This window comes from Pipistrellus kuhlii, unplaced genomic scaffold (genome assembly GCF_014108245.1).
Source record: "Pipistrellus kuhlii isolate mPipKuh1 unplaced genomic scaffold, mPipKuh1.p scaffold_m20_p_5, whole genome shotgun sequence".
Lineage (NCBI taxonomy): Eukaryota > Metazoa > Chordata > Mammalia > Chiroptera > Vespertilionidae > Pipistrellus > Pipistrellus kuhlii.
In genome coordinates, this window is record NW_023425551.1 from 78,648,323 (window position 1) to 78,916,675 (window position 268,353).

The 268,353-nt window shown below is 46.9% G+C and overlaps 5 protein-coding genes, 1 non-coding gene and 1 pseudogene across 17 annotated transcripts; 4 read left to right on the forward strand and 3 right to left on the reverse strand.

Moving 5' to 3' along the window:
* Positions 1–25,330: 25,330 nt before the first annotated feature.
* Positions 25,331–63,464, reverse strand: RNF8 (ring finger protein 8). 7 transcript variants are annotated; one of them, XM_045572677.1, is made up of 9 exons: positions 63,266–63,463; positions 56,784–56,912; positions 44,498–45,235; positions 42,273–42,335; positions 39,248–39,337; positions 37,185–37,292; positions 34,717–34,921; positions 28,961–29,112; positions 25,663–25,784 (listed from the first exon to the last, which is right to left on the reverse strand). In XM_045572677.1, the coding sequence occupies exons 1-8, from the start codon at positions 63,374–63,376 to the stop codon at positions 28,985–28,987; spliced, it is 1,572 nt and encodes a 523-aa protein (XP_045428633.1). In that variant the 5' UTR covers positions 63,377–63,463; the 3' UTR covers positions 25,663–25,784; positions 28,961–28,984. The 7 variants fall into 7 exon arrangements, with proteins under 7 accessions (XP_036269463.1, XP_036269467.1, XP_045428633.1 ...); XM_036413569.2 differs by having other exon boundaries at positions 25,676–25,787; XM_036413574.2 differs by lacking the exon at positions 28,961–29,112 and having other exon boundaries at positions 25,631–25,787.
* An 8,504-nt stretch (positions 63,465–71,968) lies between these two features.
* On the reverse strand, positions 71,969–139,377 carry TBC1D22B (TBC1 domain family member 22B). Of its 6 annotated transcripts, none has more exons than XR_006739973.1 (13): positions 139,155–139,377; positions 128,085–128,141; positions 118,032–118,336; positions 115,521–115,700; positions 114,939–115,009; positions 113,455–113,583; positions 112,060–112,125; positions 107,961–108,075; positions 90,347–90,453; positions 89,848–89,923; positions 87,266–87,388; positions 86,896–86,991; positions 71,969–72,662 (listed from the first exon to the last, which is right to left on the reverse strand). XR_006739973.1 is itself a non-coding variant. In XM_045572726.1 (13 exons), the coding sequence occupies exons 1-13, from the start codon at positions 139,208–139,210 to the stop codon at positions 72,648–72,650; spliced, it is 1,401 nt and encodes a 466-aa protein (XP_045428682.1). In that variant the 5' UTR covers positions 139,211–139,377; the 3' UTR covers positions 71,969–72,647. The 6 variants fall into 6 exon arrangements, 4 of the variants coding, with proteins under 4 accessions (XP_045428682.1, XP_036269470.1, XP_036269469.1 ...); XM_045572726.1 differs by having other exon boundaries at positions 87,266–87,393; XM_036413577.2 differs by lacking the exon at positions 71,969–72,662 and adding an exon at positions 75,317–76,317 and having other exon boundaries at positions 87,266–87,393; positions 90,347–90,491; positions 108,026–108,075.
* Positions 139,378–149,845: 10,468 nt separating this feature from the next.
* LOC118705178 lies at positions 149,846–151,518 on the forward strand (annotated as a pseudogene).
* Positions 151,519–161,339: 9,821 nt separating this feature from the next.
* TMEM217 (transmembrane protein 217) lies at positions 161,340–162,384 on the forward strand. The gene has a single exon (XM_036413587.2). The coding sequence runs from the start codon at positions 161,348–161,350 to the stop codon at positions 161,915–161,917; it is 570 nt and encodes a 189-aa protein (XP_036269480.1). The 5' UTR covers positions 161,340–161,347; the 3' UTR covers positions 161,918–162,384.
* Positions 162,385–175,514: 13,130 nt separating this feature from the next.
* LOC118705186 (transmembrane protein 217) lies at positions 175,515–176,232 on the forward strand. The gene has a single exon (XM_036413588.2). The coding sequence runs from the start codon at positions 175,555–175,557 to the stop codon at positions 176,104–176,106; it is 552 nt and encodes a 183-aa protein (XP_036269481.1). The 5' UTR covers positions 175,515–175,554; the 3' UTR covers positions 176,107–176,232.
* A 24,026-nt stretch (positions 176,233–200,258) lies between these two features.
* On the reverse strand, positions 200,259–205,431 carry PIM1 (Pim-1 proto-oncogene, serine/threonine kinase). The gene is made up of 6 exons (XM_036413586.2): positions 204,966–205,431; positions 204,746–204,852; positions 204,599–204,649; positions 204,131–204,497; positions 202,379–202,555; positions 200,259–201,688 (listed from the first exon to the last, which is right to left on the reverse strand). The coding sequence occupies exons 1-6, from the start codon at positions 205,045–205,047 to the stop codon at positions 201,531–201,533; spliced, it is 942 nt and encodes a 313-aa protein (XP_036269479.1). The 5' UTR covers positions 205,048–205,431; the 3' UTR covers positions 200,259–201,530.
* An 8,506-nt stretch (positions 205,432–213,937) lies between these two features.
* LOC118706283 lies at positions 213,938–214,044 on the forward strand. The gene has a single exon (XR_004983988.1). It is a non-coding gene; the product is annotated as a U6 spliceosomal RNA (small nuclear RNA).
* Positions 214,045–268,353: the final 54,309 nt, after the last annotated feature.

Sequence of the window (268,353 nt, forward strand, 5' to 3'; positions counted from 1 at the left end):
GAATCAAACTGTGACCTCTTGGATCATCATAGGTCGACACTCAACTACTGAGCAACACCAACCTGGCATTTGGTCCAATTTTTACTTGGGTTGTTTATTATTTTATTATTACATTCTAAGGGCTCTCTATATATATTTGGATAACTCATTTATCAGATGTGTCTCTTGAAAATATTTTTCTCCCAGTCTTTGATTTGTTTTCTTATGCTCTTGACATTGTCTTTCGCAGAGCAGAAGTTTTTAATTTTAGTGATGTCTAGCATATAAATTATTTTTTTCACGAATCAACCTTTCCTGTCCTATCTAAGAAGTCATCACACCCAATGTCATCTAGGTCAGCGTTTTTCAACCGCTGTTCCGCGGCACACTAGAGATGTTGCCTGGTGTGCCGTAGGTGCAGACAAGACAAGAATTTTATAATTTTTCACTATTTTGTTTACTTAATATTTCATAATAAAGTAATTATAAAATACTTTCTTTGTGTTTATTTGATTCCTATTCAAGAGAATTACTTTATATATAGTCAATATAGGCACAGAGTTAAATTTTTTAACATTTTCTAATGGTGGTGTGCCTCGTGATTTTTTTCATGAAACAAGTGTGCCTTTGCCCAAAAAAGGTTGAAAAACACTGATCTAGGTTTTTTCCTATGTTCTCTTCTAGGAGTTTTATAATTTTGTGTTTTACCCTGAGGTCTGTTATCCCTTTTTTATGAAGGGTGAGTTAAATTTAGTGTAAGGTTGTGTTTAGACTAGTGTTTTTGAATGTGGATATCCAATTATTCTAGTACCATTTGTTGAGAAGACTATCTTGGTTCCATTGTAGTGACTTTGCTCCTTTGTCAAAGATCAGTTGACTGTATTTATGAGAGTCTATTTCTGGAATCTCTGTTCTGTTCTATTGATCTGCTTGTCTATTCTTTTGCCAATACCACACTATCTGAATTATTATAGCTTTATAGTAAGTCTTAAAGTTGAGTGGTATCAGTCCTCCAACTTTGATAGTCTTCAATAATATGCTAGTTATTCTGGGTCTTTTGTCTCTCCATATCAACCTTAGAACCACTTTGTCTATATCCACAAAATAACTTGCTGGGATGTTGATTGGGATTGCCTTAAATCAATAGATGCATTTGGGAAGAACTGACATCTTGGTATCTTCCTATCCATAAATATAGAATGTCTCTCCATTTATTTATTTCATCTTTTATTTCATTCATCAAAGTTGTGTAGTTTTCCTCATATAGGTCTTATTCACATACATATTTTGTTAGCTATATAACTAAGTATTGCATTTTTGTGAGTGCTAATGTAAGTAGTATTGTTTTTCATTTCAAACTCCACTTGTTCACTGCTGACATGTAGGAAAGTGATTGACTTTTATATATTGACCTTGTATCTTGTAAGAGATAAATGTTTTGATTATAGCTATTATACAACACAAGCAAGAACAAAATCAAATATCCCATTTTTAAATGGGCAAAATACTTGAAAAGACATTTTTCCAAAGAAGATATACAAATTACCAAAAAACATAAGGGCATATGTTCAACATCCCAAATCATTAGAGAAAGGCAAATCCAAATGTCAATGGGATATCACTTTATACCATTAGGATGGCCAGTATTTAAAAAAATAATAACAAGTGTTGGTGATGGTGTAGAGAAATTGGAATCCTGGTGCACTGATGGTGGGAATATAAAAATGGTGCAGCTACTATGAAAAACAGTATAAAGGTTTCTCAAAAAGTCAAACACAGAATTACCTTATGATCCAGCAATTCCACATCTGGGTATCTTCAAAAGAATTGAAAGCAGGATTTCAAAGAGATATTTATACACCCATATTCAATGCAGCCTTATTCACAATAGCCAAGAGGTAGAGGCAACCCAAGAGTCTAGGCCCACACCAGAGGTGAGAGGCTCCTGCCACAGCCACTAGGATCGCCAGCCCTCAGCCCGGCTTCTGGCTGAGCGGTCCTCCCCCAGTGGGAGCACACTAACCTCCTGTGTTAAGCATCTGTCCCCTGGTGGTCAGTGTGTGTCATAGTGGCTGGTCGGTCCACCATTTGGTCAATTTGCATATTAGCCTTTTATTATATAGGATGTAATTCTGATAGAATTTTCAAAGAATATAGATGTACTATATATGACAACTACAACAAATGGAGTAGGACAAAAGAACCTATAAGGTATTAAGATTTCTGTATTATACTTAAAGTTGCAAAATACTAATTCTGAATAGACTGAAAAGTTAAATATATATAATTTTATTGCACTTTGCTTTGTTGTGCTTCACATATGTGTTTGTTTATTTTTTACAAAGAAAGGGCAAGACCCTCCACAAGCAAAAAGATTATGCCTTGCTTAATTGTAGTGCTCTGGAACCAAACCTGCAAAATCTCTGAGGTATGCCTCTATTGCAATCCCTAGAGCAACTTCTTAGAAAAAAGATTTAGGGCCTGGATGCGGTGGCTCAGTTGGTTGAGCACCTACCCAAGCACCAAGAGGTCACTGATTTGATTCCAGGTCAGGGCACAAGCCCGGGTTGTGGGCTCAATCCCTGGTAGGGGGTTTGCACCCCTCTCCTTAATGCTTCTATTTCTGTCTCCCTCTCCCTCCCTCTCTCAAATAAACTTAAAAAAATATTTAGGAACTCCAACTTCTAGAATGTGAGAGTAAAGACCTCTGAAATACAGTTCTCCATAAGAGCAATGAAAATTGTCAAAACCAACTTTTTTAGAACTCTGGAAATAAACCAAAGACTTCCAACAATTCAAGGAATGTTTCTTCTAGAAAAATGGTCTCAGTAAGAACTTCGTGGTATTTAATGTGCCTAAATCCTATCTCCTTATCACCAGGTCCATGGTAGACCGGAAAACCAATAACCTTGCAACTATGTGAACTAAAAAAAAAAAAGCCAGTAGCCATTAAAGAGCACAAAACAAGCTTGAAGCTTCCCCAACCCCCTCCCAAGACATGTCACTGTTTGACCTCTCTGGAAGCTCCATTCTCGGAGTTTGTCTTTATTTTACATGACTCAGAAGTCACTCTGTGCAAAAAGTACTATTTGAAAGGCATTGCCAAAACTAGTCAGTGGCAGCTGTTTAACACTGCAGCTGCTTGCAGCAGCAGTACCAACTGAAGCTAACAAAAACCTTAAAAGAAATATCTGGGAATGAATTGCCCATTGAAGTTTCTGAAGAGCCCTAAAATGTTGCCAGGTATTTAGAAGGCCACATGCATGTGCAGGGCTATGTACATGCCCAGGAAAAACCTCAGAAGGCCCCAATCTCTCACCTCTGACTGACTTTGAGGCTCTATACAAGACAAAGGCAGTGTTGTAAACAGCCTGTCAGAGCAGTGAAGCCATATCCCAGCATACAGACTCTTGACAAAGGCTTGGAGATGTATTGGTTCAAGGCATCTAAGGAAATCCATCTAGTCATTATCTGATCATTAAGCTAACCAACCAGTAACTTCAGTGGCCATGCATGACAAAGAATATAGACTTTACAGAATTAGTTCAGGAAAATCACTAAAAAATAGCAACAAAGGCAAACTGTACTTGAATGTGTATTCTGATGTTGTTGGACGAAATGTTCTACAATTGTCAATTAGATCAAGTTGATAGATGACATTGTTCAGTTTTTCTGTATGCTTGCTGATTTCTGTCCACTTTTCCATTGATTACAAGGGGATGTCTTATATCCATCATTTCCACATTATTTAAAATATTCAGTGTTCAACACACACAGAGATGATAAAGTATGCTCCATACATGGAAAGCAGTGGGGGGAATAGTCAATAGAAACTATGCCTACAGAAGCCTGGAAGCTGAACTTAGTAGACAATGGTTTTAAATAAGCTATTGTAGCCCTAGCCGGTTTGGCTCAGTGGATGGAGTTTCGGCCTGCAGACTGAAGGGTCCCACGTTCGATTCCGGTCAAGGGCAGGTACCTTGGTTGTGGGCACATCCCCAGTAGGGGCCATGCAGGAAGCAGCTGATCAATGCTTCTCTCTCATCAATGTTTCTAACTCTCTACCTCTCTCCCTTCCTCTCCGTAAAAAAATCAATAAAATATATTAAAAAATAAATCAGCTATTATAATATGTTCAATTGATTAAAATAAATGATATATGAAGAATTAAAAGAAAGTATGAGGACAATGTCTCATCTAATAGAGAATATCAACAGAGAAACAGAAACTATTTTTAAAAGAATCCAAAAGAATTATTAAACTTGAAAAGTATAACTGATCTGAAAATTTCACTCATTGGGGCTTGTTATGGCCTGAATTGTGTGTTCCACAAAATTCACATGTTGAAGCCAAAATTCCCAATGTGACTGTAGCGCATTTAGGAGTTAATTAAGGTTAAATGGAATCATAATGGATTCTCAATAAGATTAACAGCAGACTTCTCATCAGAAATCATGATGGTCTGCCGAAACTGGTTTGGCTTAGTGGTAGAGCATCTGTCTGCGGACTGAAAGGTCCCAGGTTTGATTCCGGTCAAGGGCATGTACTTTGGTTGCGGGCACATCCCCAGTGGGGGGTGTGCAAGAGGCAGCTGATCGACGATTCTCTCTCATTGATGTTTCTAACTCTCTATCCCTCTCTCTTCCTCTCTGTAAAAAAATCAATAAAATATATTTTAAAAAAAGAAATCATGGTGGTCTGATGGCAGTGGAATGCCATTCAAAAAGCTGAATAAAAAATAAAATAAAATAAACAAAAAAAACCCTGTCAATCAAAAGTTCTATATCCAGAACAACTAAGCTGCATGGGGGGAGAGGGGAGGGGGAGGGAGGAGAGCAATGAAAACAAATAAACTGGGGGATGGGTGCATGACGGAAAAATTAAGACATTCCTAGATAAGCAAAATCAGAGAATTTGTCATTATCATGCCTGCCTTACAAGAAATACTTCAAGGACAAGTGTTGGCAGGGATCTTGGGAAAAGGAGGTCTCATATACTGTAGGGAATGCAGATTGGTGTAGCCACTATTGAAAACAGTATGAAAGTTCTTCAAAAATTAAAAATGGAAATGCCTTATGACCCAGTGATTTCACTTCTGGAGATAGATATATATATATATATATATATATATATATATATATATATATATATATATATTTAAAGAAACTCAAAACACTAACTCGAAATAATATATGCACCCCTATGTTTATTGCAATGTTATTTACAATGGCCAAGATAAAGAAGCAACCCAAGTGTCCATCAATAGATGAGTGAATAGATAAGCTGTGGTACATTTACACAATGGAATACCACTTGGCCATAAAAAAGAAGAAAATCTTACCAATCGAGACAGCATAAATAGACCAAAAAGTATGCTAAGTGAAATAAGCCGGACAGAGAAAGACAAATACCATGTGATTTTACTGACATATGAAATCTAAAAAGCAAAGTGAACAAACAAAATAGAAAGAGACTCACAGATACAGAGATCAGACTGATGGTTGCCAGAAGAAAGGGGGGTTGGCAGGTTGGGTGAAATAAGTGAAAGGATTAAGAAATGGAGATTGGTAACCTCAAAATAGTCCTGGGCATGTAAATTACAGCATAGGGAATCTACACTAATAAAAGAGAAATATGCAAATTAACCATCACTCCACTACACCCACAGCCAGTCAGGAAGAAGTATGCAAATTAACCCAACAGAGATGGAGTGAGCAGGAGACTTGGGTTGCCCCTGGCGATGGAGAAAGCCAAGCTTCCCACCCGCCCTGGCCAACCCTGGCCCCTGCTCAAGGCTACAAAGTTTCAATTATAGAAGATAAATAAATCCCAGATACCTGCTTCCAGCTGGCCCTGGCCTCCACTCAAGGAGGCGCTGAAAAAAAAAAAAAGAGAAAAGAAATGAAGTCCCTTACCCAGGCTGGCCACACCCCCATGGGGTGAGGGTCCCTGCTGGGGAGTTTGGCCAGCCTGCAAACAGCCCTCAGCCCCTCACCCAGGCTGGCCACGCCTCCTCAGGAGAGACCATCCCCCATAGGGATGTGGCCAGCCTGCAAACCACCACAGGCCCCTCGCTCAGGCTGCCCCATGCCCCAAGGGAACTCCCACCCTGACCCAGGACACCCTTCAGGGAAAACCAACCAGCCCCCACCCATGCACCAGGCCTCTATCTGTAGTAATAAAAGGGTAATATACTAATTAGACTAAGTAGAGGTGGTTAGAGGCCAAAAGGGGAGGGCAGTTGGGGGCAAGCAGGCCATTAGTGGGGGTCAGTTGGGGGTGAATAGGACAGTGTGGGGAGGGCAGTTTGGAATGAGCAAGCCAGCAGGGGCCAGTTGGGGGCAAACAGGCCAATGGAGAGGGGAGATGGGGGTGAGCAGGCCAGCAAGGGAGGCAGTTGGGGGTTTTCAGCCTGGTGGGGGTGGTATTTGGAGGCAAGCAGGCCATTGGCAGGGGGCAGTTGGGGGTGAGCAGGCCGGCAGGCAGAGTGGTTAGGGGCAATCAGGCAGTCAGGCAGGCAGGTGAGCAATTAAGAGCCAGCAGTCCTGGATTTTGGGAAGGATTTCAAACTGCTATTTTAGGCCCAATCCCTGTAAACTGGCAATAGGACATCCTTTGAGGGGTCCCAGATTGGAGAGGGTGCAGGCCCAGCTGAGGGACACCCCCACCCTTATGCACGAATTTCGTGCACTAGGCCTCTAGTGTATATATAAACATTTTAAAAAATGGTATACCAAGCTCATCAAAAGGAAGCTGAAAGGTCTACAACAATATCAATTAAGCCGAGACCGGTTTGGCTCAATGGATAGAGCGTCGGCTTGGGGACTGAAAGGTCCCAGGTTCGATTCCGGTCAAGGGCATGTACTTGGTTGCAGGCATATCCCCAGTAGGGGGTGTGCAAGAGGCAGCTGGTCGATGACTCTCTCTCTCATCGATGTTTCTAGCTCTCTATCTCTCTCCCTTTCTCTCTGTACAAAATCAATAAAATATATTTTAAAAAAAAAAAGAAAAGAAAACCAATATCAATCAAATCGATGTTAGGGTGAGGAAACTTTTCAGGGATAAAAAGAGACATTGTACAATAATGAAAGGATACATTCATCAAGACGACATAACAGCTACTCTTACTTATATGTGGAATCTAATGAACAAAATAAACTAATGGACAAAATAGGTCCAGCAGTGGAAAAATAAACTAATAGACAAAATAGGTCCAGCAGCATGGTACCGACTGACAGATCTCAGAAGGTGGAGGGATGGGGGCAGGAAGAGATGAATCAAAGAACTTCTATGCATGTATGCATAACCCACGGACACAGACATTAGGGTGGCAAAGGCCTGGGGTAGGGCAGGGTCTGGGTTGAGGGGGGAAAAAGGGGAGTATGGGGGGCATCTGTAATACTACCAACATTTTTTTAAAAAGAAAAAGAAAGAGAAGACATAACTATTGTGTACCCAACGCAGAACTTCAAAATAAAAGAGAAAACTGATAGAAATGAAAGGGGAAATGGACAACTTCACAATTATAATTGGAGAGTTCAAAACTCACCTCTCAGGGACCAGCATAACAGTAGACAGAAAATCAGCCCGGATATAGACAAATTGAACAATATCGTCAATCAACTGTATCTAATCACACTGCGGACTCTTCACCCAACAACACAAAATACACATACTTTTCAAATGCACGGGTGCACCAAGATAGACCACATCCTGGGCCATAAAACAAGCGTAACAAATTTAAAATAATTGAAGTAATACAAAATAAGTTCTCTGAGTATATGGCATTAAAGTAGAAATCAATAACAGAATCTAATGGGGGGGGGAATCTCCAAATACTTGGAAATTATTGTAATTAGTCTAAATAATCCACGTGTCAGAAAGAAGTCTCAATGGAAATTAGAGAATTTTTTTTAACAAAATCAAAATGAAAATACATGTCAAGACTTGTAGGATGCAACTACTTCATACTTAAAGGTAAAGTTTATTGCATTAAATGCTTCTGTCAGAAAAGAAGAAAAGTCACCACTCAACAATCGAAGTTCTACCTTAAGAAACTATCAAAGGAAGAGCAAATAAGTAAGCATAGAGAGGAAATAATAAAAAATAAAGCTCCAGCCCTAACTGGTTTGACTCAGTAAATAGAGTGTTGGCCTGCAGACTGAAGGGTCCCAGGTTCGATTCTGGCCAAGAGCATGTACCTTGGTTGCAGGCACATACCCAGTAAGGGGTGTGCAGGAGGCAACTGATTGATGTTTCTAACTCTCTATCCCTCTCCTTTCCCCTCTGTTAAAAAAAAAAAAATCAATAAATATATATTTAAAAAATAAATAAAGGTCCAATGATTACACACTATAATACTATAATTCTATCTCCATGACCTTCAGGAAAAGACAAAAGGGACAAAGAATAAAATTTTTTTAAAATATATTTTATTGATTTTTGTACAGAGAGGAAGGGAGAGAGATAGAGAGTTAGAAACATCAATGAGAGAGAGTCATCGACCAGCTGCCTCTTGCACACCCCCTACTGGGGATATGCCCGCAACCAAGGCACATGCCCTTGACCGGAATCGAACCCGGGACCTTTCATTCCCCAAGCCGACGCTCTATCCATTGAGCCAAACTGGTCCCGGCTAAAAATATTTTTTTTTAAAAGGGAGTCGGGGGGAGACAAAGAATGGATAACTAACTGTTTGGAGTTAGGAATGGGGAGATGGTTTGACCATAAAACAAAGCGGCATCCATGAGGGATGGTGTAGGGTGATGGAACTGTGTTGTACCCTGATTGTGGTGGTGATTAAGTCACATCTGTGTTAAAACTTACAGAACCGTAACCAAAGAGCCAATTGAACTATATGTTGTTAGCTATCAGGAACGTGCCAATTAAACTGCAATGAAGTACCATTTCACATCCACTAAAATGATATATTCGAACAAACCAAATGTTAATGAGGGTACAGAGCAGCCAGAACTCCCGTATGTTGCTTAGAAGTCAGTGTGGTAGATGCTCATGAAATTAAACCACGCACCTTGTGGAGGAAAGACATGGCCACTGCCTGACGGCCGCAGGTCCTAAAGCCAATCCGGGCAGAACACAGATTGCTTCCCTAAATCCCTCCCAAAACTGGCTGATCTACCCTCCCCTCAACCCACAGCGGCTGCTTTGTGCTGGTTTCCAGACCAGACCTCCCTCCACCCTGGGTGAGCATAATGGGTGTTTTCCCCTGATGTAGGCCAGGCCGTGCCTTATCCATCCCGCCCTGTCCTCTGTACCCTTTATCGCCTGCTGAGCATTCAGAGAATATCCCTGGCATCTTGCCACCGCCTGGGACGCGCCTCATATGTAAGTTCCTTTAATGAACTCTTAATGTAACTATCAAGCTGTCAGCCTCCTCCTCTAGTCTCACAGCTCCCCCCAGGTTTTCCCCACACAGCTCTATGACCCAGCAATTTCACCTTTACGTATTTACCAGAGAAGTAAAAGCACACGCACACAAAAGCAGATGCTCATAGCAGCTTTATTTATAATCACCCCAAACGTGTAATATGTGCAAAGAAGGAAGCCACACATAGAAGAGTACATATCTGTGACTCCATTTTCAGGAAGTTCGAGATCAGTAAACACTAACCTAAAGGGACTTCAGAAAAGTGACTACAAAATGTGCAGGAATCGCTGGGAGCAGGAAATGGTTTGTATCTTGATTGACTTGATAGCTACCAAGTACATACATTGTCAGAACTCCTGGAACTGCTCACTTCACATCTGTGATGCTGTAACGACAGAACCAGCTCAGGACGGTCCTTCCTGTTTAACCACGTGCTGAGTTGTTTTCCAGAGACGAGAGACCAAAGCCCAGCATTCCTGGGGAGAGAAGTTTGACCTTCGACTGCACCAGGAACCAAAGTCTCACCCTGACACACACACACACACACACACACAAGCACAGACGGATCGGGACATAACTAGAACTTTAACATCAGAACCCTCTCAGAAGTAGCGGGTCTGTTGTCCAGGAAGATCTGGCGCCCTTACCATAATGACCAGGCTCCAAGGTCCGCCCCCCCCCCCCCCCCTTAAAACCTGCCCTGCAGCAGGTCTGCATACCTGTTCCCCCGAACCCTCAAACACGAATTCTGGCTGGTGTTGTTGCAGAACTTACTAGGCATCCGGAAAACACACAATGGGTACTCAGAAGATTCAGGAAAAACCCTTTATTCAAAGCAGCGCTGCTGGCTCAGGGCATTCAAAGATCCAAAGCCTGAACACCTGATACAATGAGATTACTCCTTATAGACCCTAAATTCTTTGTTTCCTAACTTCCGGCTCTGTGGCGCGCTTTCACAGCCGTACCTAAGTCAGATAGAACGGGGAAGTAAGATTGCATCTAAAGGCCAGGCCTTGGTGTTGTCAGTGACTCCCCTCTGGCTAAACTGTTACATTCTTAGTTTATGGCCCTTGTAAACCAGGAGTGTTTAGGAGAACAGATTATTGCCTAAGGAAGGGGCAGTGACTTAATTATAGGCTAATAAGAATGTGCATTAGAATAAAATACTGGTTATTGGCACAGATTCAGATTGCTAGGCTCCCTCCCCCCCAAATTATCTTATATTCCCCTTCAGTGTGACTCAGTGGCAGAGTGTCAACCTATGAGGTCACGGTTCGATTCCCAACGAGCCCACAACAGGGCACATGCCCAGGTTGTGGGCTCGTTCCCCAGTGTGAGGCATTTAGGAGGCAGCCAATCAATGCTTTTCTCTCATCATTGATGTTCTATCTCTCCCTCTTCTTTCCCCTCTCCCTGAAATCAACAAAAATATATATATTTTTTTTTTTAAAAACTCGCCCGGAACCCTGGATCAGGGAGTTTGGGCTTTTGAGAACTAGCTTCCTGTTCTCTTGGGTGGCACTGTTCATAATAAAATAGCCAATATTTCCCCCTGCAATTCTCAGTGTTTAGTGTTTGGCTCTGCTAGTGCCAGGTGGAACTCTGTTCCATAACAATTTCACTTGAAGTAAAATTTACCTAAAAAATTATCATATATATGAATAAAAATAGTGAAAAAGCTGTTATTTAGATTATATAAGAACACCAAATTATGAGTTGGTCTTTTGACATGCATGTATTGTTGGTTAACCAGTTTTTATTTTTATTTTTTTGATGGTGAGAAGCATTGGTCAGAAAATCCCAATTCATGTATTTATAAAGTTCTACTCTTGCAAATGGGATAAAGCTTCTAGAATTCTTTTTTTTTCTTCCTTTCTTTCTTTCTTTCTTTCTTTCTTTCTTTCTTTTTTTTTTAATTTCGGAGAGGAAGTGAGAGAGATAGAAACATCAATGATGAGAGAGGATTATTGATTGGCTGCCTCCTGCATGCCCCCTACTGGGGATCAAGGTGTGCCATTGATGGGAATCAAACCCTGGACCCTTCAGTCCACAGACCAATGCTCTACCCACCGATCCAAACCAGCTAGGTCTAGAATTCTTTTTAATCAAGGCAAGAATAATCCTTCCTCAAGGAATATCAGAATTTTCCTAGCATGTTGAGTTACAACCCCAATTGTATTTATTCATTCTAAGATTAATGAATTAATCTTCAGTTAGGTCTACACCTTAACATCTTTGACTCAGTTTAAATCAGAAAAAATGAATTGCACATCTGTGATTCAACTTAGAAATCATCGAGACAGAAATAGTTTTTGAAAGACTTCTGAAGTGTTCCAGAAATTTGCAGATTTTTTTTCAAAGAAATAGACAGAATTTTGCATTACAACTGCATCTTAGAAAAGCATATTCTCCAGTTTTGCCCTTTTCCATCACTTAACCAAAATGTTTTTAATTTTCAAAGAAGTATCTATAATGTTGACTTCATAACATTGAACTGAAAGGTTTAACTCATTCTCACTGTTAAAAGTATATGCTAGGTAAGCAAATACAGGAATGAAGTTCCTTTTCTCATAATGTCTCGAGTGGATTTTCCTTCCTTTCTTTCTTTCTTTTTAAAGTTTCAGTTAAAGTAAAACTTCTGCCTTAGTTTGAAAGGCATTTGAAGGCAAATCTACGTGAAGGCAAGGAACTTCTGTGTGATGGAGCAGGAATTCACATGTGATCTTGTTATCTTTACAAAAATTTTAAAAATGCATTTGAGTCAAGATCTGCTCTGATAAAGCTGCTGACATTCACCGCTGTTGACCAGCTTCTCTTCCTTCCGGGACCCAGGGTGGAAGAGTCTGCTGTCAGTGTGAGGAGGGTCCATGGGAAGTGTCCTTTCTCATGAAACAGCAAGACTAGATGGGTTACCATGCACCTCAGGGGCTCCAAAGTTCAAAATACCACGGCTTTGTTTGGCCTAAAATGTTGTTACCATTCCCAAAATGTTCACAGCCTTTGTAGTTTCCAGAAGTGACTCACGACATAAGAATTCTTCCTTGATGGCATCAGTAGAGGAAACAGGAGGAAGGAGCCTGCGACATTGAGAGGGGCGGAGAGACATATTCTATGCAGGTGCCCTTTGAGGCTGGGCAGATGTGAGATGCTCAGAATCATGCTTCAGTTCACATTAAAGTACACACACACACACACACACACACACACACCCCACTCTGGCTTTTGTGTTTCATCACATTCAACAATGCAAGCAAAACAATATAATACATGGTTTTCACCATGTGTCCTTTTCTTTGACATTTCATTTTATTTTATTTTATTTATTTATTTATTTTAATATATTTTATTGATTTTGTACAGAGAAGAAGGGAGAGAGATAGAGAGTTAGAAACATCGATGAGAGAGTCATCGATCAGCTGCCTCTTGCACACCCCCTACTGGGGATATGCCCTTGACCAGAATCGAACCCGGGACCCTTCAGTCCCCAAGCTTACGCTCTATCCATTGAACCAAACCGGTCTCGGCTGACATTTCATTTTAAATTGGGTTTATAAAAAGATATAAGATAAAGCTAAAATAAAACATTTGATTTAATTTACTTGTTTTAAATAACTTCAGACTTATAGAAAAGTTGCAAAAATAATACAAAGAATTCCCATATACCCTTGACTAGGTTCCCCAATTGTTAATATTTTACCCCATTCACTTTATCATTTTCTCTCAATGCATATACATAATTCTATTATCATTTCATACATGCACAATCATATTCCTCTCTTATAAAAATACATATTGCTTTTAGAACCACTTGAAAGTACAGTGTAGGCATGATACCACTTTATTACTAAATACTAAAGTGTTTTATAAAAACAAAGGATAGTCTCTTACTTAATCAGAGTGTAATTATCAAAATCAAGAAGTTAACACTGAGCCCTAACTGGTTTGGCTCAGTGAATAGAGCTCTGGCTTGAGGACAGAAAGGTCAAAGGTTCCATTCCAGTCAAGGCCATGTACCTTGGTTGTGGGCACATCCCCAGTAGGAGGTGTGCAGGAGGCAGCTGATTGATGTTTCTCTCTCATCAATGTTTCTAACTCTCTCTCCCTCTCCCTTCTTCTCTGTAAAAAATCAATAAAAAAAAGTATCCTATGTAAAGAAAGGCTAATATGCAAATTGTCCCCATGGGTGGAACTTCGACCCACCGGGAGTTAGATGTACATTGACCACCAGGGGGCGGTGGCAGGCAGCCAGTCAGGGGAAGAGAGGCCCCAGTTGGCGGCTGGTAAACGCTAGGGACCCTACCTGTGCACGAATTCCGTGCACTGGGCACCTAGTGTATACTATATAACAAGAAAAGTCTTATATTTTATCTGGCTTTATCACATTTACTGACTTTTAGTCCTCAGACAGACATATGAATTATAGCAGCAGTAGCTCAAGAATTGTAACCTTCCACCGAAACCAGTTTGGCTCAGTGGTAGAGCGTCGGTCTGCGAACTGAAAGGTCCCAGGTTCGATTCTGGTCAGGGGCATGTGCCTTGGTTTCGGGCACATTCCCAGTGGAGGATGTGCAAGAGGCAGCTGGTCGATGTTTCTCTCTCATTGACGTTTCTGGCTCTCTATCTCTCTCCCTTCCTCTCTGTAAAATATCAATAATATATATATATATATATATATATATATATATATATATATATACACACACACACACACACACACACACACATATATATATATATAAATTGTAACCTTCAAGTATCTGGCTATTGTTGCACATGACACTGAATGGCTTTCTATATTTTTTAAAGAGAATATGGAAGGGAGAGGGAGAGACAGAGAGAAACATCACAGTGAGAAAGACACATTGACTGGTTGCCTCCCACAGGCACCCTGACTGGGCCTTGAGACTGAGGCTGCAACCTAGGTATACGCCCTTGACTGGAATCGAACCCATGACCCTTCAGTACACAGGCCAATGTTCTAACTACTGAGCCAAACCAGTTAGGGCTCTTTTGCCCATTTTTGACTTGGGTTGATTGGTTTTTTTGTTGTTGGATTGTAGGGGTTCTTTATATATTCTGGGTGTTAATCCTTTGTCAGATATATGACTTAAAAATGGTTTTTCCCATTCCATAGATTGCCTTTTCACTCTGTTGATAGTGTGCTTTGATGCACTAAACATTTTAATTTTAATAAAGTTGAATAAGTATGTATATATTTATCTTTTTTTGCTTGTGTTTTTGGTGTTATATCCAAAAAAAATCATTGCTAAATTCAATGTCAAGAAGATTCTCTCCTACATTTTCTTCTAAGAGTTTTATAGTTTTATAGCTCTTACATTTAGGTATTGAATCCATTTTGAGTCAATTTTTGCAGCTGGTGTAAGGTAAGGATCCAACTTAATTCTTTTGAATATGGATATCCAGTTTTCCCAACACCATTTCTTGAAAAGACTGTTCTTTCCCCATTGAATGGTATTTTGCGTTTTTGTCAAAATTCATTTGGCCATTGGTTTGCAACTTGGCCTCTCCCAGCCCCCTCCAGTCCCAGCACACGTAGCAGGTTGCTACTTGTAGTCCATGCTGGGTGGCCCTGAGCAGGGCACAGGCAGTGGCTGATCTTGGTCTGCACCTTCCTAGAGGCCACGGAGCCAGCATGCCTGGTGAACGGTTTCAGATCACGCCAGAGCATCATCCAACCACATTCAAGAGCAAGACATTTAAGGACCGAACTCATCAAGTACCAGAGCCCCAATGAAGTGAGTCCTGTTCCTGGGGTTGGCTCCTGCACAATAGCTCTTCTGCTGTGGTCACAGCCATTTTGTGCAGCTGGTTCCTGCAGCCAATCAACCTGTGAATAAATCCTTCCTATTGATAGGCCAACAACACAGACGCTCAACTACAACAGAAGAGTACACACAGCCCACACTGGGAGGAGGGGACAGTTTGCGATTGAAAATATAGTTCAAGGGTCAACTGTCCTGCATTGTTTTATATATTTATTTATTTATTTATTATTAATTATTTTACTTAAATTTAATGGGGATATTCTGGAACTTAGAATATCTTTCGGTTCTTCTTATTTTTTACTATTTCTTTCTCCTTATTGAGAATCTCTATTGTTGATCCACTGTAAACCTAATTTCTTTCAGTTCTTTGAACATAATTAAAATAGACCTTTTAAAGTCTTTCTCTGCTAAATTCAATATTTGTGGTCACTCAGAGTCTATTTATATTGACTGATTTTTTTTTCCCTCTTGAGTATTTGTGTATCTTGTAATTTTGTTGTTGAGAAATTAAACACTTTGGATGATCTCTTGCTTCAACTCTGGATTCTAATTGCCTCTCTCCAAAGTTACTTATTGTTACTGCAGTTTTTTGTTTATTTATTATTTCTCTGCTTAATAACTCATTTGGGCTAAGTCCATGAAATCTGCCTCTCCTGTACTATGCAACTGCTGATGTTTCTGATCTGTTTTGTTATTTTTATTTCTTGTCCCTTGTCTGTGTAGCTTAGTGGTCACTCACTAGTCAGAGGTTGTGATCAGCCACCCGAAGCCAAAAGTCTTCTGTCCTCTAAGGTAGATCTATGTCTGGGTAGGAGAGTATGTTCAAAATTTAGGCCATTTTCAAGTTTTATCCAGCTCCCACTTTCTGTTGGGCCCCTGTGGATCTCCTCTGCACGTACACGTATTGCAGAGTTGTCGGGGGTGTGCCACTGACCTGAGCCCTCTCTGGTCTCCTCTGAGCACGTATACAGCCTCCACCCGGAACGTGCATGCCCCAACCCAGACTACACCCTCATACCAGTACAGCCATTGGTCCTCCTCATTTGTCTGCCTCTGAGGTTGTCACTGTCCCTGCTCAAAACTGGGTGAGCTCCCATCGATCCCAGCACAGGAGTTGCTGATTCTGATGCCCCCAAATTTAGAACCTCCGTGTCAAACAAGCAGAGGAGTGCGATGGAGCAGCTACGGGCCACGCCGCCACAGATTCCCATCATCCTCACCTGGAGCTCAGCAGTTTTTCAAGCAAAAATGCTTCTCAAATTGTATGAATTTGTTTGGTTCCTGGGGAACTGAAATTGTTTTGGTTTTTTTTTTGCCAATTTTTTGTATGTCAACTATTACTTTTGTCACTAGTTTCTTTTTTGGGGAAAGGCTATGCTGTTCTCTTTACTGGTCATACCTCGGAGTCCTGCCTTCAGGTTTCTTATTTTAAATCTCATTATTTTTCAAGGAAAAATAACATACAAATACTACCTGGACAACATATTGCTTGTTCATACTTTTATTTCAAAACATGGACAATGTACAAAAAGGGAGTTCAAGGGGAAAAGTCAGAGACAGAACCTCTGCTACTCACACAACTTGTAACTCTATAATGTCCTTATTATGTATTATGAATCATAAGCTATCCTATATAATAAAAGGCTAATACGCAAGTCAGCAGCTGTGCGTTGCTGCAGGTTGCCCAGGACCAAACCAGAGAGGGTTGGACCTGCATTACCACCATTTGTCCACCATCCAGAACTGAAATATCATTGCTGACATGTACACATAAGGAACTGTTTGACATTGAAATTGGATCTCAAATGAACTGTTGGCCCAGAAAGAAACTCACTACAGATTGATTCATTTGTTTCCCAGCATAACCATCATTGCTTGTCTCATTTTCAGTTCTTATAAATGTATTTCTTGTTTCACATGATCTCACTCATCTAGGGGAAATAATGAATAACATAAACTGATTAACAAAAACAGACCAGAGACAGGAAAACATCAATAAGACTGTCAAACCTCAGAGGGAAGATAGGAGAAGGTGTGGGGAAGGGGAGAGATCAACCAAAGGACTTGTATAGATGCATATAAGCCTAACCAGTGGTCATGAACAACAGGGGGGTGGGGGCATACATGAGGAGGGGTTTGGGATGGGAATGGGGAGATGAGGAAAAATATGTGATACCTTAATAAAGAAATTTAAAAATAAGGCTAATAAGCAAATTATCTCCCCACCTGGAGTTTGACCAGGGGTCAGGGCCAACCAACCACCTGAGGCCCGTCCCCCTGGCTGGCCCCACCCCCAGTCAGTGCCCCCCCCCCAACCAGGGGTAGAGTCCGCTGGCCAGTCACCCAAGGCTCTTCCCCCTGGCCAGCTCGGCCCAGATCAGGGTGGGCTGGCCAGATTCCACCAGTGCACGAATTCGTGCACCGGGCCTCTAGTCTTAAATAATATCCTGTAATAGTTAGCACAACCATTAGACATGTTTGAAGCTGCCTAGTTGACCCTTCTGGACTGCACACTTGTTCATGTTACAAAAGGTCAAGCTGCCTAATGGAGAGAAGAATTCTCTTTTGAACTGTTGGTTTGCAAAACCTGAACCAACAATGGAAACAACTCACCCTCTTTTGTTTGATCAATACAATTTTTTTTTAATAGAAATTCCTGGAAAGCCACAAAGATAACTGAGGTATCAAGGTAAGAAACATATCAATTACTACTTGCAGAGTTGCCCAGTGGTTAGCCAGCTGCATCACACAAATGTAAGTAGATGGCAGACTGTAGTTATGTATTTTTATTAGTAGTAGATCTAGTAATACTGTAATTTTGAAGTAATTATGAGTAGGAATAATATTTTGAAATATCTACAGCAACTTTAATGTGATATGAAAATAGCGATGGTTTCTATTGGTTGCCCACACTATTAGCTGTTGCTGCATAACAAATTGCCCCAAAATTTAGTAGCTTAAAACAATGCTTATTATCTCACAGTTTCTGAGTGTCAGGAATCTGGAAGCAGAATCTGGAATCTGACTCAGGGTCTCTCATGAGGTTGAAGTCAAGCTGCTGGTCAGAACTACAGCCATCTAAAGGCTTCACTGGGCGGAAGATCCACTTCCAATCTCGCTCATGTGGCTTTGGCAGAAGCCTCACTTACTTAATGAACCCTGTTTCATTCTGGATGGCAATCTGCCAAGTGGAAACCTATCATCCCAGCCTCCCTTGCGAGGTGTTACCACATATTGTACTATGTGCTGGCTCCTGAGGTGTAAATAGAAGTTGTTAGAGCTTCTGGGAAGTTTTAGAATTTCCCAGGTAGTTGCTGTCTTGGATTATTAGGCAACCACTACGATGGTAAAGGAGAAAGAAAAAAACCTAAGTCTTTAATAACAACAGAGCTCCATTCAGCTTCTTGAAAGGGGGAGGGGCTTTTTTCAGGGCCCTGGATTAGCCTAATTCTGATGTGCATACATACGTTATTTCATTTCATCTAACAAAAACCCAAGGAGGAAAGATTTTATTATCTTTTTTTTTTTTTTTTTCTGGAAAGGAAATTAGAAGATAGATTAGTTGACTTGCCCAAGCTCATGTGGATGGTATCATAGAGCAGGAATTCAAACTCAGGTACTATGTCTGACACCTCCTCAGCCCCCCCATGCTCATGACCTCTAGACTACAGAGTTATTTTGCAGAGTGGGCAATCTAAGTTCTCTGCACTATCAATAATGTTAATAACAGCAAACATTTGGCAAGCTCTTTCCATGTGCCAGGCACTATGCTACAGTTTCATTTAACCTTCTCAACTTCCGTGAGGTAGGTGTTATCCCCATTTTACAGATGAGAAAACTGAGGTTTAGAATTAATTTTTTAAAATATATTTTTATTGATTTCAGAAAGGAAAGGAGAGGGAGAGAGAGTTAGAAACATCAATAATGAGAATCATTGACTGGCTGCCTCTTGCACGCCCCCACTGTGGATGGAGCCCACAACCCGGGCATACGCCCCGACCAGGAATTGAACAGTGACCTCCTGGTTCACAGGTTGACACTTAACCACTGAGCCACGCTGGCGGGGCAAGGTTTAGAAATTTAAAAAATATATATTTTATTGATTTTTTACAGAAAGGAAGAGAGAGAGATAGAGAATGAGAAACATCGATGAGAATTATCAATCAGCCATCTCTTGCACACCCCCCATTGGGTATGTGCCCGCAACCACGGCACATGCCCTTGACCGGAATCGAACCCGGAATCCCTCAGTGCACAGGCCGACGCTCCATCCACTGAGCCAAACTGGCTTCAGCAAGGTTTAGAAATTTTAAATCATTTGGCTTAAGCAGAGACATAGGTGGCTGAAACATAATCTACATATATTTCAGAAAATCACGTTATCAGGTGTGGAAGATGGAGCAGAGAGGGAAAGAGCAATGAGCAAGGGATTTTGAGAGAGCTACCGACAGATTTTGGGAAGAGGGAAGGCCTGAACACCTGTGCACTCTGTCCAAGACCTGGATTTCACGATGTGCGCTGTGTGTGTTCTGAGGGAGCTCCTGTGAGCCAGGTCGCCTGCAAGAGGGTGAGGTTCAGAAAGTACTTCTCTCTCCTCCCTAATATTTCAGGGAGATCCCTCCATTCCCTCTTGTCTCGCACCTCCTTTAGCTTCTGGAACATTCACTGTCCCAGGCTTACCCCGAGTTTGCGAAAAAAAAGAGAATGAGCTGAAGAGGTGACAAACCCATTTGCTTTAGAATGTCCTGAAAACCTGACCAGTCCCGTCCGTCACCAGGTTAGGTGTGGTGTCAACAGTCACTGAGGAAGCATGTGACTGTCTCCCCGGCTGGCGTGTCACCTGAGGCTCCCTGTGGTCTGGGGCTCCTGGTGCCGGCATACCAGGACTCACCGTGTTCTGTGTGGTGAGGAGGGGAGCTTGGGGCCTATCCTCCATGCTGAAGGCCCAAAAGGCCTCAGGGAAGCCTTGAAGGCCCTGGTGCGGGCTGAGTGGAGGCCCAGGAGAGCTCATCTCCACTTCCAAGGGGAGTTGAGAGGGGCGGCAGACTGAGAAGGCTCTGGCACCCCAGGCCCGGAGGGGCGAGATGCCGGCTTTACTTCTTGGTGTGGCCTGGAGCCTGTGAATGTGAGGACACACTGATGAACCGCTCCCACAGTCTAATAAACCTTTGTGGGAAGCTTCTGACCTTTTGTCCTCTGCTAGAAAGGAGGTTCACAATACCTTTTTTGTTTTGTTAGGTGCCATACCCTAAACACCTAGAACAGTGCCTAGTCAAGAATGGGCATCCAAAAACCATTGCTGAAGTGAGTTTATTTGAAACATCCAGAATTCAGAATTCAGCCGCTATATGACAAAAAATTCACACCAGATGAAAGTATTGGCAGAACTGAAGGGAAGTGCTCAGCAGGGATAGTGGGTCTGGAAATTGGATCTGAATTGGGAATCTGGGTTATACTGCTTGGAGAGTAATGAACTCCGATAACCCACCGTGGGCATTGTTTGGGGATTCTAGCATCCGAATATTTGCTGAGCGCCTACTACAGGCCCAGCCCTCAGGGTCCATGTGTGCTTCTAAACTGCAGAACTGCCCAGCTGTGACGCTCAATGGCTGGGCGCTGACCTATGAACCAGATCACGGTTTGATTCCCAGTCAGGGCACATGCCTGGTTTATGGACCTGATCCCCAGTGTGGAGAAGGGGAGGTGTGCAGGAGGCCCGATGATTCTCTCTCATCCTTGATGTTTCTATTTCTCTCTCTCCTTTCCTCTCTGAAATCAATAAAACTAGTAAATAAATAAAAAATACACTGCGGAATCAGCAGCACAAAGCAGCTCATTATTTTCCATCCACACCAGATCCCACCTTCTCCCCAGGAGCCTCTCTGTCTATTGCTTCAGTCCCCATTTATGGAAAAATCAGGAGGGGTTGACCACATGGGAAGTTTCCTTTCTTTGCAAGAAGCTAATTGGTGTTCAGAAGAGCAAGCCCTTGGGCTACTGCAACCAATAGCAGCAAGCTGCTCAAGACAGGGTAACGAGCCTGCATTTCTGGGCACGGCACAGTCATTCCCGGATTCTCCTCATCTCCTTCGGTTAGGACCACAATGCAAGTTCCTTCTCTTAAAGCGAGAGTTCCTAGGTTATCCTTAGAGAGGCGGTGGGAAGGTGCTCTCTTGTCAGGCTGTCAAAAGCAAACAGGCAGTTGGAGAGAGCTGCCATCCCAGGCACTTGCAGCTCTGGTGACTGCCTGAATCATTGTTCAGAGGAGGAAAAGGTAGTGAAAGCGAAGGATGGAGATAATGAGCAGATTTGAGTCTTTCTATTAAAAAAAAAAAAAAACCCCCCAAAACCAGCAGCTTCCAATCAGAAGAACAGAGGATGGGCATCCAGCTACCCAACCTACAAAGGGCAAAGCCCCTGCCCGGGAAGGCTGACTGCTGGGATGAAGCTCGCCTCGAGGCAGAGCAGCCCTTTCTAGGTTAAGGTAATCAGATGGATGTGGGACACCTGCCACTCACTGCAAAGTGCCTCACAGAGCGTGCCGGCTGCATTCGTCTGCTTAATAAAGCCAGAATCTGAAACAAACCCTCTTTACCCCGTGTCTCAGAGCCCTGTGGTAGAGAACAGGCCTCTAATTAGAGCCCTCTGCACAGTGGTGGGGCTTAGCTAGCCTGTGGTTTGGTGCTGCAAGGCAGGAGTTACCGTGTATTTTTCTAGGCAAGCAAAATGTAGATGATGTTTAATATCAGAAATCTCTCCAGGGAAAGAACATACTGTAGCTCAGAGAAATAATGAAAAAGTGGGAGTTAATTTTTGGTTTGAAGTCTTTTAAAAATAGAACACTCAGGTTTGGCTTTGAGCAGTGCAGTAACTGGAAAAATCATCTGGGCCTTCCCAACAGCACATCAGAGTAGTTCAGAGGTAAAGAAACAGATGCAGGGAGGTTGAGCAACTTGCCCAACGTCACACAGTTACAAATGGCAGGGCTGGAACTCAAGATTGGGCCCCAAACCCAGGCATGTGCCCTGACTGGGAATCGAACTGCAAGCCTTTGGCGCCCAGGACAATGCCCAACCAACCGAGCCACACCGGCCAGGGCAGGAGCTCCCTCCTCACCATGGGCCCGCTGGAGAGGAATGAGGTGTCCTGAAGGTGTCCAGGCGCCCGGGGAGAGGATGGTCCGTCCTGCAGAAGGCTTTCAGGCCGGGTCCTGGTGTTTCTTCTGAGATCTTGCCTCCGGTGACGTGTGTATAAGGGTGCTGACCGCAGCCTTGTCCTGTGAGGAGTGGCCGCACTGGTCCTCAGATGGGCTTCCTGTGGCTCGTGTCAGTCACCAAGGACCTTGGAGGGTGGTCGCCATCACCACGGAGGGCAAGGAGACCAGGGTGAGGACCTCGAAGTGGGGTATGTAAATACGTAAAGACCAAACAACGTTATGCAAGAGCCAGCCAGCCTTATTAATACAGAGCTCCTGTGCTCACAGCCGTTTTTAGCACCCAACAAAATTTCAGGGCAATAAAACCTATTTTGAAGTTAATTTGCTCAAGCCCATCTCTTGTCACAAAGTAAATGGCTGTTCATACAAAGTGGCGGCTGCACTCTTTTTCTTGGGTGGTGGGGAGCAGATCAATTTTACCCGGACACCATGGGTTTTGTGGAATTGTGGAAGCCTAACCAATTTTTTTTTTTAATATATTTTATTGATTTTCCACTGAGAGAGAGAGAGGGATAGAGTTAGAAATGTCGATGAGAGAGAAACATCAACCAGCTGCTTCCTACACAGCCCCCACCGGGGATGTGCCCGCAACCAAGGTACATGCCCTTGACCGGAATCGAACCTGGGACCCTTCAGTCCGCAGACCAACGCTCTATCCACTGAGCCAAACTGGTTTCGGCCCAATTTCATTCTTAGTTCAGTGCAGATTGTTGGGCCTTCAGGTGGAAGTAGTTACATTACAGACTCTCATGGAACCAGACTTACAACACTATTACTAACAAACATTTAGAAAAAGTTGTATCTGTAAACCTTTTTTCGAAGAAACAGATCAGAGGCGCATTGGTTTTAAGAGAGAGCTCCCAGCATGTGGGTTTCCAGATTTTCCTTCTTTACTTTATGGGTTCTGCACATACTTTTGTTGTTTTACTTAAGAGGGTGAATTCCGAGATTTACTTAATAGAACTTCCTTGGGAGCTACATGAAAAAGAGAGTCAAGGGTTTGAAGCAACCCAGATCACAGACTGGAAAAACAATTATGGCGAAAATACACAAGGGGATGACTGGCAGCTGTAACAAAGACAGGAAGTTCCTCAGGAACTGACATGAATCATCGCCAAAAGCAAGGTAAGGATCATGTGCAGTCTATGCTCAGTGCAGAGGAAAGGGAGAGACCACACATGCGTCTGCCTGTGGAGAGGCGAGCTCTGGAAGGACACATGGGGAAGTGGTCACAGGGGCAGACGGACAGGCTTTTCACTCTGGTTCTCTTGTACTTCCCATTTCAAACCACGTGACCATATCACCCACCCAAAAGTGCGTATCTGGGGAGCATTTGCGATCTTGCTCTCTAGCATTTGTCAGTTTGGCTTAAATATACTTATAATTTTTTTTAAGTGTATCTCTACCCTTTAAAATTGATTATGATATGTGAACTTAAAAAAAAATGAATTAAGTAGCCTGGTTGATGTGGTTCAGTTGGTTTGAGCATTGACCCACACACTGAAAGGTGGCAGGTTCGATTCCAGGTCAGGGCACATACCCAGGTTTCGGGTTCAATCCCCAACAGGAGGCAACTGATTAATGTTTCTCTCTCACAGTGATGTTTATCTTTCTCTCTCTCCCTGCCTCTTCTCTCTAAAATCAATTAAAAAAAAAGAGTAAGTCAACATTTATACTCGTATATGTCCATGTAATCACATAAACAAAATAAGTAGGTCCTCTGGTTCCGTCAGAGATCCGTTCCTAAAGCTATGTAATGAGATTTTCGCCATAAGTAGAACCCCCCTACATAAGCACCTACGTCACTCACATGAAGCACACACACAGCAGTAAAGAAGTAAAACAGTAAAAAAAATTAAAAGAGAGATAACAATTTCTGACCTTTACTTGTGGTAAATAAATAAAAAACATAAAGCACACATGTACATACATCGAAATGACAGATTTTTTTTTTTATAAATAAATGGGAGATGGCAACGTAACCATGAAACGTACTTAGAGTGTGATGTAACCCAAGGACTGTCTGTACATTTATAGGATAAATAGGAGATTATCACAACAAGATGGTAATAATCTTCCTTTTTTTTTTTTTTTTTTTCCTGTTTCTCCTGAATTTTTACTATGTGGTTATGATGGATATTTTTGTAGTATTGTTTTCCATGTTTCTTTACTTCTTCCTTGACTAAACCAGTAATCAATCAGGACACTTGGTGAGACAGGCGGCATTGACGACGAGGGACTCCGGCATCCCAATTTGCAGTATACACAACAAAGGAGAAAACCTACCAGCCTAGAAAGTTGTCCAGTCAATAGCTTCCAATCCTTTATGAAAACTACAAAGAACGATTCTCCAGGTAGGCATAAAAAGGTAAAGGAGAAATCCTTTCCACCCAGAAGCAAATCACTGCCTGGCACAAAGCAGTTCACAACACCGTCGATAGCTCCTTGCTTCCAACGACTACCCCTGCACCTTCCAGTACGGTCCCTCATTCTCATCGCTGGTAACCAAGGGCGGCAGGTGCCACAAGTTTCTCCAAGCTTCTATCTCCCAAATGTCAAACTAGTTTCCCTTCTGCTTAGGGGGTAGCAAGAGAGATGACTTCTACTTTTTTTTTTAAACACACACACAGAAAAGCATTACTCGTTTTCTGACACTGGGTAAAACAGACTTGGAAATTACTTGCAAAGCCCAGCTGATGAAGGGAAGCCACCCTCTCCCGAAGCCAGGGAAGCAGTGCCCAGCTCCGGAATGAAAATGAAGCGCAACATCGGGGGCTTCGCGCAGCCCAGTGTGACGGCCGTGACCTGGGCCCGGCGTCTGGGCTGACGTTCACCGAGTCCATCACCTGGGACAGGCGCTTCCTTGGCTGCCATTGATGAGCTGCCAGTGTTTACCTGCGAGACTGTCTGGGAGCTGGAAGGGAAGGAAGACAAATACACCAAAGCCCGGCCGAGCAGGTGTTCAGTTTCACATTTTATTTCCAGGAAACGACATCTTGTTTTCACAAGGAGTGTGCCCTCCTCTCAGACAGAGGCTGCCTTGGCGCCAGGGGCAGCCACCGGGGTACATTCAAGCTGTCCGGAACGAGGGTCAGCAGAGGCACCAAAACAGTAACAAAACAACAACAGATTTAGAAGAGCAAACGGAACTACATAACCATTCGACGCGCACTGAGGCAGAGTCTGCCCGGCGCCGGGAGCCGCGGGCGGTGGGCACAGGGCGCTCCAGTGACGGCGCGGCGGGCTGGCCAGCATGGGAGGCTCGTGACGGACAACTTCCTATTGGACTCCGTCCCACGTGGCTCCCCCACGCTCTGGCCCGGCGCAGCCTGGAGTCCACAGAGGAGCCTCGAGACCACCCCGTGCTCCACAGTCTTTCACAGGCTCCTGCAGCACGGTCTTCACAGCAATCTCTCTGCTTTGGAGAGAAAGAGAAGAGAAATAAAGGATGAGCTGCATGGGCCTCCTCTGGCCTCCTTACTGCCACCCTCCATCCCTTCCCCACAGGCCAGCCCTGCAGAGAGAAAACAGGTCAGATCATGTCACTCTGCTCAAAGCCCGCTCCTCACTTCCCCCAGAGTACGAGCAAAGTCAAGGGCCTTCCGGTGGCTTATCAGGCCCACAGGGCCTGCCTCCTGCCCCCCCTCCTGCCCTCACCTCCTCTCCCGGTCACTCACTCCATTGTAGCCGCCTGGCCTCCTTACTGTTTGTCCAACACTCCAAGCAGCCCCAAGCACTGTCCTTCTAGTCCCCTCCCTGTGGGCCACTTCCCGTAGAGCTTTACTGCAATGCTACCTCCGTGGTGCCGCCCTCCTTGACGACGCTCCGCCCGACGCTCCGCCCACCGCTCCCCAGCCTTGCTGTTTTCCTCCAGGGCACTAACTCAATAGATGTTCACTCCTCTTTCTGTTCCTTACACCTGCAACAGTGCCTGGCACAAAGCTGACCCTCGGTAAGTTTCTGTTGAAGGAAAGAGGGACCTGAATCCATGGTGCCTGGAGGGGGAGGCGGGAGTTCTTCCGACCCCAGGAAGATGAGAGGGAGGGGCTGTTTGCTGGCCTCCAGGAGAAGCGGGAATCCTGGCGCATCCTGAGGGCACAAGGCAGCCACCAAGGAAACCCCCTTCCCTGAGGCTGAGGTGCGGAACACTTTGGTAGGAGGATTGCAAGGGTTGTCAAAGTTACTTCTCTCCCACTTCAGGGCAGCCTTGGCGAGCTGGGAGAACCGTGCAGGTCCCTTCCTCTCAGCTAAGGGCCTCCCCTGGCAGCTCAGAGAAGTGCAGGAGCCACAGGAAGGAAATGCTCTGGACTCCCTTACGCACATTTCCTTGCCTGCCTTCCCGCATTGTCCCCTTCTCTCTAGGGAACAGGACGTACCTCCTGCTTTTAGAGACTAACCCCTCCCTCTGTGCTCTGCACTTCCTCCCTGCCCGCCTTCCTAGGCACTGTCCCTGTCCCTATCCCGGCTCCCCAGCACCTCCTCTCCAGCTCCTTCCAACCAGCGAGTGAGCTGCTAAAATCTCTCAAGTCTCCAAAAATTCCTGTACCCTGACGTCCCTCCCAGCCACGGCCTTCTCTAAGTAGCTCCTCACACTTGTAGCCCATTTTTTGAAGAATTTGTTAATCTTGCTCTTGTCTACTTTAGCCCATACTCTTTCTACAAGTCAATGCAAACTGGCTGCGGACCGGCCAGTCCCCACGATGCCTGCTCTGTCCAAAGGACATTTTTCCATCCTCATTTCCTCAGCCGCAGCCACACTGCCCACCCCGCAGCCCTGACCACTCATAAATGTGCACTCACTGGAGATCGGCCAAACACTCCCAGGCCCGAGACCACCCACAGACAGACACAGCCCCTGTCCTGTTTACAAATCGAGGGCAAGAACACACTAACAGATACAATTTCAGTATTGTAAGTATTTGAAATAAACACATAGGAAGATGTCTAGAAGGCAATAAGGGCTAAGGGTGGGGTCAGGAAGGCCCAATGCACGCCACTCCACTCCCATGTCTTCTGTTGCTTGTCCCACACACCCCTTCCCCACCTCTGGCTACTCCCCACCATCTGCCCTGCCTGCTCCTCTTTCACCACCGCACCTTCCATGCTGGCGTTGCTCCGGACTCTGACCACCCAGGCAGGATCCCCAAATCTAGACTCTCCTGGGCTCCAGGTCCTGATAAGTGCCCTCAGGCACTCTCAACTCACTTTGGTCTAAACAACTAGTCTACAACTAAACTCACCTCCCTGACAACCTGCGCCTGATTTCAGCAAATGCACCATCGTCGCCCCATGCCCCACAGAAACCGGAGTGATCCGCATCTCTGAGCTCCTTCGTCCTCACAGCAAACCAGCTCCACACACCTACAGATTCCACCCTCTGTCCCACTGCGCAAGTCCAGCCACTTGCTGCATCCCCACTGCTACCTCTCTGGCCCCGCCAGCATCCTTGCCAGAGCCGCTGCCTCTGTTCTGGTCCCCATCACCATGAATCATCTTCGCGGCGGCCCCACTGACCTATCCAGAAAAGTGTAGCGTGGACAGCCACAGCTCCACCCCAAATCTTCTATAGCTTTCCCACGGCCCCAGTCTACATCTGTGGACAGGCCAGGGGACCCTTCACAGTCCACCGGCCTCATGCTCAACCCGCTCTCCGGCACTCTGCAGTCCCGCCACTCAGCACTGCTTGCCCTTGGCACTCCCTGCTTTCTTGTTCTTAGCCCCTTTCCCGGTGATAGCACCCACACCCCTTTCCCTTCCCTTCCCTTCTCTGTCCCTGGGCCTCTGCCTAGCACCGTTCATCTCTCTTCTCTCATCTCTCTTCTCGTGGCATTACTGCAACAGCCAGGCCCTGCACCTGGACCGAAAGCTCCGCTCACTTCCACTCCAGCACCTGCCAGTAGGCACTAAGGAAGAGGCAGGTCCAGAGGAAGGAAGCGAAGAGCAGTTCCTGTAGGGTTGGTTCTGGTTCAGGTTTCATGGGTCAAAAGTAAAAAAAAAAAAAAAAGGTCCAAACTCTCCAGGGCAGAAAAGCAGGAGGCTGTTCAAGCAGGAGCCCTGCCAGATACAGGAGCACGCCTGGTCTTACCAGACGTCTCAGGAACCGCAGCCACAGGCACCTGGACAGGATACAGTGCAGCTGATGCACGGACGCCTCTGTGGAGACGGACCTAATCCTACGGGGCTCCATGGGGGAAAGGACAGGAGGAAACGGTTTCCAGGACGGGCATGGACATGGGGATACCCACTTATCTGAGCTTGCTCTAAAACACTGCACAGCGCGCCGTGAGTGCCGGGACCACGGAACCCTCCCAGAGCAGCAGCTCTGGGTAGTGACGCTGCGCTCCATTCACACAAGGGGTCTCCCTCAATAAGAGGCTCCTGCAAGTCTATCTGAAGAGCCAATTTAAAGGTGCACGTTAGCGGGAAGAGGGGGTCCATTTTTTAGGGAGCCAAAGTAACTGTTTTATCGTTACAGAAAACAAAACCAAAAAAGCCAGGAAGAACTTCCGCTGTGGAAAACAGCAACAAGCGAGGGGAAGTCCCTCCTGCTGGACCCTCCCCCGCTTCCCCCGAGCAGAGCTGCTCACTTACCTCTCCTGAAGCTCCAGCGTGTGCTCAGGTTCCTCCCCTGGGCCCTTCTCTGCGGCTGGTGGGCAAGCCTTGGCCAGCAAGCACGGGTCTCGCCCTCAGTACAACGTGGCGGTGGTAGCGCTGGTGGGCGGTGCTCACCAGAGCTTCTGACTCTGCAGGCAGGTAAGCAAAGGTCAGCTGGTCTTTTCTCTAGCGGGAGGCATGGTTCCCTCAAACCCAGCCATGTACGCATTTGGGGTGCACTGAAAGATCATCATTGTAGGAAGGGCCATCCCTAAGCTGTGAAAGCTTGTCCAGGGCCTGCGGTGAGGTGGCAGTTTCCGGTGAAGGAGAGAGACACTCCACCACAGAGCACTAGTCAGAACAGGCTTCACCTCTAGATGGAAGGAGACCATCCAGAAACCTCAAGGACTACAGAGTCAACGAGAAATGCGAGGCTGAGACTCTGATGGCTACTCCATTATTCCAATTCACATCTTAGAAGCTGACTTCTAAGATCACAGTACCTTCGCCACTGGGTGAACAGTTTCCATGCTGCCCTTGTCCCTTCCACCTGTGCAATTTTTTTAAAAATAATATTTTTATTGATTTCAGAGAGGAAGGAAGGGAGAGAGAGAGAGACAGAAACATCAAGGATGAGAATCATTATCAGCTGTCTCCTGCACAACCCACACTGAGGATCAAGCCTGCAACCCGGGCTTGTGCTCCGACTGGGAATCGAACCGTGATCTCCTGGTTCACAGGACTATGCTCAACCACTGAGCCAAGCCGGCAGGGCCCCAACTGTGCAATCTGAGATGCCAATAAGGGCGACGAGGCAGACACCACTTAAGGGACAAGGAAAGGAAGAACATTAGGAGACAAAAGAGGAGAAGGGAAGGAAAAAAGGAGGGCAGCAAAAGAAACCATCAACAAAATGAAAAAGGAACCCATTGTAGTCACCAATGATACATTTGATAAGAGGTTAATCTACAAAATATATAAAGAACATGCCGAAACCGGTTTGGCTCAGTGGATAGAGCGTCGGCTTGGGGACTGAAGGGTCCCGGGTTCGATTCCGGTCAAGGGCATGTACCTTGGTTGCGGGCATATCCCCAGTAGGGGGTGTGCAAGAGGCAGCTGATCGATGACTCTCTCCCTTCGATGTTTCTAACTATCTCTCTCCCTTCCTCTCTGTACAAAATCAATAAAATATATATTTAAAATATGTATATATATATATATAAAGAACATATACAACTCAACACCAGAAAGACAAATAATCTAGTTAAAAAATGGGCAAATGGACTGAAGACACTTTTCCAGAAGAGGATGTAAAAATGGCCAAGAGACATGAAAAAAAAATGCTCAAAGTCACTGATCATCAGAGAAATGCAAATTAAAACAACGAGGTATCACCTCACACCTGTCAGAATGGCTACCATCAATGTACCAACAAACAACAAGTGCTGGCGAGGATGTGGAGAAAAGGGAATGCAGACTGCTGCAGCCACTGTGGAAAACACTATTGGCATTTCCTTAAAAAAATTAAAAATGGAATTGCTTTTTGACCTAGTGATCCACTTTGGGAATATATCCTAAGAATCCAAAACACCAATCAGAAAGAGTATATGCTTCATAGCAGCATTATTTACAATGGCCATGATCTAGAAACAGTCCCAGTACCCATCAGCAGATGAGCACATCAAAAAGCTATAGTACTTTTATGCAATGGCTTACTACACAGCCGTAAAAAAAGAAGGGTCTGTTATCCTTTGAGACAGCATAGAGGGACCTGGAGAGTATTATGCTAAGTGAAATAAGCCAGTCAGAGAAAGGCAAATACCATAAGATCTCACTTATATGTGGAACCTTATGAACAAAATAAACTGACACACAAGCATGGATACATGGAACAATTTGACAGCTGTCAGAGGGGAGTGGGGAGCTGGATGAAAGAAGATGAAAGGATTAGCCAAACATTTATATGTATAACCCATAGACCCAGACAACAGTGTGGTTATGGCCCGAGGGAAGGGGGTGCGAGGGCTGGGTAGAGGGGAGGAGTAAATGGGGACATTCGTAATAGTGTCAACAATAAAAAGAAGAAGAAAAAAGCCCTGGCTGGATGGCTCAGTGTGATAGAGCATCGTCCCAAATACCAAAAGGTTTCTGGTTTGATTCTGGTCAGGGCACATACCTAGCTGTGGGTTCAATATCCATCAAGGCACATACAGAAGCAACCGATCAATGTGTCCCCCCCCCCCCTTTGTCTCTCTCCCCTTTCTCTCTCTCCACCCCCCTCACTGTTCCTTTCTCTCTAAAAATCAATAAAAATGTATCCTCAGGAGAGGAATAAAAAATCTCAATTTAGAAAAATATATATAAAAGGAGGGGCAAAAAATGGAGGGTGGTTCTGGACTAAATCAAATATTTTAGAGTCCAGTGTTATACGCTATTTGGATGCATGCAGGTGGACACCCCACCGCATGCTAGCCTTGCTGCGAGCTATGTCCCTTAGACAAACACCATCCTATGTCAGACCGGCATGCTGACTTCATGCATAGGCCCTCCTGACTCTCTAGCAGCAGAACTGGGAGGATTAAAGTACTTGCCAACAAGTATTCTCTCTGGATGAAGTCAACTCTGCCATTCCCACACACGCCTTTTACTGGGCTCTTTCAGCCAGGGACAATGGCAATATCAGGGACGGCCTGCCAGGTGGCAGGCAGGCACTCTCTTCAGAGACTGCCAGTTTCCTGCATCCCATGCCTGGACCACCCTCCAGCTAGCTACCGGAAGCGGCCCAGGTCTGACCTGGCCGAGATGTGACCTGGGCAGATCTTCCTGGAGACCCTCAATCTCTGGACTCTGCAAAGCTGTGGCTCATGAACATCTCTCCGCCTCAGCTCACCTGAAGGCCATGGCACTCTCACTAGCCTCGGCTCAATAGGACAGTATCAGTGGAGCTGGGGAATGTGGTGGGAAAAAGCCCCTGGACTGGAAATCACTGTCCTAAAGGACTAATAGGATTTCATTTCTAGAAAATCTGCTTTCTTCTTTTCTGAGCCCAACCCAGAGAAACTGCTGGGGAAACATAAAAGCGGGAATGTTAACACTCTTGTCAACCAACAAACACTGAAGGAGAAGAGAGTAACAGGAGAGGGAGCCTCTGCAGGGGGTAGATGTCTTCCTGGCAGGCAAACCTCCTTCAGCTTCCTTCCGGGCCGGGCCAGTTACAATTACTGGCGCTAGCACTTACTGATGCTCCAGACCTGCCCCAGCTCCAGAGCACCCTTTCTTCAACACTTTCCTTCTCTCCTCTGTCGTCTGGCCACCCGGAGTTTACAAGGGACCAATGGCTCATCAGCCAGGAGGCTCTGTGCCTCCCATGGGACACGGAACACAAGGCTAAGCTAACGACCAGATGCTCTCTATGGGATGAGCCCCACGTGGCCAGAGGCGGGTCTCCCTCTCGGAACTCGTGCTGAGAGCAACCCCTGCAGGAGAAGAGTCCTCTGACAATGACAGGCTTGCCAACCAAAGCTCCCAGAGCCTGTTTGGTCCTTCTTAAAATTCCCATGCACTGGGGTAAATTAAACCAGCTTTCTGTTGGCAAGGAAGGCTGGTATCTGAAATGAGAGTTCCGCTAAATCCCACACCGCAGGCCGGCGGAGCTGCGGATGCTCGGGCACGTTTCCCTAGCCAGGCCGAGAACCTTTGCCGTCTCCAGAGGAAACCTCACAGCTGCACTCGCGGTGATAACTGCAGGAGCCCAGGCGGCTGCCAGAACGGCCTGGGCAGGTGCGCCAGGGGAGGCCGATAGGCTTACGGCGCAGCTCTGCGGTTACCAGAAGGCAGAGATATCCTCTTTAGCCTTTGGAGAGAAAAGGGAGTTGGCTATTCTATCCCTTTCAAAGCTGCATGAAGCCATCTACTGAGCTCGAACTTTCGAGGAGAAACCTCCTCAATGGGCCGGACGAAGAAAGTACCTGGGTGTCCCCCCTGCGGACAGTCCCAGCACACTTCAGCTCAAAGGCTGAGCCTGGTCAGCTCCGGGTGCCCGGGTCCCCGTTCCCTCGGAAAGGAAAGAGGAAAGCGAACAGAAGGCACTCGCAATGCCCCAGTAGACCCGCTGCTCAGCGCCATGGAGACATTCCACAGGTGATGTGGACACGAGGAGGCACTGCTAGGAACAAAACACTGCTTCTCACACCTCTGTGCTTTGCTTGGAAAGCTGCCCCTTGGGGAAACCTGAACTCATTCAAAAGGCACGTCTTCCATGAAGCTTCTCCCGCACTCCGCCTGCCCAGGCCGACGGGAGTGCCTCTTCTCGGCAGTTTCCTAGCGCCCTGCTGTGGAACTTGTCATACTACCTGCGTCCCTCTCTTCCTCCCCCCAGACAATTGTTTCCTGGCCCATCGTACAGTGTTCCTGTACATGCTAACGGAGGAGGGAGGTGGAGAGGAGGAACGATGGGATTCTGCCAGAACCAATGGCTCGTGGGAGGTAAAAAAAAACCCCACAATTTCTGGGGGCTTAAAATGGGCACAGGTCAGCATATCTTCCTTGAGGGTAACAGGCTCAAGAACACTTCTGTTTAGCATGGCAACAACCCCCCTCCCCACCAGCAAGCTTTCTGCCTCTGCTGTAGAGGACCACCTGAGCGCGTCTCATGCAACAGCTGCTCCCAAATCAGCATCAGACTGCTGGCCCTACTGGAAGTGGCTGCTATCCGCTGGAGGGCGAGGAGAAAGGAAGCAGGGAACAGAAGATCCTATTGCTTCAGCCCCTCTGAACTTGGGGAAAGGTACATCCAAAGGCACACGTCAACATGGATTCCCTTGGCCAGGTGGCGGGAAGCACCTGGAATGGCAGCAGGCTCCTGGCTCTTCTCTGATAGGCCTTATGTGCAGCCAACTGGTATCACAGCACGCTGGCTCTGCAGCTTTCTCAGGAGGCAGTGCTACACCAGGTTATTAAAGGGACTTAGTGATGATCAAGTCCACCCTGCTTCTATGCACTCATCACTGCACGTCAACCAGCCTTCTTATCCATTAAGCTCCTGGTGCTTTGCCCCAGGACATGTCCTTTTGCCAAAGGCCATTCATGTCTTCAGCAGAGCAGCTCTGCAACCCTCAGCAGAGCAGGCAGCAGGGGTGATGAGGTCACTCGTTAAATAAGCAGGAGTTCACGATGGAAGTCTGATTCGTTAGGGAAATTCACCCACCCCTTCCCCAATCTCTTTACCAAATTCCCTCCAACTCGGAGACTTGCTGGTAAACATATTAGCACCCACAATGATAACATGGCAAGCTTAAACTTATCTGCCTCTGGTTTAACATTATGCCCAATTTGTGTAATGAAGCTGTGACTATCACAGAGAGAACCTGTATATGTGCTTCCTTCAGGCATTCAAGTGGTGAATCTCTGACTTGTATACGTCTGATTTATAATTGACTGTATATACCCAATCCAAGGGTTTTTAAACCTGGGCAAAACTAAACTGTCTTGAACAACAGCACCATCTAGTGATCAATACAGCAAACTGACTGACCATCAGTTTCTAATCACATCTTTTACCCCCATAACCAAGGCACATACACTAAGCCCCCTTTCCCGGTGCTCAAGGGAGTGAATGCTACTTCAACTCCTTCTCACACATTATCCTTAACTCCTTTAATTGTCCCCTTCTGCCACATCTTCTTCATCTGACTCTTCCCCAACCAGTTGTAAGTCCTTCATTGAGGGCGCTCACCTTGTACAAAACCACTCACCTTTTCGTCTCTTAATTAAGTCAGTTCGTCGTTCTTTTACTTCCGAGCTCAGATTATCTACCATTTTACTAATGCAATTGTCCAGAACCAGGGAGGGGGTTTTGGACTTGATGTCCTTCCGACAAATGGGACATTCTACCTTCCTCTTCATCCATTCATTGATACAATAGGAGCAGAAACTGTGGGCACAGTTCAGGGTGACAGCCTGCAATGGGAATGTGAACACACACATCAGAACTGTCAGGTTAACTTTCCCAGGGTCGGTGTGAGCTCAAAGCTAAGCAAGACCAACTGGGTTTTCAACCATAATCTTCTCTAAAGACCTTACAAAAGGTACCAGAAACATTTTGGGGGCTGGAAAAAATTTAAAATGTTTTTATTGATTTTATAGAGAAAGGAAGGGAGAGAGAAAAACATCAACATTGATAGGCTGCCTCCTATTGGGAATTGAATCAGTGACCTTTTGGTGCATGGGTCGACCTCAACCACTGAGCAACCCTGGCTGGGAAAGGGATGGGAAATTTTAAGCTACGAGTTAGATGGTATATTTTCTTCCTCAAAGGTTAAATTCATAGACTCAGGCCCCAGGAGGCTGTCTGTATTGTTCCACCAACTTAGGCCACTGCCAACATGGGTTAGCTACCAAATGTCATTGGACACTGGAAGGACTAATAAGCGAGTGAATGTTTGGAAGAAGTACATCATTAATTCTCTTACAGAAAACAAATGTGTGTCTTACTAATGGGGAATTAGAACCTCAATTTTAATATAGAAAGGGGAGTGAATACCCACAGAAAATTCAGTATGTAGGATGATAGGAGTCCTCTCTATTCAAAAGAAACTAAAAAAATAAAATACAAGTAAAAGGCAACTGCCGAAACCGGTTTGGCTCAGTGGATAGAGCGTTGGCCTGCGGACTGAAAGGTCCCAGGTTCGATTCCGGTCAAGGGCATGTACCTTGGTTGCAGGCACATCCCCAGTGGGGGGTGTGCAAGAGGCAGCTGATCGATATTTCTCTTGCATCGATGTTTCTAACTCTCTATCCCTCTCTCTTCCTCTCTGTAAAAAAAATCAATAAAATATATTAAAACAAACAAACAAACAAGTAAAAGGCATTTAAAAAGGCTGAAGAAAAAGGGAGAAATGGAAAAACTGTAATGGGTTCCCTGCCAGGGCCTGACCGTGAGTGAATGAACCTGTGGAAAGGGGGGAAGCTGAGGAGCTTTGTCATTTGAGGGGTTTCGCTGAGTAGACCAGTGGTCCCATTTTCGCCGTGCTTTTCATTTCCAATAATATAAACCATTATCTTCATGGCTCCGATTTATGTATGCCTCCTAAGACACAACTTTTCGGAGGCTCAAAAGTCTTCATCCTGCTTTTAGGATGTGACAAATGACACAGAAATAATGTGTATTTCAAATGCTAAGTTGGCCCAAAGGCCAACCAGTAAACCATCTGTTTATTATAGGAGGTAAATTCTTATAAAAAGCACTAAAAACTGTCTGATTAAAAGGAAACCTCTTTCCAACACAACTTTAAGTAGAAAAGGTCTGGCGATGTGCAGTACACAAAACCCAGGCCACATTGTCAGTCTGGTTTGTCTGTGCAGAAGCCCAGGTGGGCTAACCCAACCCCTGTCCTAAGCCCCCCTTCCTGTCTTCCCCTGGTAGAGTCTGTAAACCCAATCAAATGCCTACAAATTATGGGGAAATTTATGACCTGAAATCAAAGTGGATCCAGAGCAAAAGAAACAGGTGTGCTCAGAAGAGAGTTTTTAGGAGGCTAGTGGACTCAACCTCATAAAGACTGCCATAAAAAAGGAAGCAGTGCCATATGTGACTTCCTTTGTAAAGGAAGCTGAAAAGCACTGTCACTTAAAAACCTGATTTAAACTTGTGTATATGATAAACTGGTCACAAATGGTACAATATGCACAAATAAGAGTCTGTGCAAAAATATGACGGGTGACTATTGATAACGTAGGAGAGAGCTGCTTCACTTTCACAAGGCCTCGGAGTCCCTGAAACTGAATTCCCAGTGTCCGCACATCAATCACATGACCGACCGATTAAAAGGCTGTGCCGCACGCCCACTCTCAGCACCATGCCCATTCTTGGTGAGGAGTAGCTTTATTGAGCAGCTTTATTCTGATTTTTCAAAAACTAAAGCCATGTGGCTCTGTTTTCTCCCCAACAACAGAGAGAAAGGCTGTATTGCAGCTAAAAATATTGATTATATCAAGTAAATACTCGAGAACAAAGGTAATAGGAAAGGAAATAGGAAAGTTAAAGAAGACTACAAAAACAAATGAGAAGTGGCCACCTGTAGACATCACTTTGAAGTCAGCTACAAGAAGTTCCCACAAGCAAAAGCCCTTCCGAATGCTTCTCTGTGGCAGCGGCCGCCTGTGCAGCGGAGCTCCAGGGTCAGGAGAGTGACAGGCAGCGGGAGCCACTGTGCATAATTACCTCAATAAAGTATTCTGAACAGATGATACACTGGAGCTCGTTCTCTAGCACGTCGTTCATGTGGCTAAGGACTTCCTCCTTCTGTGCTTGCACCTTCTCCTTCTCTTCCTGCAAAGACACAACCCAACCTACCCGTCATTCGGGAGGACCAACGAGAATGCAAAACAAACAGGGAGCAGGGCTAATCACCCGGAAGGGATCCAGGATTCTAAATTAAAAATCCATCCTGGCAGAGCAACACAGAGAACAAAGCATTTCCCAGGGAGTACTATTTCTCAGAACTGGTTTCTAATAGGGGGCACTGTCTTCCTTTCTTTCTTCTCTCTGATTTTTCAGTATTTGTATTATAGTTTCTGTCTCCTTCCCTAAATTAACCCAATGAGAAAAACTGAAGGCAGTATACTAACCCCACCAACACCCAAGGCCAGAATGAGACATTCAGCATCCCAAAGTGAATTGGGGTTCAGAGGGGATATAATATAAAATAACTCCCCAAACTGAGAACTCACTGGACAAAACAGAAGACATAAAGAACAGTCCATAGAGGCAGAAGTTTGAATTAGTGTATAAGGTGCCTTGTGCTCTTTATAGCTGCCTCTTCTGTAAAATATAATCTCTATATTTCCTGGAGGCTGGAAGGGTGTCAGGCCCCAAGCTCTATGCTTGCCACTTCCCACTCCTGCAAGGCCTGCAGTGCAATTTCCCTCTGCTTTCCGCAAGAGGTCAAACCGCTGTGGACAATCTTTTTAGGGAGCATCCTAGGTGTGTGCCTTTGAAGCATCATTTAAGTTAGCACCTCAACCCCAAAAATAAAGTATTAGGAGTCCCCGAGGGACAGAGGAAATGACTTTCAGGGAATATAATTGGTTCATTTATCATCTTTTGGTTTTTAATATACAAATTAATTTTTACTGATTTCAGAGAGAGGGAGAGGGAGATAGAAATATCCAGAGAGAAACATTATCAATTGACTGCCTCCTGCACACCCCCTACTGGGAATGGAGCCCCTAACCTGGTCATGTGCCCCAATAGGAAATCGAACCGTGACCTTCTGGTTCACAGGTTGCCACTCAACCACTGAGTTACACTGGCCAGGCTCATTTTTAATCTTTTGTTTTCTCTTCTAATCAAAGCGAAGACTTACGACAGGGAAGATGATCTGGGCCCATTTCTAACTCGAGTCAAGTTCCCTGAACAATAATGAATTGCTGTGTTTAAAAAGATGGTTGGGAAAGAAGGTAACCTGTGATTTTAACAGAGGATAAGGCAATCAGTCCCAGTGAAGAGAGTCTCCTCCTTTCTGTGCTCTGCTCCGGGGCTGTCTGTGAGGAGGGGCAGGCTGCGAGATGCAGGCGGGCTCAGGCAGTGATTTGGGGTCAGAGGATGCAAACTGATGGCCTGTGGACTGGATACAGCTTACAGATTGGTTTAGTTTGGCCATTAAAAAACAAAACAAAAAACTGAACTTATTGTGAATATTTGAAAATTAGGATATTTTACGTGAACATTTGGATTTCCCTCTTCTGTGGCAAACTCAGATCTGACAACACTGTGCTCACATGTTTCTGGATGGCACAACTGGCTGCAGCAGAGTTGCTCTCTGGGGCGGCGGTGGGGGCAAAGGCTCCTTTCCCGTGCACCTCGTCCTCACAGGACACTGCTCACTTCCACTCCCCGTCTGGGCACTGAGTTAATAACCCCTAACGTAAGAGTCCTACTGATTTGATGTGGGAAATAATTACATAAATGCATGAGGCTGTGATTACAGCCTGTGTCAGTGAGACGCACCGAGGGAGCAGCTACCCTAGACAATGGATTAGACCGCAGCAAGTGTGTCTGATCTGTGGCATTTCGCTTCCGAATGAGGGAGGGAAGGAAGCAGATGTTGTCTTACAGGCAGAACCTTCTATAGGCCTGAGTAATTTTACAGATTATTTCCCCTGAGGCTGGGAAAAGCCACATACTCTCTTCTCTCACCATTCACCATAGCAACCCTTGCACTGTTGAAAATGCTGAGTTGCACATACTAACCAAATTCTAAACCTTCATCTTCTTTCTAGTACCTTGGTCTGCTCCAATTCTTTGTTCTTGGCTTGAATGATGGCTTCAAAGTCCTTCTTGCTGCGGTTTAGCTCCTCCATTAGAGCCTGATGCTGCAGACACAGCAGACACACACTCAAGACGAGCTCCACTGCACCCTCCTTTTAGCCACACACAGCTACCCCTTCCCCCCATAAGCGGCGTTAGTTCAAGGGATCAATGGGCTGGCAATTTAAAATTAATGCCTTTGTTCCTTCAGGACACTTATCTGCTGCCTTTTTTTTGGGGGGGGGGGGGCAGGGGGAGTAAACAGGCAGGGAGGCCATGAAACCTACTACCGTAATCCCTCTGGAAATAGCCCAGCCCCCCTGGCTGTCCAGATCAACTGAGGAACTGCCTTCCAGGGAATCTGATTCTGCAGATGTTGGTGGGGGCCCAGAATGTGCGTTTTTATAAAAGCTATCCAAGCGATTCTAAAAACCAATGTGCAAGAACTAATAAGGAACTCTGAGGCTACCCAGCACTGGGAGTGGGCTTTTAAGAAGTAATCAGGGAGAAATGGGATTCAGGGATTTCATTTTCATTGAAATTAAAAAGGCCTTTAACCTATTTATTCCACATATCACACGCTACTGCCGTGCAAGACAGTCCTGCCTAAACCCTGCCTGCATTTTCTGGAACCTGGCGTGCCCAAGAGTTAACAGCTTACTCCTGGGGAATAACTGCCTAGATGAGTGCCAAGTGGTTCCACTTCTATGAAACCTAATTTCTGAACTCCCTGTGCATAAGTGTAGCTTATACTTTAAACCACATCCTTTTTGTATTTCTAAAAAGATATTACTCAAGAAAGAAACTTTAAAATGTGAGATTGCCTGAGAAAAGCAGTTATAACAGAAGGCCTGGGTATTCGTTCATTTTGACCACTAATGAGGTGTGTTGTAACTCTCTCACCTATAAAATAGGAAAACAGGTACCTCACCCATATTGGTGTTAATAATAAAATCTATACTAATAAAAGGGTAATATGCCAATTAGACCAGAAGATGTTCCGAACATCCCTCTGGACAAAGCTGGTGGCTTGGCCAGCCTGCAAACCACCTCCAAATGGCTCTCGGCCCCTAGCCCATGCTGGCCATGTCCCCCAGGGGGACCCTCATCCCAACGGGGGCACGGCCATCCTGCAAATGTCCTTCAGTCCCTTGCCCAGGCTGGTCATGCCCCCCAGTGGGGACCCCCACCCCGATGAGGGCATGGCTGGCTTGCAAACTGCCCCAGCCCCTCAGTCAAGCTGGCACTGCCCCCAGTGGGTTCTCCCACCCCAATGGGGGTGTGGCTGGCCTGTACAAACCACACCAGACCCCTCACCCAGGCCGGCCCCACCTCCTAAGGGGACCCCCAACCTGATCTGGGACACCATTCAGGGCAGACCAGGCAGCCTCCACCCATGCACCAGGCCTCTCTCTATACTAATAAAAGAGAATATGCTAATTAGACCGGGCGACCTTCTGGGAGACCTTCTGGACAAAGCCATGGTGGCAGGGGCGGAGGCAGAGGCGGTTAGGGGCAATGAGGCCAGGAGGGGAGGACAGTTGGGGGTGATCAGGACAGCAGGCAGAGTGGGTAGGGGAGATCAGGCAGACAGGCAGGTGAGCCAGGAGCCAGCAGTCCCAGATTATGAGAGGGATGTCTAACTGCTGGTTTAGGCCTGATGCCAGCAGTGGGGCACCCCCTGAGGGGTCCCAGATTGGAGAGGGTACAGGCTGGGCTGAGGAACACCCTCCAACCCCCATGCATGAATTTCATGCACCAGGCCACTAGTAACAGCTAAGAAAGCATTCAGAAAAGTTGTAAACCTTTATGTAAATCCAGTTGATATAATGATCTGGTAAATGAAAAAGAGCAGTTCCAGAAGAACCAACACGTTTCAGTTGAGAGAGAGCTATGTCCCCCAGGCATGCTGGCACAGAACCATGACCTAGAAGTACCCCATTTGAGGCTAATGAGCGGAGACTGGCCCGGCACCTCATGCTGAGTGACAGTGTTTTCCTGTCTGTTTCAGGAGAGGGTGAGGAGTTGTGGATGCGGAGTACGCAGTGATCCCTCAGGGATTTCCAAGCAGCAGAACCTTTCTCTTTTCCAGTCAAGTTCAAAACAGTATCTGAATATTAATTTAATAACCCTCTAGATGGGAAGTATGCCTACCCTCTCACTCTAGAAAGTAAACAAACTTAGAAAATAAAATTCCAAGCAAATGGAATTTTCACCTAGTTCTTCCCAAAGCTGTCTGTGCACCTCCCAAGCTTTAAATCGCATGTGACTGTTAGCACTGCAAGAAGGTTGAAGGCAGGCGTGCAATAAAAGAGCCGTAAGGCTCAATTATCCTAAACAAACTCTAATGCGATCACTCACTTTTCTCAAGGAGACAACCATCCACTAGCCCAACTAAACTTGCATCAAATTACTACTTCTAACACATAAAGGACAGAAGACAAAACAGGTTTTAAAGATGCAAAAAAATTTATAAAAATAATCAGATGAGAAAAGTAGTCAAATTAAATAAAAAATTACAAACTACCTTTTAGGAGAATTTTATTCCTCTGAGCCCTGTCTTTTCAGTAAATCAGGATGTTTTGCTGACTGTTAAACTGCACATTCTCGAATGGGTTCTGGACAGCTTCAGCTCAGGATCGGTGACAGAATGGAAGCCTTGCAGGCCTTGGTGGTGGCCAAGGCCTGGCTCACGATTCCCCTCTGCTGCCCTCGCCTTCCCGGAGGTGCAGCACTTCCCCAGAGCCTCCTAATTGCTACCGGCTCCATTCCATCTTCACCAGAGCAGCTTCTGCTCGGATGAAGATGTGAGTTTCCATGCTGAGGTCTGGCATGTCTGTGAGGCTCCAGTCTCCGACCTGATGGTGTGAGCAGCTGTCACCTGCTCTCTTTAGACTGGAGGTGCCGCGGAGGTGTGCGCTAAGCAGCAGAAGCAGCCAATGGCCATGAGAAGCCTGGCTGCCCCCACTCCACAGCCCACCGTGGCAAGAGCTAACTTACCTCCTGCAGAGCCTGGGCCAGCTGTTGCTTCAGGTTCTCTTCTCCTTGCTCTTTCTCCAAACCCTGCAAAACCAAAAACAAAATGGAAGGTTTCCCGGCAGAGAGGGAAAAAGCAACAAAATCCAGCAGCAAGCAGAGCAGACCAGCCAGCATGAGCATCTGGAAGCAATAGGGGGCAGGAAGCAGGTGGAAAATTTCCCATTTTACTCAAGCTGTGGGCAGCAAGGGATCTAAGAAGAGTTAACTGCTTAAATACTGCTCGCCTCAGGGCTGCCACTTGTAAGCCACCACTCAGGCTGTTCTGGAGAAACTACTCTGGATTAATTTCCCGCAAATGTGGTAACTCCTCAAAGGACGTTAATTGAAAGGTTCTGAGTTGCCAACCATCTTAAGCACCATGCCCAGGCCGGCACTCATAGGTTCCTCCCCTTTATTCTGGGCACCTCCCTCTCTCACACCGGTCTCTACCACTTCCAGCCTTGAACGGCTCCTCCTCCTTTGCCGAACTTAAGCTGTATTTCCCCCGTCACCCCACAACAGGGTGCCCTCCACATCATTACCCTATGACCAGCACCTTCCACACAACCTCTGGGCCCTTCCCTCCTGAAAGAATTATCTATCCATCTAATATGCCAACTTAAAATTATTCTCTAATTGAAATATACTGACTTAAACGGTTATGCTTATTTTATAGGTATGACACATTTACTAAGCATCTTTATAACCACTTTAACCCAAGCAGAGAACCAAGCAACATGGGTGCTTAAAAAAAAAAAAAAAAAAAAAAAAAAAAAAAGCATCTGTATGAAGCAGGAAGGGTTAAATGAGCTTCTGAACAAGTAGTCGGGGGAGAATAAATCCCTAGGGCCTGTGGCAGAGGGAAATCCAACCAATAAATAAAGGACTAGATACTATGAGTCTTTATATGTGAGCTTCTCCTATCTTGAGAAATTTTCTTAACCAGTGCTTTGGCCTTTCTTTACCATTTTGGCAGAAAAAAGACTTCACAGCTATTCCTTCAAACATGCCAGAGCAGCCACAAATACTAACAGTCCCTCTCATTCCTGAACACATTAGCCCTTACAGATAGTTCTGTTGCAGGAATGGCGGCATATAGCACATATGCAGAGATAAACCTCCCTCTGTCAATTTCAAGAACTCAGTCCAGGCTGCAAAAAGGCACTCATAGCAGTCTGTCCCCTTGGAAAGACCTAGTTAATCCATGGCCTGGGCTAATCTACCGGTTCCAGGCGACAAGCGATTAGAATGAATCTGATAAATTGTTCAGAAATGAGAGAACACTACTGGTTGTTCCTTGCCCTGAACAAAGTAAACAAGAGATAGAAGCTTATTCACCGCAATCTTCACTGGTCTATCTTAGATCTAGTCAACAGTGCGGAAGTCTTGACATTCAATATTACCTGAGCAAGTGGGTAGGAGTAAACCTGTGGGACTGATGTTTTGAGCAAGGATCAGCTCCAGCCTAGAAGCTTTTTGCAACAGCTTGTCATCTAAGAAAATGACGGGGATGACACATTTGACCTTATCTTGACACCGCTAAGAGTCTTTATTTAGCCTTCTCGCTAAAGGCCCTGTGGAAGGTGGCTTATCATTCAGCCCAACAACTGCATCATGGTGGACCTGTTTCCTCCACGCTGGCTGCTCAGGACGGACAGAAAGCATTTTGTGCCTCCCACTTCCTAGGTTCGGTACAGAGCTAACAAGCCAACAGGTACATCTAGGGCAGAGTAACCAGCTGGCCTATGCCTGCCTTGGGGCTGATTTGGCTTTGATTACAGAGCAAAAAACAACAATAACAAAAACACACACACAAAAAAAGCACACACACAAAACTCATGAGGACAGCTATTGGTTTAAGTGGAGAGTAAGTGCTGTGGTTTTTGTGGCATCTTGAACCTTCATCCAACCCCCTGAATTTACCTCAGTTCTGAAATGCCTCATCTTTACATCCTGAGATCAGGTACAAGCTGGGGCTGGCTCTGCCAGTCACCTTTCCCCATCTTGGCACCCGGCTCTGGTTCTTGGCCTGACCATACTGAAGCCTTAACCTCTGACTCAGCCCCTTCTCTTACCTCGAAGTTTTCTGTTCCCATTCCATCTGCTGACGCTCGGCGTTAGGTCCCTGATCCAGAGGCTCACCAAGGCCTCCCCCCCCCCCCCCCCCCCCCGGAGCGCACTCTTGCCCTTCCCTCCCGTGCGGGTACCTGGAGATCCTGCTGCTCTTCCTCGAAAGTCTTCTCTAGCTGCTCCACTCTGGCCTGCTGCTGGGCCTGCTCTGCACAAAGCTGAGACTGTAAATCCTGCAGTTCCTGCTCCATTTGCACAATATTCTTTGAGTCCCCTTTTTGGGTCTTTTTCTCATTCAGAACAGCTATTTGCTTTTCCTGCATCTGGGTTTTGAGCTTCAGAATCCTAGACATGGTCACCTTGAACAGCTGCAAGCGGCTCTGAGATACTGACGGGTTTGGGGCTTTCTGCTTGCTAGGATGTAGCACCAGGACTTTGGTGGGGCCAGAGAGAACGTGATCCCCTGTGGTGTTCTCACGTGGCTCGAGAGAAGTCACCTGAGGTTCCAAATGTTCAGAGGGTCCACTGGCCATTTCACCTTTCCCATGTGACTTCAGTGGTTGGCCAGGTTCACAAGACACTTTGTTCATTTTGAATTTCAATTGTGAGGGGCCTTGAGCTTCAGGACCCTCTAATTCATCCAAACTACATTTCCTTTTAGTTCTCAAGCCCTTATTTTTCCCCAAAATCTGATCATTCGTTGGGGCAAGATATGGATACAGCTTCTCCCAGTCTTCTTCAGTAACTTCATATTCATACTCGGCACTCTCCTTGTTTTCCAGAGGCACCCCAAGCTGAACGTGGTCTCCCATGTGGAGGGAATACACCTCTAAAGGCGCTAGGCGTACTCTGTTCAGCCAAACGCCATTCAGACTCTGGGAAAAGGGAAAGAAAGACAAAATAAGCTTCATGATTTCCCTCCTCTTAATGGAATGTCTCCCCTGCTGCTACAAAACCTTCAGGCTTTTCAGAAGGAAAACCCTTGAGAACAAATAGAAAAGAAAGGCTCATAAACTACCATCCTTAGAAACAGCATTCTTCAAACAGCACGTTGGCTTTTTACCTGTATTTCACATTCATGCCTCCACAGAGAACTGCCTGTGTAACAGGTGGGAATCCCTTATTACTAGAGGATGAATTACTCAAATAAATGCAGTAGCATTGAGAGAAAATGAAATTTAATAGCTCCTATTGACTCAAGACTGAAAAAAAGGCTATGTGTAAAGACAGTGGCATCTAATGTAAAGCTCAAAAGGATAGTCTTGACCAGGAAAGCCAAGCAAGCACCCTCTCTGCATGTGCCCTCGGAACACACTGGTGAGTGAGCAGAGTGCTTTCCAATACACATAAATAAAGAAAGAGTGCCAACACTTGTCCTGGGTCAAACCGCAGGTGAGATCTGACCCGCTTAACAGCACGAGAGGTCCATGAGCATGGAGGGGAAGAGCCGGAGCTCTGGACTCAGAGAGATTTGGGCTCTTAACCTACTGGGCTTACGGTTTTGTCTGTAACATAGGGCTGGCATAGTACCTACCTTATATGATTCCTGTGAGGAATAAATGAGAAAATACATGTAAAACATTTAGCACAGTGACTCATATATAAATGCTTTCTGGTTATAACTAAATCATAGTTCAGAGTTAAGAGCATGGACCCTGGAGTCAGACTGCCTACGTTTGTGAGTTGGCTCCATCACTTAACAACTGTGGAACTTGGGCACATTTCTTAACCTCTCCATGCCTGTTACCACATCTATAAAACAGAAAATAATAATAGTCTCTCCCTCATGGTGTTTGTGTGGATTTAATGAGATAACATATGTAATATACTTAGAAAAGTGTCTGGCACATGGTATGCATTATATAAGTGCTCTCTACTATTACTACCGTGTTTCCCCGAAAATAAGACATCCTCCAAAAATAAGACCTAGCACATGGAAAGATAAGACATCCCCTGAAAATAAGACCTAGCGCAACTTTGGGAGAAAAAATTAATATAAGACACTATTTTATTTTTGGGGAAACAGTATGATCTGGCTTGATTTATCAACAATCATTTCAATTCTATTCTCAGCGTCTTGCAGCAAGATAAATATAGGGAGAGCAAAATCGACATGAAAATGTTTAGCACCTGATAGCAGAGAGCAAAACACAAGGGCAAATAAAAGCACAGCCTATAAACACAATGGGATATTATGTGAAGCTGGGTTAGCTAAGAGATGCCAAATGGGAATGCAGAATTTAGAGTTTAAAGAAACAAGTGGGCATTTTAATTCCATATCAAGGATTAACTTTGGGGGACAGGCCAGAGATGAAGCTCACAGCTGAACTGGTACTAAGATTTGTTTATGTTGGTAACTACAGTTACCTACTTTTAGCTACAACAATTACCTGTTTAACCCAAATATGATGGGGGCTTGACCACAAGGTACAGAAGATGAAGGGCAATAGAGATCAGATCTCAGCTCTATTCTAGCATTAGACCCTTGTTTCTGGCTTTATATCATTTGGCTCAAGCAGAAAGAGGGAGAGAAAGCAGAGTATGGCTATCCTGTATAATAAAAGGCTAATATACAAATTGACCGAATGGCAGAGTGACCAGCTGCTGTGATGCACACTGACCGCCAGGGGCAGATGCTCAACGCAGGAGCTGCCCCCTGGTGGTAAGTGCATTTCCACAGGGGGACCAACACTCAGCCAGAAGCTGGCTCATGGCTGGCGAGCGCAGCAGTGATGGCGGGAGCTCCCACCTCCATGGCAATGCTAAGAATGTCTGAATGATGGCTTAGGCCCGCCCCAGGGGAAGCGGGCCTAAGCCAACAATCAGACATCCCCCGAAGGCTCCTGGACTGAGAGAGGGCATAGGCCAGACTGAGGGACCCCCGCAAGTATATGAATTTTATGCACTGGGCCTCTAGTATATACATATATACAGAAAGACCAGCTTTAACTCACTGCCTTAGGTCTAACCTGGCTTATCTGGCTAACCTCTCCCAATTTTTCTATTCATATTCAGCCTCAGAAACTATGAGGACTGATAAGTTCTGCTGACAACACGTAAGAAAATAACACAGGAGGGGGATGGAGGTCAGAAGAATTTATTTTAAAAGTTTTATATGGGGAGGGAGAGGAACGGGAGCAGCTGGGGAAAAGTCAATAGGGGAAAAAGGAGACATATGTAATACTTTCAGCAATAAACAATTTAAATTAAAAAGGTTTTATATCAGAATAGATTATACTTTGGAAAAAGGTTTCAGGAAAAGTATTATAATATGACACAGAAGGCTACCTAATGCCAAAATATACACATTTTAGAAAAACCTCAAAGGCAAAGATAAGGTTAAATAAAGAAAGGTGACAGAAGCAGCCCAAAACCAGAGAGAACAGGGAATCCCTAAAAAGCTGGGGAAAACTTTCAACACATACTGCAGCCCTCCTCTAGATCCTCTACATTAAGATGCCTCCTTCAGAGCCCTGTAGGCCTGGAAAATAAGCACTCACATTTCCCCATCACATTTTATCTTCAGGTCCTTCTGTTTACCCATTCATCACTTCCTGGTGACACCTAGTGGTATAATTGGGACCACAGCCCTGAGTCAGGTCTATTCACAAGGTGACCATAGAAAAGGATGAAAATGCCATGGCTATATAAGAACAATAAAGTACTGCCCAGAATATCATCTCAAATATAATGGTTTAAATAAATCAAACTCTGTTCAAGCCTTTCTTAATGTTGTTTTCATAATCAGCAGTTTGAACAATGTCAGCAGCAGCAAAGTGATAAAAACAATAACAGCCTGCCTAATGTCTCTTTGCCATCAGTGGGAAAAGTGGGATAGCACACACCCCTATACAATAATTACTTCACCTGATGCTCAACCTCTGTCCAGTGTTTTTAGTCAGCTGTTGAAGACAGTGAAACCTAAAGTCAAAAGGCAATGTTCTCTTGGAGTTTTCCAGAAGATTTATGTAGCTCAGCAACTCTCAACCCTGACTACTCAGTGAAATCACCTGGAAAAGTTTGAAACAAATAGCAATACCTGAGTCTCGCCCTCAGACTGAGTTAACATTCTGAAGCTGGAACTAGGCATCAGGTTTATGTACAAACTAGAGGCCCAGTACATGAATTCGTGCATGGGTGGGGTCCAGCCGGCCTGCCTCGATTGGGGCCGATTGGGGGCGGGCCAGCTGAGGGAGGGGGATCAATGGTGATTGGTGGGCTGATCCTATCCCCTGGTTGAACTCCTAGTTGAGGGAACAATTTGCATATTAGCCTTTTATTATTATATATAGGATGCATATAGTCTATAATTGGATCAAGTCAAAGTACCCCTTTCCAGCCAATCCCTCCCCAACTCCTAGGCAACTAATCATCTGTTCTCTGCCCTAACTATGTAGATTTACCTTTTCCACTAGTATAAATGGAATAAAAAAGGAATATACCCTTTTTGAGCCTGGCTTCTTTCACTTAGCACAATGACTTTTAGACTTGCCTATGTTGTTGCATTAACAATAGTTTGATATTTTTTATTGCTGACTAGTATTCTGGACATGGGTGTATAAGTTTATCCATTCCCTAGTTGTTTTCCCCAAGTTTTTAATAATTAAATAAAGCTACTAAAACATTCACACACAAGTTTCTTGGAGGACATTAGGTTTTCATTAATTTACTAGGGTAAATACCAAGAAACAGAATCACTGGGTAAGTGTATGTTTAGCTGCAAGAAATTGCCAGACTATTTTTCAAAGTGACAGTACTATTTTGTATTCACACATGCAATGCTTACGATTCCATGCTCACCAGCACTTGGTATTGTTTTATTTCAGCAATTCTCATTGGTGTGTATCAGTCAATATTTTTAATGCTTCATTGAAACATAACATACAACCATAAAAGTGCACAAATAAGAAATGTACAATTAGATGACTAACCACAATGTGAACACCTCAGTGTAACTACAACAAAATTAAAACAAACAAAAATACCCTAACCCACATTTATCAGCACCCCAGAATCCTCCTTTTGCCTTCTCTAGTCATAAAGTCTCCTCCTACCCCCATCAGGTGACTACTGGACTGGAGTAACATCACACATTACTTTTTCTGGTTTCGACATTAAATGAATGCCATTACATATATATTCTTTGGTGTCTATCTTCTTTTTTATTGTCCAAAGTTGCACATATGTCTTCTTTTCCCCCAATTGACCCTCCCCCCAGCCATTCCCACCCTGGGCAAGCCCCCACCAGCCCAGTACCTGTGGTGTCCGTCTTCTTTCACTCCATTCTATGCCTGTGAGATTTATCTGTGTTGTTGGATATAGTAGCAGTTCACTCACATTCATTACAGTATAGTGTTTCATTGTAAGAATATTCCATAGTTTATTTCTCCATTATGCTGCCGATGGACATCTGAGCTATTTCCCTGTGACTAAATATACTGTCACGGGGTATATATAAGTGCAACTTTAATAAATAATGCCAAATAACTTTCCAAAATAGTTGTACCAACTTACACTTCTACTCAGATAAATTATGCTCCACATCCTTGCTAATACCTGGCATATTCAGTATTAATTTTACCCACTCTGGTGGGTGTGTAGTGCTATTCCATTCTGGTTTTAATTTACATTTCCCTGATCACAAATGAGGCTGAACAACTTTTGATGGATGTTGAACATTTGGATACAATATTTTGTCAAGTGTCTGGCTCCTGTCCATTTATAAAACTGGGTTATCTTCCTTTTTCTTAATGATTTGGAGTCCTGTAAATATTCAATTATAAGTCCTTCGTCAGTTATGTATAGCAAATATCTTCCACTCTGAACTTGTCTTTACTCTCCTAATGGTGTCTTTTGATGAATAGAAGTTTGGAATTTTAATATATCAGTATTTTTGTAAGTACCCAGGTAAGGACACAACTGAAAACAGGATTGAGAACCACTGTTCTAGCTGCTGGAAGACCAAGCAGCAAGGCGTGTTCACACAGTATAACTCACCAGAGACTTTAAATGCCAGAACCTACAGAAGGACCAAAGTAGGAATCACCAAGTAGCAGGTAAACAGCAATGTGATAGGAGGGGAAGAATGGAAAATGCTCACACGATATGCCTGAGCCTCTAGGACTAGAGATAAGCAAACCCACCAAAGCATTTCAGATTGTGACTTTGAAATTACAAATTTTCTGAAATAGCTGAATACCAATACATAGGATGAACTACCTGAAGAGCTACTAAATTAACTAAAATTTATATAACTACAACCATCCACGTTTCACGTGCAAAATAAGCGTCCTCCAAGGTTGTTTTTGTTTTTCTCCCTAACTTAATTTTAAACTAGAATTGATACTGTTGTAATTTCTGTACCTGTACTTAAGCTTTCCCTGTCTGGCCATTACAGCATATAAGAGAGATAATTTTTTGAAGATAGAATGTGGTCCTGAGTTTTGAATTACTAGTAATATCTACCTCTTAAAGAGACTTGGCAAAAGATTTGAGATATAACAATAATATCCTGCACCTAAAATTCAAATCCTTCATCAGGAGAAGGCGGCTGATAAGGCTTCGTGCCAAAAAGAAACGGAGCATCTGTTAAGAGGGAGAGAGAGAAAAAAAAAAGGGGGAGTTGGGGGTGGGGAGGAGAGGGACTTACTGGTAATAGTTGCTCCATCAAAAACAACCAGTCATTGCTTTTTTTCAAAACTCAGTTACCTCACCAACTGCATCAAAGCTCAGAGGCTGAAACCAGAAAACACTTGGAAGAATCAGGCGCCCACCTTCCCTCTATCTTCTCTGAGACCTGAGAGAGGAGACAGGAAAACAGCCCTAGAAGGAAGGGTACAGAGCAAACTGGAGAGCAACCGGAGGAGCACTGTCCCATCTGTTGCTGTCACAGGCTGCCTCTCTGTCCTGAGGTTCGTGTTCAAAGAATACTCAAATCAAGTCAGCTGGTGGCTTCCCAACCCCTCGAAATCTGCTATTCCAATAATGGAACACGTCTGTGTTGTACATCATCAAGGAAAGCAGCAGCAGACAACCATCTCTACAATACTGTAACTCCGTTGTTCAAATACCCAACTCTGATGAGGAAAACATCTTTCCCTAAGGATTAAGTTTTGGTATAAGCTACTGCAGGGACTTTAAAACTTTGCAGCTATGTCACAGATATGCATAATTATTATTTTAAATCATGCAGCCAGGATAGCAAACTGCTGTGTCCTTCACACTAGTTTGACAATGGGGCATAGTGAGAGACTTATTTGAGTTTGAGCCCTGGCTTATTCACTCAACCAGTTATGCAGAAGGCCTTGAACAAATCAATTTCTCTCTGGGCCTCAGATCCCTATCATCTCTAAGGTCCCCTTTTCCGTGCCAATTTCTTTTCTCACAGTGTCTTGCCAAGAGTGCTGAACCAATTTACTTAGCATTTATGCAGCCTCTCCTTCAACACAGTGCCAACTCAACTTAACCCAGTGCAGGAAGATACTTTCTCCAACAGCTTAAATCTAACAGTTTTATGCATGAAAAAGGAGGCTGCTGGGCAGGTCTGTAGGACACCTGCGATATTGTGAATAATAAGCAGCAGTATATATTTGGACTTCACCCCCATTTCTAGCACAATGCTTCTGAAACCCTTGGAATTTTCTAAGCAGTGATAAGAGATCAAGGTGTCTTTTGTTATGTTAATGAGGTGACTTTGGGACTGCCTCTAGGTCACCTAAGGAGGGTTAATTCCCACTCCTGGATCTCTTGGGAGGGGAGGGCTGGAGGTTGAAGTCATCAACTAGTGGCCAATGATTTAATCAATCACACCTCTGTAATGACGCTTCCATTAACACCCCCCACCACCACCATCACCCAAAAAAAAGGACGGTTCTGAGGGTTGGTGAACACATGGAGGTGCTGGGAGAATGGTGTACCCAGACAGGCATGAAAGTTCCACGCCCCTTCCCACACACCTTGCCCTACACAACTCTTCCAAATGGATGTTCATCTACAATATATCCCTTAGCTTAACCTTTTTTTCTTTTTTGAATTTATTAAGGTATCACATATCCTCATTCCCCCATTCCCATCCCACATCCTTCCCCACGCATGCCCCCTCCCCCTGTTGTCCTTGACCACTGGTTAGGCTCATATACTTGCACACAAGTCCTTTGGTTGATTTCTCCCCTTTATCCCACCTCCCTCACTCTCCCTCCGAGGTCCAACAGTCTGATCCATGCCTCCTTGTCTCTGGTTCTGTTCTTGTTCATCAGACTATATTGTTCACCATTTCCCCTAGATGAGTGAGATCATATCCTACTAGAAATACACTTATAAGAACCGAAAATGAGGCAAGCAATAATGGTTATACTGAAAGGCAAATGAATCAGTCTGTAGTGAGTTTCTTTCTGGGCCAACTGTTCTTTTGAAATCCAATTTCAATGTCAAACAGTTCCAATATCATGTCAGCAATGATATTTCAGTTGTGGATGGTGGACAAATGGTAGTAATGAAGGTCCGACCCTCTCTGCTTTGGTCCTGGGCAACCTGCAGTGACTGCCAGTATGGCAAGGTGACGTCAGTGTCTTCCATCTCTGGACTGCTTCTCTTCTGTCTTCATGGCTGGAGTAATCAACCTTTTTTAAAAAAATCTTTTTATTTTTCAATTACAGTTGACAAACAATATTTATATTAGTTTCAGATGATCATTCCAATAAATCTTGTACCTATCTGACACCATACAGTTATTAGAACATTACTTACTATATTCCCTTATGATGAACTTTATATATCCCTGTGACTGTTCTGTAAAAATCTATTTGTACTTCTTAATCCCACTTCTTTCATCCATCCCCCCAACCCTGCTATCTGGCAACCATCAAAATATTTTCTGTATCTATGAGTCTATTTCTGTTCTGCTTGTTCATTATTTTTTAGATTCAATTGTTGATAGGTGTGTGTGTGTGTATATATATATATATATATATATATATATTACCACTTTAACTGTTCATATTTTTAATCTTTTTTTCTTTTTCTTCTTAAAGAAAGACCCTTTAACATTTCTAGTTTGGTGGTGGTGAACTCCTTTAGCCTTTTCTTATCTGGGAAGCTCTTTATATGTCCAATTCTAAATGCTAGTTTTGCTGGGTAATCTTGGTTGTAGGTCCTTGCTTTTCATCAGTTTAATATTTCTTGCTATTTCCTTCTGGCCTGCAAAGTTTCTGTTAAGAAATCAGCTGACAATCTATGGAAGCTCTCTTGTAGGTAACCAACTTTTTCTTTTGCTGCTTTTAAAATTCTGTTTTTAACCTCTGATATTTTAATTATGATGTGTGGGCCTCTTTGGGTTTATCCAGTTTGTGATTCTGCACTTCCTAGACTTGTATGTCTATTTCCTTCAATAGGTTGGGATATTTCCTGCCATTATTTTTTCAAACAGCTTTTCAACTTGTTCTCTCTCTTCTCCTTCTGACACCCCCATGGTGAGAATGTTGATATGTTTGAAGAAGCTCCTTACACTATCCTCATTTATTTTGGATTCTTTTTTCTTTTTGCTGCCCTGATTGGATGTTTTCTGAATCACAAATCACTGCACCCTGGTTGGTTTGGCTCAGTGGATAGAGCACTGGTCTGTGGACTGAAGAGTCCTAGGCTGATTCTGGTCAAGGACACATGCCTGGGTTGTGGACTCAATCCCCAGTAGGAGGCATGCAGGAGGCAGCTGATCAATGATTCTCTTTCATCATTGATGTTTCTACTTCTCTCTCCCCCTCCCTTCCTTTCTGAAATCAATAAAAATACATTAAAAATAAAACTAAAACAAATCACTGTTTTGATTCTTGGTTTCATTTACTCTACTGTTGATTCCCTGTAAATTATTCTTCATTTCAGTTAGTGCATCCTTCACTTATGACTGGATCTTTTTATGGTTTCCATGTCCTTTCTTACGTTTTTGAAGCTCTCTTTAAGTTCCTCTACTCTTCCCCTAAGTTCACTGAGCCTCCCCTATAACCAGTGTTTTGAACTCTGCGTCTAACTGATTGCCTGTCTCCATTTTGCTTAGTACTTTTTCTGGAGTTCTGTTCTGTTTTTTCACTTGGAACATATTTCTTTGTTTCCTTATTTTGGCAATCACCCTGTGTTTGTTTCTATGTATTAGGTAGAGGTACTATGACTCCCAGGCTTGGGAGAGTGGCCTAATATACAATAGTAAGTGTCCTATAGGAACTAGTGGCACAGCTTCCATATTCACACAAGCTGGGCACTCCAGGTGCACCCGTGTGAGCTGTGTACATCCTCCTGTTGTAGTTAAGCCTTCATTACTGTTGGCACATCAATGAGAGGGATTTTTCCCCAGGCTGATTGACTTCAAGGACTGGCTGTGACCACCACTGAAGATCAGCTGTACAGAGGCCTACTCTTCAGAGCAGGACTTATTTCAGCAGGGTTCTGGTGCTCAATGAGTCTACCCTTGAGTATGCTGTTATAAAGGTACTTTGAGGTGATCTGAAGTTGTCCACTGGGTACACCGGCTCTGGGGCTTCCTGGGAGGTACAGGTCAAGGTCAGGGGCCACCCAGCAAGAGCTACAAAGAGATCTGCAGATGGCTGCTACTTGTGCTAGGCTTGGAGGTGCCCAGGAGAGGCCACGCTGTGAACATAAGCATGAGCCAAGAAAGGAATGAGTTTGGGTGGTGGGGCAGGGTCTCAGGGAACCACAGGACGGGAAGGGAGATGGAAAGCAGTGATAGCGAGTTGATGGAGACTCAGATATGGCTCGGTTGGGATAGAGGTCAGAAGAGGAACAAAGGCCTCTGCCAGCACTCTGTCTGGGGAAAGCTGCCCTTCCAGCTCTTGCCCTGATGACAATTCAGTTCCTCCCTTATGTTCCTGGTGCCGTTCAGGCTGCTGCCCCAGCGCTGGAGCTCAGAGCGGGTGAGTCTGAGTAAATCCATGCATAGTCCCTTTAAGAGGAGCTACCTGGGACTCCAGCAACCTCCGTGTCACTTACTTACAATGCCTGCTGGTTTTTACAGCCAGAAGTTGTGGGGACTTTTCTTCCTGGTACTGGAATCCTGGACTGGGGGCATGTTATGGGGCTGGGACCTTTTGCTCCTCAGGGGAGACTTCTGTGGCTGAAATATCCCTCCCGATTTTTATCTGCCACACACAGGTATGGGACCAGCCAGCCCCACAGTTGGATGTGGCTTCTTCTGTCTATCTTAGGACTTCCATCCAGCTAGATTTCAGGCAGTTCTGAATGATGGTTGTTTTGTAGTTTAGTTGTAATTTTGATGTGGTTGTGGAAGGATATAGATACTGTGCCATATTAACAGGAAACCCTCCTATCTGTATATATAAAAGGCTAAATGCAAAGGTTCCCTCGGGAGTTAGACCAGGTGCTCAGTCACTCACTATGATGTGCACTGACCACCAGGGGGTGGTGTGGAACATGGTGGTGACCAGCAGTGGTGGCAGGATGCTGAAGGATCGAGGGAAAGAGGAGGCAAGGAGGCAGGGAACCACACAGTGGTGGCACACAGGTGGCAAGGGAAGGAGGCGGTGGACAGGCAGGGAGCAGGGAACCTGATTGGCCCTGATTGCTGGCCAGGCCTAGGGATCCTACCCACGCACAAATTTCATGCACCAAGCCTCTAGTCCTTTTATAATAAACCGGTAAATGTAAGTAAATGTTTCTGTGAGTCACTCTAGCTAATTAATTGAATCCATAGGGAAGGAGGTCTTGGGAACCTCTGACTTATAGCCAACTGGTCAGAAGTACAAGGAACAACCTGGACTTGCAACTGGTATATGAAGTCCAAGAAAGGGGTCTTTGTGGAACCTAATCTAGAGCTAGTTGATCAGAAGAACAGGTGTTAACCTGAGCTCTTGATTGGAATCCAAAGTGGAGGATGGGCTTGTACAGCTGAGCCCTTTACCTGTGGGATTTGATGCCATGGTCAGGGAGGTAGGTAGGTAGATAGTGTCAGAATTGTAGGACACCCAGCTGGTGTCCCAGCATTGCTTGATGGTGTGGGGATAATCCTCTCCACATGTAGGAATTCATTTCAGAACCATTTAATTTCAGCTAATTTTTGTTAATCCTCAAACAAAAATCTTCACTAGATTCCCTTCAAGTGACAAAGGGCCTATTTCCCCAATAACTTAGTCTAGTTTCTGGAGCAAACCTATTGCCGCAATTCAGGTGTTCCTTTCAGAGTAACTAACTTCAAGACCTTAGAAATTACTCTGACATAATCTAATCTCTGGCAGCATACAGAAGTGGTTGTCTGTGGGGAAGATAACCGAGTGGTTAGGGGAGATGATATATTTCTGAATCTTTAAATTTTATACCATGTATTATCTGTACCAAAAAAAAGCAATTTAAAAATGAACAAAAGCTAGTGAAAGTCATTAGGCATCTATGGATTCCTGTTACCTTGTTGTCCATAATTGTCCACTGGCCCTCCGTGTTCTGCTTCAAAACACAGTGGTTTCGGGAAATCATCAGAGGGCAGAGTTTTGATACCAGTTGGTATGTAACACCGAATCCTCTCCCTAAAGTCACCTAGGAAGACAACAACAATATGAGACACCATCAACCATTGTGCTGAAAAGGAAGGTCCTTTTGACAATCTTGTCAACCAGGGTGTACATATGTCCTGACATGAAACCCACACAGCTCAGGAGCTATCCTCCTTCAGCTGCCATGGGAGCCACCGGGAAGAAAAAGGCAAGAAGCTGTGACAAGAAGAGACAGCTGAATGCATTTACTCATGGAATGTCAGGGCTGGTAGGACTCTGAAAAGTCATGAGATGGAGAAATTCTTTCTATACACCCTCATCACCTAGTCTTAATCACTGCCCAAAACTACAGCCTCTATATAAGACAATCTGTCCAATTTTTTAATGACTCAGACTTGGCATCGTTCTCATTATAAATTCCATCCATTGGCCCTGGCTCTGCCATGGGCACTATCAGAAAATCTCCAATTCCCCTCCCACAGGACAGCTATAGTGCCTATCAAATCTCTTCTTTTGTTGGCCCTATGTTCCCAGTTACTTCAACCTAACTCTCATGGTATAGATTTGAGTCTCTTTGCTATCTTAATGATATGTTTTTATTCCCAGATGCCATTATAAGAAAAATAAACTTAATTTCTATTACACAGTCGAATCCAAGTATCAGTTTCCAAGTTCTAAATATCATCTCTGGAGCATATAAATTGCATTAGCGTTCATCGCAGATCTATCACACAATGTACCCTCAGGCTTGGGAATGATTATATTTATTGGTCTGACCATCCCCCAAGAATTGCATGCGAAGTCACATCTCTTGACTAGTTGGTAAATCTGGATTCACGTGAAGGACCTTACACCGATTCCTATTAAACTGCATCTTGTTAGTTCAACCTATCACATGAGCTTGTCAAGACTTTTATGAATTTTTAATCTGCCATCAGATAAACTCAATATTCCTCTCACCAAATGAATATGAGGCCTGTGTGCTTTCATTCAAGACACAGATAGAAGACTGAATGAGGACGTAGCCAAAGACAAAGCTCTCAGGAACGCCTAGTAAACATTCTACCACACATTCTGGATATACCCTTCAACCAGTTGTAATTCAACCAAAGTCTTTGCATCAAGTCTATACTTTCCATCTTATCCACAGGACAGCATGCGAGCCCCTGGAAAAGCTTGCAAAGAGGCCCCAATTGACATCTACCATACTTTCCTGATGGACTAGTCTAGTTCACAATAACCCTTTGAGGAAGAAAATGCAATTTTTCTGAGACCAAGATCTTGGAATTTCCTGCTTATCCTTCTTGGAGCACAAGCCACCTCTTTAATGGTCCATACCACAACCTTACCTGGGAACATTACACCAAGTGATCTGTGGTTTTCTAAAAGCTGTCCTCTTTGCTCCTTTTGAAAATCTTTCAGGATCAATGTCTGTCCTCCTCAGTCCCTCAAAGACCAAATGACTTTCCTTGTTCCATCTTTTTCCCCCACAGACTTTCACCTCAGTAACTGACACTATTTGTTACCCAATCATCGCTTAGCCCAAAGCTCAGGAGCTATCTTTGATTCTTCTCTGCTCCTTCATTCCCACATTCAAATCATCAGCAAATTCTACTAATTGTAATTTAGTATATCCTATATCTCTTCATTCTATCTCTATGGCCACTATCTTAGTCAAAACAACCTGGCTTCCTCCAGTTATGCTGTTTTTACTTTACACTAGTCATCTTTGTCAGGGATTAGCCTGTCGGTTGAACTGGGCTGAAGTAGGGAGGTGGGAATTGAGAAAAGAAAGACAGGAGAGCGGGATGGGGAGGAGTCTGCAGGTAGTCATCAACCGACTGCAGCTACAATACTTTTTTTTTTTATAAATATATTTTATTGATTTTTTACAGAGAGGAAGGGAGAGAGATAGAGAGCTAGAAACGTCGATGAGAGAGAAACATCGACCAGCTGCCTCTTGCACACCCCCCACTGGGGATTCGCCCGCAACCAACGTACATGCCCTTGACCGGAATAGAACTGGGGACCTTTCAGTCCGCAGACAGACGCTCTACCACTGAGCCAAACCGGTTTCGGCAACTGCAGCTACTTTTATTAACTGCGTAATGCCTTTTATACACAAATACTGAATGGGAGGTCAACAAAGAGGAATGTACTGTTTCTCTTAATCTCTAAGATAAAGCAGAAAGCCAAATATTTACAGACTTCTGATTAAGCTATGAAAAGTCGCTCTCATTCTCATTCTGCTGACAATAGGAAAGTGCCATCAAAACAAGTCACATGAAAACAAGTCAGGGGACACTACGTGGGAAGGGACTGATTCTTGTCGGTCCCTTCGAGTGCAAGGATCTGTCAGCTTATACCCGGTCTCCAACACCTCTTAAACTTTATTCTTCAAACAGCAGCTGGTGTAATGTAAAAACTTTCTATCAGATAATTTCCTCTTTCCTTAAGTCTCCAAACTTCTTTCCATAGCCCATGTGGCTCTGAATGTCCTAATCCCCTCCACCTCTTTGGTCTTATCTCATACCATGATCAGAAACACTCACCGCTACCTGCTACCTTTCCACTTGTCCGGCTCTGCTTAGAAACTCTTCTCTCAGACATTTATATGGGCTCCTTCTTATCTTTCAATTTTCAGCTCCCCAGAGGCCAACCCTAATAGGGTACTATCTAAAGTTGCTGCTTGTTCCCTACCCGCCGCCATTGCATTCCTTTATGTTATTAGCATGCATTTATCACAATCCAAAACTAGCCTTGTTCGTTTTAGTCATTTCTATCTCCCTCTTACTACAATATAAATTTCATGAGCTGGGACTTATCTTGGGTACCACCGCATTTTTGTACCTACCATGGTGCTCAGTAAACGTCTGTGAATGAATGTAATAAAGAGATCTTGCTTATGCGTCCTCCCAGATTCTAAAATGGGTGCTTTTTAGGTCAGAAGTTGGAAAATATTTAAGGGCAACAAGTCAGATTTTAAGCCACTGGAAACTATGGAGCAAAAGCAGTCAGGAACTCTTAAAATCTGACTTGTTGCCCTTAAATATTTTGTGGTGACCACTTCTACCAAAATCTTAAGTCCAAAGTTTTGCAGTTCTCTGGTGGTTTGTCAAAAATTCCATTAATTGGCTTGGCTGTGGTGGCTCAGTGGCTGAGCATCGACCTGTGAACCAGGAGGTTACGGTTTGATTCCTGGTCGGGGGACATTCTTGGGTTGCGGGCTCAATTTCCAGTGTGGGACAAACAGGAGGCGGCTGATCAATAACTCTCTCATCATTGATGTTTCCATCTCTCTCCCTCTCATTCCTCTCTGAAATCAATAAAAAATATATATTTAAAAATCCATTAATTATAGAAGTTCCTCTGAATTAATATATGTATAGATCCTTTAAAAACTGAATATTTAAGGATTTATCATCCATCATATTCAATAAGAATTCCCATTTAGGAAGCTTTATTTCTAAAAGGGAGTAGTCCATATTCCATTTTAATACTTGAGGGGAGAACCACATTGCCATTGTAAGTAGCCTGGAAAAAGTTATACAGAAAAGGGAAATGAATGCCCTTTTTCTGAAATTGCCTCCTACAGACTCTGGATCTAGAAAAGGAAGGAAACACTTTTTGTTTCTTTTTAATCTTCACCTGAAGATATTTTTCCATTGATTTTTAGAAAGTGGCAGAGAGAGGGAAAGGCAGAGAGAAACATGGACTGGTTGCCTTCTGTGGGCACCCTGACCAGGGCCCAGGAAGGGGAGGAGCCTGCAACTGAGGTACAAGGTACTGGCCCTGACCAGAATCAAACCTGGGACTCGTTGGTCTGTAGGCAACACTCTATCCACTGAGTTAAACCAGTTAGGGTAGAAACACTCTTTTGGGTCCTTCTCTTCACTGGCCCTCAAATTGACATTAGTAAACCATGGCTCAGCAGCCTGAAGTGAGCTTATCTGGATATCTCAGCATCATTTGTTAACACAAAACTAAACTTCCAGTGGGAATTGGGCGCCAACAAACTACCAACTCCTTTGTTGGGGCTGTTTCTATTTGCTGTACAACAGTTTTGCAAAGCTTTGAGCTTACTGAGATCACTGGTCTACAGGATTATCCTGTCCTTACCCACCTTCACCAACCCTATCACTTTCCTCCTGGGAATGGCTCCTGTTTCCCAGATGACCAGCATGTATTCGAGAACCATCCTTTAACTTTTCCAATCTTCTCAGTGCAAAAAGTTTTGTGAAAATCAAACACAAGAGAAGAAAGAACAAGGGGGAAAATGAAGATACTATGATTTCTCCCAAAGGCCTACAAACTTATATGACCAGGAAACTAGATAATTTGCAATAAATCTCTCTAATTTGTTTTTTCAAAAAATGCTCTGGTTTAAGAAATGTAAAGACATAGATCCAGGCAGACACTATACTACAGTATTCCCTAAGTGAAATGAGAGGAACCTTGTTTTATCATTTAGTCTTTGAAATCTGAGACTGTGAAGTGAACTAGGAAGACAGGAAATTGACCTTACACTGCTGTTGTAATTAAATGATATCAGCATACCTCTTAAAGCCATGTGCACATCAGCGTGTACCACGGTTTGGGACTATTACTACAAGTAAGACTTCACCTCTTGGCTTTCACTCAGGCCTCTCTTCACACATGCTGCAGGCTATGCTCCAACTACTTCCTAAGACACCCAACCTTGAATACATCCAGGCCTGGCAGGCCTCTCCACCACACAGGACTGAGAGACAAACTGATCCTCCTACCTGCTTTCGCCATTCACTCTCCCCAGAGAAGCGACCCCACACAAAATTATCCAGCAGGTTAAAATATGTATAAGAATGCTTTTTAGGTCTTTTGCCTTGGCTGAAGGTGTTTTAATTCTTTCTGTTCTCCCCTCCCATCATCCAGACTCCTAGTATTACCAAGCTATTCAGAAGTAATAAATTAACCCACAGCTATTTAATCTGAAAAATGAGTTAACACTTGACCTCTAAGTACCTTACAGAATTGTATGAGGGAGCATAGTGCACTTTAGGGCTCAGATGAAGTAATTATTCGAAAGCCCAAACCTTTGCAAATATAGTTATTATTCTATATTAGTTATTATTCTATATTTGTAATGATGAAAGACTTCTTTGTCTTTCATACAAATCATTTTCACAAATCTCCATTTGTGAAACTTCCCAAAGGCATATGGTTTTGGAAAGGGCAGTGCAGGGAAAGGTAAATGTGCATTCTCTAAAAGAATGTGGACTCTTGGGGACTGACAACCGGAGAGAAGAGGGATTTGGGGGCAGGAGGGTCTTCCGATGTTCTCCAAAGCACAGCATACAAGTAACCCTTTCAGACCCCTACCCTAGCAGCATTTAAGGCTGGACCCCAATCCCTCCTCTGCACGGAGGAGCCACCGCTCTAAGACAGCACTACACAATCCACATGTTGGCACTCGATCGTTCATGCCTGCCTCGGTGTCCCAGCCGGCTTCACTGCGTGTAAAACCCTCGGTCCGCATTCGGCCAGACTCCCTGAGAGCAGGGGTCCTCGTTATCTGGCTCTGATAACACACTAAGCAATGCAAGTTCTCAGTGAGTACCTGGGAGGCTGAACTGGGACTACACAGTGGATAGGAACATCTAATTCAACATGCAAACGGAATGACGAAAGACTTCTTTGTCTCTCATACTAATCACTTCCAAGACCCAAAGGTTCCAGTCCCGGCCCCGGCTCCCTCCTCCCTCCTCCCTCTTCCTCCTTAGAACCCCACATTCCAAACGGCCTCCGGGAGAAACTGCCTCCCCTCCCCGGGGTTTTAGTTTGCATTTGTGGCCGCCCTGGGGAAAGGCACCGGCAGCTTCTGCCGTCTCCCGATCCCCGTCACTGCCCAGCCCGGGGTCCCGCTAGGGGTCCCGCTCCGCGGCACCGAGTCTCACGCGGGAAGCGAGGCCCTTCCCGTCTCCTCAGGAGTTAAAAGCGCGCCCCTCCCCCTCAGGAGGTAGAAAAGGCTTTTCTACCTTCAAGTTTGAGCAATTTGACTCAAAACTCGAGGCTGTTTTCAAAACAAACTAGAGAAAGTTCACGCCCTCCGCCAACTTGGGCTCATGGTCCCGTCGCCCGCGCAGGGCTCCGCGCGACCCAAATGGGGCAGCCGGTCCCCCCTAAGTCCGCTCCTTCCCCCAGACCCAGCGGGTCCTCCCGTCCTCTGCACCCGCCTCCCGGCTCCTCCGCCCGGGCTCCGGGCTCCCGGCTCCTCGCGGCTCCTCCGCCCGGGCTCCCGGCTCGCCTCAGGCCCCTTCCCCCCTCATGTCCGCACCTTCCCTCCGCAGCACGCACCGCGCCCGCCTCCCCTCAGCCTGCGCCCTCCCGCCGCCCCGGCGCCTCCCGCGGCCCGCGCACCTCGCTGCCGTCCTCCAGCAGCAGCCACTCGGCGTCCATGCCCACGCGCCGCAGGCACCAGCTGCGGCCCCCGGGGCGCTCCCGCCGAGCCCGGGAGCCGGGGTCGCCCATGGCCCTCGGCCCAGCCCGCCGTCCGCACGCCGCCAGCCCCGGCGGGTTCCGGCCGCCGCGCCGCTCCTCTGTCAACACGGCCGCCCCGCAGGCAGAAGCAATCGCTCTGCGCTCGCGATGGGCGCGAGCTCCCGCCAGGCCCGCCCCGCCGCCGCCGGCGGAGCCACTGCGCCTGCGCGCGGGGAAGGCGGCTCCCGCCGGTGTGCCCGGAGTGCAGCGGGGAAGCTGGGTCATCTATTATAACTCTGGAGGCGCACCCTCCTCGCCCTTCCTAGAACTCCCCCACCTCCCACCCCACCCCCGTTCTAGCCGCACTGAATTGGAACCTCTTCTCACCTTTCCTTAATCTTAAGAAAAAATAAAAAATAAAACAAAACATATATATATGATTTCAGAGAGGGCGGGAGAGAGAAACATCAACCATGAGAGTGCACTGGTGGTCAGTGCACATCATAGCAACTGGTCATTCTGGTCATTCCACCAAACTGTCGCTTAGGCTTTTATTATATAGATGGTATTAGAAACCAAGATCTGGGCACTAGGTATACTTGCTGGCAATGGAACGTTGTTGTATATAGGCTCTCTCAGCTGACAGTGCAAGGAAAGCATGTGTCAATGAATAGTAACCCCTCTACATCCACATACCTATCAATATTTATGTATGTATTTATATGTATGTAATAGCATACATATAAGTACATACTAGTACATGCATATATACTGTATACATCTATTTCAATGTGTAAGCTAAATATGCATACTGATGTATTACAACTCTAATGCAATGCCAGCTGCCACTTGGATCATTCCAGTCATCCCACTGCTTATCTGTAACCTTGCACTCCAAGAGTGAGAAACCTGGCTCTCATTATCAGCCATTAATTTACTTAACTATCATTTCCAGTATATATGTATAGTGGCTTCATAATTTACCGCATACACCTGCAGAAAACATCTTTAACAACTGAATAGACCACTTATGGCGGAGGCCTGATGTAGACTGCTTTTGTGTGGAGGCCTGATGAGGTGGGGGCCAGACATGGCAGGGATCTCCCTTTTCCGATTCCCGCACGGAAAGAGATGAACGAACCAATTCTAAGTGGAGGCAGACAGGGATTGAGAAATATTAGAAATAAAGAGAGAAGACACAGAGATAGATTTTAAGCTGGGAGCTGGGTGGGCCGCCATCCTGTCTGCTGGAGAGGCAGGAAGAAGACAACGACAATGACAACCCCTCCCAGGGCATTTATTTTATACCCCAATACCAGGAAGTAACACCAACTTATTTGCATGTTAAGTAGGCCCCATGCCTGGATTTACATATCTGGTCCCTCCCCTGCCGACACCAGGGCTAATATGAAGTCCAGGCTGACAACATGTCTGCCATCTTGGGGAAACACGTTTCCAAGGTGTGGCTCTGCCTACGCCTTGAGCTCAGCTGACGATAATTAAGGAAAATTGCCCATGTGCCTTCCCAGGCGGCCCTCTACAGTAGGGGTGTCAAACTCAATCAGAGAAGGGGCCAAAATCTAAAATCCAGCCTAAATCGCGGGCCGAATGGTTTACTGAATAGTCATAAACTGTCATTGTGATGGAAACGCAGCGGAGTGCAGTGATGACAGCGCGGTGCGGGCCACATTGCAAGGCCTGGCGGGACGGATTTGGCCCGCGGGCCTTGTGTTTGACACATGTGCTCTACAGTGTCTACACTTTTGTCTACACTAGAGTCTACACTTTTGACTTCAGTCTTACAGAGTTCACTCAATTCCAGTTACTTAAATAGGATTGGCACCTTTTCCCCACCCCTTTCAGATAGATTATTTCATATGGTTAGATTCTTTTGTCAAAGTCTGCATTCTATCTGGGATCCCTTGACTTCATAAATGATTTTTAAAAATTTAAGTACTATTAAACTTCTAATGTAAAGTTCTATAAGTTTTGGCAAAATGCATAATTTCTAAACCCTACAAAAATCCCTGTGCTTCATTATTCAACCCACTCCCACCCCACTCCCACATCTTGCTTGTTTTATTTAACAACGTATCTTGGAGCACTCCATAGCACTGTATACATATATTCCTGCTTCCTCTTTACAGTTGTACGTTACTCAATGGTGCGGATGTACCATTGTTTCTTCAACCAGTCCCTTATTGATAAACAGTTTGGTTCTTTCCAGGCTTTTGCTATGGCAAAGAGTTCTACAATGAATTAGTAGGTACCATTTTGAGTACCTATTACATGCTTTTTATACATTAAGTGGCCAGATTATTATGCTCTCTGAATGCCCGGTGCATGAGTTGGTGCATGGGTAGGGTGTGGCCAGCCTGGCCAGGGGGAGGGGCCATGGGTGGCTGGCCAGCCTGCCTGCTGGTCAAACTCCTGGTCGAGGGGACAATTTGCATATTAGCTTTTTATTATATAGGACATACACTGAGTGGCTAGATTATTAGGTGTTTAGAGAGGATTTTACTTTAATCCTCACTACCATTCTGCAAGATATCCCCATTTACCTAGGAGGAACCTGAGACTTCTTGGTTGCCTACGATATCCTTACCATGAGCGCAGTAAGGTTATGTCTTGTTTTCTGTTGTATTCTTGACATTTTTATTGAATGAATGAATGAATGAATGAATGCAACTCAACTAGTAAATGGCAGTACAGGAGACTCAAGCCAGGGCTGTGAGCCTGGATCTATCTAGCCCCAGAGGCAGCACTCATTACAATCTAGCAGCAGTCTCTAAGCTGGGATGGCCATACCTGGGAAAGAGAGCAGGAAGCAGAAAAGGAAGTAGGTGTTACCTGTACCTGTGGATCTGACATGTCTCATTGCACATATTATACTTAATCAATGTTAACAGAACAGAACTAAGGAATGGGGAAGGAAAATGACAAGAAGAGGAGGAAGCACAGGGCAAGAAGAAAAGGAAAGCGGGAGAGAAATATGGAAAGAAAATGTGGCAGATTAATTTCCAAGATGATTACAGGAATATCACCCATCCCAGTGCTCTTACAATGTGACTTGACACTCCTCAAGTTGCAAGAATCTAAGTGAGTATGTGACTCAGGAGAAGGGATGCTACGCCATCAAAGGTGATAGTTTCCACTGGGCCTTTGGGGGATGCTCTTGGAACCCAGTCACCATGAGGAAGCAGAAGGAACCACATGGAAGAGGCCACATGTAGATGTTCTGGCCAACAGCTCCAACTGAGGTCCCAACTTCATCCAGCACCAACTACCAGTACTCCATGAAGTATGAAGGGGCCCCTGGATGACAACCTGATCACAAATCACCCCAGCCTTTGAATCTTTCCAGCTGAGGCCCCAGGCATTATAGAGTAGATCCAATTATCCCTCTGGTGCCCTGAGTTCCTGACCCTCAGAGCTGTGTTCAGCCATTGTCTGGGGACAGTTTATGTAGCAAAAAAGATCTGGAACAGGAAAAGTGGGGTGGGGGCTTTTGAACAGTCGCTGGTTGTCTGCCTTACTGTTATGGTAATACTAGCTGCTGCAAAATACAAACCCCACATTTCAGTGCCTTAACACAATAGGAGTTTATTTTTCACTCATGCAGTTATTCAGAGCAGTGTTCCTGGCTGGTGGACAGCCTCCCATTAAGTCATTCAGGAACTCAACTACTGTCATCCTGTGGCTTCTCTGTTGTCCAGGGCTCAGAGTCCTTTGCATCCAGAAAGCAAAACCGGGAAAAGGCACACCTACTTTTTAACTGTCATGGCCCAGAAGTGGCATACATTCCTGCTGCTTACATTTTATTGGAGAGACCTGGTCACACAACCCCACTTCGATCCAAGGAAGGTCAGGAAATGTGGTCCCTGGCTGCTCAGCCAGTTTCCAGAAACAGCTCTATACCATGGAAAAGGACACATGGACTTTGGTGATGGGTTAGCTGTCTCTGGAAGACTGTAGAAGTTGAGTTAAAGAATGAAAATGATACCAAAACCACTTTGGCTCAGTGGTAGAGCTTCGGTCTGCAGACTGAAGGATCCCGGGTTCGATTCCAGTCAAGGGCATATACATTGGTTGCGGGCACATCCCCGGTAGGGGGTGTGCAGGAGGCAGCTGGCCGATGTTTCTCTCTCATCGACGTTTCTAGCTCTCTATCTCTCTCCCTTCTTCTCTGTAAAAAATCAATAAAATATATATTTAAAAAAAAAGAATTAAAATGATGATCATAACAAAGCGTTCCCTTTCTTCCTCTGTCCCATTTCCTTTCTTTTTACCTCCTTGGAAAAAGATGGAGTACAAATGTCACATTTTGCTCACTGTGTGGTTCTGTTCTGTATGAGGCCAGCCCTTACCCAACTCAGCAGTAAACCGGAGGCCACTGGAGCGTGGTAGTGAGATGCATGGAGTCTGGAGCCTGGGCTCAAGTCCTAGCTCTGCTACTTACTAGATATGAAACCTTGAGCCAGCTACTTGACCTCTCCAAGCCTCAGTTTCCCCACTTATAAGATGAAGGTGATAAGGATAGCACTTACCTTATAGGATTGTTTTGAGGATTCATTTGGTTAATTCCTGTAAGATAGTTATGAGAGGTAATGGTAAGTACCCAGTAATTATTGTTAGCTACTGCTGACGAATGGAGTGCCCTCTTCTGCAGAAGCCTCCTCCTGGGGGTACAAGCTCTAGCTTCCTACGCTCTTCTATGTTTTCTTCTCTACGAGACATGAACACAGGATGTCTTTCCCCTTTAAATTGGTGAAGTTATAAAGTAGAAATATCTTCAATAAACTTTAAATTCTTGTATCACCTATCTCCAAGCAAGATGAGTTTTTCAAAATGTGTAAACCAAACACATTTGGTGAACAAGGATGAATCCACTTTGGGGCACCACTCTGCCAACTGATTTGAAGTGTGATTTCCTACGTGATGTTCAATAAAGATGAGCTGTTTTTCAAATTCAGGAACTTTTTCATTATCTTTCCAAAGATTGAGCAGAGAAGAAAGGGGTCTTAATGTGGCACCTCAAGCAAAGCCCCTGTTGCTTCTCCTTAAGGACTCTCTTGAGATCACAGGCTAAGTTTCAATATATCACTGCACTTAGTCTCATCTTGGGGGTAGGGTAGGCAGTGAGAGCAAGGTGGATTCCCTAGACTCAGAGTGATTGTGGGGAGGAGGTAAGACCCCCAGATGGGGTGACCCAGCCTTACTCTGTGTGTGTGTATCTATGTGTGTGGTGGGGTGAAGGTGATGCTGATGGCTCCACAGTCTCATTCACTCTACCTTTCCTCTTACTCATTTATTCCACCACCATCTCTTCTCCACCCTCCCCCAAATATAAGACTTCTGCTGAAGGATCAGGAAAAGATGTCTTTTATTTAACGGGAAATATTTTAGAAAAACAGAAGCAGGTGAGGAGGGGAACAGGCACCGTCTGCTTTGGACAGATTGCATGCTGAGTGATATTTTATGTAAACATAGGATTTCAAGTATAAAGTCAGAAGATATTTCTGGCACCTTTAATCAAGTTTATGATATTTTGGAAGTACTTATAATGAGTCATCAAGTTTATTATATTCTGGAGATATCTGTAATCAGTAATTAGGTGAACATTTTAGAGGTCCTTGAAATCAGTCCTGTAGAAAACTAGCTCGTTTCTTTGAGATCAGGGCCCTGTTTCTTTAAGCACTCATATCCTTTAACTTGCTAAATATCAGTGTCCAGTTTATATATATATATATAAACTGGACACTGATATATATATATATATATATATATATATATATATATATATATATATATATATATATAAATAAACTGGACACACACACACACACACACACACATATATATATATATATATATATATATATATATATATATATATAATTTCAGAGGAAAGGGGAGGGAGGGAGAGATAGAAACATCAATGATTAGAGAGAATCATTAATTGGCTGCCTCCTGCACACCCCACACTGAGGATCAAGCCTACAACCCGAACATGTGCCCTGACCGGGAACTGAACCATGATCTCTTGGTTCACAGGGTTGACACTCAACCATGGAGCTACCTCTGCTGGGCTACCCATCTGATTTTATGGAGGAGGAGGAGGAAGAAGGTGGGAAGGAGGAAGGCAAGAGGGAGAGGAAGAAGGAAGCGGGAATTAGGTATCAGTGTTTTCCTCTCACTGCAGAATTGGCCCAGGCTGTTTATTTTTGCAATACAGGTATCAGTCCCTAATATAAAATTAGGCCTGGGGTGACTTACAATTGAGCCACACCACTCTGAGTCGGCTATTTTTGGAGTATAAAGATCACAAAGGTCCCTCACTCCGTTCCCTTAGCCCAGAACTGGGGAAGGAGTGGAGGTGGGGCGTGGGAAGGTGGGTAGGAGTGTTTCTTACATGGAGAACCTGAGTTCCATAATCTAAGGTTATAATGTAATTCTCGTCACTTTTTAGACTCAGAAATTCACTGCACTATCCGCTCTATATTTGCGATTCAGCACTTGTTGAAATGTGCTTAAGTTCATTTCCACTGGTAGCAGGCTTCTCTCTCCCATTTCAAAATAATGTTTATAGCCGCGTTTTTCAAGCTCAGGTTAACACACAGCATTTTTGAAACAAGGAATACAACAGGACAGTCAGAGGCCACCGCACACAGTGAAGGAAGCATTGTGAAATGTTGCTCACGTTGTGTCTGTACCGGGCTCGGTGTAAAATGTCTTTCCTGCTGTAGGTTGAAGCCACAGCGTTTGCAGGATTTCTGGTGCTGGGCAGGATGGAGCCGGCTCCCTGCAGCCTCTCTCTGCCACTCAACACAACGGGCAAGTCAGGTCACAATATAACTATCAATAGCTGAGAACTCTGAAAAGTGAACAAGCAGGCAAAGGTGACAGGGAAGTTACAACTTGAAGAAGCTATCTGTATGGCTGAATTTCTCAAATTCCTCTTTTTCTCTCTCACAGCTTTGAGCTGAGAGGAGGCCCCAGTTGGAGAGCTTCCCAGTAGCAGAAGCAGCAAAACTCAGAGAAAAACCTGAAAGAAAAACAACTCTTGTTTTTTCTGTTCACACTTTTGACACAGTGTGTGTGTGTGTGTGTGTATGCGTCCACACTAACCAATTCTCTAACTCTCCAAGCACCAACTGTCCTACAATTCTCATCAGGAAGAAGACAGTGGGCCATCTTTAAAGTGCCAAAAGAGAATAACTACACCCAGAGAAATATATACAGGGGTGAAGGCAAAGTAAAGGTAATTCTCAGATGACGGAAAATGAGGAGAATTGTTAGCACACCTGCTTTATGAGAAATGCTCAAGAAAGCTTTTTAGGTTGAAGGGAAACTTAAGGAATAAAAGAAAAACACAAATAGTAACTGTATTCTCTTAGTTCTTTTAAATACGCAACAATTGAGAGCAAAAATGATAACGGTATCTGGTCAGGTAACTATAATATAAAAGGGGACAGTAAAAGGATCTATGTGGTTTTAAGTCTTCTATATTTTACTTGAACTGATAAAATATTAACTACTAGAGGCACGGGACATGAAATTCATGCATGGGTAGGGGTCCCTAGGCCTGGCCAGCAATCAGGGCCGATTTTTGGGTGATTGGTGGACCCCGCTGGCACCCACCTTGGCCGGCCAGGTGCTGTCTGCTCACTGGCCAGCCCTGCCCCCCTCTTCCTCCTGCTGGTCGCCTCCCTCTGCAGGGCAACTGGCGGGGTAGTCGGGAGGGCTCCTGTTGGCACCCACCTTGTCTGGCCTGGGGCCTGAGGGCAGCTCCTGTATTGAGCATCTGTCCCCTGGTGGTCAGTGTGCATCATAGCGAGCAGTCATTCTGCTGTTTGGTCCATTTGCATATTAGGTTTTTATTATATAGGATTAGAGGCCTGGTGCATGAAATTCGTGCACAGGGGCTTCCCTCAGCTGAGCCTGCACCCTCTCCAATCTGGGACCCCTCGAAGGATGTTTAACTGCTGGTTTAAGCCCGATCCTCTGCGTGCCGGCCTGATCATCCCTGCCGGCCTAGTTGCTCCTAGCTGACCCTGCTGCTGGCCAGGTTGCCCCCAACTGTCCCCTTGCCAGCCTGGTCACCCCTAACTGCCCCCTCTTGTTGGCCTAGTCACTCCTCACTGCCCCCTTTGCCAGCCTAATTGCCCCCAACTGCACCCTTCTACCCCCAGCCTGGCTGCCCCTAACTGCACCCCCAATCCCCCATTGGCCTGGTCATTCCCAACTGCCCTCCCCCCCTCTGCTGACCTGGTCACACCCAACTGCCCCCTCTACTGGCCTGGTTGCCCCCAACTGCTGCTCTCTGCCAGCCTGGGCATCCCTAATGGCTCCCCTGCTGGCCTGGTTGCCCCATGAAGCCTGCTGTTCAGTTGTTTGGTCATCCCTCACTAACCCCCCTGCTGGCCTGGTCATAGGCAGCCATCTTGTGAGGACATGAGGATTCATTTGCATATTACCTCTTTATTATATAGGAGGATAGCCTGGTTGGTATGGCTCAGTGACTGAATGTTGACCTATGAGATTCAATTCCTGGTCAGGCTGTCCTGGGTTGCATGCTCAGTCCCCAGTAGGGGGTATGCAGGAGGCAGCCAGTCAATGATTATCATCAGTTATTTTTTTCTCTCTCTCTCCCCCTTTCCCTTCCTCTCTGAAATCAATAAAAATATGTTTTTTTAAAATGATTAACTACACATATACTATAAACTCTCCTGATTCTGTGTTAATTTCATCATTCTCATCATAAGTCTAAAAGCCTCTATTTGGTACCTATGGCAGCTTCCAAAACTGTCTCTATATAGATGTATGTGTAACTCCATCTTTGTGTGCCCCCTTTTTTCGAATTTCCATGTTCTGAACCTGACCTCGATAGTCTCAGCCAGGACCAAAGCCTTATGGTTAATGATTAGTTGTGTCCTATAAGCTTATACACTATAACCATAGAGATTCCTGTCAGTAAAAGGCCAGAATGGCAGAGCAACTGAGATAAATATCAAAGTAGGTGCTGGTGTCAATTGTAAGCCGTTTTCCATCGTAGGACCATCAGGAGGTATGCTCCCTTTGTCTTGTGGTTCATTAGTAGTTTGGCTATACCATACACATTTACTGTAACCACTGCCTAGCAGCGGTGATCATCTGCACAGGCTGTGGGCACCCTCCACTCTGACCCACTCTTCCTGAAACTTACTCTACAAGTCCTGTTATAATCAGTGGACTTGTTCGCCTCGTTTTCTGGTCTCAAGATACCTTCTCGGTCTGGTGGTCACTGTACCTCCATCCGTTCGGACAGTCTCCAGCTGGGAACTCAGTGCTGGAAGTCCTAAGAAGAGATATCAAGGGCTCATTTACTGGGGTTTAGCTTAGTTTCTGGCTCCAATCCTTAAAGCTTTACAAAGATGCTGGACAAGAGAAGTCCAACTGAATGCTGTCAGCAAGAGGCTCTTGCCTCAGAGCAAATGAGTCACTAGTTGAGCAATCTGTCATCATCCCTTCCCAGATGAACACAAGCCGGGGTGCAGCCTATTTGAGTAGAGATTTAGGTTACAGAAGCATTAGGTCCACTGCAGGTCAGAGTTTGCAAGAGTTACTTTTCAAATTTCATCAACTTTCTAATCATGACCAAACCTATTTCAAAAAAATGCTCAACTTTCTACATAAATGAAAATCAGAATTTTGAATGAAGACTAATTCAGAATAGTTATGTTTTTTTTTTCCTGAAACATTTATGGCCCCAAGTCCAAATAATATCAAGTAGAAATACTGTCCATGCTTTATGATAATGGTTAAATTCCAAGGTTAACTGTAAACAGTCACTTGAATTTCAAAGTCAGATACCCTCTATATGCTTATGGGAGAAAGTCTGGTCTCTATTTTCAGCTCTCAAGTTCTTATTGTAAATTACTACCTGAATCCTGGTATCTGCTCTTCCCTTCCTCTATAGTAACAGAATCCTGATTTTGAGGCAGGTATATGGCTGCCTGAATTGATTAATCCCCCAATCTCCCTTGCAACTAGGGGTGACCTATCATGGGATGGAGTTTTGACGTGTAAGTCTTAAGAGGTGTTATTATGGGGTACCTTTCTAGAACCTTCCTTAAAACACAACGGGCACATTTCTTATGTTTTTTTCTTTGTCCCTTCTTTAATCCATCCTGTCTCTTGGAAAGTGAATGCAGTAGCTAGAGTGTTAGTTTGTCATCTTGACCATGAAGACCGAGAGAAGCCCAGGGTCCTAAAGGCTTTGTGAAACAGATTCATCACATGACCCTGGGTTGCCTGCTTTTGGACTTTTACGTGAGAGAGAATTCCCATGTTGTGCAAGCCAGTCATTTATTTTTTTAAATATATTTTTATTAATTTCAGAGAGGAAGGGAGAGGGAGAGATAGAAACATCAAAGATGAGAGAGAATCACCGATTGGCTGCTTCCTGCACAGCACCTACTGGGGATCAAGCCTGCAACCTGAGCATGTTCCCCAACAGGGAATTGAACCGTGACCTCCTGGTTCGCACTGGCTGGGCTAAACCAGTTGTTTTTGGCTTTTGTTACAGATAGCTGAATTTAGTCCTGATGACTGAAACCAAGAAACACTCTCAAATAAGCCTTAGGAAGAAGTTCCAGGTAAGAAACCATTCCAATCTATACTGTATGTAATGACGCAGTCAGCTGACTGTCTGGAGTCAGGTTACTAAGAGAAAAAGCAACAACCACCAAAAGAGAAGAAACCTTAATGAAGACCCTCAGCGGAGGGCCAGTCTTTGAACACGTTTTATAAAGTTCTGAATGGTTTGGTGGGAAAACGCTGTTTGATGGGCAAGTTAGTCCAGGTAAAGTGCTGGTCCTCAGGTTGGCACAAGGCAGGGTGCTCCATCAGCCATGAAGAGCCACGTTACCACTCAGTCTGTTTCCAGCGTCCTTCCCCGGGGCGGGCGCATGGGCCTGCTGATGTCCCCGCTGCCTTCTAGAAGCTCATCCCCACACTTACTGGTATCACCAGGAAAACACCTAGAAAAGGGGGCTCCTTAGTTCCAGGTTACACAAACCCACGGAAGAAAAACCAGCAGTGGAGGAGGAAATCCACTCTTTATTTACAATCCTTTCTTTACCCACAATTTCCCATACAAACATAAAAACTAAAAAAATAAAGCCACCACTTGGGAACATGAGTGTCTTTCTTCAGTCCGGCTGAGGCTGGGCCCCGGGCCCGCTCTGCGGAGGAGACTGAGGCACAGGCGGGGAGGGCGCAGGGTTAGGAAGAATGCCTGAGAATCAGCTCCCGATGAGAAACAAGACGCCTGTGGGTGGCTCTGCTGGCAGATGCCGGGTGTCACCCACTGGGACGCTGCTTGGCTTCCCAAGATGACAGCTGTGTGCACCACCCCCTCTTCTCCACTACCAAACACCAGACACGGAACAGGGGTCACACATCTCGTGAGCTGGGTGGGATGTGATTGCAATGGTGGGGACACCAAATGCCTCTGAGAAGAGCCCAAACCCCAGGGACACACAGGAAACCCCTTTCCTTGGCACTGACAGTCACAGCTTCTGTCCTGAACACAGTGCTGACTTACAAATGTAAAAACGAAAGCCCGCCCCCATTCTGGGCGGAAGGCAGGGGCTAAAACATGCAGAAGGGCTTCTGCCTCTGTGGTCCTCTCTGGGAGGCTAGGGGCGCGGTGTGGGGCGGGGATGGGGGGGATGGGAGGGTGAGAGGGTGGGGGGAAACGACGCATCTGACCGAAGGCAGGAAGGAGCCAAGGCAGAAGCTCCCCCAGGGCCCCGGAGGCGGGGCGGAGGGGAGGAGAAACAACTGAAACACCATGGCTGCCTCTGCTCGGCACAGCCCACCCCAGCGACCCCACTGCCCCTCCCGCACAGGAGGGCACCCAGAAACCACCTGCTGGCAACCTCACCTGCGCTAGGGAGCCAGATTGCTTTCACAAGTTGATGCGCATTATAAATATAAAATCATATCTGCTACAAAGAGGACATATATTTGTACATCTTTACCCATATACATAATAACACAATTTACACATAATATCTTGGAGTGGGTCATCAAGGAAAAGGATTTGGAGAGGTAAAAAGACCTTCTTCCTCCCCTGCCCTGTCCTTCTCAAGGGACGCTTGTACACGTGGCCGCTGGGCCTTTCCCAGCCGGCGTGATGGGCTAGTCTGGACAAAGAAGTGCAGACAGGTAACGAAATGCCGAGTGGGCATACCCACCATGAACACAAACGACGCTCACGTAGTAGTGAGAAAAGGAAAAATAAAATCCCTAGCCCTGGGTACAGGCTCTGCCCAGAGTTATAAGCATCAGTGTCTCCTCCATCTGGGAACAATGGTCTTAAAAAGCCGCCCCTCACTGGCTCAGCCCAGGGCAGCAGGCGAAGGGCTAGGAACTGTGGACAGGGCAGAGGGGCTAGGAGTATTTGGAAAACATAAGGCGTTTCTGACCTGTGATCAAATCAAACGATGTCACAAAAAGCAACAATATCAGTTGGGGCTGGGAGGCAAGAGACAGCAAGTCCAATGTGAGTTAAGACCCTGAGCCTTCCCCTTGGTTTCTCCAGTTTCTTTGAAAGGGGCAGACAACCCTGTACCTCTTTCCAGTCCTCTCCCAGAGCTGGCCCATGCCCGTGCATGGAATACTGACAGCGGTCCAGGAGACCCGTCCAGAGACGTGGAGTGGTGGGTAGGCACGCCAGAAAGTTAAGACCTGGGCGGCGGATGAGAGCTTTTTACAGCAGGAGTGGTTCCTGGTCCTCCACGGCTCGCACAGTGGCCACAGGGATCAGATTGCCATCGGAGATGGGGGCAGTCTGGGTCCCCACGGGGAGATAGCACCTATCGGCGGTAGTGATTGGGGGCGTCGGCGAACATGTACTTGAGCCGGTACGCCTCGGCGAGGAGCAGCCCGATCTCTTCGTTGCCCCAGTGTATCGTAGGTAGGTTTTGTAGCAGCATGAGGAGACCCTGAAACGCAAGAAAGGACTTTTCTCAGCCCGGGACCAGAGCAATGGACCAGCAGGCCCTGACGGTTTCCTTCTCGGTCCCACATCCTAACGGGCGGGGCCTCCCTCCTCCCAAGCAGCACACGGACCTCCTGCCCTAGGAGGCATTGAAAAGCCTCTGCTGATTTTCCAATCCACCAACACCTGCCTCTTTAAAGATGTTATAAATAGAGAATGACAATAGTAAATAAGGATATTTTAAAAAGAAAAATAATTACCCAAACATCTCCCTAATTTTTAAAGTATTCCTTATTAGTCTTTTCACATGCATAGTTCTTTAAATAGTTGTAATCATAACTAGGATTTTATATATACATATTTTATTTGTAATTATCATGTTTTTCCATGCAGCCTTCAGAAATGATTATATTCAATATTAGTATTGTCATGTAGCTATACTAATTTACTCAACCACTTTCCTTTTGTTAGGAACTTAATTTGCTTCCTTTAAAAGAAAACAAAAGCATTTACTAGCATAGGCGACTGCTACATATCCTTCTGCATGGCCACTTTTCTCACAATACAATGGTACTTGCAATCATCCTATTCCTCCGCCCTGTTCTCCAAGACCATCCCCACCCATCTTCTTTTAAAACTCCACCCATCTAAACTCTATTATTTTTCTTTTTTTAAAAAATATATATTTTATTAATTTTTTACAGAGAGGAAGGGAGATAGAGAACTAGAAACGTCGATGAAAGAGAAACATCGACCAGCTGCCTCTTGCACACCCCCTATTGGGGATGTGCCCACAACCAATGTACATGCCCTTGACCGGAATCAAACCTGGGACCTTTCAGTCCGCAGACTGACGCTCTACCACTGAGCCAAACCGGTTTCGGCTAAACTCTATTATTTTTCAAAGCATAGTTTCCTCAAACAGCTCAGGGAGACCACTGTTAAAGAAGTTGGAATAAAAATGAATGTGAGATTTTAGGTTCTCTTGGTAGTTACCCATGCTCTTGCTGCTGCTTCAAGTTCTTTCTGTCTCTCTTTCTGAACTGGATATTTTTGTTATTTTTCTGATAATGAAAGTAATTATAACAAGACACAACCCCAGAGCCATAAACATACTGAGATTTGATTACATATATTGTAATTATAAAAACCTTAATGTGTCAAGAGGCACCAAAAATCCTATATAATAAAGAAGTAATATGCAAATTGACCATCACTCCAACACACAAGATGGCCCCCACAAGATGGCCAGCAAGTGAGAGCAGTTGTGGGTGATCAGGCCAGCAGGGGAGGGCAGTTAGGAGGGACCAGGCCAGCAGGGGAGGGCAGTTAGGAGGGACCAGGCCTGCAAGGGAGGGAGGGTTGGAGGTGACCAGGCCTTCAGGGGAGGGAAGTTGGGGGGTTCCAGGCCTGCAGGGGAGAATAGTTAGGAGTAACCAAGCTGACGAGAAGGGCAATTAGGGGTGACCAGGCTGGCAGGGGAGGGCAGATGGGGGGTACCAGGCCTGCAGGGGAGGGCAGTTGGGGGAAACCAGGCCAGCAGGGGAGAATAGTTAGGAGTGACCAGGCTGGCAGGGGAGGGAAGTTAGGGGCAATCAGGCTGGCAGGCAGAAGTGGTTAGGGTCAATCAGGCAGCCAAGCAGGAAAGTAGTTGGGGGTCAGCAGTCCTGGATTGTGAGAGGGATGTCCCAGACTGAAGAGGGTGCAGGTTGGGCTGAGGGACACCCCCCGCCTGTACACGAATTTTGTGCACTGAGCTTCTAATAAAGTATAAGAAACTAACTATAAGGAAATATGCATAACATCTGTAAAAGACGGAAGGTTACTATCCATAATCAAAGAATGCCTACATATCAGCAGGAAAATAGACAAATGGCTGGGCGCTGCACCCAGCAATGCTCAGAGTGCTGATGGCCCACCCACAGGCATTGCTTAGCAATGTTTCATAGTGTACAGGTCTTGCCTGTCTTTGAGAGATTTCTTCTTTCAGCAACAGAAACTTAGCTGCCTTGATCATACTGTCCATGCATCACTGCAACGTATGGCCAATATGATGAAGTTCTGACTAATTCTGGGTTCTGCCCTAAACTCTCCTTCTTTCTCCCCTTCCTGGAAAATGAGTACAAACACAGGAGTAGAAGCAGTCACCTCAGACCCTGAGGTTTCAGAGCCACGTGTTGAAGATGGTAGAGCAACACGCCAGAGGAGGCCTGGAGCCCTCGTGTTAGCTTTGGGCTGCTTATACTTAGACGGTGAGTCAAAGAAGAGTAAACAACTATCTTGTTTTAAGCCACTGTTTTTCTAAGGTTTCGGTTACAGGACAGTTTATATCATCTTAACAAATACAGGCCGTGTATAACAAAGTCAGAAACACACATGGTGCTTGATCTGGGACTCCATGTCTGGGTCCCTCCCTTCAGGAAATATTCACACTCCTGTATAAAGGTCTTCACTGCATCACAGCTCCCAAAAGCTGGAATGGCACCAGTGAAGTCTCCTTCCGGATGGGAATAGTTAGATAAACTGTGGCTATCCATATAATGAAATACAAGACAGCACCTGTAACAAATGAAGTAGGATTTCATGCACCAAGGTGAAAAATAGGTAAGATTTATAGGAAGAAAAAAAGAGTAAGTTGTAGGAAAATACGTATAATGTAGCATTACTTAGGTATTGGGAAAACAGAATATATCTATAATTTATATATGTATATATGTGTATAAGAACTTCAGAAAACCTACATTGGTGTATACAAACTTTAGGGGCTAGGCAGTTACTTTTGGGGAAGTGAGACTTTCACTTTCTCATTATACTTCTCTGTCTTTCAAGCCTTTTGTTTTCAATTTTTACAATAAAGTCTTAATACACGTTCTGTGGAAGTTTTGTTTAAAAAGTAAAAAAGCAGAAAATAAAATACCCATAACTTCATAATCAAGAGGAAGCTATTTTGAAATGTTTTGGCATATTTCCTTCCAGTCCTTTTTCTGCACATTTTACACAGTTGAAATATGCAATGTTGAATTTTACACAGTTTCTCTATGCAATGTTGAATCTATTTAGCATTTATCATAAGCATTTCCTCTAATATTAAGACATTCTCAATGGCCAAATAATTTCCCATGATGCAGATGTACCATCATTTATTCTACACCTTCCTGTTTAGAGCACTTGATTATTTCTGTTTTTTTCACTATAATGAAATTATAATGAACAGCCTTATGCATAAAGCCATATTTTAGACTATTTTCTTGGGCTAAAGTCCTAGGAATGAAATTACTATGTCAGAGGGCATGAATATTTTAAAAGTACTTAACACTCATCCAGAAAACCCATTCCAGAAAAATGCTCATTTCCCAGATCTCCACCAGCACTGAATACTATCATCAAACAAACTTTGTTAATTGTAACTCTGTCCCTGAGATCTCCGAACCTGAGAAGAAAACCTGAAGCCTTAAGTCAAAATGGTAGTGAACCCACAGGAGGAACAAGAGAAAGCAATCAGTCTACCTGTTTCTCTAGCTGCCCATACTCTTCCCACCAATTTGTGTCTTTTTTAAAAATATATATTTTATTTTTATTTTTAATATATTTTATTGATTTTTTACAGAGAGGAAGGGAGAGGGATAGAGAGCTAGAAACATCGATGAGAGAGATTCATCGATCAACTGCCTCTTGCACACCTCCTACTGGGGATGTGCCCGCAGCCCAGGTACATGCCCTTGACCGGAATCAAAACTGGGACCCTTCAGTCCGTAGGCCGACGCTCTATCCACTGAGCCAAACTGGCTAGGGTGCAATCCTATTTCTTGAGGACATACTTCACTGACTCCGAACCAGCCCTGAGTGAAGGAATGGTATTTGCTTACCCTCACCCAGAACACAGGCACCAGGAGGCCTGGAGACTCAATGAGACCCTTAGGGAGTCCAGCGTTTGTCCCACTTGCCATCCAACCAGTGTAAGAGCTTAAGCAAATGCAGGAACTCTTAGAAACACATGGGTCCAAGCCTCACTTCTGGAGTTTTGGATTCTAAAGACATATGATGGGATCCGGCAACCCATACTTTTCACAAACGTCTCCAATGATTCCAACAGGCAACCAGGTTTGGGGTTCCACTAGAGCCGTGGTCGGCAACCTGCAGCTCGAGAGCCACATGCGGCTCTTTGGCCCCTTGAGTGTGGCTCTTCCACAAAATACCACGGCCTGGGCGAGTCTATTTTGAAGAAGTGGCATTAAAAGAAGTTTAAGTTTAAAAAATTTGGCTCTCAAAAGAAATTTCAAACGTTGTACTGTTGATATTTGGCTCTGTTGACTAATGAGTTTGCTGACCACTGCACTAGAGGTATTAAAAAGCTCTTGATAGAATAAAAGCACACTTGAGATTAAGGAAGGCAACCCCTAAATCACAAAGAGTGACCTTTCATTAAATAAATGAAGGTAAATCCATAAAACAAAATACCCGGAAGCCAAATTATTCATGTTTTCAAAATTTTTGCATAAGCATGTACTCATGTAATGTGTAAAAAAATACAAATTTGGGGAAATTATGTATATCTATACTTTTTGACATTATAGAACACTATATTGTATAAAGTGGTAAATAGAGGTTACAGAACAAAGTACACAAAATGATTTAATTAACAGTTACATACATACAATATGTATTTATTCATATAGATTTGAATAATGAAATGCCTAGGAGGAAATTTATATATCACCTTTGTGTGGTAAGATTTCAGGTACCTCTTTTTTTTCTTTTTACATACTGGTATTTTAAATTTTTCTATAGTGGTTACATACACATACAGCTGACAAACAGACTATTCTTCGCTGGGATAAGAGCTACCAATAATTTCCAGTTCTTCTAGCCTTGGTAGAAACCTCCAGAAACCTGGAAATAATTCCACCCCTTCCCAGTAGTCTTCCCTCCGGAGACTAGTTTCACACTCCTCACCTCCCCCAAGGCAGTGAGGCTTAGGTGTGAGGAACCACTCTGCCACCTGGTGGCCATGCCTAGGCATGCACTCCCATCGCAGCGCTGTAACGGTGGGAAGGCGTTAATCACAAATCAGGGCTTTTAGCTAGAGGTAGGGAAGAGACCTGCCTGGGCTGGGAACCACTGAAGATCTGTTACAAAGCCAGCTCACGGCAGCACTAAGTATGGCATGCTTAGATGAAACGCTGCACTTGTTTGCACAAGAAGGCAGCTTGTGGGGCAAGCAGCAGAGTCGGTTCCAAATTAATGGGAAGGGGCAACGGCTTTCAAGGAAGAAAAGCTGAACATGCTTGAAAGAATGGAAGAGGTTCTGGCTCCGGTGCCTGCTGAGAACCCACAGATCACAGGAAATAAATACAGCAGAGGAGGACTTTGAGCTGCACCAGGGCCGTGATGGGCAGAGGGGTTACAATTAGGTAAGGAAAGGGCCAAGGGAGAAGTGATAGTAGGTAACAAGCAAAGAGACGTTGGTAAGGAAAAGGCTCAGGGAAAACCCATTAGAGAATGTTCCATAGATGGAAGAATTGCAGATGAAGAGGGAGAAATCTAGGATAATAATTGTTATAATGGTAGCACGTACTACATGCCACGCACTTACTATATACCAGGCAGAGCCGTGGATGCTTCACATGTACTCTGTATTAACTTATTTCAGCGTCACATACACTCTGAGATACAAATTAGGTCCCTCTTACAGATGAGGAAATTGAGGCACAGAGGTTAAGGAACTTGCCCACGGTCAGAGTAACCCTGGGCTGGGATCTGAGCCCAGGTCATCTGTGAGTGAGAACTTGTGCTCATAACCACTATTCTACAAACTACTTGCTTTGCAGAGGGAACTGGGGCATAATGTGGAAGAACAAAAAGAAAAGAAGTCACAGCAGAGGCTGCTTGAAAGAAATTTGAATAGTTGATTAATTTTACTCAGAGTAAAAGCCATGCACCACCAAAGATAGGATGCATGATAATTGACAGCAAAAGACCTTAAGGCCACATAAAATATATACTATTAAATAAGATACTGCGTTAAGAATCACTTAGCAATACTGAAACATACTTAGCAGCTGTAAATGTATTCAGGCGTGTAAGTATACTTTCTTAGTCAAATAAGCACTTTAAAACAAATCCTTCCTGTTTTGAAAACCAGTGAGGTAGCAAAACAATTACCCTGGTTTCAATTTTCAAAAACGGGTCCTTTACGCAAACTTTGTGAGAGCCAATCTTATTCACTGGTTTCCCCAACATCGGAGAGCCTAGCAGTGCATTTGGCAGGTTTCCCCTCAGAGGAAGCTGCGGAGTCCCCGGCAAGGGCTTATTCTGTGACCTCCTTTCTCACACCAGCCAGGGCTCTCTCTGAACCTTCTTCTGGGCCGGACTCAAACAGGCAGTTTACTGGATATCTGTTTGGGCAGCATGCCACGATCCCAAACAGAAGTTCCGGCAGAAGATGGGTGGATGCCATCTGGCTCAAGGGATTTATTCACATTTAGTTGTCATTTAGGCCTGAAACATCCCATGGGCTTAGCGCTGTTCCATTTAACAGCTCTGACCTATGTCCTGCAAAAGACATTTTCAGAATGGGAATCTCTCCAAGGTTTTCCATAAGATGAAAGGACCGGATTCTGAGGCCAGCTGCTACTTTGGTTTAGAATCATCAGCTAGGCCAAGGTGACTTCCTTGCCAGTTCCCGTTTTACAGCGTTGGAGGGATTTTGATGATTGGCCCTTGGAGTCCCCTTGAAATCAGTGCTGAGACACCTGCCCTGACATCTCTGTGGGGCATCCCGCTCTTCAGGCTCTCACACACACTGTCCTGAGATGGCTTTTTAGACTGCAGGGTGATCCGTGGATACAGTGTTATAGCCAAGTCGTTTCTAGGCTACCTGGAGGTTACTCTATTCTGTACAAATCTTAAAAAATACAAAGGGGTAGTTTCTTATCATCACTGATCCAAGAAAACAAGGTGATGAGTCCTGGGTGGGGCTGGGGACTAAAAGCCAGCCCTGGAGCAGACCAATAGACACTAACTTACGACCTCCAACAAGTGGCCATTCTCGAGGGCAGCTCCACCCGCCCCCTATCCGTACACTCCTATTCACTGCATGCTCGGAGGCAGGGGTCCCTGGGTAATGTGCATCTTGAAACACCAGGGAAGAGATCCCGAATTTTGACCCTGATGGACCCTGATGGACGGGCCGATCACGGTGGCCGTGCTGCAGTGAGGATGTTGGGCGTGAAGGCTTCGGCCGCTGTGATCTCGCCTTGCTCGCTGGAACATGGACTTGCTCTACTACATTCAGTCCTCCCAGTGTCAGTGGCCCGTCATCGATGGAGCGAGTCAAATAGAGGATCTCGCACATGTGCCAATGCTGACGGGCACCTGCTCTTCCCCATGGTCATAGCCACTCCGCCTGCACCTCTGGCACCTCCTCTCCGGCCGCATTTGTTCACCAGGATTAGCAGAGCCTGTTTACTCAGGCAAGTTAAAAAGCACTCAGACCTGGGTGCTAAACTCGGTCCTGCCTCCCTGCTCCAGCCTCAGGAGAACACTGCAGGGACCAGTGAGAATGACAGTAAGCTCGCTGTGTGGAGGGCTATCTGTACAGCACACCATTCTGCCCACATCATGTGCATTACTTTGTATAATCCTCATAATGGCCCTAGGAGGCAGGTACTCCTATCCCCGCTTTACAGGTAAGAAAACTGAGGTATCGAACACCAATTTACTTCTTAAGGTTGCATACCTGGAAAAGCGGCCGAGCTAGGATGTGACCTAAGTAGACCAGCTCCACAGACCGTGGCTTAGTGCTGTCCTAGACGCCCTGTGCTGGCCCTCCTCCCACCGGCTCCCTCCCTGCTCTGAGGGTGACAAAGGGCTGGTCTGCTGAAACCGCCACAACTTGAACTTTTACCTCTGCAGTGACTTCGTCTGGTTTCCTTTCGAGTCACTGCAGCTGGGGCCCTAAAGCTTCCCTCCCAGGCTGGGCCCACTGGCTCTCCGGGATGCCTGTGTTCATCGGCGGGCATCCCCCGCAGTGACTCAACTACAGGCGCCCTATTCTCTGCAGAGGCCACGGGCCAGGTCTCACTGACACAGTGCTCTGTGCTCTGCGCCACGCTTGTCTCCTGAGGGACACCTCCTGTCTATCCTAACACAGCCAGGCCCACTTTTTTCTTTTATTGTTCACAGAATTATAGACTTGCGGGGCTGGGAGGAACTGTGCGGACTATCCAGTTCCATCGCCCGTTCTATTCGGTCTAAAAGAAAGAGGTGGGACTCCTCTCCGAGTAGAACAGCGTGTGAACACAGCAGTAGACAAAAGCTCCATTGTCATTCTGAGGGTTGGTGCAGAAAGACCTCAAATCCATCAGATAATCGAATAGGCTACCCAGGGAAGAACATCTCTGTGTCTAACACAGTTTCAAAGTCATAGACTATTACCCTGTGCTCTGTCGATACTGTGAATCTCTAACAGCCGTTCCAGGAATCCCCGCTGCCTCCCGGGCTAATCTAAGAAGTGCTTTTATCACATGTGACAAGGCCCTCTGAGCCTGGCTCGAGATAACTAAATTAGATCCTGAGCTCCCGATATCCGGCTCCACTTCAACCACATTATCAGAATGGAGAGCTCACCCAGTGCACGGCCCTGCAGCCCCTGTGCTCATTTGTCCCGGGCGCCACATACGCTGCCTGCTGGCGAGAGCCGTGACTCTTGATCGGCTGCCTGCAGCCTTGGCACCACAGCTGGCATCTGCTCACAAAAGCTGCTCTTTCCTCTTTCTTCCGAAGTCCTTTTGGGCAAGTCGGTCCTGTCTTTCCATCTGCCTGCTGGCAGGTCCCTGCACTTCGGCACCTGGTACCAATGAGAGCGCCTGCACAGGGCGCACGGCGGCGCTCTGCTCTTGAGAACTCAACACCTCGTTAGCAATTAGACCTTAGAAAAGCACTCAGCCCTCTCCAGCTTTCTTCCCCTGCTTTTGGAAGAACTAGATGCCCATTTGGAAAAAATAACCTTCTGTTCAGAGATGTACAGAGCAGAAAAACAAAAGCCCACTACTGTCCCAAGAGGTAGCGACCATGAAAACCTCCAGGCCTTCCTCTCTGCCGACCTCAGAGCCTGGCAATCTCTCGTCAGTCCCAAGCCTCTGGAGCAGCTGCCAGCATCCCAGCACCTCACATCTGCCCTCTCCCAAGGCTTCCAGGCCGCGGCCCTCCCTGGCCATCCGCTCTCCCGCCTTTGCTCCGCCCACCCACCCCCTGGCCTCCTGGTGAGGAGAGTGTGCGGAAGACCTGGTCCTCGTCCTCCTCTGTCCACCATCCTGGCTTTCAGGCCTTCTAGCCGAAGGCTGCTAAACATACATGTCTAGTACAGACTCATGGATTGATCTGTGTATCCTACAACTCCATCTGGAAGTTTAATAGTAGTTAAAATTCCACATGTCCAAAACTGGGCTCCAGCTCTTCCTCCAAAAACCTGCTCCCTGCCACGCTCTCATAAAGTGTGCAGTCAAACCGCTCGTCCTTTCTGCTACACTGTACGCCTGATTCATTCTCTCTATCCCTCCTCTTCCTCTCTGTAAAAAAACAATATATTTTAAAAAAGAAAAGAAATATGTCCAAGTTCTAGCCACTTGTCACACCTTCACTGCCACCATCCAGGTACACACCACCCCATGTCTCACCTGGAGGACCAGCAGGCCTCCTGGGTGTCTGCCCCATCCTTGCCCACGCCCACAGTCACAGAGAAGCCAGAGCACCCCTTGAGTGATCGTGTCCCTTGTCTGCTCAAGACCTTCTTACGGCTCCCCTTCCACGCAGAGAAAGGCCACAGTCCTACAGTCTGCAGAGTCCTCTGTGAGAGGGCCCTTGTAAGTTCCCTGGCCTCACCTCTGCCGACTCTTCCCTGGGTCACTGTGCTCCAGGCCCCCCCGCCCCTAGGCCGCCACTACCCCAATTCCTGCAATTGCAGGCATGCACTGCTGAAGGCCTTTGCACTGGCTGTTCTTCTGCCTGGAGACTCCTTCCCAGATGATCATATGGCTGGCTCCCTCCCCTTCCCAAGCCTTTGCTCAAATGTGACCCTATCCTGACAGCTTAACTTGAAATTGCAACCTATCCCTTCCCCACTACCTAATAACGCCTTTATCCTGCCCTACATTAGAAACATTTATCTTTTCACCCCCTAACATTCTTTTTAACTTACTCTGCTTGTGTTTATTGTAAGTCTCTCCCAGCTAGTATGCAAGCTCCACCAGAACAGAGATGTCTGTCTGTTTTACTTTCCAATGTATCCTATGCCTTCAGCAGTGCTTAGCACGTGGCAGGCAGTGAACAAAAGCCTGGCGGGGCTGAATGAGGTCTCCTAGGCCTGCCCAGCAGGTGTGCAGAAGCCTTTCTGGCACCAAGACCCTTTCATGCTGAAGGGTGCTGGGCCCCTATGACTGCTGCCAACTAGGAGAGGCAGCCTCTTCTGAGCACCTTCCCCAGGGCCCCTCCCAGCCAGGCACCTGCGGGGCACCTTCTGCCTGTCCAGCCCCACTGCCGGGAGCTCCCACCTGACGCCCAGGCCGAGCGCCTGTCCACTCACCTGGAAGTCCTCCTCATCCAAGATCTCTTTCCTCCACTTGATCAAGAAAGCTGCACACACGTAGAGATGGAAGTGGGAGAACCCCTCTGGTTCAGACTGGGAAGGCAAAGAACAGAGTTAGGTCTCCCAGCTCTGACAGGAGCTGGTGCTAGTCCTCTGGGGTCCAGTCCGCCTGCAGGTGGGGACGCAGCAAAAGCACCCCTTTCGTGGCTGGGCAAACGGGGGTCTGAAAAGACTGACAGAGGCCCTGCCTGTGAGGCTCAGGCAGACCCGGAAGCAGAGAAGAGGTGGGGACTCCTGAGCAGCTCCCCTCCACCCCGGGCCCTGGGCTGGGATAGCCTGGCTCAGAGGGGAGGGGATCTCTTCGTACCTGGTATGTGTCCCACAGGCGGATGGTGCAGCGAAGGGGAAGCTCCCGCATAAGCAGGTTGTTCATCCAACGGAAGGCAAACTGTAGGTATTCCACCTCGTACCGCCTGAAGTGATTGTGTACCTGCTCTGAAACAGGAAGTGTCATTGGCCCGGGGCACAACCTGGGGGTCAGATCCTGGAAAAGTCCAGGAGCCAAGAAGGCAATTTCCATTTCTTTTCACCCCTCCCTGGGAAGCCAGGCCGAGCGTCATGCTGGCATCCGACTGTCCTTTATGTTTGGTTCCACGTCTCACACACAGCAGCTCGGACAGGCAGCTGAGCACCACTGTCAAACCCCACAGTGACAGCCGAGGTGCCCTTCTTCCCCCCCAGGACACGCACGCTTCACTTGGCTGCTTGACCTTATCACTCAGCAGAGGAGGAGGCAGGATGGAAAGGAACGGGGCCCCCTCCTGCCAGCGAGGATTTCCTCCTCAGCCTCCCTGACAGGCGGCAGGCGGCAGGCGGCAGGCACTGGCCCTGCCAGTCAGAGAGGCAGCCCTCCCTGGAGTTAGTGATTCACTGGGAAGTGCTCCCACACACTCCACAGAAGCCAGCGCCCGAACTCCCACCTTGGGCGTCTGTGTGGTATTCTGGAACACCCCCAAAACAATCCCGATCCTGTTTTCTGTGACAGCCCTTCAAATAATACGTCATAGAATGTTTTTATACCACTGTCCTCCTCAGTTTCCTAACCTATAAAATGGGGATGATCACCCACACCTCAGAAAGTTTGCGAGACGATAAAATGAGAAAATAAAAGTGACAACAGTAGCATCTGGCATGTGATACTTAATTTCTGAAGGAATAGCTATTAAAAATGGTTATTTTTGGTGGGTAGAATTCAAGGAAGGCGGAAGGTTTTTACTTTTTATTTTGTGTTTTTCTGAATTTTAAATTTATGTAATATTATTTCTATAACTGAAAGAATAAAGATATATGCACTAAAACATCCATTACCCTAATGTACTGTAGCTTTATTTATCATGTATGTGTGAGGAGAAAAAAACAGGCTGGGCAGACAGTGGCAGAAACCATGGCCTCTGTCGTGTCAGCCGGCTCAGTGCCCTACCCCTGCGCATGCGCTCTGCACCAGAATCCAGGTGACGGATGCGAGAGACCCTCATGCAGGCCCCACCGAGGGGCTAACAGCTGGGTCTGGGCGGTAAGAGGAAAAGCATCCACACATGACGTAGAGGAAACCACTATAAATAAACACGAGTGGGGAAGATCAAAATGTTGTCGTAAAAGGAAGCTGAGGCCTAGCCAGTGTTGCTCAGTGGCTGAGCATCAACCCACCAAGAGAACACTGAGCACCAAAGCTCACTGGTTTAATTCCTGGTCAGGGCGCATGCCCAGGTTTCAGGCTTGATCCCCAGCAGGGGGAGTGCAGGAGGCAGCCAATCGATAATGTTTCTTTCTCATCAGTGTTTCTATCTCTCTCTTTTCCACTCTCTCTTTAAAAAACAATAAATAGCCCTAGCCAGTTTGGCTCAGTGGATAGAGCGTTGACCTGTGGACTAAAAGGTCCCAGGTTTGATTCTGGTCAAGGGCACATGACCAGGTTTTGGGCTCGAACCCCAATATGGAATATGCAGCAGGCAGCTGATCAGTGATTTTCTCTCATCATTGATGTTTCTATGTTTCTATCCCTTCCTCTCTGAGATCAGTAAAGATATATAAAAATAATAAACAGATAAATAAAAAATCAGTAACATTTTTTTTTTTTTTTAAAGAAGGTGGAGTGGAACAAATTGGGAACCTGGGAAGAAGAGTGACAGATACCCAGTTTCTATTTGGGGGAAGGGCAATGCTTAGCTGAAGCAGAAAACCAGTAAACGCACTCTGTTAGCTGGTGTGTAATTGGTGACATCATAAGAAGCTCTGCAGCTTGATTGGTGCCGAGGGTCTCACCTACAGGCCTCGCTGTGAGGCTTTATGTGTGCTTCTGAACCCCAACTCTGACCTCTCCCTGAATTGCCTTTTAGTCCTCACATTCCATGATTCCAAGCCAGAGTCAAGAACATTCTGCTTCAGGAAGAGCCACCCAAACAGGTCTCGGGAGCTATGGAAGGTCCTGCTGGGGGTAGCCAGGCCTGAGGGCCCAGTGTCAGGGCCAAAAGTCCCGCCGTCACCACTTGGAGGGCAGGTCAGCCTACAGAGCTGCTGCTGAGAGCAGGAGAGCCCCGGCGGTTCCAGAGCAGAAGAGGATGAGACCAGAACCCTTACGCAGAAGGCAGCTGTGCGACAGGCGTGTAAGAGGAGAGGTCTGGAGGAGGCCTGGCTGGCCCAGAGCTAGGGCAATGGAGCAGAGAGGGTGAAGGAGAACTGACAGAACTTAGTGACAGAGAACGAAGGAGAAAAAATAATTTGAGCAAACAGCAGGGTTCGCCTTGCTGCTGAGATGCGGAAGGTGCTGGGGGCCAGCAGCACAGAGCACGTGGGAAAGGGTCACACTGGGAAGGGGCTGAGGAGGGACTCATGCTGTGTGCTGTGTCAGCCGCGTGCTGTGCTATTGCGAGAGGACTCCTCTGAACCTACCATCAATCCGGCTCACCAGCTCTTCCAGCGCCTTGACCTTCTTCTGGATCCCTGGTTGTGCGAAGGTGTAGTTATCCTGCCAACGACACAGAGCCAGCATAAGCAGGCCTCACACAGCTGTGCTACCACCTCGAGTTCACTGAAACACACGCGAAGGCACAAGCGGTTTTCCAAGCCGGTGCGGGTTGGGAGAACAGAGGGATCTACAGAGCAGCGGTGTGGAAGCCTAACAGAGCCCCGCTCTGCGGAGGCGAACGTGGCCCAGGAGGCAAGGGCGTGCACTGACGACAAAGCCAGCGCAACAGAGAGACTTCCTGAGACTCCAGGGGACGCCAGTACTGCCTTTTGAAGGCTGTAAAGCTAATGCGAGAGGCAGAGATGGATGGACCGAAAGAGGAGGCGCTGTGCTGGGTGGGGGGCTGTCTGATGTAAAAGAGCAGAAGGAACCCAAAGGCCCGCGGGACCCTGGGATGGGGCGCCCAAGGGCCGACCCACCCACCTGGATGCCGTCCAGCAGCTTGCTCATGCACCAGAAGCTGTCAGCTTCAATGCTGCGCAGCACGTCCTGAGACAAATTGGTCACATCGAAGTTCTCCACATCCTCTTCTGTAAAACAAAAGGTGGAGAGAGTCCAGAGGTCTTCTCTAAAAAATGGAGAGAGAAAGATAGAGTCTAGTATCTTCCACAGGACCCGGGGCCAGGAGAGCCAGGAGAACCTGATGCCAAGGGGCGGGCCTGCCCGCCGGTCAGGTGGGCGAGGCCAGGAGAGTTCCCGAGGACCTCATTACCACAAGGACCTCATTACCACCAGCCCACTGGGCCCACAGAGCTTTCTCTTTCCTGCACTTGTTCATTCGGTTTTAGAAAAAGATACTCCAGGCCTCATGTTCAATAAGCTATGGACCCAGCCCCCTGGACATAATCTAGAAAAATTACTTGATTTCAGAATTCAGTGAGCTGTGTGGTTCACTCATATGTAGTGAGAGCAGCTGGGATCAGATAGCCCTATAGTTCAGTTTTATTTATTTATTTTTAAAATAAATTAAAAATATATTTTTTAATTGATTTCTGAGAGAAAGAAGAAGAGAAAGAGATAGAAACATCAATGATGAAAGATAATCATTGATCGGGTGCCTCCTGCATGCCCCCTACTGGGGACGGATCCCACAACCTGGGCATGTGCCCTGACCGGGAATCAAACCATGAGCTCCTGGTTCATAGGCTGATGCTCAACCACTGAGCCATGCCAGCTGGGCTTTAGTTTTATATTGTTTTTTGTTTTTGTTTTTAAATATCTTTTTATTGTTTTTAGAGAGGAAGGAAGGGAAAGAGGTCCTGAGTTCTATGCCAAAGATGGCTTCTCTCCTCAGGCCCACAAGCCCTGTCTGAAAGGAGGACATTCACTGCAACCCTGAATCTGCAGAGACACAGGCATCTGACAACACTACCCAGAACCCAGCCCTTCCACTTATGAGAATTATTACCCAGACCTACGACTGAACCTCCTCAAGATAGCATGTAACAACTCTCAGATTCTGCTCCTGTATAAACAGCATTAAAAAATATATAAGCTTTTATTGATTTCAAAGAGAAAGGGAGAGGGGGAGAGAGACAGAAACATCAATGATGAGAGATAATGATTGATCGGGTGCCTCCTGCACGCCTCCTACTGGGGATGGAGCTTGCAACCCAGGCATATGCTGTAGCAGGGAATCGAACTGTGACCTCCTGGCTCATGGGTCAACTCTCAACCACTGAGCGAACCAGCTGGGCCATAAACAGCATTTTTAAATGGACTTTAAAGACTGTAGAAACCCTTTGGGGAGGGGAAGTGTCTTATCAGAAAAGCTATGACTCTGGAAACAACCTAGAAGTCCAACTAGAAGTGCAGACACATGTAAATATAGGTTAATACATATAAAATGCTAACAGCAGGGCCTGGCACACCGTAGGCATGATATAGTTTTAGGTGTAGCTTAATATGAATTGGTAATAACTTGGGAAAGTGTGTCACTGTGTTAGGGGGAAAAGCAAGGTACAGCATTATGTAAGGAATACTCTCAACCATTTACTGCACATATAATATTTACATGTGCTGACAAAGCACAGTGGAAAGACAAAATACGTCACAAAGTTTACAGGACATGTTCCCCAGGTGGGAGGAATAAAGACTTTTTAGTTTCATTAAGCAGTATTAGACTTTTCAGATTTCTATAATAAGCATAATTTTTATAGTCAGGGGGAAAAAAAAAAAATATATATATATATATATATATATATATATATATATATATATATACACTAGAGGCCCAATGCACAAAATTTGTACAAGAGTAGGCTTTCCTTCCCTGGCTGCCGGCACCAGCTTCCCTCTGACACCCAGTACCCAGGCTTCCCTTTCAGTCCCGGCTTCATCCAGAAGGATGTCCGGTCTAATTAGCATATTACGCTTTTATTATTATGGATACTATTTTAGGAAAAAAAAAAAAAAAGACCTAACAATTGATTACACCTGCCTTTTATCATAAAAAAAATAAGGAATAAAGAAAGCTTGTAGAAAGGAAGACTTCAGATAATATATAAAGATCCATTTGAGAAATCATATTAAGAAAAAAAATCCTTCCAAGAAAGGATTTCCCCTAACTTAACACTTACTCTGTAGTATTTTGGGGAGTGGCCATATATACATTATTAATTTAGTGAAGTGGTCCTGGGCTCTGAGACCAGCTCAGAATCTCCTGCCTGCTTTGCTCTGTGTTTCATCCCTAAGGCCTGGCGTGTGGCTGCACGCACTCTGCTTCACTGCCCATGTGTGCCTCCCACTTTACATGTCCATTCCCCTGGACAGGTACCCAGGTGCCTCCAACCGCCACTGCCACAGACACTCCCCGGAAACTGTTCCTTCCAGCAGTGAGAGCTGCGCTGGACTCTCCAGGACAGGCTCTCAGCAGCTCACGCTCACGCTCACCGTCCCAGACCGCCCTCTGCAGGAGAGCGCTGTCAGACAAAGTGAAAGCCACAGGAGGGCTCAGGCAGACCACTGCCACTGCTCACACACGTGCCCACAGGAGGACCGGTGCTGCCCACGCAGGTGAAGGTCTTTCCCGCCACGGGTGGGCGTCCTACCCTCGCAGAGCACCGTGCCGGACATGTCACACGCAGCAGAGTGACAAGGAAGAAAGGCCTGGGCCCCTGACAACAACGGGGACACAACACCTATCAGTCCTGGCAACCCTTGGCTTTTGTCAGACAGAGTAGCATGCTGATTCTGAGCATGGACTCTGGAGCCAGACTGCACAGCTCGAACCCCGACTCTCGCACTCACTGTCTATGTGGCTCTGGGCAAACGACTTCACCTTCTGAGCCTTACTTCCTTATCTGTTAAGGTGGTCTTTCCTATCAGTGTCAGAGGATATTATAAGGATTAAGTAAGTTCATAAATAAAAATGCTAATAGTGCCTGGCACAAAATAAGCATTATGTAAATGTTAGCTTGTAATATTGTTATTAAATTAGAAATAAATAAATTCCTATCTGGTTTCAGCCTCAGTTTTTTTAAATTAAATTTATTGGGGTGATACTGGCTAATAAAATTATATAGGTTTCAAATGTACAATTCGGATACATTATCTGTATATTACACTGTGTGCCCACCAGCTGAAGTCAAATCTTCCGTCACCATAATTTAACCCCCTCCCTGGCCCCATCCCCTCCTCTGTTAGCCACCACACTGCTGTCTGTGTCTATGAGCTTCTGTTTGTTCTTTTGTTGCTTTCAGAGCCTCAGTTTCTTTGGATCCCTGTTAGTCTTATCCAAACTTAACCTAATTCCAAAATGTATCTTAAAAGTAAGTCAATTTTCAAAGTTTCCATTCCCACCATTTGGTCTTAAGGAGAAGCCCTAACAACATGGGGTCTTACATTGGCAAGATGCCACTCTTTGTAACTGTGCCAATTCCAAACGTTCAGCTGTCTGTCCAGGGAGCAAAGGGACCAACAGACAGATGCTGACCCTCTTAGGGGGCATTGGTTCGGGGCTGTTGTTTCCTCATGTTGTGCCATGTGCCAGGCCTTCCCTTTAGCCCTTTGCTTTTGCAGGCAGTGGGACGGTTCACCAGCACTTTGGGAGCAGGAAGAGTTTAGTTGCAATGTTCTGCCTGCTGGGAGGATAAAATTCTCACATTCAGTCAAAAACTGTGAGCTGAGAGCACCAGCAAAGAGCAGCAGAGGCAGGGAGGCCCAGCTCTCTGAAGGGCCTCATTCAGCATAAACAGTCTGTTCAGAAGGATCATTAGACGCCCCACTTGAGGAAATTCAGCATCTAATTGAGCTGGAATGGGAAACCATGCCAGCAACGCAGTCTCGAATGAGGACAGTGTCTTTGGTTGTTAGAGACATCCAGCAGTCAGGACTCAAACTGGTGGGAATGAGATTTTAAGGAATATTTTATGGCTATTTTAGGAGGCAAAGCATCCAAAAAGAGGAAACTCAAAGCTCCTTATAAAAATCAAATTGCCCACTGTGGGCTTGCCAAGAACATGCCCATTTATTAGCTGATAAAATGTACTTGCGTTCTGGCTCCTGTCAAATGTTTATTTTTCTGAGAACTCCAAGTCTTGGCCTAAAATCAGCCTCACACACACCTCAAGAGATCCTCAACAGCTTTGGGGAAAAGCTGGTTTTGCTTAACCTGACAGGAGGAACCTGTGCACTCACTGCTTAGGCATTTCCCAGGAGCCATTGGGACTGGGCAACCCCACACTGTGGCTGCCGGGTCAGAAGATGAGGCTGACGCAGGCCGGATTCCGGCAGCCGGCTGAGACGGGGTCTCTTCCCCAGCCTCTGGCCTGCCTGGTCCTGTCTTTATTTTTTCTAAAGTAAACTCATAAGGATATCTTATAACTTTTCTGATGACAAAAGTAAACTGAGAAAAGGAAAATGTAAATCTTTTCGGCCATACATCTAAAGATTCTCATAAAACAGACACTGACATTTTTCATCCAAAAAGTTTTAGGAAAAAGTGTCAAGGAATTCATGCAGTTCCTGTACGCAATCATTTTTAAGTGGTTCAACAGCAATTAGAATGTACGGCTGGGTATTGCCTGTTTAGTACTTCCAGGCAGGTATGTGATGGCAGCGACCGTGACAAGGATGCCATCACAAGCCCTGGTATGGAGCGGGCGAGGGCCCTCGGCTAATGACAGAACGTCAAGCCTCTGCAGAGGAAGGAGAGTGAGCAGAGCTGGTCTCTCCCAGGGAGGGGTCAGCGGAAAGACTTCTGAGGTTCCTACAGAGCAATCTAGAGGGAGGCAGCTCTGCTTCATGAAAATCATGTACCAAACTGTGTGAGAGAGGTGCTGTCTTAAAGACACAGAAGCAGCTGACCCTGGAGCCACTCCTGACTCTGTGCCTGTTAATCAGAGGAGTGACTAAACGCTGGACATTAACTCAATGGGCTCTGGCTATACACTACCCAGTGTCATGATACCCTGGGTAAAATGAATTAAAAAAAATACCACCAAAGAGGCTGCTGGCGAACTGGGCCTCTTGGTTCTGACTGTAGGATCCAGTCAGATATTTAGGTTGTTTACAGTTTTTGTCTATATGAAATTACATGAGCCCAAAGTCTGAGTATTCAGATTACAGGGGCAAGGCGAGAAGGTCCAGCACACACCTAACCTCCGAGGACCTGCCCAAAGATCACCCTAAAGAGGGGCGGCGTGTCACGGTGCATGTGAACGAGCTCTGGGAAGTCCTGGTCCCGAGGCCAACGTCAGCTGCTCAGAGGCTCCTCATTAGGCTCCAATATCTGGAACGTGTTGGCTACCTGGATTTCCCCTCTGTCAATTTCTCACTTATTCTTGGGTTTGGATGAGTGGACGAGCAAGTGAGCAAGCATGCACACGTTCCTCGTGCCAGGCACAGAGAGAGCAGCAAGGTCTCAGCCCAGCAACGGCAAGCCACAACTGACCTTGGAGTCTTCCCTCCTCCGTGATAGTAAACTCAGCACTGGGCATCCCACCAAAGCACACACTGCTCTCCAATGCCAGCGGGAAGCAGCTGGCGCCGCACTCTGACTGGCTGCCTCCAGATCCACGGAGAGGAAGAGCCTCTAACAGCCCTCAGCTGCCTGTCACAGGGGGCTGCCTCGCTGTGAAGAGGGGCCAGGAGGCATCTTGAGGAAAGGGTCAGAGCCCCAACAGGGTGAGCGCTAACAAATTCAGCATCAGCTCCACTGCCAGTTCCCTCCCGACCAATAGAATTAAATAGAGAATGAAATGTTCAATCGATCAGGTGTAGAGATAGGCAAAACTGATTAAAGAAGCTTTCCTTGCTGGGAAATGGGAGGGGGGGAGGGCGCTAGGTGGGAACCGGAGGTGACTTCTGCAGTGCTGGAAATGTTCCATGTCCTGATATGGGTGCTGGTTATTTATCGGAAATTCATTAAGCTGTGCATGTATGATACATGTACAATACTTTAAAATATGTATGTTATATCACAATGTAAAGTTAACATTTCAAAACTTTAATCCTCAACCCAGGACAGGCCTTTTAAAATTGATTTTAGAGAGAGCGGAAGGGAGAAGGAGACAGGGAGAGAGGAAGAGAGAGAAACATCGATGCAAGAGAGAAATGTTAATCAGATGCCTCACTTCTCCCCCCCATAATCCGGTATGCACCCATACCGGGAGTCAAACCCATGACCCCTCAGAGCACAGGATGACACTCCAAGCAACTGAGCCTCACTGGCCAGGGCTAAAGTTCACATGTAAAAAAGGAAAAGGGAATGTCCGCGTAAGGCAATAATGAAGCCCCACCATTAGTTCTTCCAGTTTTATCACTGGCACCCACACCCATCAGACAGGGAAGAACAGGACTGGCAGGGTGGGTACCACATGCAGAATGGGATGAAAGGGGGAGAATGAGGCCTCCCAGTGACGGAGAGCTGGGGCTGCAGTGTAACCCACAGCCCAGGAGCAAGACATGGCAATATGTAGGGTGTTTAATATTAACTTATTTTCTCTAAATGTTGAGGTAACTATAAAAAATTAACTGGCTTGCCCCCTGGCCTCCTTCAGGGCTTTGCTCAAACACCCTCTTCGCAATGTGACCTGGCTCACTCCTGTTTAAAGCCTGCCCCTGTTCCCTCTCTTGCCAATGGCACACCTCCGTCCTTTCCTGCTTCGCTTTCTCTGTAGCACCATCACAATCCAACTGACACCTACTTTTCTATTGGTTGTGTTTCTGTAGGAAAGAAATTTTCTTTTACGTGTAATTTACATACAGCTGACTACTTGTAAGTGCACAGTTCTGTTTTGACACATGTAGGCTTCTGTGCAAAAATGCCCCGTCCAAATAGAGCGCGTTGCCATTACCAAAGGTTTCCCAGGCCGCCTCCACCCTCAAGCACTGTTCTGGTGTCCATGGCCACGGGACATTTAAACTCTACGTAAATGAAATCACACGGTGTGTGCTTTCTTTGTGCAACACAATGGTTTTGACATGGTTTCTTCCATGTGGTTGCCTTTCATCAGTAGTTTGTCCTTTCTCAGTGCTGAGTACTTTTCCAATGTATGATCATCCATTTTCCTGTTAACAGGTATTTAGGTTGTTTATAATTTTTGTCTATAGGAATAAAGTTGCTGTGAGTATTGTTGTACAGCCTTTTAGGATGATAAGCTTTCCTTTTCCTGAATAAATAACTATAAGTAAGCGGCAGACTTTGCCCACTTTGTTTATGGGCACCCCCCGTGCCCAGCCCAGTTGGTGCTCAATGAGAACCTCCTGAGGAGTGAGGGTTCTCCAGCCCTCCCCAGGGAGAACCTCTGGCTAAGCCGGCACAGTGCCGGGGCATTGCATGCGATTCACTGCCCTCCAGTGGCCAAGCCCAGCAAAGCCATACTAATTCCTGGATATCTTGCAAAGTTCTCTCAATCTTTTCATTCTCTCATTGTTCTAGGTATGTGGAATGCATATTTGGGAGACAAAATGAAGGCACTTGGAATATAAAGATGTTTATAAATAGTCTCTGGCCTCAAAGGATCATAGTCTGGTGGCAGACAGCAGGAGGGAAGCACAAACAGTAACTTGCATTGTGGAAAGCGCTACAACTGCAATGTAAGGATTATTACCAAAAGCGTGCCACTGCAGGGTGGGGGCCGCGGGAAGTCTCAGCACAGGCTTCCAAGGGGAAGGGGAGTCTTAAAGGAGCACAAGGATTAGCCTAGGGCCTCGGTTGGCAAACTGCAGCTCGAGAGCCACATGCAGCTCTTTGGCCCCTTGAGTGTGGTTCTTCCACAAAATACCATGACCTGGGCGAGACTATTTTGAAGAAGTGGTGTTAGAAATTTAAGTTTAAAATGTTTGGCTCTCAAAAGAAATTTCAGCCAAAACCGGTTTGGCTCAGTGGATAGAGCGTTGGTCTGCGGAATGAAAGGTTCTGGTCAAGGGCAGGTACCTTGGTTGCAGGCACATCCCCAGTAGGGGGTGTGCAAGAGGCAGCTGATCAATGATTCTCTCTCATCGATGTTTCTAACTCTCTATCCCTCTCTCTTCCTCTCTGTAAAAAAAAAAAAAAGAAATTTCAAACATTGTACTGTTGATATTTGGCTCTGTTGACTAATGAGTTTGCCAACCACTGGCCTAGCAGTGTTTCCCAAAGTGCGGGTACGGGAAGAGTTTGGTGAGGGTACGAGTTGCACCAGAGTTTGGTGGGATATGCACTGCACCGTGCTTAGCTGCGCTTAATTCTATATTCTCATGAGTACGAGGGGTACTCAGCGTTATGAAAATTATAGAAGGGGTACACATATGTCAAAAGTTTGGGAAACACTGGCCTAGGGGATAAAAGGATGGTGCAGAACAAGGAATGATTTAAAATGTCAATGCAGGATTGCTAAACTTAAGGGGTGAGGCAGGGTGTAGCTCACCCTAGCATGACAACAGCTAGAGGACCTGGACATTTTCACCCGTAGGTGGTAGGATGCTACTGAAGGGCTTTAAGCCGAGGAGCCACATAGGCAAGTATGTGCTTAAATGGTGTGGAGGATGGTTTGAAGGGGATGTAATTGGAGATGAGGAAACACATTTGGCCATTTCAGCAGCCCAGGCCTGAACTCGACCAGTCATAGGATAAATAGAGAGGGAAACAGCTTCTAGAAATATTTAGCACATAAAATCATCAGAGCTTTATAACTTACTGGATATGAAGAATGAGAAAAAAGAATTATCAACACTTCTTAGCATTTCTGACTTAAGAGACAGAAATGCTGCCGAGGGGAGGAGAGGAGTCAGGCAAACACCACATCTCAGGAGCCAAGGGGAAGCAAGGACTGCCAGCTGTCCACAAACAACTGTCCCCCTTCCTCCTTGGTAACAGGACCCCTAAGGGTATTGACCACGTGGGATACAGACTGTTTTCCAGCCACACTTGCAGTTACAGACATAAGACTAAGTTCAGACGAAAGACTTGAGCCCAAGCATCACGTACTTCAGTAGCGTCTCTTAAAGCAAAGGGTGAGCCTTTCTCCCCTTCCTCCTCCACCCCGGCTAGAACTCACAGCTACGCTGGGTCACGAGAATGTAGAACAAGAGAAGGGAGCCTGGAACCCTGATGGCTGTGAGCAGCGTATAAGCCCAGTACTATTATATAACCTCTTGACTTTTAATGTGAGAGAAAGCAGCTTTTCTCTCGTGGGTAAGGTCCTTCAGGTGGTTGGAGTTCCCTGTCACAAACGCAGGGAACCAGGTGCATGTGAGAAGGAGGGGAAAGCCTGCCTCGGCAAGTCCCGGCGCCGCTGTGCTTCTCTGCGTGAAATGCAAACGCTGTGATGGTCACGCAGAGAAGAGGGAGCTGCTCCACGCTGGTCCATTTGCAGAGAAAGAAATCACCAGGCTTGTCTCTTCCTTTGAAAACAGGACACACCCTGAGCCAGTGTGATTTCCTCATGTGTCACTTAAGTAGTTGCTGTTGAGCAGCTTATTTTGGTGATGACCTCACTGTCAATTGCATGTTAATATGTTCAATAATATCGTCTAAGTCCAAAGGGTTAGAGATTACAGACTAGAGGTACTCTGCAGTTGCAGGGATTATAGTGCCCCTGGATCCAGACATGGGCCTCCATAGAGGCCCTGCTTCTGTCTGAGAAAGAAGCTGCCTGAGGGGGAGGCTAGTATGGACACCTTCTCTATCGACTCAGAGGGTGACTGGATCTGTTTTCAACTATTTTACAGAAAACATGACACAAAGCATGAAGCAAGCTCAGGTACTAATTTATGAAAGTGACAGAAAACAGGTGGGGAAGAACTTAGGAGAGAGGCCAAATAATGTCCAAGAGGCAAGTGGGTCCCACAGCCCTACCAGGGCAGATCCTCCATGCTCCAGCTCAGTGAGATGGGCAGTGGGCGGAGGCTGCCTGCTGACATGTGCACAGGAGGCCGAGGGCAGCAGCTGCCTGGCATCATATCAGAGGTCAGAGCACAAACCTTCCTAGCAACTGCCTTATTAGGATATGGCACCATTAGCGAAGGGGGATAAGAGGAGGATTATTACTCAGAGAAGGGAGCTATTTTTGAAAGCCACAATTTGTATCTATGTCCAAGAAAGGCTTTGAGGCTGCCGAGGATCCTCCTGTACTCCAGGATCCCCCGGGGGATGTCGGAGAGCCGGTTTCACCCCGATCCCCGCAGGCCAGGCTGAGGGACCCCACTCACTCCGCAGACATCAGACCCCAGGGAGGGCCACGGGAGGTTGGCTCCAGGGCGTGTCCGGCCACCTTCTAATTACTTTCCTTTCAATGTGCATGAATCCAAATTTGTTTCTTTGAAACATAATTTATATCCATCAACTGATGAGCAGATAACGTGTGGGATAGCCACACAATGAAATATTATTGAATTCCAAAAAGGAATGAAGTACTGACAAAGCTACAATATGGATGAAACAAAAATATGCTAAGTGAACTGTATTTAAATAAAGGCTCCCAAACCTTCTGGCCATCTGACTTATTTAACCTCCCTAATCCTTAGCTGGCTTATCTATAAAATGGGGATAATAGTACCTACCTTCACAGGATTATCGTGAGGATTAAATAAAACGATTAACAAGGCTTTAGCCCACACATGGTAAGCATTCACATGTAAATAAATGGCAGCTATTATAATTTTGTTGTTCCCCCTCCAAGTAAAGATGGGTAACCATGGAAAAGGCTCAGGGGTGCTCTCCATGTACTAACTGTACTCTGACACTCGGAGCTTAGACATCTGGAGATTGCTGCGCCAGCCTTGCTAAGACTTCTAAGTGTCTCTTCCTGATGTTTGATCTGCCCCGTGTGCTCTGGAAGACTCTGTGTGTTTAAGAGGTGGCCTGCACCCGGGACCGGTTTGGCTCAGTGGATAGAGCGTCGGCCTGCGGACTGAAAGGTCCCAGGTTCGATTCCAGGCAAGGGCATGTACCTTGGTTGCGGGCACATTCCCAGTGGGGGGGGTGCAAGAGGCAGCTGATCGATGATTCTCTCTCATTGATGTTTCTAACTCTCTATCCCTCTCTCTTCCTCTCTGTGAAAAATCAATAAAATATATTTAAAAAAAAAAAAAAAAAGAGGTGGCCTGCTGCTCAGCAGAGTGTCTCACTATATGCCAAGAATCAGAGCTCAAGGAGTAAATCTATATATATAAAAAGCTAATACGTTAAGTATCCAACCATCTGACTGATTGCTATGACATGCCCTGATCACCAGGGGGCAGATGCTCAATGCAGGAGCTACCAAGCTGCAGTGACTTGGCAGCAGCAGTTCTCAGGTAACACACCCCAAAACCAGAGAGGAGGGAGCTCGATTCCTCGTAGGGCTGAGCAATTCCACGTTCAGCGGGAGTTATGTTGATACTGGGGAATGTGGTCCCGAATCTGGTTTACTGCACACTTGTGTTTGTGTTCCATACCCTGTAAGGCGGCAACTTTGCAAAGTGCCCTCTTGTACTCCAGGATCCCCCGGGGGATGTCGGAGAGCCGTTTTCACCCCGATCCCCGCAGGCCAGGCTGAGGGACCCCACTCACTCCGCAGACATCAGACCCCGGGGAGGGCCACGGGAGGTTGGCTCCAGGGCGTGTCCGGCCACCTTCTAATTACTTTCCTTTCAATGTGCATGAATCCATGAACTCACAAACACAAGGAACTATGTACAGGATATTCATTGCAATGCCATTTTTAACAGCTAAAAAGTGTAGATAATTTAAATGTCCTTCTATAGAAGAACTGTTAAATAAACTACAGTAAAGCCTTATTATGAAAATAAATATTCATGAATACTATGAAAATGATGAGGTGGGGTAGATCTAGATGTAGAGTTGGAAAGAAGCTATGATGTTTGTGAATGAAAATAAGCAAGATATAGAAAAATATCGGCATTTTGATCCCAATTTTCCAACCGAAGAAAAATAGTACAAAGAAAAATAGTACAAGCAGGTCTATCCACACGCAGGAAAAGTTCTGGAAGAATATACACCAAAGATCAGTAATAGTAGTTATCTCTGGTGGGGGAGGGTAATAACACTTATAAATTGTTTTGATTTTTTAATGAGCATGTACTTCTACTGCAATTGTTTAAAAGGCAGAGAGCAGCTGAAACCGGTTTGGCTCAGTGTTTAGAGTGTCGGCCTGCAGACTGAAAGGTCCCGGGTTCGATTCCGGTCAAGGGCATGTACCTTGGTTGCGGGCACATCCCCAGTGGGTGGTGTGCAAGAGGCAGCTGATCGATGATTCTCTCTCATTGATGTTTCTAACTCTCTATCCCTCTCTCTTCCTCTCTGTAAAAATCAATAAAATATATTAAAAAAAAAAAAAAAAGGCAGAGAGCAATCAGAAATGTGCTTGCTGCCTGCTCTGGAGCAGAAAATGGAGTAGAGGGAGCCATGAGAGGTCCAAGAACAAGAATGTCTGAAGTGAGATACCACCTAGTCATGTAAAGAGCACAGGCATTAAGGTCAAAAGACCTGGGTGCTTTAAAAATCAGGATGACATTCCTGGTTGGTAATGGCAAAGCCCCTCTCGAGGTTTGGAAACTGGAAAAATAAGGGAAAGAGATGGATGGGAACAGGTGAGATGTATCAACAAACTAGCATGTGTGGACCTGATTTGGACTCTAATTCAAACTGTTAAATATATTTATGAGAATCTGGAAAATTTAAATACTGTTGTCTATGAGATTATATTAAGGAGTTCTTATTACTTTTTAGATGTAATAATTGCATTATGGCTGTGAGTTTCTTTCATTATTAATTTCTAGAGATACATATGAAAATATTTATGGATGAAATATGATGCTTGATATTGAGATCAGCTCCCAAAGCTGAGGGGATGGAGAATGAACAGAGATAGAGATGACTCAAGACTGGCTGTTGAAATTAGGTAATAATTATATGGGGATTTGTACTATTATTTTACCTACTTTTACATATGCTTAAAACATAAAATAGTTAAAACGTTTGTAAAAAATGAACGGGCCCTGCCTTCCTAGGTCTAGGAGAAGGGAATCTGAAGTGTACTGCAGAGGCAAAACAGCTACGGAAGGCTTGCCACAGAAGCCGACGCTGCACTGCATAAACACAATGGGTCAGCAGGAGGCGCTGATAAGCCAAATACTAAAATTAGAATGCAGTCCTATCTATCAAAGAATTGCTAGAAGCAACCAAAAATCCCATCAGTTGCATTGCTCTTAAAAAAATTAAATACCCTTGCCAAAAACGGTTTGGCTCAGTAGATAGAGCATTGGCCTGCGGACTGAAGGGTCCCAGGTTCAATTCCAGTCAAGGGCTTGTACCTTGGTTGCAGGCACATCCCCAGTAGGGGGTGTGCAAGAGGCAGCTGATCGATAATTCTCTCTCATCGATGTGTCTAACTCTCTATTCCTCTCTCTTCCTCTCTGTAAAAAAATCAATAAAATATATATTTAAAAAATTAAACATCCAGAATTAAGCTACTTCCAATAGTTAACCTATTAACGTGGGGGGGAAATGAGAAGTCCTCTAGCAAAAACTTTATTTATACACTTCAGGTGGCTAAATTTTACTAGTCACGCTTCTGCTTAGGATCACCTGACAGAGTGGGCAAGAGTGACCTTCCACTCTGATTCCAGTTCTGCCGTGGTTGATGCTAATTAAGGGAAATAGGATGATGTCATTCTGTTGTCTTACTTTTTTTTTTTAATTTATTTATTAAATTAATTGGGGTGACAATGGTCAACATGAACATATAGGTTTCATGTGTGGATTTCTGTTATAAGATCTGTATATTGCACCATGTGCCACCACCCAAAGTCAAATCTTCTCCTGACATCTCATATTAGAACTCCCTTTACCTTGTACCCCCTTCATTCTGGTGACCACCATTCTGCTGTTTGTGTTCATATGTTTCAGTTTTGTTTATTTTTCCCCTGAATTTTCAGTTTTATATTCCACATGAGTGAAATCATATGGTTCTTAGCTTTTTCTGTCTGACTTATTTCACTCATGTTGTCTTACTTTTTGAGACTGCCGCATGGAGATTAAAACACCATCCCTCTAAGTCCCTTAGAAAATCTGAATAGGACAAATCAAGTGAGACATTTCTTAGCCCCTCCAAGGTCAAGAATCTCCACTCTAGTCCACTTCCTCATTACTCTCCTGGCCCCTACAATGGTATCCTCTAAAAACCACAATTACCCACATCCTTTCCCCTTATTCCAAGTCTAAAAAAAAAAGTTCTAATCCTAGCTCTGCCACTAATAAGAAGGCAGAGAATCTTACAACCCATCTGTGAGGTAAGCAGATTGAATGGATGGTTTTCTAAGAATCTTTTCAATGTTCTGACTCCCTATGAGCTTCTCTTTAACTAAAAAAACAAAGCAAGGAGAATCCAAGATGGCAGCAAAGGTAAACACCTAATTGCAGCCTCACACAACAATTTCAATAAAATACAACTAAAATACAAAATGAACATTATCCAGAACTACAGGAAAGTCGACTGACTGGAAATTCTACAATGAGAAGGAAAGAGAAAACCAGAAGGAAAATCAGAGGAGCTGTAAAAGTCTAAGCTACGGAGACACACTGTGTGCGTGGAGAGGACGGAGCCGGAGAGGAGGGGGAGGCTGAGTGTCTGGCTGGCGTTCCCTAGCGGGAAGGAGATAAAAGCTCTGGACTGTGTTGAACCCCAGTTCCGACAGCACTGAACCTCAGTTCTGGGCGAGACCCTGGGGACCCAGACACATAAGGAAGGAGTCTGGGCTGTAAGGCGGAACCTCAAGGGAGCGGCGAAAGGCAGTCCCGGAGGCGCGCACATTGTGCACAGAGAACGGACAGTTGACTGTGCTGCTGGATTGCCCTAGCAGGAACAAGACAAAAACTCCAGACTGCTCTGAACCCCACTTCCAACCCCACTTCCAAGTGAACTAAACCCCAGTTCCTGGCTCATTGGGGGAGAGCCTAGACTGTTTGGTAGCAGGCAAAACTCAAGGGCACCTTTCTCTCAGAGGTGCTTGCAGCAAGTACTGAAGGACACTGAGGTACACTGAGACTCAGGAGCCTCATACAGGGGGCTGACGGAAGCCAATGCTGTAGGCTCCACCCTGAAACTCTGCCCCATCCAAGCTGAATACAGAGACTTTTAAGGCTACCAACTCAGGGAAGCTGCGAAAATGCCGAGACAAGAAAACAGATCACAAACAAAAGAAATGGAGGATAAAAAGTGATTGGATATAGAGTTCAAAACCACGCTTATAAGGTTTTTCAAGAATTTCCTAGAAAAGGCCAATAATATAAACGAGACCTATGAGGATATGAAAAGGGATCAAGTAGAAATAATAAGGGGTCAACAAGAAATAATAAGGGATCAACAAGAAATAAAGAATACATTGTCTGAAATAAAAAATATTATACAGAGTCCTAAAAATGGAAGATCACAAGAATCAAGTCAAAGATTTGGAACATAAAGAGCCAGAAGACACTCCTCCGCAGAAGCAAGAAGACAAGAGAATCCAGAAAGTTGAAGATAATGTAAGAAACCTCTTGGACATCTTCAAGCGAACCAACATCAGAATTATGGGGATCCCATTAGATGAGAGAGAGCAAGATACCGAAAACATACTGAAAGAAATAGTGACAGAAAACTTACCCCACCTGGTGAAAGAATTAGACTTACAAGTCCAGGAAGCGCACAGAACCCCAAACAAAAGGAATCCAAAGAGGACCACACCAAGACACATCATAATTAAAATTCCAAGAGCAAAAGACAAAGAGAGAATATTAAAAGCAGCAAGAGAGAAACAGGTAGTTACCTCTAAAGGAGCACCCATACGATTGTCAGCGATTTCTCAACAGAAACCATGCAGGCCAGATGGGAATGGCAAGAAATATTCAAGGTGGAATAGCAAGAACCTACAGCCAAAAATAATCTACCCAGCAAAGTTATCACTCAGAATCAAAGGCCAGATAAAGAGCTTCACTAAAAAAAAAAAAGCTAAAGGAGTTCATCACCGCCAAACCAGAATTATATGAATTGCTAAAGGGGGTTCTTTTGGAAAAGAAAGAAAATAAAGATAAATATTATGAACAAGAAATACATAACTATTAACAAGTGAATCTAAAAACCAAGAGAATTAAAAATATCTGATGAACAAATTAACTGGTGAATATAATAGAATCAGAGGTATGGAAGGGGAGTGTGGGAAGAGACTGAACATAAACTATGCACCTATGGATAAAGACAATGGGGGGTGGGGAAAGGGCAGAGGGTGGAGTGGGAACCTGGTGGAGGGGAGCAATGAGGGGGGGAAAAATGAGGAACATTTGTAATAATATGAACAATAAATATTTATTAAAAAATAAAAAAATAAAAATTTAAAAAATAAAAGGGGAAAAAAAATAAAAGAACAAAGCATCAAGCCATGACAGATGGGTTTTCCTTTGAACCTCTAAGCACAAGTGGTTAAGGAAACCAAAAAAAGGGGAGCATCCTCAAATCCTTTCAAGACTTGTGCCTGATTTAGGCCAGGGGAGGAGTCTTGGGTTGCACTGTCACCGTGACATCTAATCACTCTACCCAAGTGACAGGAATCCAGTGGGGTAAGAGGTGGAGGAGGAAGAGAAGAAATCAAGGTGTGGTGCTCGCCTCAGTCCATTCCATTACCTCCAATGTGAGCTGGGTTCTGGTGCCACAACCTTTCCCCTCTACATGTCCACATCCTGCCACTGAAAAATAGCATGTGGTCCTAGCTGGTTTGGCTCAGCCTGAGGATTGAAGGGTCCCGGGTTTGATTTCAGTCAAGGGCATGTGCCTCAGTTGCAGGCTGCTGGCCCTGGTCCGGGCATGCTGGAATCAACCAATTGATATGTTCCTCTCACATAGGTGTCTTTCTCTGTCTCTCCCTCTCTCTTCCACTCTCTCTCAAAAATCAATGGGAAAAATATCCTCGGGTGAGAATGGAGGCGGGGGGGGTGGGGGTGGGGGAATCATGTGAGCCAAAGTGGGAAGTCTATATACAATCTAAAATTCCAGCTTTCTTGGATGAGGGCATGTTTCAAACAACTTCAAAATAATCCTAAAATGTCTTCACATAAATCATCAAACCATCTGTTTATGACAGAACATATCAATTTGGTCATTCTTGTGACAAAGCAGGTCTTTTAGGTGAGATTTGCGACCATTTTAAGAGAGAAATTTCAGGCTGTTATTGCTATTAAAATAGGCTTACCTGTGACCCTAGCCAGTTTTCTCAGTGGCTTTAGCATCAGCCCTCAAACTGAAGGGACCCGGGTTTGATTCCTGTCAAAGGCTCATACCTCGGTTGCAGGTTTTATCTCTGGCCTCGGTTGGGGTATGTGTGGGAGGTAACCAATTGATGTGTCTCTTTCACATCGATGTGTCTCTCTCTCTCCCCCTCCCTTCCACTCTCTCTGAAAATCAATGAAAAAAATATACTTGGGTGAGGATTAACAACAACAAAAAATAGGCTTAGCTGTGTATTCTAAAGTCTGACCTTTCTCAGCAAGACAGGCCTACTGGCTGCACTCGGGGAGAACAAACAGACCAAAGATGAGAAAGAACAATAGCTTGTTCAACTTGGTACTCATGCTTCTTACCCACATGTTCTGAGAGGAAGACGACAAAGAACGGAGTGACCAGGTCATTAATTCCCTGGACATACCCACTGGCAGGGTGCCGGATGGCCCAAATAAATAGAATTCTTTCGAAGATCTAGGAAAGAAAGAGACATGACTGTAAACCATGGGAATATACTCCCTCCCTCCATTGACCTATCTCACAATTCATCTTAAAGTTGCTGCAAAATTTTTAGGAAAATATTTTATTTTTTTTAATTTAAAAAAATATATATATTTTATTGATTTTTTACAGAGAGGAAAGAGAGAGGGATAGAGAGTTAGAAACATCGATGAAGAGAAACATCAATCAGCTGCCTCCTGCACACCCCCCACTGGGTATGTGCCTGCAACCAAGGTACATGCCCTTGACCGGAATCGAACCTGGGACCTTTCAGTCTGCAGGCTGAAGCTCTATCCACCGAGCCAAACTGGTTAGGGCAGGAAAATATTTTAAATACTACAAAATGAAGTATAGGAATATAAAGTTTCTAAGACACTAACTGTTTTTAAGTGGAGGTGGATACTTCTCGCCCTTTGTCTTTTCAGTATCTAGTCAGTATGATATTAAATTGGGGAAGCGGGGAGGGTGGTGACCCAACAGCTTAGAAAAAGGTTTGCAATGATGTTATTGGTTCAGGATGTCGTTATTCAGAATGTCTAAGTTCCTTTTTGTCATTTCAGGATGTAGATAGGAAATACCTTCTCTACCGCCCTCTCCTTTCTCCCCTGCTGAGACAGAAAAAGATCTAGTGATAGACGATAAACGCAGGAAGTCACTTCATATATCAGGATGCATCCCAGACATTTGCTAGGGATAGAGAGTTAAATAAATAAAATTCTATGGATTCCTACAGCTGGGAATCTGAGAACAGAGAAATCAGCCACAGCCTCCATGGAAAAGCCTCTGGGGTGAAGCATGTTAGCCACAAGAGGCCAGAGGCTTAGGATGGGGAGAAAGAAGAGATCTTTATGGCCCCATCACAGAGTCTGGCCCTGTCCCACTCAGCTACACGCCCCTCTGCTTCCATCAGGCCCCCTGAGCTTTCCCCATCTTCTCTCAGCCTGCTAATGCTCCCTGGCTTCATCCCACTGACCACAACTCCTGGGCTTGACATGGACTGGCCGTGTCTCCATGAATCACACAGAAGTGTTGGTGACATACAGAGGGACAGGAGCCTACAGGGGACGCATGAGCTTGCAAAGCCCCAAACAGTCGGCTCTGGGGGCAAATTGAAGAGGCCCTCTCAGAGGCCAGGCAGAGGGACAAAAAGCTCCCAGGGAGAACGGTTAAAAGGAAATGGTTGTATGGTTTGTAGTGGGGTAGCTAGTGGAGAAATCTCTTCTACCAGGAATCTATAGACATGTGTTTAGCCTGCCTCCCAGCTGGCCGAGCTGAGACACTCTCTCTGTCAACACCCCTGCACTTCCAGGGGTAAGAACAGGCCCTGGGTGGAAGGCGCTGGCCTCTCTGCCTCTGCCCTACACTCTGGGACTGAGGGAAGGGCAAAGTGTCCTCATTTGTGTTAGACCCAACACTCTAATGGGGGCCAATCTACATTCTTTCCTCTCTGCTGCTAAATGACCCTAGAAACTGTAGATCAAGCTAGACTAGCCATGTTCCCTCTGTCTCCTCACAGCTCCTGTGGCCTGTCTGGATGTTTTTGTTAAAAGCTCCTCCAGGTCAGTCCTTTAGGGCTAACCAGGCCTGCACTCCACACTTACAGCCCCTTGTGAATACACAGATCCTGGGGACTGGCTTAAACACTGGCCAGTCCTCTACAGGAAGGATGGGACAATGCAGACACACTCACCCTGAATTAGTGAAGGTGTCAAAGAGGTGGAATTTGAACAGTATTCTGGTTACCACAGGAGACCATGGCATTTTCACTATGGAACAAATCTGGGATGACCTGGTTTTGCAGAGGTGAGAGGAGAGGGTAATCCCTGAAGGTTTTTCTACATCTCTTCTACCAGTGTGGTAATTCTGACTTATTTTAGTTAATGCCGACAAGCCTTTCAGGTTTGCAAAGCAAGTCTTTCAGTATTCAGCGTTTCTCAGTTCTCTGCTCCTGGTTAGCAGTTTATTCTATTTAAGAGGATTTGTTTTCTGGTGTGGCTCAGTGGTTAAGGGTCAACCCATAAACCAGGAGGTCACAATTTGATTCCTAGTCAGGGCACATGCCTGGGATGCAGGTTCCATCCTCAGTAGGAGGTGTATAGGAAGCAGTTGATAAATGATTCTCTCTCATCATTAATGTTTCTCTCTCTCCCTCTCCCTTCCTCTTTCTGAAATCAACAAAAACATATTAAAAAGAAAAGAAAAAACAGGACTAAAGCCTGCTAGACAGAAAGGTGATTTGAGAAAAGTTGAAAAGACTAGTTTGATTTTTCTTTCTTTGTATTCAGGTTCCACTATAAGGATAAGCCTTTTTTATAAGCTACTTTCCCTGTCTCCAAGTTTAGAGTAAACATGCACAGGTAGAAGTATCTGAACGTCCCCAAGTTAAAATGAAGAATGAGCAGAGCTGATTTGTAAGAAACTGTACAGGAGACACAGAGGGATCCTGAATGGGTTTTTAGCTTCCTCTTAGCTCTTATAGGTAAAATAATGGTGTCAACCTCAAATCTTCTTGATGCTATTGGCAAGTCATGGGGGTTCCCCCAGTAGAGACTTCTGGGTACAACATATCCAAAAGAGTATAAAACAGGTCCTGGCTGGTTTAGAGTGTTGACCCACAGACCAAAAAGGTTGTGGGTTCAATTCCTGGTCAAGGGCACAGACCTCAGTTGCAGGTTCAATCCTTGGCCCTGGTTGGGCCACATGTGAGAGACAAACAATTGCTGTGTCTCTCTCACATCAATATTTCTTTGTTTCTCCCTTTCCTCCACTCTCTAAAAAAAAATAATGGAAAAAATTTTCTGGAATGAGGATTAAAAAAAAAAAAATGGAAACAGGGACTCAGATATTTTGCCTGCCCATGTTCATAGCAGCATTATGAACTGTTCACTGTAGATGAATAGATCAAAAATATATGTTATATACATGTAATTAAATATTCATCCTTAAAAAGGAAGGAAGTTCTGGCACATGCTATAATATGGATGAACCTTGAAGTTATTATTTGAAGTGAAATAAGCTAGACACCAAAGAACAAATATTGTATGAACTCACTTATTACAGGTACTGAAAGTCAAATTCATGGAGAAAGAAAGTAGAATGGTGGCTGCTGGGGAATACAGTTAGTTATTGTTTAACAAGAGGCCTGGTGCATGGATTCGTGCACCAGCGGGGTCCCTCAGCCTGGCCTGCATCCTCTCGCAATCTGGGACCCCTTGGGGGATGTCAAACTGCCAGTTTCGGCCGACATCCGCAGGCCAGGCCCACAGGGAGCGGGCCTAAGCAGGCAGTTGGACGCTCTTAGCGCTGCCACAGAGGCAGGAGAGGCTCCCACCACTGTGGCTGTGCTCGCCAGCTGTGAGCCCGGCTCAGGGCTTCTGGCTGAGCAGCGCTCTTGTGAGAGTGCACTGACCACGAGGTGACAGCTCCTGCATTGAGTGTCTGCCCCCTGGTGGTCAGTGCACACATAGTGACCGGTCCTTCCACCATTTGGTCAATTTGCATATTAGCCTTTTATTATATAGGATAGGATAGATGGGGACAGTTTCAGTTTGGGAAAATAAAAAGTTCTAGAGATGGATGGTGATGATGGTTGTTTTGTTACGTATATTTACAACAATAAGAAAAATCAAAATCATTATCTCAGCTTGATAAAGCAGAACAAACACCGGACTAGGAATTCTAAGATGTGGGCTCCAGAGTTCATTCTGTCACCAGGTAGCCTCAAGACTGGGGGCAAGCCCCTTAAACTCAGCACTAGTTGGCCCAAGGGTCTGTTAGGAAGAGAGCATGAGAATGCATAAGGAAGTGCTGAGGGCCACAGCTCCACATCTGCACACAGTACACCGCGTTAGCTGTACACCTGCCGTGGTCAGGGGGAAGGCTCCAGCGCCATCCACACAGAACAGGGCCGCAGGAACCTGAGGGGGAAGGGCGGGGAGCATTCAGTACTTCCCTCACCTCCTGTACAAGTGGCTGCTGGAACAATGGGATGAGAGGATTCGTCCGTGGGATGTCAATGTGGATCTGAAAAAGAGAGCCATGCCAACACAAACGCCGCCTTATTTTTCTGGGACGTTATTTTCTTATAAGAACGGGTAGCAAGGGAGTAAGAGTGAGAGCACAATGTTTCTTTAGTAAGAACCAACTGACATCCAAAAAAAGTCTAGTTAAACCAGCCTGTCCATCTCAAATACGTTTCCATGATAGCAACAGCTTACTGAACAGTGAGGAAAACTCCTCCAAAACCACTTACACAAATAGCAACATGCTTCACACCGAGAGAACGCCCCGCTTTTCCCTATTGCTCTGAAGTCTGTCTCACTTCTTTAATAGTTATGATCAAAATGTGGACCCTTCTTTCCAAATCTTAGTCACCAATAGTTTCCAGGAACTACTGGTAAGAGCTCTGACAGCGGCAAAAATGTGCCAGGACAGGGAGCCAAGAAGGACCTGCTCCTGAAGCCACAATGCAGAAAAAGAGGGGGAAACTGGGGGAGCTGACCTTCAGGAACTGGCACCGAAAGTTCTGACTTCTGTTTCCAAAGAGGGCACTACAGTGGGTTTGGGCCTCGGACTCCCCGGTGCCCAGTATAACAATGTGAGGACTGTGTTGGCAGTGGCAGAGGGTACTTCAGTTCTTAGGGCTCGTTGCAGACAGCTGCCTCCCGCATCTTTTCCCTCTTCTACAACCACCAGACTGCTCTTCTCCCCCCTCCACCTTCCCACAGGCATGGGGCCCACTATGAGCAATAATGGAACGCTCCTGGCCAAGGCTGCTGAGGGCAACAACTCCTACAGACAGACAGAGAGGCATGGGTGCTAACCAGGCGCTAATGGACTGTCCAGGGGGACTAGACCACTCCTGAGTGAACGCATCTTTCATCTTGTGCCCCATAATCCTTACTACTGGCATGAGGTCTGTGAACAGCAGCGCTGGCCTTACCTGGGAGCTGATTAGAAGTGAAGGTCTCACCCCAGACTTACTGAACTAGAATGCACATTTTTATCATATTCCCTAAGTAGGATTTCACCAACATCCTAGGTTATTTGTATGCATATTAAAGTTTAAGAGGCACTGCCATTGGCCTGGGGTAGAGTGAGGGAGTGGGGGTGAGGGATCTATTTAAAATTATTAAAACCAGAGCTACTGAATTAGAAAAAGGGAAAGCAGTTCTGGGAATAATTTTTCCCAGAGCCCCCATACCTACACTGCATACTCCCAGGAATAAACGTCATTCCTAAGTAGCACACAATAGCCTGAAGGCTTGGGAAATCTGTTCCCCAATAGCACTCCCAGAAGACACACCTGAAGTTTATGACTAGCAAGTGAAGGGCAGAAGGTGATAACTATACCTGTCTGTAGGTGTCCTGGTGATGTTCCTCATTGCGAGAGTCGTAATACTGCTCAATGAAACCAAAATATTCCTCCCGCTTCCTCTGCAGGGTCAGCTTCCTCCTCTCGGTGTTGGCTGGGAGATAGCCCTGTGGACAGGACAGCTAGTCAGATGGGGACAGATGCTGGTTGGCGGAATCCTTAATTTTTATTTTAGTCTGAACAGTGACTTGGAAACTATCAGAGAAATGGAAAACTGCCACGAAAACAAGGGTGGATCCCATTTTGGTTTTGGCCACCGTGTCTGCCTTCCCTCGTCCAGTGAGACCCAGATGTGGGCAGATGAGCCAAGGCCAGCGTTCCCAGGATTATTTTCTCTTGTAGCCTGTGCAGGGCTTGGAGCTTGCACTGCTGGTGAGCAGAGCTAGCACAGAGAGCAGTGCTCCTAGGTCAGTCGGGGGAACTGGACCCAAGTCAGGACCTCTGAGGGCTATGTGTATACAAGACAACACTTCCGAGAATCATAGGAAGATGGTCGTGTCTAAAGCAAATCTCAGCGATGTGCCATGTAAGTATGTGCCCGTTACCCATGCTTTTCCATGTTAGCGTTCGGAATCACCAGCTGGGGAAGCTGAATGGAATCTGTGACATAGCAGCTGCAATGTCCAGACACAGAGCTTCTGGCAGCAGCTCCCTCCTAGCCCAAGCTCCAGGCCAACTTCCATTCTCATTTCTGGTCTAGATCCCACTCCCAATTATTACACCTCCTGCTCTCCTTCCGTTCTCACCAATCTATTCTTCACAGCTCTTGAACTTAGTTAGAAATGGCAGAGGCAATGATTCAGGGTTGCAGGACAGGGGTGGGGAGCAGCCAGGAGGGAGACCCTTCCTCTCCCGGACACTCATGCAATACATTCCACGGAGACTGCCTGGCAGGCAGGGACTGTGGCCGATTCATTTCTGTATGCCCTCCCAGCACCTGGCACGGTGCCTGGTGAACAGCAGGCCCTCAATAAATCCTTGCGAGAAGAATGAGGGAATTTTAGGGGCTCAGGAAAGCCAAGTGCTCCTGTTATAGTGCTGGCCAGTGTTCTGCCCCCAGTGAAAGTGGGACTAGGCAGGCCTGGCAGGGAGGCCCTTTCATCAGCTCTTCTCAGTCGCACAGTGGGTGTCAACCACTGTGGTTTTTCCTCCGGAAAAGGAGCGAAGCCCTGGGGCAAGCGCTGGGACAACCAGGCATCTCTCTTCTTTCTCCCGTGTGCTGAGAACGTGAGATTGCGCCTGTGGTAACCAACGTGTGCTCTTCTGTGTGTGTTAAAATAAACTCTCTGGAGTATGTGTCTGCATTCTGCATGCACAGACACTGGACTGCAGCCCCACAGTCCTGTCGTCTCCAGAGGGACTAGAGAAGTCTGAGGAGTAAGTCTAATGGGCCACACTAACCTCATGGGGTGAGAAGGGCCGTGTGAGGCTCACACTTCTCTATACAAGGGGTAGAACTCACCGACAAGAGTCTCCACGTTATAGGTCGAACCTCCCTGGGAACACCTGGCCAGCTACACTTCCTCAGTTCATCTGCAAACAGATAACAGCTCCTTGGATTGAACTCTTCCCACAAATGCCCTAAAGCAAACCTCAGCCTGATGCCTCCCACCATTCCAGTAAGATGATCATCACCATCACCACCACCACCAGCTACTGACAGCACCAGGGGAAAGCCCACAACAGCCCGAGCAGCAAAGCGCCAAGGACACGCTCTATGACAGGGATCCAGTCTGGGCTCAGCGGTTAGAGGGGAAGAGAAAGACCAGTGTGGATTTCAACAGAATCGCCGTGAGGTGGGAAAGCCCGACGCCAGAATAATTGCACTATGGTCTACAAGCCACAGAATCCAGTCCCACCTAATTTGGTCCCTAATTCCTAGTAACATACTCTGACTTAATACCTGCATGTCACTGCAATGGGCACCAGATCAGGAGATGCTGGAAAAGTAAAAGAAGGAAGAATAAAGAGCAATAGCTTCCAGGGCTCTGAGAATCCCAGTCACCAAGAGGCCCTATCTTGCCCAGGGCTCACGGGGACTCACCTAAGTCAGTGTTGTGGCTGGAGAGAAGCTGACGGAACTTTTCTAGGCGGGTTTTCTCCCGGACAGTCATTGGGGGTGCCCCAGAAGCATTCTGGTCTGAGATCCGGGCAACGAGGGGGATGATGGGTCGGATTGGGAGTGATTGCTGTTTGTGGAGTGCATTCCTTAGGCACGAATCACCTGAGATAATTCGAAAGAGAAAGAGACGGGCTGTGTGAAGAGCACGGACTCTGAGTGACCTAACTGCTCAGTACGGTCTCCTCCACGAGCCTCAGCAGCACAGTTTGTGCGCCCGAGGTGCCCAGCTGAGGGGCACGGGGGATGGAAACCCAGCTGTGCTCAACTCTTCTGCCAGAGGATGGGCTGCGTTTTTTATTGTGCATACGTACAAGGCATCTTATGTGCTAATGGAGACTCGGATGCTGCAGCAAGTTCGAGAACTTTTTTGGCAACCCCTGATGGCAAACTAATGTTTTCTTTCTTCCCCAACCTGGGACTCTTCTTGGTGCCTAATGATAAGTTTTGGGGCAATACAAGTTCACCTTCCCTTTCCACATCACAGAGCACACAGGAAACGAGCACACCGTACAGCACACTGCCATGCGAGGTGGCTCTCCTGAAGCCCAGCCCCACGCCGCTGCCCCGGGGTCCCTGGCCCAACTCTCGCCCTTTCCTGGCGCACCATGTGCCCGGCATGGGGGAGACACTCTGGCCGAAAGCAATCACACTTTCGGTAGCTGCAGTTCCTCCCTGCTGCACATGTCTCCCAGCGTTTAATTCTGCTGGGATCTGACTAAAATGGCAAGAGCAGACTCTAGCTGAACTCTAGACATTGACAATGGTCCTAGACATTTCTACCCCAGACGGTAAGGTGGGAGAAACAAGCAGTATAGGACAAACATTATTGAGTGTTTACTATTCATATCTCTCCTTTGATCCTTACAACATACAGTGGGAATTGATTAATTTATTACTAAGCCTCAGATGAGGAAACTGCAGCTAAGAGAGGGTAAGTAATTTACAAGGGAGAGCTGAGAGGCCTCCTCGATCTTTCCAAAACCCTTATTTATTTTACCATCCCAAACAAAACTCAGGTTTAAACTCTGGCTGAGCTTGCATGACGTTTCACATTCTTTCTATATCAGGGCCTTATAAACTTAAGTCACAATAAGAATTACCAGTGAAGAGTGACACCAGCACAACCATCAGGTTTATAGAAACAAGGGCTGCAGGTACTTGGCTCACGTCGCAGCGCTGAGGCCCATGTGCACATCTGGCAGCAGCAACTGACCGACAGATGCTAGATTCATAAAGGAAGGCCCTCGGGTGTCCTGGCTGCACAAAGGTAGCAGCTCATTAGGGATCATGGAGGGCTCTTCCTCACACTAGGGCACTTCAACCATGGTGCACAGACACTGTCTGCAGCTGTGGCCCCTGGGCACCAACACTAAATGCCCGCCTGCACCTGGCACCGAAGGTCCACGCTGGGGCCCAGAACAGCTACGGAGAGTGTGTGGGGAATGATTTTAAAGGCCTTCCAGGCCAATTCATGACCACATGCTTAATCTGAAACTGTGAAAGAAGTTCTCTTAGGACCTGAGCCAGGACATGCTCCAGGGCTCAGCATTTTTCTACTTCCTTTCCCCCTTTACCAGTCAGCTGTTTTAACTTTCTCTAAAATGACAGCACTTCCCTCTCTCTCAGAATAACCCCAGCCGTTTTGGCTCAGTGGGTATAGTGTCAGCCAGAGGACTGAAGGGTCTCGGGTTGGATTCCAGACAAGGGCATGAACCTCGGTTGCAGGCTCGATTCCCCGTTGGGGCGAGTGTGGGAGGCAACCAATTGATGTGTCTCTCTCACTTCAATGTTTCTCTCTCTCTCTCTCTCTGTCTCTTCCCTGCCCTCCCATTCTCTAAAAATCAATGGGAAAATACCTTAGGGTGATGATTAACAATAAGTAAGAGCACACTGAGAATCTCCCAATATCTGGTAAAGCCACATCACCTCAACCAGCTGCTGAAGCCTCCTGAAGAGACACAGAGGGGCATCTCCTCCTGCCCCCTCCCAGATGGGCAGGCAGCTGGGACACAGGGCCTTCAGGAACAAGAGAGACAACCTATGCTGGTGGCTGCTCCCCACCCTGAGGAGGCCCACCAATAGCACCAAACCTTAAATACATTAGTCAACATTCTTCAATCTAGCCAGGACTAAAGCAATGTGAAGCAATCAAAGTTTTGGACCCCAGCGCAGGAAAGAAAGAAGAGATTGGCAGGCAACACCTGTGTGTCAGGAAGTGAAGCCTCCGGACACAGGGCCAGGAAGCCACCCAGGTGGGAGGAGCAAGTACAACTTATGACCAGTTAGGCTCACTGATGTCATACCTTAGGCTTGAGCTTGCTTATTTACTATCCAATGGAAAATCTGAGTGATGCCCTAAAGAAAAAATGCTTTTATTTTAAATGCACTCTGCTAAAAACGTCGAGGCTATGGAGGTGAGCAGAATGGACTTACTGGAGTTTCTGGACAGTTGGGCATCACTGCTGGACTTTATGACGTAGTTGGCAGGAATGTCGGATGTTGTTGACTGGGACCGTTCTGGTTTCACCCTCAGCTTGCTGTGGTTTTCTAGGACTTGAGCGGCAGTTGCCAAAGCAACTTTTGAGTTCAGAGTTTGGAAAGAAGGGGGGGAAAAGTCCTCTTCCTCATCATCACCAATGTCCCACGCATCACTGGTGTTCCGGGCAAACTCATGGAAACTGGAGGCCTTCTTATTCTTCAGAGGAACTGCGTTGACCTTTGACCGTTCTTTAATGAAGCTTTAAGAAAGGAGACACTATTACGAAGGAATGGTCTGGCACATCTCACCACTTGCTTAAGGTACTACTAATAGCTTTACAAGAAATCCCATACACAATCAATACCTTCTTCAAACAAAAAACACCCATATCCATTCCTCATCTAGATGCATCTAGACCAGCCCAATGCTGCAGCAGAGGTAGTAAGACAGCAATGCTCACCAGCTATTCCATGTGCTCCTCTATACTTTCCAGTCCCCTGCCACTTAGGTGAGGCCACATGGGCTGAGGAGAGAAGTGAGCAGATCATTTCTAAGCCCAAGCATAAAAGAACAGGTGTGAGTTCTCCATAAACTTTCTTTTACCACAGTAACTGAGGAGGCTCCGGATGGCGGCGCCTCCCTTAGGCTGGACAACAGCGTGAGTACTGAAGCCCAGCCTGCCCTCCACTCCCACCTAATCCATTAAACTTTGTGTGTCAACCCACCGAAATTTTAGACTTAACCTGTTAATGGCAATATAACCTTACTACTCCTTAGAGTAGGACATAAACTATTGCTAGAATAAGAGAGGTAACTTTAGGTAGACCATAAATAGCATTAACCATTGAGTTCCAAAATGAACATGTGGTCCTTTTTTATTCTGTTAAAGTCCATCTGCTAGCAGTGAGGAGATGGTCTCAGTTTGGTCCTAGTCTGTCTATAACACTTTTTTTTTTTTTTAAACAGAGGGCAGTGTCAGAACTGACATATTTGTAAAGCAATAGAACCTGGCTTATAATTGAATTAAGATTATTTTAGTTTTTTTTTTTTAACAAATATATTTTTATTGATTTCAGAGAAGAAGGGAGAGGGAGAAAGAAACAGAAACATCGATGAGAGAGAATCATTGAATGTCTGCTTCCTGCATGCCCCCCACTGGAGAGAAAGCCTGAAACCCAGGCATGTGCCCCAAAAGGGAATCGAGCTGTGATCTTCTGGTTCATAGGCTGACACTCAAACACTAATATCACACATGGCTGGGCTAATTTTCACTACTTATTTTTAATTTTTTTTTTTTTTAAAACGGTATAGGTTTTCCACTTATAGTAATGATAAGATTTTGAAAAAATAAATCTAATTATGTAAATAAAACAAGTGTTTTAATGTAAATAGTAAGATAGAAAATGGTTTAAAAAAATCACAATTTGGGGAACACTAGATGAACTCATTGAGAAAAGAGCCTAGCCCTAAGAGGCACGTAGAATCTCCTTCCTTCCCTGAGCGTTTCCTCTGTCTCCTGCTTAAGGTCCGGGTGCCCTTATTCCAGTCCCAGGGCACTGTGGTTGGGACATTTCTAACTCAGTCTTACTTAGCGTCCCTCATACCCCAAATAGGGAAACAGAGTATGGCCTTCTGCAAGTTTCCACCAGGGGGCTGGAAAGCAATGGGTAAAACATTAAAAAGTCTCCCTGCTTTCCCCAGGAAGGCAGGGAAAGTGTGAAACCCTGGGCCAGAGGAGCAGAAGTCCCCCATTTCCAGGAGATGTTTCTTCCTTGGGTAGAGGTGGGTGGTCTAATAACCCATTCCATCTCCCTAGATGAGTCCAATATTTATTCTGAAAGATAATTGTTATTAACATTGATAAATAAGACTAGTAAACTCATATAATTTATAGGAATGTCCCTGTTACTAACACCAAGGAAGGAGTAAGATATCACTGAGGCATTATCTCACATGGAGTAAAAGAAAATACATCACATGAATGCAAGAGAGAACACAACATTATAAGATGTAACAGCTCAAATGTGATAAAAACAAGATACCATTTTCTACCCACTAACTTAGCAAACATCTAAAAATGTATTCTCTTCAGCTAACCAGAGTGTAGTGAGACCAGGTCTCTAACATTGCAGGTAGAGGTATATATTGTACAACTTTCTGGAAAACAATCTGGGAACATATACACCATGAACCTTAAAATGGTCCATCTCTAATCATAAAAATACAATCAGAAGTCAAACAAAAATGACCTAAAACAGTTTATAATGGTGTTATTGATTTAATCCTTACCTAAGGATATGTTTATTGATTTTAGAGAGAGAGGAGGGGGGAAAGGGAGAGGGAAGGGAGAGGGAGAGGGAGAGAGAGAAACATTGATGTGATAGAGTAACATCAATTGGTTGCCTCAAATAGGGGATCAAAACTGCAAACTTTTTGGTTATGGGACTACTATCCAACCAACTGAGCCACCTGGCCAGGGGGGTATTATTTATTATTTATTTTGGTTAAAAACTGCAAATAACAAATATCTAGAAATTGGAAATCCTATCTAATAATCTAATAAAAAAGTAAAATACAAATTTACCATCACTCCGAGACAAAAATGGTGGTCCCCATGGCCACAAGATGGTGGCGCCCAGGACCCTCAGCCCCGCTGCTGGAGTCTCTAGGCCTGTCCGCCTGAGGGGGAGATCCAGCCTTTCAACTCCACCAGTGCTGCAGCATCTAGGCCCCTCAGCCCCGCAGGGGTTCCTGTGGATCTGCCCCAGACACTGCAGACAGAGACTGGACAGCAGGGCTTGGGGGCATCCTTAGCACAGAGGCGGCGGGAACACCCCCAGGCCCAGCAGACAGAACCCGGACAGCAGGGCGTGGGGGCTTCCTTAGTGTGTCAGTATCAGTGAAGCCCCCAGGCCTGGCAGACAGAATACACTGCAGGGCACTGGGGCTTCCTTCGCATGGCGCATGTTGAGGCAGAGAGCGGACAGCAGGGCATGGAGCTTCATCTCTATGGCTGTAGCAAAACCTCCACGCCCCACAGAGAGCAGAGAACCACGGGAGTGGGCCTGAGCCATCAGCAGGACATCCCCTGAGAGCTCCTGGATTGTAGAGGGTGCAGGTTGAGATGAGGGACCCCCATGCCCGAATTTTGTGCACCGGGCCTCTTGTGATGAAATATGGTTGCAATCACCAGATGGAATGTATACTGCCAGTGAAAATCATATCTTGAAAACAATCTAAAGAAAGTAAAAATTGGAGCCAAAATTATATATTTTAATGGTCTCTTTATTAAAAAAAAAAAAAAAAAAAAAAAAAAAAAAAAGAAGAAGAAGAAGACCAGGAAGAAAACATATCAAAATGCTAACACTGAGTGCTTATACTCCTCTGAATTATTCATGTTTTTTAAACTGAGCATATAATTTTTATTATTCAGTGGGAAATAAATGTTTTGTTGGTTTTCATCAACCCCCAAAGTAATAATACTTATAAACCTACTGAATGAATAAGTGGAAATGTACTAGAGTCCAAATCAAAGAAGATAAAATTGAGGCATTGCAGTGCAAATACCTGCATGTCAAAAATCCACGGGAGCCCTGGCCAGTGGCTCAGTTGGTTGGAGCTTTGTTCCATACTCCAAAGGTTGCAGGTTCTATTCCCAGTCAGGGCACGTACCTAGGTTTCAGATTCGATCTCTGGCTGGGGTTGTAAGGGAGGCAACCGATCGATAATTCTCTCTTATATCCATGTTTTCCTCTCACATTGATGAGTCTCTCTCAAATCAATGAAAACAGATCCTCGAGGGAGGACTACAAAAAACAATTTTGTTTTTTAAATCCACTTGACCCAGAAGGCAAATGATTCCCCTGCAGACCTTCTGAGGCTGCCTGCTCCAGCCTCATCATCACGGCTGCTTCTCCTCTGTAAAAGGGTCCAGGAGCCACAACCTGCAGTACACACCACAGAGGCTCCACTGTCAGGAACAATGGGCAGATGTGTAAGAAAGTCCTGTCACCAATAAAACACTGTATAGGAGCACGAGGTTATTATTGCTACTTTCCTCCTTGGTGGTTAAGTGTACCTTATGATTGCACATAACAGATCCGACAGTGTGATATGGAGCACTCGGGATCGCAAGGTTAACTAACTACTGTTTTCCTTTCTGTTTGGTGTTTCCTAAAACCTCTTGATATTTTGAGAATTCTTAAAAAAAAACAAAAAAACATTGATTTAAGAAGCTGAATTTTAACTCAGTCAAACAACTGACTGGATGCTAAAGTCTAACCTTGGGTGAAGCAGATGCACACTTGGACTAGATTACAATCTACACCCAGAGATGGGCCGTGCTGAGGGTCAGGTTCTAACAGACACTGAGCTTCCTCTACAAACGAAGGAGGTAAATTAGCTGAGTGCTGGGAACATGCACATATTTTGCTATATTTTCCTTTATACCTTTTTATACATTTAAAATATTTCATTATATTTTTTGAAGCAGGTGAAGATTCAATACAAATGAACTAGCTTAAAATTTAGAATTTATACAAATACTAGTAAAGGCTTTGCAAATCGAAATAGAAAGGACTTATTCACACACAACAAAGAGAAGGGCTGCCATTACCTGTGAGAAAGACGAGAGATTCAAAGCAGACCATTTTGAGGCTGCTAGAAATTACTTTAGGTCTACCTACCCCACAAAACCCAAAACTCAAGTTAAAACAGTCAGCTCTGTCCTGAGGACAGAGGCCTCTGAGGAGGCAGCGGTTGGTATCAGCTAGAGCGGTGGGAGTCTGAGGACAGAGTGAAAGAGGAGCGAGAATGACGGCGTCAGGTGTACCACCGAGAGAAAGCAGAAAACTGCAGACCAGTAATAATGATGGAGACATTTAAGGTTTTGAAGATTTCCCAGGTTCATTAATTTTGTTCTCTCCAGAGGGGATAATATAAATTCATGCACACATAATGGTTAACATTTATGAGCTACAATATTTACTAGGTGGTAGGCTCTGGGCTAATATTTACACATGCCTATTTTCTTATTAAGGCTCATGGCTGGTGAGTGCAGCAGCAGTGGCAGGACCCTCAGGGATGTCCGCCTGCCGGCTTAGAGGACACAGGCCGGACTAAGGGACCCCCACCCTAAGTACACGATTGTCTGCACCGGGCCTCTAGTTTACAGATAAGGAAACTGAAGCTGACTAAGGTCCTGGGCGGGCAGCAAAGTTTGGGCTCAAATCCAGGCCCACCTCACTGCAGAGCCTGCATGCTCTTGACCTACTCCACCTAGAAAAATGGAGCGGGAGGAGAGAGTTGAGGCCGAGTGGGACCTGCAGCCTGGGAAGAGGAGTTGCCACACAAGCTGAGCACATAACAGCATAGCTATCATAGCTCCCAGTGTGCACGCTGATAGCCCTCGCTCTCGTCTGGTAGGAATGACTAAACAGACTGTGCATGTCAGTAGCCAGAATGGATAGCAGTCACTTCTAGGGGTATGGTCATTGGAGGAGAAATGTCTCTCTTCCCTTGAACTCCAGCAGTCCCAGTAAAAAACCAACAATTCTAGCTTGGGGGTCTCATTTTAACATGATCACAACTAAGTTATACCTAGTCAAGGTATAATAATGCCACAGTGTGTCTTAAAGTTTAACCAGGATTATTTAAACAGAAGTACATCCAAGTTACAACTGAACTGGTCTCAGATAGTCGTCTTCATCATACAGCCTCACAATCTGCCAAACTACAGTTTAAAAAGCATTTTCACAGATACTCATTTAATCCTCACAACTCTGTGAGCTGAGTCTTATATTTCTGTTTTATGGGTGAGGAAACTAAGGCTCCAAGTTATTTGCCCAAGATAATGGAGCTATAAGTGGTAAAGAAAAAGCAATTCAAGAAGTGCGGGTAAAACTAAAACACACAAAAAACATAATAAATGGCACATTTAAGAGAAATGCAGTCATCTGGTGAAGAGTAACTTCTTCAGTGTTAACACAGAGACACCTACAGATATTTTGAAAAGGAGTGGCTACAGGTTATACTGGTTAGGAAACAAAAGTTCAATTATTCTGTAATTTGTCTAATACTATACTGTTTTACTGATATGGCTATTCACGCAATAGAAATGATACAGATTTGTTTAGAAAAATAATGTTTGACATTGGTAAGGGATGTGAAGCAATTGGGGATTTACTAACAATCAAATGAATCCAGTTATCACAATAGCTAGTGTGGCTCCGTGTGAACCAGCCTTATACTAGGAACAACGGTATCAAGTCAGAGAACAATAAATTTAGAAGCCTGTCATGCCATCAATTGGCCAAAGGGGCCACTCTGCAATAAGAGTAATTTTATATGAGCTATAAAAATTATTGTAGGCAATATTATCACTATTGGTAATAGTTTGGCAAATTGAAGTCAATACACACAGACGGGAATGTTACTTGCTCATGCAGTTTGGTTGATTGAAGACCCAATGTAAAGATTTCTGCTGTGATGGCAATTAACCACCTAGCAATTAACGGCAGTCTGAAGTGGAACAATAGCCATATAGTGGGAAAAGTAATAAAAATGTCCCAACAAAGGTACTAAAATAAGGACAATTAATGTTTTATAATAATCTGGAATTGTAAAATGATCCAAACATAGGTGTTTTCCAGGTTGTAGGCTATTAATACCAAACCACCACGTGAGTGAAAAGGAGACACAATTTATTTAGTGACAATTATATTCCTTCCAAATTGCAGAGCTATGTGATTACCTCTATTGAAAGTATGAATGCAACTCTGCTGATCAGTTAAAACAGTGGTCTGCAAACTGTGGCTCGTGAGCCACATGTGGCTCCTTGGCCCTTTGACTGTGGCTCTTCCACAAAATGCCATGGTCTGGGCGAATCTATTTTGAAGAAGTGGTGTTAGAAGAAGTTTAAGTTTAAAAAATTTGGCTCTCAAAAGAAATTTCAATCGTTGTATTATTGATTTTTGGCTCTGTTGACTAATGAGTTTGCTAACCACTGAGTTAAAACATTCATGGTTTTATATCACTAACAGGTAGAAGACAAGAGTATATAAAACTGGTCCTAGCAGTTTGGGATATGGTGATACTACTCAAGACCTGTCTTAAGTATAGAATCAGAGAAAACACAGTTGATGACTGGTACAGACAAGGTATGGTGACTTTAATCCAAGCATAAAGTGGGATAGTACACTCCACTGCCTTATGTATGGATAGATAGACAGATTTATGACACAAGCATCCCGCCCCACCCCTGGCTGCTCAATGCCTGCATATGCAAATTAACCCACCATCTTTGTTGGGTTAATTTGCATAACCACTCCTGATTGGCTGGTGCGTGTCACAAAGGTATGGTTAATTAGCATGTTACTCTCTTATTAGGTAGATGCTGGGCTTGGCCAGTGTGGCTCAGTGGTTGAGTGTCAAACTATGAACCAGAAGATCACAGTTCAATTCCCAGTCAGGGCATACCCCCAGTGTAGGCTTGATCCCCAGTGTGAAGGATGCAGAAGGCAACCAATCTATGATTCTCTGTCGTCATTGATGTTTCTATCTCTCTCCCTCTTCCTTCTTCTCTGAAATCAATAAATATATTTTTTAAATAATAAAATAAAACATACTGGAATGGATCTATTACTAATCAACAAATCCTGGCTGTGAACAAAACTGGCTGCAAGGAACTGAATTCTCAACTATGATGCTTAAGTGATAAAGATCACAATGTCAGGGCTGGCTGGTGTCTCTGCAATTCTCTTGCTCTTTCCCTCTGGTTACAAATAGTGTCTGCATCTTAGTTTCACACTACCACATTCAAAAGCAGGAAATGTGAGCAGAGGCAAAAGAGGCTTTCTTCACAAAATAATCTCTTTCTTGATCAAAAGAAATCTTCCCAAGAACTCTCCCTCAGGAGACTTTCTTATGTCTCCTTGGCCAAAGTCCATGAGATGAGGCCACCATAGGCCAGTTATTGGGATTACCAGAAATTACTGTAAAAGATGTAAACTAATCCAGATACCTGCTCTAGGTATACTGTCATCTTATTAATAGCTGAATAAAATTATGGTTCTTAAAAAAGCAGGGCCAGGAGAGACTGTTGGGTAGGTAATCCAGCTCCTGCTTTACTAGCCAAAGACCAGGTAGTCTGTTGTTGGTAAAACCAGGAAATAGAATTCATTCTACTTAATGGAAATATCACAGAAAATATGCTCTCCTTAGAGCTAATACAAGGTACACACTAAGAAACATGAAAGAAAAGTCTACTATCTAAGTGAAGAATTACATTCTTTCATTCCATAAATGTCTACTCAGTGCCTACTATGTGCTACATACTGCTCCCGGTCCAAAGAGTAAAGTGGTGAACAAAACAAAGCCTCTGCCCTCAAAGAGCTTACAGTCTAGTGGTTTCTGATATAAAGTCTTATAGAAAATAACAGCAGTCATACTTCCAAAGTAAGACTGTACTTCTATATACGGTCAAATTGCAAAAACAAAACAAAACAAAACAAAACAAACAAACAAACATGACGCGGTTGGATTACAGAAAGTTCACCATACATTACACTAAGTTATTTTTAAAATATTAAAATATTAGAAACGTAGCCCTGGACATTGTGGTTCGGTTGGTTGGAGCATCATCCCATACACCAAAAGGTGACTGGTTCGATTCCCGATAAGAGCACACAGCCAGATTGCAGAATCTATGATGTTTTTCTCTCACATTGATGTTTCTTTCTCTCCCTCTCTCTCACTCTCCCTTTCTCTCTCTAGAAAATCAATAAAAAAAATAAAATATTAGTAATATATAGTTGATATAGCACTTTTTTAGGTATTCAAAATACTGTAATGTACATTATCTTTACTTCCCCATTGACTGTGAAGGAAGAAAGGGTGGATATTATTTCACAGGCCCTAGGAGGATGAGAACCTAGGTCTCCTGCAGCTCTCAGCTTTTAGTACAAATTAATATTTATACTTAATGAAAATAATATTTAAACTAATATTTAGTATAAAGGTACCACCTTTATACTCAAAGATAGAGGGCAAAGTTCTTAGAAAATCTGAGAAGATGACCCATCTCCTCATTGTGACTGAGTTGGCCCATTAGAGAAAGTTGTGATAAAGTGATATTTAGAGGCATGGATACACATCCATACATCTTGTATTTAGCTAGGGTCTCTATTGTGTTTGAAAATACTTTATTAGAATTTACTACAGAAATAGTTTCTAGGGAGCTTTTAGTTCTATTGTATGGCGGCTGGGTTTCCTTGAATGTGTCAAACAGAAAGAGGATGAGAAGAAAGCCAGCCCTAGAGTTACGTACATTCTTTGAGCCCTAATTCTCAGGGTACGAGTGCACAAAAGGCCGACCTATCTATGTTCAGAAGCCAGGAGCCCCACAAACCAGATCTCTCGCTTGAAGGAGGTCCTCAATCATCCAATTTCAGGACAATAGTTAATCAATAAAAACCTTTTCACCAAAATAGAGAATCCAACATCAAATCCTACGTAGGGCGTCTCAAAGAAATGTATACACACTTTAATAGCTGATAGCTCAATTTTGAAAATGAAATGTATTTTTTAATTTAAATTCTTTATTGTTTAATGTATTATGTAAGTCTCCTTTTCCCCCCATTGACCTCTCCCAGCTGCCCCCAACCCTCAGCACATGCTCTCACCCCACCCCACCCCACCCTCCATCTGTGTCCATAGTTATGGTCATAAATGTATTTTAATAAACACTGCCTTTATCATTATTCAAAGTGTATGTATACATTTTGGGACATCCTATATGTCTACTACCAATGTAGAAAATAAATCTTTTAAGTGAGTTAATTTCCCACTTAATAACAGATGTTTAGAGGTAAAATTATTCATCTTCCGATCCAAAAGAGAGCAGAGAAGTTAGAAAAGGCCAAAGTGAAAAGTGTCATTTCAACAAAGTAGGGGAATGCTAGCGGTGATGAAAGAATTACTCAAATGAAAGGAAAAACAACTCGACTTACTTTTTGGTGAGCCGAGGGTCCAGAGGAGGGTGCTGTGCTCCATACACAGGCTGGATGCTAAAAGCAAAATAAAGAAAGAGGCTGTCAGGATGCTAAAAATGTTGGGTGTCACCTGCATCACAAAATTGGAAGGGACTTAGAGAAACAGGTCACCTCCAATAACTATATCCAATCCAGCCCCAAAAGATAGTAACCAACTCTTCAAAAAAAAAAAAAAAAAAAAGTTCTTTCAATTTAACAACAGGAAGACAAACAATCCAATTAAAAACGGGCAAAGGACCTAAATAAAATACTTCTCCAAAGAGGACATACAGATGACCAAGAAATATAAAAAAAATGCTCAAAATCACTGATCATCAGAGAAATGCAAACTGAAACAACAATGGGGTATCACCTCACACTTGTCAAATGGCAACCATCAACAAATCAACAAATGACAAGTGCTGTCGAGGATGTGGAGAAAAGGGAACCCTAGTGCATTGCTGGTGGGAATGCAGATTGGTACAGCTACTGTGGGAAACAGTATGGAGTTTCCTCAATAAATTAAAAATGGAACTGCCTTAGGACCCAGTGATTCTACTTCTGGGTATATATCTGAAGAAACCCAAAACATTAATTCAAAAAGATATACCAGTGTGACTCAGTGATAGAGTGTTGGCCCATGCACCAAAGGGTCTTGGGTTCGATTCCCGGTCAAAGGCATGTACCTGGGATGCAGGTTCAATCCCTGGCCCTGGTTGAGGCATGTGCAGGAGGCAACCAATTGATGTATCTTCCTCTCTCTCTCTCTCTCTCTCTCTCTCTCTCTCTCTCTCTCTCTCTCTCTCCCCCCCCCTTCCACTCTCTCTAAAAATCAATAGAAAAAAATATACAAAAGATATATGCATTGCAGCATTATTTACAATAGACAAGAAATGAAAGTAACCTAAGTGCCCATCAATAGATGAGTGGATAAAAAAGTTATGGTACATATATACAATGGAATATTACTCTATTCCATAAAGTGGGACAGAAGTAAAAGTAGAAGAATAAGTATGTACACTGATTTCCTCATCTTTTACTGAAAAGTCTCAAAAGATATTGAAGACTAATAATTCAAGTAATAGAGACAAAAGTATGTTCTAAGATATAAAATAAACCTAAGAAAAATAACATAGCCAAATAAAAACAGGTGAGAAGGGGATAGGAAATACAACTACTAATTTTATCACTGCTCCTGGTAGAGAGGAGTCTATAGATATGTCTGAAGAAATATGGTATAAAGTTATAGATATAAATACTAAGATGAAAGGATAAGCTTTCCAAATTAACAGAATATACACATGTACACGTTTCAAAGCATGTACAGTCCTTAGAGTGAAAAATTTTAAAGAAAATATTAAAAATAGAAGTAAAGCCAAGTACATTAATCATTACAGTAAATGTAAATGGACTGAACTTACCTATTAAAAGAAAGAGAATTAATATTAACAGAGGACAGAGGACTGGTCGGTTGCCTCCTGTACTCACCCTGACCTGGAATTGAACTTGCAACCTTTTGGTGTACAGGACTACTGAACTACCTGGCCAGGACATGCCACCATTTTTGTTTGTTTTAATTTAAAAAAAATGATTTTTTGAGAGGAAGGGAGAGGGAGAGAATCATTAATCAGCTGTCTCTTGCATATGCCCTACTGGGGATTGAGCCCACAACTCTGGCATGTGCCCTGTCTGGGAATCAAACTATGACCTCCTGGTTCATAGGTCAACATTCAACCACTGAGCCACACCGCCATGCCATGCCACTGTTTCTGTAAAAACACTTTAACATAAAGCATATCCACATATTCACACAGAATTAGGTCTATGTACTTATAACCTATCTCAGAAAGAAGACATAAAATAGCAGTAGCAAGATGTTTGGAAAGTCACTAATCCACAGCATCCTCACAGGGGCAGCGTGCCAAGCCGACTTTCAGTTTCTAAGGAGCAGTGGTGGTGCAGGTCTGTGTACCCCCTCACCACTGGGCAGAGGGTGACACACCAGCAGGCACGTAACAGAACTTAATGAGAAAAGACTGGAACTCGACAAAACCCAGGCCTCTGTTTTAAGCTAGACCTAAAAGCTACTGGCAAACACATCTCAGAGAAACCACATCGGCTGGCAGAGCTTGGCTAGGCAGCAAAGAATGCCACAGGATATGCCGCAGTGGAGACAAAGAGCAAAATCCCTGTCAAAACCCCATCAATCCCTTTAATAAAACCAACACCACAGAATGTACTAGCCTACCAGGTTTAGGTAGTTGGAACAGAGCAAAAACCTTGGTGGAAAAACCAACAGGTGTTTGCTTAGCACTAACAAATGAGCTAAAGCAAATACGGGAATAGAACTATCCAATTTGAAACCAAGCGTTGGCACCTAATTCAGGTTCACACTCCCACTTGATCCAAGTCTTCCAGAAAGGGGATCTACACTGCTTCAGTGAAAATTTAGTATCTTCGCTTACTTTATTAGTAAAACATATCCAGGCTAAGGACAGGTTGTAATGTACCTGCCCAAACAGGCGTGAACCATTACAACCCCGTCTACTATCAGAATCATTAATATTATGAAAAAATGACCAAATGATAGAGAAGGCTCCTACAGAATTCAAGTGACTAGACACTTTTCTCAACTTCATTTAATGCAAGGAAGAGTTCTTTTATTTTAACACTTTTTTTTTTTTTTTTTTTTTTTTTTTTAGGGAGAGTGAGAGGGAGGGAGGGCGGTGTGGGGGGGCAAGGGAGAGGGAAAGAGATAGACATTGATGTGAGGTCTGGGACTGAACCTGTAATCCAGGTACGTGCCCTTGACCAGAAATTGAACCTGCAACCCTTTGGTGCTCTATTCACTGAGAAACACTGGCCGGGGCCAAACACATTTTTTAAAATCCTCACCTAAGGATAATTGTAGTTTTTTAATTGATTAAAAACCAACAGAGAGGAAGGGAGCGCTAGAGAGGGCACACCCCAACCAGGGATCAAACCCGAAACCTAGGTATGGGCCCTGACCAAGGATCGAACTTGCCATCTTTTGGTGTGTGGGACAATGCTGCACAACAAACACTTTTGCTTAAAAAGAGGGAAAAGCCCTTCCCAGAAAGGTTGGAAATAGGAATACGGGAAGGAGCCAGCTCTGGCTCACACTCGTCGCTCCTCTTCCAAGTCTCATCCCCATCTTTTCACGGGAAGGCCACCCCCGTGGATTGGTTGAGGTGCTTTGACAGAGGGTGTCTTAATCTTAGCAGAGACGGAGGGCGGGGGACGAGGAAACAGTAGCAGAGAGACCATGAACCAGGTGTCAGTAAGTCTGCAGTGTGATTTGTGACAAGCCCCCCTCCTTCCCCTGGCCTGTTTCCTCCCGGCTGTGGTCTTCGGAGTCAATTACAAATTTCATGACACTCAGATGTCCAGCAGCGCTAAAAGTGTTTAGTCACTATTTTCAAAGACAAAAGCCTCCCACTGGCAACCCCCCCCAAGACAGAAAAGCCCTCCACCAGCACCCCCCACCTCACCCACTGTTACTAGGAATCTTGCTGGGTGTGAGTGGAGTGACATGAGTTGGAATTGATAAGTTAAAACTTACCACTCAACTTCAGAACTGGTAATGGCCTTAGAGCTCACTTAATCCAAACCTCTCATTCATAAAGCAGAAAATCAAGCATGGAGTTTTAAATCTAAATTTGCCCTAAAATTTGGCTTTTTCTCTAAGCCAAGTCTTACGAGATACCTAAGCCAGAAACCTGGGAGTGACACCTCCTTAGTCCCTCCTTCTCCCTCACTCCCCAAAACCAGCGATTTACCAAGGCTGCATGTAGGTATTTTCAATCTTGACCTCTATTCACCATTGCCCTAGTCTGAGCCTCTCCCTTTACTGACGGCAGTAGCCTCCTAACTATAATATATTCCCTCTGATTCCCAGCAGAGGTTCAGTAGTGGGAGGAAGAATCAGGGGGGTGGAGGGACTCAAGTGTTTGGAAATGTGTAAGTGCATGTGAGAAAGGTAATTGTCCTAATAACTGGTGGGCCTTCTTGACACTTAGTGGACAAGGCCCAGAGATGCTAAACATCCTATATTTCAATACAACACAGAATTAACCCACCCAAAACAGCAACTGTGTGTCCCCACCCCTAAACGTTAAAAACACTGGTCCAAGCCATTTTTCTCAGGGTACCCAGAATGATCTTACCTAATAAGATAAGATATAAATTGACCGTACCTCTGCTACACCCACAGCCAATCAGAGTGAGTATGCAAATTAGAAGGCCAAAGATGGCGGCCGCCCAGCTGCTCCAGGTGTAGAGTGGCAAGGCAGGGTAGGACGCCTGCTATGAGAGGGAGGGCGGGGGGCGAAGGGATCTACAGGAGTGGAGTGCCGCAGCAAAGACGAAGATGGCAGACTCCGGCCAGAGTCTGCAGTGAAGCAGTGAAGATGAACTGGCCAGAGTCTGTAGCGCAGACGAAGACCGCAGACTCTGGTCGGAGTGAAGGCCTGGGTACCGGTTGCTGGAGGAAAACTGGTGCTGGAAGCCAAGGGGAGGAAGGCCTATTACATGAATCTCATGGTGCAACAGGCCTCTAATATTTTTATAAATGCAAATCTGATCATGTCTCAGCCCTCATCAACCTTCTCATGGGATAAAGATCAAAGTCCATAACTTGGCCTATTTTTCCAACCATGAAGTTCCTGGAAGACTCGCAGAATTTCGATTTTATTCTAACTATAAATGAGAGGTGTGTAAGAGAGCCAGAAGAGAATCAGGAAAACCAATTAGGAGGCTACAGTAGTAGTTCAGGCAAGAGAGGACTCAGATTGATTCATGATAGTAGGGGTAGAAGTGGTGAGAACTACTCAGATTTGGAATATATCTGAAGAACCAACAGGATTTGCTGGTTAGCTGGATGTGGCAGGAAGGGAAAGAGAGGAATAAAGACATTAGGATTTTTGGTCTGAGGAACTTGGTGAATGTTAGGACCATTAAGTGAGATGGAAAGAATAGCTTTGTGTGTGTGTGGGGGGAGATAGATTTGTGGGTGCATGTGGAAAATGAGTTCTGTTTGGACATGTTAATTGTGAGATACATTAATTGTTTAAGATCCATATGGCAAAAGCTTTCATTGCTAGAACTCAGGTTTCTTTCTCTCAATTCAGGACTCTTTTCTCAGGGGTTCTTAAAGTGCAGCTCCCCAGTTAGCAGCAGCAGTCTCACTTGGGAAGCTCAACTTTTCAGGTCCCTTTCAACCTCTGAATCTGAAACTCTGGAAGTGGGGCCTGACAATCTATGTTTTAACGAGCTCTCCTGGGGACTCACCAGGGTTTGAGAATCTCTGCTCAAAAGCATACTCTTCATGGCTAAAGAACACCTGACACCACGACTGTCCCACATTAGGCTTCTGGTGCCTCTATAAACTCTCTACTTAATTAACAATAGGTTGGGGGTTTTTCCCACCTGAGATTCATTGGGGGCTCCAGATACACTACTAATCAAAGTTTTTCAATTCCAGTTTCACAAACTAGAGCAAGGGGGAAAACAAATAAAAACAGGACATACTGTGATTACAATTAGTATTCTATCCTGTATAATAAAGAGGTAATATGCAAATAAACCCTCATGCCCTCACAAGATGGCTGCCTATGACAGGGCCGGCAGGGGGGTTAGTGAGGGATGACCAGATGACTGAACAAGCAGGCTGCATGGGGAAACCAGGCTGGCAGGGGTTAGTGAAGGACAACCAAATGACTGAATAGCAGGCTGCGTGGGGCGACCAGGCCAGTAGGGAAGGCAGTTGGGGGTGACCAGGCTGGCAGGGAGAGTAAGAGGTGACCAGGCAGGCAGGGGGAGCAGTTAGGGGTGACTAGACTGGCAGGGGTTGGTCAGGGGGGGAGTGCAGTTGGGGGCAATTAGGCTGGCAAGGGGGCAAGTGAGGGGCAACTAGGCCGGTGAGGAGGGCAGTTGGGGGTGACCAGGTTGACAGGGGGGCGACCTGGCTGGCAGCAGGGGGAAGTTAGGGGCAATCAGGCCAGCACACAGAGGCAGTAAGGGATGATCAGGTCGGCAGGGGGAGGACAGTTAGGGGCGATCAGACAGTCAGGCAGGTGAGCAATTAGGAGTCAGCAGTCCAGGATTGGGAGAGGGATGTTCCAGATTGGAAAGGGTGCAGGCTGGGCTGAAGGGACCCCAATCCCATGCACAAATTTCATGCACAGTGCCTCTAGTATATAATAATAAAAGTATAATATGTAAGTTGACCAAACGACCTACAGCAGAACAACATCTGGACGACCTTCTGGTACACACACACACTGGCGCCAGGCCAGCCAAGGCAGGTGCAATGCGATTGGTCAGGGGGCCCTGCCATCGCTCTATGATCGCCCCACAGAGGGAGACCCAGGCCAATGTTGTTAGGGCGATCGATCAGGGGGTGGGGGTGGGGGCTCCGTGATCACCCCACAGAGGGAGGCCCAGGCCACCCTCTGCACAGTGATCAGTCACAACCGAGTGGGTGGGGCCTCCCTCTGCTGAGTGATCAATTGTGGAGCCCCACAGAGGGAGGCCCAGTCCACTGGCCAGCAACGCGGTGGTGGTGTGCGGGCTGGTCAGCGATCGCTCCGCAGAGGGGCCCAGGCCAGCCAAGCAATCACCCCACACACTGTCACCCTCAGAGAGGCAACGCGTGGGGCAGTGCCGCACAGATGGCAAGTAGTGGCAGTGGCAGGGCTAGCTGCCAGCAGCCGGGAAAGGAAAGCTCCGATAGGCCCTGCTCACCGGCCAGGCCTAGGGACCCTACCGAAGGGGTCCCGAATGTGAGAGGGCGCAGGCCGGGCTGAGGGAAAGCCCTCACCCCATGCATGAATTTCGTGCACCGGTCCTCTAGTCATTTTCATAACAGCTAATATTATTGAGTACCTCTTTCTATGCATTACCTCATTTAACCCTCATAATAGCCTTATGGGTTAAATACTCTACCCCCATCTTACAGATGAGCAGTCTAGGCTCAGAGATTAAATAATTTACCCAAAGTCCCACGGGTAGAAAGTAGCAGAGCTTGGATTTGAACTTGGGCAGTAAGTTCTTTCTTTTTCTTTTTTAACATAAACATTGTGGGAGTTTAAGATGTACAATGTATTGTAATTGATTACCACTAAAATGTTAGCTAACACCTCTAACCATGTCACATAATTATCATTTCTTTTTTGTGCCGAGAACAATTAAGATCTAGTCTCCTAGCAACTTCAAAGTCTTGTTGGCTATAATCACTATGCTGTGCCTTAGATCTCCGGGATTTATTTAATTACTAGCTGAAAGCTTCCATGTAGTGCTGCTGCCTCCTATCTTCCCAGGAATACTTGATATACTTAGTACACTGGGCTCTAAGGACACGACAATAGGGTGGTAAAGACATGGGAGAGGGATAAAGGAGGGGGAAATGGGAGACATCTGTAAAACTATCAAGAATTAAAAAAAAAAAAATACACTGGGCTCTTAGGAATAACTCAGAGAACTTAAAAAGGTGTTTCATTTGCCCTGGCCAGGTGATTCGTTAACTCAGTTAATTGGAGCTTTGTCCCCTGCACCAAAAGTTTACGGGATTGATTCCAGGTTAGGGCACATACCCAAGTTGCAAGTTCAATACCTGGTCGGGGCATATAAAGGCATATCAATAAAGGCATACTCTCGGGTGAGGATTAAAAAAAACACACAAAAAAACAATAAAACAAATCCCTAGCTGGTTTGGCTCAGTGGAGAGAGTACTGGCCTGCGGACTGAAGGGTCCCGAGTTCAATTCTGGTCAAGGGCACATGACTGGATTGCAAGCTTGATCCCCAGTAGGGGGTGTGCAGTGCAGGAAGCATCAGATCAATTCTCTCTCATCATTGATGTTTCTCTCTCTCTCCCACTCCCTTCCTCTCTAAAACATGTGACATGGTAGAGGTGTTAGCTAAATATAATAAAGAGAAGTTTAATTCTATCAAGTTACAATAAGACCCAGCAATTCTACGCCTACATATACTTAACACATTGTGGACGGATCACAGAATTATTGTGTTTTCTGTTCTAAGGCTTGTGGCCAATCATATTTTAAAAAGATATTAGCTTGTAAAACCATGTAATAAATAACTTCAAAATGCAATTGGTATTTAATTTTAAAGTGTGCCTTTAACATTATGTAAAACATTTTGTACTCAGTCAATAGAAACTAATTTGGCCACTGGGTAAAGTTAGCAATAAAACTACTGGTCCACAATGTGTTAAAAGAAAAACATACATCCACACAAAAACCTGCACATGAATTTCATAGCATTATTCATAATAGCCAAAAAGTGGAAATGACTCAAATGTTCATTCACTGATGAATGGATAAACAAAATGAGATATATCCATACAATGGAATATTATTTAGCCATAAAAAGGCTGAGCCTTGAAAACATGCTTAATAAACATGCTTAATAAATTAAAAAAAGGTATCATATTACATTATTCCATGTATATGAAATGTCTAGAATAGATAAACCAAACAGAAAGACTAGTGGTTGCCAGGGGCAGGGGTTTGGGGGTTTGGGGTGTGGGAAGGCGTATGGAGAGTGACTACTAATATATATGGGGTTTATTTTTGGGTGGTAAAAATGTTCTGAAATTAGTGATGATGGTTTACAAAACCATCCATGAATTTTTATGGTATGTGAATTATATCTCAGTAAATCTGTTTTGAAAAAGGATGCTTAATTCATTGTGAACTTAGGCTATTTTACTAAATAAAATTCCTATTTCTAATCGTGAACATTGTCAGGTCTTAATCAAAGAAACTGAAAGGAACCTGCCATCACTGAGTTTTTCCCTTTCAATTTGCAAAGAGGAGTGAACTAGTTTCACTTCTAGGCATTCATGGACCTCGACCTATGTCATTTTACCACCACGGAGAAAGTTTTTCTTCACTCAAACCGAAAGAATACACATGCAAAAATTCTATTCTTGAGAAAATGCCCTCATCTTTTCCTTAAATCAAAGCACTTACTGTCTCAAAATAGTTTTCTCCCACAACCAGGGGCTCCTGGGGCTTCCTTGCTAAAACCACAACTAAATAAAATTCCCTTCAACAAGCAAGCACTAGAAACTATTATGAATTGTGGCCACATTTTAATGCCTTAAGATAAACAATGAATATAAATACCTCGTGCTGGGGTAAGGATCTGGGAAACATTCTTTTCAATGTTTACTGGCTCTGGCAATAACAGTAAAAGTGATAACCAGTGTTTACTGAGCAACTATAACGTGCTCAATAAACACTGTCCCTGGCTCTTTGCAAACAGGGTGTTTAATTTAGTCCTCACAGTAACCCTGAGGAAGGTATTTTTAACCTCTTTCCATAGACAAGGAAACTGAGGCCTAGAGAGACTGAGCAAATCATCTGTCCCTCATTGTACAGGTAAGAGTCCAGATAATACCCCAAGTTTTCCTGTGCTCAAGTGGTTTCTCCTCTCGCTCTCTAGAGTCCTCTTCAAAATGAAAAAGGAAGCCAGAAACTTGTAGAAACTAAAGAGAGACCCCCCTTTCTATCTTACCCAAGTAGTGCTTTGAAAAAGATGATTACTCCTACAGCCCAAAAGAGGAAATATAGAAAACAGAAGACGGTTAATAACAACTAGCAGTCAGTAGGCACAACATACCATGCCATTCCCACACGTAACAGTTTCCCATTGATTCTGCTTATAGCCTTAGGATGTCAACATTTAATGATGTCACTATGGAAAACCCCAGTGAACAGTTAGTGAGGCTGGAGAGCTCACTAGATCAGGAAGGAAAAGGAATCAGTTGGCAGGAAATGGTGTTTATCTAAAAACATAAAAGTCTTTGGCATTAATATTAACGCTGTAATTCCACAGCACTTTAATTTGAAGCTATCTCTGCATTCCTCTGTGTTATTTTAATGTTGTATTATTATAAGCTGATTCCCTCTCTATTCTCCATATGTTTAATAGGATCCTAAATAAAATAAGACTGCTATATAGCCACCTCTGACCTGCTTTACTCTTATGCTATATTTAAAAAAAAAAAAAAAAAAAAAAAAAAAAAAAAAAAAAAAAAAAAAGCCACAGTTCAAAGGATTATCCCAGAATCAATTAGGAAAGGTAGCACGTGGAGCACAACATGAATTTCATCACCAAGTAGACTGTAGCTGGCAGAAACCTTGAATTCACAATTGAAGCATGCGCTTGTCCTTCTACTTCTCAGGACTCTGCCCAAAGCAAATTGAAACTGGAAACCAACAGCGGATTGATGGATGTGCAATTGCTATGCATTTCAACATACACCAAAAGGGGGGTGGGGAGAAAGTAGCTAAAGAACTGAAGAATGAAAAAACTTGGTGCATGAAAACGTTTTTTGCACAACATCACAATGCATGGGGGTAAGGAGTCACATGGAGTTCAACAAATCCTTAGAAAATAAATGCCAAAGAAATAACCTCGATTCTCGGGTGACCCTGCAATAATTCCTCATGGGGAAGGGCCAACTCAAGATGAAATAAGGTCAAGCTTGAGAGTTTTCCTCACTTCTCTACCTCCCCCACACACCCCCGCCCGTCCCAAGCTCCCAGCAGAACCTAGCGGAGCCCAGGAAAAATATCCGTACGTGAGGAATTGGGGGCGGAGGGAAGGGGCCATCCCCCTGCAAACAACCACCTGTGCGTGTGGAGACCCCCAAGAGGGAGTTGTGTTTAAAGTAAGCAGCAGCTCTGGGGATGGCCCTCCCAGGCCAGGACGGGCACTGGCTACTCACCCAACTCCAGTCCTTCACGCCGGACCCAGCCACCTCCAGGCTGAGGGCAGCCCCTCCCGCGCCCTCCACCACAGATCCGGCTGCTCCCACTCCCACCCAGCCACCCCCAAAGTCCACCGCCTGCCCCTCCGCCTGACAGCTGCCCTGCCCCCCCAGCCCCGGGTGCCAACACAGCCTCCCGGGGGCGGGGGCGCCCCAGGCCCGCGGGGTTTAGGGCTGGGGATCTGGAAGGGTTGGTCCGATCTCCTCTTCCACTCAGCGTCCTGGGCTCACCTCCCCGGCAGCTTGGCGTTCCTCTTCCAAAACTGCTTGCTGTTTTCGGCAGCCATGGCTCGGGCCCAGGGCAGGCCTTCTAGGCGGGCCAGCGGGGTACCCGGCGAGATGCCCCCAGGATCCCGCAATCGGAGGGCCAACCCAGGCCGCTTCCCCGCCGCCGGTCAACGGCTCCCAGCGCCTGGGAGCGCCATCTTGGATGTGGGCATCCCTGCATCCAGCGCCGCTGCCATTGGTGGGCTGCCCGGCCGCGGTCGGGCGAGCCAATCAGGAGCCAGAACCCTGTCTGCCGCTGAAGTCGAGCCGTGACGTCAGGGGCCGGGCACACAGGTGGACGGGAAGGCGGCGCCCCGACGGCAGGGAGGCGGGGCGGACAGCTCCTCACCGCTAGAGAGGGGCGGAGGCAGGTAAAGGACCCACGGGGCGGATGGGGCGCTGCTCTCTTTTGAGGGGAATGAGGTCCTTGCATCTAACATGTTTGGGAAAAGAGAGCACATGTATTATATGCATAAGTCTTGGCCTAAAACTTAAGACACCTCTGGTTATTAGCCTCCGCTTTTCCTTTTCCTCTGAACCCGGGACTTTTTGTTTATTTGGTTGGTTGGTTGGCTGGTTGGCTGGTTGGCTGGTTGGCTGGCTGGGGTTTTGCTTTGTTTGTTTGTTTGTTTGTTTGTTTGTTTGTTTAAATCTGTGACGGAAGACCCATAGGATCCATAGCCCGAGGCTGGTAACCGTTCACGTGAGTAACGGTTAGGTCGCAAGTCCCTTGGTTAATTGAACGCTATTGAAGGCCTTGTGCTGGGAGTGAAATTCAAATGATCTACGGCCTGTTTCAACCAGTAACTGCCGCTTTCTGACTATGAGAGCCAGATGCTGACAACAATATTCAGGAAATATTCTTATTTTATTCATCCGATTCAGACTACCAAGTAACCCTTCTTGTGAGGACATCCTATATCTCCATGTCAGGAATCACCAAGATTAAGGCTATGTCCCCAAACAGACTGAATTTCTCTTATTAGCCTATTATAAATCTTCCACTCTTAAATTGAAGTCCAGTTTTGACTCAGAATGAGATTTAATGTGAGCATTTCGAATCCTTTGAATGCCGTGACTGTGGGGTTTTTTTGCTCTTTTTCAGTTGCTGTGGTTATAGTCCAGGGATTAGGGCGTGAGCAGAAAGCACCCACCAGTCCAGCGTAGTTTCTGTCCCAACAAAAGACTGCGGAGGGGGCTTGTCCTCCACGCTGCTGACAGCTACCGAGTGTCCTTCCATATATTGGAGGACACTTAAGGACCCCCTGTCTAAAAAGGACCTTCTCTTGGATGCTCTCCAACAACCTTTTTCTACATAGGCATGACCCACCTTTCCCAGCTTCTTTTGCTCCCTAATTTCACCATCATGGGATTGTATGAAAAGGGCTTTTTTTACTTTTCCTGGACCTTATGTGTTTTTATAGACTTTCATCTCCTCTCAGATAGTTACCTTTTATGGGCATTCAATCCTTTTTTTTATTTTTTTTAAACTCTTAGCCTTTTAATCTTATCGTTTCATCATTTTAGCTCTTTTTTTAGCTGTTGTTTTTCTTGCAATACAGTGACCAGCCCCACACACTGAACCCCAAGAAGGGTTTTCTGAGGTTTTGTTGAAGCAAATGTTTTGTCTTTATTTACTGGCATTTTGGCTTTACATGATCTGATGATATCTTGACGGAATAATCTATAGAAACGTCTAGATTCCTTTCCTCAACTGCAACTGGCAGTTCAGAGTTCATTATCTTAGAGGTGTCGTCAGAACTGTCTCCCGCCATGTGAGCCGTCTCACACTTGTCCGTGTGGCAGGCCACCTGCCCCTTCCTGGCCTCCTCACACAGCTTTACAAATGTTCTAGCAGAGCTCCCCGTTGACTTGCTATTTCACATGTGGAAAGCAGAGTATAATTTGTGTACCCAAAAATGTCTCACAGTATCCCCTTTTCTTAATGTTTTGTGATATGTTAAATAACGCAGATTCCCTGGGGATACTGTTAACAGTATTCAACCCAAAGAAACCCTATTATTCCTCTTCTTTGTTTTTGACATCTAAGCCAGTTTCCCATCCAAGATTTTTTTAAAAATCACTCAAATCATCTAGCAATGACTTAGTAAATAGGCTTTATCAGGGAAGTTGAGATTGTTGTGACTTCTCTCACCACCACTGTGACCTCCCAAATCTAAACCAGCCAACACCCTGACAGCAGCCTCCCTGCCTCCACTCCTGCCTCCTTAGTCTATTCCCCACACAGCAGCCAGAGAGCCTTTTAAATTCTCAGTCAGAGCACATCGCTCCTCCAGGCGCAATACTTTGAAATCACATAAAATCACACTTAGCATAAAATCTAAGCTCCTGCCCTAACAGGTTTGGCTCAGTGGATAGAGTGTCGGCCTGCAGACTCAAGGGTCCCAGCTTTGATTCCGGTCAAGGGCATGTACCTTGGTTGCAGGCACATACCCAGTGGGGGATGTGCAGGAGGCAGCTGATTGATGTTTTTCTCTCATGGATATTTCTAACTCTCTATCCCTCTCCCTTCCTCTCTGTTATATATATATATATATATATATCACACACACACACAATATATATAAAATCTAAGCTCCTTAAAGACCCTATGTGATTTGCTTCCACTCTCTTTCTTGTTTAATCTGTCTGCTCCAACCTCACTTATTGGTCTTTTTGCTGTTTCTTAAACACTGCAACTCTGTTCCTACCTCAAGGCCTTTGGTTAGCCATGAGGTAGGAACTCCTCCTCTTCTCCTAAGTATCTGGATGATTTCATTTCATGCAGGTATATCCCCAAATATCTTCACCTTGCGGAGGCACTCCATGACCACCCATCTTCAATAGCGGGCTCCCCCACCCTGTTTTTCCTTAAAGCACTGCCACTGCCTGCTATTTTACATACTTGTGTGTTGTCCATCTCCATCCTCTAGAACACATGTGTCAAACACAAGGCCCGCAGGCCAAATCCGTCCCGCCAGGCCTTGCAATGTGGCCCGCACCGCACTGTCATCACTGCACTCCGCTGCGTTTCCATCACAATGACAGTTTATGACTGTTCAGTAAACCATTCGGCCCGCGATTTAGGCTGGATTTTAGATTTTGGCCCCTTCTCTGATTGAGTTCGACACCCCTACTCTAGAATGTGAACTCACTAATGCAGGGATTGTGTCTGTTTTGTTCTCTGCTATAACCTCAATATCTAGAATAGTGCTTGACATATAGGAGATGCTTAATATTTATTGAGTGAGATAATGGAGAGTATAAACTATTGTTATATTTTGGTTTTATGTTGTTTGTGCCTGTTTTTCTTTTGTTGGAAAGGATTACAGAAAATGTTTTCTAACTCTCCAGTAGGATGTATCCACTTGACCAAAGATTCTATAAGCTTGTCTATACTCTTGGTTGAAGAATAGTCTTCCTCTTTTGGGAAAGATTGTCCTCTTCAAACCCCTTTGTAGCTTTAGAGTAGGGGTGTCGAACTCAATCAGAGAAGGGGCCAAAATCTAAAATCCAGCCTAAATCGCGGGCCGAATGGTTTACTGAACAGTCATAAACTGTCATTGTGATGGAAACGCAGCGGAGTGCAGTGATGACAGCGCGGTGCGGGCCACATTGCAAGGTCTGGCGGGACGGATTTGGCCCGCGGGCCTTGTGTTTGACACATGTGCTTTAGAGGAATGAACCTATACCAGGAATGATGAGGGAAAGAAGCCACCACCTGGCCAGGAGATGAATGCAGTCAATCCTCTTCATCACAGGGTGTTAGGTGTGGCAACCAGATCACCCTCATACCAAACTCTGCCCTACTAGCAGTAAACTTCCCAGGTGGTGCTTGGAACATTTTTGATGGAGGCTCTAGTGGCAGGTGTTTGCTGGACCACTGGACAAGTGATTCTCAGACTTCAATATATATGTCAGTCACCTGGAGCTCATGTTAAAAGCCTAGATTCTGACTCAGTGGGTTTTGGGTGGAACCTAAAATTTTGCATTTCTAACAAGCTCCCAGGTGACAATGACCTGCTGCTTTGTGGACCTCACTTTGTAGATCATTTGTTACTAGAACAGTCTGGCCTATAATCCTTGAATTTATCTCAAGGGTTTCATTATTTTGAAAATTTAAATCGAAGACTCTCAATGTGATCTGCCTGCAAATTTTTACTTTCCCTCCCTTAATTTCACATTCACTCAAAGGAGAGTAAAGCAACTTAGTTTAGGGCAAAGCAGAGTAAAAAGGATAAGCTATGTGTGGGTTAAACTGAATTCAAAAGAAGTGGGTATATGCCAATTCTTAGAGAAAATTCTATGGAAGAGATCAGTTCTAAGACCTTCAGAAAAGAAAGAAAGGCCTGAAGAATAGTAGAGAGGAAATTTCAGAGCATGAGCTCCATGGGGAAGATAGAATCGAGAAAAAAGCCTTTGGACTTGTTACTAATAATTACTTAGCTACCGGCAGACTCTAACCTCATCGAAGGATTGGAGTGGATCTGGTGATGAGAGGGAAGGATTAAGACAGTAGAGCAAGAAGCAGCTCTCACAAAGCACTGCAGAATGTTGGACAGCTCAAGGGATGAGTCAAGCTGGGATCTAAGAGAAGGGAGCTTTTTTGAAAGTTAAGCAAACACTAGGAAGAGCCAAATGAAAGAGATTGCTTGTATGATAGAAGATAAAGAGATAAGAAGAAGAAGAAGAAGAAGAAGAAGAAGAAGAAGAAGAAGAAGAAGAAGAAGAAAAGACTAAAGAAGCAAGAAGTTATTGGAGTAAAGAGAGGAAGGAGAGAGGGGTTAGACTTGGGAATTAGAGTGAGTGGAGGGAAGATTAATAATTGTTTTTTCTGCCCTAGCCGTTTCAGGCGTCTTCAAACTACGGCCCGCGGGCCACATGCGGCCCGCAGAGGAGTCTGATCTGGCCCGCCAGTTTTTTTGGGCAGTGAGCGCAGCCGAGGTGTTACAGTAGGAATTAGTAGTTCATATAGTCCAGCCCTCCAGCTCTCTGAGGGACCGTGATCTGGCCCCCACTTTAAAAAGTTTGAGGACCCCTGGTAGAGCATCGGTCTGTGGACTGAAAGGTCATGGGTTCAATTCCGGTCAGGGACACATGCCTGGGTTGTGGGCTTGATCCCCAGTAGGGGGTGTGCAGGAGGCAGCTAATCATTGGTTCTCTCTCATCATTGATGTTCCTATCTCTCTCTCTCCCTCTCTTTCCTCTCTGAGATCAATAAAAATATATATGTATATATTTTTAATTTTCTTTCTTATGAATTTATTCTAAGAAAATAAATCAAAAGTAGGGCAGGTGAAGCTCTGTATAAAGATGTTCCTTGCCTTGTAACCAATAATAAATAGGAGGAAACTGAAAGGAATATAAAAGTTTAAAAATGAGGCAATAGTTTCACAAATTATGGTTTGTGGTTTGTAATCTTGAACCATGCTATGCAATTAAAATATGTAAATTTGAATGCTACATAGCACATCAAAAATGGTTATGAGATGATGCATGGGGGGGAGGCAGAATGCACAATGTCTTTGCCTGATTTCAATAAAAATATATGGCTTTTGTCAAAGACTAGAAGAAAACATGGGGGGGAAAAAGCAAATTTTATATCTTTTTATTTCTGGAATTTCTCTTTAATGCTACTACTTATTATTATGAACTATGTCACACAATAAACCAGGAACTGGCAAACCAGAAGGTCAGGCAGTAAATATTATCAGTTTTGCAGACTCTACAATCTCTGATACAACTACTCAACTCTGCTGTTGAAGCATGAAAGCAACCATAGCAATATGAAAATAAACTAGTGTGGCTGTGCTCCAACAAAACTTTATTGGTGGGCATCAAAATTTTATGTAATTTTCACATCTCATGAAATCTTCTTTTAATTTTTTCAACAATAAAAAAAAAATGTAGCCCTGGTCAGGTAATTCAGTTGGTTAGAGGATTCTCCCAGTATGCCAAAGTTGTAGGTTTTAATCTCTGGTCAGAGCACATACAAGAAGCAACCGAGGCTAATATGCAAGTTATCCCCTTGACTGTGAGTTTGGTCAGGGGGCAGGGCTGACCAGCCAATGCCCATGCCCCATCCTGCCCCACCTTCGATTGCCCCCCACCCTGACTGGGGGCAGGGTTGGCCGGCCAACCTCCCCCAAAATGGCCCTGCCCCATAAGCCCCATTGAGGTGGGCTGGCCGGACCCTACACATGCACAAATTTGTGCACCAGGCCTCTAGTGAATGCATAAATAAGTGGAACAACAAATCAGTCAATCTCTCTCTCTCTCTCTCTTTCTTCCTATCCCATCCTCCCTCTTTAAAATCAATTTAAAAAATTTTTTAATGTAAAAACCATTCTTAGCTAACAAAAACAGATTTGGCTCATAGGTGGCATTTTGCCAACCCCTAAAGAATAAAGAATAAGTAACATATAAAAACAAGGTTAAGAAACAAACAAACAAAATCTTATGGTACAATTAAAGTCCCCTTTTGCCTCTCCTTGATCCCCTTCCCCTCCTCTCTCCAGTGGAAGCCACAATTCTGAGTTGTGTGCTTAGCATTCTCATGCATGTTGTAGACTTTCACGACATATGTGCATATCCATAAACAACATGTTTTTCATGTTTTGAAACTTTAGAATAGCATCACACTGTACATATGCTTCAGCAACTGGCTTTCTTCACTCAGCATTCTGTTGATGAATGAAGCTTTAGTTTATTCAAATGCAATATAGTTTTCCAGTATGTTAATATTCTTCAATTGTTGTGCCTAGTTATTTTTACTTCAAACAGTGCTCAGTTAACATTCTTTTCCAATTTCTATGCACAAAATCTTCCCTAATGAAGCCTTTTTCAAAATACAATTTGTCAACTATTGGAGAATTGTATGAAATGTAAAGGCTGGTACCTTCATTGAAATAGAATAGACAGGAATAGAAAAGATCAGAGTGTTGTTGCATGTATATGAATAGGAATAGTTCTGTAAAATTTTTGTTTCAACTTTATATACACTTATACATTTGTGTGCATGTGTTTCTATGTGTACTTGGTTGCAATTAAAGTATATTTCTTAATAAGAGGTTTTGTTGGAAAGTTTTAAAACCACTGCTTTAAGGCACCTAGATTCCCTGGTTGGTTTGGTTCAGTGGATAGAGCATCAGCCTGTGGACTGAAGGATTCTGGGTTCAATTCTGGTCAAGGGCCCATGCCTCAGTTGCAGGCTCAGTCCCCCAAGGTTTACCCTAATCAATCTGCCGGAGGCTTTGAACAAAATTTTGGTGTTGGTTTTTTAAAATGGTGCCTATTTCTCTAGCAAATATCTGTCTCTCCCTGACAGAATCCTTGCTGATTTTCACAGCCAGATGTTATGTGGGTGCTTCTTCTTAACTCTTTTGCTCTGGGCTGGGAGCCTACTTTGAGACTCCCTTACTTCTCAGGGGGAACACCCTGCAGCTTTCCAGGCTGCACAGTCATTTTGGAACCTCAGCCACTGCCAGCTCTTTTTGCCTTTCTTACCAGTCTCAACGTGGCTTCTTCTGTAAGTCCTTGGTTATAAGACTTCTCTTCAGTTAATATTCAGTTGGTTATTCAGAATGATTGTTCTATAATTTGGTTGTAATTTCAGTTTTGTCCTGGGAGGAGGTGAGGGTATCTTCCACCTTCTTTGCCAATATCTTGGATGCCCTCATCCTCTTGTTTTTCTTTGTTTTTTTTCAGCTATGTTTACAACCATAAATAATATATCATTTATATTAATGATATTATATCTATTCTATTGCTTGTTTCTTTTAACCAACATTATGGTGTTGAGATTTATCCATGTCATTGAGTGTAGCTATAGTTCAGTCATTTCACTGCTATATAATTTTCCATTTTTTTAAATAGCACAATTTATCCATATTATTATTGATTGGCATTTAGTTATTTCACATTTTGTGCTACTGTGGACTCTGCTACTATGAACAGTTGTATCCATGTCTCCTGGTTAAGAGGTCAAGTAGAAAGGTTTCTCTAGGATATTGATTTGTTGGGAGTGAAATTGCTGGTCTGGAATATATATATATATATATATATATATATATATATATATATGCACACACACACACACACACACACACACACACATATTAAACTTTGCAAAATAGAACCCAGTTGTTTTTCATAATGGTTTTATTACTTCCTTATTCCACCTGCTTGGGATGAGAGTTCCATTTTCATTTCCTAGAACATGGTTTCAACAGTAAATAAAAATTGGGGCAGGAGGTGGGGAGTTGTTTCAATGCCAGGTTCTTTAAAAACAAAATTCGGTCGAACATGAGGCAGCAAAGTAGAAATTTTAGTACCTGTTCAGTCACAAATAAGTCTTTCTTTTTTCCTTCCTGCTTTCCTTTCTTTCTTTTTTTTCATAACTTTGTACATGATACTAATTCAAAACGTACAAATAAGTATATAGTAGATTGAATGGTGATCACCCAAAATAAGATATGTCCACATTGAAATCCCTGAAACATATGAATATTACCTTATTTGGAAAAAGGGTTTTTGTAGATATAATTAAGTTAAGAATTTGAGAAGAGATCATCCTGGTTTACTCAGTGGACCATAAATCCAATGATAAGTGCCCTTATAAGACAGCAGACACAGACAGAAAAGGAGGAGGCGATGTGACCATGAGGCAGAGGGAGTGATGAAGCCACAAGCCAAGGAATGCCTGAAGCCACCAGGACCCAGAAGAGTCAAGGAAAGATTCTCCTCGAAAGCCCTCAGAGGAAGTGTGACCACTGCCAACACTTCCATTTTGGTATTCCTGCTTCCAGAACTGTGAGAGATCACATTGCTGTTGTTTTAGGCCACCAAATTTGTGGCAATTTGTTGTAGCAGTTCTAGGAGAGTTGGTCTCCCTCCATCCCTGGCCCATAGCCACCCATTTTTCCTTCTCTGTTGCGAATCCTCGTGTGTCATCCTTCTAGAGAGATTCTTACAGAGTCCCTCAATAATTGGCAGGGACATTCAAAGTGGTTTTACAAATAAGGAGTCTAAAGCTCAGGGAGGAAGAAATTGTCCAAGGACCGTCAGGCTGGTCAATAACGGAGATGATCGGAACCCAGCTTTCCCATCTCTTGGTTTTGTGCTCCTTTGGTATAAACGAAGTCTAGGAGCAGATTTTGATACTAGGATAGAGAGAGAGAGGAGGAAGGTACTGGGCAAATGGAAGAAGGGGAACACCTGGAGATGATAAAAGGCTATAAAAACTGTTATGATTTCACTTAAGGTTGGCCTCAGTTCAGTAAAGCACTTCACCAGGTCATTGACAGACTCTCAGTAGAAATGAATGCTTCCATCCAACTAGCTTTTATTGAGACTCTTAATATTCCAGGCACACACCCTTGATTTTACAGACCTTAATTTAACAAACTTTGGATTTAATGGACAAAATTTCTGGTCCATATTTCATATGCGAAAATTAATACCCTGTTATTTTTTAAATGGTTTTAACAAAATTTGCTTATAATTAAATTAACAGGGTTTTGTTGTTATTCATTCACTGTTATTTTCAACAAACTTTAGTGAATAGGCCATATGTTGGAAAAAGTCATGTAGTAATTGCACCGACATACATAAATATTACATATCTACAACTATAGTATACATATTTAAATTGAGGAGTCCTTGCTTGTAAACAGTGTTCGGTGAATGATTAGCAGGTGATGACACCAAACCACACAGTAATTGGTTCTGTTTTCTGGTGGAGTGACTTTCTGCAGCAGCTTTACTATGTGCCCCCGATGTTGCCACATGTGCTAAGCCACACAGCTGTGTGCATTTGTTTACTCTCAGTGACTGGTGAATGCATCCATTTACTAGACCTAATCAGCAAAAATTCAAAATTACAGTAAATACCTATGGAAAACTTTTCTGTGAAATTAAACTTTTCATACATACTTAATTTGAATTACACAAATGTGTCTACATAAATAAAAGCAGGTAAACTAATTTGTCAAACTTTTAACACCTACTTTATTATGTTATGGAATTTCAGCTTTAACAGACTCCCCAAACAGAAAACTGTCTGTTTGATTTGGCAATTGGGTTATTGTTGACCCAAATGGCTCGGTGGAGTCAGAGCCGATGAAGAGTTGTGGTAGCCTGGATTATTCTTCTCAGGTTTTCACTCCTTCTCGCCACATGACAACCTTGCAGTACATGAAGGTGGATGGATTATATTCCCTGTTAGACTTATGGACAATGGAATGTGAACAAAAGTGATATTCCACTCATCTCTTGTACTCCTATTATTCACCATGAGAAGAACATACCCTGCGGGGGGGAGGGGGAGAACTGCTGGTCCAAGGAGGACAAGAGAAGAGTAGAGCAGACAAATGCCCAATGGAAGCCTAGAAACAAGCATAAGCAAGAAAAGCAGATGGTTGGGTTGTAAACCACTGAGTTTTACATTATTAGTGTGGCATTAATTATTACAGAAGTGAAACAGAGGAGGAAAATGAGCTAGGAGTATTTAAGAAGCTTAGCTGTGAAGAGAATGAGAATAGCAGATTAAGCCCCAAGAGCTTGCCTTGCTGCTTCAGCCTTGGTGGCTCAGCTTTCTCCAGGTTCCTGCCTCACCAGGTCTCGGCCTCTCTGCAGTCCCAGCTCCTTTGCTGGCCCACCATCCCGCAGGCATGCAGGAAGCCGACGTGCTGCAGCTGCTGCTGCTGCTCCTGGGCCTGGGGATGCAGCGGTCCACGGAGCCGTTCCAGCTGAGGAGGAAGACCCAGCCTTCTGGAACCGCCAGGCAGCCCAGGCTCTGGACGCCGCCAAGAAGCTGCAGCCCATGCAAAGCGCCGCCAAGAACCTCATTCTCTTCCTGGGGGACGGAATGGGGGTGTCCACGGTGATAGCAGCTCAGATCCTAAAGGGGCAGATGAGTGAAAAACTGGGACCTGAGACCCCCCCTGGCCATGGACAAGTTCCCGTACCTGACTCTGGCCAAGACATACAACGTGGACAGACAAGTGCCAGACAGTGCAGGCACAGCTACAGCCTTCCTGTGTGGTGTCAAGACCAACTTCCGGACCATCGGTGTGAGTGCCGCGGCCCGGTATAACCAGTGCAACACCACACATGGCAGCGAGGTTATCTCCGTGATGAGCCGGGCCAAGAGAGCAGGGAAGTCAGTGGGAGTGATGACCACAACGAGGGTGCAGCATGCCACGCCAGCCGGCACCTACGTGTACACAGTGAACCACAACTGGTACTCGGATGCAGACATGCCTGCCCAGGCGCTGAAGGACGGCTGTCAGGACATTTCCATGCAGCTCATCTCCAACGTGGACATTGATGTGATCCTGGTGGAGGCCGCAAGTACATGTTTCCCAAGGGCACCCCAGACCCTGAGTACCCTGGTGACGCCTCACAGCAAGGAACCAGGGCGGACATGCGGAACCTGGTTCAGGAGTGGCTGGCCAAGCACGAGGGTGCCCAGTACGTGTGGAACCGAACAGCGCTCCTCCAGGCATCCCAGGACCCCTCCGTGACACACCTCATGGGCCTGTTTGAGCCGGGGGACATGAAGTACGAGGCCCAACGAGACAGCAAGCAGGACCCGAGCCTGAAGGAGATGACAGAGGCCGCCTTGCGCCTGCTGAGCAGGAACCCCCGGGGCTTCTACCTCTTGATGGAGGGGGGCCGCATTGACCATGGTCATCATGAGGGAAAAGCCTACTTGGCACTGACCGAGACTGTCAGTTTTGATGATGCCATTCACAGCGCCAGCCAGCTCACCAGCGAGAAAGACACACTGACACTTGTCACCGCCGACCACTCTCACGTCTTCACTTTTGGAGGCTATCCCCTGTGTGGCACCTCCATTTTTGGGCTGGCTCCTGAGATAGCGACAGATGGCAAGGCCTACACCTCCATCCTTTATGGCAATGGCCCAGGCTTCGCGATCAGCAGGGGCTCCCGGTCAGATGTTGATGAAAGCCAGACCAATGACCCTAACTACAAGCAGCAGGCGGCCGTGCCCCTGTGGAGCGAGACCCACGCTGGCGAGGACGTGGCCCGCAGGCACACCTGGTGCGCGGCATGCAGGAGCAGAGCATGGTGGCTCATGTCATGGCCTTTGCCGCCTGCCTGGAGCCCTACACCGCCTGCGGCCTGACGCCGCCTGCTGAGCCATCAGCAGGCCCCTCAGCAGGCCCTTCACTGACTTTGCTGGCTGGGACCCTGCTGCTGCTGCTGCTGAGGGCCATTAAGTCCTGATCGCCCACCCCTTCAACCCTCACACCGGGGCCCATCTCCCCCAGGGGCCCTACACCAATTCTGGGCCACTTACTGCCGATACTGAATCTCCCCCTCATCACCCCCAAGGTTCCCAGGGTCTGGCCTTTACCCTGTGGTGCACACCGCCCCCACTCAGCCACTTGGGATGGGCCGGCCTGGGCACCCTGGAGGCTGCGGTGGTGGCTTCCTGAAGCTCTCCAGGCTCTCCCAGCTGCTCTGGGCTCCCAGCCCCTGACCTTGACTGCCAAGGAGGTTTTGTAGCCCCGTGGGACCTGGGGACTCTGCTACATGGGGGTGATGGCACGTGGGGAGTAAGGGGGTGTCCAGGAGAGGGACAGCTTCCTGTCACCCTACAACCTGTCCTATAGCTACTTCCTGTCCCATAGGCCACTGCAGCCAGTACACCGGTGCCTTTGACATAAAGCCCTGGGCTTCCTCATCTAGGGGCCCAGTGGTACCATTTCACAGGAGAGAATTTGTCCCCCGTCACTAAGTTACTGAGGTGGTCACCTCGCAATGCCCATCCTGGCTGAGAGCTCCAAGGAACAGCCCTTGCGCCACCCTGAGGCCATGTGGCACTAGACATATTTTGTAAACTGGATTCAGGGACCTCTATTCTGGGAGGGACACATAAAACTAAAATAAACTGCTTTACAATGTAAAAAAAAGAGAGAGAGAGAGAGACAAAGAATAGCATATTCCTCTCCCTCACTCCTCTTCCTCTTCCTCCTTGTTTTAGTTTTTGTTTTGTTTGTTTTTGTTTTTGTGTGTATGTGTGTGTGTGTGTGTGTTTTAGCAGCTCATGACATAAGTCCCTTTCCCATGTGTGGACAATTTTCCCCTGTATGAAACCTTGTGGGAAGCAGAGCCCACCTCCCAGTATTCTAGCTAAATATACCAGGTCCGCCGGGACCGGTTTGGCTCAGTGAATAGAGCGTCGGCTTGGGGACTGAAAGGTCCCGGGTTCGATTCCGGTCAAGGGCATGTACCTTGGTTGCGGGCATATCCCCAGTAGGGGGTGTGCAAGAGGCAGCTGATCGATGACTCTCTCTCATCGATGTTTCTAACTCTGTATCTCTCTCCCTTCCTCTCTGTACAAAATCATTAAAATATATTTATTAATAAAAATAAATAAATAAATAAATAAATAAATAAATATACCAGGTCCTCTCCCACTTTCCCACCCTCCCTTGTGAACTAAGTCATGTGCATGTGTCATAGGCTCTGCTAATAAAATCTGCCCAACCTAGACTTTGAATCAGGAGGAACTTGTAATGCAAAGTAGCAGAAGCAGAAGCAGAAAAAAAAATCCATTCTTTTGGTGGACAGTGCCAGTCATGGCAGCAAAACCCTGGTACTAAAAGGCCACTCTGTAACCATGGCATCAAATGCTCATCAGTGCAGTAACAATGTTTTCAATGGCCCAGCTCTGTGGTGTGATGTTGGCTACTATCCCATAAGCAAAACCTCTGAATGTGGTGTGGTAGATTGAGTGCACTAATGGCCTCAATTCTTCACCTCTCCCTACATCTGTTATCTTGTCAGACCTTCCCATATTGACTCTGAACTCACCCTTGTGACTTGTTTTGGTCAATGGATGTTAGTAAATATCCATTTATTTACACAAGCAAAGGTATGAAAAGCACTTGTGTGATTGGGCTTGCTCTTTGTCTTAGTCCCTTTGGGCTGTTACTGCAAAATACCACTGACTGGGTGGCTTATAAACCACAGAAATTTATTTCTCATAGTTCTAGAGGCTGGAAGTCCAAGATCAGGATGCCAGTATGGTTGGGTTCTCATTAAGGCTCTCTTCCAGCCTAGCTGGTTTGACTCAATAGATAGAGCATCAGTCTGCAGACTGAAAGATCCTGGGTTCAATTCCGGTCAAGGGCACATGCCCAGGTTTCAGGCTCAATCCCAAAAAGGTGGTGGCAGGAGGCAGCTGATCACTGATTTTCTCTCATCATTGATGTTTCTATCTCTCCTTCTTCCTTCCTCTCTGAAATCAATAAAAATAATATTTAAAAAAATAAGATAAAGGCTCTCTTCCATGTTGCAGACTGCTGACTTCTCACTGTATTCTCACATAGTGGAGGGAGCAGGAGATCTCTCTGGGACCTCTTTTATAAAGATACTAATTTCACTCCTCCCTCTACTAATTTCCACCCTCATGACCTAATCATTTCCCGAAGGCCCCACCTTCTAATACCATCACGTTCGGTATTAAGTTTTCAACATCTGAATTTTGGGGAAACACACATTCAATCTGTAGCACTCTCACTGCTGTCCTCTGCCATTGTCTTCAGAACATGTCTTGGCTAGCCTGTTGAATGATGAGAATCATGTGGCAGAATAACCCCAGCAGAGGCCATCCTAGCCAGCCAACAGCCAAATGAGCTTCAGATAGATGGTGAGCTCAGCCAAAATCAACAGAGCTCTCTAGCCAACCAAGAGTTGACTCCAGACATTTGAGTTAAATCCAACTGAAATCAGCCCAGTTCAACGCAGCCCCACAGAAGCTGAAACCCAAACTTGTGAACTAAATATATTCATGTTAGATGCCACTGAGGTTTTTTTGTGGTTGTTTGTGTGGCATTATTGTGGCAATAAATAATACATCTCTAGCCCTTGTCACAAATCTTTTCTGCTTAAATAAGCCAAGAGTTGGTATCTATTGCTTGCTCTAACAGAAAAATGAGGACTGGAAATTGGAAGAAAACAGGGTCAAGGGAGAGATTGTTTGAGGTGGGAGAGACTTTAGCATGCGTATAGTCAGAGCATTGGAGGGAGTTCTGTTTGTTAGAATATAAGTGTGGCTATAAAATAACAGTGCTTTAAACATAATAGAAGTTTAAAGTTTTTCTCATATAGAAGCTGAAGCTGGAGTAGCAGCTGTGCTCTGTGAAATTTTCAGGGGCCTGGGCTCCTTGTCTCTATGCCCCATCATGTCCTCACCCAGTTGGTCCAACATGGCCTCCACCACATCCACATTTTAGCCATTGGGATGAGGGCAAGAGAAGGTATGACTTTCTACATAATCCTTGGTGGTTATATTTATTTCTTCCCCTTTCAACTATCCTTAAAAATTGGTCACATGGCCACACTCAGTTTCAAGGAAATCTGGGAAAGGCAAACATATGGCCAACCACATGTATATCTCACAGTTGTGTGTCTGTGGAAGAGGGGCAAACAGATAGTAAGAGTCCCTGCCATGTTAAATGAAGCAGAAGGGATAGTTAATGGGACAAGATCTCTATGGTAGATTTTAATAGCCATTTCCTCCCGCCTTCCTTGTTAAGGGGACTCATTTTTTAGAGAGGTGAGGCAACTGTGTTCCCAGTCTGGGCATAAATCATGATTTGTCTAAACCACATGTCAAGCCTACTCTGCTTTGCTGGGAACTTGCTTCCCCAGCCTCCCCTGCAGCTCTGGGTGGCCACATGGCCCAGTTCTAACCAATGAGTGCTGAGGGGAAGATTGCTGGGGGTTCTGGAAAAATGATTTCCTTCCTGTGAAAGAGACAAACATGGAGAGGAGCTTCCTGGCACACTCCCACCTGGAATTACAGAGGCCAAGAGAATTACAGATGCCAACCTAAAGCCCTGACACCTTTTTGAGGATTCAAATGACATTGAGGGATGAGTAGGGGTGAACCAGCTGGAGAAGGGGAGAAAAAAAGTTTGAGCAAGTGAGAACATTGTAGACACGAGAAGCAATGCTGAGAGACGCCCCAGGAAAGCTGGATCAGAGTCTGATCAGGAGGACTTTGTACGCAGCAATGTAATTTACTGTCACGATGACCTCATCCAGAATTGGGGCTGGTTTCCCTGCTGGTTGATTCACTATCAAAGCATGACAGGCATTTTCTCTTTGTAGATATAAAAGGACCGCCCATCTCTACCACTTTATGGTTTTCCAATTACATTTAAGTCGTTTATCCATTTTGAGTTTTGGGCAATCTAGGCTCTTTAAGCAGAGGTCTAGATTATGTGGGTGAGTGGGAGGGTGTTGACTTAAAAAGTTGAGGGAGAAGGAAATGGATCCCAACTCCTACAGCAAATGGGATTTTCCTGCCCTTGAGGGAATGGAGAGGTATCTGGTTCTGCCCACATTGGGACCTGTGTCTGAGTCCCTCCAAGAGTCTGGAGGGACAGGATGCGTAATGGGTTAGCTTCATGGGTTAACTGAGCTATAAACCATTGCCTTTGGGGCTAAGCTGTAGGACAACTGAGGCTTGAACGTGAAACTTTTGTGGTAACACCAACACGAAGCTCAAACCCTTTCCTAGGATTCCAAGATTTGCTGAACTTGGGAGTTCTATATGACTCCAGCAAGGGATTGAATTTCGCTCTAACTCCTGAAGGAAGAAGACTGAGTCAGATCTTACTTTTTTTTTTTTTTTAAATAAACATGTCAAGGAAAAGAGTGTGAGAAGACATCATAAATGATCTTAGTAGCTTTCTTTTAAGTGGATGGATGTTTTATAAGAAAATGTAGAAGTTATGTCTATAAGAACTCAAGCTTGTATATATACAGAGTAACCATTTTCATTAAAAAACAAACAACTAATTAAATTGGCCTGATACTGCCAGGTTAGAAGGAGATCCAACCTCTGTTTTTCCTGGGGCTCCTCTGGCTCTCAGGGGTGCCTCAGATTCCAGATGTAGAACCTAGTGTCAGGAACAGGACCAGCCCCTGTCCTGTGCCATCATGGAGGTGCTGACAGACATGACCTTTTGGTGCACAGGATGATGCTCAACCAACTGAGCCACACTGGCGAGGGCAGTATCAGTTATTTTTAATAATGTAATAGCTACTCTCAAATTCTTTACCCAAAATAAAATGAGGATATTGTCAGTAATTCGGTTCAGACTGTCTGCCCAACCTATCTCACTTCCTCCCCTGGCCCAAGCTGACCATCACCCAGAATTCTAACTTCATCATTTCTTTCCTTTCCTTTTGTAGCTTTCTTATAAAACAACTAGAGGCCCAGTGCACAGGTTCGAGGACATGGTCTGCAGGGATCAGGTCTGCAGGGATCAGCCAACTGTGGGAGCGCTGCTCATCTTGGTCAGCTGAGTGGTGCTCCCACTGTGGGAACCCACTGATCACCAGGGGGGCAGCTTCTGCATTGAGCGTCTGCCCTCTGGTGGTCAGTGTACATCATAACGACTGGTCAACTGGTCATTCCGCCATTTGGACACTGGGCTTTTATATAGAAATATTTTTATAGTTTTATTACATCTATATTTAGTCCTAAAAAGTGTGCATGTGTGTTTAATGCGTATCTAAGGTTGTTTTTAACTGTATCATCTTCTTTTTTCACTTATTAGTACATTGCTAAGATTTATCCATATTGTTGTGTGTTGCTAGTTATTTTAACAACCATTTAAAATCTGATTGTGGGAATAAACATAGCAGCTTATTTATCCTCAAACCATTCTTTATTGAAGTACTTAATACAGACTTGTGATTTTTTCTTTTTCTGGTTATTAACTGGTCTAACTCTGTCACATCCACATTTGCTAATGGCTGCATGAGATCCTACCTCTTCTGATTTGTAATCATGCTAGAGAGCTGACCATTAAATAATCAATGATGGATGTAGGGTACATAGAGCACCCGTGGTTTTAGCCAAGGGGAATATTGGAGGGGAGGTGGGGAATGCCAGTTCATTAATGAGCCACTTTAAAAAATGGAGCTGGAGCCGAAACCGGTTTGGCTCAGTGGTAGAGCGTCGGTCTGTGACTGAAAGGTCCCAGGTTCGATTCTGGTCAGGGACATGTACGTTGGTTGCGGGCACATCCCCGGTAGGGGGTGTGCAGGAGGCAGCTGGTCAATGTTTCTCTCTCATCGACGTTTCTGGCTCTCTATCTCTCTCCCTTCCTCTCTGTAAAAAATCAATAAAATATATTTAAGCTGGAGCTGCTATGCACTTCTTATGCCTCAAATATTTGGAATGTTAAAACGGGGGCTTCTGCCTGAATTAGTGTGCCCCAAGTAGCTGTTCTTATTGATCTCAATAGATGCTTGTTGCCTCTCACTTTGAAAGACTTTTTATTTTTATGTTAACAGATCACTTTTGCTTCCTTGAGCAACTTGGCAAATATGGGAACTTAGTTTCATGACCACTGAGATAACCAGAATCCTAGGCAGCTCAGCAAATTCTTTAACACTCCTCCCACAAAAGGGAGAATCTCATTGTCTGCCGCTTGAATATGGGCTGTCCTTGGTGGCTAAGGAATCAGTGCAATAAAAGCAATGCAGTGGGACTTCTCAGGTTAAGGAAAGACCATATAGCTTCCACTGACTCACTCCTTTGGGGACATTCACTCTGGGAAAGCCATCAGTAGGCAGTGAAGAAGCCCAAATGTAAATATTCGAAGATGGAATCAGAATCACGTCTAGCTGCAAAATGTTTGAAATAATGTCATTTTTAGGAAATTTCACAAATAAATAAAAAAGACTACACTTATCACCAACTACTGTTATGATAACACTCTTAGCTCTTGGTTTAACACAGGGCAGAGTTATCCAGCTATCTTTCCAGGTTTCCAGCCTTAACCATTTCTGAAGCTAAGGAGATACTGTGTAAAAGAAAGCTACACCAGCATAAAGTCAGCCAATGAGATTAATTCAGTGATCTTCATTTATTAGGAACTCATGAAATAATATATTTTCATAAATTTATTTTTGTTAAAATTGTGTGTGTATAATAATGATATTTAAAGGCTCCTCTCTCTACCCCTAGCTATACTTTCCACAGGCAACCATTTTCAGTTCTTCTATTACCCTTCTGAGTTACCTTTTTATCTCTAAATTATATACTTTTCTATATTTCATAATCATTTTTAGACATTATCTACTGACTGACTTCCCATCATGATGAATGAGAACTTCTTATCCTCTATACACATACCCTCTGCCTTCCCAAACTCCCAACATGGCTATATTATCATTCATGGATGTATGAAAACTATAATTTTACAAGAAGTATTAGTTGCAGTAACCCGGAAGAGACATAATGGCAATTAAATGATGACAATGGCAGTGAAGATAGGAAAAATAATGACTGATACATAAGGGAGAAGAGTAGATGAAAACCAGTGAGTGCTTTTGGACGTAGGGGATGGGAGAGAGGAAAGTACATGGGGAAATGGGTATTGATAATATTTACTGAAATAAGAAACATGGAATAGCAGCAGGTTGGAGTGGGGATTGGAAAAATTGTAAGCTCAGTTCAGGACATGTTGAGTTTGAACAGTTCAAAGGACCCAAATGGAGGCAAAATTGTTTTAATATGTATGTTTGGACCAGTTGCTATAGGGAGCAGATGCTCAATGCAGGAGCTGCCCCCTGGCGGTCAGTGTGCTCCCACAAGGGAAGTGCTGCTCAGCCAGAAGCCCTGAGCCAGGCTCACAGCTGGTGAGCAAAGTGACTGTGGCAGGAGCCTCTCTTGCCCACCAGGCAACGCTAAGGATGTCTAACTGATGGCTTCTAAGCCATCAGTGGACATTTCCCGAGGGCTCCTGGACTGTGAGAGGGCATAGGCCAGGCTGAAGGAACCCCCCAGGGCATGAATTCTTTAACACTCCTGCAGGAGGCAGACAGTTAATGTTTATATTTTCCTCTCATGTTTCTCTCTCTCCCTGTCCCTTTCTCTCTCTTTAAAATCAATAAGAACATGTTTTTAAATAGAAAATAGTTAAGTTGGTAAAATTATGTGTATTTTACCACAGTTTAAAATAAAATAAAAATTTAATTAATGCAAAAAAAGTAGTAGTCATAATCTATAATAATAAAAGTATAATATGCTAATTAGACTGGATGTCTTCTGGACGACCTTCTAGATCACATGTGTCAAACACAAGGCCCTCGGGCCAAATCCGTCCCGCCAGGCCTTGCAATGTGGCCCGCACTGCGCTGTCATCACTGCACTCCGCTGCGTTTCCATCACAATGACAGTTTATGACTGTTCAGTAAACCATTAGGCCCGCGACTTAGGCTGGATTTTAGATTTTGGCCCCTTCTCTGAGTTCGACACCCCTATTCTAGATGAAGCTGGGGCTGTGAGGGAACCCCAGTCCGGGTGCCAGAGGGAAGCTGGAGTCGGCAGCTGCAGGGAGGAAGGCCTGCTCTTGCACAAACTTCATGCATCGGGCCAGTTTTCTCATAATTTGATATTCTTGCAGTTCTGTTTCTACTGTTTGTTATTTCTTCTGGTTCTCACTTACAGCACCTTGTTCCTTGGGTGCTTGGTTATTTTTTACTGTATATTAGTCATTGTCTCTGAAAAATGACTGATGGAGATTCTCTGAGTACCAACACAAAGGATTTGAGTTTGCTTCTGCTGGCTATTTAGAGACACTTCTAGTTCAGGACTACTTTAATTTTATGAGTTAAAAAATGTGTGTGGTCTTTTTAAATGTAATTTGGGCTACAAATCAGACAAAAGACTAGCTATGGTAACAGTGTCTTGAGAAGAGTTTCCCCCCCCCATACATTTAGTATACTAAGTTAACTTTCCATGGAATCTCTTAAGAGAAAGTTGTAGAGGCAAGTTACTTCTGATTCATCTTTAGTCATAGCCCTTTGACTAAAAAGAGAAGGTCTTCTAATACACTCCCCTTCTTGGTGTGGACCCTGAGTTTTTATTTCATTCTTCTTATTCCACAAAGCTTTCTCATAAATGAAATTCAACTTTTGCCAGATTGGCAAATATCCTCAGAGCAAAATTAACTTTCATGCTTGTTTACCTATCCCAGTTCTTTTTGTTGTTGTTGTTTTTATTTTTATTGGTTTCAGAGAGAAAGGGAGAGGGAGAGAAATAGAAAATCAGTGATGAGAGAGCATCATTGATTGGCTGCTTCCTGCACACCCCTTACTGGGGATCGAGCCCACAATCTGGGTATGTGCCCTCACCAGGAATTGAACTGTAACCTCCTGGTTCATAGGTCAATGATTAACCATTGAGCCATATTGGCCAGGCCCAGCTCTTAAACTCCTATAGACCTTGGCCTCTTACCTCTTACCTCCTGTCCTGACAGTATTTCTGTGCTTCTGAGACTATTTTAAATCTATTTTATTCAATATTTTCAGTTGTTTTTTAGCAGTCAATTGGCCCCAATAACCTAACCAATCAGAAATCCCTCTATTTTTTATTGATTTCTGTTCTATTTATATTCTTCGTCCTATTTTTTGTTGTTCTTATTGTTGGTTTTCTCCCTAACTTCTTGAGTTAGACACTTAGCTAATTATTGCTCTCTTTTTTTTTTTCCACCTAGGGCTATTCTATCCTAAGGCTCTGAATTTCTCTTAAAGTACACTTTACTTTGTATTCCTTAAGTTTTGCTATGTAGTGGAGGAGTAATTGCTCACAACCACCTGTTTTCATCAATGTCTCCCCCCATCATGGATACTGTGCTATCCTGATTTTTCTCCTGAGGGGAAAGGTTTGGCCAATTTTCCCCATCAGGGAACAGCAATGTTTGCCCATGGCAAAACTATCTTTTTTGGCTCTGTGTTTCCCAATCCTGGCTACATATGAAAATCACGAGGAAGTTTTGGGAAATGCTGGTATTTGGGTCTCACCAGCGAATGTTCTAATTGGTCTGGGGTAGCACCTGGTCCTGGGTACTTTTGGTGATTTTAAGGTTGAGAAGCACTTCTCTAATTTACCTGCTCTTTGCTGCCAGACTGCATCCACCTTCTTCCCCTTTCACACTCCAATCAATTTTAAATTGTCTCCTATCTGCCCAGAGTTGTTACTTCCTGGTTTCCATACTTTTCTTTGTCGTTTTTCCTTTGGGAAAGGAGGCAGAAACCCTGATAACTTGCCACATTGGCAGGAACTTATATTGTTTGTCTTCACAGGAAATCTCGACATGAAACCGAAACACTGGTGTGGGATGACCGCCAAAATGGGCACCGTGTTGTCAGGGGCCTTTACCATCATAGCCACCAACATGTACCTCATCTTCGAACAGAAGTACTTAACGAGCAGCAATTGCACTGAGATTAACTCAATGGATGAGAGTATACGCACCCTAATAAGTCACTTTGTCACCTGTTGGAGTTTCAATGTCGTTATCTTCCTGTCTTGCATCACCATCATCATCAGCCTCTTGCTCATATACTCAGTATATGCCCAGAAATACAAGGGCATGGTAATCTACGTCATCTGGATCTTTTTCTATGAAGCCCTGAACATTTTACTACAAGTCATCACCACCAATAACCCGGGCTTTCAAGAGGTGAGAGTCATGCGCTGGTTTGGCTTGGTGTCCCGTATACTCATGCACTGTTTCTGGATCTTCTTTGTCATGACTTATGCCCAGATAATCTACAAAAGCAATAGCCAGGGCACTATCATTTCCTACAGCAGGCGGATTTCTACAAGCAAGCAAGACTTCACACGGCGGAAATCAAAGATAATCAGCCACATCCGCCACTAGAATGAATGGATAACCTTGGCCCTTTTCTGTCTTAAGAAGCAGGTCTCCCAGATCCTCGTGGTAGTTCTCTTTTCATCTCTTCCCTTTTCGTCTATTCAGAAAGTAGAGACCCTACTGCCACTCTTTCTGGGGGATGTGCAGAAAAATGTGATTAAGGTCACGCCTGGAACATCCTGTTCATTGAGGATGTTTAGTTAAAGGTCATTGTTATTTATCAAGCACTCCTTGAGTGGCTCTCTCTTTTTCTGGTCATTACCATCTTGGGCAAGGGGATGAAAGTTGAATTGCACTCTGGCAATCCGTTCATCAACCTTCAACCCGTAGCTCTTTAATTTAACCCTGGGACAGGCAAATCTGTATTTATATCCTAGATTGTTGAAGCACAAAGGATACTGTTGTTGTCTTGGGGTAGCTTTGTGCCATGGTTTTTCTCCCTATGTCATCCAGATAAGTAAAAGAATAAAAATAGAAAACTGTTTTTCCTTTTATGAGTGTCCCCCCCAAATTTGTCAAATAACACAAAAGACAATCAATTAAAAGATATTTGTTTAACTTTTCTGTGTCTCCCACTGTGTCTGGAATACTGTAGGAGGATGCAAAGTAAGATATGAGGCCTAACTTTGAGGATTTTGCAGGTTAGTGAGAGAAACTAAATTACTGTATATGAATCATTAGTCAACAGTATAACACAGTACAAGATTACATATTATCATGGATGAACAAACTTCACTTTGTATTTAGATTCAAAAACTGTCAGAAGCAGCTTAAGCCAGGATAGAAAACAAATTGAGCAAACTTCTACTTCAAACATTAGACATTATGTTGTGTTTGCTTTACTTAATAGCTTTCTTGAAGCATGATCCTATAGAATAAAAGGCTAATATGCAAATCAACCAAACAGTGGAACGACTGGTTGCTATGATTCACACTGACCACCAGGGGGCAGACACTCAATGCAGGAGCAGTCCCCTGGTGGTGAGTGCACTCCCACAGGGGAAGCACTACTTAGCCAGAAGCCAGGCTCACAGCTGGTGAGCGCAGCAGCGGTGGTAGGAGCCTTCTCGCCTGCACGGCAGCGCTAAAGATATCCCCAGGGGAGCAGGCCTAAGCCATCAATCAGACAACCCCTGAGGGCTCCCAGACTGCAAGAGGTTGCAGGATGGGCTGAGGGACCTCCCTCCCCACTCTACCACCAAGTGCATGAATTCCGTGCACTGGGCCGCTAGTCTATAATAATAAAAGTGTAATATACTAATTAAACAGGACAGCCAAATGTCCTTCCAGACATCCTTCTGGACAAAGCCATGGTGGCTGTGAGGGCTGAGGGCAGGTAGCCACGGTGGCCAGCAAAGGCAGCAGCAGTGGGTGATGGGAGGGATGCTTTCCCCTGATCAGCCCAGTTGCCTCCCTCAGAGGCTTAGGCCTGCTCCCACCAAGGGCTTCCAGACTGTGAGAGGGGGCAGGCTGGGATGATGGACCCCCTCCAGTGCATGAATTTTCATGCCCTGGGCCTCTAATCCTGTATAATAAAAGCCTAATATGCAAATCATCCCCTCAACCAGGAATTTGACTGGAAGTTCAACCAGGTGTTTGACCAGGGGGCAGGACCAGCTGGCCAACCTCAGGAAGAGAGGTCCTGACCAGTAGCACCAGGCAGCGGGGGGAAGGGAGGCCCCGGATGGCAGTGGCAGCAGGCAGCCAGAGTAAGGGATGTCCCAGCCGGCTGCCACACAGCCACTAGGGACTCTATCATGCATGAATGTTGTGCACTGGGACTCTGGTTGACATATAACAACACAATGTTTAAAGAATATAATTGACATAAGTATCAATTGAGTTCACCACAATTGAGTTCATGAACATAGGTATCACCTCCAGAAGTTTCCTCATAATCCCTGCCTCCCCCATCTATACTCCCCATTCCCACTACAAGGCAATGATTTGCTATATATTAGTTTGCATGTTCTAGAATTTTACATAAGCAAATTCATAGAGTATTGCTATTTTATTTTATTTCATTTTATTTTATTTTATTTTATTTTATTTTATTTTATTTTATTTTATTTTCTGGCTTCCTTCACTCAGCCTGATGCCTTTAAGGTCCATCTATATCATGTATATTAATAGTTCATTATTGCTGAGTAAGATGCCATGGCATGGATGTATCACTGTGTACCCATTTGCCCATTGAAGGACATCTATTGGTTTGAAGTTTGGGGCAGTTATGAATAAGAACACTATAAACATTGTGCACAAGCCTTTGTATGGACTTATGATTTCATTTATCTCAAAACTGGAATTTTTTTTCTAGAGCAGCTGTATCATTTTTATATTCCCGACTAGAGGCCTGGTGCACGAAATTCATGCATGGGTGGGGTCCCTAGGCCTGGCCGGCGATCAGGGCTAATGAGGTGTCTTGCCTCCCTGCCTTCCCACTTCCTCCTTCCCTCACCACCCATGTTCACCCCCACTGACTCCCAGTTCCCTGTCCCAGCCCGGGGCCCAGCCCAATCAGGCTATTGGGGCCTACCAGCCAAGGAGAGGTGCCAACCACCACCGCAGCAGGCAGGTGGTGGGCCAATTGGGGCCTGCTGGTGGAAGGAGAGGAACCTGGAAGGGACCTGGGAGGTTGGCTACCAGTCCTGAGGAGGGACTCTTGGTCCCCTGGGAAAGGGGCCATGCCTGCCACCACCCACCCCTGGTTCCCCTTCCCAGCCCTGGGGCCCAGCCCTGATCAGGTGATCCGGGCCTGCAAGCTGGGGGAGGGACCAGGATGTTGGTCGGCAAGCCCCATTATTGATCAGAGCCTGCTGGCTGGGAGAAGCTCCTGTGTTGAGTGTTGGCCCTTTGGTGGTAAATGTGCATCATAGTGACTGGTCGTTTCGTCTAACAGTTGCTTAGGCTTTTATATATATATTGATAGATGGCAGTATGTGAGAATTCCCGTTCCTCCACATCCTTGCACAATAAGTTTTTTATTTTAGCCATTGTAATAAGTATATGGTGGTATTTCATTGTGGCTTTAACTTGCATTTCTCTAATGATAAATTATGTTGAGCATCTTTTCATGTACTTATTTAGCATTCTTATATCTTTTTTAGTAAAGCATTAAAATTTTTTGCCCATTTTTTAATTTTTTCTTATGCCCATTTAAAAAAGTTAGGTTGTTTTTCTTAAGTTTGGGGAGTGGTTTTAAAATATATACAGTATTGCCGAAACCGGTTTGGCTCAATGGATAGAGCGTCGACTTGGGGACTGAAGGGTCCCGGGTTCGATTCCGGTCAAGGGCATGTACCTTGGTTGTGGGCATATCCCCAGTAGGGGGTGTGCAAGAGGCAGCTTATTGATGACTCTCTCATCGATGTTTCTAACTCTCTATCCCTCTCTCTTCCTCTCTGTACAAAATCAATAAAATATATTAAAATATATATATATATATATACAGTATATTTTTTATTATTGACAGTATTTCACATGTCCCCCATTTTCCTTCCCTTTGGCCCCCTCCACCTTCCCCATACCCTCACTGGGGAGATTTTTATATTTTCTGAATACAAGTCCTTTATCAGATATATGATTTGTAATTAATTTTATTGTTGTACCTTGTCTCTCCATTCATGTAATGGTAGCTTTTGAAGAACAGAGAGTTTTAATTTCAATGAAGTCCAATTTATCAATTTGTTCTTTTATGGGTCACACCTTTGATTATCGTATTTAGGAAATCTTTGCCTAACTCAAGGTCTCCTATGATTCCTTTAGAAGCCATAGCTTTAAGTTTTAAACTTAGATATATAATCCCTTTTGAGTTTTTTTTTTTAATATATATATATATAGTGAGAGATGTAAATCAGAGATTGTGTTTTGGTTTTTTTCCTCCTGGATATTTAGTTGTTCCAACACTAATTCTTAAAAGATTATCCTTTTTAAAATATATTTCTATTGATTTCAGAGAGGAAGGGAGGGAGAGAGAGAGATAGAAACATCAATGATGAGAGAGAATCATTGATTGGCTGCCTCTTGCACATCCCCTACTGGAGATTAAGCCTGCACCCAAGCATCTGTCCCTGACCGGAATCAAACCCAGGACCTTTCAATATATTTTATTGATTTTGTACAGAGAGGAAGGGAGAGAGATAGAGAGTTAGAAACATCAATGAGAGAGAGTCATCAATCAGCTGCCTCTTGCACACCCCCCACTGGGGATGTGCCCACAACCAAGGTACAGGCCCTTGACCGGAATCGAACCCGGGTCCCTTCTGTCCCCAAGCCGACGCTCTATCCATTGAGCCAAACCGGTTTCGGCCAAACCCAGGACCTTTCAATCCCCAGGCCGACACCCTATCCTCTGAGCCAAACCGGTTAGGGCTAAAAATGTTGCATCTATGTTTATAGGGGATATTTGTAGTTTTTCTTGTAATGTCTTCATTCGTTTTTGGTATCACAGTAATGCTTATTAAATAGAAAGGAGTATTTCTTCCTTTTTAATTTTTGTTAGAGCTTATGTATAATTGCTATTTATTTCTTCCATAAATGTGTGGTAGGATTTTCAGCACTGAAGCCCATCTAGACCTGAAATTTCTTTGTGGGAAGTTTTTAACTACAAATTTTTGTTTTGTTTTGTTTTATTAATAGTCACCTGATGGTAATTTTTCCATTGATTTTTAGAGAGTAGAAGGGAGGGAGGAAGGGAAACAGACAAACATCAATGTGAGAGAGAAACATTGATAGATTAACTCCTAAACACACCCCCATATGGGGCTAGGGATCAAACCTGGGACCCTTTGCTGTATAGGTGAGTGCTCTAACCACTGTACACACAGCCAGGACTACAAATTAAAATTTTAAAGAGATATGGGATTATTGAAATTAACTATTTCTTCTTGGTAAGCTTTAATAGTTTGTGTCATACATTTTATCTAAGTTGTTGAGTTTATTGACATAAAGCTGTTCATAATATTCTCTTACATTTTTAATATCTATAGAATGTGTAGTGAAATCACTGCTCTCATTCCTGATATTCATTTGTGTTTCTCTCTTTTTTTTCTGATCAGCCTGCCTTTAGATTTATGATGCTTTAATGAAACCAATATTTTTGTTTCATTGATTTTATCTTTCCTTTTTCTATCTTATGTCTCCATTGATTTTTTGCTCTGATCTTTATTATTTTCTTCTACTTACTTTGAATTAAATTTTCTCTTCTTTTTATACTTTCTTATGGTAGAAGCTAAAGTCATTGATTTAAGATCTTTTTTATAATTTTATTTTTTCCCGTCACCATTTATTCTCCCTATATCCTTTTAGACTGCCACTCACCCCTCCCACTGCAATCACCTCTTATTTCTTATATGAGTACTTAGTGCTATAAAATTTCCTCTAAGTTCTGCTTTAATGCCATCAGACACACTTTGATATGTTGTTTTTTCATTTCTTAGGCAACTAAAAGTACTTTGTAATTTCCTCTTGAATTTTTCTTTGATCTATGAGTCATTTATGAATGTGCTACTTTGTTCCAATATTGAAGATTTCCCTGAAATCTTTCTGTTATTGATTTCTAACTTAATTTTAGTATGATCAGACTTTCCATGATTTAAATCATTTAAAACTTATTAAAAATAATTTTATGGCCCTAGCTGGTTTGGCTAAGTGAGCAGAGTGGAGCCCTGTGAACTGAAGGGTCCCAAAATCAATTCTGGTCAAGGGAATATGCCCAGGTTGTGGGCTCGATCCCCAGTAGGGGGCATGCAGGAGGCAGCCGATCAATGATTCTTATCACTGATGTTTCTATCTCTCTCTCCCTCTCCTTTTCTCTCTGAAATCAATAAAAAATATATATTTTTAAAAAAAGTTTTATGATTCAGAATATGTTCTATCTTAATAAATCTTCCACATGCATCTAGAAAAAATACTTATTCTGCTATTGTTGGTGCAGTGTTCTATAAATGTCAACTAGATTAAGTTAATTGATAGATCCTTCAAATCTAATATCTTTTCTAATTTTCTGTCTACTTATTCTATTAACCACTGAAATAGAGGCATTGAAATCTCTGACTATAATTGTAGATTTTCCTGATCTCTTTTTAATTATATCCCTTTTTGCTTCCTATATTTTGAAACTTTATAATAGGTGCATAAATGTTTCAGATAGTTACATCTTTCTGATGAATTAACCTATTTCTGATGAAATGACCTTCTGGGATTATTCTTTGCTCTGAAATTTTCTTTGTCTGATATTAATGCAGCCACTCCATAATTCTTTTGATTTGTGTTGACATGTTTTCCCATATTTTTATCTTTAGCCAATTTATATTTTGATATTTAAAGTATGTTTATTATAGGCAGTAAAAATTGGGGCTTGCTTTTTTTATTCAACCTAATAATCTCTTAATTTGAGTATTTTGATAATTTACATTTAGTGGTCCTTTTTATATATATATATACTAGGAGCCCAGTGCACGAATTCGTGCACCAGTGGGGTCCCTCAGCTGACCTGCGGGATAGGGCCAAAACCAAATCTCGAACATTCCCCGAGGGGTCCCAGATTGTGAGAGGGCACAAGCCAAGCCTAGGGACCCCATAGATGCATAACCAGAACCTGAGAGAGATGAGGCAGGTTGGCCAGTTGGGGAGGGACCATGGGAGGGCTCCAGGGATGTCCAACCCATCTCACTCAGTTCCGATCAGCCAGGCCTCAGCAGCAAGCTAACCTACCAGCCGGAGCATCTGCCTTCTGGTGGTCAGTGCACATCATAGTAAGCAGTTAGTTGAGCGATCTCAGCATATCATTAGCATATTATTCTTTGATTTGTTGAATGGCCAACTGGACGACCAGACACTTAGCATATTAGACTTTTATTATATAGGGTATATTTTTATTGATTTCAGAGAGGAAGAGAAAGGGAGAGATAGAAACATCAATGATGAGGGAAAATCATGGATTGGCTGTCTCCTGCAGCAGTTGGTGTCAGCATGCCCCATATCTATCAAAAAGAGGCCTGAAATAGCTTAGCTTCACCTAGGAAACTTCCAAGCCCAACACAGTAGCAATCACCTGCAGATCATTCTGTAGGTCTTGCTGGGTGGCCCCAGGGAATGGCTGACTTTGCACCCCGAATGAGATCCCAGAGCCAGTGCACCTGGTGGCAGCTTCAGGCCATACCAGATTATAATCTACATATCTACAAGCAACACACCCAAGGGGCAAACTCAGTAAGCACTAAAGCCCCACTGAAGCAAGTCCTGCCCCAGAGGGTGTATCTTTCCCAGCAGCTCTTCCACTGTAGTTGCAACTGGTCCTAACAGCCAATTGGCCTAGAAGTATGTTCCTCCCAGTGACACCAACAGCAATCAAGGCTCAACTACAACAAGACTGTGCACACAGCCCACACAAGGACACACATAGAGGGCCCAGCTCAGGTGACTGGGGAGGCCCCACAGGGCCCCACAGGACACCTACTGCTCAAGGTCACTCTGCCAATTCCAGGAGACATAGCAACTCTACCTAACACATAGAAACAAACACAGGGAAGCAGTCAAAATGCAGAGACAAGAAACATGTCACAAATGAAAGAACAGAAGAGATCTCCAAAAAAAAGAACTAACTGAAATAGAAGTAAGTAAACTACTAGATACAGAGTTCAAAAACAGTGGTTATAAGGCTGATCAAGAATCTTAATGAGAGCATCAAGGGACTTAGTGAGACTTCCAAGGATCTTAGTGAGAATTTCAAAGATAAGAAAAAGACCAATCAGAGATTAAGTTTGCACTAACTGAAATAAAGAATATTTACAGGGACTCAAGAGTAGAGTAGAGGGTTCTGAGAATCAAATCAACAATTTGGAATATGAGGAAGCAAAATATTCTCAATCAGAAGAGCAAAAAGGAAAAAGAATCCAAAAATATGAAAATAGTGTATGGAACTTCTGGGACAACTTCAAATGTACCAACATTTGCATGATGGTTATGCCAGAAGGAGAAAAGAGAGGGCAAGATATTGAAAATCTATTTGAAGAAATAATGGCAGAAAAACTTGTTACCTGATGAAAGAAATAGACTTAGAAGCTCAGGAAGCACAAAGAGTCCCGAATAAGAGAAACCCAAAGAGGCCCACACCAAGACACATCATAATTAAAATGCCAAGGGCTAAAATCAAAGAGAGAATCTTAAAATCAGTTGAAGAAGAAGAAGAAGAAGAAGAAGAAGAAGAAGAAGAAGAAGAAGAAGAAGAAATACAAAAAGAACAATAAAATGGCAATAAATACATATCTATTAACAACAGAATCTAAAAATTAAACAAATAAGGAATCTAATAAACAAAATAAACTGATGAATAAAATAGAACCAGAGGCATGGAAACATGGAACAGACTGACAAATCTCAGAGGGAAAGGATAAACCAAAGAACTTATATGCATTATCTATGGACACAGACAATAAGGTGGTGAATGCTTGGAGTGAAGCAGGAACTGGGCGGGGGGGGGGGGGGTGAGGGGGCAGAGAAGGGGGGCATCTGTAATATTCTCAACAATAAAGGTTTTAAAATAATTGCATAACTAAAATGTCAAAAATTCAAAATAAAATAGCCATTACAGCCCTGGCCAGTTTGGCTCACTGCTCAGCCCATGGACAAAAGAGCAGTGGACTGGATTCCTGGTTAAGGGCATATACCTTGGTTACAAGTTTCCTAACCCCAGTTGGTACAAAACCAATCAATATGTCTCTCTTCACATTGATTCTCTCTCTCTCTCTCTCTCTCTCTCTCTCTCTCTCTCTCTCTCTCTCTCCCTCTCTCTCTTCCCTTCCACTCTCTCTGGAAAGTAATGGAAAAATATCCTCAGGTGAGGATTAACAAATAATAATAATAAAATAAAATTACCATTACAAATATGTTTAAAGAACTAAAGGAGACCAGCCATTGGGTGAGTGTCAACTTATCAAAACAAGAGATTACAGTTTGATTACCGGTCAGGGCACATGCCCTGGTTGTGGGCTCAGTCCCCAGTGGGGGGCATGCAGGAGGCAGCCAATTAATGATCCTCTCTTTCATCATTGATGTTTCTATCTCTCTTTATTCAATAAAAATATAGTTTAAAAATATAAAAGTAAGGAATTAAAGGAAACCAAGAAAAAATGTAACGGCAATGCCACATCAAGTAGAGGATATCAAGGGGTGCAAATTCTATAAAAAGAACCAAGTGGAAATTCTTTAGTTGAAAAGTAGAATAACTGAAATGAAGAATGCACTAGAGAAGCTCAACAGTAGATTTAAACTGGCAGAAGAAAGAATTAGTAAAGTTGAAGGTAGATGACAGAGATTATGCAATCTAAAGAACAGAGAATAAAGATGAAGCAAAATAAGCAGAGCCCCAGAGGAATGTGGGACATTATTAAGCATCCCAACCAAAATATGCATAATGTTAGTATTAAAAGGAGAAGAAAGGAACAGGAAAAAAAATTTAAAGAAATAATGGCTTAAAACTTCCCAAATTTATTGAAAAAGTCTAACTTATACTCAGTAAGCTCAACAAACTCCAACTAGGATAAATGCAAAGCCTCCACAAACAACCCTGCATAATAAAGGTGCTCAAGTCAAAGAGGAAGAAAAATGAATGTTGAAAGCAGCAAGAGAAAAATGACTGGTCACTTACGAGGGAATCCCAAAAAGATTGACAGCTGATTTCTCAGCAAAAACAATGGAAGCCAGATGGTAGGATAATCTATTTAAAGTGTTTCAGCTCTGGCCAGGTGGCTCATTTGGCTAGAATGCTGAACTACCATTCTGATAGCCAAGGTTGTAGTTTTGATACCCAGTCAGAGCACATACAAGAATCAACCAATGAATGCATAAATAAGTGGAACAATAAATTGATTTCTCTCTCTGTCTCTCTCTCTCTCAAATCAGTAAATAAAACTCAAAATATATATTAAAAACCCATTATTGCCCTGGCTGGTATTGCTCAATAGTTAAGAGTATCAGCCCATGCACCAAAGGGTCACAAGTTTGATTCCTGGTCAAGGGCATGTACTGGATTGCAGGTTTGATCCCCAGCCCTGGTCAGGGCACCTAAGGGAAGAAACCAATCTATCTCTATCTCTATGTCTATGTCTATGTCTATCTCTATCTCTATGTCTATCTCTATCTCTATCTCTATCTCTCTGTCTATCTCTATCTCTATGTCTATCTCTATCTCTATCTCTATCTCTATCTCCATCTCCATCTCCATCTCCATCTCTATCTCTATCTCTATCTCTATGTCTATCTCTATCTCTATGTCTATCTCTATGTCTATCTCTATCTCTATCTCTATCTCTATCTCTATGTCTATGTCTATCTCTATCTCTATCTCTATGTCTATCTCTATCTCTATCTCTATCTCTATCTCTATCTCTATCTCTATCTCTATCTCTATGTCTATGTCTATCTCTATCTCTATGTCTATCTCTATCTCTATCTCTATCTCTATCTCTATCTCTATGTCTATGTCTGTCTCTGTCTCTATCTCTGTCTCTATCTCTATCTATATCTCTATCTCTATGTCTATCTCTATGTCTATGTCTATCTCTATCTCTATCTCTATCTCTATCTCTATCTCTATCTCTATCTCTATCTCTATCTCTATGTCTATCTCTGTCTCTGTCTCTATCTCTATCTCTGTCTCTGTCTCTGTCTCTGTTTCTATCTCTGTCTCTATCTCTATCTCTATCTCTATCTCTGTCTCTGTCTCTGTCTCTATCTCTATCTCTGTCTCTGTCTCTGTCTCTATCTCTATCTCTGTCTCTGTCTCTATCTCTGTCTCTGTCTCTATCTCTATCTCTATCTCTATCTCTGTCTCTGTCTCTATCTCTATCTCTATCTCTATGTCTATGTCTATCTCTATCTCTAAGTCTATCTCTATCTCTATCTCTATCTCTCTATATCATCTCTCTCTTCCTTCCTAAAAATCAATGGAAAAAAATATCCTCCAGTGAGGATTAACAAAATAAAATAACCACTTTGTTAACCAAGAATCATATATCCAGCAAATGCTCTGATTCTGTCCGAGTTGGGAGAGATGACTTCATAGTAGACGTGCCTATTTAGATGTCCCTGAGGAATTCAGACCCAGCTTTTCCAAAGCTGTCCTCCTCCTCTCCCACACCTGCATCCTAGGTGCTCCTGCCACCCAGCCCCCTACCTCAGTGAAGGGGCCCCCTCCACCCAGGTGTTCATTCCAGACTCCATTTCCCACAGCTCCAGGCCCCAACTGCAGTCACTCCCCCCAACATCCCTGTTAACGTGTTTCTCAACTGTTCTGCCTGCCTCCACTCGTGCCCCTTTTCTGACCCATGGTCCCAGCAAGAAATACTTTTCTAAAGTACAGTTCAGATCCTGTCTCTCATACACACCCCCTGAAGACCCTCCCAGAACTCCCCAGTGCCTTCCGGAGAAACCTCCACCGGGCAGGGGGCAGGAAAGGCTCCTTCCTTTCTCTGTCCTTTCTCCATCCTCCGTCCACACAGGCAGCCGACCCCTCTGCTCAAGCCACACCAAGCCTGCTGTTTCCAAAATGGCTTTTTCCTGTTTCTGGGCCTACCTGGGTGTAGTCCACTTTGTGGGGTGCATTCCTGCCTTTCTGCCCAGTCCTTACCCACGTTCCTTAAGCTCACTGGCTGCCTCCTCCAGAAGAGCCTCCTGGCTCACTCGGGGTTAGATCTTGTTACATCTCAGGACGCGGCCGCCTCCTCCCCAGCATTTCCCAGGTTGCCTTGTAAGTTTGCTTTTTAACATTTTATTTCTCTGTGTAGCTTCCTCACTAGAAGGTTCACCTGTGATTCTCCAGTTCCAAGCTCAGTGCCCGGCACAGAGCAGGTGCTGGGAGCTGCTGGATGAGTGCGTGTTGAGTGGACGTAGAGGAGCCCAGCAGGACAGACGAGAAGTGAGGTGGTTATTAGAGTGGTGACTCAGGAGGGAGGTGACAGGGTCAAAACCAAGGCTAGAGCAGCAGGGCTGAGAAAACAATGGGACTGATAAGGACATTGCCTTGAAATCTGCAACCCAGGCTTAGACCACAGTAACACGCCTGTGTGGTGTGGGCCCTACCTGGGTTGGTGCGGGAGAGCACCCCATGGGTAGTGGCTGCTCTGGAAGCTGCTCTGTGGGCAGGGATGGGTGTGGTTTAGCTGTTGGGGACGAGGAGGAATCAGTGCAGCTATGGGCTGGGGGGCGGGGGACATGGTCTCTCCCACCCCGTGGGGACCCTCCAGGGCCTGGGTGCAGCAAGCGGGGCGTGCATCCTGGACTCCACGTTGGAGTCACGGAGTGGAAGGGTAATGGGGACACAGTGCGAGCGTATCTGGGATGAACCTTGAAAACATTATGCGAAGTAAAATAAGCCAAACACCAAAGGACAAAGACTGTGAGTCCGCTGTGAGGGACTTGGCATAGTAAACTCCTGGAGACGAGAGTGAAAAGATGGTTAACGGGCACGGGGTGGTGGGAGTCCGTGTTTGATGAGGACAAAGTTTTTCTCGGGAAACATGAACGGGTCTGGACACGGGTGGTGGCAATGGTTGTGCGACAGGTGAATGTACGGAATGCCACTGAATTGCACACGCAGGAAGCGTGAGATGGTCAAACTTGTTATGTATATTCCAGCACACTAAACAATGGCTTCCGACTGAAAAAAGAAAAGGAAATTTGAAATTGACCGAGTGAGTGAGAAGGCTGGAGGGAAGTTTATGGCGGCCTGTCTTTGCTCAACAGGGCAGCGCAGGAGGCCCGTTCCGCTCGCCTCAGCAAGAGGCCGAGCCATCGGGCACGCTCAGCCCGGGGGCTGCACGCCGCCCCTCGCGTGTGACTGTTCCCCTTCCCTCTCCCCTCACAGCGGCGGCTCGCCAGTTGGGAGTAAAGAGGAGGGAGCTTTACTCTGGAATTCTCTGAAGGTGATGGGGCTGGGAGGGACGTTGCCCTAGGCCAGCCTACCCCAGCTTTGGGTCCCCCCTAATCTATGCGCCCTCAGCGGTCCGCTGGGGCTCCGGGCTTCTCCCAAAGGCTGGAGCGGCCTCTAGAGTTCAGGTCCAGCCTAAGTTGCAGCTGGAGGTCCGCCTGCTGGGCCTTCACCTCTATGACCCTGGGCTGAGAAGACAGTAAGCCAGACCCTGAAACCTTCCCCATTCCACTCACTGCTGGCTCAACCCTGCCTTGGAACAAATCTGGGTCCGACGCAGAGGGCAAAGCAGGGGGATTCCATCCCGAGGGCTGGGAGGAGAGGCAGGCATCTGGGGGAGGGTCAGGGATGACCTGGGGCCCTCGAGGAGCCATGCGTCTCTGACCTCAGAGAAGCAAACATTCCAGAGAAGAGCCAGCAGGGACCTGATCATTGTGGCAGAGACAGGAGGTGCCGAGCAGGGCCGGGGGCTCCCTGGGGAGTATGCCAGGCCACAATGCCCGCTTTCCGGCTGATGTCACCTACAGCTGGTAGGTCAGAGCAAGGACCACACCCGGCCCCTCCCGCCATGGCCCGGCCACCTCCCATCACTGCCCTGAGCACCACGTTCCCCCAGCCGTCCGGGGAGCTTGTGTGGGGCTGGCTCTGCCGTGTTGTCATGTACCTCCGTGATTTCTTTTCCCTGCAGGAGTGGCTCTGGTAAAACGAGTACAAAATGAACGACAAGCTGTTCTCCCTTCTGGTGGGCATCTTCTCCATCCTCAACACCATTCAGTTCCTCATCTTCGACTTGAACGAGGTCACGCTCATTGGCTTCGAGTACGGGTTTAGCATCTACAGGAACGGGTCTGTGGTAACCAACTGGGTCTTGACCAACAAGAAGACCATCAGCATGGGCCTCTCGGGCGTCACCGTCTTAGTCAGCGCCATGCTCCTCTACTGCATCCACCTGAACTTCTACCAGGGGCTGCTGTGCTACGCCTTGTGGATCATCTGCTACGAGCTCACCAGCTTCTCTATGGTCCTGCTCCTCAACGGCATCCTCAAGAAGCGGTTCAAGGAGCTGGGCAGCGTGCACCTGGCCTTCCAGATCTCCCGCATGCTCCTGCACTTCTCCTCCCTGCCCTTCATCATCAAGCACACCTACCACCTGTACAGGGACCCCAAGTCCTTAAGCAAGATTAGCCGCCGTAGGCCCTCCTCCATCAGTACCCTCGACTCGTGGTCACATGTCGGGCCCGGAATGATGTACCGCAAGTTAAACTGAGAGAGGGCCAGGGCTCCCCGGCAGCGGACTCCCCGTCCGTCCCTGCCTGCTTCCTGTTGATTCTGTTTGCCTTTTTGGCGGTTCTTGAGTTTTACGCATTTAAGAGTGATTCTTGGGGGGGGTGGGGGGGGGAGGGTGGCACAGACCAGTGACTGTGCGCGTGTTTGTGACTTGTTTTATTTAGCATTAAATTACGTCCTGCCTCTCAGGGTCGGCTCCTCTGCGTGTCTCGCTTCCCAGTGTTTCCCTGTGGGTTGCCCACCGAGGCCCGTCCGGCCGAGCCCTCGGAGAGCAGCGCTGTCCGCCGAGAGGAATGTTCCGTCTCCGTGCTGCCCGCTAGCTGCATGCGGCTGCTGAGAGCACGTGGGTTGTGGCGTTACAGCCCAGGATTTTCAACATCTTGTTTCATTTCGATTTCGGTGGCCACATTTGCTGGCTCGCAGCTGCCGCCGTGGAGAGCACAGTGACCCGGAGTTCGCGTTGCTCCTCCTGTAGTCATGGAAGGACCCCTTTTCCAGCACCAGCATCCGCTTCCCTCAGACTTTTCAGAAAACAGCTCCTCATGGTGGCTCACAGCATAGCCGGAAGCCCCCGTTTTAGAAAGCTCCAGAATTCCTCACGTTAAGCACCACTGACACGCTGTCTCCTAAAGAGCTGCCTATGCATTATAGGATGTTCTGCCCACCAGATGCCACTAGATCCCCCACCTTTGTGACAACCAAAAGTAACTCATTGCCAGGTGTCCCCCCGCTGAGAACCGTTATTTTAAAGCATTGGAAGCTGGGGTGTCACTTCTGTAAACTAACGAAGAGCATCCTTTACTGAGAGCTCTCCTTACACTCACCACCTGGCGTAGTTTTAACCCTGATGCTTCCAGGTTATGGTTGATGAAACTGAGACCCAAGACGCTTAAATGCTGTGCTCAAGGTCACATAGCAGCCAAAGCAGGATTTGAATCTAGATCCTCTGACTTCATACACGAAAGTCCTATTTGGTTCCCTGAAGCACTCTAACTTTTACCAAGAGTTAAAAGGGGCTCCCTCCCTTCAGGATATTTCCTTTTCCTCCAAAATATATTGGGTGTGGCGTCAAGGGGCACTGATTTAACCACACGCCCCGAACCATGAGCCAAATGATAGTGGCCCACTTTCACCGAGTCAGCGCTGGGTGCTGCTCTAACACTTCACTCAATTCCTCTCTTTGCCTGTTCGGAGTTGGAGTCAGGCCAGTTCCCAAAATGACCACCAGATGGCAGTCAGCGGTAAGCTTTTGCTCAGTGCTTTTTGTGGGGAGGCCAGATCCTTCAGGGGATGGTTGATTTGGGATTTAGGGAGCATCAAACTGAGGACTGAGGACTAACAGTATGGGTTCCGCCCTAGTTTCACAAGCTGTGCCTCGACTGATTGTAACTTGCTGGTCCCGGCCCGGGAGGTGGTTGGAGATTGGGAGACGGGAGACCAGTGTAGAGACGAGGCAGAGGGAGAGCAGAACTACGAGCTGCCTGATGCAGAACAACGGAAGACTCAGAAGCAAGGCGGAGGCCCCTTCACACCAACACTTCTCCCCAGTTGTTGGCATCTGCCTCCACTTCCTGGCCTCCCGCTCTGTCTGACCCCTTCCCCCCACTCACACTGCTCCTGTAAGGTGACCTCTCCCTCGGCCTTCTCTGCGGGACCTCTCCATGGCTGTTGCCCATGGATCCAGGGCTGCCTTCGTGCTCCCTCCCCTTCGCAGGCTCCTCATCTCCCTGACCTCCAAACATGGTAGTGCTCCGGGTTTAGTCCCTGGTCCCCTCCTCTCCTCTGTCTCCCGTCACTTCCAGCTCTTGCCCAGGCCCACTGTGAGAAGCCCCAGGTGGCGTCTGCAGCCTGGACCGCTCCCCTGAACTGTGCACCTGATCCAACTGTTTCCTTGCTGAAGCGGCATCTCTAACATGATCCCCAACGATCCCTGCACACTCATCACCTCCCCTGGAACGTGGCTGGTCCCCAATAGACCTTCCAGCTTCAACTTCACTGCAGATCCAGATCCACCACCTGCCACTGCCTCTGCTGCCACCACCCAAGCCCAGGCCACCACCATCTTCCACCGAGGCCACTGCGGCAGCAGCATGCTAGCTGGTCTCCCCACGCCACCCTGCTCTCTCTACGCCAGTCCTCCACCCTCAGCCAGATCATGTGTCCACTACTGTGCTCCCATGTCCAACCGCGGCTCTCCACCGCACCGGAGTGACAACCCTGAGCATTCCCAGCGACCCCTGTACACTCCTTGCCTCCCCTGGATCATCTGCTACGAGCTCACCAGCTTCTCTATGGTGACACCCGCGGAGGACACTCATTCTGTGTGGACCTCTCCCACTGGCTCCAACACAAATGTTTGTCTGTTTTATTTCACTTTCCGGCTTCCTTCCCCAGAACCCCCCATCCATCCATTGCTGCTATTCTGGCCGTCGAAGCCCTCTTTTTTTCTTGCTTTGGCCTGGTCTGATGACTGGTCTGTACATATGGGCTGAGGCCTTGCTCTTTTCCCCCCAGTTGCCCACCCAGCAAGCGGTTGCCAGGGAGCCCGTGGCTGGGCCGACTGTGGTTGCCGCGGCGGCGACAGGCCGCCTCCCGACGGGCCAGACAGCCTTCTCGTGGCCGCTGCTTGTGAAACCCCCTCAGCTTCCTTCTCCTCGCCTCTTCTCCCCCGCTGCCAGTAAACAGAAACTTGTTGAAATGCTTCGGTGTCTTTCCCAGAAGTGGGCTATGGCAGTCTTCCCTGGTAAAGGGGCTTTGCAAATACCCTCTGACTAGCCATTGTGTTTCCTACTCACGGGCTTGATGTGTGAGTGTGTGTGCACTTGACTGTGCATGTTTATCTGTGTCTGTGTACATTGATGTTTCTATTTGCATGCATTGTGTTTGTGTGTTTGTGTGTTTTGTGTATGTGTGTGCTTGCATGTTTATGTACATGTAAAAGGCGGAGTTAAACAATTATTTGATGATTATCAGAAATAACTTATATATTAAAGATATAAAAAGGTCAACATTTTCCCCCAAAATCTCCCTTTGCCTCTGACCAAGGCTGCCTTTTTGGTTCAGAAGCAGATTCCCTGAGGGGCAACACGAGAGCGCATCCTAGAAAAGGGGATGTTTGGTGCTTCCCTCGCCCCACAGCGTGACACTGACAAGATGTATTTTGTGAATGAGCTGGAGAAAGGGAGGGCCTCTTCCTTTCCAGACAGAATCAGGGGAATGGAAGAGCCTTTCAGAGGGCGTGGGAGGAAGTACTTGTAAGAGGTGCCCAAGCGCCCTAGTCCGTTTGGCTCAGTGGCCTGCAGACCGAAAGGTCCTGGGTTCGATTTCGGTCAAGGGCACATGTCCAGGTTGTGGGCTGGTTCCCAGTGTGCAGGGGGCAGCTGATCAATGATTCTCTCTCATCATTGATGTTTCTCTCTCTCTCTCTCTCATTCCCTCCTGCTCTGAAATTAATTAGAGGGGGGAAAAGTGCCCAGCCAACTGGAGATCCTATCAATTCTGCAGACAGACACTTGGCAGCTCCTTCTCAAAGTTTCTCAGCTCCTGCATCTTCCTCTGCCAGGCTGAGCCTCTGCCAGCTCCCTGACCTCAGCCCACCCACCGGCCCATCTCCGAGCCAAGGATCTCGCGTTTTCTGGCCGGATTGAGATGATTTTATTTAGCATTTGATCGTGTTTATACAATAATTATCTTCCTTTCCCTCCTCTGACATCCTGAAACACACCTATGCTTCCTAAACATGTGCATTCATGCCTTCTTTCCTATATTTATTTATCAAAACGCTGATTTATCAACTATTTGCTGGTTAGTATGCTAATAAGTGAGACAAAATAAAAATCAGGATGTGGCCAGGCTGGCGTGGGTCAGTGGTTGAGTGTCGACCTATGAACCAGGAGGTCACAGTTCGATTCCTGGTCAGGGCACAGGCCTGGGTTGCAGGCTCGATCCCCAGTAGGGGCCATGTAGAAGGCAGCCAATCAATGATTCTCTCTCATCATTGATGTTTCTCTCTCCCTCTTCCTTTCTTTCTGAAATCAATAAAAATATATTTTAAAACTTAAAAATAAGGATGTGATCTTGGCTTGAACCAAGAAAGGGGTTTGTGAGGGAGTAATTGCAATGTTATATAACAAATGAAGTAACGGAGGTAAGTGCAAAGTGTGGTGTTATCTCTGTTTCTCAGTGGTTTGTTCAACAAATGTTTACTGAGCACATGCTATCCATCAGGCCCTGTTCTAGGTGTTGGAGCTAAGGGGTGAAGAAAACAGATATAGTTCCTGCTCTCACAGAACTTACATTCTACACAGGGCAGACAAGTAATATGCAAGTGAACATCTAAGTATATACCGTAACCCCAGCTACTGATAGGTGCAAAAAAGAAAAGGAAACAAGGTGATACAACATAGTTTTAGCTCAGATGGTGAGACGTAGCCACTCCTAATCATGCCAGCCTCCTGGGATGGACTGTTTCCGGAGCGGGCCCCAGACCCAGGCCTCCAGCAGCCTTCCGATGAGGAATGTCTCTCTGGGGAGGTGCTGCTTAACAGGCCTGGGAAGATCTGAGGGAAGGGCGTCCCAAACAGTGGGAACAAGTTTGTTGTGTTCAAAGAGCAGTCAGAAAGCCAGTGACTGGAGCACTGGGTGGGTGGGGGCATGGGGTGGGTGGGTGGGTGGGTCCAGCCTATGTATCTACCTCTGTGTCAGAGTGGAAAGCTAAAATCAAGTGTGCCAGACTCCCTTGCAGCTGCGGTCCTGAGAGGCTGGTGTGGGTGTGAATCTGGGACAGTGGAAGTGAGGCAGAGGCCATCTTCTCGCACTGGCTGCAGCTGGCCAACAAGGTCACGGTTTCCCTCCCCCTGGGTGGCTGTGTGGTGTTTTCTGTGGATCAACAATTCCAAAGGTGAGCCCCTGGCCGCCCGCTTCCTGAGGGGCCAGTGGCAGCAGCTCTCCTGGCAGGCAGGGTCAATGGCATTATGCAGGAGTCATTCCAATCCCTTAGACTCAGTCCCATGCTGCCTCAAATACCTGGGGTGGCCTCTGGTTTCCTGTAGCTGTTCCTCAAAGATATGGGGTGTGGGACACCCCATACCAATCCCTTAGACTCAGTCCCATTCTGCCTCAAATACCTGACCCACACCAATCCCTTAGACTCAGTCCCATTCTGCCTCAAATACCTGGGGTGGCCTCTGGTTTCCTGTAGCTGTTCCTCAAAGATATGGGGTGTGGGACACCCAGCTCTCATGTTTCGGGGACCCCACCATTAAACAGAGAGGCAGCCATCTAATCCTACCTCTGTTTCCCAGGGCCGAGCCAACTTCCTATTCATAGCAAAACATCCTCCCTCCCACTCTAGCTGCTTTGGCTCAGTGGATTGGGCATCGGCCTGTGGACTAAAGGGTCCTGGGTTCGATTCTGCTCTAGGGCACATGCCCAGGTTGTGGGCTCCATCCTTAAGAAGGGGTGTGCAGGAGGTGACCGGTCAATGACTCTCTCCCATCATTGATGTTTCTATCTCTCCCTTCCTTTCTGAAATCCATAAAAATATTTTAAAACAACAACAACAACAAATATCTCCCCTTGCTACCTCAGGTAATTCTAACGTGGTGAAAGAAGTGTTGGCAGCCTTGATAGGCAAGTCTACATGTTTCTTTGTCTGCCACGCTGGCGAATTGCTCAGAGAACTTGAGTCGATGTGGCAGGCGTGGTTCCTTCTGGCTGTCTTTCCCTGAGTCTGGTTACACTTGGCTAGGCGTTCATTGACCTGCTCTTTATTACAATTCCCACGGGGTAGCCAGATATGGGAATGATACTGGATGCGGCTTGCCAATTAAGTCAACACGTGTGGAGCACTGCAGTGAGCGAGGCCTGAACAAACGCACTGAGGGAGATGTCAGACTCCCTCCAGCGCTAACATTTCGGTGGAGATATACAGATAGACCCTAATAATTAATGCCGATGGAGTGTTTGCTAGGTAATGCTCCAAATGTATGAACTAATTCTCCGTGAGAGAAAGCGTATTGTTTTCCCTACTTTACAGATGAGGAAGGTGAGGCCTGGGAAAGGTGAATCACTTTTCTAGTCACACAGGAAGTGGCAGTGCTGGTATCTGAACCCAGGCAGCCTGGCTGCAGCGCCCCTCCGCTGATCGGTTAATCACAACCAGGCGGTGTGTGAGGCACAAGGGAAGCATTAGGAGAGAAAGCAGAGGTGGAAGTGACTCCGGCTAAGGGGATGGGGTCAGCTTCCCGTCCTCTGAAGGAAGTCGTCTATCTGGTGAACTCAGAAAATGAGCATTGGGCCTGGGCTTTGTGCTGGGGTTGACAAAGGGCCTGGCGATCCAAGATGAGCGAGACCCACTGTCCTGCCCACAGAGGTTCACGGGGTGCGGGGAAGCTGGTCGCTAAGAACATTAGCCGGGACGTGGGGGAATGAGGAGTGGGTCAGCCCTACAGGTGACTGAGACAGAGGGAAGGCCTGTCAGATGAGGGGACACACGTTGGGCTTGGAACAATGAAGATGGTTGACCAGACCAATAGTTTGGGTTCGGGGGCGGGGAGGGTGTTGTGCAGAAGGCTTTCCAGGCGGAGGGAACAGCAAGTTGGGGGGCAATGCCGTGGTGTGTCCAGGAAGGGGGAGCTCAAAGGGGTCCTGCGGTGCAGGGGCAGCAGCCGCCAGTTTGCCCTTTGTTCAGGGGAAGTGTTTTTCAATTCGAGTATGATGAAGTCAGTTTAGTAGGTCAAGGCCAATACTTAAAAAAAATGAACAAGAAATTGAACGGAATAGACTAAAAGAGAGGAAGCCAATGCTTTTGTATTAAGAGTAAGTACAATTGCCCTGGCTGGTTTGGCTCAGTGGATAGAGCGCTGTCCTGTGGACTGAAGGGTCCTGGGTTCGATTACCATCAAAGGCATGTACCTTGGCTGGGGGCACATCCCCAGTAAGGGGTGTGCAGGAGGCAGCTGATCGATGTTTCTCTCTCATCCATGTTTCTCTCTATCCCTCTCCCTCCCTCTCTGTAAAAACCAATAAAATATATATATTTTTAAAAGAGTAAGTACAATTTTGTGCAAATGTCTCAGTTTTATATATTGTGGCAGAGGTTGCAAGGTTTCCATCAACCCATTCTCCTCCGTTCACTTTAACAGTGAGGCCCCCAAATGCTGGCACGTGGCTGCTCAGCTGGAGACTACATCCTCCCGCCTCTCGCAGCCGCGTGTGGCCACGTGGCTGAGCTCTCGCCCACGGAGCCTGAGCAGCCGTGATGTGTGCCACTGTGGGCTGTGCTCCTGAGAGGGATGGCATGCTCTCCCCTGTGTCCCCCCCTCCGCCTCCCCTGGCCGGATACAGACCTGATGGCAGGAGCTGGAGCAGTCACCTTGGGCTCGGACAGGGAAGCGTTATTGATGGTGTTGGAGCCTTGAAAAGCACGTGCTCAGACTCCAAAGGAGAAGGCAAGTTATGTGAAAGAGGAGTTCATTTCTATTTTATTTAAGACACACTTACATTTTTATTACATTGTCTCAGACCTATCCCTCCTACACACAATGTATGTGTATATGTATATATGTGCATGTGTTCATATATATGTTTATACTCACAAACATACCAGTTCATTCTGTAAATTATATTTATTGCTGTAGATTGTGGTTTAAAAAAATAGGGAAACTGGCTGCCCTTCAAAGATATTTTAAGCAAGTGAGTGATAGTATGAATTTGTACTCCCAAGCCCAAAGGAATGTGAGGATCACTTAGCGCAGTGGTCGGCAAACCGTGGCTCAAGAGCCACATGCGTTCTTTGGCCCTTCAGCGTGGCTTTTCCACAAAATACCACGTGTGGCACGCATGTACAGTTCGATTGAAACTTCGTGGCCCATTCACAGAAGTCAGTTTTCGGTCTATTTTGAAGAAGTGGCATCAGAACACTCACAGGCCCAAAGAGCCGCATGTGGCTCGTGAGCTGTGGTTTGCTGACCACGGACTTAGCCCAATGAGTCTTCTTAAGGATGGGAAACAGGTAACTGGTTCAAGCTCCTGAGGCTCAGTGGCCGGAGCTGCTCCTTGATCTCTGAGCCCAAGCCCGGGCCCCTCAGTGCCCCAGTTGACCAAGATTCATTTATCTTGTTCTCTCTTTCCATCCCCCAATACTTTTCTGCACCACATTTTTAATTAGTTCAATTCAATTCAGCAAATATATTTTGTAACCTGCTACATACGAGGCTGTAAAGACACAGGAGCGCCCTTCATAAAAAGCTCCTTACCCGACAGCACGAAGGACACGGGAGTAAGCACAGAGCCACGCTCACGCCTGGATCCGCAGACACGTGTCCAAGCTCCGACCCCAGAGGCTGCGGGCAGAGACTCCCCGGGAGCCATCCCTCAGCCAAAGGCCCGGCGCTTGGAGAAGTGGCCGAGTCCTGACCGGAGAGGAAAGACAGGGTGAGTCTGGCCCGTCTTGCCGTGGCAGCAAGTAGGAAGACACTCAGAAAAAGACGGAGCTCCTTAAAGGCACAGGAACCAACCTGAAGACGTTCTCAATGGCCGAAGCTGAACCGGCATGGGCCAGTATTGGGTCTTATAACCCACAGAATAAAATGAATATCCAGGAGTCCATTCTGCTATAAATAAGTAATTGTGTAAAAAGTTACTTCCTTAGCTGAGTGTCTAGATGACTGGAAACATGAAGATTTCAAACCTGAGTACCAGGGTCCTGGCCGGTGTGGCTCAGTTGGTGGAGCATCGTCCTGTGCACCAAAAAGTCACCGGTTCGGTTCCCCGTCAGGCTGTGGGTTTGAGCCCCCGTCTCAGCGTGTGCAGGAGGCAGCTGATCCATGTTTCTCTCTCACATTTCCCTCTTCCTCTCTCTCTAAAGTAGGGGTGTCAAACTCAATCAGAGAAGGGGCCAAAATCTAAAATCCAGCTTAAATCGCGGGCTGAATGGTTTACTGAACAGTCATAAACTGTCATTGTGATGGAAGCGCAGCGGAGTGCAGTGATGACAGCGTGGTGCGGGCCACATTGCAAGGCCTGGCGGGACGGATTTGGCCCTCGGGCCTTGTGTTTGACACATGTGCTCTAAAGTCATCAAGCACATATTCTCTGATGAGGATTAAAAGCGGGGGGACAGACATAGAGCCCACTCTTTAAAAAAATACATGAGTAGCAGTTGGGTAGGTTTGAATAATCACACTATCTTTTATAATTTTTTTTTTTTGAGAGAGAAACATCTACATGAGAAACATGAATCAGCTGCCTTCCCCACACACTCTGGCTAGGCATTGAGCCTGCAACCTGGAGTCGAACCAGTGACTTCGGTGCACCAGATGACACTCAACCAGCGGAGCCAACCGCCAGGGCCGGATAATCCCACGTTGCGGTGACTGGAGCAAAGCCCACTGGCAGTCGTGTCACCCTCCACATCTATAAAGCGGGGATGAGATCATCTACCTTGCGAGCTCAGGATTCTCCAAAGAAATAAAAGTATATGAGAGAAAGATTACAAAAACCATCAATCAAACAAACAAACAGAAGCCCTCAGTCACTAAGGACAATTATCTTCTTTATCTATGTACTCTGTATTTGTGAATTTGCCTTCTCACTGGAGTTTATTTGTGACCCCAGAGTCAACACTCACAGAGCTTTCCTGGTCATTGCAGATGCGGGCAAAGCACCAGAAACGTGAGCCAGCGGAGTGCACAGGACATGCCCATGTGCAGGTGGGACAAGGTAGGACCGAGTAGCACTCCTGCTGCCCTCTGGATGCAGCTTTCATAGGCTAAACAGGTGTCCTTTCTGTGTCATTTCCCCATATGCTTGTGCTTTTTGTTGGTGGCATTGCTGTTTAAAACTGCTCCCAGCCCGGTCGGCATGGCTCAGTAGTTGAGCATCAACCTATGAACCAGGAGGTCACAGTTCGATTCCTGATCAGGGCACATGCCCTGGTTACAGACTCGATTCCCAGTGGGGGCATGCAGGAGGCAGCCGATCAATGATTCTCCTCATTGACGTTTCTCTCTCCCTCTCCCTTCTTCTCTGAAATCAATAAAAATTAAAAAACTGAAAAATAAAATAACTAACTAAATAAATAAATACATAAAACTGCCCCCAAATGAAGTGCTGAAGTGCTGCCTAGAGCTGCTAGCCAGGGAGGCAGTGACAGGCCCGTCAGAGACAACACATCTGATAGTCAGCTTCCCTGGGGCCCGAGGTGTAAGGCTCCTGGCCAGGAGTTCCATGTGACTGGGTCAACAATACAATAACCTCCTAGCTTTGTTCCACATTATTTCCTTACACTGTAGGTGAGAGGCCATGGGTGCTTAACCCTTGCTTATACCCACCAGCCTGTGGTAAAATTGGTTTCTTTATATCATTTCACTTAAAGTCACAGAATCTATCAACCACATTAAGTGAAGACTTACTGCTTATACACTGAGTGGCCAGATTACCATGATCTCTGAACGCATAATAATCTGGCTACTCAGTGTGTGACCTATATAAAAAAGGCTCATGTGCAAATTGTCCCCTCGACCAGGAGTTCGACCAGCAGGCAAGCCGGCCAACTGCCCAAGTCCCCTCCCCCTGGCCAGGCTGGCTGGACCCCACTCATGCTCCAGGCCTCTCTCTAAAATATGTATATATTCACACACACACATATACACACACTGAGTGGCTAGATTTTATGCGTTCAGAGATCATAATAATCTGGCCATTCAATGTATACGACATAAGATGGGTTTAAAGAGAAACAAACGTAAACAGTTTGTGACCAGAGGCTTGCAGGGACCTATCTCTCCCCCGTAGCAGTGACTTGGTATTCACTAATTCAGTGCTCACAGCAGCTTTATAGAAATTACTGTGAGCAACGAGCATTGACTATATGTAGTAGCACTTCCATGTGCCTGGCCCACCTTTTATTTCTTTGAGATTGTCTCGGATGGGTCTTACAACATCCCAGAGAACAGGCTTTGTCTTGGGCTCCTGTCCGTCACTCAGTGGAGAAGAAGCCGCTGGCGGTCTGCCATGCTCTTGCTCTGACAGGTGTCAGAGTCACTGGGCACTTTGTGGTCACATTATTTTCAAGAAGGTCCATCATTTTTCCTGATTACAATACTCATCCTTGTCAGTTTCAGAGAGAAAGGCTGAGGTGACAGACATTTGAATTTTTTTTCCCATAGATGTCCTGTAACTTTTTAATATAAAAAATTTCAAACATAAGCCCTGGCCAGGTAGCTCAATTGGTTAGAGCGTTGTCCCAATATGCCAAGGTTGGGGGTTCAGTCCCAGGTCAGGGCACATACAAGAAGCAATCAATGAATGAATAAAAAAGTGGGACCACAAATCCACCTCTCTCTCTCCCCCCCCCCCCTCTCTCTCTCTCTCTCTCTCTCATTAATAAATAAAAACAAAAAATTTCAAACATATAGAAAAGTTGAAAAAAAAATAGTAAAATGAATACCCATCAACTCTGGAAGACTTGTCCCGGGAGAGCAATCAGATTCATGTTGAGGGAGAGAGTGGAGCTAGGACCAAGTGAGGGACGAGCAGAAAACGACTTCAGCTTGGAGCCAGGAAGGGGCTGGAGGCGGCTAAGGCAGAATGCCACAGGACAGGGAGCGGAGCGGAGCCCTGTGGCAGGTGGAGGGCGGTTGTCTGCGAGCCACAGCCCCTGCCTCGGCTGAGGTCTCACGCTGCTGCATGGCATTTCAGCCACTCCGTGTGCCTCAGCCTTCGCTGTGATCTGAGAGCCCAACCTCCACTGGCAGGGAGGCCTCTGGGAGGAGGTGTTGAGTTTCAAACACATGATAAACAAGCTTTTGAAACACGACCCCTTGGGCTGGAGAATTGTCTCTTCTTAGCGGTACTTGCTCTTAAACTCCTTGGAGCATCCTCGCTGCCCTTTTGGTGCTACCTACGGTTCTGGGAGTTGGGGACTGACTCTGCGTTTCCCTTATTAAGGATTGACTTTCTAAACGTCAGGTGTCCACAGAGGTTTGACTGGACCAGAAGGAAGAAGACCTGAGATCCGGCCCCCGCCACATCAGATGCTCCCAGCTCAGCCTCATGATTCTGTCTGAAGGAGACGCTGAGGGTGGTAGACAGAAATCCTGCCCAGTAACCACCCGAGTGGCACCCTCAGCCGACAGTCCCTTCGGCCTCCAGTGGCTACTGGTTAGTACAAAGCAGGCAGCTTATTATTGGTGGTGGCTGGTTACCCTTAACATTTCATTGTGTATCCTCGTGTCTGTTCTCCAAGTGTTCCATGTGCCTTAATCTCCCCTTTTCATGAGATTATAGTCCTTGACCTCACACCTCAAATATACATCTTTTAGGGCTGCACAAAGCCAAGGGAAGTGACAGTGTGGTGTGTAAAGAAAGACCCTAGCCTTGGAGAGAACTTAGAATTCTCCTCTGCCACTCACTGGCCATGGGACTCGGTAAATTGTTGAGTTTCTGAGTCTGGTTTTCTCATTTTTAAGTGAAAAATGATTGTACACTGGTAAAGTGTCTGCCACCTGGTAGGCACCCAATAAATGGTCACTCCCACAAATGAGCACACGCTGTCTGACACCATTTCCATGACATTCTAGAACAGGTACAACTAGTCAGGAGTGACAGAAAGTGGATCAGTGGATGTGTGGGGCCGGTGGGGCTGGAAATTCCTATCTTGATAGTGCTAGTGGTTACACAGGTGTGTACAATTGTCAAAACACATCAGATCATGCACTTCACATGGTGTTAGTTAGTGAATGTAAATTAGCCCTCAACAAAGTTAGTTTAAAAAAAAGTTCATCCCCTCCCTTTCTCTACCAATGAAAATATGTTGGATTAAGGCACTCATTTCAGAGTCTAATATACATTTTAAGTTCTTTTTCATTTTATTGTTTGTTTTATTTTTAACTGATTTTAGAGGGAGGAAGGGAGGGAGAGAGAGATAAAGAGAGAGAGAAACATTGATGTGAGAGAGATACATTGATCAGCCACTTCCCATACCCAGTCCAACCAGATATTGAACCTGAAACCTAAGCATGTGCCTTTACTGAATCGAACCCATGACCTTTTGGTGTATGGCAAGCATGTCAAATAGTGCCATGGCTGCATGTGGCCCACAACAAATATTTTTTTGGCCCAGCCAATATAATGGTATGTAAGAAATGTTTTAATAAAAATTTTATAACTTAATTTTTACAATATCTTATTATACATAATTATTAATAATGAACTACAACATTTGCTAGTGATTAATTACTACAATCGAGTTGCTCATTATTTTCCTCATGCACCTTACGCACAGGCACACCATTTCTCTCTACTAATACCGGCAGGGAATGTTTTAGCAGCCGATTGCCATGTCATTAGTCTTGGATTGACTTCTTAGGTGTGCGCAACAGGAAATGTTTCGCCTTCAGAGAACAAGGAAAATAGGTTTATGTGCCTTACACTTATTAATTTGTGCAGTTATTCAGTGTCTGCTAAGCTAATGTTCAAGAAAAAATACTAATTTTTATTAAAATGTTCTATTATTTTATGTTAACGATGACTCACTTATTTCATCCCTTTGTATTCAGCATGTCTCTGTCAAAATAAACCTACGTTTCTAGGAAAATTGAAGCTTTTGTTTTTTCATGGCCCATGTGAACTTAACCTTGTTTATTTGGCCCGTGTTAGCCTTTGAGTTCGATGTGCTTGGTGTACTGAGTGACGCTCCAATCAACTGAGCCACTCCCGCCAGGGCCAATGTTTTCATTTTACATTATTCACATCACCGAATAAATTCCCCCATGGACTGGTGTAAGTAAATGAGGATTGCCTAAATATCAAATCTCACTTTTTTAAAGAGTGTATTTTTAATTGATTTCAGAGAGAAAGAGAGAGGGAGGGAGAGATAGAAACAAAAATCATCCACTGGCTGCCTCCTGCGCGCCCCACACCGGAGATGGAGCCTGCAAACCGGGCATTGCCCTGGCTCCTGAGCCATCCTGGCTGGCAAATCTCACTTTCTAACTGACTCGTGTTATAAAATTGGCGAGATGTGTCCTGCAGGACACAATGAGCGCCCTCACAGGCAATACACAGCCTGGCCGGTGGCTCAGTGGGTTGGAGCATCATCCTGTGCATCAACAGGTCTTGGGTTCAATTCCCAGTCAGGGGATACACCTAGGTTTCAGGTTCAATCCCCGGGAGGCAACTAATCAATGTTTTCTCTCTCATCGGTGGTTCTCTCCCTCTCTCCCTTCCTCTCTCTCTTAAAAAAAAAAAATCAATAAAAACTCTGGTTGGTTGGAGCATCCTCCCATCCTCTGAAAGGTGGCAAGTTTGAATCCCAGTGGAGGCACACACCCAGGTTGTGGGTTGATCCCCAGTTGGGGTAAGTATGAGAGGCAACTAACTGATGTTTCTGTCTCACATCGATGTCTCTCTCTCTCTCTCTCTCTCTCTCTCTCTCTCTCTCTCTCTCTCTCCCCTCTCTCTCTCTCCTCTCTCAAATAAAATTTTAAAAATCAATAAAAAAACAAACAAAAACGTATCCTTGGGTGAGAATGAAAAAAATCCAAAAATCACTAAGTTAAAGTGGGGAAATATTTCCCCAGTGAAATATTTTTTTTTAATATATTTTATTGATTTTTTACAGAGGGGAAGGGACAGGGATAGAGAGTTAGAAACATCAGTGAGAGAGAAACATTGATCAGCTGCCTCCTGCAAACCTCCTACTGGGGATATACCCGCAACCAAGGTACATGCCCTTGACCAGAATCGAACCTGGGACCCTTGAGTCCGCAGGCTGACGCTCTATCCACGGAGCCAAACCGGTTAGGGCTTTCCCAGTGAAATATTAAAAGCTTGACACAAAACAAGGCGAGAGCAATGGAGTGGCCTGGGGGAGCTTTTCACTTTTGCCAGCTCCTGTTTCCTTACCACCCCATGGCCCTCTCCTCCTAGGGCTCTGCCTTTCCTCTTAGGGCCAAGGGCACCTACCGGTGTGCTAAGGAGTTTTCCTGGAATCTACTTGAGCAACACTTTTACTTACATTTCATTGGGCATCACCTTGTCTTGTGTCCACAGCTAGCTGCAAGGGAGTTTAGTCTTTGTTCTTAAAGAAAGTCATATGATCAGCAAAAATGAGAGGTTCTGCCGAAACTGGTTTAGCTCAGTGGATAGAGCATTGGCCTGTGGACTGAAAGGTCCCAGGTTCAATTCCGGTCAAAGGCATGTACCTTGGTTGCGGGCACATCCCCAGTTGGGGGTGTGCAAAAGGCAGCCAATCAATGATTCTCTCTCATCAATGTTTCTAACTCTCTATCCCTCTTCCTTCCTCTCTGTAAAAAATCAATAAAATATTTAAAAGAGAGAGAGAGAGAGAGAGAGGTTCTATTACTAAGGAAGAAAAGAAGAATGGATATTGGCAACAATTAATCTCTGCCCAAAGCCCTATCTGGTAACAGAATCCTATCTAATAAAAGAGTAATATGCAAATTGACTGTTACTCCAACACACAAGATGGCTGCCCTCATGTGAACACAAGATGACCAGCAGGGGAGGGCAGTTGGGAGCAATCAAGCCTGCAGGGGAGAGCAGTTAGGGGTGACCAGGCTGGCAGAGGAGGGAAGTTGGGGCTAAGCAGGCCTGCAGGGAAGGGCAGTTGGGGGGGACCTGCAGGGGAGAGCAGTTGAGGGGAGGACCAAGCCTACAGGGGAGGGAAGTTGGGGGTGACCAGGCCTTCAGGGGAGGGAAGTTGGGGTCGACTGGGCCTGCAGGAGAGGGCAATTAGGGGTAATTGGGCTGGCAGGGGAGCAGTTAGGCATCAATCAGACTGGTGGGGGACTATTTAGGGGGTTATTAGGCTGGCAGGCAGAAGCTGTTAAGGGCAATCAGGAAGGCAGGCAGGCAGGCAGTTGGGAGCCAGCAGTCCTGGATTATGAGAGGGATGTCAGATTGCCCGTTTAGGCCCGATCCTACTGGGACCAAGTACTGCCCGTACTAAACGGGCAGTCGGACATTCCTCGAGGGGTCCCAGATTGGAGAGGGTGCCGGCTGGGCTGAGGGACACACACACACCCCCATGCACGAGTTTTGTGCACCGGGCCTCTAGTCTATATATAAAAGCATAAATGCAGATCTACTGGACGGCAGAAGGACTGGTCACTATGATGCACATTGACCATCAGGGGGCAGATGCTCAATGTAGGAGCGGCCCTCAGCCTGTAGGCCCCAATCACCCAAATGGGGCCTGCCAGCCAACCTCTCAATCCCTCCCCCGGCCTGCAGGCTCTGATCACCCAATGGGGAATGGGGAACTGGGGGTGGGTAGCGGCAGATGCAGGTGGTGCCAGGCCAAGATGGGTGTGAGTGAGCAGGGCCCTGATCGCCCCAGCAGTCTCACACACACAGAGGGCGATCGGCAGTGGGGAGTGGTGCCGGTGAACAGGAAGGAACAGCCAACCTCTTGATCCTTGTCCCCGGCCGGCAGGCTCCAATCGCCCAATGGGAAATGGGGAACCGGGGTGAGTGGCGATGGACACAGGCAGTGCCAGACCAAGGCGGGTGCGAGCAAGCAGAGTCCTGATTGTCCCACTGGCTGCCCCACACACAGAGAGCGACTCGTGTCGGCATCAGGGGCCGGGCCCAGCTGCTGGCTGCGGCAGCTGGGGAAGATTGCCCTGATTGCAGGCCAGGCCTACGGACTCTACCCAATCATGAATTTTGTGCGCTGGGCCTCTAGTAGTTCATATATGATGGTAGAAAATTGGAAATTACACAAATGAATAATGTACATCTGTATTATGGCCATATAAAATCTATAGTTCTTGAAATGGAAACACTTCAATAGCACATTATTAAATGTGGGGGAAAACAGGTTACAAAAATATGAGCTCTGCTCTGTAAAATTACATAAAGAAAATAAACATGTATAAAAATATTATATATATACTAGAGGCCTGGTGCAGGAAATTCACGCACTCATCGGGGGAGAGGCTGTCCCTCAGCCCAGCCTGCGCCCTTTTGTAGTCTGGGAGTCTTTGAGGGATGTTGCCATTAGTCAGACACCCTTAGGTGGGAGAGGCTCCCACCACCCACACTGGACTAGCCAGCTGTGAGCCACGCTTCTGGCTGAACGGTGCTCCCCCTGTGGGAGCACACTGACCACCAGTGGGCAGCTCCTGGTTGAGCATCTGCCCCCTGGTGGTCAGTGAGCATCATAGCGACCAGTTGTTCTGCCATTCAGTCAATTTGCTTATTAGCCTTTTATTTATATAGGATATATATAATCTCCTAAGAGTATTTCTCTCTGGTGTGGTAGCATCATATCACACCACTTATTTCACTTTATACCATATTTTTACTAAGAAGCATTTGTGGTCTTTAAAAATACTACTTGCATTTGGAAAATGTGTGGGCATCTGTGCCTCTCGGGAACTTCATGAGTGGAACTGAGAGGCGAGCAGTGCGGGTGGGGACTCGGGTTGGAGGCCTCACATTGCCCTGCAGGCACCAGTGAAATGCAGTTCCTGGGAGACCCTGGGCAGGGCGCCTAGGCTGCTGGTCACAGGCCTGGAGCTCAGGAGGGAGGTCCGTGCTGGAGCTCCAGGAAGCACCGTGCAGAGGATGTGCGGTGCCTGGGAGAGGCACCTGCGGCCACTGTGCCGGGCTGCCCTGCCCTCTGCAGTCCCTCCCAGCTGGGTCTGTGCCCACGCGTGCACGCACACACACACACACACACACACACTCACACTCATACACACACACACACACACACTCACACTCATACACACACACACACACACTCACACACACACTCACACTCACACTCATACACGCACGCACACACACGCTCACACAGTCACACTCACACACACACTCACACACACACACTCATACTCACACACTCACACACACACACACGCTCACACTCACACACACACACACAATCACATACACTCACATACACACTCACACACACACACACGCTCACACTCACACACACACACTCACACACACACTCACACACACACTCACACTCATACACACACACACGCTCACACAGTCACACTCACACACACACTCACACACACACACTCATACTCACACACTCACACACACACACACGCTCACACTCACACACACACACACAATCACATACACTCACATACACACTCACACACACACACACACGCTCACACTCACACACACACACTCACACACACTCACACACACACACTCACACTCACACACACACACACACTCACACACACACACTCACACTCACACACACACACACACACACACTCACACACACACGCTCACACAGTCACACCATATCATCACCTGGGGACGGCCTCACACCCGCTGGGAGGCAGTGGGAGGAGATCAGGGGCGGGAGGCCGGGGTATTTATTTCTCTGGCTCGCTCCCTGGGGTTACCACAGGCTGACTGCCTCTGGGAGGAAGGTCACACATCTCACCAGGCAGGCTTCCCGCACCTGTGCTCCAGCTGCTCCCTCCCGGCCCCTCAGGGGGTGGCCCCTCGTGGTTTCCCGCCACCTGCCCCACTCCCTGGAAGGAGTTCTTCACACTCCCGTCACTCACCCAGCCTGAGAGTGCCATCTGCTTCCTGCCAGAGGCAGAGGAGTTGAAGGCAAATTTAGGCTCATGAAGCGTTTCGAGGTGGGCGGGGCCAACAGCTTTATGAAGCTTGCTTGCAAGGTCAAATTGAGGATGAGGTCTCAAGGTCAATTGGCAGGGGCACCCCTCCTCCCCCCAGGAGGAACTGTGAAGGGAACGAAGGGAATTGGGTGGGTGGTTATCGGAGGAGGGATCTGGGTTGGAGATCAGAAGGAAGATAAGACGTGAGTTGAGAGGAGGGAGTGGGGTAGAGGAATCAGGGCAGAGGTAGGAGAAGGAGGCCACCAAGCCACAAAGTGAAGACATAGGAGCCTTTAGTCAGGTGGGGTAAGCAGGTAGTAGCCCTGGGAATGAGTGTGCATGCATACCAGCACATACACATCCTACATGCAGATGACACCCATATACACACCTATACACACATAAGTGCATATATACCACCCTGCTTCACCACACACACTGATCAACATGTGCACACACACACACACACCCCATCACACCATATCATCACCCTACACCACATCAAACACACACCTCACACACAACAGTCCCGGCTGAGCCATGGATCTCACAGGTGAGCCCACGCAGTCAGATCTTTGCTTTGCTGTGACACTTGTCTGTTTGCTGTCACCACATTGAACCCTGAAGCGTGCAGATGAGCAAAGCCTGGTCCTGTCTACTCTCACGTGGAGAAGGAGTTCTGTGTATTTGGCTTGGTGCCTCCCTCCTATGCATACTAGGTGCTCTGAAGAGAAATCTGGAATGGCCACATGGTCACTGGCTCACACCCTGGATACTGGGCAAGAGCTATATCTTGCTGGGCATGCTGGCCCCCTAAGCAGCTTAACCCAGAGGGTCCCTCAAGACTGGCCACAGCCCAAATGCCTGTCCATACCACAGAATATTCTAGTGAAAATGCACCAAGTGCTACAACATGCATGAATTTTCACAACATAATGCTGAGTGGAAAGAGCAAGTTCCAGATCACTACATTCATGCATGGTACTCTTTTTTACAAAGTTCAAGAACAACTAATACAACTAGTTAAACACTATATAATTCAGGAGCACTTGCCTATGAAGTAAAAACTTTTTAAAGAAATCTAAGAGTAACTCTAGCCGGTTTGGCTCAGTGGATAGAGCGTCGGCCTGTGGACTGAAGGGTCCCAAGTTCGATTCCGGTCAAGGGCACATGCCCAGGCTGTGGGCTCGATCCCCATTAAGGGACATGCAGGAGACAAGTCCACCAATGATTCTCTCTCATCATTGATGTTTCTATGTCTCTCTCCCTCTCCCTTCCTCTCTGAAATCAATTCATATATATATATATATATATATATATATATATATATATATGAATGCTAACCAAAATTTAGGACAGTAGGTTGTACCGGATCGAGGCAAGGGATGGAGAAAGAGAGAATCGTAAAGGTGGATGGATGTCACTGTCAATGTCTGCTTCTTGAGCTGGTGGCAGGCTCACTACCCAACTACCCAACATAATACAATGATAGCGCAGGTCGTGCTTGGGTCAGGGGTGAGAATATATTAGGAACCAAGGATTATGATTAGTCCAATTCTGGGCACCGTATGACCTGTTACAATAAATAAAAATAGTCTGTCCTCTCCGCTTGACCCTAGTTCTGCTTATTTTTGCACTTCCTCCCACAGTGATGCTGGGGTCACCGTAACCTTGCTCTCTGCAATCGGGGTTATGAGCACAGGCTGGGCAGGAAGCGAACCGGGGGGTGAGGCCATATCTGCTACAACACTGTTCTCGATAGGCCCTTTGTGGTAAGGGTTTCCAAGAACCCGGGAGCAGTTGAAGGAGCTGAGCAACATTTACAAGAAATGTGTGTTTGCCCCACCCCTTCCCCCTCCCGCTGGCCCCCTCTCTCCTCCCTCTGCCGCCTCCAACCCTTCCGCCCTGCCCAGGCCCAAGGGAAGGGCAGCCCACAAGAGCCAGGTGAATATGGGCCCAGCACGGAACCACTCACCAGCTCTCTGGCGTTTGGGGAAGACCTGCCCGGACCTCCAGATCCTGGGCCCTTCACACATATTTAATTTATTAAGAGGCAGATTAGCAGAGTGATAAGGAACATGGATTGCCTGGGTCCAAGTTCTGACCTGGCCACTTCTTAGGTTTGTGACTTTTTGACATGAGAATTAACTGCTCTGTGCCTCAGTCTTCCCCATCTGTAAAATGGGGATAAATGATAGCATTTACCTCATGGAGATTGGTTGTAAGATTAAATTAATATGTGCAAAGCTGGTGTTAGCTGTTATGGCTCAGCGTTAAAAAAAAAGAAAAAAGAAAAGATGCAAATGAATCAGAGAGACCGTGGTCTAGTGCAGGTGTCAGGAGGCTTTTTCTATAAAGGGCCACATGGCAAATATTTTGGCTTTGCCAGTTATAAGGTCACAACTACTCAACTCTGCCCCTACAGCACGAAAGCAGCCACAAACAATTCACAACTGGATGTGCTTCATTTATGAATATTGACAGTTGAATTTTATATAATCTTTATGTGTTACAAAATAATATTCTGTCCTGGCCGGTGTTGCTCAAGTGGTTGGAGCGTCGGCCTTCACAAAGAAGGGCCACGGGTTCTATTCCCGGTCAAGCGCATGTGCCTGGGTTGCAGGTTCCATCCCCACCCTGGTTGGGGCACATGTAGGAGGCAACCAATCAATATCTCTCTCTCTCTCTCACACATCAATGTTTCTCTCTCCCTCGCCTTCCCTCCTTTCCTCTTTCTTTAAAAATCAATAATAATAATAATAATAATAATAATAATAAAGAACCGTAGAAGAGGGTAAAGAAGGGATAAATGGTGATGGAAAGAGACTTGACTCTAGGTTAGGGGTGTCGAACTCAATCAGAGAAGGGGCCAAAATCTAAAATCCAGCCTAAATCGCGGGCCGAATGGTTTACTGAACAGTCATAAACTGTCATTGTGATGGAAACGCAGCGGAGTGCAGTGATGACAGGGCGGTGCGGGCCACATTGCAAGGCCTGGCGGGACGGATTTGGCCCGCGGGCCTTGTGTTTGACACATGTGCTCTAGGTGGTGAACACTTAATACAATATACAGACGATATATTATAGAATTGTACACCTGAAACCTATGTAATTTTATTAACCAATGTCACCCCAATAAACTCAATAAAAAGAAAAAGAATAATGGAGGCACCTTCGTCTTCACCATCTGGCTTCTGAAACGAAGCCCTTGCCCAAACAGTGAAAAGGCCCCGTACAGATATCCCTCCCCAAACCCCACCTCCCTGTCTCCCCCCCTGAAATAATAACCACTGTCCTGACTTTGGGACTTAATTGCCCTGTGCTTCTTAGTACTTTTACTGCATATATGTCTGCGCCATAGGCAGGAGCTAGTATTTGTTTGCATAAGTGCTCACCTATTTAACTCAATCTTCCCGCTATTTAAAAAGAATCTTCCAGGCTAGGAGTAGCTCTGTTTAGAGATTAGCCTCAGAGGGCGTGCCTTGCCCAAGGCATGCAGGTGAGTGGTGTAGGCTTCACAGGCCGAGGGGATTCCCAAGGTGATGCTCCTAAAGACTGCCCCTCTTCATCCTCGTGGCCACAGTCACATCAGTTATCTGACTTCCGTTCCACACTAGACTTAAAAAAGGAGACCACATATGATCTGTCACCCTTCCTATACAACCCCTAGCATTTTGTACCCAATAGAAGCATGATATGTATTTCTTCAGGGACCCTTAGTAGTCTCAGTAGAGGATAGGGAACTGCCAGCAACTCAAGGGGAACAAGGGTGGGGCTGTGCTAGATTTCGTTACAAGTTTGGGGCAATTTTTAATTGTTCACGTGTCAACTTTACTGGAAAGGATGAGGCATGCAACCCTCACGCTCCAAGAGGTTGTGAGTTGGGGGGAGGAGGGGAAGGAAAAGGGGAACCTACAAAATCAGCTCCCAGAACCAAGAAATCCTTCCTTCCTCTCCTGCAGCCACAGGGGTTGAGCTGGGGTTTGGGACCTAATCCAAGCTGAAGGGCAGACAACGAGAGGTGCTGGGTACGACAGCGGGACGCTCCAGCATCTTGATAAGACAGCACCCTGGCCAGTGTCCAAAGGATGTGAGTATGCACCAAGGGGAGAGGACAAGATGCCCACAGGGGAGGATGTCAGAACTGCTGCCGGTGCTGGAGCAAGAAGCCCACCTTCACAGTGTGCAAACTGGGTGTGCTCTCAGCGGAGCAGGCCTGCCTCCACTACATGGTCTAATCTACCGTCCAGTTTAAACGAAACCCAAGAAATGAACAAGGGCCCTGGCCGGTGATTGGTTGGTTAGAGCATCACCCCGTAAGCCAAAAGGTGCACAGCAAAAGGTCACGGGATTTGATTCCTGATCAGGGCACATACCTGGGTTTCACATTGGTCCCAGGTCCGGGCATGTATGGGGGTAGGGGAGGGCAGCCAATTGATATTTCTCTATCTCACACTCTGTATAAAATCAATAAGCAGCTGAAACCGGTTTGGCTCAGTGGTAGAGCATCGGTCTGCGGACTGAAAGGTCCCGGGTTCAATTCCGGTCAAGGGCATGTGCCTTGGTTGTGGGCACATCTCCAGTAGGGGGTGTGCAAGAGGTAGCTGATCAATGACTCTCATTGATGTTTCTAACTCTCTATCCCTCTCTCTTCCTCTCTGTAAAAAATCAATAAAATATATATATATATATATATATATATATATATATATATATATATATTTTTTTTTTTTTTTTTAAATCAATAAGCATATCCTTGGGTAAGGATTTAAAAAAAATAAAGTGAATATATAAATAAGGGGCTTAAAGATTCCTGCAAACAACATACTACAAACCCCAATTATCTCAACAAGGGTTAATGGAAGAAAATTGAAGAACATCTCACCTATTGTTTATAAACCTGTTGTCAAGCACATTGGAGGGGAAAATCCTGCTTGTCATCCACATTGCTCATGACCAAACCCCACACTGCATATGAAGGAAACCTGAGTCAGTAATCTAAGAGTAATTTGTTTTTCCAGTAACTGTTAATACATAGCAAGGGTTCATGCTGTCTTACTACTGGAGGACAGTAGGGCTGTTTGACAGCTCAGCCCTGCTCACTAGAACCTTCTGCAGTGATGGAAATGCCCTCTATTTCCTGGGCCCCTAAGTCACAATCAGCTATTTCACGAAATATGACTAGTGCAGCTGCGAGATAGGCCCCCTTCCCCTCCTCCCTGTGCTGTATTCGAGAAACTAGAATTTGCATTAAGAACAGAGAGCGGGACTTTACACAGGGCCCCTCAAGCCAAATCGTGTCCACATAAGACTGCCTCCCCCACCTTGGCCATACATTGTTCCAGAAAAGCGATCATCCCCAGAACTCCTGTTGAAGGAACCTGATTTAGGCTGAAGTTCCCTTTTCTTTCCTACATGTTAGAGATTTTGACGCGCACCAAGTGGTTAATAAAGGCACATTAGCACGTCTGCACAGATGACACTTAGAAGCCACAAGTTAAGATAAAAGGTTTTTATTCAAAAAACGCCAGGTATAAAAAAAAAAAAAAAATAAGGTATCTTTTATTCCCCTGTACAGTATTTCACTCAGATAAAACCAGCAGGCTACGCGCTGCTTCAAACAGCCCCAGAGGATCCCGAAGGCACGCTGTCCAGCACTGGTTTCCAGGCATCTATCCTATGTACACAATCAGCAACTCCCCTCCCGTCCCCCACGGCACCACCCGCTAGGCAAGCAGGCGAGAGGGCCTGCAGCAGTCCCGCCTGAGCCCCACCACCCTAAGGACAGAGCAAGTGTCGTACCCCCCCCCCAAAACAGGTCCCCAAGTCAGAGGAGGAAAAGAAACTATGGCAGCAGCTGTGGAAGCTTGGAGCTGACGGGAACCAAATAAATAAATAAATAAATACATAACGTTGACCTCCAGGTTAGAATGCGCATCTTTCAAAAAAAAAAAAAAAAAAAGGAAACAATAGGTAAAATAACTTAAAGGCAAAAAAAATTTTTAAAATTAGATCAACTACAATCCTTTTGTACACTATCATGCCAGCTGTACACACATTTACAGTTTTTCTGTCGATTTGCATTGTTTGTGCATTTTGTGTGTTTGTGTGTGTGTGTGAGGTCTTGGCTTTGAAACAGTTACGTAAAAACCAAAAAGGAAGACCAGAAAAAGGGCAGGTGGCTCAGCGTTTGGCCCTGAAGCCTCTTCCATGGCACCTTTCATATGAAGGATGGGGGAGGAGGGGACGGGAGAGAAAAACAGGGAAACCAAACCCAGGCAGATTTTTGGAAGAAGCAGCAGGTAAAAGAGGCAAGTTCAAGTATTTCTCCCAGCACAGCCGGAGTCCCCACAGAAGGCACTCAGAAGAGTCAAGGAAGAGGTGACAGGGACTTAAAAAAACGGTGCTAGTCCTATCCCACCCCAACCCGTTTTCCCCTAACCTGACCATGGCATTCAGTGAAGGGAACAGTCCATGACAGGGTTCTGACCCCCACCCCCTCCCCCACCCCACCCCGGGAATTCTGCAGAGTCCAGCGATGCTGGCTGCACACCTATGAGAAAGAGAGAGCATCTACGAGGAATCGAGGCCTAGGACACCCAGAGGAATCTCTCCCCCTGTCCGGGCCTCCTCCGGGGCCTGGGGTCTGGAATGAGCTGTAAATGTTGTTCCTGTGCCAAGCACTGTGCTGCTTGGTGAGAAGTGTCCCTGGTACAAGCGTCCCCTCCCCGGAGCTTCTGCCCGGAGGGGCGGGCCTGCTGGAAAGCTGCTATTTGCTGGGCCCCGGCGACAGGCTGTGGAGATGGATCTCAGCCGTTTCCTGGGGCAGGAGCACATCTTGCATCCACGGGTGATTCTGGATTTCTTCAAAGGAAGGCCGATCTGATGGCTTCAGGGCCAAGCACCACCGAATGAGATGCTGACACTCTGCAGGAAACAAGAAAGGTTATGAATGACTCAGTTTGTTTTTGTGAGGAAGGGGGCCTTCCCAAGGACCCACAGGTCTGAGGCCTATCAGAGACCACAGGCTTTCTAGAACTCTATTCTGTAGTGAGAATATGTTAACATCTGGATCCAACTGTCTGCTTTCAGCTAAAAAAAACAGCGCCCCTCTTAAATCTGTGGTTTCAAATTTCAATAGCTAGAGCCTTTCCCACGCCACCCACTCATCAGAAGTATGAACGAGGGCGACTAGGGATTTTGATGAGACATCAGTGAGCAGGAGGTGATTCAGCTCACCTACCAACTTACAAATATGAACACCACCCACAGTGAGGTCACTGGGACCACAAGGTTCAGAGCCTGCCTTCACTTAAGGGAGAAGGCTCGCCAAGCACTCAGGCAAACCAGCCAGGCAGTGAGGGACCAGGACGCTTCTGTTGGTGCTTTAAACAACCTCTCGGGGAAACTAGATGTCTTTTCTTAGTCTCACACCTGCCCTTCCTCTGACCTCCCGAAGACTGCTCAACCGCAAGCCCTTGGCTTCCCGGGGGTCAGCAGGTCACTGCTGGCCTAGGACAGGAAGTCAGAGGCCGGCCACCTCCTGGAGAGGGAAGCTCCCCAGAATGCAAAGCCTGTGTTCTCGCTTCTCTTCAACAGGCGGCCCCCAGAACTTACCTGAAGAGACCCTCTGCCTGAAGAAAACTTGGCCCCTGATGATCTCCTCATCATGCTCGAACGGAATATCTCCGCAGACCATGTCGTACAGCAGGATCCCCAGGGACCACACGGCCGCCGACCTGCCGTGGTAGCGATGGTAGCGGATCCACTCCGGAGGGCTATACACTCGGGTCCCTTTGAGCCAAGGGAATAGGAAGGAAAACACGCTTTCAGCAAAAATAAGACACAAAGCAACTGAGTATGCTGAGCAACTCTTTAAAAACAAAAGGCACCCCGGTCTTTCCCTCAGGAGCTGGTGAACTCAATTTACCTCCCTAAGCTGAAAGGAGTTTATGGATAAGCAGCTTATGGCATCTCTCCAACCCAAAGCATTACCCCCCTCTCTACCAGCCCAGACCACAAACTGAAAGTCTTCACAAGCTGCTCCAAGAGACACAGGGGGCTGGCCGGAGACCCAGCGCCTGCCTGAGGCCTGCATGCGGCAGGACCACCCACAAGGGGGTAAAGGGGTGAATGTCTGCACAATCAGGGGAGGTACCCCACAGACAAACCTTCAACTGCATGAAGGTTGCCAGGAGCCAGGCTGAGATTCTCCTCTCAGATATGATGTAGGTGAGGGCACTTGCACAACATCCTCAGCCAGGGTGCCCTCTGAGCGCAGGGGCAGACACCCACACCCTTTCCTCCCCACACTGGAAAGGCAGACAGCTCTGCAGAGCTGGTTCCAGACCACGTGATTCCTGTTTACAAACTTTGGGTTGTAAAAAAAAAAAAAAAAAAAGTAGGGCCCATTCTCCCGGTGCTCACCAGGGGGCAGCAAAGACTCGAAAGAAAGAAAAAAAACAACAACATGGGAGGATCCGACCAGCCATTAACTGTTAAATACAAAAAAATGCAGCCCAGCCCAGCGTCCTCCAAGGGCAAATAAACACAAACCACAGCCCCAGTCACAAGTTTTGAAAGGCTGTCGTTGGTTAGGCTGAGCGGCCAGGTGACCCACCCCACTCGGCTTTGGCCGCTGGCTCTCCGTCCCACCTTTTCAGAAAAACCTGCTCCCAGCCCTTCCCTAGGATAGGTTTTCCTCCTCTTCGGAGACACCCAACTAATTTTCAAACTAGCAAGAGATCTTATTTCACAACACTCATTCCCGACTCCCTCGCTGAACAACACCGGGGAGGGGGAGGGGGGAAATCAGCAAAATGAATTATTTAGTGAAACTATTTCTGTTTCTATTCCTTATCTGCCCCTAGATCAAAGAGGAGGGGAAAACGCAGTCTAAAAACAACCTAACAGAAAGCTAAACGCGTATAAAAACAAAGCAAAAACTACAAAAACCGGCGTCAATTTTCATCTCTCCGCCTCTCTCCTCCCTCTTCCACCTCCCATCCTATTACTGGCGGGGAAACTGGGTCAGACTTCAGAAATCTGGGCTACGGCCGGTTGCCCACAACCTCTTATTCATCCGAAAAGCTTGGGAACCCACTGAGTTTTCTACTTTAAAATAAATAAAGAAAGAAAAGAAAATCGTGCCAGAAACATTACAGGTTCCGCTGGCTTGAAATCCCCGGCGGCTTTACTACGCCGGGAAGCGCTCCCCGCCCCGCCCCTGCCTGCTATCATGGAGCCGGGCTGCCCGTGACCTTTACAAAGGGCCAGAGAGGGAAGCTGGCCGAGGCCTGCGGGCCAGGCCGAGTCACCTGGGCAGCTCCCTCCCTCCCTCCCGGCGGCTCCCGCCCCGGCCTGGCTCACCGTCAAAGTCCGTGTAGACGGTGTCCTTGAGCAGCGCCCCCGACCCGAAGTCGATGAGCTTCAGCTCGCCGCGGTGCAGGTCGATGAGGATGTTCTCGTCCTTGATGTCGCGGTGGAGCACGCCGCAGCTGTGGCAGTGCCGCACGGCCTCCAGCACCTGCCAGAAGAAGCTGCGGGCCAGCTCCTCCTGCAGGGCGCCCCGCTCCGTGATGAAGTCAAAGAGGTCCTGCACCGGCTCGGGCCTCTCCAGGATCAGCACGAAACTGTCGGGCCTCTCGAACCAGTCCAGGAGCCGGATGACGCCCGGGAAGCCCGAGCTCACCTTCTTCAGCAGCACCACCTCCATGGGCACCCGGGTTCCATTGGGCTGCGGGCGGGCACCGGGAGGCTGCGTTAGCGCGCCGGGCGGAGGGCGCCCCTCGCCCCACCCCACCCGTCCCGGGGGTCTCGCTCCCTCCGGGCACTCACCAGCTCTCCCCAGTCGGAAATCCGGTCCTTCTCCACGTGCTTGATGGCCACCTGGAAATCACCCCGGGAGAGCCGGCGTTAGATCCCCCCGCCGGGGCCCACACACAGCCCCGCGCCCCCCATCCCCCCGGCGTGGCGCCCACTCACCGGCAAGTTGTCGGCGACACGGACGCCGGAGTAGACGGAGCCGAAGCCGCCGCTGCCCAGGAGCGGGCCCACCTGGTACTGCGACTCCAGGGGCTCCTTCTCCTTGCCTAGCAGAGGGGGAGCAGGGGGCTCAGTGCCGGCCCGCGGGCCCCCAGATGCCCCACCCGGAGGGTCCAGCCCCCTCCTCCCCATCCCCATCCCGGGCGCGGGGGGCGCTTACCGGGCGCCAGCTTGGTGGCGTGCAGGTCGTTGCAGGGCGCGGCGCGCAGGTGGGCGAGCGAGTTGATTTTGGAGAGGAGCATCCCACCCTCCGGGGTGTCGGCGCGGGCGCCGCCTGGAGCCGCTGCCGCCGCAGGAGCCGGGGGCCGGGCTGCGCCTGTGGCCGGGCTACGGCTGCGGCTGGCGATGCGGCGAGGCTGCGGCTGGCGCGGAAGGCCGAGGGCGAGTCGGAGGACAACCGGGGGCTCCGCCGGGGCTGTCGGCCGGTGGACCCCCTGGCGGGGTCAGGCAGCGCCGAGGGCGACGGGGCAGGCGGCTCGTGGGAGTCCGTGTGGCAGGGCCGCGGCACCGGGGGCTGGTCGCTGCTGCTGCTGCTGCTGCTGCTGCTGCTCGTCCCGCCGCCGCCGCTGCCGCCAAGTCCTCTCGGGCCTTCGCCGCCGCGGCCGCAGTAGCAGACGCCGGGCTCGCAACGCCGCCAGGAGTAAAGGGGCGGAGCGCGCCTGCGGGGGGCGCGGGCGGGCGGGCGGGCGGGGAAGGGGCGGGGCCTCTCCCGGGGGCCTAGGCGGGGAGCCGGCTGCCGCGCCGGCCGAGAAAGGAGAGGGGGTAGGGCGGCCGCCGGCCAGGGCGACTCCCTTGGTCCCCGCCCCGCGCGCTGAAGCGCCGCGCCCAGGCCCCGCCCACGCCGGCGCCTCCCCAGCCAACCAGCGGCCGGCTTATCTGCATAACACGCCCCTCCCCCGCCCCGCCCCGCTCTCGCGGTCAGAATGGTCTCTACGCCGCCACGACGTGGCGGGAAGGAAAAGGCGCCAAAATGGAGGGGGAGGGGCGCGGGGGGTGCGGGAGGCGGGCGCTGGGCGTAGAGCCGCCGGGAGGAAGGATGGGGAGGGGCGTATCGATTCAAACCCAAACAATAACAAAGCCTTCAAAGGCCGCGCGAGGCCGGCTCTGCGGCTCTTCCTCTGAGGTTTTTGGGTCAAGGGCTGGAGCTGGAGCAAAACAAGCTGCGCCGGGCCGCCGGGCGCTGGTGCGTCGGGCGAGCAGGCCCGGCGGGCGGCCGGGGAAGGCCGCGGCCGCGGCCGGCGTGAGGCGCGACGTGTGTGGGGAGGCCGACGAGGGTGGTCTCTCCGTGTGACTCAGACCCGAGACCGCCTAGGCGGCCGGGCGGGGTGACGACACGCTGCGGGCTCGGGCCGGGTCCGCGCGGGGCGGGCGGGGGGGCGGGCGCGGGGGGAGCACCGGAGAGCTGTGAGTCACGGCGTGTCCGCGGAGGCCGTGGCGGGGGCCGGGCCCGGAATAAACGGGAGCACTCCGCGTGCGTCCAGATGGCAACTGTCAGCCGTGCGAAACGTCACCCTCCCCCAAACACACACGCACACGATTCTCACGACTTTTATTAAAAGAGCAGGAAGGCGTCCTCCTCCGCCGCGGTGTGTGAGCCCCGCGGAGGCGATCACGACGCCAGGGGCCACGCGGTGCCGCCGCCCCCGGCCCGCGGAGGGCGGGAGGGAAAGGCCTCGTCTGCGGCGCGCGTGGGAGCTGCGCCCCGTCTCCTCCCCCATCTCCTCCCTCCATCTCCTCCCCCATCTCCTCCGTTTCCACGTCGCAGTCCCCTCTCCTCAGCCCGAGGTTACAGGCGGGCACACCTGCCATTGCGGGCTGCCCAGGCGAGTCTCCAAGGAAAGCCCCTCTCTCCCAGGAAATAACACGGAAAGCTGACCAGCTCGACTTGCCTCCTTTGTTCTTTTAGACTTCACGCAGAGTTGACAGTGACATTGAAATGAGTACATTGAAACTCTATGGAATGCATATATTGAATTGTCAATGGCCTAAGGAAAAGCTAACTCCTATTTTTTTTTTCAAGATTCGGCCACTTAAAAGGGAAAAAAGGGGGTATTTCAGGATGTATACACCTGCAAGTCATTAATGAATTTAAATTCCATTAAAAGTTTTCTACAGCACTCATTTTATAAAGATGCCCGGATACTTTACAACGTTTTTGAATTTGTTGTATAAAACAGTATATATTTTCCTTTGTGTACTGTGGCTTAACTCATTCATTTAAAAAAAATTTTTTTTATTGATTTCAGAAAGGAAGGGAGAGGGAGAGAGAGACAGGAACATCAATGATAAAATAAAATTGATTGGCTGCTTCCTACACACTCCCACTGGGGATGGAGCCCGCCACCTGGCACGTGACCTGACCAGGAATCAAACCTTGACCTTCTGGCTCATAGGTCAAAGCTCAACCACTGAGCCGCACTGGTGGGGCTAACTTATACATTCTTTAAAGTTTTTATTTATGGATTGGCTTATAGAGAGAGGGAGAAACATCGACTACTTGTACCACATATGCATTCATTGGTTGATTTTTTTATTTTTAATATATATTTTGATTGGTTTCAGAGAGGAAGGGAGAGAAACATCAATGATGAGAGCATTATTGATCAGTTGCCTCCTGCATGCCCTTCCCCACATTGGGGATCAAGCCTGCAACCCAGGCATGTGCCCTTGACCGGAATCGAACCCGGGACAAGGTTTCCTTAAACTAGTGGTCACCAACCTTTTGGACCTCACAGACCACCAGTTGGAGACCACTGCAAATTTAGCCCATTGGCCAATGAGCCAAACCAGTTAGGGCTGATTTTTTTTTTTTTTTAATGTTTTGATTGATTTTTTAGAGAGCGAGGAAAGGAGAGAGAGATCGAAACATTTATGAGAGAGAAACATCATTGATTGGCTGCTCTGCACTCCTGCTACTGGGGATCAAGCCTTCAACTGGGCATATGCCCTGACTGGAAATTGAACCAGCAACCTCGTGGTTCGTGGGTGGATGCTAAACCACTGAGCCACAGGAGCCAGCCCATTGGTTGATTCTGATATGTGCCCTGACAAGGGATCAAGCCTGAACTTTGGCATTATTGGGAAAGAAGATGCTCCAACCAACTGAGCTACCTGGGCAGGGATAGCTCATTCCTTTTTGATGACTAGGAGAAAACCCAAGGGAACAAGAGTCATTCCCTGTTTACATTTAGAAAAATGACACATAAGTAGGGTGACACCGAAGGAGGAAGACATGAAATGACCCAAATTCAACTCCTGAGGATTTAAAGACTTCCTCCTGTCAGGGTCTAAAACTGCCCATGGCACTAAGATATCAAGTGTAAATATACTTAACTCCCCACTCGCCACATCCTCCCTTTCCCTCCCTTTCTTTTCTCAAGCCCTACTACGATCTCACTCGCTCACACTCACCTAGCACTTCCTGCCTTTACAGAAGCAGCCAACCTGTTCTCAGACTGTCCTCTCCTCTTCACTTCTATTAAAGCCTTTATAGCCATCAAGAAACAATTGCAAATAAACTCCAAGCATTCACCCACAGTCCACTCTGTCACAATAATCTATTTGGGTTGTTGTTGTTTTTAATGTCTGTGTTGATTAAATTTTCAGTTATTTGTATCTTGTCTCCCTATTCCTTGAAAGTATACTTTATCTAACATTTGATGATGAAGGGGAAGACCAAAATGGGTCGTCTCCCAAAAAAATGTCATGATTAAAGTTTATTTATACCAAATTTAAATTAAGTGGCTTAAGCAAAATAAAGGTGAGTAGTAAGGGCTTTAAACTAAGTTAGCCTGCTTATAAACCTGTGATCTGGCACCTAAACTAGTCATGTGATATTAGTCATGTTACTTAACCTTCCTAAAGCTTCAGACTCTGAATGGAGATGATAATAATAGCACCTACCTCATAGGGCTGTGGTTAGAAGCAGATAAAATTCTGCATGTAAAGCAGACTTATGAGCACAGCTTAGCACAGAGTAAACTTACAAATATTAGCTGTATGGCAATAATGCTGATGGTGATTATGGCAATGATGATGAAAAGGAGGAATTTTAGAATGGTCTTGCTCCTTGGAGATTCCAAAGGTTTCAGGATAGTTTGATTTAATCATTTTGGGAGAGAATATGATTCAAAATAGTTGTATACATTAAATCAAGTTTAACCTTTTTTTTTCACTTTCTCTAGATTTTTGTAGGCTTAAATATTTAATTAGATCTAAAGTGATTAACATTTAATATGTTTGCTTTATATAGTGGGTACTTCAAAGCTGGAAGTTACAAAACATGGACCACACTTGGCAAGAGCTTTTATTTACTTAAAACTGCTTTTAAATGTAATTATTAAACATTCAAGTGTGTTTCATGTTAAAACTTACTTTTCTCAAGTGTAGGGAACTTGATGTTTTGATTCATCAACATGTAGTTTAAATAATAAAAAGCAAGCACTACTTGTGCTTGTCTCAAAGAATCTAACAAGGAATCAGAAAAAGCATGCTAATTATTAAAGGACAAGAGCTTTTAGGAAGATAAATGCCATAATAATGCTAACAATTCTCTGGAAAAGGGAACATGTTAATGTGAACAACACCCAAATGAATCCTTCTACCTGCTATGGATTTTATCAAGCCATTGTCAAAGGAATGCCTTGAGCAATTTCTGTAATTACAGTTTAGAAGAATTGAGTTTGAAAGGGTGCATGTATACTATTTTTTAAAGTACCTCTGAGTCTAGTTGATTTTTTTTTTTTTTTAATCCTCACCTGAGGACATTTTCCCATTGATTTTTAGGTAGAGTGGAAGAGAGGGAGAAAGACAAAGAGAAACATCGATTGGTTGCCTCCTGCATAAGATTCGACCAGGGCCAGGGCAGGGAAGGAGTCTGCAACCATGGTACGTGCTCTTGAGCCAAACCGGCTAGGGCAAGTTGATGCATTTTTATAAATAGGGGTCTGTACTTTTAAGTCCTCAATTGTCCTGGAACTGCAGCAAAGCCAATTTAACTATAGGCTAAAAGAGCTAAGTTTCTAGGGCAACTCATCAACTTTATAACAAAACCACGTTGAAAGTTACCTTATTTGAGGATCTGCTGCATAACTTTCTCTATAAGCTATCTGTAATGAGGAGAAAATCATTTGGATCTGTATCTCTTATTTCTCCTTGAAAATACAATTACTGCATTTTTCAAGTTTGAAGTTTAATTTTGAAAAATTTACTGTTTTTTATTTTACTCTCTCTTTGGTGAAATCAAAAGGGGAAATTTTGGACAATCCAACTGCAATACACTTCTATACCTTAAAATATTGCCTCAAGGTTTTAAGATTATTTAGGAGAGTTTAAATTTCACATATATTTCATTGAAAATCCACTTCAAACAGTAATACATGAAACAGTCCAACTCTAAAAAGACTAAAGCCTCCTTTTTAAATTGTAATAATTCTGCACTGACAAACAGCTAGGAAGTCCAGAGCATCAGCTTTAGAAAGGCCAGGGATTCCATATAGTCCAGCCAGAACTGACTTGTCCTTGATAGCATGTGACATTTGTTTCAAGCTTATAATCTCTTTTAGCCAACTTTCAGTTTCCTCAGCAAGGTTGGAGAAGAAAGCATATTTGTTATCCAGTAAAGTATAATCCAATTTATTACCAATTCGTTTAAAAATAATAATTTTATACATTCAGTACTATTTGAATTAAAATAATATTTATTGAAGGCACTGTACACAAAGATTTTATAGTTCCTGAGTATTAGTGGATAGATAAGAAACAAAAAGTAGCTTAACATGCAAAAAGGCTATAGGAAGTCTGGGGACTTAGTAGAAGATTGGTAGACTAGGAAAATCTATGCCACAGATAAAAACAAACAAAAAAATAAAATAAATCAGGCAGGTAAACAAAAGCCCTGAGAGAGAGAATAGAAAGGATGTCATATGTCCGGGCATTGGGAAGGGGGTTGTCTACCATCTTAAAATGTAAAATACAATTGCTAATGTATATTTGAAAGGCCACAGAATGCATCTAGGTAAAAAACGGGGGGGGGGGGGGGGGGGATTGATCAAAAAGATTTTGTGGAACATCTTTCTAGACACTAAAAGATGCTAATGAAAACATTTGTTTATTGTGTATCTCAGTTGTCATTTAATAGCACACACCCTTTCTGTTCTGCATTTGTTCAGTCTCTACAACTAAATTATAAATGTAGTGAGGGCAGAAACCATCCTGTCATTAAACATAAAGGCTAAGTGCTAAAAACGGATTGGGCAAAAGAGACACTGATAGTAGTCAACACTGAGCATCAAAACTGTGCGAGGCATTTTTCTAAGCACTTTTATGGATCCTCATCTAAATCCTATGACGTGGGCAGTTTTACTATCTCTGCTGGCTTACAGGTAAATAAACAAGTAATTTGCCTAAGGCTGCATGGCAAGATGACCGAGCTACCTCCTACCCACCATGCCATTCTGCTTTTCCAAGGAACACAGGAGGAGTTTAAGGGGTTTAACAAGGTACTCTATGATCAGATTCTAACTGAGGGTGTCATTCACAGGAACGGGGTTCAGAGGAGCCTGAAGAGGTCGTGAAAGGCTCCAGGGAGGAAGTAGAACTTAACATGGATCTTAAAGGATAAATAGGAGATGAGTAAGTACAAGGAGAGAGGGAGTGGGATAAGTTACGTCGGGAATACAGGCAAAGGATGCTTTGTATTATGTTCTTTGTATTCCCCAATACATGAGAAATGAATGAATAAAAGTTTCTTTAGCTACACCAAGACATGGAAACAACCTAAATGTCCTTTGATGAATGCATGGATAAAGAATTGTGGTATGAATAAAAAATTGGAATATTATACAGCCATAAAACAGAAGGAACTCATCATTTGCAGCAACATGGATGGACCTTGAGAGCATTATGCTCTTTTTAATCAGAGAAAGGCAAATACTATATGATCTCACTTATATGTGGAATCTGAAAAAACCACAAAACAAACATGGGAAAAGAGATCCGAATTGTGATGTACTTTGGTTGCAGGCACATTCGCTGTGGGGGGTTTGCAGGATGCAGCTGGTGATATTTCTCTCTCATTGATGTTTCTGGCTCTCTATCCCTCTTCCTTTCCTCTCTGTAAGAAATCAATAAAATATTTTTTTTAAAGGAAAAGATGATGGATTTTATTTCAGTCTTCATTGAAGAAGAAACTAGGCAGACTCTCTAAGACATTGCTAAAGCTTGTGGTTTGGAAATACAGTAGTAGCTTAACACATAAAGTGTTCAAGATCCAAATGACAACCCTAGCCAAATGGCTCAGCTGATTGAATGTCATCTCGTGTACCCAAAGGTCACAAGATGGATCTCCTTTCATGGCACATATCCAGCTTGCGGGTTTGATCCTTAGTTGGGGTGCGTATGGGAGGCAACTGATTGATGTTTCCCTCTCACATTGATGTTTCCCTCTCTCTCCCTCTCTCTAAAATTAATTTAAAAATATTATATATATATATATATATATATATATATATATATGTATGTGTGTGTGTGTATATATATATATATATTATATTTAAGATCTAAGTGGCAAGGACATGCATTAACATGACTGGATGAAATCCACTCAGTAATTTGGAAAATGTTATATTTTCAACATATACTTCCTCTTTCCAACTGTGTTTTAGTTCTCTTTTTAGGTTGGGTGCTGCCACTGCTAAAACAAACATTGACAGCTCACCACGGCAGAACTAAAACAACCATACGCAAATACGGAACCATTTTTTATGGCCTTTCGTGTATAACTTTGTCCGAGATTCTTAGAATTTCTACATACAATCTTGCTCATTCTGGAAAGCTAGAGAGCTGGGTTACCCTCTTTGTAGAAAGTGTGACTTTTCCTCGGGAAGGTTAAGCTTGCTCCTGTGCTCAGTGATGCCACTTCATTAAGGAGATACACACTCACTAGATGAGAGTCAAATGCATCATTGCCAGTCATCAGAGTTAGCTCTTATGAATGAAAGTTATATTGGCAAATAGCCAGTCCTCTTGTTCAGGGCTGTAAAGACAACATATCGATAGATTACATATTTGAGCCCAAATTACATGCATATCCCCAAGTTCAGTCTATACTTTCACACCAGCTCAAGGCCGGTTGGACTTCTTGCAGCTTTCCCTGATAACTCCAGACGATAGTTTTTAAACTCACAGCAACTACAGTATATGTACTAGCAATCTGACACAATACTATTCTTTTGTTATTGAAGTGTTCACTGCCATCATGGCATCAACTTTAAGAGCAGCAAACATTAACTGAGTGTTTGCCATGAGTGAGACCCTAAGCTCTTCAAGTGCAGAGACTCTATAGTAAAACTTGAAAGACTATATAGCTTCTTCCTTTGGGAAGTACTAAACAGATAAATTATTTTAATGTATTTTATTGATTTCAGAGAGGGAAGGAGAGGGAGAGATAGAAACATCAATGATGAGAGAGAATCATTGATCGGCTGCCTTTTGCACCCCCCACACTGGGGATTGAGCCTGCAGCCCAGGCATGTGCCCTGACCGAGAATTGGACCACAACCTCCTGGTTTATAGGTCGATGCTCAACCCCTGACACATGCTGGTCAGGCAAAGAGATAATTAAAACAAACAAACAAACAAACAAACAAACAAAACACTGAATTTAATTTAACCCAAGAAAGAAGACATCAAACATCCTGTGACTATCCTCTGCATTAATCTTTGCCACTGCCATTATGATGAAAAAAACAGGCGGCTGTTTGCTCTACTAAAAATACAGACTTCAGAGCAAAATTTTGCCTTCCTCAGAAAAGTACTTTTAGCCGGAACTGGTTTGGTTCAGTGGATAGAGCGTCAGTCTGCGGACTGAAGGGTCCCATGTTCGATTCCGGTCAAAGGCATGTACATTGGTTGCGGGCACATTCCTGGTAGGGGGTGTGCAGGAGGCAGCTGGTCGATGTTTCTCTCTCATTGATGTTTCGAGCTTTCTATCTCTCTCCCTTCCTCTCTGTAAAAAATCAATGAAATATGTTTAAAAAAAGAAAAAGAAAAGTACTTTTATAAATTAAGATTGTCAGGTTCCTAAGCCAAAGGCTAAGAGAAGTAGGTACAGTCTACTTTATAGAAGTGTCTGTGCTCACTTTGGCAGCCCATATACTAAAATTGGAGCAATACAGAGAAGATTAGCATAGCCCCTGCACAAAACTGACACATAAATTTGTAACGTATTCCATATTTAAAATATATGTACATATAGCTGATATTATTTGAATATTTACTATTTACGAAGCATATAATATGGCAACACATATTGTATATGGTAGATATTCATGTAGCACATACATTTTGTCTTTAATCCTCTTAATTATTATTCTATCCAGGAAGGTAGGTCCACAGGTGAGAGAGGCAGAAGCCTTAATTCATGAAACAGACCCTGATTAAGAGCCAGACAATGTATGGGGTAGTTCTTTGTGTGTTAGAGGTCACACTTAGAGCACAGAGGGCCATGAGCCAGATTAAATAAAATCAGGAAGCAAGGTAATGAATGGGAAGACAATAGAGTTTGTGGATAATTTCCTTCAGTATTGTGCCCAAGAGAAATGAATGGGGATTGGAACAATATTAAAAGTTAATAGTGTGATTTGGCCAGGTAGGTCAGTTGGTTAAAGTGTCATCCCGATATGCCAAGGTTTCGGGTTCGATCCCTGGTCAGGGCACCTAACGAGAAGCAACCAATGAATGCATAAATAAGTGGAACAAGTTGATGTTTCTCTCTGTGTTTTCCCCTCTTGCTCTCTAAAATTAATAAAATAAAAAAGTTAATGACGTGAGTGAGAGGTGAACAAAGAGGAAGGCTGCTGAAAATGAGAGCTGGCAGCTGCACAGGTGGGGAAAGGATTCGCCTTAGGGTGAGAGAGGAGGCTGTAGCGCTGAGCCAAGAATCACTTGTGCCTTACATTCCCTTGACTAATTCAGTCAATTAATCAATAAACATTTGCTGAACAGCACTATGTTTACGGTTCTGTGTTAGGAACTCCGGAGTCAAAAGACATGGTTCTAGTTTCTGCTTAAGGATCTTTTATCCTGATAAGACCACAAAGAGTGAGCTGAAAGGAAACTTAAAGATCTTTTCATCTAATCTCTAGTTTTACAGATGACCAAAAACAAATCTCAGGGCAGGAAGAGATTTGACAAGTTCCCATAGCATTTTCAGATTAAGGATAGAGCCCAGAATTTATTGCACCCCAGGCTCTTTATCTTTTCTTATATAGATAATAGTGGCCCAGTGCATGAATTTTGTACACAGGGCAGGGGAGAGGGGGCTGTCCTTCAGCCCAGCCTATACCCTTTCCAATCTGGGACCCCCCTGGGGGATGTCTGACTGCTGGTTAAGGCCCCATGGGATCAGGTCTAAACTGGCAGTCGGACATCCCTCTCGAAATCCGAGACCACTGGCTCCTAACCACTCACCTACCTGCCTGCCTGATCACCCCTAACTGCCCCCCCTGTTGGCCTGCTTGGCCCCAACTGCCCTCCCCTCCTTGCCTGATCGCTCCTACCCTCCTCTGCCTTGGCCCTGCCACCATGGCTTTGTCCAGAAGGACATCCAGAAGGTCTCCCAGTCTAATTAGCATATTACCCTTTTATTAGTATAAATAGAGGCTTGGTGCACTGGTGGGGACTTGCTGGTCTGACCTTAAGTGGGTCCCGGATCAAGATGGGGGTCCCCTGGGGGGCGGAGCCAGCCTGGGCCAGGGACCTGGGGAGATTGCAGGTCCCCCATCGGGGTGGAGGTCTCCACTGGGGGTGGTGCCAACTTGGGCAAGGGACTTGGGTGGTATGCAGGCCGGCCACGCCCCCATCGAGGTAAGGGTCCCCATTGAGGGGCATGGCTGGCCTGGTCCAGGGGCTGAGGGCTGTTTGCAGGTTGGCCACGCCCCCATGGGGTGAGGGTCCCTGCGGAAGAGGGGGAGAGAAGGGCCCGTGACTGGCCTGGGCGAGGGGCTGAGGGCCATTTGGGGGTGGTTTGCAGGCCGACCAAGCCCCTGGCTTTGTCCAGAAGGATGTCTGGAAGGTCTTCAGAAGGTCTCCCTGTCTAATTATTGTAGCATATTACTCTTTTATTAGTATAGATAATTAGTAATAAAGGGAGTATTTGCCAAGTAGCAAGTTAATGGTACAGGCAATGCATTGTTTCCCACCATTTACAAAGTCAAGGTCTGAATGCTAAAAATTTTCTGGGGAATTTCAGGTACCAAGGGACTTTCCCGATTGTCTCTTAAACATGAAAAACAGAAAATGGCCCCTCCTCTGTGCTCTCGGAACATCTGTCACCTCAATCATACATGTCACATGTGATCTTGGTAGGTGCAGCTCAATAGTTCTGAAAGTGTGTGGTCTCCAGACGGGCAGCACCTGGAAACTTATTAAAATGCAAATTCTTAGGCCCACTCCAGATCCCCTGAGTCGGAAACTCCGGGGATGGGGCCCAGTGCTGTGTGTTTTAACAAGCCCTTCAGGTGACACAGATGTGCTTCTGAGCTTGTGAGCCTCTGGTCTCTCTAAATGGCCCTCCAGCGGCTCTCTAAGGGGCACACCTCGCCTTTCTCCTTCCCCCAGGCACGTTTTCCTTGCCTCTCTCTTTCCTCTAAGCTCCAAGGGCCTTTGTTCTTTAAAAAAAAAAAGAAAAAAAAATTAAATTGATTTCAGAGAGGAAAGGAGAGATAAAAACATCAAAGATGAAAGAGAATCACTGATCGGCTGCCTCCTGCACGCCCCTCACTGGGGATCAAGCCCACAAGCCAGACATGTGTCCTTGACCCGAATCAAATGCTCCATCCACTGAGGCAAACCAGCAGGGAACTTGTTTCCTGAGGCCATTTCTTCTACAACTCACTTTTTCTACCTCTGTGACTTTAAAAAAACACTTTCTCTTATAGTTTGAAAAATGTAAAAAGTAAATGGCCTCCGGAGTGTGAGCTCTTGAAGACAGGGCCCGTGGCTGCCAGTTTTCCTTTAGCTCAGCACAGGCCGGGAACAGCAGATGCTTATCGATATTTCTGAAACCATGGGAGAGGGAAGCATCCCATCGTCCACTCTCTTCAGGTAATGTCAGCTCCGTGAGGTTCGCTTCACGTTAGGCTGAGTAAGTCTCCCTACCCCACATGTGTTTCAGTCCTAACCCCCCACATACCTCAGAACGTGTACCTGGAAATAGTACACATTTGTTATTTTATGTAAAGTAAGGTGAGGTATTATGGGTGGGCCCTGTTCCAATCTGACCAGTCCTTATAAGGAAAGGAGATAAGGCCCTAGCCGGTTTGGCTCAGTGGATAAAGTGTCGGCCTGCAGACTGAAGGGTCCCAGGTTCAATTCCTGTCAAGGGCATATACCTTGGTTGCGGGCACATCCCCAATAGGAGGTGTGCAGGAGGCAGCTGATTGATGATTCTCATTGATGTTTCTTTTTTAAAAATACATATATTTATTGACTTCAGAGAGGAAGGGAGAGGGAGAGAGAGAGATAGAAACATCAATGATAAGAGAGAATCATTGATTGGCTGCCTCCTGCATGCCCCCACATGGGGATTGAGCCCACAACCCGGGCATGTGCCCTTGGCCGGAACTGAACCTGGGACCTTTCAGTCCATAGATTGACGCTCTATCCACTGAGCCAAACCAGCTAGGACCCATTGATATTTCTAACTCTCTATCCCTCTCCCTACATCTCTTAAAAAAAAAAAAAAAAATCAATAACACATATGTAAAAGAAAGAAAGAAAGGAAGGAAGGAAGGAAGGAAGGAAGGAAGGAAGGAAGGAAGGAAGGAAGGAAGGAAGGAAGAAAGAAAGAAAGAAAGCAAAGAAAAAAAAAAGAAAAGGAGAAAAGACATAGGCCCAGAAGAAAGACCAAGCAAAGACAGAAAAGGTGGCCATCTACTAGTACAAGCCAAGAGGAGCGGCTTCTGAAGAAACCAACTCTGTCAACACCTTGATCCCAAACCTCCAATCCCCAGAACTGTGAGGAAATGAATTCCATTGCATAAGCCACCAGACTGTGGTACTTTGTTCTGACAGACCTAGTGAGCTAATTTGCTTTGTTGGACATTTTACAGAAATATTGGCTCTGAAACCAAGGAGCTCCCATCCAAGCTTTGACAAGAGAATGCTATTTTTAGACGACTCTACAAGCATCTATAGATGTTAACCATTAAAATGTTTATAAGAAATTTCTCTTTCATGTTCAATATGAACACAGAGTTTGGAGTCAGACAGAGTTGGTTTTGAATCCTGACTCAGGCACTTAGAAGTTATGCAATCTTAACCTCTAAAGACTCAGTTTCCTTGTTTGTAATTTGGGGCTAATAATAGCTCCCTCTGAGACATAACTCAATAATTGGCAAGTATATCAGAGGCACTCAGTATCTGGTGCCTTAAAATGATAATTAACCAAATTATTCAGATTGGCCTTCTCTGAAATTGCTGCAAAATTTTACTAAATTTTGTATCGGTTCAACAAATATAGTACTATAATGACTTTTCAAAGGCTTTATAAAAGTACATAGTTTTTAGGAGAAAGGAATTGAAGAGTCAAAGGGGAAAAAGAATCCGAAAGTCAGGAATGTAGACTGACTCTGCAAGATGCAACACCCAAGAACAGTTAAGTGATCTCAGATTGGTGAGCAGTTAGCATGTATGGAGGCAGGGATTATTGATTTTGCCTGTGTCCCCAGAGCTTACTATAGCATCTGACACTTCTCTAAGTCCAACATCTTTTGACTGAATGAAAGAATGAATGGCAAGCCCAGCTGGCGAGGCTCAGTGGATGAGCATGGACCTGTGAACCAGGTCACAGTTTGATTCCTGGTCAGGGCAAATGCCTGGGTTTCCGGCTCGATCCCTAGTGGTGTGTGTGTGTGTGTGTGTGTGTGTGTGTGTGTGCAGGAGGCAGCAAATCAATGATTCTCTTTCATTACTAATGTTTCTATCTTCCTCTCCCTTCCTCTCTGAAATCAATAATAATAATAATAATAATAATAATAATAATAATAATAATAGAATGAATGAATGGCCTTCTGCAAGGATGATTATACAAATTACACAAAGACTGGATTGGATTTCAACCCAAGTATAGCATTTTGGCATCATGCAATGAAAACTTTAAATTTATCCTGGAAATTTCACTTTGTTAAGTGTTATTTTAAAAATATCTTCAATTATAGTAGCATTCAAAATAGAGAAATCCTGGAATAGTGTTCAGCGCTTCTCCAACCCACTAGTACATCCCCCTCTCCTGCCTGTGACTGGGCTCTCCCTGCTGCCCCATCCACACAGCCCCAACCAGAGTGGCCCAGTGGGGGGCCCTCTGGAATCAGCTCCTCTCCTAGAAACTTATTTGTGTCTGCTTATGTTTGGCACTCTTCTCAGTCAACTCATCTGATCATTTAAACCGATGCTAACAAATGCTAATGGCTGAATGTGAGTCCACTCCTGGATAACAATGGCATTTCAGCAGCATCTTACTGCGAAGAATAATAATTTCAGGCATGTGCGCTGGACATTGGAAGAAGATATTTTAAGCAGGGGGATTTCCTCAAACCCCTCAAATTACACCATGTAGACAGCTGCCTACCCCACATGATCAGACCAGCTCCTTGGCATCCAGTTATCCGCACTCAGGGGACACCAGAAGAAGCAGGTCTGTCCTCTGCTTCACAGAGCTTGGACGCAGTGGCAGGACTATTTATGTCACTGAGAGGAAAAGGGCATCTACTCTGGAACCTGCCCAGAAGGCACATACTCCCTGGGCTTCGAGGTAAAATATTCTCACCTGATCTCCGGGTGTGGATCAGTGACCAGTGCCCAGATTAACCAGAATGAATGAGCTGGGACATGCAAACCCTGAGAAAGGGCTGGTGGAAGGGAGTTGAGCTTTATAGATCCCAGACGTCGATATGAATTTATATGAGCAAATATGAGAAAGCATTGAACCTGATAAAATAGCTGCCCTTGCGCTGGCCTATGTGGCTCAGTTGACTGGAGTGTCGTCTGTACACTAAAAGGTTACAGGTTCAATTCCTGATCAAGGCGCATACCTAGGATGTGGGTTTGATCCCTGGTCAGGGTGGGGTGCAGGAAAAACCGACTGATGCTTCTCTCTCACATTGAAGTGTTTGATTTCTCTCTCTCTCTCTCTCTCTCTCTCTCTCTCTCTCTCTCTCTCTCTCTCTCACATCCCTCCCCCCCCCGTTTCTCTCTCAAAAATTAAAAAAAGAAACATAACTTCAGGTGAGGATTTAAAAAAAATAGTTGTCCTTTATTGGGTGTTAAGTATATAAACTGTGCTAAAGTATTTGCATATTTTAAAAGATCTAATCCTCTGATACTGAGGGAAATAGGGGTTGTTATTCCTATTTCAGATGAGGAAACTGAGGCAAAGATAGGTTAATGAATATTCCATAATCAAAGGCTATTCTGGGATTTGAAGGCAAGTCTTTGAATTCCCAAGTACATGGCTGTAACAGAAGCTTAACAGCATTTCATATTTCAGAATCAAGAGATTTAATTTTTTTTTTTTTTTTTAGAGAGAGGAAGGGAGAGGGAGAAAGAGAAAAATCAGTATGAGAGAGGAACAATGATCATGCTTCCTGTATGCTCCCTACCAGGGATGGAGCCCGCAAGCTGGGCATGTGCCCTGACTGGGAACTGAATCAGCAGTCTTGTAGTGCATGGGACAACACTCAACCGACTGAGCCACCGGAACAGGGCCAGAATCAAGAATCAGAGCTGAGGGTCCTAGAATATCCATTTTAATTATCCAGACCCTGGTTACCACTACTAAAAAGGAGTCTACTGCCTAATGAGGCAGCCTGTTCCATCCAGCTATACTTGTCTGGAAGCTTTTAAATGATAAATTAAAATCTATTTCTCTGTAATGTCCCTTCACTTGGTCTTACTCGTGCCCTCTGCAGAACTCAGAACAAAGCCTCTTCTCTCCCTGAGGCCATCTTGGTTTGGAGACAAAGATCAGGCACTCCCCTCCCCCACTGTTGCACTAGTCTGGGTCCCAGGAGATCTCAGCACTGCTCAGCTGTTCAACTGTTAGACTCGCCCGCAACACACAAAAGCCCAAAGGGCCACCTCTGTCTTTCAGATATCTTGTGTCTAAGTGTGGGCAATAGGTTTGATCCCAATTACTCAGTCAGGTACCTGGGAAACATCGCCTTTGTAAGTGGTGTGACTCCTGCATAAAAGCATGGAAACAGTATATATAATATAGCAAATAATGGCTAGCATTACTGAGCCCTTTCTGTGTGCCAAGACCAGTATAAGAGCCTTATAACAACACTCCCTCCTCATCACCACCCTATGAGGTGGGTACTGTGATCATCCCAGTGTTACAGATGAGGAAACGAAGGCCCAGCTATTCTGAGGTCTTCTGCTCACACGTGCAGGTCTTTCTTTCCCTCTGAGTGTGCGGAGAGGGCAAGGGCAGGGTGAGGCTTGCAATTGCCCATCTCCCTTTGCTTACACATTGCCTCTCCATTTTGGCTCCTTTCTTCACACACATTTAATGAGCACCTCTCGCACAGTTAAACACTTATTCTACCGTGATTAGAATCAGGACTGAGAATGCAAAGCACGCTACGACACCCTCTAAATCTGACCTCCAGGTCAAGGAAGGTTTAGGCGAGATAACACCTGATGTGGGTCTTGAACATAAATAGAAGAGAGGAATCCACCAGAGAGGACAGGATGGGGAAATTCAAATTTTAGCAAGGAGGAACAGGCGTGTGTAAACACCAGAGGCTGAATTTGCATGAACAGAAAAACCCATCATATGGTAGTAAGGCCCCAAAATCTTGTCAGCAAAAAATAGAGGGAAAGATTGCATCACTGTGACATGAAAGAAAAATGGTTCTTTTTCCGTTGGATCCGTGCTGTCACAAAAGCTCACACAAAAGGAGCAGTGAAACTCGTTATGTACACAACTGACTGCTCCTGAATGAAGTTCAAAGGATCACAGGGCAGTCATTTCCCAGTCACCCCCCCTCCCCCCAACCTCTAACCCCCTCCAGAGAGACCTTTACTCTGCCCCTATTTGAGAAAAGGAGCAGGATAGCTCGGTAGAGGACTGCCAATGGAATCACATCTGATATTCACAGAATCACAGCCTTTTATTTGGTGATGAGTATGGCCCTGGGGCAGAAAGGAGTAGGGAGAAATCCAGTGAACAGGTGACCGTAGGCAATCCCAAAGACCTGTGTGTGCGCGAGGCTGGTGACTATGAATTTCATCTGAGGGTGACGGAAGCCACAGACCCAACGCAAATGCCACCTTCTGTAAAAGCGTCCCCTGGCCACCACACCTGCTGGAGTTTCTCTACCTGTGGCTGTATTATTTTGTCTCATCTCTCCTTAGATTCAGTACCCTGTCGTACACTCTAAATATATTTGTGGTTTGAAGGAAAGACAGGAAGAGGATCAAAGTTTTGCAACCCTGAAGCTGCCTTTTGGGATATTGATTTTTAAGCTGGTGATTAAGAAACAAAAGACTCAGCCCTAGATGGTTTGACTCAGTGGATAGAGCATCAGCCTACGGACTGAAGAGTCCCGGGTTTGATTCCCGATCAGGGCAGATGCCGGGCTTGATCCCCATTGGGGAGCATGCAGGAAGCAGCCAATCAACAATTCTCTCTCATCATTGATGTTCCTATCTCTTTTTCCTTCTCCCTTCCTCTCTGGAATCAATAAAAATATATTTTTAAAAAAGAAAAGGAAACAAATGGCTCAGAAAGAACCTCTGACATTCCCCCTTTTCCTGCCTAAGAGATTCAGATGGAAAAGCCCGTTTCAGGAAGGGCAACAACACAATCACCTCAGCTTTAGACTGGGAGACTCCGGCTAAATTCCCTGTGTCCATTGTTTTCTGGGTTGACTAGCAAAACTGTCCCTGCCACGTGTTTTCTGCACTTCCTCGGTTCCCTGCAGGTAGCCATTTCCCCGTCTAAACGCTCAGACCCTGTCCCCCACCTTTTCTCCTTTGCACAAAACGACATACATACCCGTTTTGGGATTTCCATGCTTATGTGAATTCCTCATCCCCACGTATTAAAAGTGGATATTCTGGGAGAAACCAAGATGGCGGCATAGGGTAGACACCTGAATGCAGCCTACCACAACAAATTTGAATTTAGAACTGAAAAACAGGGGAGGCATTGCCCTGAAGCGCCAGACGGCTGGCTGAGAGGAGGCTCTGCCATCTGGGAAGGAGAGAGAAGGCACGCTGAACCTCAGGAATTGTGAAGGTACGGAGAACTGTGTGTGCGAAAAGGCGCTGGCTTAATCCCGGTGCGGAGAGGAAGGGCCAGACCGAGATTGCTGCTGGCTTACTCCCTGCACACAGAGAGGGCGAGCCGGGCTGAGTTCACTACTGGCTTACTCCTGGCTCGGAGAGGGCGAACAGCTAATGCGGCTGGCTTTCTTGTCCGATAGGAAAACAGAATCACCCTATTGCTCTGATAAACGGCCCCAGACAGGGAGAAGCCAGACTGTCAGGCAGTGGGCAGAGATCTCTTGGAGGTGTGTGAAGCCAGAGGCCATTACTGCTGGACTTGGGGAGGAGCCGAAGGGAAAACAAAGTTTGTCTGCACCAACCCGAGACTCTACCCTACCTGTGGCTGAGCACAGAAGCTCTCCCAGAGGCTGGCTTTCTCTAAGGAGGGACTTGCAGGAATCCAAAGCTTGTCTGTGCCTTTACCAAAGAGGTGCGTGCGCGCCTGCAACCAATCTTCCAAAACTCTCAACGAACAGGACTTTTTTAAGGCGAGACTGACAGGGAACCAAAGATTGTCTGTGCCACCCCGAGACCCCGCCCTATTCAAGCAGCATACGGAAACCCTCCTAGCTGAGACACTGCTGATCCTCACAGCCAATTGGCTTGGAGATCAACGCTTCCCAGTGATACCAACAATAAGCAAGGCTTAACAACAAGACTGCACACACAGCCCACAAAGGGCTACACCAAGACTGTCCACCGCAGGTAACTGGGAAGGCTGTGCTACTGGGCTCTACCAGAACACCTAGCACACAAAGCTATTCCATCAAATCAGGAAAACAACTAAAATGCAGACAAAAAGAAGGACACAAAGGAAGGAGATGGAGGAAAAGAAAAGATTGGACATTGAGTTCAAAACTACAGTTATAAGGTTATTCAACAATATCCTAAAAAAGGCCGATAAGATAAATGAGACCTATGAGGATATGAAAAGGGAGCAACTAGAAATAATAAGGGATCAACAAGAAATGAAGAAAACATTGTCTGAAATAAAAAATATTATACAAAGTCCTAAAAACAGACTAGAAGATCGCAAGAATCAAGACAAAGATTTAGAACACAAAGAGCCAGAGGACACTCCTCTGCAGAAGGGAGAAGATAAGAGAATCCAGAAAGTTGAAGATAGTGTAAGAAACCTCTGGGACAATTTCAAGTGAACCAACATCAGAATTATGGGGATTCCAGAAGAGAAAGAGCAAGATACCGAAAGAGTACTAGAAGAAATAGTGACAGAAAACTTCCCCCACTTGGGGAAAGAAATAGACTTACAAGTCCAGGAAGCCCGCAGAACCCCAAACAAAAGGAATCCAAGGAGGACCACACCAAGACATATCATAATTAAAATTCCAAGAGCAAAAGACAAAGAGAGAATATTAAAAGCAGCAAGAGAAAAGCAGGTAGTGACCTATAAAGGAGCACCCATAAGATTGTCAGCTGATTTCTCAACAGAAACCATGCAGGCCAGACGGGAATGGCAAGAAATATTCAAGGTGATGAATAACAAGAACCTACAGCCAAAAATAATCTACCCAGCAAAGCTATCACTCAGAATCAAAGGACAGATAAAGAGCTTCACAAATAAAAAAAAAGCTAAAAGAGTTCATCACCACCAAACCAGAATTATATGAATTGCTGAAGGAGGTTATTTAGGAAGAAGAAGATAAAGATAAAAATTATGATCAACAAATACGTAGCTATCAACAAGTGAATCTAAAAACCAAGGGAATTTAAAAATCTGATGAACAATATTAACTGGTGAATATAATAGAATCAGAGGTATGGAAGGGGAGTGGACTGACGATTCTCAGGGAAAAGGGGAGTGGGGGTGCGGGAAGAGACTGAACAAAAACTGTGCACCTATGGATGAGGACAATGGGGGATGGGAAAAGGACAGAGGGTGGGGTAGGAACCTGGTGAAGGGGAGCAATTGAGGGGGGGAAGAGGATCACATTTGTAATAATCTGAACAATAAAGATTTATTTTTTTTAAAAAAAGTGGATATTCTGTTAATTTGATTATTAGCCCAGCTAGAAGAACTCAGTAGGTGGGAGAAAGGTTATTATTATTTTTTTAGTCCCCACAGAAAGAAAGGGAAAGGGATCATTTGGGTCCCTCTTATTTCACAATTCAATCCATCAGAGTTGAGTTCACAATGTGGATGCACTAATGAAGTTGTAGTGGCAAAACAAAAAGTTTAATGTGTTTATAAATGTGATTTGTACAAAGTATTTAAATGAAAACTTGACCTTTTTGTTTGCTTTTTTCTATTGTACTCAACAGCGCATGGGACTATGGGGAACACCAAGCGTGCGGATGTGCTGTAAGTATAGCATTAACCAATGGATGGGTAATGCTTTTTGTAAAATGGATGAAAACGTTAAGATTCATTTCTAGGCCTGAACCCACTGTCCAAATCCCAGTCAGAGCCCTTAAACCTGCAAATTTCCATACTTCAACCTGAGGGAAGGGACTTTGATTCTACAGAAACCAAACCAAATGGTTTCGGCCAGTGGTTCTCAAAGTGTGGTCGAAACTGGTTTGGCTCAACGGATAGAGCCTCAGCCTGCGGACTGAAAGGTCCCGGGTTTGATTCTGGTCAAGGGCACATACCTTGGTAGCGGGCACCTCTCCAGTGGGAGGTGTGCAGGAAGCAGCTGATTGATGTTTCTCTCTCATCGATGTTTCTAACTCTCTATCCCTTTCAATTTCTCTCTGTAAAAAAATCAATAAAAATGTTTGTTTGTTTGTTTGTTTTAAAAGTGTGGTCCCTGAAGCAGCAAGAGCAGCACCTGAGAACTTGTTTGAAAGGAAGAGATGCAAGTGATTAGGCCCCGCCCCTGAGAGCCATAGTCAGGGGTGCTGGGGATGAGGGCCAGCCACCGGCTTTTTAACAAGCCCTGGGGGCGACACTGATGAACCACCGCTTCCGCTTCCGGTTTCTTCGGCTTTGGCTGGTGGCCCTTTGCAAGGGAGCGGTAGAGGTGGGGAGTGCTGGAACCTCCTCCTAACTCTTCAGGGATCCCTATTATATTGGTTTGCTCTGCCATTACCCTAATATGGCTGCAGCATAAGGCCCATTAGACAAACAGGATCCAGACCTGTTCCGCAGAACTGACTGGGGAGTCAGTTTTCCTTGGCTTTGCCTTTGGTCATTTTTTTTTTTTTAAATGATTGCTTTCATGAGCCACGCTGGTCTCTGAACTTTTCCCTTTTCTAGTAAAAGTACAAATTCCAGCTGGAGTTCTTGACCAACATCTTTCCACAGAAGTTGCTATCTTTGATGCTTTGCTGAGTTCCAGAGATAAGATAAATAATTTACCAAACGTAGGTTTCTGATTACTCACTCTATTAGCATTTAGAGCTGAGAGCTCTGGCCCCCGGGGAGTTTGATTCGCTCAGATGCAGCCCATCTGCTTTTGTGTTTTTATGGGAGTGTTTTTGGGGGGTGGGGGTGGGGGAGTAGGGTTGTCTGGAAAAGCCAGGGAGCTCCCAGCATCCCACACATATTTTAGGGATGAACTGCCTACGTCTTACGGGTTTTACTGGAAATTCTGGGGAGTGATATTTTCTTCTTATTAAAAAACACACACAGCTGTTAAGACTCTCTCCCTCCCCCCCCTTTTTTTAATATTGAATAAAAACAAAATTCCACAATTCATTTTCAAATATTATACAAAATAAGACAGCAAAAGGGTACTTTCAATGTTGTGCAATTTATCCTAAATTCATGCTGCAGCCTACAAGAGAAACTACTGGGAATTTTTTAGAAGTGATTAAGTACTGTTTCTTCTAAATCAAGTGACATTGGGGGGAGGAGGGGAAGGACAGATGTATTATATCAAAGCTTCCTTCTTCACTCACACAATTTGTGACATATAGAAGCAATATCAATAGTGACAGATCCAACAGGAGATCTGTACCTGTCATTCTCCCTCGGGCTCTTGGCTTTATGGGAAATAGATGCCATTGCGATTTTCTGCAGGTCTTAGGAGTAAACAGCGGAATCACAGGAGCAATCACAGCAAACAGTGGCTGATTCAGTGGGTGGCTCATTGCAAATGCAGAAGAGAAGGCCGAGATAAACCCAAGAAGGGATGTGTTGGATATGTAATAAATGCTCTTATTTCCTTCAAGATAATTTGATCAGCAGAGCACTTCATCCCCTTTAAAGAGAAACGCTGGGCCCTGAGTCTGGGTGGCGTACACGGTGGTGAATGGGTCTTATTTGGGCAATCCCGAAGGAATAGAAATGGTGTTTAGCCTCCCATGTGAGATTTTTGTAATTTCAACGGGCTTTCTTATTGCAACATCGAGATGACACATCCTCCTCTCTGTGGTGAGCACCTCGTGAATAAGTCAAATAGCAACGCGATGACATCTTACTACAAACCTGAGTATTGTCTTCCTGTTAGTGATTTAGTAACGAGTTGATCGTCGAAAAAATAAAATAAATAAAAAGTTGGTTGTCTCCCCAAACCAAGTGGCCCTGCAAGTCCCTTGCATGGAAATGAAGGTTGTGGCTAGGTTTTGGGGGTGCAGCTCCCTGAGCAATGAGCTCCGATGAGAGTCAACGTGTTAGAGCTGGGACACCCCGCTGAGGTTGAGAGAGGCCAGGGATTCCTTGTGCTTCACAGCTCTGTGCCTGGAGCAATTGGAGGGGGAAAGGTGTGAAAATGCTCCCTGCTCCCTGTTTTGTGTTTCTGAGAGATTAACCTACTTTCTTGGCTCACTTTCTCCTTCCTGCACGGACTGGTATAAAGCTGTGGTCGCTGGCAGCCTCAGACACCGCGTCTGCCTCGGATCAGTTCCGGCCTCGCAGGGACAAAGCAATGTACCTCCATTCCCTCCGCTTTCTCCCCACGGCGGGCCAGGGGCTGCCTGGACTTAGACACTTTCTCCCTCGTCACAAGCATCTGCGGAGCCGATGGCAGTGAGCTACAGTGAGCGTAGGCTCCTCTCCCTTCCCCTGCCTCTGACAGATGCCAGAGGTCGGAGCGGAGTCTGGGGAAGGGGGCACGTCAGTCCACCAGCACCAGCACCCGCTCACGCTCCCCCGGAGACCTCGGACCCCGCCACTCGCTCCCTGCAGCCTGCCGTCTGCTGCGTTTTAGAGGGTTTCATGTTGCTCCTGCAACATTTTTTTTTTTTTTTTTGGTTGGTTGGATGGCTGAATGAAACCCAACCTTCCCTGCAGACATCAAAGCCCGGCTCCAGCGCCGCACACTCTCCTCCAGCCGCGTCTCCCGGCTCCCGGCCAGGTCCCCCGGGCTGCCTGGCATGATAAGCAGCCTAATGACCACTTTCTCCCCGTGGTGGTGCTGAGTTTTGGATCCACTGAGCTCTCTCTCTCCCCAGTTTGGCCCTACCTTTCTCGCCCTCCCTCCTGTTATTTAGCACACTCATCCGAATTCTCTGATTCTCCTTTATAATTAGCAAATGGGCAAGAAGGCAGGACTGGGCCTCGCTGTGCCGCTGAGTAAACCCGAATTCCTCTCCCAAGTGTGGGAAGACCTGGCCGCGGACAGGATATTCTGAATGCCACGGCAGCTTTGAGAGATTACTAGGTTAGACGAACACAAAGGCCGGGATGGTATCCTCCCCCGGAGGGACCTCCCTACCTTCTCTCTCCACACACCCACAGACACAAACCTGTCGTCAAATGTTAAGACCAGGAGGAAAGGAATGTACTAGTCAACTTGGCCTTTTGGGAAAGGTTTCCCAATTCTTTCCCCCGGTAAGGTGCATTCGGATGCCTTCATTTCTTTAACTGAAAAAGGCGTCACAGGCAAAGAATGGAAAACACGAGGGATCAGATCATCTTGTTTACCTCCAGTTTAAACTATGCAAGGAGATGATAATTTATGTTTTACTACTGACGTTCTTTTTTTTTTTTAATCCTCACCCGAAAATATGTTTTTTAAATCTTCACCAGAGAGAAAGGGAGAGAGAGATGAGAGAGAGAGAGAGAGAGATGAGAGAGAGAGAGAGAGAGAGAGAGAGAGAGAGAGAGAGAGAACATGGATGTGAGAAAGTGCCCCTACTGGGGACAGAACCCGAAACCTAGGTTTGTCCCTGACCAGGAATTGAACCCGGAAACCTTCTGGTGTATGGAACGACACTCTAACCCAGTGGTCGGCAAACTGCGGCTCTTGAGCCACATGTGGCTCTTTGGCCCCTTGAGTGTGCCTCTTCCACAAAATACCACATGCGGGTGTACACGTACAGTGAGATTGAAACTTCGTGGCCCATGCGCAGAAGCCAGTTTTTTGTTTTTTTATTCTTTTTTTATTATTAAATTATTATCTGTGTACATATTTTAACATTGCCCCCCCATACATACCCTCCCTCCCCAGAGTTTAGTGTCCATTGGTTGTACTTATATGCATGTATACAAGTCCTTCGATTGATCTCTTATCTCCCCCAGATCTCCCTACCCTCCCTGCTGTAATTTGACAATCTGCTTGTTGCTTAACTGTCTCTATATCTATCTTTTGGTTCAACAGTTTATAATGTTCTTTATTATCTATAAGTGAGTGAGGTCATGTGGTGTTTCTCTTTCATTGACTGGCTTATTTCACTCAGCATGATGTTCTCCAATTCTATCCAGGTTGCTGCAAATGATGAGAATTCCTTCTTTTTTATGGCAGCATAGTATTCCATTGTGTAGATGTACCATAGTTTTTGGATCCAATCATCTGCTGATGGGCACCTAGGCTATTTCCAAATTCTGGCTATTGTAGATTGTGCTGCTATGAACATAGGGGTGCATATATCCTTTCTGATTGGTGTTTCTAGTTTCTTGGGATATATTCCTAGGAGTGGGATTACTGGGTCAAATGGGAGTTCCATTTTCAGTTTTTTGAGGAAGCTCCACACTGTTCTCCACAGTGGTTGCACCAGTCTGCATTCCCACCAGCAGTGCACGAAGGTTCCTTTTTCTCTGCAACCTCGCCAACACTTGTTGTTTGTTGATTTGTTGATGTTGGCCATTCTGACAGGTGTGAGATGGTACCGCATTGTTGTTTTGATTTGCATCTCTCAAAAGCCAGTTTTTGACTCTCAAAAATTTTTTCAATCGTTGTACTATTGATATTCGGCTCTGTTAACTAATGAGTTTGCCAACCTCTGCTCTAACCAACTGAGCCACCTGGCCAGGACCTAAGAAAAGTTCTTTTACATGTACTTTTGCATCCAATAGTGCCAGGCAGTGTTGGTACTGGGGATTCTAAGACAACAGGACACAACTCTTGCCCTCAAAAACAAACTGAGGCTTAAAGAACTAGTCACTATTTGATGGAGGGAACCAGGAAGGTTGGAAGGGTCTAGATGTGAAGGTTTTTAAAAAATATAATCTAAATGAAACAAAATTGGCCTTGATTTGATGAAATTGGGTATGGAAACATGATTGCTCATTATTACTATTTTGTTTATTTTTTATAGGTTTGAAATTTTCCATAATAAAAAGTTAAAGGAAAGAAAATGCAATCTGAGGCCGTAATCTGAAGCAAGGTGGGAGGCCACTGGCTGAAATGCAGATGCCCTAACCCCACCCCCAGCCTGCCCAGTGCATTTTTTTTATTGGGTTCCAGAATCTTTATCTTATTTATGTATTTTTGTGTTAATCCTCACCCAAGGATATTTTCCCACTGATTTTTAGAGAGAGTGGTAGAGAGAGGGACAGACAGAAACAGCCATGTGAGAGAAACACATCGATTGCTTGTCTCCTGTACGCACCCTGATCGGGGCCCGTGCCTTTGACTGGAGTCGAACCCAGGACCCTTCTATCTGCAGGCAATGCTCTAGCCAGTGATCCAAACTGGCTAGGGCCAGAATCTGTATTTTAAGCAAAGTCCTCATGCAAATCCAATGGTTATTGAAAGGTGAGTCCCTCGGCAAGGGAGACAGGGTGTGCCCAGACCGGAGGCAGAAGAAAAAAGGAAAATGATTTATCAGAGAAGAAAACCTTCCTTGGACCCACTTAATGAAATCAGCCCATTTCAGAACTGCAAGGAGGACTCAGAGACCCGGGTCTGGCTGGAGAGCTCACGTTGGAATGTGCACGGGGTTGCCTGGGATCCCGTTGGGATGAAGCAGGCTGGGCGGGGCCTGGGAGTCTGCATTTCCAGCGAGCTTCCAGGTGAAGCCTCCCACCCGTCTGCGGATCCCACTTGGAACAGCAGCGGTGGGAGTTTTACAGACAAGATGTCTGAGGCATCTGAGGCCCAGAAAGAAGAACACTTGCTCCAAGTTGTAGGCATTATGATCCACACTCTGTGGGGTGCTCCCTAAGGATGCTGAGCCCGTGGAGGACCTGTGACCAGGTGGATGTGGGGAGCGGGCTGCATGCCCGTGAGGACTGCCACGTGGCTCTGTCCGGAGCGGCAGCACAGCTCTCTCCTCAGCACCATGGGATGATCTGAGGCTGGTTTGCCCGTCCTTCATTTCTTATCTCCATAGCTGCGTCCTCCAGCCCAGGCCTCTCTCATTCTTCTTGGAATTAGTCCCACGAGACTTGTTGACCCAGGGCGTAGCATATGCCCAGACTTTAGCATATTTGGGCCCAATGCTAGTTAAGCGAGTGAGCTATCGATATCCTGAGTTGCAGAAACAATATGGGTTAATAATCTATTCCAGAGACTCCCCGCTATTAGGACCGGGGAGCGCTCCTGGATACAGGAAACGCAGTTTCACACAGTGACTAGAACACTCGGGGACTGGTTATCCCACAGGTGGCACAGATCCCAACAGCTTTCACACCCTCAGGGAGGGTGGATAGGGTTGCTCGGCGGTTCCCTAACCTTTGAGCTTGGGGGTCAGAAAAGCTGTCCCTGCTTTGGATTCCTGGCACTGACAGGATTCAGGACAGGGCGCCTGAAAAACTGACCTGGGTACATTTCACATCACCGATTTCCAGGTAGTGAAAACTGTAGGAGGGTATTTCGACTCAAGAAATGTGTCAACAGAGTTCATTTGTTACCAGAACCTCTCCCCACAGACGGGGCGCATCCATTTGAACTGCACCGGCACTTTTTGCCTGCGCCCTCCACTGAGCATCTTTTCCTCCGGCCTCAAAAGAATGTCTCTGGGGGGCAGGGCCGGCGGCCTGGCCTTTGAAACATCACATGTTACTCTCCGCCTGGGCCCGCCGCACATCCCCCAGGCCTCCCCTCCGGAGACGCCGAGGAGGGCGCAGGGGCTCCCGGGCAGGCTCCTCTGCCCGATGCAGTTCCAACCGGAGGGACGCCTGGAAGCATTCCTGGGGTCAGAGCCCTTGGGGTCAGTTCCCTGTCGGTGCTGGGCCCGTGGACGTGGGCTTTTGTGGGGCGAGGGGCTAGGAGAAGGCCTGAGCTCCGAGGCGGGAGCGGGGGAGCGGGGCCTCCGGAGCCGGGCCGCCGTAATCCGCTTTGTGAATGGAGCTCAGGGGGAGGGGGCCGCATGCTTGGCATTCCTGGGTCTGGGTGGGCTCCCTCCCCGGGGCTGCAGGATGTGGGAAATGGAAGATGAAAGCCGCACTTCCAGCCGATCGGGTTACGGCGGGTGCAGCGCAGGGCAGGCGTGGGGGCTGGGAGGGGGCGGGAGGCCGCCGGGGGCAGGGAAGCCCGGTTCGGGCGCGGGCGGCGCGGGGGGAGCGCGGGGCGGCGGATCACGTTTCCCATCGCGTCAGGGCCGAGGCATTTCCTCCGGGCGGGGCGGCGGGGCCCGGGGACGGGGCTGGGGAAGGGGAGCCGGCGATGAATACCAGCCCGAGGGCCGCGCGGCGGGGCCTGAGTGGCTGGCGGGGAGGGGGGAGCGCGGGCTGTGCGGGCGGCATGGCCGGGGAGCCCATGTACGGGTTTATCTGTGCGGCCTCCGCGGAGTGTGGCCCGGAGGGAGCCGGAGGGATGGGGGAGCCGGAGGGATGGGGGAGCCGGAGGGATGGGGGAGCCGGAGGGATGGGGGAGCCGGAGGGATGGGGGAGCCGGAAGGATGGGGAAGCCGGAGGGATGGGGAGGTGATGGGGGAGCGCGGCGGGGCGCAGTGCGGCTCGGTGCCCCTTTGTGCCGCGCCCCGGCCCGGCGGGCGCTCTGTTCTGGGGGAGGCCACGTGCTCCCGCCCTGCTCATCCCAGGAGATGCATTTATTTAAAAAGAATAAAAATCCTCCCCAGCAAGCGTGCTTCTTTGTTGGCTGTGGAGAGGAAGAGGACACCCACCTCACAGCCCCCGCGCCTTGTGTGAGGAGCGGGAGCGGCCCCAAGGCCAGGGACACCCCCTTTCAGGGAAGAATGAAAACGGTGGGGGTAAGAGCTGAAGCTCAGACAAAACCCTTCTCTCCAACAGAGAGGCCCGCAGAGGGGATGGGAAGGCATGGGTAGAGAAAAGGAGTGTTTTTATTTCGGAAAGCTAGAACACAGGAAAATACACTGTTACAAACCACACCAAGCTCCATCAGTTCTTTCTCTCCCGTTTCTAAAAGCTGTTTTAGGGTTCTGAAGAAAAAAAAAAAATCCTAAATGGGGAGAGGCGTTCTGACCTACCTGGGTCCCCGTTTTCAAACCCCTGAGTGCCTGCTGTCGCCTGGTGAGGGGGCAGCGGGTGAAGATTAATGGGTGGTATACTGCCGGAGCCAGCAGACCTTTGCGAGATATTGTTGAATTGCTACTGAGCTGAAGTACACCGTGTCCATATTTTTTTATTTATTTTTAATCATTTTACAAACTATACACTCGTATTCTCCCTCTCATTTCTCTCCCTTCCAAATACCCTCCCCCCAGCAGTTTGGAAAAAACAAAAAACTGTAATATTCCCTCCTCTTTGAATTATTTGCTCTCAGCTACCATTCCAAGGAAAGCTGTAGCCTTGAACCTTGCCAGGCTCCAGTGACCTTCCCCAGCCTAGGCCGCTCTTCCTGGACGCCCTCGGTCACCTCAGTGTGAGGGTTTTGGGGGAAAGTTGCCTAAACGTGGGAGAGGTGCTATTATTTAGTCTCCGAGGTGGCCTCAGAGCAGATGAGGGTAGCAGCTCCAGTGATAGTTCCTGTGTGCCCAAGTCCAGTAAGCCAGCAGCATCTTCTTCTATTCTCGGTTGAAATGAACATTTTTGAAAGCCCTATAGTTAGCTCAGTCCGCCGTAACCTGCTGCTGACCTCCGCGGTGGAGGTTCTCGGGGCACACACGTTAAAATTAGATCCGGCCCTGAGTGCGGGCCCTGTTTACCAGCTGGGCACCTTATTTTTACCTAAGTAACACTTACACCGCGTTTACTGGGTGCCAAGCGCTGTTCCAAGCATTTTACAAATATTTGCGTGGCGACTCCTCAGCCTAGTGCTATTACGTAACGCTCCCATGAAACAGGGTGGTTATTATCCTCCCTTTCCAGGTGAGGGAGGACTCAGACCTGGAGCTGTGGACTCATGGCCAATCTATGACCATGACTTTGTCTTCCTCCTTATTGGGAGGAGTATTTCCACGTCCACCACCTTGCACCCTCGGACCAGCCGCTCAGCAGAGCAGGGCCACGGGGAGGCTGTGGGGCCGCGGGCAGCGGGGAAGGCGGCATTCCCAGGCGGGAAACGCAGAGCCAGGCCGGAAGAAAGGCAGCTTTCACAGGCTGCGCCTCCCTCGCCGGCCCGGCCCGTGTGGAGCTGCAGAGCAGGCCCCCAGGACCTCCTTGTCATTCCATTCACAGCCTCAGTCCTGTGCCGTTTCCGTTTTCTTGAGCTGCATCTAGACATGATTCTGGTCCCCACCAGCTCCTGACCTCATTACTCATTCTGTTTACAGCTCGGCCTCACCCTCCGACTGCCCTGATTTCCCAGATCCGAACTTGGCTGCCCTCGTTGACTGCAGTTCAGAGTTTTGCCCCAGCCACATTGCACCAGAGCGTTCTGTGCACACAGCCCTCCGGTCACGTGGGCCCCCTCTTTCCCTCTTGGAAACTGCTCTGTGGGCCTGTCCCTTTCTGGAGAGGGAAGGCGGGGTGTGGAAGACCTCGAATGAAATCCGGGGGGTCCACGGAAGGGCCTGCAGCCGGGCAGTGCTGTGAGGAAGAGGGCTTTACGAGGAGGCGGCTGTGCAGGATGGGCTGGAGGGAGCTGGGGTGGAGGGATGGAGGCACAAGTGTCAGGCAAGGGCAGAGGTGGGGACAGAAAGGGAGAAGCATGCCGGGAGACAGAAGAAAAGTCTCCCTCCGCCCGGTTGTGTGTTGCCCGGATGTGAGGGCAGCGGGGTACAGAGGCAGGCGCTGTGATTCCCCAGGCCCGCCCCCTGAAGCTGTGCCTGCCTGTGTGCTCAGCCCGCAGGACAAAGTAGAAGGGCCTAGCACAGGGCCCGGCAAGTAGGCAAGACTCAGGAAATGTTCACGCACCCTAGCCGGTTTGCTTAGTGGTTGGAGTGTCGGCCCATGACTGGGGTTGGATTCTGGTCAAGGGCGTGTACCTCGGTTGCCAGCTTGATTCTGGCCCCGGGAGGGGTGCATGGGGGCGGCAGCCAATCAATGTGTCTCTCTCACATCGATGTTTCTCAATCTCTCCCCCTCCCTACATTCTGTCTAAGACTCAATAGGAAAATATCCTCAGGTGAGGGTTAAAAAAACAACAACAAAGAAACAAACGTTCACAGAATATGATATATTTATGTGGCATCCCTAGATCTTGTCATTAAAATATGAAGGCCCCCTGGAAAGATAAAACCAGGACCCTCGTGTCCCTCTGTCTTGGGGCAGGAGGAGGGGCCGAGGAGGGTGGACCAGGGGTGAGTGTCTGGGGAGGGGGGAGGAGAGCAGCCCAGAAGGAAAGCCTCCCCTTCGCCTTCTCCGAGCTTCTGGAGACCTTCCCTGTGCAGGAGTGCAGAGAGGGGGATCGGGAGGAAGAAGAGGCCGGCCACGCAGGCTGGCAGGAGGGGCGGCATTCAGTCACCAGCTGCAGGGAGGTGTTTGGGGGGCACCGAGGGTGCCCAGGAGGGAGCCCCTCAGGCAGGCGGGGCAGGTAGAGGGCAGTCTGTGGTGCTTTCCCAGTTTGGAGAGGCCCTGCTCTCCCGTTCCTCAGGAATTCCAGCTTCCTCCTCCCTGACGTCACTGCAGGTTCCATCTGCTGTATGTCTCCCTGCAGTCACCACAGCGAGTCCTTTCTCTCTCGCCCATGTAGCTTTCTTTTCTCTCTCTCCTCCCCAAAATGTGGGCCAGAATTGGAAACAGTCCCCCAAGGGGGAAAAAACTCTAATTTTTAAGATGTTCTTTCTGTGTCCGTGTTGATTCCACACATCTTTCCTTATGTCTCCTCTTAAAAAAAAAAAAAAATAAATATATATATATATATATATATATAATTGATTTTTTTACGGAGAGGAAGGGGATGGATAGAGAGCTAGAAACATCCATCAGCTGCCTCCTGCACAAACCCCCACTGGGGATGCGCCCTCAACCAATGTACATGCCCTTGACTGGAATTGAACTTCAGTCCGCAGGCCGATGCTCTATCCACTGAGCCAAACCAGCCTCGGCTATGCCTCCTCTTTGCCGCTGACAGAGGTGCAGAGGGCCGAGGGCTCCGTCCGCCTGGACAGGGCTTTACAGTGAATGGGTCGGCCTCAGGTGATGGAGGCGAGGGCTGTCCTGGCAGCCAGCATTTTATGTTTCCAGTGCTGGGTGCTGCGTGAATGAATTCCTGTCCCTTCTCACTGAGTCCTCACAGCGACCCTGTCAGGTACAAGTGTCCCTCCATTGCACGGTGAGGCACTGAGACCTGAGGATTAATTAAATAATTTGTCCGGTGATAGTGGTGAGGGATGGTTCCAGACTGACATGATTGACACAGGGACCCGCCGGGCTCTCCGTGCTTCCCACTGACGCGCAGGAAAGCCCAGGGAGGTAGGTACCCTCGCCCTCCTCGCCTCCCGGGCAGGAGGCGGCTCCGGAGGGCACTGTGTGAGCACACACGACAGAAAGCAGGCTCACTCCCCGCGGTGCCCCTCTGGCCTTTGCCCTGTGACCATTGCATCTCGTTATTCAAACACCAAAAGGAAATTATTCAATTTTGTTTTATCTCTGAACTAGTGCCAGGGAAGGACCCTCAGGACCCTGATAGCCGGGTTTCAGGGGGGCCCTGGCTGTCCAGGGAAGAGCCGAGTCGGGAAGGGCAGGGAGGGCGGCTGGTTCCTGGGCTGAGACGCAGAGGCAGCTCCGCAGAGGCGGCCCGCGGGGCAGGGGCCTGAAGCTGTCCGCCGGCCTGGCTCCGCCCCGGCTCCGCCCCTGCTGGCCGCAGCCGCTGGAAGGGAAGCCCCGCGGAGGGGGCGGCAGGACCCTGGAGCGGTGGCTTCCCCCTCCCTGACCTTTAGCGGGAGCTGATGAATTGGCAGCAATTGCGTGACATCAGAGAGACATTTTCATCTCTGTGAGTTCAGCGCTTCCATTTGCAAATTCCTCAGTCACAAGACCAGGCCCAAGCGCACTTGTGGCGGCAGCAGGTGACGGGCACTGGCTCCAAGGCCTCCCGCGTCTGCGTAATCCCGGGATGGCCATGTACGGTGCGATCGCTGGCCTCCCTCGGCCTTCCCCGCGGCGCTGCCAGCTCCCGGAGCCCTGAGCTAGGGGCACACCGGGCCGGCGCCACGCCCCCTGCCCGCCCCCTCTGCCTGCCCTCGTTCCCGGTGACAGCTTGCACTGGGTTAAAATCAAATGAGCTCGAAAGTGGCCCAAAACCTGAGTGGTAGGAGGAGTCCTTTTTAATAGGGCAAAGGTCAGAGTGGAAGGGAACTTAGATCTCTAACTCCCCCGAGCCCCTCATTCTGCAGGTAGGAAACCGCTGGTTCAGAGAGGGGAGGTGACCCGCCCCAGGCCTCACAGCGTTTTAGTGGCAGAGGCAGGACTAGGACGATTACCTGCATATAAGGGTCCTGAGGGTCCTTCCCTTCTCATCGCCCCCCCCCCCCCACACACATACACATTGAGGCTCGCTTCTCTCCAGGCCTCAGTGCTGTCACTGGTACAATGACACAGTGGGATTTAATGATATCCAAGATTTCCCTCCAGATCTCAAATGTAAAGCTGTAGTGCAGTGGCTGTCCTGGCAATCTGGGGGATGCTGGTAGACCTCGTGGGGCTGGGCGCTGGACGAGGCAGGACTCAAGGCTGCAGAGCTGGGTCCTCAGATAAACAGAATACTCTCGGGCTTTGGGAAGGCTGACTTCACCGCCCTGAATCTCTGCACCTTCTGTGCAGTCCCCCTGCCTGTGTCTTTGGACGCCAACATTCATCTTAGAGCCGCCATCCTCCCTGCCCAACCCACAGACACGTTCCCAAATTTCTGTTCATTTACTGTTAATCCTCTTATATAGCTGTAGCTTCCCATACCTTTTTCTTTCTTTTTTTTTTAAATGTCTATTGATCTTAGAGAGAAAGCAACATCAATCGGCTGACTGCCTTCTCCATGCCCCGAATCTGGGCCAGCAACCTGGGTATAAGCCCTGACTGGGAATCGAACCAGTGACCTTTTGGTGCATGGGACAATGGTCAACAACTGAAGCCACACCGGCCAGGGCCACTTCCCACTATCTTTATTGAGGAATCATTATGCGCAGGGCACTGCATACTGTCCACATAAGTAAAGAATTTTTAAAATATATTTTGTGCTGTTGTTAGAATTACAGATATCTCCCATTTTCCCCTTCTACACCCCCCTCCCAGGCCCACCCATTCCCCCCAGGTCTTCATTATCCTATTGCCTGTGGCCATGGGCTGTGCATATGATAAGTATGTAAGTTCTCTGGTTTATCTCTTCTCGTCCCCACCCCCACTTCGAGGAATGTCAGTCTGTTCCATGCCTCCATGCTTATCTTGTTGGTCAATTCATTGGATTCCACAAATAAGTGAAATCATGTGATGTTTGTCCTTATCAGATTGGCTTACTTCACTTGGCATAATATTTCCCAGGTCGATCCATGCTATCCCAAAAGGTAAGAGATCCCTCTTTCACAGCTGTATACTATTCCATAGTATAAATGTCCCACAGTTTTTTTATCCACTCATCTACTGATGGGCACTTGGGCTGTTTTCAAATCTTAGCTATTGTAAATAACACTGCTGTAAGCATAGGAGTGCATATATTCTTTCTGATTGTTTTTTTTACGCTATATTCCCAGAAGTGGGATTGCTGGGTCAAACGGAAGTTCCATTTTTAGTTTTTTGAGGAAACTCCATACTTTTCTCCACAGTGGTCGCACCAGTCTGCATTCCCACCAGCAGTGCACAAGGGTTCCCTTTTCTCCACATCCTGGCCAGCACTTGTTTGTTGATTTATTGGTGGTGGCCATTCTGACAGGTGTGAGGTGTATCTCATTGTTGTTTTAATTTGCATTTCTCTGATGATAAGTGAGTTGCAGCATTTTTTCATGTTCCTTGGCCATTTGTATGTCCTCTTCGGAGAAAAGCCTACTCAGGTCCTCTGAAGAATTTTTATAAGAGTTTATTTGAGCCAAATTGACAGCATATACCGGGGGAGTGCGACCTCACGTGCTGTGGAGAATAGCAGTTTCGCAGTTTCTCTTATGCATGTGGAACTAAGGAGATGTAAAGATGACGTAGCGGTGAGGGAAACCACGGTGGGGGTTGGATCACAGGATAGTTAACAAGATTACGTGCTCTCTTTAGGGCACTGCTTCTGCTATTTCAAAGGTGTGTGAACCTAGATGCACAGGCCTGGTTTAAAATCTTTCACTGGAGAAGTTATAGGCCCGGCACGGTGCTCCCCACCAGGACCTGCCTCGTTAGGAATTCACCATCGCATCACCCTGTAAGGGGACTTCTCATAGAACCCCCTCTTTCTGGCCCACAATACTTGACATTGTCACACTTAATCTTCCTGGCTTCATGCTCTGGCTTAGGGTATCATCCCAGAGTGTAGAAGAAGGAATGAGGCGGACAAATTTGTCATCCGTGGCTAATGAGTGGTGAGTTCCTGGTGACCCAAATCTGACCGGAGACCAGGCTTCATTCCTTCATTACCTCTCTCAAGTTACCCTGCCTAAGTCTCTGCCTGGAGCGCTGCCGGGGCCTGGATGTCACTGGCTCCCAGTCCTCCGGCGTCTGCGTAATCCCAGGGGTGGCCATGTAAGGTCATTGGCTCTATTTCTGTGAGGACCCAATATCTTTGTCCCGTTCTTAGACCCCAGACGGTACCCTTGAATTTGTCTCCTCTTACAACGAACACTCGGGATTGGGGCTCAGCAGAAGAGCCAGGGTTATTTGTGTCTTTCATGGCAACTCGACAAAAAGACAAAATAATCAGTTATCATTTTTTTTTCTTCTTACCCTGTTAGATTGCAGGAATCCACCGGGAGCAGTGATTCTTCTCAAACAACTGTGGATAGGGGTCTGAGGGCTGGGGGGTCACGTGGGCGAGATTTGATGTGAGGCCCCTCAGGGGCCAGCCATTCCTTCTGGGTCAGATTTGGGGCTGTGTTGGATGCTGGAGATTCCAAAAATGAGTACTCAAGAAAGTTATTCTATTCGATAACTCCAGAGACCAACACTAAGCAAGCCATTGATAGACGATGTGAAAATAGCTACCCCAGAGCTATGGGTCCTTAATGGAATGAGGAACTGATTCTGCCGGCCTGGGGCCTGGGGTCTGGTTGGGAAGGTGTCCTTTGCTCGGAGTCTTGAGATTAGAGGAGAGAAGAATAAGTTTCAAACCCAGGGAGGAGCTGGTGCGCAGGTACGAAGGCTGAGTGAGCACCGCTGCTCGGGGAATTGGGGTCTGGCTTGTTCCACAGAGAGCCGGCAGAGAACTCGGCAGAGATCAGTCTACTCTAGATCATCGCCATCATCCAAGCTGACATTTACAGAACTTACTACGCACCAGGCAGTCTGCTAAGTGTTTCCTCACATCTCCTTTTGCTTTTTGTTAATCCTCACTCAAGGATATTTTTCCATTGGTATTTACTATTTATTTTGTTTCCCCATATTTAGAGAGTGGAAGGGAGGGGGAGAGACAGAGAGAGAAACATCAATGTGTGAGTGACAACATCAATTGGTTGCCTCCCACAGACACCCCAATCAGAGCCGGGGATCAAACCTGCTACCCAGGGTCATGCCTTTGCCCTGAATTGAACCCAGGACCCTTCAGTCTTTTTTACACATCTTTTTTAACACAGCAACCTGAAGAGGTGGGTACTATTCTCAACACCATTATTGGGGAAATGAGGTGGGGAAACTGAGGCTTAGAAAGACGTTAAGATACTGGCTCAGGTTAGGAAGCACCTACGCTCTCAATCACTGCACGCTATGTCCCCACTGTTCCCCCCCCTTGCCCCCCGTAGATTTTTTTAAGGGCGCGCTTTCTCAGCTGCCTCTGTGTGTGCACATCCCGCCTGCTTCCCCCACCCCCCACCCCGCCCCCGGCCAGCCCCTGGGCGCTCTGGGAGGTCAGCAAGTAATTCTGCAGCACCTGAGCCAGCCTGCAGTTCCTTTTTAAAGTTCCTTTTTCTTTTTCATGAGAAAATTAAACCCAGAGAAGAAACGAAACACACTCAGAAGAGTTTATTGTGCCATGGCTCCTGCCAAAGGCATTTGCCTTGAAGGGAGGTTTGGAGGCAGAGAATGCAGTTTGCAAGTTATGATGAAGTCTGGGGGTGAGGGGTGGGGATAACGTTCCTGAATCAGGGTGATGATGATAATGAAAAGGATACATTTTATAAAGACACTAACACGTGATGAGTATATCTTACATGTAAACTCTGTTTTTTCCCGTTTTCCAAATTCAATGTCCTGTGACTAGATTTTTCACAGTGGACTCCACTTGTATCATTATCTTACATTCTCTTCCAAATCTCTGCCTTGCGTGCAGGATGTCACCTGCTGCCCACACCTGAATGAAACCCGGATATGAATGTAAAAACGTGAATCTGAGTCTAAGCTTAGTCCCCTGCTGACTTGTAGAAAAATCTCAAGTTGGCAGAACACCTTCTTCTCTCTTCAAACAGCAGTCTAAAAAGAAGCTCTCTCCTCTCCCCCTCCCCCCCAGCTAATGAACTATATCTAATGGCCTCTCTTTCGAGCCCTTTGAGAAAGGGACGGCAGTTGTGTTTGACCTCATTATCCATTTCGGCCTGTCCTTGAGGGAAATGGTCCCGCCTTAGGCAGGTGCATTCCTCACATTCCTTCTTCCGGAGCTGCTGGGGCTTGTTAACCCCAGTGACCATGGGAAAAAGCTGCTGCCTGCCTCCGGGAGGCCGAGGGGAGTGGGCACAAGATAACGAGAGGTGAGGAGGTCAGCCGGAGGCCCTTTCATCTTTCCAGGCTGTTTCCAACCCGGACAAAGGGCTCTGACCAGGGGTGCAGGGCCCGCGAGGCTTTACGTTGTGGTCTGGCCCTGGAGGGGGGCGGGGAAGGCCGTGTGTCATGTCTGGATATTGTTTTGGAGGCGAATGCCTGGCCCCCGGGAAGTCCCGGACTTCTGGGGGAATGCTAAGTGGAAGGGCCGGTGGCCTCTGCTTTGGCGAAGCGACCACCCAGCCAACTCAGAGGAGAGTGTGGAGGGCTTGAATGGAAGGAGCTGTCCTGCAGGATTTATCGCTCAGACGGGGAGAGGCTGGTGCGAGGCTCTTTAGAGGCTTCAGACCAGGGTAGCTCTAGCTCTTGCAGCAGAAGAGGAAAAGCGGAGGGTGAGTAGAGGGGGAAAGGAGGCGGGGTGATATGGAATGAATGGAGAGGCCAGGGCAGTTTGGAAGCCTGTGTGCGTGTGCGTGTGTGTGCCCACATTTCCTTCCAGCTTGCCACTAACCCGCTTTATGAAGCATTGGGAGGATACCAGAAGGTGCCTCAGGGGGCTGCCTCGGAGTGAGGGGAGGGAGCTCCGAGCTCTCCGCCCCCCCCCCCCCCCCCCCCCCCCCCGTGTACTTCCTCGGCCTGCTGCATGGGTTGTGTGTTGTTAGGAAAGCCACACAGCCACCTTCTCAGTCACTGAAAGAATACAGCTCTGCTTCTCATCAAAACCCCCAACCCACTCCCAGCACCTTCAGGCGGGAAGACAGTCACTGCCTTTTGGGTGGCTTTCCTTCTCTTCCCCCCGCCCCCCAAATGTGTCTGTATTTTAACATCTCTAAGGAATGCCTATAATGCTGCACACTGATGTGTGTGCCCCCACTCACCCTTCACTTTTACCTAGCCACCGAGACCATTGTTTCTCCTTTTAACAGGGGAAGAAAAAAAATCTATATAAATGTTTGTGAAGGGAGTGAGATTGAGCCTTCAAAGCCAGCCCCTTCATAATTTAAACAAGAATTGACTAGGATGGGGAGAATAATCACAGTCATGTCAGTAACACTGCCTTCATGTTTGAATACAGTTGGCGACACATTCGAATAGCCACACTCTGTTTGATCTGAAGGGGCCAAAAGTCTGCCACCCTGAAGCTGCTTTTGGGATATTGATTTTAAGCTGTTTATTAAGAAACAAAAGGCTCACAACCCTTGACCCTCACCCTTTCCTGCCCAAAAGATTCAGACAGAGAAATCTGCTCCGAAAAGGCGACCTTAGGGGCTGCCTCAGCCTAGTTTGAATTAAGTGTGGCCGACAGGCGCACGGTAGACAGGGCCTGTCGGTTAGAGACCCTAGTTGGAGCAGACATTATCACCTGTGTCCCTTGTTGGAGCAGACATCATCATCTTCGTTTTCCGGATTAAACTGAGCCTCAGAGAGGGCAAACGGCATGTCCATGCTCAGTCTCCTGCTGTGGGGTGGAGCTTGGGTTTGAGGCTTTACAGATCCCATCTGTGACCTCATGTACTATCTGCCCCGTTCCTGACATGCACACCACTTACCCCCACTCCCGCAGATGGCTAAAAATTACCCAAGGACACAGATCTGAGAGCAGATTCTCCCTCTTAGCCTGGGTTGCATGTCTTCTTGTTTTCTACGTAAGAATCGTTGCTGCCTTTTCCTCCAGGTTTTCTATGATTTTTAAAAAATTTAAATTGATTTGAGAGAGAGAGAAATATTGCTTTTAAACATATTTTATTTGATTTTTACAGAGAGAAAGAAAGAGGATAGAGAGAAACATCCATGAGAGAGAATCATCAATCAGCTGCCTCTTGCACACCCCCTACTAGGGATGTGCCCGAAACCAAGGTATATGCCCTTGACCAGAATCGAACCCGGGACCTTTCAGTCCACAGGCTGCTGCTCTATCCACTGAGCCAAACCAGTTCTGGCAAGAGAGAGAAATATTGATCGGCTGCCTCCTGCACATTCCTACTGGGGATTGAACCTGCAACCCGGGCATGTGCACTGACTGGGAATTGAACTGGTGGCCTTTTGATGCATGGAATGATGCTCAATCACAGCCTAAGCAGCCAGGGCAGGGTTTCTATGATTTGACCCTGCTATCCCCACCCAGGCTTTCATCATCACACACTTGAATTACTGCCATAGCAGACACTCTAGGTTATTACTGGATTATTAAGATTAAAACAAACACTCATGGAGCCCTACTATGTGCCAGGCCTTGTGCTAAGCTCTGATGGGATGACTGTTTCTTGGTCCCGCCCTCAAGGATCTTCCAGGGCATACAAGGACTTGAGACATGTCACTGCAGTGGAACAGGAAAGAGCAATGACTGGAACATGTGCAGAGACCTGCAGAGGGGCTGGGTCATGGCAGGCGTTCCTTCCCGCTGGCCTGACAGTCTTTGGGTTCTCTTTTGTCACGAGCACTGAGTGTTCTGTGTTCTCTGGTCAAGGTCGGCCTGTAACTTGGTCTTTCCATGCTGACACTTCAGCTTGGCATTCAGTGCCCGCCACTCTCTGGCCACTGCATTGTGCCGTTCCTCGGTACAGCCCTCTGGCCATTCATAACTCTCCTGATGGGCTGAGGCACTTGTTGCTGCATATTCCCATGATCTGGCCACAGAGTCATAGGAATAACCCCAGCACTCCTAACTGCGTGTCTGTGTCGCTCTACTAAGCAATTGGTCACATTATGCCATGCAATCCTTACAGCTCCTTATGGCAGATGCCGTTGTCCTCATGCTGGAGGTGAGGGAATCACGGGTCAGGGGTGAGAAGTAGCTTGCCTGTCTCGCACAGGCAGAACATGGCTGAGTGGGACTCAGCCCCCAGATCCAACCCCAAGTCATCTCACCCTTGCCATTCCAATCCACTGAAATGAGCAGCACACCATGGCCTACATGAGGGGTTAGTAACTCTCTCCTCACTCTTGATGGTCCTACACCTGAAGTACTCACTTTTGCCTTCAAGGATCTCAGTGTTGCTCTTCTCTCAATACACCCCAGAGACTCTGCCTCACCTTGAATCCCCTCCATTGTTGCTTGCTCCCTTTCTATCATGTGATCCATGGCCTTTGAATTGTTCTTTAATGATTTTTCATGGAGTATGTTTGAGCCTGGCTACAAGCTTACCATTCAGACCAGCTGGATGGCCAACATCCATAATCATAACTAACAATGAATGTTGCTGAGAACGGAGACCAGTCATCAGAACACGGGTTGAGGCATATCAAGAAGGCCTCCCAGTATAATTAGTACCGGGATGAAATAGACACAAATCCTTGCCCTCATTCTAGTAGAAAGAGACAATAGCCCTGACCGGTATGGCCCACGTGGTTGGAGCGTTGTCTCATATACCAAAAGGTGGCAGGTTCGATTCCTGGTCAGGGCACATACCCAGATTTTGGGTTCAATCCCTGGTTGGGATGCCTGCAGGGGGCAATGGATTGATCACATCCGTCTTTTTCTCTCTCTCCCTTCTCTCTCTAAAATAAAATTTAAAATATGTTTTAAAAAAGAGACAATAGATGAAGTAAAAGATAAAGTATTATGAGGTCAGATGGTAATAAGTGCTAAGGAGAAATACAAAGCAGGGAAGGGGGAAAGAAACCCCGCAGAGTGGCATCGTCTGATTATGTTATAAAAGGCTCAGAAGCTGCTGGTGGTGAAAGACTGATAGGATGAGGGAGTGAGCAGGGAGACCAGGTTAGAAGGTGTGCGGGTAGTGGGGCTTCGACAAGGAGTAGGAGATGTTAGAGGTGATCAGACTTTAGGTACATTTTGAAGGCAAAGCCAGCCTAATTTGCTGAGGGGTTTCACATGCAGCAGATTCAAGATTTTTGGCTTGGAAGGAAGGAACATCTGGGAAGATGGAATTGCTATTAACTGAGATGGGAACGGCGGGTTTTGAGGAGAAAACCAAGTGGGAATAGGGAGTGATCAGGTGGGTGGGTGGTCTAGAGTTAAAGGGGAAGGTCCAGTCTGGAGAGGTAAGTGTCAGAGCCATCAAGGTATAGCTGATAGACACTCTAGACCACATGTGTCAAACACAAGGCCCTCGGGCCAAATCCGTCCCACCAGGCCTTGCAATGTGGCCCGCACCGCGCTGTCATCACTGCACTCCGCTGCGTTTCCATCACAATGACAGTTTATGACTGTTCAGTAAACCATTCGGCCCGCGATTTAGGCTGGATTTTAGATTTTGGCCCCTTCTCTGATTGAGTTCGACACCCCTACTAGACTCAAGTTGAGAGCACTGCTTTCAATCCCCCTGGTCCCTCTTCTTCCTCCAGCTGACGCAATGCAGCTGATGCTGACTAGGTCCGCAATTGGTCCGAGCTGCGAGAGGCTCACTTCTGCCTGCTCCGAGAACTTCTTGCTTCCGGCCCAAGGTGGCTGTAGGTCAAGGGTGGGACCTCACTCAGCACTGCCCAGTGGACAGCCCAGAATTATAGGGGGGTTGATACTCATGGGGCCAGCTTTAACGACGGCGAAGGGAACCTGATGGGTAATATGATCCCTATTCTTCCTTTGACAGACAGCTCTGAATCTCCCTGGAAAGCTCTGTGAGCATCCATCTCCCATGGTGGTGGTTCCGCTCCATAATGCATCCTCAGATTGGTTCCCTCTCTGTTATTCCTGCCCTGCCCTCATTCCTGCTCTCTAGAATTTCATCCCGTATAAACGATCTGCATGCACACCTTTTGTTCAAGCTCTGCTTCCCGGGGAACAGGTGATGTTTAACTCTAGGAGACTGAATGAGGTCACCAGAGGCTTCGGGAAAGACCGGGAACAGACCCGAGGCCTGGCCCTGGGGCCCTCCTACATGTATAGGTGAAGGAGCTGAGAACCTACTGAATAAGACCCTGAAGGATAACGGAGAACGTAGTGTCGTGGAAGCCAAGAAAAGAAAGGTGTTTCCAGGAAGAGGGCATGGTCAGCTGATTCTTGCTCGTCAGTCACGTAAGAGGAAGGGAGCTGGTGACCCTAACAAAGAGCAGTGTGCGTGGGGCTGTGAGGCTTGAGAGAGAAGCTGGAGGGGAAACAGGGTCAAGAGAGACCTTTTGAAAACATGGGTGAAATGACAGCATATTAATACACATTCACATGCTGATGTGAATGAGTCAGCAAAAGGGGGCAAACTTTTGCTGAATCATTCACCTGGCCACTGGCAGAGGGGGGCAATGCCCACATGATGATGCGGGAGAGACGAGGGAGCATCGCTGGGGGAGGAAGGCAGGGCATGAGTGGCCATGAAGGTGTCTGCTTTAGATAGGAGCACCAGCAGTTTATCCCCCACTGCAGGAGGCGAGGCGGGAAGGCAGATTTTCATTTTCACATACCATGACTGACGGCTGCTTGAACTGCTTGAGGTCATTGGACTTTGAGTCTGGGCTTCCCCCCGGTCCCCCCTCCCCCCTCCCCCCATTTTACAGCTGAGACCACAGAGTAGTGAGCCACCCAGGACACGCCACGGACCACATGCAGAATTGGAATTAGAACCAGGGTCCCCCTGCCTTGCCCGGCGTCTTTGGGCTGTGCCCTCGGCAGAGAGTCCTGGCCATTCTCTGCCCCTCGCAGCACCTGGGCTCTGGGCAGTGAACAGGGAGCCTAGTGGACTCCAGGAAGGACATTAGAGAGGGTCATGGAGACATGGGCAAGCTTCCGAAGAGGACCAGCAAGCCGCCAGGTGAGTCCGTTTGCAGGTCTGCAGATGAGTTCCCTAGAGGTACCAAGGTCTCAGCCTAATCGCTGTCAGGGAAGCTGCAAACCTGCAAAGTGGGCCGAGGAAGACCCGCCAGCATGCCAAAGAGGAGATATTATAGGTGCAAGCACAAGCAGGAGCGCACAGCTCCCTTCGGAATGTGGGTTAGTGGTTTCAGACATTTTGTCAGCCTTGTTTCCCCGATGGGTCTGGAAGCAGGCTCCCGCTCGGGTTAGGAGGAGCTGGCTGCGGCAGGGTGGGCAGTGCGGCTCCAGGAGGGACGCCTCCCAGGCACAGCCTGCTGGCCCGGGAAGAGCCGCTGGGGAGGGGGACGGGGGGAGAAGAGCCGCCCGGGGCTTCCCCTCGTCCTCTAGGAAACTTGCAGAACCACAGCATTCTTTCCCCCAATTCCATTCATGTCACAGGCATTCTCCAGGCTTTTGTGCTCCGTGTTACAGATATGCAGGTAAGGGCGTGGGGCGGGGCATAAGGACAGATAAGCAGAGAGGGCCTGCTCTCACATTGTTACGGTCTCACAACAGGAACAGGCTCTTCACACGGTTGAGCTGCTCGCACCGCTCAGTCTCCTGCCTGTCGCCTCCGTTCTGGACAGCGGCGGGCAGAGTGTAAGACTCCAGTCCCTGCAAAGACAGTGCCCTGGCTGTGGGTTCGGAATCACAAATCGTAAACTGCCCTTGGGTACAGACGCTCCAGGTGCATTGCTGGTTGAGCACGGTCCCCTTATCTCTGTCGGATGCTGGCTGAGTCCCGTCCAATCGCGGAGAGCCTGACTGTTTCACAACAAACAGGAGCGGGGCCCGGCTGAACTCTGGCTGAGGACAGCGCCCGAAGCCAATGCTCTGAGGTCTGTCTTTGGGGGACAGCTTCAGTGGGTGCAGCCTGTGACGCCTCTCCTTCCCCCAAAACAGTAGCTGAGAGACAGACAGGCCCTGGCTCGGACTCCTACCACTCGGGGTGCAGGGGTACCTGTTGGCCAGGTCGGCGTCTCTGCCCAGGAAGTAGCCGTGGCCCCGCGTTTGTGTCGCCCTCGCAGATGCTTTAAAGCACTTGGCTATCAGCCGTCCCGGCCTCCCCTCCCCCCGGCGGTAGGGAGAGCAGGTTCATTATCACAGCGGTGCAGCCGAGAGACCGAGGCTCCACGAGGCGACGTGACTCAGCCGGGTCACATGGCTCGGCAGCAGCTGAGCTGCAGGTTGAGTCCAGGTCTCCTGACGCTGAGTCGGATGCCCCTCAGCCCGAGGACGGAGGTGCGGCCATCCCTCCCGGGACAGCTGGGCTCTGAGTCCCAGCTCGGACCTCACCGGCTGCGTGACGTTCGGCAGGTTGTGTGAGGGTCTCTGTGCCTCTTTCCCCCATTTGTCAAATGAGCAAACTAGCCCTGGCCGGTGTGGCTCTGGGGGTTGTGGTATCGTCCTCTGCACCAAAAGGTGGCGGGTTCGGTTCCCAGTCAGGGCACATACCTGAGTTCCGGGTTCAATCCCCCGTCAGTGTTCCTGCAGGAGGCAGCTGACTGACGTTTCTCTCTCTCTCTCTCTCCCCTCTCGCCCCCACTCCTTCCTCGCTATGAAATCAACAAGAAATAAAATGAGAAAACTGGTCGTCCCCAGCTCCCCGTGGCTCTTGGTGCCTGGAACCCTCTCATTGTGTGGGTTTCCTGTCCTGGCTTCGCAGCGGCAGCCGGGGGACCTGATGGGACCTCTGCAAGCTCAGGGTTACCGTTGAAGGGGGGCCAAAGCTTTGCTCCCCCAAATATGCCCACTGGAATCACTGATTTAAGCTTGTTAGTAAGAAACAAAAGACTCAGAGAGAACCTTTGACCTCCCCCCTTCCCCTGCCTGAAGGAATTCAGGGAAAAGAGCTGCTTCTGGGCCTTAGCGGACTCCCCTCCCCTCGGGTATAGGAGCAAGCCCGGCCGACGGCAGGAGGGGCCCCGGGCAGTCTGTTAGACCCCCTCCGTCTCTCACTGTCGGTGTGTGTGTGTGGGGGGGAAGGGTAGGGGGAATAAGCAGGAATTTGTTTACCACATTTGCTCTTTCTGTGAATTCTCAGAACCTTCTGCCCCAAGTGGCATGTCAGCCTCACCTGCCCAGTGCCTCTTTGGGTGACGTTTCTGTGGCCCCCCCTCATGGGCACCCACAATACACTCTGGACGTTTCTTCCCGTTAATCTGTCTCCTGGTGATGTGGTCTTTAGCCCAGCCACAGCTCAGAGGTGGGAGAGCAGGTTCTTCTGTGCGTCCCCACACCTTTCAGAATGGAAACAGCCCTGAGCCGAGTGGTCTGCAGCCTGGAGCCCCTCCCCTGGCCCGCACCGCCTGCCTCACTCAGAACCTGTCTCACTCAGAACCTGTCTCACTCAGAACTGGCCTCACTCAGAAACGGCCTCACTCAGAACCTGCCTCACTCAGAACCTGCCTCACTCAAAACCTGCCTCACTCAGAACCTGCCTCACTCAGAACCTGTCTCACTCAGAACCTGCCTCACTCAGAACCGGCCTCTCTCAGAACCGGCCTCACTCAGAAACGGCCTCACTCAGAACCTGCCTCACTCAGAACCTGCCTCACTCAGAACCTGCCTCACTCAAAACCGGCCTCACTCAGAACCTGCCTCACTCAGAACCGGCCTCACTCAGAACCTGCCTCACTCAGAACCGGCCTCACTCAGAACCGGCCTCACTCAGAACCGGCCTCACTCAGAACCTGCCTCACTCAGAACCTGCCTCACTCAGAACCTGCCTCACTCAGAACCTGCCTCACTCAGAACCGGCCTCACTCAGAACCTGCCTCACTCAGAACCGGCCTCACTCAGAACCTGCCTCACTCAGAACCGGCCTCACTCAGAACCGGCCTCACTCAGAACCGGCCTCACTCAGAACCTGCCTCACTCAGAACTGGCCTCACTCAGAACCGGGCGGGCCTGGAGCACCCGGGGGAGGGCGGATGCCGGCAGAGCCCTGCAGTGGGTGAGAGGGGAAAGGTCGAAAGGGCGCCGCTCCTGCCTGATGCCAGCGTCAGCGCTGCCCTGATAGCGGAGAACACGCGGACCAGTCCGGGCACCTCCGCTTCCGCTGTGGCAGGACGGTGATCAGATAGCGGCTCAGCTGCCTTCCTCAGAGAGGCCTGCTGGAGGACAATAGTGACACATGACATGATAAACTTTTTTTATTTCAAAAAATTTCCAACAAATTCACACTCAACAAAACAATAGAATGAACCCCCACATCTCATTGTGTTTCCCCCCCACCCCCCAAACCCCACTGGATGGATAGCTGTGGAGTTCCAGTTCAGTGAAATTTAAATTTACAAGCATTCTTTTTTCTTTTTTCTAATATATTTTATTGATTTTTTTACAGAAAGGAAGGGAGAGGGACAGAAAGTCAGAAACATCGATGAGAGAGAAACATCGACCAGCTGCCTCCTGCACACCCCCTACCGGGGATGTACCCGCAACCAAGGTATGAACCCTTGACCGGAATTGAACCTGGGACCTTTCAGTCCTCAGGCTGACGCTCTATCCGCTGAGCCAAAAACGGTTCTGGCCACATGCAGAAATCTTAAAGGTGTGATATTGACACATGGAATTGCCCAGGCAGAGGATACATCTGTCAGGATAGAGAGTGTTTCCACTTTCCTAGGACCTTCTCTCGTGTCCACCACGGGCAGATGTACAGCTGAGCTTAGGAAACAAACTGAGCAAGCGTGAGTCTAGCACCTGGGGGTCAGCAGACGCTCTCTGCGGGGCCGGCTGGGGCGGTCAGATCTGGAGTCCTCAGCTCTTCTGCTCCCTGCTTCGGCCCACTCCTGACCTTCTGCGTGTGCCTTGTGCCCGCCATCCCCTCGGAGGCCTTTGCTCTGCCGGCTGCACCTTCTCAGAAGCTCTCTTCTTCCTCCTGCCCGGATCCTCCTCCAGATGTTTTCTTTTGTTCTCTCCCATTTTCTCCTCCTACAATGGCTTTCTCCTCACTGTTTCTCTTCCATAGAGTGTTCTCACCTTCCTGCGTCAGGCCCCTCTTCTCTGAGTGCTGCCCTTTGTCTTTGGGCTGTTCAGATCCTGGACACTAGATACCGAGTCATAACCCAGGGTCCAGCCCAAGGGCGAGCAGGGAGTCAGCAGTGAGCGAGTGAGCGAGTGAGCGAGAGTGCATGCACAGGGGCCGGCTCTGCAGACGCCTGCAGCCGAGGAGCTGTGCTGCTGTCCACTGAGGGGCCCAGCCTGTCAGCCTGGCCACTTCCGGACCACGTCTCTCCCTGCCCTGAGCAAGAAGCGATTTATCTGTCCCTTTGGAAGCCCCGGCATTTGACAGGAGGGAGGCTGATTTCCTGGCATAATGTGACCCAAAGGACCATTCCCCTTTCCACCCCCATCATTAAAAAAAAAAAAAAGAAAGAAAGAAAGGAAGAAAAGCAGAGCAGGCTGGGCTATCAGGGATACTTCCTGTTTTCCTCTCTTGAAAGCATCCTGGACAGATGAAACGGGGATCAAAGGGACTGTGTGCCTCTGGGGCCTGGGGACTGGCAGAATGGCTTTTAACCCTCTGCTGCCTCCTCCGTGCGAGGCAGCTCCTGGCTTGTGTTTCCCGGGCAGACCTCACTCTGAGGGCAGGGGCCGCGCCAGCCATTCATCCATCAAGCACGACTGTGCTCTGTCAGAGGCTTTGTTGGAGGGTCTGGAGATACAGGGGACGAAGGTGACACAGTCCTGGGCCTCATTCACCCAGCACTGAGCGGACGGAGCCCGTCCTCTGCCCGGCACTCCCCACACGCCTCGCAGGCATCAGGTCCTCACCACCAGCGTGTGGGCACGCCGAGGGCCTTTTGCACATCAGGGAAGCGAGGCTCCCGGAGGTTAAAGAACCTGTCGCCGGTGCAGGACTCGTCCATGTGGAGGCCGGGGTGAGAGTCCGGCAGCAGCGCCCGCCTTTTAGCTGCTGCGCTGCCCGGAACAGGGCTGTGACTCAGAACCGTTTTTACAGGAGCGTCTATCTCTGGGCCTGGCCGGTGGCTTCCGCCCTGCTCGGGACTAGAGCACAGGTGAGTCCGGAGGCAAGGCCCAGGAACCAAGGCCCCGGGCGGGCGGCCCAGAGCGGGGGCAGGGGGCAGGGGGCGTGGGCTCTTGCTTTTCCTCTCCCGCTTCTAGGGCAGAGGAGCTAGCTGCTCCGGGTTTGGGTGTTGGTGGCATTGTCTCCAAAGCCTCAGAAGAGACCCCGGGGACAGGCTGAGGATAGGTGACAGCAACCGAGTGAGCACGTGCACCGTCTCTTCCATCCTGGCCAAAATGAGCGGCGTTATTCTCTCCGTTTTCGGAGGGCTCAGGGTGGTTCGTTAACTTATCCAGAATCACACAGCGAGACAGAGCCAGGGTTTGATTCTAGGTTCGGCTGGCTCTGAGCGTGCACTTTAATTACCCTGCCTCGCGGATGCTGAAACTTGGCAGCAAGAGGAAGGAACTCCCTTCCTGCTGAGATTCCTGACAAACCGAAAGTGGCAGGTGGAGATACCAAGCCGGCACTGAGCTCACTGGGGAGGGACGTCTGGCACAAAAGGATCTGAAGGTGCTTCCGACTCTGCAATTCTATCCCTTTAAGACCCAGCGCTCCCTCCCGTGCCAAGCCCGCCCGCGATCCTCCGAGATTTCAGGGGTGGGGAAGCGGGATTGAATGCGCTGACATACAACAAGCAAAAAAAGACCTCAGCATTTTTGCCTCGCCTCGGTGGCTCCGGCCCGCCCCGCCCCTTCCCCCTCGCTTATTTATTACCGCGCTAGTCCCTGGCCCTCTGCTGTGTCAATACTGATAAAAGCAAATCGCCCCGCAAACAGGTGCGGCCGGAGCCGCCCCGTGGACAGCTGCCAGGGAATGTGATCGCTCAGCTGGGTGACCTGCCCCTGCGCAGCCCCCTTCTCGGGTTCCAGCCCCAGGCATGTGTCCTTGGGCAGTTAATGTCATGTTCCGAGCCTGGTATCTCGGCTGGCATCGTGGACTGAAGCTGGCAGGTGTGGCTGGGGTGGGGTGGGCGTGTGCGGGAGAGAGGGGCCTCCGGGAGGTATCCACCTATTTTCTCTTTCGGTTTCTTCTGAAATTCAGATAATACTGTGTCACTGAGTCTCTCCTGCAAGTATCTGGGAAATGTTTCCTAAGAATATCGCTGCCTGATTTTTCTAGGTTAGAAGTATTTTTTCCAGCCCTACTGGTTTCCAAATTAAAAAAAAAAAAATACTTGTAATTCAATGATCCAAAGACATTTTCTGAGTACCTCCTAGGGCTCAGCTGAGGGGTCACCGAAATCAACATTCTGTAAGCACCCAGAATGCATTGAGTGCAGCCGAGCCGATCCCTGTGACTGTACTCCGTTTGGGAAGGATTCTATTTCATCGTCCCTCCCCCACTTCTGCGTTGTCCCCGAGCATCATTTCCCCGCTCCCTGGGGCACCGGTCTTTCCGGAAATGCCCTCTCAGAACAGCCTCTCCTCAGGAGGTGGGACTCACAGTGGGGCCCGGGGCCAGGGCAGCCTGCCGCCCCCCTCACCCTGGGGCCCTCTGGTTGCCAAAACAGACCATTCCCCAGAACAGTCGCCTAGAAACGGGCGTTGGCACAACAGCCTCTTGGATGCGGGGAGTCAGCCGGTGGCCGGGAGGCGCCGGGTCAGGGTGTTCAGACCTCCCAGGACCCCCCTCCCAGCCAGCCGCCACCTCAGGGAAGGGGGTGTCGGGAGGCCGCTAATTGGATTGGAACACTCCAGAAGCACATCAGCTGCTCCTCCCTGGGGGGAAGGGGTGTGTGTGTATATGTGTGTGTGTGTGTGGGGGGAGCGGTGAGAGGGGGGATGGGGGCTGCAGACTCTTTGTGCTGAGTCTCCGCCTGCCTCACCCTCCCAGCAGCCTCGCCCTGACCCGGTCCTCACCAGCCTCGCCCAGCGCCTTCCTAGGGCGCAATGGGGCAGGCTCCTGGCGCGTGGAGGAGGCAGACGTTGATCAGATAATCACCCCAGTGAAATCCAGCCATGGTGAGGAGGGGTGCGAGATTTTGCGATAGGAACGTCAGATACGGGATCTGACCTACTTCAGAAGGGTCAGGGAGGAATGCAGGTTTGCTGCAGCCCCCAAGCCAGCCAGCACCCACTTCCTGCCTCCGCAACCCCCTCTTCTCAGCGGCAGCCCTGGTCTGGCCCAGCCTCGCTGGCTTGCTGTCCTGAGCCCTGGGAGCAGGGGCATTCTTCTACCTCCTCTGGCAGCAAGAGAGCGAGCTCCTTGTCATTGAAGTGTCCGTCTCTTGCCTCTTGCCAATTAAGCTGCTTCTAAAAGGCAGGTCGTCATTTTGTGATGGCACACCTCGACCGCGGAGAACAGGGCAGATTTAACACCCGCCGGGGTGTAGGGACAGGGGTCCGTCCATATCACCCTGCGAGGCCTGGAGTGGGCCTTAGCGGCCACTGTTCAGAAACTGCTAGACCCACAGAACTCTGGGGTGAGAGAGGAGGCGACGCGGAGACAGCTCCAGGTGAGCTACTGCGAGAATGAGTGAGTTCTCAGGACCGGGGAAGGGGTGTGATGTGAGCACGTGTCCCTGATGGGGCGGGAGGCCAGCTTTGCGCCCTGTGCTGGGCAGGGGAGTTCCCTTCCTTACAATCCAGAGTCCTTGGGAGTCTTACAGGCTCCCATGGAAAGTCTTCACATAGCCTGGCTTAGTAAGCGAGCGTGTAATCCCTTCTCTTCCTCCCTTTCCTTCCGTACGAGGGGAGGCCTATGTGTGCCATGCCCTGGGGATTCAGAGAATGGTTTAACTGGTGTGAACAAACACCATGCACAGTGTAGGGCACATTTGCCAGCCTTAGGGTCATCTCTGATTTTGCGGGTTTCCCCCACATCCCAAGTTCCACTTCTCCAAAGTAAAGGCCAGAAATCTGGTTTCTTTTTCAGACTCCCTTGCAGCTGCGGTGTAGGCATATGACCCAGGTTCCACCAGTCCGATGCACCCACTTGAGGTTTTGACTTAGAAGAGAGCAGCTAAGGATTCTGGGGAAGGGGGCTGGAGACAGCATCTGGCCTTTAAGGCAACGAGAGGGATGTTTATCCAAATCCCACCATTGTTGGGGGGGGGGGGCGGGCGAGGCAAGGTGCTGGTTGATAGCTGCCACGGTGGCTTGTGTGGCAAAGTAGCTAGTGTTCTGGGTGTCATCCCTGAACACTGAGCCTCTGCACCCATCTTCCCTTCGGGATTCTGTGAGCCTCTTAATATTTTTCTTTTTTCTTTCGTCTCCCCCCCACCCCTTAATATTTTTAAAATAAGTTCCTTTTCTGTTGGAGTGGATCCTGTTGTTTGCAACTAAGATCTCTGATACAGATAGATGGATGGATGGATGGATAGGTTGAAAGGTTGGTGGGTGTGTAAAGGATGGATGAAGGGTGGGGAGAAGGGTAGGTGGGTGGGCCGGCACTTATATATTGAGTGATATTTTTGGGGAGATGGGATTATGGATTATTTCCCCCCTCATTGCATTTTCTTCTCCCCCCCTCCTTCTTCTAATTATTCTTTTATTATTATTATTATTATTATTATTATTATTATTATTATTATTATAGTGAAAGCAAATCGCTTGTATATTATAAAGTATGGAAACCCAGGCCTAGACGAGCTCACAGCCCAGTGGGAGATCAGAACAGGGAAGACAGCGGCCGACTCTGAGCACTGAGGGTTCTCAGTGAGCGCGGGGGCCCTGGCCCCAGACTCGGAGCCTGGCCACCAGCAAGAAGCCTTTCTTCCCTTCGGCCCCCCTCCCCTCCCCGAACCCCGCCCCCACGCTGCGCCCACCGCTCAGAAAGCACGCGCTTGGCTCATCCTGCCTTGTGACATTCATTGTTCCTGTCCTTACCCAACAATCCTGTTTACCTTGAGCAAGGATGACACACACGTCTGTGACTCATCCCGTGTTGTTCTGCCCCCTCCCAGCCTGACTTCCAGGGCACTGCCTGTCCCTAGCCGGCCAGTGCAGCGGCCTCGCTCCGCAGCTCTGCTCCTGGGGCCGCCATCGCCTGCAGAGCCCGCCCGCTCCCCGGGGCCCGGAAGGCTGCCTCCGTGCCGCCTGCAATCCCGTCCCCCACAGCTTCGTGGGAAGCAGGGTTTTATTATAGAAGATGACGATCATATGTCTCTTCTCACCTTGCTGACTCTCTCCACAGTAAACATGTTAGGCTTTTGAAGGCAGAGCCCCCAATCCTTCCTTCACTCCTTCCTGCATTTATCTACTCGGCACTCGCTGCTGGGCGACAAAAAGCTGTCTAGGCAAATAAGTAGGAAAAACGATGGAAAAGCGCAGATGACCACGGGTGCAGGGGAGAGGAGAGGAAGCCTGGCTGGTGGGAGGAAGGCTTTTTCACGGGAATAATACCAAGTGCTTATTGTACGGTGGTTCTGGCTTCAGTTCCTAGCAGGCTCATTCACTGAGTCCTCTCACCAGCAGCATGGCAAGGCCCGGGTATGACTCCCGCTCTGCAAGGGAGGAAGCGAGGCCCCGAGAGCTTTCCTGTCGCCGAGGGTCGCTGTGGAGCTGGGGCGTGCACCCAGCCCCGGGCTCTGACCGCAGGGAGCCTAACCACTGCCCCACACTGCCTTGGCGGATTCGGGGAGGTGAGTGAATGGGCACCAGGCATGGAGGCCTTCTCCGAGGGCCAGGCACCAAGCGGCTGCCTGCTCTGTCAGCTCGACGTGGGTGCGTTGGGGAACGGTACGGTGTTGGGGGGAGGGAGTGGGAGGGCTGGGGGAGGGCGAGGTACACTTAGTAACTGGTGAGAGCCCATCACCCCAGCCTTGGTCTCAGCTGCTCTCTTTGTCTCTCGCAGGGTGATTGCAGTGCTGAAGAGCGGTGACCTCGACAAAACTGTGAGGCTGGCAGACCGGAATGCTCCCTGGGGCGGGGGCTTTGGAGTCATGGGCACCTGGGCTTTGGTCCCAGCCCTGCTGCTGGCCGGCTGAGTGACCTGGGACAAGTCACTCAACATCTCTGAGCCTCAGTCGTCTTAATACTAACGGAGGGCAGTGAGCGCCTGGTGCTGGCATAGAGTAAACGCGGGATGCATGGAGAGCAGTTTAGAATCTGTGCCTCTCGGGGCTCCTAGTCCGAGTCTTAGCACCTCATCCACACCTCCAAAAGCCTCAAAACCGAAAACCCAACACTTTTGGCACGAAAACTTGTCCTGAACGAGTGCAAGGTCATCTGCAGTCTTCCTGCAGCCCCGCCTATCGTGACGATCAATAGACTTCACTGCAGAAATACTAATGTGTGTGGGTCTGGGCCTCGGCCCGCGTCTTCGGGAGCAGGCGGTGCGGGCGCTGTGCGCTTTGCTCCAATTAAACTCTGCTCACAAAACGGATCTGGCCCCAGCGGCGTCGGGAGGGGCTTACACTTCATTGTCTTCCCTCTGGACCACTTTCTCCACTTCTGGCTGCTTCTCACCCCAACTGCTCCCATGGCCCTTGGGCACCTAACATCGGCCTTTCTCTCTCAGATCCACTCACACCGCATACCCTTGGGCCTCCCCGCAGATCTGTGTCCCTTGGCCACGCCCCTTTGCTCCCAGCATTCGAATGTGGGTGCCCCCCCCCGCCCCCCCCCCCCCCCCGCCGTGCCCTCGTTGAGAAGATGGCCTTTGGAGGTGTGTTCTCTGAACTGCCCTGGCAGCACGGTCCCAGCACGCTGTGACCTGCCCCACTGGGCTGCAGGGTTATTGCAAGAATCACTTTGGCCTGGCCGGTGTGGCTCAATTGGTTGAAGCCTCGTCCTATACACCAGAAGGTGGCGGTTCCGTTCCCAGTCAGGGCACATACACAGGTTTGGGGTTCTATTCCGCGTATGGGAAGCAGCTGGTAGACGTTTCTCTCTCTCCCTTCCTCTCTCTAAAATCAATTTTTAAAAAACTCTCCGTGTCTATTTGTGCTCCCAGTATCGTCTGCCAACTGTGTAGGTAATGTCTGGGGCAGAACTGTGTCTCCCTTGCCACGGCGCTGAGGCCTGGTTGTTGTTCCACTGTGAGTTTCCCCAGTGGACCGGAGCCCAAAATAACTCCCCTAATCTGCAGGATTGCGACAATTTCCGCGGGGAAAAAGGAGTCCTCACGCCGGAGCAGGTTGGAAGCCCCGAGCCAGGCTGCCAGGCCACATGTCACTGCCCTTCGGCAGACAGGGGTCATGAGACCGAGGCCGGGCCGGGCGGGCGGGCGATCTCGAGGCGGCCCCGTGCGGCCTGGAGAGCGGGGTTTCCTCATCCCGGAGCGGAGAGCACGGCCATTCCCTGGCAGGACGGCCGGGAAGATTAAACCAGATAATGAAAGGGCTTTGGAAGCCCTGGTGTTGCACAAACGTCAGGATTGTTGTTGTCATCTTCTTACACATCTTGTCAGCTTCTTAAGGGGCAGGGACGTGTCTCTGTTTACTTCTTCAGTTCCCGTGGCGACACCTGCCACCCCCACCGCCACCCTCACTCCACACGGCGGCACCATGGCGGTGACCTCCAGAAGAGCCCGAGGCGGCTCGGCACATGGATGTTGCTTAAGAAATGGTAGCTAATGCGCCTACACAGGCCACTGTGTGGCCCCTGGTTCGATCTTCTCTGCCACTTGCTGGGGTGGTGAGTGCGACCTTGGGCAAGGTCAGCGCTGATGTACTCTGTCCCGCCCGGGCCGTGGCTGGTGAGAACAGTGGCCAGTCTAATCACTCTTCCCAAAACCTTTTAATGACTCACTGTCGTTTCAGGATAAGGTCTAAATTGTTAAAGTGGCTGCATCTGGCCTTGCTTCTCTCCTTTGCCATTTTATTTAATTTTAAAAAATATATACATTTTATTGATATTTTTACAGAGAGGAAGGGAGAAAGATAGTTAGAAACATCGATCAGCTATCTCCTGCACACCCCCTACTGGGAATGCGCCCACAACCAAGGTATAATACATGCCCTTGACCAAAATCGAACCTGGGACCTTTCAGTCCCCAGGCTGATGCTCTATCCACTGAGCCAAACCAGTCAGGGCTTATTTAATTTTTAATAAATATATTTTCAAATCGATTTAAGCAAGGAAGGGAGAGGGAGAGAGAGATAGAAACATCAATGATGAGAGAGAATCATTGATCAGCTACCTCCTGCACTCCCCCTATGGGGATCGAGCCTGCAACCCAGGCATATATATGTCCTTGACCGGAACTGAACCCGGGACTCTTCAGCTTGCAGGCCAACACTCTATCCACTGAGCCAAACTGGCTAGGGTCCCTTTTTCCTTTTTTTAATTGGGGTAACATTGGTTGGTGGGATTGTATGAGTTTCAGGTGTCCAATTAAAAAAAAAAAAAAGAATAGTAGCCGGTTCGTTCAGTGGGTGTGAGAACTGAAGGGGGTTGGTCTACAGAACAAACCAGGCACGTCCAGCGCTCCATCAGCATCAGCCGTTGCTAACATCGCACTGCTGTCCATTGAGGATTCTTCAAGATGGTGTGAGAGGACCACCAGGCTGGGAAGCAGGAAACGTAGGTCCTGGTCTTCGTTCTGAGTCAGCAGGAACTTTAAAGATGTTGGTTAGCCCTGGCCAGTGTGGCTCAGTGGGTTGAGCATTGTCCCATGCACCAAAAAGTTTAATTCCCAGTCAGGGCACATACCCAGGTTTGGGTTCGATCCCCATTCAGGGTGTATATGGGAGGCAACCGATTGGTGTTTCTGCCTGTCTCCCTCTCCCTTCCTTTCTCTCTCTAATGTCAATAAAAACATTAAAAAAAAAAAAAAAGATGGTGGTTAGATGCTCAGGTCTAGCTCTCAGGGTCAGCACGAATAACAGCTGTGACTATGGCTGGGAGTTATTTCCCCCTCCCCCGTGTGGACCAGACAGTGTTAGGTTAAAGGTGCGCATAGTTAACATTTAGAAAAATAACATTTAAACAGTTGTCCAGCATGCAGCCAAGTGTCTGCTTGCATTCTCTCCAATCAGCACGAGAGGTTGTTTCCCCATTCCTAGACCCACCCGCATTTTAAGTTGAAATTTTATTCATTTTTTTGACGAGGCAATATTTACAGAGGACTCCAAATTTAAAAAGATACAGAGAGACCTACAGTGAGAAGTCTCCTCACCCCCGTCCCAGCCATCCAAGTCCCCTCCCCAGAAACACACACGTGGATCTCAGCATATCTGCTAAGTGGGAAATGGGATCTGATTAAATCTCACTATTATTTTTATGTGAAAACGAACCAGGGCACTAGCCGGGTTTGGCTCAGTGGCTAGAGCATCGGCCTACAGACAAGAGGGCCCCAGGTTTGATTCCAATCAAGGGCACATGAGGGAGGCAACTGATCAGTCTCTCTCTCTCTCTCTCTCTCTCTCTCTCTCTCTCTCTCTCTCTCTCTCACTCTCTCTCTCTCTCTTCCCTCTCCCTCTCGAAAAACAAAAATAAAAACAAACCAGAATATATTCTGGAGTAAAACGTTGCGTTTGAATGAACTTTAAGATAGAACCAGAAACTCCATACGCCTTTGCTGCTGAAGGGAGGGGCAGGTGGGCAGGTGCTTTGGGCTGTCTCCCACCCGCTCTGGGGGAGGCTGGTACCGCTCTAAGCCAGCCTGCCCCGTGCCCCCGTGAGGGTGCCCTGCTGCTCTGAGTCTCCTGGGGCTTTCCTCCCCGCCACACGCACCTGTGCACATCCCTGCCCTCGCACCTCTTCCTGCTTTTGACTTGGCCGCCACTTTGCTGCCTGATGGTGAGTCAGTCCCCTCTGCTCCGGGCTCCGGCTCCCTCGTTGTGGAAAGAGGTGTTGGGCCGGGCGTTCTGGAGCTGGTCACCGAATGCGCCTGCAGGTGCCATGACTGACAGCAGCTTAGTGTGGTCCCGCTCCCGTGGGCGGGCCATTTGGAGGGATTCCTCCTCTCACGCTGTGAGAATGAGCGTGTGTGGTGCCCTTTCAGGCACGGTCCCCGGAGGCTGGGGGGATATGCGGGAGGGGGTGCCTTGCCCATGGTCCCTGGGCTGAGGGCTGCTCCAGGCAGGGCTGGGTCAGCTCCGAGGAGACGTGCCCATTGGTTTCTACCCAGAGCTCAGTGGCCAGGAGCAGGGTCTGGGAGACCCACGTGTGTGACCTGGAAAACCACCTTGTCCCCTGGGGAAGTGGGCGGTGGGTATTCAGTAGTTTGACTTCCAGGCGGGCAGGCCAGTTCTCGTCCTGGTGAGAGAGGAGACCCGGCTCACTGCAGGGCCATCGGCTTCCTGCCAGAGCAGGAGTCCGACCACACCTGGCCCGGCGTCGTCACCCAGGGCGGAGGGCTGTGCCCAGCACCTCTGGCTTCATTTCTGTGCGAGGCTTGGTTTGGCTTCTGCATTTTCAGGGAGGGCTTGCAAGGGAGTGCTCCTCAGCCACCGTCAGCCCCTCAGAGGTGAGAAAGGCACTTCTCTTACCCCATCGGCCTGGCTCAGTGGTTGAACCAGGAGGTCAGGGTTCGATTCCTGGGCAGGGCAAATGCCCTGGTAGTAGGGGGCATGCAGGAGGTGGCTGATCAATGATTTTGTCTCATCATTGAAGTTTCTAACCCTCCCCCTTTTCCTCTCTGAAATCAATAAAAATATATTAAAAAGAAAGAAAGAAAGAAAGAAAGAAACATACTTCTCTGGCGAAGTCTAGGCAGACTGTCTGGACAGTGCTCAGTGCTATTACCCAGCGCACCTCCTCTCCACGCCCCTGCCACACATCTCGGCTGCTGGGGATGGTGGAGGGTGCGGGGGTGTTACCCTGGGCTCCCCCAAAACGGTACGTGGGAATGAAAACCAGGGCGGTGGTCAGTGGTCCCCACACTGTTGGTGGTGCTGAGAGGCTCAGACCAGACTGGGATGGGCGCTCCTCCTCTCTGTCAGGATCCCCACACCACATGCCTCTCCTCTGGAGCAGGAAGCTGCTCAGACCCGCGATGCTGCCCCCGGAGCCCGAGCAGCTCACAGCCCTGTCCTCAGATGCTGCACCCGGACCCTGAGCAGCTCACAGCCCTGTCCTCAGATGCTGCACCCGGACCCTGAGCAGCTCACAGCCCTGTCCTCAGATGCTGCACCCGGAGCCGGAGCAGCTCACAGCCCTGTCCTCAGATGCTGCACCCGGAGCCTGAGCAGCTCACAGCCCTGTCCTCAGATGCTGCACCCAGACCCTGAGCAGCTCACAGCCCTGTCCTCAGATGCTGCACCCAGACCCTGAGCAGCTCACAGCCCTGTCCTCAGATGCTGCACCCGGAGCTGGAGCAGCTCACAGCCCTGTCCTCAGATGCTGCACCCGGACCCTGAGCAGCTCACAGCCCTGTCCTCAGAAGCTGCACCCAGAAGCCCGAGCAGCTCACAGCCCTGTCCTCAGAGGCTGCACCCGGCCCCTGAGCAGCTCACAGCCCTGTCCTCAGATGCTGCCCCCGGAGCCGGAGCAGCTCACAGCCCTGTCCTCAGATGCTGCCCCCGGAGCCTGAGCAGCTCACAGCCCTGTCCTCAGATGCTGCACCCAGAAGCCCGAGCAGCTCACAGCCCTGTCCTCAGAGGCTGCACCCGGACCCTGAGCAGCTCACAGCCCTGTCCTCAGAAGCTGCACCCAGAAGCCCGAGCAGCTCACAGCCCTGTCCTCAGAGGCTGCACCCGGCCCCTGAGCAGCTCACAGCCCTGTCCTCAGATGCTGCCCCCGGAGCCGGAGCAGCTCACAGCCCTGTCCTCAGATGCTGCCCCCGGAGCCTGAGCAGCTCACAGCCCTGTCCTCAGATGCTGCACCCGGACCCTGAGCAGCTCACAGCCCTGTCCTCAGATGCTGCACCCGGACCCTGAGCAGCTCACAGCCCTGTCCTCAGAAGCTGCACCCAGAAGCCCGAGCAGCTCACAGCCCTGTCCTCAGAGGCTGCACCCGGACCCTGAGCAGCTCACAGCCCTATCCTCAGATGCTGCCCCCGGAGCCGGAGCAGCTCACAGCCCTGTCCTCAGAGAGCGCAGGCCGGCAGCACTGCCTCAGCTGGGAGCTGGTTAGAAATGCAGACTCTCAAGACCCACCCTCGGCTACTGAGTCAGAATCTGGGTTTTTACAAGAGACCAAGCTGGTCTCAGTGACACGAATGTTTGGGAAACACTGGTCTCATCTCAATGCTGCGCTGGGTGCCCGGGGTCAGAGGCCGGAAGGAAACAGAAGCTCCGGAGGCGGTGGTGGTGGTGGTGGTGGTGGTGGTGGTGGTGGCGGGGACCGGGGATGGGGGTGGGGGTTCCCTGAAGAGAAGACACCAGAAGCCCGGCTCCCAGGAGGGAGGTGGCTGCCGGACAAGGCTGAGGAAGGCACACTCCAGGAAATATGTGGACATAGGCAGGTGCCTGGAATGTTTTTCGTTTTATTTTCATTTCATTTTTAATAGGCAATTCACTTGCATAGTTAACATTCTAAGGGTGCAGAAGGGTGAGTCAGACAGCTTCTTTCCCACACCTGCCTCCCAGCCACTTCCCCTCAGAGGCAGCCCGAGCTCCTGGGCGGAGATGGGCGAGATTGTGCAGAGAGAAGTGTCCATGTGCATGTGCTCGCACAGACCTCTTGAAAAACTCAAGTGGTGGCCACCATACAGGGTCTGGACCTCGCCTTTCCACTTACTGTGTCTTGGAGATCATCCGCGATATCAATATGCGAAGCTACTGATCGTACCTCAGCTGAATATTAGTCCACTCTAAGAATGAGCCCTCGTTCATATTGCCAGGCCTCTGCTGCTGGCCCTGCAGGGATTGCTGGGTTTTGTAAAATGTGGCTGAATCTTAGAGCCTCAGGAACTGGAATGTCATCCAGACCAAAGCCCCATCCTGGGCAGGAACTGCCTCCCAGCTCTCACTGCACCCTGAGGGCAGGCCCCTGCCTCCTCCGGAACACGCCCCCTCCCCCGCCCCCAGCACCCTGGCTGGACCTTCACCTGAGCCCCAATCGCATGCTATGCTTTAGGCAAAGGCGCGCTGACATCGCAGCCTCTCCCCCTGTCCCATCGTGGCGGGTGCTGCCCCTGTCCCATGGTGGTGGTGGCAGTGCATGGCGGGTGCTGCACCCGCGGGAGGGGGATGGAATGGCCTGTCCCTGAGCTGCCCGAGCACTTCCGATGTCAGATCTCTGTTCCCACGGCCGCCCTGCCTTCAGGAGCGCGTCCGGAGGTCCTTGGATAAAGCAACGTCTGCTTCCCAGCAGCTTGTCCCTTCGCCTTTAGTCCATCTTCTAATTCAACGCAGACATTCACCCCCTTCCCGAGATTTAAAGTCACCATCTTTCCCCAAACCAGCCCTGTGAGTCCCGGTTCCACATCCCCTCCTTCTAGCGTTTTCTCCCGTGCACGTTCGGTTTGTAATATGATGCTCTGGTGCCCCGCACACTCGTTAGGATGGCCAGCATGGAAAGGACTGAGCATTCCGAATCCCGGCCAGGCTGGGAACGGGCCGGGACTCCCCAGCAGCTGGCGGGAATGTGAAATGGGACAGGCTCCCTGGGAAGGAGCTGAGCGTTTCTTAAAAGTTAGACATCCATCTTTCGTACGACCCAGCCATTCAACCCCAAGACATTTGCCCACGGTAAACGGAAGCATATGTCCGTGTAAAGACCGTGTTCGTAGAAGCTTTGTTTGTCATAAGACTGAAAACAATCCAATGTCCATCACGGGGAATGGCTAAACACACCGCGGCATGTTGACACAATAGAATACTACTCAGCGAAACCAAACAAAACCCCAAACAAAACCTACCGATGTACTAACAACATGGACGAGTGTCAAAACAATTTCACCGAGTAAAAGAAGCCAGCTGAGAAAGAGCAAGAGTCTGTGCTGGGTGATTTCATTTGCATACTATTCTTAAAAATGCAAACTAACCCAGAGTCAGAAAGCGCGGTGGTGGTCCCTGGGGGACAAGAGCTGGAGCTGGAGGAAAGATGACACAGGGCGCCAAGAAGCTGTTCATGGTGACAGGGCCACGGGTTTGTATGGATGTCAGAACTTACCAAACTGTATGCCCTAAACACGTGCACACTTTATGTCAGTGATACCTCGGAAAGGATAAGATATCCACTCTGACCCCTGGAGCTGGCCGCACCCTCTTGGTGTCACGGGGGTGCACAGTAGGACAGCTAGCTTCCTGCTGATGGGGCCCGAAGTTCCGTGAGCTCTTAAAGGAGCGGCATTGCTGTCCTTTAAGTCCAGGGACTCTTCTAAGATCTCGATGTCCCGAGCGCTGGCAAACCAGGTCTCCTCCAACTTTAATGTGAATTGTACCAAGGTCTTTGCCCCTTCAGGGTTCATGTTCTTGGGGTAACGGAGTAGGAGAGGGTGTGGTGTGACCAGAAGCTCAGGTGGGTGCGTTCCCTAGCTTTTCTGAGTCTCCATGCTGAAGAGGAAGGCTGGCCCGTTGGGATGCTACTCAGGTGAGGGAGGCAGGCAAAGCCCAGAGTGGGCCCCGTTTCTTTAAATAAAGAAGGTGAAAGGGGAGGAGGGAGGCCAGCAGAACCGCTCCTGAGTGTGTGTGAGTGGGGGTGAGGCAGAGCCGCTGGGCCGAACAGTGGGCCTTGGGCAGATAAGAAGTCCCTCTGTTATGTCGACACAGTTCCCACTTATGCTTCCTCAGAAGGTTTTCAGAAAAGACCTGTGTTATTATCTAAACTGCGCCGAAACCCTGACCTTCTTTCTTTAAAATATATTTTATTGATTTTTTACAGAGAGGAAGGGAGATAGAGAGCCAGAAACATCGATGAGAGAGAATCATCAACTAGCTGCCTCTTGCACACCCCCTACCAGGGATGCGCCCGCAACCAATGTACATGCCCCTGACCGGAATCGAACCTGGGACCCCTCAGTCTGCAGACCGACGCTCTATCCACTGAGCCAAACCGGTTTCGGCCTGACCTTCTTTTGAATGCTGTCACAGGCCTCGAGGTGACCCAATGCAGCATATCTGGGTCGCAATTGCAAAACGCCTTACGCACTGCGGGCTGAACACATGCTCCTCGCTGTCATTCTGGAGGAAGACAGGCCTGGAGGCTGGGGAGATGCGGGCTGAGTATCTTCAAAGATCAGAGAAAACACTCTCCTGAAATCCCAGACCACTGGGCCAGGCTACAGTCCTTTCAGGTTCCCAGCCCTCCCTCCCCTAGTCTGCACTGTCCCATATGGTGGGCACCAGCCACATACAATATGCAATTTTAAAAATATATATATTTTATTGATTTTTTACAGAGAGGAAGAGAGAGGGATAGAGAGTTAGAAACATCCATGAGAGAGAATTATTGATCAGCCTCCTCTTGCACATCCCCCACTGGGGATGTGCCCGCAACCAAGGTACATGCCCTTGACCGGACCTTTCAGTCCGCAAGCTGACGCTCTATCCACTGAGCCAAACCGGTTTCGGCACAATATGCAATTTTTTTAAACCCTCACCCGAGGATATTTTCCCATTGACGTTTAGAGAGTGGAAGAGAGAGGGAAAGACAGAGAGGAATATTGATGTGAGAGAAACACTTCGACTGGTTGCCTTTTGCACACTCTCAGGCCCTGGAGAGGGGCCGGGGGAGGGGATCTGGGGGGCCTGCAACCGAGACACGGATACATGCACTTGAGCAGAATCAAACCAGGGACTCTTCAGTCCTCAGGCCCTATTCACTGAGCCAAACCGGCTAGGACTCGGCATGCAAATTTAGGTTAACTCTTTTCTTTAACCAAAAATGTAGTTTCTCAGTCACATTTAGACACACACCAGGTGTTCAATCACCACGTGTGACAGTGGCCACCATATCGGACGGCATTCCATCCGCACAGACACTTGTATTGCTCTAGAAAGAGGAGGGAGAGGCCCGAGCAGGTCGGGTTTGCTTCTACCTGGCTTGTTCCTAAAAGGACCTGAGGCGGCCGAGGCCAGCACCTTCCAGCCGGACATGTGAGGGCCGGGTGTGTGGGCTGAGCCGGTCACGAGTGGAGCAGCAGAGAGCGAGGCCCAGTGGGTTGAGCTCCGGGGCCCAGATAGGAAGTGGGAGGGGAGCGGAGGTGGGTGCTGGGGAGTGACTGTCAAAGGCCAAGGTGTGGACAGGCAGGTGTTGAGCAATGAGTTACGGGAAACGCTCTCCGTTCCTCTCAGCAATAAGTGGTTATCGGACCTGTTCAATCAAGGAGTCCCGTGCCCTTCCGTTCTGAGGTACAAATTCCAAATCGCAGCTAATCAGATGCAATGAGAGGATGTTGTTGGCCGTTGCGAGTTCTGACTT

Bases quoted from the DNA above. Each gene is read 5' to 3' on its own strand.
- TBC1D22B (XM_036413576.2), bottom strand. From the start codon at position 139,210: ATGGCTGCCGAAAACAGCAAGCAGTTTTGGAAGAGGAACGCCAAGCTG. The intron at 113,584-114,938 runs GTGAGTTCTACC...TCCTGTCCACAG, and splicing joins TAACGTGGAGACTCTTGTCG to GGCTATCTCCCAGCCAACAC. The intron at 76,318-86,895 runs GTGAGTGGACAG...CTTGCGTTTCAG, and splicing joins TGGATGAGGAGGACTTCCAG to GGTCTCCTCATGCTGCTACA.
- RNF8 (XM_045572677.1), bottom strand. From the start codon at position 63,376: ATGGGCGACCCCGGCTCCCGGGCTCGGCGGGAGCGCCCCGGGGGCCGC. The intron at 42,336-44,497 runs GTACCCGCACGG...TTGGTTTTGCAG, and splicing joins AAGAGCAGCAGGATCTCCAG to GGTTTGGAGAAAGAGCAAGG. The intron at 29,113-34,716 runs GTGAGTGGTTTT...ACCTGCCTGCAG, and splicing joins CTTAATTAAGAGACGAAAAG to AGTCAGAAGCTCTGGTGAGC.
- PIM1 (XM_036413586.2), bottom strand. From the start codon at position 205,047: ATGCTCCTCTCCAAAATCAACTCGCTCGCCCACCTGCGCGCCGCGCCC. The intron at 204,650-204,745 runs GTGAGTGGGCGC...GGTGATTTCCAG, and splicing joins GTGTCGCCGACAACTTGCCG to GTGGCCATCAAGCACGTGGA. The intron at 201,689-202,378 runs GTAAGTTCTGGG...TGTTTCCTGCAG, and splicing joins CAGGCAGAGGGTCTCTTCAG to AGTGTCAGCATCTCATTCGG.
- TMEM217 (XM_036413587.2), top strand. From the start codon at position 161,348: ATGAAACCGAAACACTGGTGTGGGATGACCGCCAAAATGGGCACCGTG.
- LOC118705186 (XM_036413588.2), top strand. From the start codon at position 175,555: ATGAACGACAAGCTGTTCTCCCTTCTGGTGGGCATCTTCTCCATCCTC.